Here is a 283,895-nt window from a genome sequence, read left to right as displayed (position 1 = left end):
TGGTGGGCGGGTCAAGGGCGGGGCTGGCCAGAAGGCGCGGAGCGGGAGGGGCGGGGCCAAGCGCCGCCGGTGGGTGTGGCCCGGTCATGGGCGGGGCACATGGCGAGGGTGGGGCGGGCGGTGCCCCGGGGCGGGGCTGTCGTGAGGGGCGGGAGGTGTTCACCCCAAAAAACTGCATTCTGTTTCTCGAGTCCCTGCTCTTTATTCCTTTGCGAGGCTGGGCATGAGCTGAAATTGCAGAAAAATTCTGAAATTTTGCTTCTGATGGGAACAGGGGACTGGAAGGACTGAGGTTTGGCGGCTGTAGAGCCCCTCAGAAGCGCTACACAGCGTTGTGTCTGTGTCCTGTCTTTGGGAGGAAATCTAATTAATTGTGACTGGAAATCTCACCCAAATACAGCCATTTTTGATGGCATGCTTTTCAATGGATTCAGCCATACAGAACTGTGAGAATCCGTAGCCAGAAAATGAACAATGCACCAAATGTGGGAAACCAGCCCGGTTTGGCCACAATAGCTCTGTGCCTTCAATACTGTCATTCTGGTATGGGAATGTTGAAGTAAATGAACCAAATAGCCCCCACATCTACAGGTACTTGGAAAATATCTAATAGTTTCCATTTTTTTCCTTCCAACAGTGAACACCCACCTGTTTTTTCCAGAGCAGCACAACTGGTCTATATGGAACATACCGGGAAGCCAAGTGGGCGATTGCCTGTGCTGTTTATTTTTATGTAAGTATTTTACGTAGATGACAGACTGTACAAACAAAATGGAGATATCAGTAATCTTAAAGTGTTCAACAGCAATCAGTAGGATTTGTTATTTGGAGGACAAGCCCTGTACTTAACTCCCATAGAAATCGCCTCTACTTGACAAATTTTCTTAAGGGTGGAGAAAATTGTAAGGCTTTTGATGAAAAATAGCTGAAATTATTCCCTCTAAACCAGAAAAAATTGGTGCATGGAAGAAATAGTGATTTGAAAAAATCCATTTGCTATAGGCATGCTGTATTTTCTTGAAGTCTTTAGTAGCTGGAAACTCCTCTGTTCTGTTATTTTCAGTCCTGTTCCCTACCTTCCCTGAATATATTGCTGCTAGTAATGAATACTTAAGTAACAGCACTGTTGCTCCTTCTCTTGGCAAAATGTGTGACCTTTTAAGAAATAAATTTCTAAGTAAAAACTACTTTCAGTGTATTTATTTGCAGAAAGCAAGTTTATGTAGTCTTTTGGCAGCAACTCAGGACACAATGCCAGTCTAAGGAAGTAACTAAGGATGAGAGGCTTAACTGTTTGGATGGATACTCAAGAATGGGGACAGCACCTTCTCAAATGTCTCCTTAAACCTTTTATTGAAGAATGATATCACACTTTCAGCTAGTAAAGTTTTCCTCTCACTTTTCAAAGGGCTGTTGACAGCACTGGAAGACTTCTCTCAGCACACCCAGCTTGCAGCTTTGATGGCAGAGACTGGGAGGGATGAACAAGGATTAGCCCTCACAATGGTACAGGGTGGGCCATATCTCCAGATAACAAGCCTTGTTGGAAAAAGCTCTGCAGTTAATGATGGAAAGCTGAAACCAGGTAAAAAGAACCAATAGTGATATTAAAATTTAATTACATTGAAGATATCCTTGTTCTGCATTTATGCTTTGAGCCTGTCTCTGATTTATTTACACTTACACAGATCAAAAGAAACTCAGTTCAAAATTACAGAGAAAAGAAACTAGCACAAACTGTATAAAGCTCAGTGCCAGCATTCCACTGTGATGAAATACCTGTGATCTTAAAATAGCTGCTATGGTGACTGTTCCATAATTAGATCAAGATTTAAGCCTATACATTGTTCTCCAGCAAAAACATATTTCCTATTCACCAGCGGATTTTTTCCAAAAAATATTTTGACTATTACCTTTGTATAGCAACTAGACTTGAATAATATAATTCTTTATTCAGTGCATTATTATTCAAGTAATTTCATTCTACAAGTAACACAAATCCTCACAAGGCTTGAAATTAATTTGCCTTATTGTTTGCTTTTTATTTCTCTTTATTACACAGAGTAGTTACAAAGTGGCAATAGACTAATCTCTGTGCTTTAACAATCCACACAGGTGTTGATTTCCTAAATGTTTTAAACCTGAAATGAACCATATCAGAGTAGCAGACTATTACCAGTTATTAAAGGTTTCTTGTGGAACATCTGACACCTGTATTAAACTTGAAATAGAAAGCTCTGTAAATGTGAGTGCTTCACATGGGTCCCCAGCCCAATTACATTAAACTCATGAACTGCAGTTCAGGGATGATAGTGTGCTATGGTAATTCCCAGCATGAAATTGTCTCTTAACATTGAAATCTATGAAGCAAAGACTGGAGTGTAATGAAGTAATTTAGAAATTTACTGGCTGTACAGTGAAAATGCATATCTTTAAATTAGAACAATTTTCCTAGCAGTGCCTTTATAGTTTGGGCAGTCCTTTCTTCAGAATTGCAGGTACCAGGAAGAAATATCTACTTGCTTGATGAAATAAAAAGCATCAAGTGGAGTTCTTAGCCTTAGGAAAAAGGCTTTGCACTTTTGATCTGAGTATAAAAATGAGTGGAAAAATCTGGAGCATAAATTTGAACTAAATACTTTTTTATTATTATTTTCTTAGGATGTAATACCATTCATCCATTCCCTGAAAATACCCTTTGATATACAGAAGTATAAATATACTGATTTGGTTGTTGGTTTGTTTGGGTTTGATGGGTTTGTTTGGGTTTTTTTCTCCACCTATAATTAGAATACTAATAATTGAATATTAAGAATATGCATCAGTGAAAATAAGTAGTTTTATTTGCAACAATTTGAAGAAGGCAAGCTTCAAAAGCATTTTCAATAAAGGCTACAAGGAATCAAATTATTTACAGCATGTGATGTGTTTGATTTGCTGCAGCAAGTACTGAAGGGTGTAAAGTGGGTTGAGGACTTGTAACAAACCTTGTTCCTTTGTAGCTGATCTTAGTTTTTGGAACCAAAAGAAACAAGTTGAGCATGCTTCCTGGAGCACCTGGATCTAACTCAGCACATGCCCCATGCAAAAAAAAACCCCCAACAAACAGCTGAATCTGTCCAATTCATGGTTAGGATGAACTTACTTTCATCCTAAACATGAACTGAACAAATTCATCCAACTTCCTTACTTTGTTTAGGACTAAAGCTGTAAAATTTTGCAAAAAATCTAGCATTTTGTAGAAGCTCCATCTCTTACTGACAACACAAGCAGCACACTGATTTTGGCATTAATACCAATGCACAGAGTATGGGGCTTGAGAAAAGTAAGGTGCACAAATGCACTACTTAGAAGCTTTTCTTGCAGTGAATTAGATTTTATCTTTATGGACTTTTTTCTCTTCATCTGATTAAGATGAGTATAATCTGAAAAGTTTCAAATTGGAACCCAAAAGAACAGTTTTATTACTGCTTGTAGTGTGAACAAGCTGGTGCCACTCTGCTGACTTTAGGAGGAGGCAGAATTTAAGAGAGGTAGTGGGAGGTACTAATGTCTTAAAATCCTACAGTTACTCACCAAACTGGCACAGAGGCATGCATGTCCTATTCTCCATGCCAGCAAGAAGAGACAGGGCTGCATGATGTGTGTGTTTGCTCAAAATACCTTCAATGGTGCAAGAGAGGTTTTTATCTCCATAAAAATCTTCAGTGTCTGCTTTCTGCTGGAATGCCTCAGCTCTTGCAGGCACCTCCTGCTTAACCTCTGGCTGCTCCTGACAATGTCTCTTAAGGTCCTTTCCTCCCTCCTCTGTGAGCATTAATTCTGGCTGGCAATAAAACCCCTGAAGTCAGAGGCCATGCCCATTTGTAATGGACATTAGTGTAAAAACACATCAAGACACAATCAGGTGATGATACCAAGATGGAGCTCTTGCTACAATCCTGTACAAAGCTTATTTGTTTCTTAATCAATTGAACTCCCAAAAGGTGATTAAAAGATTAGGACTTTTTAAATTAAACAGGAAAAAAAAAGCACTTTTCCTGAGAGTCATGGCAGACAACTTTTAAGAAGATCTTGCTCTCAGTGATAAGGGTGGTCCATACAGGCAGCAGAATTAATCTAGATGGGTTACAAGGCAGTTCCAAGTTTTTCTGAGGCACAGAGTTTTAAGAGAAATAAACCTCAGAGGCAGGCAAAGGAACACAAGTATTAAAATGAGATAATTAGGCTAGAACAGCAGAAAGGAAGCTCACACAGCAAGGGGCTTTCCAGGAGATTAAACCTTTATGTTTAAATCAATCATTTACTATGCTGAAAGAGCAGAAAAAGAAGAGCTTGCTTTTCTGTGGACTGTGGAAAAAGACCAAAGGAAAGAGTACACAAGGGACAATGGACAATAGAATGTCTGATACTAGAGGAGCTTCAGAATTGAAGAACTTGTCTTTAGAACAAGCATTTGAAAAAATGAAGATCCCATAAATAGCTAACTAAATGCCTATGGGAATTACTGCATGTTCAAGTAATAGCATGCAGTGTCTTTCCAGTATTAGTGAAAACACTGAGGATGAGGATGACTCTGGGTCCAGTAGTGATGATGATACAGACTTGGATGCTTTTCAGTATAAATCCTCACAGTTAGTGTGGTGAGCTCACTCATGTTACCAGCAATTTGCAAATAGCTGATACAGGCCAGACACTTGAGCAGCACAGGGAGATGCTGCACTCCACAGTGATGCTGGTGCACTGTGTAATCCTGCATTCCAAGCCAGAGGTGTTTGACCTCCTCCATGCTGAGACCTCTTCCTCCTGCCCTTGTGGATCACATGCATCCTGTCTGTAAGACTTGGCTTTGCTTCAGAACAGCTCAAAACGTGGCTTCTTCAAAGCCTCAATTTCTTATGATGTATTGTATCTGTTTTCTTTTAATATATGCCTAGAATTAAAAAAAAAATTATGTCCTATGAGATTTCAAATGATGTATTAGCTATACAAGGCTAATCCCCTCAAAGGCTTCTTCCAGTGCTACTTGTGGAGAAGTCATGGAGAAACAGAATCTCTGCTAGTCCCAAACAAGCAGGAACTGCAAGCTTTGTTTGAAGGCAAGTCTCTTTTCTGAATTCATGTAAGGATGGCAGAGACAATCTATCAAGAACTTTTCCTGAATATGCAAGAATATATGGCTAACCAGTGGTAATTACTGCATTTGCCTTCCTTGTGGTGATCATTTTTTACATATTTACCTTTTTTACATTGATCAAAACTCATCTTGTTTTTTGCACTGTGGTTTTTACCTGCACTGTACAGAGCCAGATTTATCAGCCTCTTATATACCATTTTCAGTGAAAAAAAACTTCTACACAAAATGTATGAACTCAGCACTTTATTTGATGAGTGCAAGCTCACAATTACTCCAGATTAACCTTCTGAAAGAACTGAATTCATAAATAACAAGTTAGTAGTAATTCATTTAGAACATAAGTGACTTAGAGCTCAGGTCCATCTTGAATCAAATCCATCCCAGATTTGTTTTTACAACTCATCAAGAAAAGGAGTATTTCCCAAATCCCCAGAAGCTGCCATTGATTTCTTCCCACTGAGGAACTTCTTTGCAGCCTGAAAATAAATCAGGAAAGTGGATATGAGGAAATATTCACTACAACAGAGTTGATGCTACTCAACTCATCAGCTTCAAGTTACTGAAACAAAGAACAAATCCTGGCACTACTATAATACACCATCAGGTAAACAAGCCTCCTTTGCTGTATAAATCTAATTGCTTCTAATGCAGCTGCTCATTACTTTATAATGTGAACAGAAATAGCAGATACAGTTGGATATAAAAGGCATGAACTCTAGAAATGGTTATTCCTAGAATAATTATTACACCATAAAATACAGTGTATCTCACTACTACTAAAGCTATTGCTAGTTGCTGCAATACAAATAAGCAATGACTGTGAAGAAACAAATTTTTTATCTCAGAATTTCTCTTCACGATAGATTTTTAGAAATTAGCTTCACATATAAGCAACAAAATAATGTGCAGTAGCAACAAAGTTACATCTATTTATCACTGAAAGCTTAATTGTTTTATTAAACACACCCATTATTCTAGACTCAGGAATCCTAAAAACCTTGACACAGCATCACCTGCACTGGAACTAATATGAAGTTTTCCATGACCATTAGTTGGCAGTTTTGGTAAATTTAAGTGAAGAAGATGAGAATTTTACGTAATTCCCAGCTACACTAGTTTTACAGTGTATTAAAGAGTCTTCTGTTAATAAAGTAAGTGAAGACATCAAAAGATACCCAGCTGGGATTTATAAATGAGCTGCCTTTTCTATTTTTAAAGACAGAATATGTGTGTGTTTATAAACACACAGAAATGAGCATCAGTTTTCCATAAAAAACCTGACACAGTGATCAAGGAGCACCTGTGGCTGCTGACACATACTTACATTCACAACATCAGCAGTGGCTACAGAGTCGATTTTTTGAGCAGCAGCAGATGGGGATGTGTGTGTGCCAGAAACCAGGGACTCGGAGCCAATTTCATTCAGCAACCCTTTTGAGGTCTCCACTGACATCAAATAGTTGGCTTTCAGCTGATTTCTGCCATCAAAGAAAGCATCAAGAATGAGCAAGCTTGGAAGCCCTGCTATTACCTTCCCTACCACCCCATAAATACAATGAGGTTTTGGTCCTTTTGAACTTCTCAAGATTCCATTTTGAAAGGTGTCCCTTGTCTAATAGGGAAGGATTCTGTGGTTAGGAAAGAGGCACCACAAACAGACCAAGCATGAAAATGACAGGTACTTGAACACCTACTGTCCTCCCACACAGTCAGAAGACCTCTAGCTCAGGAATTTTTCTGTCTGAGGTAACCAGTGCAGTTAGACAAACTATCAGGAACAGTTGCATGCAGAGCAATTTTGTCCTAAGTGACAAAGAAGCAGTGAATGTAAATGCTCAGGCTACTCCTGTAATAGCTCCATGTTTTGTTAAAAGAGTTTATGTTTTTGGTGTTTCATGCAGAATCACTGCTACATATGAAAACCTTATTTTTGTAAGCCAATCCTTCTATTCTGACAACAAAAAGATAGAAAATTATTTATTCCAATAGCTCATTATTAAGTAGCTTGGTATTTCTGATTGAATTGCCAGACTCTGCAAATAGAACTGACTGGGTTTGGGTTTGTTGGTTTTTTTTTTTTTTTTTCAATAAAGGAAAAGGAGGAATATAGGAAATGTATAAAGCCATTCCAGAAAGGAAACTCCAGAAAAAAAAAGAAAAAGAAAACTAGCCACAGCAGCACTACATGTAACTCCCTAATGCTAGGCAGCTTTGTTAAAAAAGAACAAAACAAAAAACCACAAAACCCACAACACACAAAACAAATAATGCCAGTATAAGAAGTCCAGACTCCACCTTTAGCCACAAGTGACTAAGGCAGAACCAATCATGTCTAGGCCATCATATTTTGGGTGACTATGCTTTACATGGAGTCTTGTATTTTATACCTGCAACACACAAGATTTTCATTTTGCTACTTGATTCTGTACTATGTTGTTGTTTTGCACAACTGCAGCTTTAAAAGCTCAATGCAGTTTAGCACCACTTGGAGACCCCCTCCCCCAATGTTCCTGGGGCAGGTATTTCCAGCACTGGTGTACCATCACAAATTCAGTGCTTTACACTTGCAAACCCTCATTACTCTTTTTCTTTGAAGATGGCACAGATTGCTTATTATAATTGTTTTGGGAATTGCTCAGTGTAACTGTAAAGGGAATTACCTAAATAATGCAATTTAGGATTCTAATTTAAACACATCTTAATACTACGGAGTATGATTAAAATGACAGCACCTGCTGACACTTGCTAATTTCTTACATTGAAACAGTCTTCAGAAAATATTAACACTTCTCTAACAAGTTTTTATTAGGAAATAACACTACTGGAGAATCAGTACAGATTTCAAAAAAATATTAACAGGGGCTCAGTTTTAATGCAGGACTGTGAGTAGTTTCCCATGGAAATAATTACAGGATAAGCTCTGCTGTACAGAATAGTCTGTATGTTTCACAAGTAGCTGCATGTTAAGAAAATTCTCTTTACACACATGAGAGTTCTTTACAGACTTACTTTGCTATTGTGACATCAGCATCAGTGACACCACCCTGAGCAACTGCCTTCACCTGGTTCAAAGCAGCTTTAATGACCTGAGGAAAAGGAAATCATTTAAGATTTCTTCCCACATCAAATTTCAACATATTACTTCTATTATCTGGTATCTTGGAAACTTCAAGGGAAGAGCAGCTGACAATGCAAGGATTGTCTGCCTGAACACAATTCTGAGCAGTTTTATAACAAGACTAAAAACACTGTAAAGTATTCCCAGAAATGCACAAAAACCAGTGTGGATTTTAACTGCACCACAGCATTCATTTATATGGTCTCAACATTTTTCATGTAAGTGCTCAGTTCTGCCAGCTTTAAGAGACAGTTCTTCATTATATACTCTGGCTTACAAATGTATATCAGCAATTACAGTCAGCAATTCAAGGCATTTTATTAACTTCAGTTCATATTATGTATCTGTCCTTCCCATAAAGCAAGTCTCATTCCCAGCTAACAGAGCTAAGTCATAACTGAATATGCAGCATTCTTATACAGGAAATCATATGAAAAACATATGAATTTCCTTTTTTTTTTTAGATGAATCAGTCACAATCTCAAATCAAAACACTACTTTGAAGGTTATATTGTTAATGCTTAAATTATAATCAGCAACTCACCTCCCTAGCATTTGGAGCCTGGGATATGGTATAAATCCCAAAGAGCCCAGAATCAGAGTAATTAACATTAAATGCAGAAACCTGAAAAACAAACATTATCATTAATTGAGTATCAGAGTAATTCAAGCATTAGAAAATAATTACTATTAGGGTCTACAATACTGTAATTCAAGAAGCTAAACTCCATCTGTGCTGAGAAAAGATCAGACTGGGAGCCCTTCCCTGATACACTGTAATGTGTGCAAGAATGAACCGATTAAGATTCTAGCTGAAGGTAGTTACCTCTCAAAGATAATACACATTTTACTTAAAAATCAGAATACAGTTCCAAAATCTAGACTACAGTTCCAAAATCCTTAGAACTTACATCAAATGGCTGGCTGGTTGCTTTAGCAACACCCTGGGCCAATTTGCTGGTAACACTGCTTCCCCTCTTGACAAGGGGCCCAGCACCCAAAACATACTGAAGGACACTGAAGGCATTTGCTTCTGGGCTCCCAACAACAGCTCCTTCTGCTACAATAGCAGAATGGACAAGGCTATCCCCAGTCTGTTTCCTGATTTCTCCTAGAAATACAAGAGAAAAAAGGTAATAGAGTGTTCAATTAGAAACTACTGTACATTCACAGGCATGGAAAGAAACATTTCCCTTCAACAAGAGAAGAGCAAGGCCTGAAGTTACTGCATGCCTCCTCAGGAAGGGAGCATGAGGCTGAAGGTAATTCTTAAAAAGTCTAACATTCAAAATTTTTCTTGCCAGCACACAACCCAGTGCCTTGCTATGCCTTATTTGAACCTGACCCTGAACCACACACAGTGTGAGATGATAAAACTCAACAAATACCCAGAGTCTCCACATAACAAATATCCAGAAAATAGTGTACTTTCTGTTCATAATAATATTTATGCTGGCTTATAGAAACTGAAGTTATTCCAGTCAAATATTAATATTAAATGCTGGAAACTTTCTTTTTCCCCTTCATATCTTTACAGAGACATCTAATACTCCAACTAAATAATAGCTGTTGGTAATGGTCCGAGATGCTGCTCTGAAAGGGCTACACACTGCTTTGACTTACAACATTTAACACATCTTCCCTAAATAGAAATCCTGCCTCCATTTCCTGACAGCCATTCACCTACTCTTACAGGAATTTTAGCAAAACTGCCAAGAGAAACCATTTGGCAGCTTATTTTTCACTTTATAGAAAAAAATGATGTCCCAGGTAAAACTTTGTTGAAGAGCTGGGTTCAGTTTTATCCCAGAACTTTCCATGGTGGAATCTTCTGCTTATTTAAATGGGATATGCACCTGAACTGTCACTTCCAATGCCCAGATTTAGTGCAACTGTATATTTTTCACTTGTAACTTTGAATACTACTATTTATAAACAGAAAATCAGTCACTCAGAATAGATAAAGAAACATCCTTACCCCCTTTATAAACAGCCTTTGCACCAGGAGTACCAGATCCACTTCGGATATTTAGGAATTGCTCTGCAACTTGCTTTAAGGTAGAGTGATATACACCTGCAAAACACCAAGTATTTGCAATGCCACTGAAAAGCTACAGCAGTTCAATAAAAGTGAAGCCTATGGTAACAGTTTACTTCTACAGAGAACTCCAATTTCTCCTGCAGTTTTCCCATAGGACCTGCAGTGTTCATTCAGGAACATACATACCTATTCCTACGAGAGCAATTCTTGAACTTGTGAAATTGTTCTGTACAAAATGGTGGAGCTGCAACAGTAAATTCAAATTTTAGGGTATTTTGTTTAAAGAACAAAAATCATGTGTGTTTCTGACATAGCCCCTTAGACTTCTTAGAGCAAATTCCAAAGCTTCCAAAAGGAACTGTCTATAGAATGTAATTTTATTGCATTTCCCAGTGACAACTGCAAAGCCATTTTACACAAGAACACCTGCATCTCATTGACAGCCTTACTGTCAACAGTAAGCCACTGACATTAACCATCTTTTTAAATAAAAATATCAGTTCTGTACCCAGTATTAAAAGTTGCATGGAAATAAATTATTTCAACACCAGATTAATAAGGTAGTAAATACTGGCTGTATATATACTAAAATAATTTTCTCTCACCACCTATTCCTGACAAAAAACTGAAGCAGACATTTAGCACAATACAAAGAACCCTACCTGCTCAGAAGTAATTTTTCCAATTCTGTAGTCTGGGCAATACAAGGGGTTTGCCAGAGCATTTTTATAAGCTGCAGCATGCAAGTTTTCCAGCACTCCTGAGAGGAACAGTTTCAGATAATTAACACAAGATCCACATGTAATGAAGGTTATGAATGAAACTAAATGAAGGAGCTGTGCTCCACTTTAAGGACCATACAATTTTCAAAAGCAGGTCTGGAATAATCCAATTCATAGGGAAGTTTCCAAATCCTTGGGCTAGAGCAATCTGGCCTGAGGCCTTCTGTTCTTTAACTTACTAAACAGTACCCAAAATAAACTTATATATATATAGTAACATAGATGCTCAACACTTTTTGGCTTCAACAGCGAGCTACAAATGCAATCAGTGTTTAGAAGAAGGGGAGCAGCATCCTATTAATTATCATCTTCACTGTAGGCAGCCCTTGTTCTTCAGAAAGAACAGCTCTCTAGAATACTGTTTGTAGCTTTGTGAGGTGTCTCATCTATCTCCCTGCTCAGATGAAGGATGTCAGTGTCTTCTCATCAGTTTTTTTGCATTCCAATAGCATTCTAGTAATTCCTGTTTTGATATTCTCCTTATATTTGCTCACACTTTTTCCTCAAGAGAAAGATTCCTTTCTTTATAGTTCTGTTTCTGAACATAACTAACTGAAAATATTACATTACTATGAAAACCAACCTGCAGTTGATATAAGTTAAAAAAAAAATTACGACTAATTTTAAAAAATAGCAGCACTTCAGTTATGAGCCACAGATTTTTTCCAACATTACACTGTCACCTTCAATGGGTTACAAAGGTAAATATGCTTCAGAGTGGTACAAATTATTGTTTATTGAGTAGAACTACCTGGGTGATCTTGGAGTATGAGTTAATAACACAACATATGCTGGAATAGGCTTGATCTGAGTGAGACTGTGTTGTGTTTCCTCTTTGTTTTCCCTTAAACACAGAAATCTAAATTTACAACCCTAAAGCTGGAACCCATTTTCAGTGTAATGAAAATACATACTGTTTTTATACCAAAATAACCATACAAATTCAAGAAGTCTGTAGGATACTATTTTCACAGCTATGAGTAATACCTAAATATGGTTTTCAGAACACAAGCTTCTGCAAATACATTGTCAACAACACTTATGACTTGCACATTCTTTGGTTGTACTTGAGAAGAAATAAAAATGTAAAATGGAAGCTGTCAAGGAGAATGGTGTAAGATGTCTTCAGCATGTTACTTGCTAAATGCTACCACAGGTTGGAAAAACCTGTGTATTAAGAAAAGTTCCATAACCCCAGAAAGAGCATACCTATCAATAAGCTGAAAAATTCAATGTTCATGTGACAGAGCAAAATGGAAACTTTTTTTATTTTGAAGGAACTCCTGCAGAGCCAATACACTGGTTCAAAAAATACACTTACCAACTTGAGTATTCTGACGTGCAATTGTTTTATCAACTTTTAATTGTGGCTGAAGAGCAGCTACTTCCCATGGTCTGAACTCTGGTGCTGTGGTGACATTCAGGAGATATTCCATCACTGTATCACTAGATAAAAAAAGGTACAAAGGCATTAAACACAACTAACATGTGCTTCTTCTGCAGTTGAAAGCAATTCAAATTAATCTGCAAGCAACATGTCAACAACAAAACACATCACTCAAGCCAGAGCAATTATCAGCACTGCTGTACAAAGTAGGAGAATTCCATTCTGTAGCATTTGTATGCTCAGTAACCTGACATAGAAGTTGAATATTAATATAGTAATTTACTGATTTATTACAAAAGCATGAGAACAGATATTCCTCCCACCCTGTAAAATGACAGGTCTTCACCACCAAGCAGTGTTGAAGAAGGCAGTAGTTCCCTTTCTAGCCCACCCAGATACCTACACATAGTCTCGCAGACACTCAACAGAGTAAGCCATCTTCTCCCTCGTTGCGTGCACACTGCATGAGAAAAAAACCAAAATCCATTGCAGCAAAGAACACAGAAGTGAATCTCCACACATACTCCCCATTGATCAAATTCATCAAGATACAGACTGCAGTAACTACTTAACCTTAAATCTGTCTGGGATGACTGTTTAAACACATACAGAGCAGAAATAGATTTAATTAAAACTCACATCTTCAGTATTCAAGTAATAATATTCAAAAAATAACAAGTGAGTTGTGACCATCAGAATTTAAGATACCACAATAATTCAAGGTAAAACAACAAATGAGGTTGAATAACAAAACATGGGAAAAGAAGTGCATATGTATTAAACAAAGCAATTTAGAAATTACTCTTTGGGCAGAAAATATGGTTGATGCTTCCCTTTTCCTTCAACATATTTGTTACTGATAGGACCAGAAAAAGGGTAGAGTCATAAAACTCTATTTTTAACCAAATTCTAGATAAGATGATCTTACTGGATGATTTCAAGATACACTGAAAGAAAGCAGGTACAGTGAAATCCCTCTTTTATTCCTCTTAGTCTTGTTTTCTAGGCTTAAAACCCCCAATTCACAACAGCTAACTACTGTCTGTACTGCTCCCAAGGTTGCAATCTATTCACAAAAGATGAAGGAAGAAAAAGCAATCTACTGACTTTGAGAATAACTTTTTCCTAAAGTCTGCAAAGGCAGAAAGAAAATTAAGCTCCAAGACAAATTATATTTCTTCCATGGGCACAATATTTATATTCTGTTTATTGAAAGGTGTTTCTAAGATACAAATCATGAGCTCATCCTTGAAGCTTAACAGAACAAAAAGTACAATATCTTCCTTGGCAACATTCACTATTCAAGTACCCCGCTGAGCTTATCCACCTACACATTTTGTGTTTATTGTCTTATGTTTCCTTCAGTCCTAGAGCTCCTGTGCATCTCAGCAACACAGATTATCTTTCTATGTGGGTACAAACCTCAGGCTGCCCCCAACAGCTTCAATGCCACGAGTGATCCGGAAGGAGGAAGCTCCTTTAGTAGTCTATTAAACAGACAAAAAAAGGGCAACTTACAATTCTAGCTGTTTAAAACACAGATACTGAGTTGATGGCAGCATTAAGAGAAACTACTCAGAATTATTCCACAATGCACAAAACTGAGTTTGTATCAACCACCTGAACTAATTATTACTGCAGCTTAAATAGAATTAGTTATGTGTATATTTGAATACAAATATACACTCACTCTCTCTCTCTCTCTCTCTCTCTCTCTCTATATATATATATATATGTAGTTTAAGATACCAGAGGAAAGCACAATTATAAATGAGTATTACTTCCCATCTTCCAGGACACACTATCATTTCTCCCGCACTGAACCACATAACCAAGTACCACTGTACATTGTTCTCCACTTCCTAAGATCTCTTACATTAAATTTTACCATACCATTTATTTTTGCAATAATAAACTTTGACCATTTCACCTACTGTCAACATAATAACAAGGGCAATTAACACCTACCAAATTAGATGCAAGACGAAGCAGGTGAGTAGTTCCCAGGTTACTGGTGGTTTCATATCTGCTGCCTGCTTTAATAAACACACCAATTCTTGAAACAGGAGAAAAGTTTTCCAGAGATGCAATAACTAAGCCATTTGGTAATTTTGTGATCTGTATTAAAAAGAAAAATACCTTTGTTTTCATTCAGTGGAAGTACTATCACAGCTCTGCTTTGACCGAGTTTTAAAAAATAAATTTAAAAGAGAGGGGGAAAAAACCAACTTGTATTTTTATACTGACCTCAAGATCCTGAGACGCTGGAGATAATTTCACCTTTGCTGCAGTTGGTGAAGATGAAACTTTAGGAGCTACTTTCAGTGAGTAAAATCTCTTCTAAAGGAGAAAGCATAAGAGAATGGATTCCCTTAATTAGTTCGTCAAATTTCCTTAAATACTGAAAAATAATCAGACTTTAAAGTAGAAATACAATGAAGGACTTCGAACACTGGAGTAAAAACAGTGACATGTAGGCAAGTCCCCAGACTGCAGTTAGGGCCTCTTAAAATCGGTCCAGAGGAGCCCATGAAGATGATCAAAGGACTGGAGCACCTCTGCTACACAGACAGGCTGAGAGAGCTGGGGGGCCCAGCCTAGACAAGGTTCCAGGGAGACCTCACTCCAGCCTTGCAGTACCTTCAAGGGCTCTTGAAAGAGATAAAGAGGGACTTTTTACACAGGCACATAGTGACAGGACAAGGGGAAATAATTTTAAACTGTCACAGAGTTATATTAGATTTTAGGAAGAAATTCTTCCCTGTGAGGTGGTGAGGCACTGGAACATGTTATCCAGAGAATTTCTGCATGCTTCATCCCTTGAAGTCTTTGAGGCCAGGTTGGACAGAGCCTGGAACAACCTGGTCTAGTGTAAGATGTCCCTACCCATGGCAGGGGGCTGGAGTCTCTGAGGTCCCTTCCAACTCAAATCATTCCATGATGCTAGGATTTTAATAACCAGAAGCAGTCCTTCACAGGAAGAGGTGAGTACCACAAGAGCCCTGCATTCAGCAGCTGGCAACAGAAATTACAGAAATGACAAGACTGCTGATTTCAAATCTGAAATGCTATTACTTTCCACTAGCTTTAGAAGTTCCTTATACTAGTAAATTTACATATTACTCTCATTAAAAGATAACTTAATTCTCATGCATCTCAAGGTGAAAACCGAGTGACAGAAACACCACTGCACTGGGCTGTACCGATGTCAGTGATGTAATTCCCATTGCTTCACCAGAGACTGTTCATTGTATGAATCTAGGAAAACCTCCTTTGCTCCCTCACCAAGGGTTTGGTAAGAGACCTAGTCTTAAACTCTACTTATTTATGAACCACTACCGCATACCTAAAACTAACTCACACGCTGTCACTCAGAGGTCATTCTCCATCCCGCTGGAGCGCATTTCCAGCGCGCATCCAGCACAGGTCCTACCCAGCTGTCCGCCAGCTCCGCGAGAGCCTTTGGGCAGGAGAAGCCCTCTGCCCCCCGGCCGCCCGCCCCTAGGACGGGGCAATGCCAAGGGCACCGCCTCATCTCAGGCAGCTGGAGCTTCTGCAGCGCGGCGGGATCCCCTCGCCTCCCTTCTCTCCGTGCACCGTGCGCCGCTGCCGGGGCGGCTCTGCCAAAGCCCGGGGCCTGTCTGACCTTCAGCCGCCGTCCCGCCGCGCCGCCCACCCACCGGCCCGGCCCCGACCCCGGAACCCACACGGACCCCGCGGGCAGCCCGGCAGCCACGACCGCCGCCCACCGCCCGGCTCACCGCCCCGGGCTGGCCGGGGTCAGGCTCGCCCGCAGCCCCCGGGCCCAGACAGCGGCTGTCACCGCCAGCTGCGGCTGTCACCGCCAGCTGCGCCTCTCCCGCACCGCGCACAACGCGCCCGGATCCCGCTCACCGAGAGGGAGCGCGCGGCCACCGGGAACCCCTTCATTGTCCCGCGCCCCTCGGCTCGGCCCCGGCCAGGACAAGATGGCTGCCCCGGAGGAAGACCCCGCCTTCCCGGCACGCCCCGCGCCGCGCTGACCTTCCAGCGAGCGCACCGCGAACTCGACTGCTCCGGCGGGCGGCGCGCCGGGCGGCAACAGCGCCACCGAGCGGGCACCAGGGGCTGCGCACCTGCGGGAGTGTCGCCCCCTCCCGGGCACTGCGGGCCGTGACACCCTGCGGCGGGCGGGGTCCCGGTGCGACGGTCCCTCGGGAATGTGCCCCGGGAATGTGCATATGCCTCGGGAATGTGCCCTGGGAATGGCCCTCCGGAATAGCCCTCGGGGCGCCGGGTGCCGCTGGCGGCTATCGTACGGACTGTCCCTCAGGACGCGAGATCCCAGGCTGGCTGTGCCCAACCTATGTCAGGGCCATTCCGTGGAGTTCGCAGCCGCCTTCCCCCCGAGCACTGCCTGGGTGAGGCGGGACAGCCCCGATGCCCGCGGGTACGGCAATGCCCGGGGCACCGGAGCCGATTTCAGCGCGGACATCGCGATGTCCGCCGCGCCCCTGAGGGGCGTGGGGCGCGGAGGCGGAGCCAGGAGCGGTTCCGCGGGGCGGTTCCGCGGCGGGGCCGGCGGCAGCGGGGCCGCCCCGGCGAGTTCTTAGCGGCGGTGCGGGCGGTGCTCTGTGTCGCACTCTCGGAGTCCCGTCAACCTGTCCCGTCCTATCCTACCCTATTCTATTCTACCCCATCCTGTCCTGTCCCGTCCCCCGGCTCTCGCCATGGGCTCGACTCCTCCCGTGTTCATCGGCGCCGAGGAGGTGGAGAAGCACCTGCACCGCGCCAGCCTCCTGCTGCCGGCGCTGGAGGCCGCCTTGGCCAACTTCTCCGGGGGCGCGGCGGGCGGGGTGGTGCAGCCCGTGCGCACCGTGCTGCCCGTGCCCCGCCACGGCGGGTGAGAGCGCGGCGGGGCTGCCCGAGGGACGGCGGGGACAGGAGCCGGGCGGGCGGGCGGGTTTGGGGCATCAGAAAAGGCCCTCGGTACCGAGTTGCCGATTGAGCGGCCGGTAGCGGTGTGACGGTCGCTGGCTGTGAGCTGCCGTGATAGCGGTGCGCGAGTAACGCAGGAAATTCTCCCCCGAGGTACCTCGGAGTCATGCCCGCGTACAGTGCTGCGGACGATGCGCTGACAACCAAGTTGGTGACTTTCTATGAGCACCTGAAGGACTCCTCTGTGCCTTCCCACCAGGCGACTGTGCTCCTGTTTGACCCCAGCAATGGCACTTTGAAAGCTGTAAGTCTCGTGTGTCCTGCGTTCTTCTCTGCTCATGCTGTCAGGTCTCACTTCTGCTACTTGGAAGCTGAAGCTGGTGTAAATTGGCCTGAGCTTACCAACAGGATTTGGCTTAAAGCTGCCTGTATTTCGTTTCTGTTAAACTGTACTCTCCGTGCTGTTTACTGCTGCCTGTGATTTGAATCTGATAGCTCAGAGTGGAACTGGAAGAGAGAAATGATTAGGAGAAGTTTATCTTGCGTTTGAAAGCAAAAATGCCCCCTACATTGCTATGTAAAAATGGATCTTGACCCATCTTAAGTCTCAAGTTGAAAGAGATTTACAATTTGCATTGCAGGGACTAGTATTCAGAGTCTGATTACTTTATTTAAAGAATTTAAGATTTTTTTCCTTAAGAATAGTGATGATTTCCATTGCAATTTAATAATAATGATTTATTAAAGGGACAAAACTGGTCAAGAAAACTATCTTGGGTTCTTCTACCAAACCCCTTGAGTTTTTTGCCCCATAATTAATATGTATGCAGTAGCCAATGGTCATTGAAGCAGGAGTGTCCCATGTGTGAAACATTTTTGGGAAATTCAGTGGTTCCCTGTCACCCATCTGTACAGACCAGGACAGTGCAGAGTGGGGAGCCACTGCCAGCTTGCACTGCTCCCTGCTCTTCCTGGAGCACAGAGTATTGGAGTCATATGTGTTCCCTGTGCCTGAGAGCCAGGGAAGTGCAGTGCATCAGGAGCTGGGTGAGGTAGAGGTGGCTCTTCTCTGATCATTTTCACTCCTTTTGTGCTGATGGAATGACGTGGTAGAACTGGAATAAACAGAGGAGCTGCCCATTTAAACGTGACTTTGTATGGTTTGTGGTTGCTATGATAATGATTGCTGACTTCTACATGTGTATATCTTTTATATCTGTAACATCACATCATTACAAATTGGATGAGAATGTTTGGTATTTATTAATTTTTCAGTGTTCACTTCAATCTGTTTGAATTTTTTTAAAGGTCCTGGATGGCAGTGTCATCACAGCAAAACGAACAGCTGCAGTTTCTGCCATTGCTACCAAGGTGTGTCTTCTGTTCTCTAAGTGGGGCTTGGAGTTATAAAATAACTACAGCAAATGATGCAAATGCCATTTCATCCAATACAGCTTTAAATTAGATTTATCATAACATATGCACTTTCAGGGAAAACTTAAACTCACTGTTTTGAGTCAGTCATGTCTGGCTTTTACGCTTTGTGTGTGATTGGAGAAGGAATCTGAGCTATATTTTTGTGGCTTCTATTGCACCCTCTTCTAGGAATTTACTGTCTTTCACTGTATTTTCTTTCTTGTGTGTTTGTGTTAACATGCCCCTTTATGGCTTTGGGTGATGTAGTTGTGGTGACACATTGAATTTTATTTAGATAGATGCCAACTGCTGTTGGTACAGGACAGGTGGGTGGCACTGGACCTGTAAAAAGAGGGGAAAGGCACATTTCCATTTCTTTTAAGATAGATGATGCCCAGTATAGATGGATAACTTGTTCAGAGGTGTCTGTCTGTCTGTCAGTGTCTCTGTTGTCACTGGAGGGTGTCCAGATGACTGTCCCTGACCATGGCCATAAATATCAGTGTCTAAAGACAGGTGAGGTATATCTGGCTGTGCATTGTTTTATATCACTGAAATTTTAGTTGGAAATTGTTGTGTTGGGTTTCTTTTTTAAATGCTATTTTTGGTTGGGCTGCTAATATCAGGAAGAGAGCAAGTGGCCATGCATTGCACAGCAGGGTTTGAGCCTTCACCTCAAAGGCTGAGGCAATAAGAAGAGGGCCAGAGCTGAAAAATAGTGTTGTTTGTCACTCCTCAGCTTTGCATCAGAATGAAGGCTGATCTTACCATTTTGTGAGGGGCAGTTCATGCCAGGATGACTCTATCCATGGCAATGGAGCTACACTGCCGTAAAACTGAGTGAAGGACCTGTCCCCAGGAGCTTCTCCTGAACCAAAGGACAGAGTGATTTACAATGAACTCCTTGGACAGGAGGTTACAGGACCTCATTCATTTTGGCCATTCTGTATTTGGTCAGGTCTATGGTTTTCATGCAGTCCATGCTGGCTTCAAAGGAGCTTGGCTGCTGAAGGTACTTCAAGATCAGATCCTTCATTGTCATCTGTTCTTTTGGAAATTTTCAGGAGTGTTTGAGTTTAGCTCATATTTGTCATCTTGTTTTTATGGCATTTGCTTTTCAAAGACCCCTCTTACACAAAGGACCTTTGAAATCAGGGCTTCACAGCTTTAAAAGGCACATTAAAACAAATTCTTACTACTGAGAAATGGGATCAATGAGATTTTTCTCCATTTGTTAGTAGCAGAATAAACCTTGAGAGCCCAGACAATTCTAAAGCTTTTTAGGCAGGAGCGAGTGGCCACAGCAAATGCGTAAACAAGACACAAGGAGAGTTGGGGCTGGGTTCCAGCAGCTCTGACTTCCCCTTTGCCAAGTGCTGGTGAATCACAGACGAGAACTAAACCAGAAAGCCAAAAACAATTGTGGAACTGAATTTTATTATTTGTTCCTCAGAACCATCCCTACTTTTACAATGTCTGTGCATTATGGCTCTTGCAGTGCCAGGATATGCTTGTGGTGTGATTTATGGCTTCAGTGAATGCCAAGAGGTGGGTTAGTGTGGGGCTGCCAGGACCAGTTTACCTGTGCAGCTGCCATTCTCAGTCCTGATGGTTTTTGGGGTTCTGAGCCCTGCTTTCAGCCAGTGCAGAACACCAGCACTGTGATTTTACACTTAATCAGCCACATGGGTGTGTAAATATTGGAGTGTGCTGAGGCCCCAGAACTTGCTGCTCATGCTGTTGCATCTTAAATCTGAATTTCAAGTTAGACAATTCAACACTGGAATTAAGCCAAGATGTGCTTTGGTGCTACTGATGCTTGCTTGTGCATTAAAAGAAAGGCCCAATATATATAGTGATTGTTGAATACTTGTTTATGTACTAGTTTGTTGTTTAAAAGGATTAACAATACTACTTTCTTTTGTAGTATTTTGATATATATTTGTAATGCCTGTTAATATATTGTCCTTACAAATTCTCTTTTGATTTTTTTATTCCTGGTACTGTTCAGTTGTTAATGCCACCTTTTGCAGAAGTGCTGTGCATTTTGGGAGCTGGTGTTCAAGCATACAGCCATTATGATATCTTCACAGAACTGTTCACATTTAAAGAGGTAACAGGCACATCTTAACAAGATACATTTATTTTTCTCTAGCATGTTGCAGGATTCATTGTAAAAAAGTACAGCCAGTGAAGTTGTATCAGGTCAGGCTGGGATGGAGCTCCTGTTCCCAGAGCAGCCCTCACAGTGCTGTGCACTGGCAGCTCCAGGGCTCTGATAACACCCCAGTGGTTTGGCTGCTTCTGAGCAGTGCTCACACAGCATCAAGGCTGTCTCTCCAACATTTGTTTCTGTTTTATTTAACTGCCTTTATCTTGACCCACTTATATTTCCATCTTGTTTTCTTTTCTCTTCCCTCTCCCTGTGCTGCTGGGGAGGGGAGTGATGAAAGAGATTTGTGGGCACCAGGTATCCAGCCATGGTCATTCCACCATAAAAGTTAAGATTAATCATATTTTGGTTCTGTTTCTACAGAACTCAAGAGTAGTCAGATCAGCAAGAATTTCTTGCTCAAGTGTTGGTATTTAAGAAAAGTTTGGAATCAAAGTTGTTTCAAATAGCTTTTTGTTTGAGAAGATCCTACTGTATATGCCATACTTGGATAAGTTTTTTGTGACTTTCCTTTAAATGTAATTTTCAGAAATATTTGCATTTTATAAGAATAATCTCCTCTACAAGGAGATGTTATTCTAGCATCACAAAACAGGCATTCAAATGTAGCTGAACACTCTTGAAATTAACTTACTTGTATGATAACATTAAAGGGGAAAAAACCCCCAGCCTTTAGGAGATGTTTAACTATTTACTAAAAACTTAAATGAAATGTTCTGTTTCGGCAAGGAGAAGCTCTCCAGGTTGATCTGTCTTTGCTTTGTTGTGTTTTTCCCCCGGAGGTGAGGATATGGAATCGCACCAAGGAGAGGGCGGTGCAGTTTGCCAGCGCTGCCGGCGGCCCCGTGCGGGTCTGCTCCTCCGCCCGGGAGGCGGTGACAGGGGCGGATGTGATCGTGACGGTCACCATGGCAACGGCTCCCATCCTCTTCGGGGACTGGGTGAAGCCAGGTGCCCACATCAATGGTAGGTTCTTGTGTACAGCAGGTGTTTATTAGCACTTTGTTTAGCATCACCATCTGTTGGGAAGCAGTTCTCTGTGCTCCATAGAATTAATGTTCTTTACCTTTTGACTTCTCCTCTTTACTGAGGACCCCTTTTCCCAGCCCTGTCCTCCTGGAGTCAGAATGCCTGCATAATCCAGCAGGAGATTTTTGCTAGAGCATGGGATTTGCTCTTTTCCCATGTGCTCTTTTCTCTTAGTGGTGTATCATTGTGGCATTTTCGGGCTTCCCCAGATGGAGGAGGAAATGATGAATCTAACTCCATGTTCTTAAAAGGCTAATTAATTATTTTGTGATCTATATTATATAAAAGAATACTATACTAAAGAGTACTAAACTATACTAAAGAATAGAGAAAGGATACTTACAGAAGGCTAAAAGATACTAATGAAAAAATTGTGACTCTCTCCTCAGAGTCCGACACAGCTGGCTGTGATTGGTCATTAAGTTAAAACAATTCACATGAAATCAATCAAACATGCACCTGTTGGTAAACAGTGTCCAAACCACATTCCAAAGCAGCAGAACACAGAGAAGCAAATGAGATAGTATAGTTTTCCTTTTTCTCTGAGGCTTCTCAGCTTCCTAGGAGAAGACTCCTGGGCAAAGGGCTTTTTCCAGAAAATATGATGGTGACACATCATCTTTGCCCTCATGTTGTCATTATTCTCACCTTGCTCTCCATTTAAATAACCCATACAAATGTTCTTATTTCTAAGTAGTTACTGCTCATTGTTACATTGCCCTGGTGGTGTCATCTTCTCTTCCACCAATTTTGTAATCTCCTCTATTTGTTTCTTTTGGGGCTGATCACACCAATTTACTTTTTTACTTGAGTTATGAAGATGCAATAACTGAGTTAAGAACATCAAAATTTAACCTCTAATTATAGTGAGGTTTGGAGGGGTGCTTTTTTTGTTGCCTGCCTTGTAATGATGTTGCCACACTATTGTTTGGAGTCTCTGGATGTGCCTTTGTTTGTTTATTTTCATGAATTGTGGGCCTTTTTCAGATGACCTTGTGCACTTTCCAGATAGCCTGGTAATAAGACAAAAGCAAGTTCTGAAAGGGAGCAATTTAAAGAAAGGTCCCACATTCCAGCAGCTTCCTACCAATTTTTCAAACTCAATTTAGTCCTTTGTCATTGAAAGTCGTTGTCTGTGTTGTGTCATGGCAAGGAAGTCAGAAATACAACAAAATCAATTAAGGTCCACAGTCACTGAGGCAACACAGACACAAAGACCTCTCTCCTTTCCTTGCCATTTTTTACCCTTCATTGAGGCATTTGTACCATTTGTTTGAAGAGGCATTTGAGCAACAAATGCAAATGTGGCAAATGCAAATTTATTGCTCCTTAACAGCTGGGCATGTAAAAAATATCTGAATACAGTATAACTGGGTAGTCCTTTTAGTTTCTGTTGGGTTTTTTGTTTGCTTTTTTTTTAAGCCCAAAACAAGTTGAAAATGATCTTGGTGCTGTGTATAAAAAATTAAGCTCCATGATTTGTTTTCAGTTTCTCTGGGTAAGTGATAATCTAATAAAGGTGTGTAAAATTAATTTGGTAATGATCTGATGAAAACAAGGGTATAAGAGGTAACAGACAAAGGGAGAGGATTTTCTTTTGCCTCAGCTACTTAGACTTGTCTGATAAGGATGTCTTACTGACATAACAAATCTTGAATGTTTTTCTGTTGTCCTATCAATCAGTATTTCTCCAAGGCTAACACTGGATCTTTTTGTACATTACATTTCCATAATAGTGTTGATTGTTACTTCACACGTGTCTTTTGAACAAAATGTGGTTGGAATTTGTTTTAAACATTGCTCCCAAGTTCATTGGTTTTGTTGCTTTAGCTGTTGGAGCAAGCAGACCAGACTGGAGAGAACTGGATGATGAGCTGATGAAGAATTCTGTTCTGTTTGTGGATTCCAGAGATGCTGCTCTTACAGAATCAGGAGATGTTATTTTATCAGGGGTAAGGCTTTCTAAAACTATGAGCTTTATTTTTGTGGCAATTGGCTTGCATTTGAAATGAGTTGGTATTGATGATGACCTGCACTGAAACCTTTAGGGCATCAAATGTAGTTTTTGACACTCTCCAGGCAGGGTTGAAGGATGAAGTGGTTTCAAACTGCAATTGCTCTGTCTGTGACCAAGCCATGCAACCTCTCTATCTACCATTATATGACACCATATTACAGTAGCATGTTTTCAGCACTGGCTTTTGATGATAACAATGTATTGCTGTTGAAAGACTTACATTTCCTGCAGTGTTTGTTCATCATAAATATTCTTCAAATCTATTTAGTAAGACCTGTAACTTTCTTCCCCTGAGACTTCAGTGTGATTGACACTGAATGGACCAGCCCAAAGAATGGACCACACAAGCCAAGCAGACAATGGTCTGCACAGATTTGCCAGCAGGGACTCTTTGAGGTTCAATGGAGTTTTCTTTTTCTCTTTTAATGTGTCTGCAGAATAAATATGATTTACACTTTTGAGGTTTAACATAAGAGCTCCAGATATGGTAATGTGTGTGGAATCCCATGTGTTTTGTTGGACAAGTAACAAGCTATCCTCTGTAAAAAAACTTACTGTCTGAGGAAAGTCTGCCAGCTGTTTTGCTTTGAAAACCATTCTGCTCCTCTGATTTCAGTCCAGTTTCTATATAATTTGTCTGAATGTTGATCTGCTTCACCATGGAAAGTAATCAGTTTTGGATGCAGCACTGGAGGAGTTCTTTCTTTTGAAGTCATTCAGAAGAAAAGGGGTTTTTTTTCCTCTTAATGTATGTGTGGGTATTATGTTTTTGTATAAATATGTATTTTTTTTTCACAGGCGGAGATTTTTGCTGAGCTGGGGGAGGTTTTGAAGGGTACAAAACCAGCCCTGCCTGAGAAAACAACAGTGTTTAAATCATTGGGTAAGAACAGCCCCTCCTGTGTCCAAGGCTGACAGAAAACAATGCCTTGTTCTTCATTAGGTCCCCCATGCGTGGGAAAGCTGCTGATCATCTTCAGAACCGCTGTGGCAATGCACTGTCCACAAGAAAGTAGACTGTGATTTGCATTTTCCCTTTTTATTTCCCTTCTTGTTTATCTAGCAGGATTGATGTAATGAAAAGTGATAGGAAAGCAGGCAAACAATAGAAGTCCATTTTCCATTTCACAGTTGTTCAAGACATGAGTGCAGCATTTATTAATAGAGCAGCAGCCCGACTGCCCCGCTGTTCCACCCGTGGGGTCTGTCTGACCTGGGACAATGTGACACTGTCCTGTGGGGCTGGCCTTGGGGAAAGGGTGCCACTGGGCATGAATTGCCATGCTCTGAGCTACATGACATCTCCAAAAGGACCCAGTTGTGATATGAACACTGAAAATTAGATTCCTGCTGTTACATTAACTTCATACAGCACACCCAACAATGCATGATGGCTTTGGACTTTGAATGTAACACTGCAGGTGTTTGGGATGGGAAATAATTCCTGTTCCTGTCCAGTTAGATAATCTCCTGAGTCTTCCTGTTCCCTTCTGAAGCAAAATTATTTGTACAGCTGAATAACTGTTTGAAGGAAACTTCCATTCTTTTTCAGGGATGGCAGTTGAAGACACAGTAGCAGCAAAATTTGTTTATGATGCGTGGTCAGCTGGTAACTAAAGAGAGAAGACTACAATGCCAGTGAGGCCAAGAAAATCGTTTGCACTTAGTTTCCCTGAATCCTGTGCTAACAAGAAAGGCACCAATCATATTTACATGTGGCCCTTCTAGAACATTCAAGAAGGAAAAGTAAAATTTCGGCAATAGACTAATTTCTAAAGTCTTCTAATTTCAAGTATTAGATACTTGCAGTATTGTTAATAAATGTCTCTCTTTTGTAACAGCAAGTATTAGATGTTTGCAGTGATGCTAACAAGGGTATCTTTCCATATTTTGGTATCATTCTGGAATCAATGCCTTTCCTCTCTAATTATTTCTGTAGCAAAAGCCTGTGTGTAGATTTTGTGGTTTTTAGAGGGATAATTCATTCTGGTGTTAAATAGATCAGTTTGTAGAATGGACTCTGGCATCATATTTACCTGTGATGGTACTTTAAATGCAGCTGTGGGTTTCAGTGCTCCAGTGACAGGGACCTTGTCTTCAGCCTCCAAGGCACACAGCCCAACTCTACCTCCAGGACACACCTTCCCTTCCAGCTCACTGGAAGTCACCACTTTTTTTACCCCTTGCAATCCACCTTCCTTTGCCCTCAGACTCGGTGGTTTTTCACTAAGGGCACAGTTCTGACTGGGGGTTTATGTAATAACCATATTTCCATCCAGCTGGGTTTCTGCTCAGTACCTCCCTTAGTACATGCCTGACTGGGATATTGCCATTTTCATATTGCAAGGAGTCACACAGAATGTGAGGACTAATATGTGTTTTGATTTAACTTTTATCTCAATTCTGTAGGGATATTTTGCTGGTAATCTATGGTGCCTCTGAGTTTTTCTAAGCTTCTAGAAGGCTGGAACCACACAAACTGATTTCAAGTATACAGGCAAATATTTTCAATTTGGCTGTACCATGCTTCAATTGCTAATTGTTCTATTATCACAGATATTAGCTGGGGCAGGAATTTTCATGATCCTTCCCTGGCAGAGGAGCCCAGTCACATAAGGAAAAGTTCCAGTTTTGTGCTGTTATGCAACTGCCTTGCAAAAGAGTGAGCATCTGCTGAAAAACAGCTATTGCCCTGGAAACAAATTCCTGTCTCAGGCTCCCAAGTTGTGCCTTGTGCAATTTTATTTCCATTTGCATATTATTTCATGCAGGCTATTAAGTGTTTCTACCTGCTGTGGAAGAGTAGGATGACATTTTATAACATGCCAGTAGAATAGAGCAGAGCAGCAGGAAGGAGGGTCAGGAGGAGCTGGCATTAAAGCCCTGGAGGATGCATAGGTAGGTGTAGAAGAGGTAAATGAGTACAGTGCAGGTGTGATATAAATAATACTCCCAGTTGTAAGCCTGGTGTAAGCTAGTTGGAAAATGTACTGAGTGGTAGAGGTAGCATAGAAAGGTACCAGACCACTGATAGGCCTGAAGGATGTTTGGTGTGGATCCAAACTGAACTCCACTGATCCTGTTTATTCCATCAGAAAAAGAACAACAGAAATTTCTCTGTGAGCCTTTGTGTTTTAATTGTAGCAAAATTACCCTTCTGTTTTTACATGTCTTGTTTCTTCTCTGTCATTTCTGAAGTGTCCAGAAGTTTGTGTTGACTTAGTTGTTCGGTTCATTCATTCAGAACTACACTAACCTGAGGTAAACATGAAAGCAAATGATGGTCCATTATTCAATGACTCCATGGAAACTTGCAATTAATAATTATGACAGTATTATCCCAGTTCTGGGCCAGTGTTATACCAGATTTGAAATTTGAAGTGAGATGTAGTGTTTGGGAAGAAGACAAGTCCAGTTTATTTTCACATGTACTCCCCTACAGACTATGCACTTTAAAAAATAAATGGAGCCACTCCAAAGACCTGGTTCTGAAAACCCACATTGTTCTCAGCTTCATTGGCAGTGGGAGATTTTGGGAGCCTGGCTTCAGTGTTGTACCTCTGATGTCATGAAGTTCAGCTACAATGGGAATTGCTTGGATGCCACCTTTTAGATTTTCTGAGGGGAAATAATAGCATCAATTTCTATGTTTCCTTCTCTTACAAACTGATGGATCATGAAATTGTGTAACTTGCATTTATATTAAAATTAAATAGATACTGCTGTTTGTCTTTGACACTCATTTTGTTGTCCATTCCTTTTCTGGTTTGTGGTTGATTTATTTGATGACAAGAAAGAAAGTATTCAAGTTGTTGCAGTGACAACACTCTCAATAAATGTGATCACTGAATGTAAATGGAAGACATAGGGAGTTCTCTGTCCCTCTGTGATACTCAGTTTTTCAGTTGTCCCACTACACATTTTCTTAATATCTTTTCAGTGCAGAGTATTAAATCCTTAAGGAAGGAGAACCTTGTACTTGGCAGGGCTGTGCCTGGGTGTATGATTTGGGTTTGGGTTCTGCTCTAGGATTGCACATGTGGTACATAAAGTCTCTCCAACTGAACTGAAAGGAGTCACAGCTGGGGTTCCAGTGCTTCCAGACTCTAAAGGAAACAAAGGGGTTGATAAAATCTGAAAACAGCAAAGCACATGAGTAGAAAAAGCAATCATGGAAGGTTGCACAGGACAGGACTTTGACATAATTGCTTAATATAAGAACATATCAACCTTCTGTGTGCAGGAATCCAAGCAGGGAAGAATGCAGTATAAAGTCTATCCAAGAAAAGATATTATAATATACAAATCACAGTCACAAGATTATATGGAAAGAAGAAACATGAAAAAACAGATCATTAACCAGGATAAGCATCCACAAATGCAGCATAGCCCTAAGGAAAAAGTCATAGCTGGCTAATGGAAAGATATAAAAAGAGCTTTAAAGCTAAATGTTCTGCTAATGAATGTGCATGCAAAATCTGTGATCTTAGCCAGAGCATGGCGGCTAAAAGCACTTTATTAGATTCACAAAGCTCAACAGGAGTGATTAATTTAAATCTGATAGTGCTGGCTTCCCAGGGGAACTGGGGAACCCTGCTGTGAGTGCCTCCAGATAGAGTGGGAAGAGCAGGAGCTTCCACAGCAGCACAGCTCATTTTCTTTTTTTATTTTTATGAGCTGTGTGTGTCATGCACAGCTCTCAGGCTAAGGCTGACAACAGCCCACAGAAAATGGTGTGGGATATGAATCCTCATTTCTGGAACTTTGCATGGAAAATGCAGCCTATAGGAATAAGCTGGGGCTATACCAAAATAGATCCAAAATTTTGAAAATGAAACCTCAGCTTCTTGCAGTTAAAAGTATTGCAGCCTTGATGACATTTAGGACATGATGGGTGCTGGCAATTGGATCCAGTCTAATGAGACAAGAAAGGAATATCCAACTCACACTGAACATCTCCTGGGAAGGTACTTCATGTATTTTTAAATTATTGTCAATACAGAAGTAAAAACTTTACTGACAAATATATGAAACTTGCTGTAAATTAGTCTTATTTACATTAATCCAAAGGTGATTAGAGTCAATAAACCAGAGCTAAAATCAAGATTCAGATTCCTTTTCTATATACCACCAGTACTAGGAAGATTGTTTTTACTGATCCTTCAGTAGCAAATGGAGAATACTCAAAGCTCTCAGGCTCTGAGAATGCTCTTTGCATTGTGGTTTCAGAGAACAAAGGAAGGGCTTTATTAAGGAATGCAGCAGGCCTGGTCTTCACTGATATTTGAAATTATCTGGACCAAAAGAAATCCAATCCACATAAACAGTTCATGGAGAAAAAGCTTTTTGGTTTTTAACTTCACATTCTTGCTTTTTGGCAGAGTATACTTAATTTGCTGTTCACCAGAACTACTCATCCAGAGAGGAAAATTGTTATCCCTGCTGTACTTCCTGAAGCAATTGGTAACCTCTCTGCCTTTTGCTTTAGCAGACTGCTGAAAAGAGTTGAACACTGGAAAAAGGGAAAGCTCATGAATCAGTAGGTAACAACAACAGATAGGATAATTTATAAGCAAGTATCTACAGTTTTTCCAGGGTTCTCGAGTGCCTGCTTTCTTTTATTCACAGCATTCAGGACTTTCTTTCTTGGCCCAAGCTCCATCTGAATGCTCTGTAGATCTTCATCAGAACATAGCATCAGGGCATCTAAATCAATTTTTTCCCTCATGAAGACTGGAAGAAACTCATCCAGCATCTGTGATGCCAGAAATACCTCAAGGGGTGTATTCTCTGTTTCCTCATCATCCCAAATGACTTCTTCCTCATTCCAAGGGACATCTGTACTGTTTTCAGCATCATCTTCCCTGCCATTCTCAGTGTTTTCATACTGAAAGAGCTCACTGGCTATTCTATCTCTTATACCTTCTTTCTCAGAAGACACAGTTTCAGGATTTACCTCTGCAGCCAAATTCCTTCCAAACACAATCTTGCCAAGACCTGGCCGCTGAAAAATGGAGAGCTGACTGTCACTACCACCAAGGTTTTTCTCTCCAAGGTCATTCAGTAATTCATCCTCCTCTTTCTCATCAAACAAATGCATCACACTTTTCCTACCCATATCATCCTCTTGGTCATTTCTTTGTGTTTCCTGCCTTCTTGTGCTGTCAGTTGTCTTTTTTGTCTTGAGTTTCAAGGTATCTTTCAGGTTTTTGGTTAAAGTACTTGTGGTATTTGAAGCAAATAACCCGGGCAACTTCACCCTGGAGTGCGTTCCTTTGGAAGAATTCACTGTGCCAACCTTTTCTTTAATATAATTCCGGTTCATTTCCTGCTGGTGTTTCTCCTGGCGCTTCTCACACTCCTTGATTTGTCTCTCCACATTCCTCTGGGCCTGTGCCTTTTGTTTGGAGACCTTCTTTGGGTTCAGCAGGTTCTGCTCGGTGGCAGCTTTGTCCAGGATCTGGACGCACTCCCTGCGGTCCCTGCTGGCAGCTGCCTCCAGGGGGGTGCGCAGGTCGTTGTCCAGAGCAAAGATGTTGGCCCCAAAGCTCACCAGAAAGGAGACACAGTGGATGTGGCCATTGCAGGCAGCGTGGTGCAGGGGCGTGTTCCCCCAGATGTCACACTTGTCTGGGTCACCCCTGCCAGGGAAAACAGCACACAGTGAGCTGGGTACCCACCCTGAGCTCTGACACCAAACGTGTCACTGTGCCCTGCTCTGAGGAGAACAGCCCAGGGACAATGGCTCAGCTTGGCTCCAGCTCCTAGAACAGGGCTGCACCCCCTGGCACAAGCCCTGAGTGTGGCTGTGTGTGGCATGAGCTCTAATTCCTGCTCTGAGTGTCTCTGTGTGTGCCATGAGCTCTAATCCTGCCCTGAGTGTGCCATGAGCTCTCATTCCTGCCCTGAGAGTGGCTGTGTGTGTGCCATGAGCTCTAATCCTGCCCTGAGTGTGGCTGTGTGTGCCATGAGCTCTCATTCCTGCCCTGAGTGTGGCTCTGTGTGTGCCATGAGCTCTAATCCTGCCCTGAGTGTGGCTGTGTGTGCCATGAGCTCTAATCCTGCCCTGAGTGTGGCTCTGTGTGTGCCATGAGCTCTAATCCTGCCCTGGGAGTTCCACAAGCTCACAGGGCTGACTGTGACTGCATCTCCCCATAAGGGAGCCAGGGCATTTCCTTTGTCATCCCAGGGTCTGGCAACCAAAAGTGGGCTCAGGCTTTGACTTATTCTCATCGGAATTACTGGCAAAATTGTTTCAAGAACATTTCCATGGAATATTTTAAAGTGCTCTTGGTGATTTGTTCTTTTTGCATGTCAAATAGAGGGCAATATTTGGTGGTTTCCTCACTGGCCACAGTGATAGACACTTAATGAGCTCCTGCAGTAACTTTTTAGGTAGATATTAGGTAAATGATCCAGAGTAAAGCCCTAATTACCCATTTGTCTCCATTGTTATTAGTTTAAGCCCAGAGAGATGCCATTGTTTGTCAACTCTTTTGTTCTCTGTAAGCTGCTTTTACTCAGGATGGTTTGAAAAGCAGAAGTTCATTTGAAAATAAAATGCCACATTTTTCAATTGAATTTAAAGCCAGTGAAAAGTATTGCTTGATTTTAAACTCTTGCACTGACTTCACACTGAACTACTCTCTGCAGACAACTTGAATATTTAGATGCACATTTGGCAAGGTCAGCCTTGGCAATGCTCAGAACAAAGCTTGTGTCCTCTTGTGACCAAACAACAGGGTGGCCACAGAAGCCCGAAATCTTTATTGACTTCAGAGCCAGGGACCAAATTCCCAAGGAGAATTTCTGCTCTTGGGAGTTCAAGCATTTCAATGACTCAGAGCTGTACTGTGGAAGACATGCTACACCCTGTCACAGAATGTCCCCCAGGCACCATCTCTGCCTTTGGGGCTCTGCAGAAAAGCACTGCCAGCTTTGCTGGGGGTCAGATCTGAGCACAGCCTTCAGCCTGAGCTGCCCCAGGCAGGGCTGAGCTCAGGGGTCCAGCAGAGCCAGCTTTGCTCAGGCTTTGCCACAAGGAGGGGGCAGCTGAGGATCAAAGTTTCTCCTCTCAGACATGTGGCAGCCATGTGCACATATTTCTGCTTTTTGGCCGTGCCCTGGGGAGCTGCCTGGCTGTGGCTGGGCGTGCTGGGCTCCTGAATTCCCACATTTGTGATCTGGCTGGGCACCATGAGCTGGGGAGGGCCGGGTCATCCTTTCCCCTTCAGAGTTGGTTGTGGTCTCTGCTGCCCCTGGAACCTGCCAGCCTTTGAGTCTCAAACAATTGACAAACTCCAGGGGCTGCTCCCAGCTCAGTGGGACTTTGCACAAGGTTTGACATCTACTCTGGCTTCTCATACTCCCTGCTTTCCCAAGGAAAAGGCTCACACAAAAGAGAGAAGATTCTGCTATTTGGTCTTGCCTTTATTCATGTACCTGCAAGGCAAGCAGAGAAAATGTCTCCTGATGCCTGGGAAGACAAATTATTTCAAGGTGAAAAGGGTTTATTGTAAATTTCCAAGGGCTAAAGCTTGAGAGTCCTGAGATCTGCAACCACTCTAAAGAAAATTGCCCTGTACCTCAGAGCCTCTTTCAGAAAACCTCTTCAAGGAAAGAACAAATTTGTTAAAAATAATTAAAATATTTTCTCACAAGAAAACATGAACTGACTGGAGAACAGCTCAAATATCTTCTGAAACTCAGTTTCTCCCCAAAAACACAATGAGAATGCAGCCATACCTCTGACAGACACATTTTCCTGATTATGTCAAGAAATCTTAGATTAAAATAGAGGTAAATACATATGTTTGAAGATTTTGAGGTGATACTGTCCCAAAGCTGTCCTCTACCAAGAAAAAGACTTAGAAATACACGAAATAACAAATATACAGAAATTTTGATCTTTGTGTTATCTGCTGTGATTTCTTTCAGTTTATGTGGGAGGAGATATATTTTTCAATCAAATTAAAAAAAAAAAATTATTCCTCTATTTGTTCCTTATCTAGTTGTTCTGGCTTGCAGGTGTTCAGGGACAAACATTATTGACAGGTATTTCCTGGGAGCTGCCTTAATTGTCAATCTATTTTTGCCTTTCCCGAGGACACAGCAACAACCACGCAGTCCAAAGGTCTTTTTCATTGTGATACCACAGCCACACCTGAGCCCAATGAGCTAAAAAGCAAATCTATGAAAATTTTTTTTTCAACTCAATTTTTAATAAAATAAAACTCAGATACATCCAAATAGTTATTCAGCTGTTCCCTACAATCTGTTCACTGTTCTGCAAAAGAACATTTTATTAACTCTATCTCTACACAAGAGCAGATTTTCTTTAATTAGATGTTATTACAGAGCCACAGCTTAAAAGGTAGGCTCTGAGCAATAGAGTACTGATGGTGGAGAGGTAATTACCACTTCAATAAGATATTCTAACCGTGTAAGACATTTAAATGATTCAGACATTTTATTCCTAGAAAATAAACCTGTAGAAAACCTTCCTTTCATTTTTTTCTTTTTTTTTTTATGGTTTACAAGGGTCCTATCACAGCTTCTGAATCAGTACTCTCCATTTTAGCCTGATGGTGGTTGTTAAAAAAGCACAGAAATAACCATTTTAGATGTTACTGGCTCAAGGCTGTCTGTTGTGACTCACCTCTGGACAGCATTAAATCTTCACAAGTGCCTACTAACTGCACTTTGGAAGCAAATGGGAGATATTTCTTGTAAAACTGTTTCAAATCTAGGGATTTCTCTATGAAACCTGTCTCAAGACACCCTCAGAGGCTGTTGGCAGCCTTCTGCAGTGAGGAAGGAAAGGTGCCAGGGCCCCGCTCCTCTGGGTGCTCTCGGCAGGACCCGCTGTGCTCCTGTGGATGCTGATGTGCTCTCACTGACAGACACCTGCAGAGCTCCTCACCCCCTGCCTGAGGAACAGCAGAGATCTCCCTGCAGGCTTTGGACCTAAACCACAGCCACTAAAGAAACAGTTCTTGGCAATGCCTTAAAGGAATTGCTGCGATTTTCAGCCTTTTGGGCCGGAGGTCATCGGGGCTTTACAAACATGAGGCAGGAGTTGTAGTTTGGAGGCTGTGAGCAGTGGAGGCTGGCTGAACTTACCCCCTCCTGCAAATGACTTCCAGAGCTTCCAGATACCCGTGGTAGGCTGCCAGAAGGGTGGGAGTCATCCCATCTTCATCTGAAGTGTTGAGGTCTTTCTTGGTGGCCTCTTTCAGCAGGTCCACGTTGCCGTCGGCCGCTGCTTTGTGGTACCTGCTCAGCATTTTCAGCAGCTCCTGGTTCCCCCAAGCAGCTCTGAGTGATATCCAGGCTGCACAGTCACTCTTCCATCACAGGAGAGCTCATTAATGATTACAAGCTGAGACATCCCTGTGAGGAGGGGAATGGGGAGGCAAAGTTCATCCTTGCAGGCTCTTTGTCTGGAGTTCTGCACGGGGAACGAGGCTGTGGGTGGGGAATGCTTTCATTTCCTGGAAGGTGGCTCTGCCATCTTGTTTGTTGCATAATTGACTACTTAGAGAGGGAATCCAGTCATCTTCTCTGAGTCTTTACCTGACGGTTCTGTGAGAATTGCAAAAGGACTTCCAAAAAAACCTTCTGAAGGCCATGAATATCAGTGTGACCAGGTTTCACCCCAAGGAATAAAGTATCTCTGAGTCTGATGGGAGGAAAGCAGGAGCAGTTACCTTTACTGGTGAAGCCATTTGTACCCATCTTTTACCGGGATGCTGTATTTGAAAAAAAGTCACTCCCCTGCCAAAGCAGGCACTTGCATGGAACCATTTTGTGTACACAGACTGGAAATTATGCACAGGGTGATGCTTGGATAAAACTCCCAACAGGTCTGCAAGTCATAGCTGGCAAAATCACAGCTGTGTAAGTTGCATTTCATCAGGAAATCTTCTGGAAATTGGCAAATATAAAACTCTTCTGACAGGTATTGTAATCTCTGTTTAGACCCAGAAAAATGTGCAGGATTTCCTCAGGATACCACAGGGAATTCCAGAAAAGGAAACATGATGGGCCTGCACCCACTGCCCCAGCTGGGCACTGTGGTCCTTGCCTGGGAACAGATGGGTCCATTCCCCTTCATAAATAATGATTTCTTGATTTAGAAGTTATTTCCCCTGGGTTCGGTGGCATTAAGGGCTACCTCTACAACCAGAAACTTATTGAATTAGACTAATTCTAACGTAAAGTTCAAAAGAATTACTAAGAGCAAGCCATATAAAAAGCCAGTTTTCAAACAGCAGCTGAGAAGCTGGTAAGAGGCTACTGCAGCTTCCTGCAGTGCTGTGAGCTCAGGGTTCTCCTGGCCACATTCACAAGAGCTGCCACATAAACATCACTTTTTGCCAAGCTGTTTTCTGTGACTCGCTGAATTAACCTGGATCTCAGAGACTCTACCCTCAGCAATTAGCAGTGGGGTTTTGTTGCTTGTTGTGCCCCCATTAGAGAATCACAAACCAACTCCTTGCTCAGAGTTGGTGCAATCCCCAAATGGAATTCTGCCACCTCATTTACATCCCATAATTCTGCCCCTGTGACACACCAGAGACCTCTCAAAATGGGCTTTCTCTCTTCATTATTTTCTCAGACAGGCATTGAAGAGCTCTTCAGGAATGAACTTGTACCAACCTTTTACTTCCCATGAGGACAGGGAGAGCCAGTGACAGGTTTGGAGCTTTGAATAAAGAGCTCCAGGTCAGGGTAAAGCAAAGCCCTGGTTGTCCCTCATGGTTTGAACCTTTGAATAAAGAGCTCCAGGTCAGGGTAAAGCAAAGCCCTGGTTGTCCCTCACGTCACCCAGACTGTCCCTGGTGTCCCTGGTGCTGTCCTGCCCTCCCAGGGCAGTCAGGATGGGCTGTGCCCACCCAGGCCAGCGTCCATCCCCACTTTAGAAGACAGTTTTACACTCAGGTCCCTGCACTGCATTAAAACTTTTCTAATAAAAATGCAGCCGTTTATTCTGTTTTCTATTTAACCAGGCTCAGCACAGAGCTAAATTTACAGCTACAAGAAAAACTAGCTGTTGCAGAACAAAGATAGATAATACATGTGTACGTGTGTGTGTATATATATATATATATATACACATATATATATATATATATAAATACATATATATATAAAAGATCAGCTGTTTATTGATGACATTAAATTTTATGTCTTTTACTAGGCCTTTTTTCAGGGGTAAAATGATCACCATTCACATACTGCATATACCACCAGTGCCTAGCAGGAGAGAGGAAACATGATACACTCATGAAAAGTGATTTGGTGGCAGAAGGGTCCTTTTAATTTTCAAGATCCTTAGTTTTTACTACAGAAGTACCTTAATGTGCTTTTCTCTTAATTAATGCAGCGCACAAAGTGTTGATCTCAGAGTGATTTTTTGCCATTAACATCTGAAAATATTGATTTTAAACCTACCCGGTACAATGCTAAGTGGGAAACTGTTGCTCCAAGTTTTAATTAGAGGTAAAGCAAAACCCATGTCAGTTGGGGAGAAGCCTCAGGACTTTTCCAGCTTTATTATTATTTCTGTCATAAAAGTGGGCATCACAAAAAAAAAGAAGAAAAAAGAAAAGACCAAACAAAATCTTCATCTGTTTCTAAACTCCTGGTACATTTTCATTGTTGTCCCATCCAAAAACCTCAACTTGAAATGGAATAAATGATTCAACATCAAATGAGGTAAATTTCCCAGCCTGAATGGAGATTATTCTTTTGAGACTAAAGCTCAAAATTGTGAACTTTTAAAACTCCCTGGATAGTTAGAATGAAGCTTTTCTTCTGTGTGTGAAAAGAACTTCAGAATCATTCCACTTCCAATTGAAATTTCTTACCAGGCCCATGAGAAACTCTGTTGTGATGCTACATGGTGTTGTAAACTAATGAATTATTTAACCAGCAGTTTTGATTTGTTATTGGATTTCACTGTATATATGGGTATACTCTATTTATTTGAGAACTGTCTCAAATAAAATATTGCCAGTTAAACTATTTAGATTGAAAGGCTGCAGCACCACCAGTTAGGATGCTGTAGATAACTTGGAGCATAAACCTGCACAGTGATGTTGTTGTGCCATCTGTTTTGCATGAGGTGTTTCCCAGCACAACATTTCCTCATTGCAGCTTTTAAAAGCACCAAATGTGGTATGGTAAAGGCCATGCAAGGGGAGGCAAGTAAGGCTCTGCTGGCCTAATGAGATCTCTGGAACTAATGGGCTCAGAGAAGAATGAAATTAGTCACACTGGGTAATCGTGGCTACACAATTCAGAGAGGATGACAACATTTAAAACAAAAATAAGAGTTTATTTCTTCACTTCTTAGGGAGGCAAAACTTCTGTGCCCCAGGACACACTGCTGCTGGATGTCCTCTTGAGCAGCCAGTTCCCAGAGCCAGGCTGAGCCTGACCCACACCAGGCTGAGGGTCACCCACGCCAGGCTCAGTGTGACACCCAGCTGATGTGATTGCTGCTCTGCTCTGGGCCCAGGGGCATCCCTTGCAGAGCTGCACACAGCAGGGCTGGGAGCAGTGACATTAGCTGTTGTATCATAGGGACTTTTTCAGTTTTTGCTGTGAGTGCTCAAAAATAGAAGTCCTGGCCTGGCATTCAGGCTCTTTGCTTTGTTAAAATATTTTCCTTAGTTTCAGGGATCTCTTCCCCATGATATCTTCACCAGTGCTTCAAACAGTCCCAAGGAAAGCCACATTGAGCTCATTGGTGTCTCAAATGTTGTCACACTGGCATAGAAAACTCTATTTAAAAAATAACTGCGAGAACAGACATGCATTTTCCATGAAATATCCAACATGGGAATAAAGGGAATACATTATCAGAGCAAGAAAAGGATGCCTTCAAAATAGAGCAACCCCTATTAAAGGCTTAGTATTACTTTAAGGTCTCCTGTGAGCTGCCCCACTCAAGGAGCAGCAGGTGCAAGTGCTCTGTTCCCTGGGCAGCAGAGAGGTGGCACCTGAGTGAGCCAGACCCAGGGCCTATAAAACCCTCCCTGGGCAGCCACAGGCCAAGCTTGTGGTGCCCTGAAGAGATGGGGTTTGAGCAGCAGTGCTGGAGCACCTCAAGAATGTGGTGAGTGTGGTTTGGGGTACAAGGGGAGCTGGCTCCTTTCCTTGCTGCTCTCTCATTTGAGTCTCTTTTCCTTGCAGGTTGCTGCTCCTGTTTGGATTTTTGCTGTGCTTAGCCCCTTGTGCTGATGGCCTGGGGGACCAGGATCTCTTGGGTAATGTCCCCTCTCTGGGCTGGCTATGGCAGGGATGTGGGTTTGGGCTTGTTTGGAGCTGCTTCCCCTCTGCCTTGGTGTGGAAGGGCTCTGAATGGTGCCTGGCTGGGGCTTGCAGGGTGCGTGCCTCCAGGAGGGTTTGCTGGAGCTCATGGTGGCCTTTGTTCTGCAGAGAATGTGACCTGCCATCGGCATGGGATGGAAGTTGAGTTTTCCAGAGAGCTTAGCAACTACTCCTGGCATGTGTGTGTTGTTGGTATGTATTGCTGCTGCCCTGGCCCTTCTGCTGACACCTGCCTGCTGCAGGGCTAATCTTCCACATCCCTCCTAGATGTGAGTGGAGAGGAGATCGTGTCCTGTGAGCACACTGTGGATTATGAGAGGCTGATACTCAGTGTCCTGTTTGTCAACTGCACCAGCCTGCAGGTAAAGGGGTCTTCATCCTGGGAAGCTGCTTTGATGGAGTTAGGAGATGTTTATTTTTTTTTCCCTGGACAGGACTGGGTTTAATAGGGTTTCTATTTCTAACTTTGCTTGAGACTGAGGATACTTATACTTCTGATAATCTAAAACTTTTATAGAAGAACACTTCATGCCAAAAATCATAAAAGAAAACCAACCCCAAAGCTACTGAAGTTATTATTCTTTCAATTATCTATTAAATCCCTCAGCCTATCATAAATGTTATGTTCTCCTGTAGAGGACTTGAATTACTTGACAGGTTTTCTTGTAGGGAGATGGACCAGGTTCAAGAGTTTCAGAGCACCAATCTATTTAAATATGCATTGACAGACAATTAACACCATATGCTGATCAGAGCTGTTGAGGTAGTATAGTCAGTGGGAGGCCAGAACCAGATGCTTTACTGGTATCTGTTACTTTTAAGTATTTGAAATACCACAGGACTCTGTTCTGCTGTTTATTAGCTTAGTTTTTTTGGACAGCTGACTCTCTGGCACCAAATTCTGCTGCTCCTTGGAGTTTTCTTCTTGACTTCTGCAGTTATCTTTGTATCTTCTGCTCTTCAACCTAACCCTGTGCCCCCCTGCTTTCCTAAAGAGCGCATCCTTTTCCTTTGGGCTTTTCAAACAAGTCACCTTGTCCTTGGGCTGGTACAGACACCTAAACCAGCTCTGGAGTTAGAGTTTGGGCCTGATGGCTTTCAGGTGCCCTCATGCTGCAGTGAGTACTGCAGCCTCTTTCTAATGAATGTCTCTTGTCTGTAGCATGGTCAGCACCAGCTCTGGCTGAAGCTGATGGTGAATGACACGATGGGAGAGGAGACTAATATCACCTACAGCACTCACTGTGACAGCATTCCTGTAGATGAAGTCACTGCTCCTGTGTTTGCTGGCGCTACAAACTGCACCAAAGACTTCATGGCAGTAAGTAGAGGGGTGGGAGTGCTATGGTTCCTGCTCTGAGGCTTGCAAAGCAGGGTGGCTGTCTCCTGGAGTTGTCTGTGATCTGGGGAAAGCTCCAATGAGCTGCAAGGAGCTCTCTTGGCTGCAGGTTCACTTTGCCTTGGCTGCTGGCTCTTTGGAGAGCTGGTTTGCAAATGGTCATTGATGATGCACCCAGTCTGGCTCCAGTCCTGTTGCAGGGGAAGCTGATGCTGGCAGTTTACTTTGGGAAGCTGTAGTGAAGATTTTGCTGTGTGGTTACTACCCTGCAAGTTCCTGCAGTCTAATTTTCATGATGTGTTTCAGGTTACCTTCTCAGGACTCATTTCAAGTCTCAGTGATGAGCATAAGGTATGTTCCTTCCACCTTCCACCTTGGGGAGAGAGCTGGGGGGGGAGTGCCTGGGGTTTTGGGATAAGCTGAGCCTGATAGCTTCAAGTTTGGGCAGGGACCTCTCTGATGGACTTGCATCTTGTTGGGAAGCCCAGTTCTGGCCTGTCAATATAGGCTTGAGTGTAAAGTCTGGGAGGTGGCAGCCCTGCAGAGTGAAAATCTAATGCCTTGATGCCTCTGTGCCTTTTGATTTCCTGCTTTGCAGCTTCCAGCAACTCCAATGTCCTGGAATCTGTCAGTTGATGATGGAACCAAAATACATCAGCTAAGCCTGGGGCAAGCAATGCAGCAAGGCTATAACTTTCTAGTTGATGGCCACAACCTGATCTTTCAGGTGGCCTTTGCTGCCACTGGAGTTGTGTCCTACAAGGTATGTGAATGGAAGATGAGCACTGAGGAGTTACCCAGCCCCTGTTTGGGCAGCAGTCTCCCTCCTGTAGACCCAGGGAAAGCATTTTCAGGCCAGGGCCAGACCTGATGTTACTGATGCACTGCTGGGCTGAGCTGGTGTGGGCAAAGCTGTCACTGAACTGCCTGGCACAAGGGTCTGGGAAGGCACTGTGTGCCCCTCAGACAGCAGCACAGTGAGTGGGAATCTCCAGAAACAGAATTCCAGTTGCAGCCAGTCCTGGGAATATCTGACTGGCAGTCTCATGACCAGCAGCTGTTTTTAGAAAGGGTGAGGTGGGAAGAAGCTGCTGCTGCAGACCTGAACCTGATGCAGTATGTGGCCCTCTGGGGATGGTCCTGTGATGGATCAGAGCTGAGCACTGTCTAACAGAGCTCCATCTTCTTTGTCAGCTCAATGATAAGGTGCTCTATACTGTGGCACTCAAGCTCATGTACAGCCCTCCTGAGCGTAGACTGACTGTGGAGTCAAGACTGCTTTGTGCTCCAGGTAATGCATGGAAAAAGCCAGAACTTAACCCCTTTTTTCTCCAGGGAAAGTGATCTTATATTTATCCAAGATGTTGTTGCAGGTCCAGCAATCTGTAATGCAACACACATGACTATTGCCATCCCAGCCTTTCCAGGGATCCTTATGGATGTGGATGTAGAGAATAAGACCATCCCCATGGATCAGCTTCAGGAAAATGGAATCACTCTGGACACACAGAGAGGGATCAGGCTGTATATTAGCAAGGGAATCCTGAAGTCCAGGGTGAGTGCTGATCCTTGAGTCACAGGTGTTGGTGTGATCACACCTCCTTGGTGTTTTGAGGCTCAGAGGCACAGTAGCTTTGACCTTGGCTAAGCATCTGTTGAGTCAGTCATGCCCTGTGGCTGGCTGAGGGCAGGTGTGACTAAGATGAACGCAAACTGACTCTGTAATAGATAAGCATCATGCAAGGTAACTTGGGTTTCCTGGAGTCTTTTGGCAAAAACAGATGGAGGTGAAAATATTCCTCTTGGAGGGGGTGGGTATTTGGCATGCCTGGAGCAATGCAAATGAGCTTCCCCTGTGGCCAGAGTGCTCTTCAGGCTTGGCTTATTTGTTAATCAGCTCCAACAGGTGCATGAGTTTAAAAAGAGCTCTTGTCACACTCCAAGAGAATATCTCTTGTCCTTCAGATGCGTGGGGAGAGCTGCTCAGGACTTCAGTACTACATGTCCTCTTTGAAACTGGCTTTTCACTTCCATGGGGAGACTGTGGCAATGGTGATGCAGCCTGAGTGCCCCTGTGAGAAGCACACACCAATAGGTAGGAGACTGACTCCTGCAGCTCCCTCAGCATGGCTCATTGTTACGCTTTGTGTTGGATTAGTTCACCCCACCAACACCTCCTGGCAGACAGAGCTGTCAAACTCACATGACAACTTATGTGAACCTCTGTTACAGCTGCTATGTGCACCCAGGATGGTTACATGGATTTTGAAATCCTGGCTGAGAGTACCACGCCACTGCTGGATTTGGATACACTCAGGCTCAGGGATCCTGTGTGCAGGCCAGCGTACAGGTCACCTTTGAATGACAGGGTTCGGTTTCATGTCCCCCTGAACGGGTGTGGGACCAGGCACTGGGTGAGTGTGTGGCCAGGGCTGGTAGGGATGGGATTCAGGCACTGGCAATGCCCTCGTTAATGCTGTCATTTACCTGCAGTTTGATGGGGAGCAGATTCATTATGAGAATGAGGTGAGGTCATCATGGACAGACCTTCCCCTGGGCAGGATCTCAAGGGACAGTGAACTCAGGTGTGTCTGGAAACATCTTTAGCCCGTCCAGCACTGTATTACCCACACAACAATATGACTTACCTGCTCCTTCCCTGTCACAGGTTAACAGTCATGTGCTCCTTCAGCAATGGTGATGCCTCCCTCACTGTAAAAGTAGACAACCTTTCTCCTCCACCTTCTTCAGTGAATCAAGGCTCCCTCTCCTTAGTTCTTCTAAGCTACCCAGGTAAAGCTGGCTCTGGGCTCAGTTGGCTGGGAGGTATCTGGAGCTTGTGGAGGGGAGGGTGGATGAGTGAACTCTTCTGGTATGTGGACTTCTGTCCTGGTATGCTTCCTTCCTGCTCATCCATGCTGCTTGAAGCAGATACCCCAAATATGTGGCCCTTGGACAGAGTTGTTCAACCAGCTGCAGTTTAACAGCTTGAGACCCTCTTTGCACCCTGAGTTAAAGATAAATGACTTTGGCTCTTGCAGAGGACTCATACAGGCAGCCCTACCGTGAGGATCAGTATCCCATAGTGAGGTACCTGCGCCAGCCCATCTTCCTGGAAGTTCAGGTCCTGAACCGCAATGACCCCAACCTGCACCTGGTGCTGGATGACTGCTGGGCAACAGCCTCCCAAGAGCCAAGATCACTGCCCCAGTGGGACATTGTTGTAGATGGGTGAGTGCCCCACCACACAAATGAAAGTACCTCTTGCAGTGGGTGTGAGGAGTCCCTAATTCTTCTCCCCTGCTCTGTCTTTAGTATGAGAGCCTTCTAAGTGCTGCCCTGGGATGCTGGAATTTGTAGGAAGAAGGTAGCACCTCAGCCTTGAACTTTAATCTGCTGCTTAAAGGAGTCAACACCAATAACCCAAATCTTCTCTACCCTGATGTTCTAACTTGGTTTTTATTTATTGGCAGCTGTGAGTATGACCTAGACAGCTACAGGACTGTGTTCCACCCTGTGGGACGTGGTGTTAGCTATGCTAACTATCGCCAAAGGCTGGAAGTGAAGACTTTTGCTTTTGTTTCTGGTGATAAAGCCCTTCCTGGCCTGGTAGGTGACATTGGACTTGGAGCAGTAGTAGGAGCAGTTGCTGTCTCAAAATGAAGAGGTGTCTCACTCTTCTCATTCTGTCCCAGGTGTACTTCCACTGCAGTGTCCTGATCTGCCACCGTTTTCACCCAGACTCCCCGTTGTGCATCCCAAGATGCCCAAGGCCATCCAGAAGCAAGAGAGGTAATGTCTGGGTGGATTTTAGGTTGCACTGATCCAAGATAACCCACTGCACTGTGGGGTTCAACTGTGCTGTGTTTCTGTTGTAGAAAGTGGGGTGGCAGCTGTGAACTCTGCTGTGGTGAGCCTGGGGGGCCCTATCCTCCTCGTGCCAGAAGAGTGGTCTGCAGCCCAAGGTACTGAGCCAGGGGGTGCTGGGGGGTGTTGCTCGGGCTTATTGAGGCTCTGTCTCCACAAGCAAACTGCCTTTCCTCTTGCTTTGCAGGGAGCACTCTCCTGAGCAAGGAGGCGTGGGCTGGCATTGCAGTGATTGCTGTTGGTGTTCTCTCTCTGGCCACAATGCTGCTATTTTTGGCTTTTCTTAAATGCCTAAAGAGAAGAGCATACATGGTAAATGTGGTACATTAGTGTGCATTTCCAAATAAACTTGGAGTAGTCACTTGGTGAATTGTGTCTGTCATGTATTCCTCTCCTGCATCTAGTTATGCAATCAACACTGCTCATCCTCTGAATACCTCCTTATTGTAGATTTGTCCTTAACAATTGCTATAATACTTAATTTCCTGAGCATCTTTGTTCTGAAACAGACTGCTATGTTAAATTCCTGTTGAACTTTGCAGCCAGTTTCCTTTCTTGAATTGCTTATTTTTCACAATTGTGATTTCATTTAATTGGCGTTTTAAAATTCCACGTTGTGCCAGTATCTGCAGAATGAGTAGCTTCTCCAGCTGCTCTTGTAAACATGAGCTCTGCACTGTAACTGGAAAGTAAAACCTGGCTTTATTGAAAGTATTTAGCAACTCCCAGAACTTGTGTTAAAACTTTACTGTTAAAAAAAAACCCCAAAACAAACCTCTTTGTCCTTATGGGAATCAGATCATCACAGAAGGTCTTCAAAGGAGATAGACAAGGGAGGCTTTACTGTATATAGCAGCCCAGAAGGACACTAGGAAGAACTAAAGTGGAACAGACTTCCTACTGCCAGAGCTGGTCTTCTGATGGCTGAAAGTTCCTTTGGCCACTTAATAGGGGCACCAGGAGCGTGTAATTTGGGGGTGACAAAATTTCTTCCCTAGGACTGGGGGAGGAAAAGTGTGAGTACAGCTAAAGCTGTCTTGTCTGCAATACTGCAGCACTGTCTGTAGCTGTAACACTGCCCACCTGAGGTTGAGGCAGTTTTTCATGTGGTTTTTATTTTGTATTTTGTACATGTTGCCTTGCATAGTCAAGGAAATGAGGCATAAAATATAATTGCATGTGACAGAGTGAAAGTGCTTTGCTGTAGTAGGAGTGTAACAGCCTTAGGTTAAACATTGTCTGGCAATTTTGTGTGAGCAGGGAGAGTGATCATCACAAGTCCAGCTCTGTGCTCTGAGTGTGCAGGGTTTCAGATCAAGTCAGTGGCCAGACCCTGACACTTGTCCAGCATGCTGTGCATAAACAGCACAGGCTGTGGGCTTGTCTGCCACAGCCCCTACTTCACTTAGGCATTATTAGTGAACTATTATTAATGCAATAGACTTCAGGCTGCATTTTCTAAGTATTAATGTGTATCTCATTCAAAGAGAGCATGGAGTAGAGACCATGATGAATGTGATCATTAGACATTGTTAGTATTTAATCAAAATTATAATGATATAAAAACAATGGAACTATGAATCTCACATTGGAGCCACTTAATTAAAAGTCAGTTTCTGTCATTGGCCTGATAGAAGTCAGGGTTGAAAGGATTACTTAAGCTACTGTCCAGCAAACAACCTGCTATACTTAAGTCTTGTTGACTTAGCACTTGGCTGGAATATGAAGTATTTCTGCAAAAGCCAGGTAAGTGGTCCTTGATAAAGAGGGTTTATGTACTTAACTGTATGCTGTACTTCACTGTATGGGCTTTTAGCTCTTTTGACCCTAATAGGGCTGATCTTAATATTCCCTCTCTCCATCCTTCTTGTTCTGAAGTGTGGGGAAAAGATCTTTGTGTGTGTTCAGGTAGAGAAGTTTCTTTGTTTCTTGTTGATGGAGTTTGAACCTTTGCTCTAGGGTGGTTGGAGTTTACTAAATAATGTTACAGTGACATGTAAATATGTTAGTTAACATCCCAATAAGTGAAAATATTTTTTCTATATCTTACATATGTAAATCTGCAGACTTGCACTAGTTGAAGGTATTTAAAATAACTCAGCTACCTTCTGAATGGGAAGCAGCAAGAGCTTAACTTTTGCTCTTTGACTTCTGTATTTTGTGCTATTTTTACTGCCTGAGGAGGTGAGACAAAGAGCTTGCACGTGGTGACAGCCATGTAGGTCAAAGAGAAGGTTGTCCTTGCCTGGTTTCTGCCCCTGGCTGATATTGTTTGCCTAGGGTAAGACTTCAGATGTGGCATGTGAGAGGAGACCTGTCCCTGGTTTCTGGGAGGGTTAACTATAGTTCTCTCTCTCAGGGTGGCTCATTTAATGCTCTTTAGGGACATTGCAGGGGTGCTTTGGATGAAGAGTCTTAATTTAAATCAAGGAAAACACAGGATTGTGTTCCTTATTTTGCACATAATTTACCCTAGAGCCCAGCCACATGCATTCTTTCCCTCTTCCTCTGTGTGTGCTGCTACCTCTCTGTTCCCTGTTGAAGTGTGTTATCTGGAAAGTTTAAGCTCATCTTACAAGTAAAGAAATTATTCCTTTCCTGCATTCAGGCAGAGGTCCCTCTCTTCCAACACAGGGCAGGGTGAGGTGGGTATGATGGTGCTGCATGAGAAGGCAGAGGAATTACTCAAGGAACCTGCTGCAGGTGGAGGCAGCATTGACTCTGCAGCCTGAGCTCAAGCAGCTGCTTCAGGAGACATACCACAGTTGGTTGCCCCAAATTTCCTTAGATGTGGGGTATTTGGGGTCCCCCAGGCTGTAGGGCCACGAGAGTGGCTGCCTCTTAAGGCATGTGTATGCCTAAAGTAAGGGGCAGGGAACCAGATCTGTGAGAGCTGAGTAGGCTGAGGAGCTGCTTGGGAATGGGGCCATGGGGTGGGAGTCTCCTGCCAGATTCTTGTGGGGTTGGTGGTGTTCTGCAGAAAGCTGAGAGCAACTGAGAAAAAGGGGACTTGGCAGGATCCTGTCTTGCTAAGGACTTCTTATCTCTACTGCAGTCTTTAATAATTCAAAGAAAACAACCCCTGCCCTCCTTTTAAGGGATGCCTTACTGTCTCCAGTAAAACACCTACTCTATGCTGACCTAGTTTCTTCTTCAGCATCTCTCGATTGAAATCCTTACTCTGGTGATGGCACTGCAGAAAAAGCAGCTCTTGGTGCAAGGACACAGCGAGAAGCCTTGAAATGACAGGCTGATAAGCATGCAAAGGTCAGGGCAGCAGGAGCAGAACTGTTCCAAGTGTACCTGCAGCTAACTGAGAATTCACAGTTTTAGTTCCTGCTAAGTGCTGAGGACAGAAGGAATTATATAAAGCAAAATACATTTAAAATGCAGAGGGAAATGGTTCATGTTGGGTCAGACTCTGAGTGGGACTGGATTAACTTATTTTAGTGTCTGCTGATTTTATTAAGTAATGTCTCTTCCCTTCAGAAGATGAGGACATAAAGGAAAGTGAGGGGAAAGGATGCAGCTGTGTATTCATGTATGAGCTGTGCTATAAAGATTTTGTGTTGTAACTTCAGGCAGGTGTAAGGGCTTTATTGCTCTGTCTTTGGAGGTGCCTCCTGGAAGCTCTTGCAGGCAGCCTTGCCTGAGGGCAGGCTGGCTCTGTGGTTTTGTGCTGTTTGCTGAATTAATGTGCCATTAAAAGAAAGGGCTCCTAGAAATCTTCTGGGAATTATTTCACTCCACAGCTGATGTGTGGGGCCAGCTTAGCCTAAAAGCTGAAACTATTAGCACCACTACTTTGTTAAGCACAGTATGGCTCAGGTAGGCTCTGTGTCCATGTTTTAGTCAAGCAGCAGGTTGGTTCATGCAAAACTAAATACAACTAATTTAGACCTTAGACATCTGCATTTCCTTTACAGGCATGAGAAGGGGAGTAATCTGCAGTTTGTGGCTTAGCAATGTTGGCCATACAAGATACTTTATTCAAGGAGAAAACCTTAGCTCCAACTGTAGCCTTCTTTAAACAAGTTGTGAAAAAACTGCTTTTACTGTAGAATAAACCAGACTAATAAGACAATCTGGTTAAACAAACAGCACTTTATTAAACTAAAATAGTTAATACTTTATGCTTAAAAATATAATAACATTTGCAAAAATGAAAAAGTTTAAATAACATACAAAAAGTTACAACTGAGAAGCAAACCAGGCAATTTAAATACCTAAACAAGACCTAAGCATACCCCTGATATGATGAGGCAATGAGAATAAGTAAAATATCCCTTTGGAATAACACAACATCTAAAGGGAGAAAAAAGCTTAGACCATGACATATGACAAACCCACTTTTCCCTTTATAATGAACATAAAGCATTGTTGTACTCATTCTATTTTAACAAAGGTTGTTAAGGCTTACAAATATTTTTCCACATTCAAAATGCATTTCTACTGTTCTGAACTGTGCTACTTCTGTATCAAAATGACCACTGCTATGTACTAAAGGGAGTACATTCAGAATTCCAGTATCTGAGAAACCAAATATCTCTCTCCCCTTTCTGTTCACCTTGCCATTGACTTAACAGTACCAACTATTATTACATCCCTTTACCAAACTCTGTGGAACACTCCATCACGCACATACTCTTACCACTGCACTGCTGCTTCTTAATTATTCTTAAGATCCCTTTTACAGTGCCAGTGTAAGATGTATATTGATTTTTCTCAGTTTCCAGGAGTAGACAATGATTGAATGCTTAATGAGTAAACAATTACATAGCAAATGCTGGGATTGTACAGCTAAGTGCCTATGAAGTGGGGAGAAATCTACCTATTCACTCTTTGCAGTATTGGCAGAAAGATCCAAGCCAGGCTGCTTCTGGGGTAAACTTCCATTAGCATCTTGCTTCCTCATCTGAGCCCTGTGGACATGAGAAAAGAATGGTTTTATTGTCTGTTCCTCCCTAAGATTATCTTTTAATTTTTTGCTCAAAAAAGCAGAGCTTTTTGAAATGTCCCAGACAGGTTTATATCTGCTGCCGGTCTAAGCTTCTCTCAAAAGACAGAGGAACAAAAAAATAGATGGTGTGATCTGTTTTAACATCAAAGCTGTAGTTAAATGGGGCTGGTGTGTAGGATGGATTGAGCATTTGGATATGCTATGGAAAACAGAAGTCTTCTGGAGCTGGTGGGCAGTGTTGTGGATGTGGCAGCATGCCCTGAACTGGGCTTTGCACCATGCTTTTGTCACTCTGCTGCCACCTCAGGCAGCTTTGTGTGTCCTCAAGAGCGGTGCAAACACAGCTGTGCTGAAGGAGCTAACTGAGGAAGCCTAGCAGAGAGCAGCTGTGCTTTTTCTTCTTGCTCTTCCCTATGGCACAGTGATTACCGTGGCTCTCGGCCTGGCAGGTATTTCAGGGGGCCACAGGTGGCACTCTAGCACAGCCTGCTGCCTCCTGCTCTCAGCTGCCTGGCTGAGGCAGTGCTGACTGAAACAGGCCTCCAAAGTCCTGACAGGCACAACTGGCAACTTACACAGTGCAGTATCCTACAAAGCCTGTTCTTTTTATTTTGACCACGCTGTCCTTTTTAAGTACTCCTCTGCCTATCCCAAATCTACAATGCATTTTGTTCCTTTACTTTACAAATGCAGGTAGCAGAGATAGCTGGGTCTTCCTGCAGGAAAAACTGTAAGAGTTCATCTCCTACACAAAATTCAACTTGATAGTAGGTTTTAGTGATGTTTAAAGCAACACATTAGAGTGAGATAAAGATGTATTTTACTGCCTGCTGTCATGTTGTGTTAGCATGTTCACATTTAAAGAGCAATTGTGTTTCCTCTGTCCCAAAAAGGGAAAAGGGCATGAATTAAAGCTCATTTGAATACCTATCAATGACCAGACAGCTGCATTTTAAGCCATGAGGGTAGCCCAAGATTCAAAGCATTCAAGAAACATTAGTAGACTAAGCAAGAGTGGCTCATTTAGGGAAAAAAAAAAAAAGCAATGAATGCAATAGCACAGTTACAGTTTGAAATTCAAGCATGGATCAAGCCATCCATACTCACCTTGATGCACACCAGTAGTTGACCAGAGTTGAAAGTGCAACGTAAGAAACACTCAGCACTCCAGAAACTCCCAGGGACAGGGCTCCCAGGCCACACAGCACACACAGGAGGGCTATGCCCCCTATGGCTATCACAACACCTAACAAAACAGCACTCTGTTACTTAAGTCTATGTACAAATAGAAGAGCTGACATTCTACCATAACCCCAATTTTGAACAATTTGGGAAAACCATCTTCCTCACTCATCTGGGTAGCCTCCTTAAAAGCTGTGCATGCTCAAGGTAACTGGCTTAGGCATATCCTGGTGGCTGGGATTAGAAAGGAAAATAGGATTTCCCCTGTATAGACTACACTTAATTAGATTACTATTCTTGTATTAAAGAATTTTACTACTGATGAGATTTGAGGACTACACACAGAAATTCTCAATTGCCAGGACTCAGGCTTCCAGAAGGAAAAATTAAAAAGGAAAAAGATAACATGCATTAAGAGGGAATAGGTAAGTACATCCATGAATACATACAGTACCTTCCATGACTATTACACCAATACAGGCCATTACAGCTGTTGTAACAACAAAAACCAGGAAAAATCCAACAGGAATAGCTGACACTGCAATAAACATCAGGAGTGATAAGGCAACAAAAGGATGGTCATCTAAATATTGGCCAACACGAGAATTCATAAAGGCAACAACCTGCAGATGAAAGAAAAATGTTTTAGACTTTTTTTAATCTCTTGTCACAGAAACCTTTCACAGATTACTGCTGCTGTACTGAACCACAGGTAGGACAGATCTTTTGTCAGTCTGCAGCTGGAATAAGGAGCACTTCTTGCCTCTGTTTCAAAAGCATGCTCTACTATCTCAAAGGGTTATGCCAATAAAACACAAAAATGCAAAACAGGCTTCCCTCTTTCTTGACTGAAGGTGTGGGAGGACAGGCCCTCCCATAGGCCTTACAGTGTTCACTTAAAAAATAGGGAGTGCATTTAAATAAACCAGGGTGTGATATGCTGATAGTTACAAAAGGAAGAGCTTTATAAACACATAAAATTACAGTTCAGACCCACATTTGTGTTGCTGTGGATGGTCTGCATCACGGAGTGCCACTGCTTCTGTAGTTCCTGCATTTCTTTAGACATATTATTAATCCTCAGCCACGACCTCTTCTGAACAGCCAGTTCTCACTCTGCCATCCAACTTCCCTTAAAGTTAAGGCACAATTAGTAACAGGCTCATAGAGATGCTTTTTGAAAATGTTTCCTTTGTAGAAAGAGAGAATGCAAGTTTCAGCTGAAGTGATACACAGTCTAAATCATTACTTTTACAAAAGCACATCTAATGTAGAGGGCTTGTCCCTGCAAGCTCTTCTGAAACTCCCACAGCCAAGTAGCAAGATACAGGTGACTCTTCTCCCTTTATAACATTAACCCCGTGCTTACCCATCAGGGTATTCACTTACCAGTAAAAACATCACTTCTAACCACCTGCACGGACAATTTGTTGCTATGGGTTCTGGAAACCAGTAACACACTAATTGACACTTATTTCTGTGAGTGTCCTTGTGCTCAGCATCGAGAGCATACCCCACACAGCTTCAAAACTCGGCGTATGCTTCCAGATGCTCTGCACATACTGAATTGTGTCAATTTCAGGGAAACCTCAGCTCAGTAATCTCCCTGAAAATTTCCAGCTGTTGTTGCAGGGGGACCCTTACAAGGGGCAGCTTCGAGGGTGCATTTTGCTGTTTGCTACCCCGAGCAGCCAGGGTGCCGGTGTCCCTGCCGTGCCCCCCGCACCCACACGGGCCCTCCCGGGCACACTCACACACAGCGGGTGAGCCCCGGCAGCGCGGGGCAGGAGCTGCCCGCGGGGCGCACCCGAGCCCGGGCGTTACCTCGGCCACCGCCCGCGGCCTGCACCGGCACCCAGCACCGCGGCCGGGGCACAGCGATCACCCCCCGGTCACCGCCACAGCCACCCCCACGAACCAGCGTCCCGGGCCGACAGCGGCTCCCCGGCGTGTGTCCCCCGCAGGTAATGGGGGACACGGCCCCGCTCCCGCGGCGCTGCCGGGCCGCGGCCCTCCCGCCCAGCCGGGCAGTGCCGGAGCCCGGGCTGGCGGGGCGGGGCGGCGCCGGCCCCGGCAATGTCCCCCTCACCTGCGGCTGCCGCCCGCCGGGCCCGGCCCCGCTCGGCCGCTCGTCCCCGGCTGCCGGGCCTGCCGGGCTGGGGGAGCGCCGCTCTCCCGCCGCTGTCTCCTCCCCGCGGGGGCCGGGCAGGGCCCGCCTGTGGCGGCGCAGCGCGGCCGTGGGCGTGCGGCTCTCGGGCCGGGCTGCAAAGGCCGCTGGTGCTTGCGGCGGTGCCTGATGCCCCTCGGGTGTCCTATCGCATACCCCTTGCTGTCCTGCCCTTCACCCCGGCCCTACCTCAGCCGCTCAGTCCGGGCACCCTAGGAGTGTCCGTCCTAGAGGTTTGTGTTGGTTTAGGACATGCAGCCTGGAGCTTTTTGGAATGGAGGATGGAAAATGAGGGTATCTGCGGTCTCCGTGCCGCTGTAGAGGCGTGCAGAGGCTGCTCGGCCTCGGTGCCAGCAGTCGCTCCGTGGGTGTCCCCAGTGCCACCGTCCCAGGCTGGCGGGCAGCTCGCCGGGAGCTGGGAGAGTTCGGTCCCGCCGTGAGGGGCGCTGGAGCAGCCGCTGTGGGACGCCTCACCTGGCTCCAGCACCTTCCCCCGTCCCGGTGGCTGTTCCCACACGTTCCCACCTTGTCCTGCTGCCTCCGGGTGTTTTGGTGCCCACGTGGCAAACCTGTTCGGGGAGATGTGCCATGTGAGGAGTAATTGCGTTAGGAATTCAGCCGGGTTTTCAGCAAAAGCGATGCGGCTGCAGTGCCTCAGCCTTTGGCTGGGGCTGTTCTCGGCAGCGATGCTCGCTGAGGTGTGCCGCACGATGATGGTTGGGCCTGGCTGTTCTCCGGAGCCATCATGAGGGTGTGAACAGGCAAGCCTGAGGTTCAGTCAATTCCCAGCTTCTGCTACGCTGATTTTTTCATGCTGTAAATTGCAATCAGAAATGAGTTAAATATTCATGTTTCTCATGCCTGTTTTAATAATTTAATTGGTGCCACCTATGAGAGTATTTGAGAGTATTACAAAAATGGATGTTAACGGTTTCATGATTATTTTTTTAAAGGCAGCAAAATAAGTAGCATGTTTCATTTGGAAATTAATGCAAAAAGAAGTTTTATGAACTATGTGGGTTAGACTTATCATTCTGTTGGAGCTGTGTGTCTTTGAGGTGCTCATTTCAATGATCTCTGCAGATACCAGGATTTGTGTAGACAAAGGGAATAGGATTTGCATTATATTAACACATATTCGGACTGTGGAGTCTAAAAGCCTAGAACAAGATACCTGCAAGAAGACAATGGTCAAGGCAAGTGTATTTTGCTTAAGCTCTTACTGTGTTAATCACTCATATTATTAAAGTGCATAGTGGATTGATATTCCTGGTATACTAAGGTATATAATAATAAATTTGTTCGTTTGTATACTTTTTTAAAAAGTGAACATAGGGAAAACTTACTGGCAGAATTGCAGTGTGACATAACTCAGTGATAATGGCACTATAAAGTTTAATGGAGCTGAGTTTAAAGTATACTGGAGATTTAAATTTTCTGGCTGTTTTCAAGCATGCCATAGCTGCAGTTTTGAAGATAGTCTCGTACTTCTTAGTAAATTATTTTCTTGCTATGCATAATTATCTCTTCTGCTAAAAATTCATATATAATCTTCCTCTATACAAAACAACTGGTTTTAATGTTTTTCAAGCAGCAGAGATAAGTTATTCAACTTAGAAGGGCATGCATATATGAGCATCCGAGTTGATGTGCACAGAGAACAGTAGTTACTCTTAACTGCTGCTTAATTGAGCTTGTCTTCATGCCAGTGTCAGCTCCAATTAGCAGGAAAATATTCATGTTGCAAACCAGCACGGCAGTATTTGGAGACTTACAGCACACATTAGCCAAGCAATTACCAGCAGCAGCATTGCTGATTTTGTACCCTGCACTGCTGGCCCGTGTTTAAAGAACAGTGGCCAACAACAATGTTCCACTTGTAGGTGGTGTAAGGGCAAGACATAAGGAAAACTGTGCTGTTAACTCAGGGATATCAGCCATTCTCACAGCTCACAGAAAACTGGATGAAAAATAGCAAAGATGATGGGAAAAGGTTTAAACTTGAACTCTTGTTGTGTTGGCAGAAGATGTATAAGGCCCTCTTGAGGGTAGCTATTAAGAGACTATGCTAGATCTCATGTTGGATGGTTGTAATTCCCATTTGTGGAAGAATGTGATGGAAGACTCTTTCAGGACATGGTGATGAATGTGAGTGGGAGGCAAACGTAGACAAGCTTAGAGAAATTGAGACTATCCCACCTGCTGTGTTCAGATCTTCAGGGAATTTGATTCTGAATGGTGGAAAAGTGGTAAAGGTGTTTGGATTCAAGATTTTGACTCTTGAATATTTTTTTCCAATGTTCTTAAGAAAATTTGGATTTATAGAGGCTTTACTGCTCTGGGAGCTCTCTAGAATATCTCAGGGATCTCAGGACTACATTTTTTCATAACTTTCAGAGGTAAAAGGAGCCTGTACAGGTCCTCATTGATTCCACAACTGAATCTCCCTGACCACAGCTTGGCACAACACTGAAAGGGGCTGTTTCCTCTCTGCTGGGGGAGGAGGGAATTCTGTCTCCAAGCACCAGCTATGCTGTAACTGGGGCAACCAAGCTGAGGACGGAAAGGCAGAGTGTCAGAGCAGTTCACCAGGCTGTGACAGGCAGAGGGACTGGTAACAAGCACACCTGCAGGTAGTTCCTGCCCTTACCCTGTTCACCTCTGCATCCTGTGGATGGGTGAGGCATGCAGGGTGTCTCTCTCTTTCTATTTCCCATTCCTTTTGACTTGGGCTTGTTCTTCTTGGTAATTAATGTGTGGTTCTGCTGTAAAACACAGCTGGGGGGCCCAGAGTCCCTGGGAAATTAGAAGAGAACAGGCAGCAAGGAGGAAACTGGTGTTGGAGAAAGTGGGAAGGGCAGGGTTTAAAAAAGTCTTGCTTGAAGGATATCTGGGGGGAGTTAGGAAGATTGAGGTGAAAAGTGAGCTTGAGAAGAATGGTGAAAAAAAGAGCATGGAGGAAGAGAGAAGTTATTGTTGTAAACAAGGAATGTGAGAGCTGATTTTTCTTCTTCCTGGCAGCTGGGATAGAAGCTGATTGACACCTTGTGTAGTACTTGAAATGAGTCTCTCATTCTTTTCCAGTGCATGTAACAAGAAGGATGTTCACACTGAGGGAGAGGACCAAAAAATCCTAGGCAAACGGAAAAGCCAAAGCAAAATAAAGCCAAAAACAGAGAGCCCAAGTCTCCTGAGGGTAAGATCCTTCTATGACTGTGAAAGATCAATAACTTTGTCAAAACTTCAGATGCAATTGGCCATTACTGGTGATTAGTGGTTTGATATTGGAAGAAGGCTTATTGAAAGACACATGTTCTTGTTAAATATTATTTGGACTTAATCCTTTATAACATACTTTTTATTAAGGATTTCTTTGTTCAAATATTAGATGTTTGAAAGGTTACTTGGCATATAAGTCATGAGTTGTTTTAGGATGAAGGATGGCTTTTTTAATGACTCTTATACCTTTAAGAATGAATGAATGGGTATCCTAATGAACTGCATAATTTATTCATTTTTAAAGTACTCTAAGGCCCAATCCTTTAGTCATTAATCAAGAGGAATTCATGCTCTCTTTAATGAGTTATGTCTGGCAGTGATAATGTCTTTATTTCTGTGTGTGTGCAGGCATGCTGAGGAATACCAAGGAGGTAAATCAAATCAGTCCTTTCTCAAATTTTATTTCTAAATGGGCTCTTCTTTGATATTGAGGAGGACACAATTTTGTCTGCTAGAAACTAGGTTCCAACAGCCTCGTTTTTCAGTGATACGTCAGAAAGCAATAACCATGTGCTGAAAGTGTGTTAAAATTACGTAAAAAAATTATATCCTATTCAAACATAATTGTATTGGTAATAACTTCCTCTTCCATGGTGATTTAACTCACTGGTGTTCAGATACAGCACACTTCCACCTCCTTTTTCTCAGTGTCACTGTGTGTTCAGGAAATTGTTCTTTGTGAATCTCCTAAACAAGTTTGATTTAGGAAACTCAGAACAGACTGTGGGTGAGGCTTTGGCCTATGCTAAGGAAGGTTGCCATCCAAAAGCATCTTAAACACTGTGAGGTTTAGTAATTTTGTGAATATATCCTGACAGAACTTTTATGGCATCCTGGAGGCCATATCAAAGTATTGTCACCTTGAAGAGGTGAAACATAATCCTAAAACATGTCAGATATCCTGACATTTGTAGTACAACACTTTGCAGAGTACTTGTGAGCAATTTTTTCTCCCAGCAGCATCCTGGTAATAGCTTCTTCTATAACTGGCTCCTTGCAGACATGGAAAAAATCTGGAGGGTTTTTTTCCCCTCCCCAGTAATACAGTTCACACAGCTTGGACTGTTTCACTGTCAATTTGTCAGTCAGGTAGGATTTAATATTCTAATGTCCAGAGTTTATACCATTACAAACTCCATGTGGAGTTTTTAGTATAATTTAAAGTATTTAACTAATTTTAAGTAGTTTTCAGGGATATAAAAATAAGATTTTTTTTTTAAACTGGCATTTACTGGTGTTTAGAAGTTTTATAAAATGACTGCAAAAACCATGTTTTGATGAGGAACCCACCACAAAGAATGGCTGTTTCCTTAAAATTCGAAAAGTTGCCATATGTAATTTTCGATGAAAACTGAAGGACTCTGTTCCTTCTTCATGAATCTTTTTTGAAACAGAGTATTTCATAAACATCTTTGAAGTTGCTTTTCATTTCTGTCTAGTCAGGAAACAACTCCATGTGCAGTATGAGTCGTCGAAAGCAGTCAGTGAAATTATCGTTCCAGCGCACGCCTACACCTGCTTCTGCTTCAGATGCACCTTCAGACTTGTATGAGGTATGTGCTCTCTCCCCTGCTGCCAGGGTATGCACACATTCCATCTGCTGGCAAATTCCCATTCTTTGCAGTGGGGTTTGGGGGGTATGGTGGTACTGGGTCAAAGGTTGAACTTGGTGGCCTTGGAGGTCTTTTCCAGCCTTAATGAACCAATGATTCCAAGTATATTCGTGGTTGTATCTCTTGTACTTTTATCTCTGAGGGTATTTTGAGACATACATCTCATGTGCCTGTGAGGTATCTTGGTAAAGTTCAGACATCAGGACTGATGAAAAGTCCATCAATAAGTCACCTCAGAAAACATGGAATGAACAGACAAAAGAAGTCTACAAATCCTTACTGTGATGTGAAAGACAAGAGCTGAATTTGTTAACTTGTATTTTATTCTTCAGCTATTACAAGGACTGAGTGTTCAAAGTAGATAGGTAATTAACAAAGGCCTAAGGAATAGGAATTTTCTAAATCTAAGCAAATATAAGAAGAAAAGAAGCAAGATAGAGATGTGGGGGGAGTAGAAAGAACCAGATAATGTCTTCTCTTATTTATTAAAAAATACCTTGATTATGCAAAAAAAAACCCCTGAGTATGACTGAAGTGTTCTGTAAAATTATCCTTATTCGTGTGGAGAGCACAGTGATGTAAAAATGGATGGATGTCAAATGCCTGTCTGACCTATGTATTTGCTTTTTGTACTAATTGATGTTTAATCCTGTTCTAGCCCTAAGAAGGCTTTTTAAATTACCGTGCTTTGTAAAACTTTTCCTTTTGTTTTCCAATTTCAGCTCGTTCTTCAGAAAACCCGTTATCCTCCTTTGATGCAGGAGACATCATGGACTTTGGCAGCTCCCTTTAAAGAACAGCAGCACTACCGAAGCCCCAGTGACTCCATAGCCAACAACTACACTCCTACTGCACGGGATTTAAAATTAAAAAATATTAAAAAAATGAAGTCCTTTTCAATGATAGAGATATCACAGCCTTCACTGTGTATCCATATTTGAATGCGTTTATATGTTCAGAGTCAGTATAGACAAATTTGCCAATACATGCATAACTTATATAAATGTTTCACATTTACTAGTTAGGTTCATCCCTCCAAATAATCACATACAGTGCTTCTCTGTGACATTGTATTTTTTTCTTATTTCATTATGTGATTAATTATCTTAGCTCTGTTTTTCACCAATATGAAATATCTTATTTGAAAAAGATATCTCTATGTGATTTTTCTTAACTGAGATTTAAAGCTGCGGGGAAAAAGAGACGATGGAGTTCTGACAGGTAATGTACTGTAATGGTTTAAAGATACAGATTATTACAGTAAATCTGGTTTCATTTGTGATTTAATATTTCTTTTTACTGAATGCTGTGTTAAGCGTCCAAGCATGAGAAGGTAAGGCCCTACAAAAAATGTACCTGCATCAAGACTGGCTTTTGAGTCACAAGATTTTAATAAGATAATCACATGAAAATACATTATGATATTGGGCAACGTAAATAACTTCTAGTAGGTTTGACTCTGATAGAACTGCTCATAAAATGCTGCCTGTCTGAGTGATACTGGGCAGTTGTAAGGTTTGCATGCTTACATCCTTTATGTTAAAGTAGTATATTGTATTATGCAATTTTAGTGAGAGTTTTTTATTGAATAATTGAAATACTTCCATAGATCATACTTGTCCTCAGTGTAGCACAAGTGGTTTATATAATCTGTGTCATACATTACTGCTTCTTTATTCACTAAACTTGTATTCTTTCTTTCAAAAGTACTTTGTTAAAGAGTGTGAGTCGCATTTCACTGAGTGTACCTGCTCATACACCAGAGCTGCATGTCATAAATTATACAAACAACCAGCCACTGACCCCAGAAGAACAATTTGCTCTCATGGATTTACATGAGAAGGAGATAAGTAAGCGAGAAAAGATACCTTCAAGTGATGATTTAGAGGTATTTATATAATTTCTTTTTGAGATGAAAGTAGCAGCAGTAATCATCTGAAAGATTAAGTAACTGCTGCTAAATATTGTCAACTCTTTCATTTGTTTGTAGCTACTCTGATTTTTGTTGTAAAGGCTTTGCAAGTTAAGTATCTTCCCACATTCTTAACCTCTCATGTTGTTCTCTAGTACTTTTTTGATCTGTAATTTAATATGCTGAACTGAGTTCTAGTGGTCTATGTGCTTGCATCAACACCAGTGGAAGAATTGTAAAAGATGTCAGTGCTTTAAAAAGAGCATAGATAGATAGCCAAAATCCATTCTATTCAAACACCTTTCAGTTACAGAAAAGCGATAGAAAAAGCTAAAAATACTTTGTAGTAATTAATTATCTGTCACAAAATTCATACAATAAGTGTAATCTTTTAAACATTTTTTAGCGGTACTGTCACTACATACATAATGGAGTGAGAGAAGACATGCTGGCACCTCAGGATAAGGAAGTGGTGAATAAAATTTTAAAACATTTTCCAACTCACATTCTTCCTGGCCCAGAGCCGGAGAAATTCCTGGCACTTTTAAAAGGAGAGATTAGGAAAGATTATCGTATCAGCATCATGAAAGCCATTGGTAAGACTCACAATCTCTGAGCAGTTCTAACTGTGTAGACATTTACTGTGCTTTGAAAACAAATCTCCTTCTGTTCTTAGCATTCCATGGAGAATTCCTTTGGGGTCAGTAGATCTCTGAGAGAAAATAACCTGTGATCATGCTATATAGCATTCAACAATTTCAACAAATATCTATTTATGAAACCTTACATCCCATCAGGTGGAGAGATGGAATGAAAAATTGTTTCTCCTGTCTCCTATTTTTAGAATCAGGACTAATTATCTTTTTTTCCCCCCCCTTTAATAATTTTAGAGTTAAATTTGTGATTTGTTTATTGTGCTGTAATTTATACTAAAAACATACAAATGCCTATATGACTATGTTAGTTTTAAATGTGCAGAATTCTACTTCTTCCTGACCTATGAAGATACAATGGTTTTGAATGTAGGTTTTGGCTATATATACAGTCTAACCATGATATATATGATTTGTTCTAGTTGATTATATCTTGTTGGATCCAGCTGAGAGGAAGAGACTTTCTATTCAAAGCACCCCACGGCCTTTTCCCCGGAGAATTGTCTGTGCACCAGTCCCATGGCACAGCTCTTACAAAGAATCAAAAAGTTGGAATGAAAGCAATCTGTTCATAGTGAATTCAATCATGCCCACTTTGCAAGAGCTCTGGCTTTCTCAGTAAGATGGCTTGTTCATAGGACCTTAATGAAATGTAGCATGTTTTTATTTAATGATTTGCTTAGAGTGCATCTGCTGACTTCTCTACAGACAATCCTGGAGGAGCCACTAGATAGAAAGTGGTAAAATATGTCTGTTTTCTAAATAATTCTGGGTTTTTGAGCCTCTTAAGAATTTCAGCATAAAATGATTGTTTCCTGCAATCACTGAATGAACATGTGTTACATGATGTCAGAAGGTCATCCCCTTTGTTAAAAGGTGCTATGCCTAAATTAAGATCCAGTGCTCAAGTAAATGGTGATTTGGAATTCTCATCCTGGTTGCTGTTATGAACAAAATGAATTCTTAAAACTGAGTATCTTTCAAATGTTTGTAGTTGAATTTGCCTGGGTACACTTGAAAATTGAGATGTGTTATCTTAGGAAGATAATATGGTTATTAGTAATTCTTAGAGCTTGTTTTTGCATTTAAGAAACATTTGCAGGAATTTAAGCTTGTGTGTTATAGGCTGTGATATATTCCATGCTGCTGAAATTTCATTTCTTTCCCCATAGAGTAGTTAGGATAGCTACTTAATAATATAGAATAGAAGCAGTAGGTTTAATTCTGTATGTTCTTTAATGACTGGATAAACTAATGAATCTAGGAAAAGGAGAAGGCAATTTTAGCAAAGAATTAAGAGTTTTAAATACAGCAAGTACAACTAAAATTTATGAAACCCTTTCTGGGATAGAAAAACCCAATCAGAAATGCACTTGTTGGACAGCTTGGCGATGGAGTGATACGTATAAATGAAATTACATTTGTAGTGTTTGTAATACACTTGAGGCCTTCCTGCCTATATTTCATGGATGTTTTTTGTTTAAACAGCATTCCCTGAGGATCTCCCCTGTGTTCCCCTCCCCTAGGTACAGCCACCTGCGGTTTGTTCGCACTGCAGAGGTGCTCTGTGGCCGCCTGCCGCTGCTGCCGGCAGAGTTTGAGGCCATCGTTCGGAGGCACTGCCTGGAAGCTCGGGATATCCTTCAGCACAAGTCAGTGCCAGCTCTGGTAGCTGTAGATGAATAGAATATCTCAGGGTCTGACCTACATCAAGGCCTGTTTTTAAAACAGATCTTAGACAGAGATGACAGCAGTCCCAGCCACAAGGCTGCCAAAGCAAAGGGGGGAATAGCCCTCAGAGGAATAAACACTGGGACACTGTCAGAGCCTTTGGAACTGCAAGAGTGCTTGTGCAAGAATAAATAGTAATAAACTATGAATAAATGGAGACTGGAATTCAGAAGGTTTCTGATCATGAGATGAGTGGAGTCTGTATCTGTAAAAATGGTGATGGAAAATCTTTTTTTTTTTTAATTATGGAAATCAGTCAATTTAAGAAAGAGAATATATGAGACACATGATGGAAAGTGTTTGTATTCTGCTGCCTGAGATATGTTACAAACTTTTTTCTCATTTAATGCTAATAATTGAATATTTTTTCATAATGAATAAAACAATATAATTTACTATTGTTTTGTCTATTACTATTGATTTAAACTACTAATCATAGTGGTCCATTATAACAAGCATCCTTAGCTTTAAAACTCATGTTTTCTCTAAGTCCTGGAAGGTATAGTTTTGTTTGATATCTAATTATCAATTCTCTTCTAGCCCTTTGGATTTTACTCATTCTTTGGGTAATTTCTGAGTTTAGATTTTGTTGCAAGGAGCAAAGTAAGACTAACAAGCCTTTAAAAACTTTGTATTATTTCATTGTAGGTGGATTCCAACTTGTGCATCTATTTTTATTGATAAGAGACATATGTGGCTTCATTTTGCTCCTCAAAGGGACTCTGATTCCTCTAAGAAAGTTGAAAGCTATTTTAGCTCTGTGGCAGCTCTGATGTCATTACAATTGCGTGAGATGGTTATTAACTCTTTAGAAGATCTTCTTGCATTTTTTATGATCCACAAGGTATGTGCTTTTAGGTATATGTATAGTTTTCTGTCTTACATGGAGATAATTCATATAGCCATAAAATCTAGTGCTTTTTGAAGGCTAAAATGTCCCAAATGGCTCTTTCCTCCATAAAAAATGGCTGTATCCTTCAAAGGCTTGTCTATACTCAGTGGATTTTTTGCATGGTCAAGAACCACTGACTTGAATGATCACTTGGCAGGTTTAGGGTTACAAGTAAGAGTTGGTAGCAGATTTCAGTTCAGTCTGGAGTGAGTGTGCATTTAGCTTAGTTTAGTTTAGGTTTTTTTTGTTTAATTTTCTTGGTCTTAACCAGTTACAGTATTTCTCTGAAAGCACAGAAACAATTCCCTTTGAAGACAGAAGTGTGCACAGTCACGTGTGTAATCCTTTGCAGAGGTGATTTGTGGGTGTGGTGTCCCTGTCTATACCCAGTGAGTGCCCTATATTATTTCAAGTAATGCACAGAATTATAACAATAATCATTACACCATGGGAGTTCATACCAACTTTATGGCTACCATAAAGTTGCTTCTTTGATGAAATGAATTTTTAAAATATAGGATCACCCAGGACCTACCTTGATAAGACAAAATGAATAAATATGATGGGTTTAATGCTGCACTGCAGGGGATCCATTGAATCACTCGCTTGATGCAATTTACTGTCAGACCTTGCACTAAGCTTTGCATCTGGATGATGATTGTGTGGCTGATGTGGGGTTTAAAATTTTTTTTTTAGTTCCATCTGGTGGGTTGGTTTGAGTGGGCTCTTCTATTTGTTTTGTTTTGTTATTTTTTAACTTATTATAACACCTACATTAAGAATCTAGCCATGGATTAGGACTCCATTATTGTAAAGGCAATTTGGGGGTAGTGCACTTCTTACTGACCATGCAATAAAAGGCAATTAAAACTAGATTCTGCAATTTATTTCTGATAGATATTATAGATTACTTTTTTTTAAAATAAATTTTGTCTGTATGATAATAGTGATGGACTTCTGTTACTTAAGAGAAAAGGCAATAGGCTTAAATCCAGTTTCTTAATTCTAGCTTTTATAGATTCATTTAGGAGTCAGCACCATAGGATCTTGTTTGAAACACCAGGTCTTGTATAAATATCAGGGAAGATAATCCCATTGTTATTGTGTAGTAAGGCTATTTGGGGAGTTTGAACAGTTTAAAAATTTTTATTCCTATAGCTCACTTCCTTGTTCTGTAAATTTTTCCTTCTTTTCCCTAAGGATGGCAATGACTTTAAAGAACCATATCAAGGAATGCAGTTCTTCCTATCTCAGATACTCATAGTCAAGCTCCGTGTGAAAGAGCCTGATATTGTCTTTGAGCCACCTTTGGGAGCATGTTGGGATTTAATCAGCCATTGCTTCCAGAAGATCCTGCAGAGTGCTGAGGAACTCCCAAAGGTGCTGGATAAGTTATAGCTGCATACAAAATACAATATTAATAACAACTATCTATAATATAAAAAGTTATGAATGAGGCTGCAGACTGACAAATAGAAGATAAAGATGAGGATTGTGAATCATGAACTGTGCAAGCTCTTTGGTTATAGAAGATATTTTTCAGATTCAAGTTACATTGAATGCACTGGTTTGATTTTCATATAGTTTTCACTCTATGAGTAACCAAGTGTTAATTATGGATCAGAGCATTTTCACGTTGCACTATTTTTACCAAACAGTGATTCTTTTAATGTGGTAGGGGAATGGGTAGTAGAATACTTTTTAAAATTTATTTTGCTATTCTGTGTCTTGTTACAGTATTTGTATTGATTTCCTTTAGGTAGAGAAAATTCTATTTCCAGAATTACGAAGAGGTGATCTCACTCTTAATACAGTCAAACCACAAGAGTCATTATTTTTACAATATATAAACAAACTTGAAAAGATCTTTGAAAGCAACATAGTTGGTCCACAGAAGTAAGTTTTGGCTGGTAACTCCATTGCCCTTCCAAACCCTCAATTTCATAGCACTGTCTATTTGACTAAATAGAAAGTTTGAGTGTATTTTATGTTTCTTTCTATAGAGAAACTTTGCATGAGAAACTTATGTTTGTTTTTGTGGTCTTCTGTGTTTAAGGTATTTAAATGTGTACAAGAAGTACAGCAATCTTTTGAACAACAAATCACGGCAAGATGTCTCAAAATTTTTGGAAAAAGTTCCTTCTTTAGATGCTTTAACTGAGGTAATGTGTTCCTGACAAGTGCAGCATGTCCATACAGCTGCTAAAACATCACACACGACTTCCTAACTTATTGCCTCAAGAACAAATCACTTATTTTACCCTTGAGAATACTAGGGAGTGTTCAATTTACATAGCCCCTTACTTTAGGGCTGCTGTGCAAGTGTAGGAGGAGGTTTCTTTATAACCTTCTTCTGTCAGTTTTGTTGTTCCTTCTTAGCAGAAAGGCTGCCCAGAGTATTTGGCCCATCTGCAGCTTGCTTGTCTTTTAAATGTCTTGTCCTCAGTCTGTTCTTCCCTTTGCATCTCTGAGTTAGTATATGGCTAAATACTTCCCTAGGCAGCTTGGGGTCTTCCCTACTATGGCAAATTACTGTGCAAAGCTTTCAGCCCTGCAATCTGTGGATAAGAGCAGGTCTCTGGAAAGATAAAAATGACTTTTCCTTCTTCTGTTTAGAGTAAATGATCCAGATTTTTCAGCTATAGACTTTCCGGAAAAATAACAGATTTATTATATTCTGTTCTTAGAAGATTGACAGCTTCACAAAACTGAAAGGAGAGATTGCTTCTATGGATATCACTGTTCCTCTGGCCATGTTCTGTCTGGATGCTCTACAGCTGAATGAGGAACTCTGCAATCGGACCCAGAATCTCAAAGACACATTGATTGAATTTGAAGTGATGGAAAACAGGCAGTTAAATCAAAGGTACCTGTTTGCATGGATGGTTCTTGGTGTCTGCCTGCATTGCTGCTGTATAGCTGTGGATGAGATACCTTTACTCATCTGCTGGGTTTTTTAGTGCTGACCAGACAAGTGCAAGATGGGCAGCCTGGCTAAACAGGGAACTTTGGATAGAACTCACAGGGAAAAAAAAAAGTTCAATGTATGAAGAAATCTAATTTTTTTTTTTCAAAGACAAAATCATTTTACTAGATCTTGCCTCTCTCTTCATTTACAATCCCAGTGATATGTCTGTTCTCTTTTTTGTTGAAGGATTTGTGATGACTTTAACTTTATTGCAAAGAGAATGAGTGAGGTGCCTCAGAGCACTGAACAGCTAGTGGAATGTGAAGCATTCTTAAAGAAATCCAGTGATGTTACTGTTGTTAAACTGAGAAAGGATCTCGAAAAAGCAGCACAAAGGCTGCAAATCCTCATGGACTATGCTGATCTCTCTGGTATGTCTAACTACAGAATATAAAATTTCCATATGAGAATATTTATATATAAATAATGGACTTTGCATGCATGCCTAAATATCGCATCTTCTAGGGTGCTAATGGAAAGTTCCAAAAGAGATAGAAAGGAAATAAAAAGAATTCAGTAGAGGCCAAAATGTACCAGTGCAGGTAGAGGAATAGCACACAGCACAGACAGAGCTTTTTAACCTGTTTTAGGTATTATCAGGTCAATGTTATGTAATCTGGCCAAATGATGTTACACCTCTGTGTTCTTAAATAAAAATTCTCCACATAAAAGCCATCCATAAAGCCATGTGCCAAAGGCTCTATGACAGGATGTAGAAAGTGTGAGAACTTGCATCCCTGCAGCTGAGGATTAGATCAGAATAGGCCTTTAGTTGCTTTGGTGTCATGGTTTGCTGTTTTTAGTTAACATGAAGGCTGTTCTCTAAGTCTGAAGATACATCTGGAGATGTTACTTTTAGTTTGTGCTTTTATCCAAAGCAAAAATGTAATTCACAGATGCAGTTTGTTATTTGCTGCACCTAAAAAGGGAGAGTAGTTAAATGAATGCAAACCTATTTTACTGTCAGGACAATACTGTTTCCTTAAGCAGAATACACTCTTGGATCAGACAATGATAGAAATAACAAGGATATGTCATGTTTATTAGACTTCATTTGTGATGAAGATTAGGATGCCTATGGAAGCCAGGATAATTTTCCATTACATTTTGGACTGGAGTGTTTGCAATTCAGTATTTCATAATTACATTTTCTCTGTAGCTGGGTTTATAAACATGTGTCCTACATTAGTTATAATGACCTAAATGCACTGAGCAAACAGACAAATATGAAGATGGAGATGTGTGCTCATCTTGTAGTTGTGATGCTCTAGCTTTTGTGAATAATTCAGCATTTACAGATTGAGGACTAGAAATGGTTTAAACATTTATTCAACTTACATAGGTATAATATACATTTAGTTAGGAGTGGTCTCTCTGTGGGTAGTTGAATGGAATTGATGTTCTGGAATAGCTGGTCCTACTAACTGTCTCTGCCTAGCTAACATCTTATTTAGGTAATTTCACATTCTTAACTTCATTTTACAGTTTTTCTGTCAATCAGCCTTGTTTTAGGGAAGAGTTTCTTTGCAGTAAAGATCCAGCCACTAGTTTCTTTGCTTATTCCTAAACACAGTTTAACTATTTTGCTTGTTAGTAGCCATTCTATTATATAATAACCATTCTATTAAATCATTGGTTAAAAGGTATTTTCTTAAAGGTGACTATATTTTTTATTTTAGATGAGGACATAAACCTGAACAGCACAGTTTTCCTTTGGCTTGATGACATAAAGAAAATATTTGAAAACAGTAAAAATATGTTGACTGACAGGAGGATTGAGGTGGAGAGGGCATTGTTTGAAAGGTATGGTGTTAAGTAATTTTTTTTCACTGGATATTTTTAAAGAAAAGAAAAATCTCAGTATGAGTAGAAGGGAGATAATTTCAAAGAAGGAAAACTTAGAAGGAACCGGATTGGTCCAGAATATTCATAATTTTATGTTGTTATATTGATTAGTACAGCAGTACACATAGTTTTGTTACATTGTTTTCACTCTTCCTTTATTTTCTCCAGGTAGTAGAGGTGGCAAATGTAAGTAAAGCAAATCAATTGTGAGGGTTGAAAATGAGCCTTGAATTCTAATCCTGTGAACTGCATAGTATTGATATAAGTGATTACTGAGCTTTCACTGGCATCTGTGTTTTCACTGTCTTGAATCAGATTTCATGTGACAGTGCCTGTTGTAATTAATAAAATAAATGGAGCCTGAAAAGGAATGAAACACAACATCATATTACCTTAGCTATCTTTATCTTAGGTGTTCTCGGTTTAAGGAAACTCTTGAAGTTTATAATAAAGAATTAGAAAGCTTCAAAAAGCGGGGAGATATCGTGACTGCAGAAGAATTGAGGAAGAATACTGAGAAGTTGGAAAAGTTAAATAAGAATATAGCTGATGCTCTAGCAGAATTTGAGGTTAGTGTTTATTAATCGAGTATGGAGTGGGTTACAATGTGCTGGATGAGCAAAAGTTTTGTTCCTGCCCTGATTTTTTTTTCAGTGTTCTGGCCATTTTTGTTAAGATGGCTTTAAAATTTCCAAATTCACCAAGATGTGGCAAATATCTTTATGTGCCTATACGCTGGTTTGTCCCAACCACTGAGTTGAAGAGCAAATTTTGGGAAAAAAATATTTCAGGGATTTTTAAAAATTGAAATAATGAATTTCAGTGTTTCCAAGCAGTCAGTAGTACCAAGATGCTATCCAGAGAAAACAGTTCTTCTGGCAGTGTTGGCAAGAGGCAGAATGTAAGGGAGCTGGCATTTTTCCTGAATCATGGTTTGTGCACTGGAGCTGTGTTTTCAGTCCCTCTGCTTGTTCTCTAATTAAACCCAAATGTATTTCAACTGTTTGTATAATTTCCATTTAATGCTGATAGGCAATAAATATACATTTTAACACATAAGATGAATTTCAAATGCCAAAAAACAAACTGAAGACCAAGATTTCTAGATTTTATTCAGGGCTCTCTATCCAATTTACTGTATCATCCTGAGTTGAACAGTTTGTCTCAGCTGTGACTCTACTGGGAAATTAGAAGGGTTGTCTTTGAGAGATCTCACCGGCATTGTGAGGCTTAATTAATCTTCTAAATCACTGTGAGAGAATGAAATTTCTCCATATATGGAGCCATAAGGGTCAAGATTTTAATTAATTCACACTCAAAAGAAAAAAATGGAACCAATTAATTGAGTTTAGAATTTAAATAAACTGGTAGTCCTACACATCAACACTATTAATCTGATTTAAATGCATCTAGTATATTTAATTAGTGTGAGCTTACAGCATGGATATGCTGTTATAGGTAGATCAGAACAACTGATTAAACCCAAGTTTCTTAATACATGATTGCAATGAGAGGTATATCCACACAATTTAAATGACATGACAATTAGCTCAGTCAATATATGAATTTAAATACTATCTTGGAATATGAATCTTTATGTTTTTTCTGCCTGCAGCTCATATTGAATGATTACAAGTTTTATGAAAGGCCTGTTGGCATTATAAAAGCACAGACTCTGCACTCAATCTGAATTCAGTGTCTACATTTCAGACAGCATTTCTCTGTTCTTCACCTTCCTTTTTAAAATACCTAATACTTTTACCTAAAATACCTAATACCTTCACCTAATACTTTTTAAAAATCTAAATATTTGCACATTGATTTTTACTGTAAAATCTTTTGGATGAAGACAATGTCTTACCATTAATAAATACAGCAATTAACACCTGTTTTGGTGGGAGCTCTGAGATAATTCTGTAAAAGAAAAAAACCTAATCACAAGTTTTAAACAAATCCTAAAAGCCTCTCTAGCTGAGGGGCTTACATTTAGATTTCACTGTTGATTGGAAACTTGTGAGCTTTGTTTTGTTTTTACTGAATTCCATGGTACATTATCTTATTCTAAAATGGATTTGGATTTTAAAATTTATTTGAGTTGTAAGATACCCTCAAATACTGAGTGAACTATTTGACTTGATCCTAGAAGGGTTTAGATTGGAAAATACCTCTATGATTATGTGAAAGGACCAGGGGAATTTTCAAGAGCACTGTTACTTTATGCACCTAAAATCCACAGGCCTATACCAACAGATCTGTGATATGTCAAATAATTGTGTATTGTCTGTGCAGAAGTTTAAACAACAATAGGAATTTTTGATGGGAATAATACACTTTTCTTTTTCCCCCTAAAGGGTATTAATTATGAAGAAGATTTGCTTGGGCAGGAGAAGAGTCAATTTCCTCTCTTGCAATCTATAATTACAACCAAAGAACCTTTTGAGCAGCTTTGGGTAACAGCATATGCTTTCCATATCAAATCTGAGGAATGGATGAATGGTAAGGCTTTGATGTTCATTTGAAGAAACATGTTATTTGCAGTTGGTTAAGTAGAAGCTGAGAGGGTTAATTAGAAAATAATTTTAAGGAATAAATGCTGTTAAGCAGTGTGAAATAGAGTTACTGACTTGGATTTTGCATTAAGATAAATTTTTGTAACACAGTTGATTTCCAGTTAGAGGACAATGATGAAAAGTAGCTGTAATTAAACCACCCTGGGAATCTCCTTGTGCTGAAGTGCCTGCTGTGCTTTTTTTATGCTGCTGTATTCAGGACCTCTTCTGCAATTGAACGCTGATGAAGTTACTGAAGAGATTGGAAATATGTGGAGGACCATGTACAAGCTCTGTAAGAGCTTCCCAGATGTGCCTGTGCCCAGGCGCATGGCAGAATCCATGAAATTCAAGCTTGATAAATTTAAACAGCATCTTCCTGTCCTGTCCATTGTCTGCAATCGTGGAATGAAGGAGAGACACTGGGAGCAGGTACTTTAAACTCTGCTTTAGCAGTGGAAATATTCTTCCATAGAAACTGTCAGTCCAATATCTTTGATCCTGTGACATGATAGATCCAGTTTTGAAATTTGTAACGTCATAGGCAGAAGCTTCTTTAAATTAATAATTTATGCTAGAAAAGCAAATTAGGGTGTTGGACTAATACTTGGTTGGAATTTTTTTCTTGCTGTTTAAAAGTATTTCACAAAAAGGCATCTTGATAATAGACTTATTTCTTACTTTATTTTCAGATTGGTAAAATTGTAGGATGTGAGATCAAACCGGATGAAAACACTAACCTTAAATACATGTTGGACTGTGGACTCTCAAAATTTATTGAAGAGTAAGAAGTTTAATCTAGTCTCATTTTTTAGACATTGTATTTCATAGCTCAGATACCAAATATTAGTTCTTTTGGAGTTTTGTGTGCTGTTAGAACATGCTGTAAAATCAGCTATATTTACCAAGGTGTGAACTGTCAGTTGTTCCTGTAGCACAGAGCATTAAAAATCCAGTCAGGTTCCTAAATCACTTAATTTTCTCATTCAGAATTTTCTGTCTGTATTTGTCTTACAATTAATGTCAATAACTCTAGCTTGGTTAAGCTGAAAGTGGAAAAATATTTCTTGAAGAAAGAGTCTATGATATTATTAAGAAATTATTAGGAAAGGTAGTCTGATATGCAGCTCTACCTACAACTGCTTTTTTTTTTTTGCTCTTCGGCTATGTTACAAAACCATTTCAAATGTATGTTTCATTTCAATTTAGAATAGAACCTGTTGGAGCAGCTGCCAGTAAGGAGTATTCCTTAGAGAAATCAATAGAGAAAATGAAATCGGAGTGGGTCAACGTGCACTTTGGTTTGGCCAAGTACAGGGATACTGTAAGTAAACACTAAATCAATATATATATCTGAAAATAATCACTTTGATTTTGAATACCAATTGAGAAATATTAGAGGGATGTTGCTGCTGATTCATTGTGGCCCAATGGAAAGTTGTATCTTAGCCCACAGCTGAGCAAATGTCTCCATTGTTATAACTCCTTTTATGTGGACTTAAGTATCTGAAGAGTTTGTGATCTCACATGTTCATTCTAATAAATCTGTGAGCCTGAGGACTTCCCCAGTATTGTATGGAAAGCTGGACAGTAGCAAAATTTTAACTTGCCCAGAAGAAAGAAGAGTCACAGTGCTTAAAAGATTAAGTCAGAAGGCACCAGCTTCCTATCACAAAACAATCTCTGTCTGGACCTTTGGAACAGAGGTGTACAGAAGAGATTCCATTTGATATCTTCACATGACAGAGTAGGGGGAAGCAGAATGAGTGGTAAAATACAGTGACTGCCATCTGACTTGCCAAAATGTGATGTGTTCACAGGACACCAACATCCTGTCAGCAGTGGATGACATCCAGCTTTTGTTGGATGATCACATTGTCAAGACTCAGACAGTGTGTGGCTCCCCCTTCATCAAACCAATAGAAGCTGAATGTCTGGTAAGGAAAAGCCAGTTTGACTGAGCTTGCATGTTTCATAATAAGTTTCCTCAAGTGCTTCAGGGTATTTTGACATGATAAAAGACATTTGACAGTTATTAACTAAGAACACATATTCATATTTTTTGATTTTTTTCTTGTCGTAATTTTGCTTAACTACTAAATGTTTTCGTTGCAGGCTTGGAAAGATAAGCTGTGTTTAATGCAAGATATTATAGATAGCTGGTTAAAATGTCAGGCAACATGGTTGTATTTGGAACCAATTTTTAGTTCAGAAGACATTATAGCTCAAATGCCTGAAGAGGGCAGAAAGTTTAAGATTGTGGATTCATACTGGAAAAACATTATGACAGAAGTGGTAAGTGCTAGCATTTCATGAATTGTGCATTTTTTATGCACACCTGGTAACATCATTATTAATATCATGTGCATACACTGTTCTTTTCTGCAGTTGGGTATTTGTATTGATGGAGTGAAAAATCCTTTACTAAAGTCCAACCAATTCTAGTCTTGCAGTAAAATTGTGGATTGCATCTCATTATTGCATTGAGATTTCTGTAAAGGCTGGGTGTTGAAGAGTGAATCATAGTTCAAGGAAAATGAATTCTAAATGTTTTAGCTTTCTTATGGCTAAATGGTCAGAATTAGGTAGAAAGATGAATGGTTTGTGCTTTCAGGATCTGGTTATGGCTTCACTGAGAAGGTACAAAGCTTTGTCTGGATACAGTGAGAGTTTGCATTAGACTTATAGGGTGTACACACTTTTGGAGCAACTAAATGGATTTTTTTGCATGTGATTGTTCTCTAATATATGACAGCATGGTTATTAAAAAATTTAGTGAATATGGACTGTCACAGTAATGTGTCAGGTTAAGATAATGGGAATAGGAAGTGCAATTTGGTAACCTGTTCAATTCCTGTAAATAAGAAGTTGAGTAAGAGGCCAGACAGTGGTGGTGTAAGCTGAGATGTTTGTCAAAAACTCTGGGAGTGTGTGGTTGTATGGTAAAGGTGTTGAAATAATCAGTGTAGCTAAGTAGGAGTTGAGACCTGTCCAACAGCTCAGACTCTCAGAATGATGAGGCTGTACTGAACTAGAGCCCCCTGAAGAGGAGTGTTACCAGAAAGAGAGGACAGGAAATAATTGTCATGTACTGTGTCTCTGATAAAACTTAGTTGTGAGTGGAAAACAATGTAGCAAGCACAAGACACAGGAGCAAGAGCCAAAGATCTTATTTGTTGATATTTCCTTCATTAATGTCTATGAATTTCAAGTTGGTAAAATTGACAGTCTGAAAAGCAAAACTATCCAATAATGCAAATGTATTTAATACCATGGAAGCACACTATAGAGAAGAATTACAGCATTTTAGCCTCCTGCAGTATATATGATTGATGCTGACAATTTTAATGTAAAACTTATTGCAATCTTTAGCAGTTTCTGCTATGTGTTTGTTTTTATAAAGGTGAAAGACACAAAGGTACTTGTAGCAACTGAACAACCCAAGATGTTAGACAGACTTCAGGAAGCAAATACTCTCTTAGAGGACATTCAAAAGGGGCTGAATACTTACCTGGAGTCGAAAAGATTATTTTTCCCAAGGTAAATTAATGAAACAGGCCCAAGTTAGAAACGAGAAGCTGTAAGCTCTTTCAAACCATTTCTACTGAACTTAAAAGTCTCATTTTATAAACATATGTGGGACACAGTCACATGCAGCAAAAAATGAAAAGCTGTTCTCATCTCTAGACATAACTCATTTTCCTCAGTTGTGAAATGCCAGAACAGGTGGGGATGGGGAGGCACAATCTTTCTATCACAATGTACACTTGGATTAGAAAGGCATTATTACCTACAGGGTATTTTTGAAGATGCCTTCCCATGGCTGATATGCAATTATGTCCCTGCCCCACCCTCTTTAGAGGTGTGTGATGTGTGGGAGTTGTTCATGATCACGAGGAGCAGGATTCAGGGTTTTAACAGGGTACTTAATGGCTGGCTGGAGCCATCTGGTCTTCTCTCCCTGAGTTTGAGAACCCTTATTCTACCTTTGCATTGAAATTCTGAAAAAACAGATGTGTGATGAGTTTTATAATGTTAAAAATTGCTTAAGGAAAGGGATTTGAGATAATAATTTCCTCTCTGATACACTAGTATCTTAAGCATCAATAAAACCCATTGTATGAATAGATTATTAATGGAAATTTTCATGATTGGAAAGTAATTGTATTTTTCTGGCAGATTCTTTTTCCTGTCTAATGATGAGCTACTTGAAATACTGTCTGAGACAAAGGATCCACTTCGAGTACAGCCACATCTAAAGAAGTGTTTTGAAGGAATTGCTAAACTGGAGTTCACAGAAGATCTGGAGATCATAGGCATGATCAGTTCAGAGAAAGAAATAGTTCCTTTCATAGATAAAATCTATCCAGTGAGAGCAAATGTAAATGTTTTTTTTTTAATTTTACTATATGAAATTAGATTAATACATAATACATTGCATAAAGTGCATGTTTTTGAGGGAATTAGGTTTAAACCATTTGGGATCACATGATGAAAGGAGTTTAGGAAGTGAGAGTGCAGACTGGTATTCTAGAATAAAAAGGATTTCCTACAAAAAGGAGTAAGACATACCAGTTTTGCAGTAAATTCCTCTGAAAGGTGGGGCATGTTGTGAGTTACAGACACTCGTTTCCCTTAATCCTGTAGGAACAAAGCATGCCCTGGCTTAAAATGAGCAGGCTTAGCTGGTGGTGCAATCTGTGTTTTTTGTTTAAGCTTATATAAAACATATCCAGCTGTTTCTTTACTGGGTTGTCTTTATTTACCTGCCTTGAGGCTGTAAACTACAGTATTACCAGTCATATTTTGCGTAATTTCAGCCTTTATTTCTTTTATATACAACACCCAGATCTGAAAAAAGCATATTTAAGCCTAACACATTTCAAGTAATTTGTCATTGAAGAAGAATACAGTCAGGAAATGTGTATTAAATCTTAACTGTTTTTCTTTCTTGAAGGGCATGGTAGAAAAATGGCTTCTGCAAGTAGAAGAAATGATGTTGGCCAGTGTCAGACAAGTTCTTCAAGATGGCATAAAAGGATATAGCCAGGTAATTGTTCCTAAACTATGGTATGATTTAGATTTTACAAACAAATATAGATTAATGGATTGCTCAAATTCTTAACCAAGGAAGCATGTTTGAAGCTAAGTGGAATCCAGCTCTTCCTGTTCAATAGTACCAATTTGAAGTTTTAGTCCTGTAGTTTCAGGAAAAAAAAGTATTAAAGCCTAAGATGCTGCTCTCATTTATTTACAACATGAGACAAAAGACATTTGAGGAAAGTAATTTTTCTCAGTGCCATAATCTAATGTGTTTATATGACTTCTTGTGTCTGAAATGGATCTTTTGGTTTAAGGTTCCTCGGAAAGAGTGGGTACTTCAGTGGCCTGGACAGGCAGTTATTTGTGTTTCATCCATTTACTGGACAGAAGAAGTGTCTGAGGCTATAAGGAAAAAAGCTTTACAAGTAAGATTTTCTTCTAATTTTCTATTTCTAGGCACTAAACTCTGATTAATTAATTAAGAGCTCCTTCTAGCAAGGAAGATCCTCAACAAATATTGCAATTTACTCATGCAGTGCTTTATTTTGTTTTTCCTTTTGCATTGGGTCTTAGCAGAGGTTTTTTCCCATTTACTTTGGTGTGTATCAGGAGAAATCCTACTGAAGGAAATTGTATTACTTCATTTATGAGTGATACTGGTGTTAATTAAAGTACCAAACAAAAAGTGACAGGCCATTGTTAAACACTATGTATTTTTATTTCTAATTCCTGTCTCTACATGGGAAGCCTCAGAGAAACAGGCAGGCAGAAATCTCTCTTTACAGGTGGGTGCAGTTATTTCAGACAATCACAGAATCAGTGAGGTTGGAAAAGACCTCTGAGCCCATTGAGTCCAATCCATGACCCAACACCACCTTGTCAACCAGACCCTGGCACTGATTCCATGTCCAGTCTCCTTAAACACCTCCAGGGACAGTGACTCCATCACCTCCCTGGGCAGCCCCTTCCAAGGTCTAATCACTCTTTCTGTGCAGAAATTCTTCCTAATATTCAATCTAAACTTCCCCTGGCACAGCTTAAGCCTATGTGTCCTTGTCCTGTCGCTTGTTACCTGGGAGCCCAGCCCTCACCTGGCTCCAGCCTCCTTTCAGGGAGTTGTAGGAAGGGATAAGCTCACCACTGATTTCTCTGGTTATTGCTTGACTCTCCTGATGAGGAAGGTGCAGCAGCCAAATTTTTTTATTTCATGCAAGAAACTTTTCTTATGTGTTCATAGTGCCTCTGTCACTACAGCAGTTTTAACTATCACTTCACTGGGGCTTTACTCAAACACATGCTCAAGCAGTGGAAATAATTTCTGTTTAATTCAATGGGCTTTTCTGTGATCCTGTTTAAGCTGGGTGGATAAGGATTTATTTGGAGATTAAGTCTGTCAGCAGAATGTTTGGGCTGCTTTTTAAATGTTGAAATAGAAAAGGATTAATAAACTTTATATCAAATACTACATTTTAATAATGCCTTTTTATTTTTGTATCCTTACTGAATAGCTTAGCTTTAACTTGCCTGCATTGTTTAGAAGATCTTATTCAATATATCCAGACAGAACTAAAATGTTTATTACTTTCAGAGAAAATATCCTGAATAATCCATAGCTGAAGAAAAATGAGAAGGAAATACAGAACAGTGAATCACAGAATATAAGGGACCTCTGGACATTGTGTAGTCCAACACCAGTTTAAAGTAGAGCCAACTAAACCCTGTTGCTAATGGACTTGGTCCCATATGCCCATCCTTTCTTGTGTGGGGGAAGCTAAACAGAGAATATCTGCTCCTACCCTTCTGTAGAGTTTTGTCACTTCCATTGGGAAGAAAGATAAGCCTTCTGCTTATAAGCCTTCTTTCAGGCCATAAATATTTTTGAAGTGTTCATATTAAAATAAAATGCCAGTATACCAAAGAGAATTCAAAGTGTTTGTGTGGCGCCCAGACTACCATTAATATGTTTTGTCAGAGGGGCTGTCTCCAATGATTGTACCCACAGGAGCTTAGGAACTGCTGGCTCCAGCATCCCATAAATGGCTGTGTTTGTTTCTGTGGCAGGATTTCTTGGAGAAGAGCAATGTCCAGATCAAGGACATCGTTGAGTTGGTGAGAGGAAAGCTGTCCAGCGGAGCCCGGCTGACCCTGGGGGCTCTCATTGTCATTGATGTGCATGGTAATGTGCAGCTGCTGCTCCCCTGGGGCAGCTGGGCCAGTGCTGCTGGCAGTACCTGGGTGGACTGCTGGAGAGAGGCACATAAAATGCTTTCTCCAACTTGAATCAGCCTTTACAGAGTTATTGCTAAGCTCTTTGTGCAAATGAGGATTGTTCAGTACTGCACAAGGGTCTCCCATCTACTTAGAACAGACACTGGAATTTAGTTACAATTAAACTGATTCCCTATTGAAAACAATTGCAAATTCCTCTCTAACATGAAAACCAGCCTCTAAATGTTGAATTACTCTTACATAGCTCTAAGTAAATGTTACTTTACTTATAAGTTAAGTAAACTACTCAGCAGCAGAGTCTAGATTTTTTAAACAATCTGTGTCCTACTCTGCAGCTCGTGATGTGGTCTCAAAATTGGTTGAAGACAAAGTCACAGATCTGAATGACTTCCAGTGGATTTCTCAGCTGAGATACTACTGGACAGAGAATGATGTGACAGTGAGAATGATCACAACAGAGATGAAATATGGTTATGAGTACCTGGGCAATTCACAACGCCTGGTTATAACCCCACTGACAGATCGATGTTACAGGTGAGGACATACTGTCTGTGAATAATGCTTTCTCTTTCTGGATTGATCTGTGTTTACTTTCATTTGTTCTAGTTAATAATAGGAGGAACCTCAGCAGCTAACATTTTCTTGTAGATATTGCCCTAATATGGTGAAAATATTTACAATGTATAGCCTTCTACACCAGTAGAGTAATAGATTCTAGGGTATCCAAGAAGGTGCTTCTGAAAAGAAGTGGGAGCACATGGTATTGGAACTGCAAAGAATTCTACAGTAGCACTGGTCAATTAATTTATCTGAAGTAAGGCACACAGTTTGGGTATGCCTGCCAGTAAGATAAATGAGATAATTAAAAAGCCCTTCACAGATACTCGAGTGCAGTTAGCTTCCTGTTCCTCCACTGGCTTGCAAGAGATTGTAATGGAAATACTTCAGTCCTCAAGGTTAAAATATTCAAAGGGATTTCATATTTCACTTCTGGTGAGCCCTCAAGACATGAGTCAAAGCCCTTGAATGAGGGTTTTGTAAAATAATCAGATCTCTCCAGTATTAACAGAGATCTTATTTTAGTAGGATGTTCACTTGAAAAGCAATGTGATTCCCAGGTTTTTATAACAACCTTTATGCTTTCTCATCCATTTCTAAAGATTGGCTGAATTTATAAAGCCAGCTTCAAGCTCTTGCCAGTTCAAGTGTGTGCTTTTGCAGACTCTACCATTTTGCTCATGGCACTGTTCATTTGCTTGTGTAATTGAGGGTATACAAGGAGGATGCATGTAATAAAAGCTTTGACATTCCTTTTAGGCCAAGTGGCCAAATGTGGCTTTCCACAATTAAGAATCACTTATAAGACAATACTGGGTTTTTAGGGCAAGCTGTGGAGTCCGTAGAGAAACAAGTGAATTGTTTTCAGGAGAGTCTGTATAGGAAAGTACATGTCAATCCATTCAGAAATAATCTGATATTAAAGATTGCTATTTCTAATGCCTGTGTTCTTAATCATGTAGGACATTAATGGGTGCCTTGAAATTAAGTCTTGGTGGTGCTCCAGAAGGGCCTGCTGGGACTGGCAAAACAGAAACAACAAAAGATCTAGCAAAAGCTATAGCTAAGCAGGTACCAAAACTCCCTTTTTTTACTTTCCACTGTTTCCCTTTAGATATGTAGATATTAAAATGCCATTCTTAAGCAAGTGCTGCATATTTTGTAGTTATTCATTTACAGTTGGACTCAAACATCTTAAAGGTTCTTCCCAGCCTAACGATTCTGTGATTCTGTTCTTTATTCATGGGAATAGTTGGTAACAAACTCACATTTAGGACTGTGTCTATTTGGCATCCTGGTTTTCTAATCCAAAATTAGCAACAATAATCCCTTCCCATTTTATATGCTAAGAATTTTATGGAGGTAATACTTTTGTGGTAATACTGAGAAATGTTCTCTGTGTTTTTGTTGTAGTGTGTTGTCTTTAACTGCTCCGATGGCCTCGATTACAAGGCAATGGGCAAGTTCTTTAAGGGGCTGGCACAAGCTGGAGCATGGGCCTGCTTTGATGAGTTCAATAGAATTGAGGTAATGTTTTAACTCAAATAAAATGAGAAAGCTTCAATTTAAGACACAAGAAGTTTTAGATTTAGACATGACAGCATTATTGCCAATTTTCTGCTTTTACTTGTGGTGAGGCCTCTCTGTTTTGGTAATTAGTGACACAGAAATAGGCACTCTGCTGCCTGCTCTAGAAGCACATGCCTATCTGTTGTGTTCTGGGTCAATTTAGCTGAAAAAAAAAAGTTCCTTTACAGTTTTTTCTTTTGTATGTGCCACTTCTTTGTTGGGAAAGAAATGTTCTTGTCCTCTCCTTGAGAAATCAAGCTACAGGTGTGGAGTTGCATTTGTCTATGTTCAGCATAGGACAGACAAATTCCAGTGGAGGGATTCCTGTAATGACCAGAGCTGAGTGTCACTAACTGAGTGACCTGATTATCAAGCTGTGTAAACTGACACATCTAATTCTCCCCTTGATCTTACTCTGGTCTTTTTGGTTTTGTTTAATTAGATCACTGATGACTGTGAGGATGTTTTATCATTACTTTGATGAAATTCCATTTAAGGACATACTAGTAAATGTGGACATTTTATCAAATTCTATTTTGTATGTATTAGTATCTTTAACTCTTTAATTTTTCTGGTTTTCAGCTGCAGCTTGTTTTCTAGTGAATTCAAGCGTTAGCATTTCTTTTCCAATATTCTGTTACCTTGATACTTTAAAACAATCAGCAAGCTTTACCTATTATTTACCCTCAATTTTGGGCATTGAGTGAATCAGTTTTTCTGGCCTAAGCTGAAGGGAAAGTGCTTTTAGAGGCCTCCAGAGGGAGTTCCTGTCCAACTAACTTAGATGTCTACATTCAGGCTCGTGGTATTTCCCTGAGGAGGCTTTTAGAAGCCTCTGTTGATCAGTCTCTGTTAGTCGAGTAGAGAATAGTGGCACTAACTTGCAGAGGATCCCTTCCATAGACAGCTAATACACAGACTCAGGGTGATTTTTCCCTGGAGAAATGCGAATAAAGACATCAAAATATGTAAAAAAATATTTTATATTGGTTCTCCAAGTGTCTTATGTTTTCTAATCTGTTCTTTCTGTATTAGGTTGAAGTATTATCTGTAGTTGCCCAGCAGATACTTAGCATCCAGCAAGCTATAATTCGCAAACTCAAAAAATTCATCTTTGAAGGGACAGAGATCTCTCTTAACCCCACATGTGCTGTCTTTATTACCATGAATCCTGGCTATGCTGGACGGGCAGAGTTGCCTGATAATCTGAAGGTAATCTGAAATCCTGATTTCTGGTAGAAATTAAACTGAATTTGTGACTTCTTGTCAATAATAATAATAATAATAATAATAATAATAATAATAATAATAATAATAAATCAATTGAATAATAAACTGATGTCTAATGGTTGCTTAGCTTAAGGAAGGAAAACGCCATCACTGTGAACATCCCCTTCCTTGCTACTTCTGCTGACCATGACCCCATGAGCTCTGGAATATCCCTTGGCTCAGCTGTCCTGGCTGTGTCCCCTCCCAGCTCCTCGTGCACCCCCATTCTCCTGGCTGGTGTGGGGTGAGGAGCAGAAAAGGCATTTTCTCTGTGTGAGCTCTGGTCTGCAATAACAAAAACATCCCTGAATTATCAACGCTGTTTCCAGCACAAATCCAAAACACAGCCTCAGGCCAGCTACTGTGAAACAATTTAACTCTAGCCCAGCCAAAACTAGCCCAACTGATAACCCCTTCAAGTGTATCCTGCTGTGCTTTTCACGAAGCTTTAGTAAACAGTTAGGGTTGTACAAAATACACAGAAGAAAGCTCTCAGACTAATCATATTGATGGCAGTTTACAGCTTTCACTGTGCTCTCTCTAATTGAAAATTCTCTGGGTTTACAATAGTTTGGTGATCCAAATCCCAATTTAAATTTATTATAACTTTGTGAGTTGCTGAGACATTATGGAGAGACTGGTATGGTCCTGGTTCTTTTTCTGACATTGCCACAATTCTTTGAATGATCTTTTACAAAGCATTAGCCACACCATGTGCTGGATGGTCTGTTAGGAAAGTGAGATGAATGTCACCTCTCTTTTCCTCTCTTTAGTTCTTTAGAATTGACTCTTTCTAAGCATTTGTTACTGCAGTGCTTAGCACAGACCTCTTGAACCTCTTGATAAGATCAGAATAGAATAGAACTCTAAAGCAGTCTCAGATTTCAGATGATTCATGAATTCTTTGCATTCATGAATTTTTGGAGAGATGCTATTCTTACTAAACAGGCACAATTTATTACAGTATTCCCCAGTCAAAAGTTAGTATCTTACCTTTTTCTTTGCAGGCACTGTTCCGAACAGTTGCCATGATGGTCCCAGATTATGCCTTGATTGGGGAAATTTCACTTTATTCAATGGGATTTCTGGACTCTAAGAGGTAAGACATGCTGAATTTTCTACCTTAGTTGAGTCTGATATACTTCATTCCTCTATAAGGCATATACGTGTGTTTGTGGCATATATGGAAGGCTGTCCATGTTTTGTTTCTCTAGAAAGGACTTTTTAATCTCCTGCTTTCTTGTCAATTCTCATTTTCCACCTCATTCTGCCAGATGTGCACTTCTGCACAGAATCATTTCGAAAATGTATCAAAATATCATACAGAATTCCTAGATGATGCACACATCCTGTGGCATGGCATTTTTCCACAGTCTTGCTTCCCAGGTGCTTGGGCCATCTTGTCAGCTGCTGTGTCTTAGAATCACTGCAGATACTTTGTGTATAAAGGAAGGTGAATTCTTTTCCTTGCATGGTGAGATATTTTTACCCTACATGTTATATTTTATTATCCACAGTCTTGCCCAGAAAATTGTTGCCACTTACCGTTTGTGCTCGGAGCAGTTGTCATCTCAGCACCACTATGATTATGGGATGCGTGCAGTGAAATCTGTCCTGACAGCTGCTGGGAACCTAAAACTGAAGTACCCAACTGAAAATGAAAGTGTGCTGTTGCTTCGGGCTCTGATGGATGTTAACTTGGCCAAGTTCTTGTCCCAGGATGTGCCATTGTTTCAGGTAAGGTATCAGGCCAGTGTGTTTTGGGTTTTATGATGACGAGATCTGTTATAAGAACTCAGAGAAACAGGTCATTATCTTAATTTGGAACAGTTTGATCTAGATGATGCCGTATCAGTACAGAGTTATTTTAGTCCACTGATCTAGAGGAACTCTTTGGTTTTGTTAGGATTATTTTGAAAAGCAAGCTTTCAATGGTGCCTTTAAAGTTAGCCTATAAAATGTTTATATGATATCTTGTTAAAAATAATCTTGTGCTGTTTCATTCACAAAAAAACCATTTTTTGAAGTTTGTTTTCTGACTTTGTGCTCCAAAAGAGATGTGGGTAATTAAGTTAAGGTCATTTAGAAATTTGAGTTCAGAATGAAAATGATGTTTCTCTTTGCATGCTGCTTTAATAGCAAATAAATTAAGATACAAAGCACCCAATATTGAGGACTAAAAGCTAGGGTAGAAGCATGGCCAGAGTCACTGCTCTGAAGTTTTGGAACACATACCATTCTATTTAATTACTGAAATTCTTTCAACTACTTCCACATCATTTTGTGTGATCCTGATGGGGGCAAATTTGCAAAGCAATAGCAAGGTATTTATGAAAACCTGCAGGCACAGGTTTCTCTTTCATGTGTACAGAATACTTCCATGGCTACAGTTTGCCTAGAATTTAGTTTTGTCTAGCTGAGGACATTTGGTTTTAAGCTCCTGTTATCTGTATGAATATTGTTTTACTTGGGAATTTTCTCTTTCTGTAACCTGTGTTTAAATAGTGTTCTATGCTGTCTCTCCTTAACAGGGTATCATATCTGACCTGTTTCCTGGAGTGGTTCTTCCTACACCAGACTATGACGTATTTATCAAGGCACTAACTGAAAATATTGAAAAATTGAATCTTCAACCAGTGCCATGGTTCATTGGAAAAATTATTCAGGTTTATTTTCACATACTTCTGGGGAAGAAAAGCATGAGAGCAGAAACATTCTTCATTCACTGTCTGTGTCATGGAATACACATACACTGTCTGTGTCATGAATAGCTAATAGTTTCCTTACCAATTAATGGAATTTTCAAATGGGGTATTTTTACAGAGTACAAATCATGGAATAAAAGCCCACTTTGATCATAGTGATTTTGTAATTCAGTCTGTGAAGGAGCTAACATGTGCAGCCACATTGTAGGGCTTGTGCTTCAGGATAGAAAATTAAACTGAATCTGTTACTAACAGAGGCAGTGTAGCCTAGTGAACAGAATGCTGGACTGGGAGTCAGGCTCTGTTCCTAGTTCTGTACAGTCTCCTTGAGAAGTCTTGAAAGAGGTGACCTTGCTGATGCTTCACTTCCAGCCCTGTGTTCCCACTGCCTCCCATTTACTAGTACTGGGGACCTTTTAAACAATACTTAACCTTTTTTCTTGTGCAGCCTGGTGACAGGGTAATGCCAAGGGTAAAAATGTGCGGCCTGTGCCAGGGTCATCAGTGGCCTCTCCAACAGCAGTTCAGACTTCACACCTCACACCCTGTACAGTGCTGCTGGTGCAGTTGGGGGATGACATTTAGCAAGGAGAAGGGGAGGATGCCTGGGGAAAACAGCTTCTTAAATTGTTTCAGTGAGAATTGCCATAAAAGCATGACTGCCCTCTGGTTTGGATTAAGACTTCGGTCAGCCAGCAGAGTGCAGAGATCTGGTTATGCCACATCTAAATGCAGGAGGGAGACTTCTATTTTCATTCACATAACACATAACACTTCTTTATTGCCATCTAAGGAGAGGCTCTCCTGTCCCTGGCAGGTGTATGAAATGATGCTGGTGCGCCATGGTTTCATGATTGTTGGAGATCCTATGAGTGGGAAAACCAGTTCATACAAAGTGCTGGCTGGAGCCCTGGCTGATCTGTGTGCAGGTAACATTGCCCAGCCACAAGCTTCTCATTCAGTGAAGTCAATTCTGTGACTGTTATTTTTGCTTTGCTGAGATATGCTGAGGTTGTTAATTGTCCTATACTCTCCTTTCTTGACTGCAGAATTTCTATTAATTGAACTATTTTTGTCTGGTATATTTGTCTGATAGTATTTTTCTCTACATCTACTGGAACAGTAAGCCATACTAATGTGTTTATCTTTTTCTGCATTTTTTAGGCATTTTATTTGAGCATAATACTCTTGAAAAAATTAGCTCTGATAGGATATTGTAAGTAGCTCCCATAAATATATGAAATCTGCGCTGCTCTGCTTTTTCTTTTTTTCATGTGTTTTTTTACAGCAGACTTCTTGCTTAGCTTGTACAAGTAAGGGAATTTCTTATTTACTGCTACCTAGGTGCTAGATATCTGAGTTCTTTGCTTTGAGATGGAGTAGGATCCTCATGAATCATCTTGTTCAGCTATTGAATAAAACTAACCTATCACATTCTCAAGCTCATGTATTTGCCTTTTTACACAGCGAACGCCATGGATGAGTTTGCTGTTGAGTACAAAGTTATTAATCCCAAAGCCATTACTATGGGGCAGTTGTATGGCAGTTTTGATCCTGTAAGTCACGAGTGGTCAGATGGAGTTCTTGCCAAGGCCTTCAGGGAACAAGCATCTTCTACCACAGAAGATCGCAAGTGGATTATTTTTGATGGCCCTGTGGATGCAGTTTGGATAGAGAACATGAACACTGTGCTGGATGATAATAAAAAGGTAGCCTAGTTTTTGCCCTTACCCTCATCCTTGAATAAACATATTTAATTTTAGTAGTAGCAATACTGCTACTGCATTAGTCAAAGGAGGTGTGAAATTCAGGAAAGGCTGATGTGCCTAAAAGCACTGCTTTATTTCCCCAGTTGTGTGAGTGGCTTTAGATGGTGTTAGATAATATTAATCCATTACTTCTTCCTAGAAGCCTTATCTTCCTCTTTCTTTATTGAAATGAGGCTGATCATTGAGGCTTTTTTATTGACCCTTTTAGGAAACGGAAATACATGGACTCAGTTCTGTGACTGAAAACTGAACTTGCTTAAATTACCTCGAAAATAAGTGAATTTTTAAAAAGCTGCAGGTCGTAACTGCCTTTTCTTGCAGAGTTATTTAAAGTTAGAGCATTGTTCTCTGTGCCTCTGCAAGCCTTACAGTAAGACATGGAAAAGTTGAGGCAAGGTCATAAAAATATCATGTATTGTAAGGATACAAATGAATGAATGAGGAGTGACACTAAGTGGAATGTTCAGTGATTTTATGACAGACATTGCTTTGACTGTATGATCAGCATTAACATGACTAGACCATGTTTATGTGATGTTCTTCTTCCAGTTATGCTTAATGAGTGGTGAAATAATTCAGATGAGCTCAAAAATGAGTTTAATCTTTGAGCCAGCGGACTTGGAGCAGGCATCTCCAGCAACTGTCAGCAGGTAATGTGAGAGCACTCAAGGTTCAACTGTCCCACCTTGCACATGCATTCCTCTACCACAGGTGTTTGTTCTTCCCAGGTGTGGTATGATCTATATGGACCCACAACAGTTGGGTTGGAAGCCACTGAAGGATTCCTACATGAAAACTCTGCCTCCAAACCTGCAGGAAGAACACCGACAGCTGGTGCGAGACTTCATTTTTTGCACAGGTCTAATTAGAAGATGAACTATAAGGTGACATTCACAGTTTGCCCACTTGAAGGCAGGCATGCAGAATCAAACCTTTTTTGTTATTACCATTAACAGTTTAGTCTTCAAAACCTTTTTCACCTCATTTCTTTTATGAAGGAGAGCTCTTTGTGCTGTGTATAGTGCAATGTTTTCTGTAGATGCAAATAAAAATAGGTGTTGGTGAGAATCAGCTTTTAATGAAAATTTAAAATCCCTATTACTGGGCATTAAAATCTAGTAAAATAATTGGAATAATATTAGGATTGGAGCTGTAGAAAACTTATTTATATGATTTGAGAAGACTCCCTTTGAGTTTTTGCAGGAAATTAGAATCAAAATCCAAAGAAGTACCAAGACTAGAAGAGTTCTTTATTTATAGTTTTCTTAGCTCATCAGAGTAAAGTAATTATTCCTTAAGCAACAGGTAGCCTGACCCTTTAGTGCATCTCCCTGAGTACTAGTCCCTGGGAAAAGGTTAGGTCCTGATTTCTGTCCTGTTTTCCAGTTTGAGTTCACAGAGCAGATACCACCATGGTCAGTATTTACCCTCATGCTGTGGCACTCCTGCAGGCCCCCGTCAGCCCCAGCATGCTGGAATTTCTGCTGTGGCACAGTATCTGTGTTTGGTCCTCTCTAGGGGGCCTCTCTTTAAGGGAGGATGAAACCCTTGCCTTTGTTTCTGTTGGAATAATTTTGTTGTTGCCTAAACAAAACAGGAGTCTCTCTAGGCTGAGCTTCTGCTCTGCTGTCTGGATTAGTAACTGGGTAACAGAATTCCGGCTGGAAACTTCTCTGTGTTACAAGCATCTTGTTTTCACCATCAGACAGTGATGGTGTGATGTTGTGAACATTTCAGTACTGCCTCACACGGGCCCTTTCCTGATCTCTCTGCCAATTTCTGATGCCTTATGTTTGACTGAGGGTGAATTGAGGGGCAGTGGGGAATGTGGCAAGTTCTGCATTGTCACACAGCTGTTTCCTTTTCTCCTGGTAGGTCGATGACTTGTTTATGTGGCTAGTTGAGCCTTGTTTAGATTTTATTGACCATCATTGCAAATTCATGGTAAAAACGTCCTCTCTTCACCTGAGTAACAGCTTGATGAAACTCTATTCTTCTCTCCTTGGTAAGTACCCTAAGCCGCCTGGGTTTTATTTCAATTCTTCTTTTTTTTTCCTGCCATGTCCCAGGACAAAATGCATCTTATAAGATGCAAGGAAATATCAAAGGAACTCCTTACTGTTGAGTTCATATAACACAGTCAGTGATCTCACTGATCAGTATTATTAATAGGTCTTTACAATACAGAGCTTTCACATTTGGAAACTGGTGTCATTACGAAACTAAACATGATCTTGCAAGTGTGTTCTATGTTTTGGTTGCTGTTTGCTACCATCTGAAGAAAAGAGTTAGGACTATTTTTCTTCTAATTTCATTTTTATTTGTAAACAGTATCTTACACAGACAAGATCCTCCATTTGTAGATTGGCTTCATTCCACTGCAGACAGTGCTCTACTTTTACCTCAGGATACTTTTGCAAAAATGCATTTTGAATTGGGATTTATGGTTATTACTGGCTTTTAACTAAAATTCAAAATATATGTTTTAGATGAAATTAAGGAATGTGATGAAGAGGACAGTGAAACCATGTCTGCTCAGCAGATCACCTCATGGCTGCAGGGCCTTTTCCTTTTTGCTTTGGTGTGGACAATTGGAGGGATCATCGATGCAGACAGCAGAAGAAAATTTGATTCGTTTTACCGCAACTTGCTCAATGGAATGAACGAGCAAAACCCACGCCCTAAAAATGTGAAGATTAACAAAAGCAATATCTTCCCAGAAAAAGGTGCTTCTTCATAACTGTGCTCACCTGGCCTTTTATAAAGCAGTAAGAAAGCTTGGCACTTGGTGTGCCTGGCAGATGTTAAGTCTGCAGCAGAGCCACCATCTGCCAGGCCTTGGGCTGCACAGTTGGGTGCCCTTCCCTGGCTCTTTTAACCTGGAGTAGCATATGCCTCCAGTTATACTCAAACACTGTGGCTGAATCTGACCTAAAATCATTTGGTGATGATAATGGCACTGGGGGGGTAAAACTGGGGGGGTGGGAGTGTATCTTGTGTACTAGAAAGCTTCCATTACCTCACAGTCTTGGAAATCTCACACTAAAATTAATGAAGTTAATTTTTATAATTTAATCAGTGGGGTTTCCTATGTTGTGTTTTTCAATTAACAGGGAGTGTTTATGACTTCTATTTTAACAAGCGTGGCCATGGGCAGTGGACCTTGTGGACAGACTACATCACAAAGGAAGAGCAAGTTATCGCCCCGGGGGCTAAGGTGCACATTGCTATCTTTATTATGCAAAGTAATTATTTGACTAGATAATTTAGAGGTATGAATAATTATATTAAGTTGTTTGATGATTGCTTTGCAACATTTCATTAGTCTCTGTGAGCTCCCTTTCATGCTTTTGTCTCAATTCTGGTACCACTAACACTGGAAGTTCAGCATGCAGGTGAACATGGAGCCCTGAGGTTGCCTGGTGGTTAAAATTTGGGTTCTGCTTTGTTCTCTGACAGCATTTGATATTGGGGAAACCATGGTGGGAAAAAGCCAAATCCTGAATTTCCATTCCTTAATTTCTGTTTTCAGTGGTTGATCTCATGATATTGTACTATGAATTATTCAGAGAAAGCAAGCAAAGAGACTGGGATGTGGGGAACAGTACTGAGAGTCCTGGATCCCCTCCATTTCCAAATAGGGGCACTCAGATTTTGATGACAGCTGTGAACTGACTGGAAGGGAAGCACAGCAGAGATCTGCAGATCAAATTTCAAGATAACTTAAGCTTGTTCAACTTTTCATTCCACTGTAGTTACCATTGTCTTGTCTATTAAGTACATGAGAGATGTACTTAATATGATGGCATTTCATTCTGCTGCCAAAAATCTTTTCTTGATATCAAAGCCACAGCTGCTAATTTTAAGTAAAAAATGATGAAGAGAAAAAAATTTCCATACCAGTGTTCCTTTCCCTTTGCACAGTAGGGGAACTGAACTAGGCCATACTTAACTCAGTAGTTCTCCAGGCTTTATATATTGTTTGTGAACCATAATATAGGTAATACTGGTTATGCTATTGACTGTAGAAGCCCTGAACAAGAAGTGGGGCCATGGTATTTACTAGAACCTTGTTATAGCTTAGGTTTTCAGACAATAGAACTTTTTAAAATGCAGAACTTTTAAAATGCAAAACTTTTTTAATAGAACTTTTTATGTGCTACAGGGTTCCTGTAGTTGCTTGCAAAGAGTCATGTTGATTAAGGTATTAGATGTTTGATTTTCATGTTTTATTTTACTTTCCTGTGTAACAGGTATCTGAGCTGATTATTCCAACAATGGAAACTGCCAGACAAATGTTTTTTCTTCAAACATATGTGGATCATAATGTCCCTTTGCTTTTTGTGGGTCCCACTGGCACTGGAAAAACAGCTATAACAAACAACTTTCTACTGAAACTTCCAAAGGAAAAATACATCCCGAGTTTCATCAACTTCTCTGCAAGAACATCTGCTAACCAAACCCAGGATATTATTATGTCTAAGCTGGACAGAAGAAGAAAAGGATTATTTGGACCTCCAACAGGGAAAGAAGCTATAATTTTTGTGGGTAAGACATATTTATTTCATTTTAAAAAAATAATTCTTGTTCTGGTTTTAGGCAAAGGAAGTGGTTCACCAAGACTAGTAAATCTGGATTACCTTAGTGCTTTTTTCAGGCATCCAGAGAATCCTAGAACCTCCTGAGCTGGAAGGGACCCAGAGGGATCACCATAGGATTAGCACTGCCCTTGCTGAGAGGTTTAAGTGATGGTTGTCTTCAGAATAGTTCTTAGAGTTGCAGTGGGACATGACATGAAATAAAACCAAGTCACCAGCCACACTTAGTTAAGCCATCACCTTAATTATGCCTGTGAGGTGTAATGGTATTTGATTTTGGTTAGTTCAGTGGGCAGCAGGAATAACAACACACAACCTTTTTCTACCTCTAGCACAGTTATTTTTCCTTAGAAGAAAACTGAATTCCCAAACACTGAGATTTTTTATTCAATGTCTGTGTTTTCCATAGATGATCTAAACATGCCTGAAAAGGAAGTGTATGGAGCCCAGCCAGCTATTGAGCTTCTCAGGCAATGGATTGATCACGGGCACTGGTACGACAGGAAGGATTCATCCCACCTCAGTATCATAGATGTCCTGCTTGTCACAGCTATGGGTCCCCCTGGGGGAGGCAGGAATGACATTACAGGTAGGAAATACATTACTATGGCAGGTGGTTGTCTAGCAGACTGAAATTAAGGAGTGGGTTCAGGTTTGCTGATGGCAAAATCAACATTTATCTACAACTGGTGGATCTACAGGTGCATTCGCTGAATGGGTCATTCCAACTACAGGTCTGTTATGTTCAAGTTCTAATCTGTACCTCTACCAGAGGGAGATTAATCACCATTAGAAACAGTTTTGAGAGTTGATTAAACTGTGAATGACAGAAGTTATTCTAAAATTAGTGATGGAGATTATTTCTGGTTTCTGTTATTTGGAAAAGGGAGGGAATACATCTGCTTGCCATGTCTCTGGCAAGTCTCTTCTGAAATTTTATCTCCTGCTATTAAGGTAGGCTGCTAGGCTGCCTGCATTTATTTACAGGAATGTTACCTGCAAGTCCATGATTCCTGTCACAGCACCATAAGGGAGGTTATATTTTCTAATGAAAAAATTACGTAAATAAAAGCCCTAATGTACCTGCAGCTTCATTATTATAGGTTATATATAGCTGCATTGTTATAAGGCACTTCATGCTACTTTGCTTCTTATAAACACTGTGATACAGGTATAACTATGTGTGTTCTGAGGAGGCTTTGTGAAAATAAGTCTTCTGATACAGCTAAATTTCTAAAATTTACTCATGTGTAGACTGATTCTTTTTAGGTGAAAGCCAATAACAAAATGCTTGACTTTGTAAAGGTTTTACTGTGTCATATCACAATCAAAAGGCTGATGTGAGCTGAAATTTTAAATTGGGTAATAGCCTTGTAATGATGATTCATGTTTTACATATTCAAAACAGTTGTTTTAAGTTAAATACTTATAGAAAATATAGTCCAGTTTATATTTCTTTTGCTTCACTGCTAGGGCAAAAATTTGCCAGAAACAGAATCATGAAGCTGGTGCCAGATTCAAATGTTTTTTAATGACAGGCAAACCTAGAGGAAGAAAGCTGAAAGGTAGAAAAATATTTGACCATTTAAATAAATCTCTCTGCATCCTTCTGTGTGTGTTCCAGGACGCTTCACACGGCACTTGAATATTGTCTCTATCTGTGCTTTCAATGATGACATTTTAACCAAGATTTTTACTGCAGTTACTGACTGGCACTTCAGCAATGGCTTTGACGCTTCATTTCTAAGGTAATGGGATCAATGTACTTTGTCTTTTCCCTGTGATTTATCTGCAAAAGTTAAAATTGTATTTCTTTTCCTTCTTAAGGCTGGGTAAGATGATGGTCCAAGCGACGTCGGTGCTGTATAAATTGGCAGTTGATAATTTTCTCCCAACTCCTTCAAAATCCCACTATGTCTTTAATCTACGGGATTTTTCCAGGGTTATTAAAGGAGTTCTGCTCTGTCCACACACTCATTTGCAAGTAAGTCGTAGTTTCATTATATTGATGTAGGAGAGAGCAGTGAAAAAAGTTTATTTTTATAATACATGAACAACGATTTCAATAGATTTACAGAATTTAAGATTAGAATAGTCCCTGAATTCCTTGTTATGTGTTTTCTGTCTGTCTCTGAGGGAGAGAGCTGTCATTTTGTTAATACTATTTGATTTGATTCAGTAGAGAAAAAATGCTTTGACATGAGAGTCCCAGTTTGTGTTGGCAGGAAGGACAGGATGGTAACTAGGTGAGGAATCCAGTTAAGTTAGCAGATGCTGGGCCATGTGCTGAATGGCTTGGGATTGAAAGATTCCCACTGAGTTTAGTACAAGGTGTAGCAAGGTCCAGATGGACATTTCTAACCTTTTCTCTTTGAACAAATCCTGCCTGAGCTATATTTACCCATTCTTTTATATTTTCATTTTCAGGATGGAGATAAACTGATCAGACTTTGGGTTCATGAGGTTTACAGAGTTTTTTATGATCGCTTGGTTGATGACGATGACAAGAATGTTTTCTTTCAGATGGTACAAGAGACAACATTAAATAGCTTCAAGCAGAACTTTAATAAGGTATTTTTGGGTAATGTGCTGGGAGCAAGATGATACTGATGCATTTTCAGAAATACTTAAACATTGAGATTAAATCAGTATTGGAGGCATTTTGCAATATTTTGATCAGTGAATTTAAAAAGTATGGACCATCTTCTATTCAGCATTGAGTATTCATATCAGAATGATTCATAACTTCTGAGGGATTCTGAGTTAGTAGAAAGGACCACCTGGAATGGAATGAATATCTTGCACAGCATTTATCTGTGCTTTTACCCAAGATAATTACTTGGATGATCCAATGGGTGTAGTGGGTACCTTTCTGAGAAACCTTTTTAGAACTATCCTATATTTGACAGCAGTATTCTCTGTGAGGTATGCATATATGGAAACCTGCATGTCAACCTACAGTATTATTTTCCAGACGAAGGTTGTAACTAAAACATGAAAAGCATTGCTTTCTGCAATATTAATGCTATGTAGATAAGGATTATTACAACTTTAAGGAAAATAATTCTCTAATAGCTAGAATTATCTGTTGATTCTTGTCTTTTTGCTAGGTACTGAGTCATCTCTCACCTACTGGAAAAGTCACTGATGATAATATTCGTGCTCTGTTCTTTGGAGACTATTTAAAGCCGAGCAGTTCTGTCAGAATTTATGATGAAATCACAGACCTAAAGCAGCTGACAAGCGTGATGGAATACTACCTTGAGGAATACAACAATATCAGCAAGGCCCCCATGTCCCTGGTCATGTTCCAGTTTGCCATTGAGCACATCTCCAGGATATGCAGGGTACTGAAACAGGACAATGGACACCTGCTGTTGGTGGGCGTTGGCGGGAGCGGCCGGCAGAGCGCGACCAAGCTCGCCACCTTCATGAACTCCTTTGAGCTCTTCCAGATAGAGATCACCAAGTCCTATGGCATCAGTGAATGGAAAGATGATATTAAACAAGTCATGCTGAAAGCAGGTGTTGGTAACAACAATGTGTCCTTTTTGTTCTGCGATAATCAAATAAAGGATGAATCGTTCGTAGAAGATATCAACATGCTTTTAAATACTGGGGATGTGCCTAATATCTTTCCAGCGGATGAGAAAGCTGAAATTGTTGAGAAAATGCAAGGTGCAGCAAGGATGGAGAACAGGAAAATTGAAGCCACTCCCCTTGCTATGTACAATTTCTTTATTGAGAGGGTGAAGAAAAATTTGCATATTGTCTTAGGTCTGTATATAATGTTTCTTAGAATGTTTTTATTTAGGTTTATTTGTTTTTCTGCTTCCTAGCTGCTAAGAAACTTAGGTAACGATCATGTTTTTATTTTTGCAGCCATGAGTCCTATTGGTGATGCATTTCGGAATCGATTACGGATGTTCCCTTCACTGATAAACTGCTGCACCATTGATTGGTTCCAAACCTGGCCTACAGATGCTTTGGAAATGGTTGCTAACAAGTTTTTAGAGGATATTGAGCTCAAAGATGACATTAGAAAAGAGTATGAGTTTATTTCTCAAGAAACATGTGAAGCAAAAGTTTGTTCCCCTGCCCCTTGTGCCCCCAATGTATTTGATCTGTCCTTATAAATGGACAAAGCTAAGCCAACTCTGGGATTTCAGTGCAAGTCAAAGATACGGAGACATGTGTATCTGATGTTTTTGAAAACCACATCACTCTTTGAGAAGAGCCCATAATATTTCTAGTAATGGGGAAAATACATTTCTGCCTTCCCTAACACTAATATGACTTCATAAGCTTAGAGTAATTTTTTGAGAATTGACCTAAAGACAGACTGTATTTTCAAAGTAATGTGGTAAAATTTCCCCCTAGGGTTGTGTCAGTGTGCAAATATTTCCAAGAAAGTGTGAGAGACCTTTCTGTTGGCTACTACGCGACACTGCGCAGACACAACTACGTGACACCAACTTCCTACGTGGAGCTGATTCTCACCTTCAAGTCCTTGCTGAACAGAAAAAGGGAGGAAGTTGACATGATGAGGACTCGTTATCTTATGGGACTTGAAAAGCTTGAATTTGCATCTTCACAAGTAAGTTTCAGATGAAGATGCTGAATATGTGCCATAGGCATACTTCAGTGTGGGGTCTGTGTGGTTGAAACTTACAAAAATAAAATTTATTAATTTGTTCTTCACTATATTCATGATTCTATTGATAGCTTTCTGTAGAAAGCCTGCAGGGAAAGTTAGATTTCTGCTTAGTAAGTTGAAGAAACTGTGATTTCTACATTTGGATTATAGTTCTTAATAGAAAACAAAATTAAAATGAAGGTACTCATTAAATGTTGAAGGAATAAATATTATAAATTTAATTATTTTCTTAAAATCTTAAAAAAGAAAGTGTATTGCATAGATGATGATAAATATACCTTTCAAAATCTAATCAATTAAATGAAACAGCTCATAGCAAAAATAAACTAGAGAACTAATTCTTTAGATCAAATGTCCTTTTTAGATTGTATTACTATAGGGGTTTCCTATCTTTATTCCTAAGACATCAAGATGCGAAATGCATGCAATGTTTGCACAGATTTCTTCTTGATTTCTTGTTGTATTCATCAGGTTGCAGACATGCAGAAAGAGCTGACTGACCTTCAGCCTGAACTGATTAAAACATCTGCAGAAACAGATAAAATGATGGTGAAGATTGAAAAGGAAACAGCTGAAGTAGATGCAAAAAAGGCAATAGTGTCAGCAGATGAAAAAGAGGCCAATGATGCAGCCGCTGTTGCCCAGGGTATTAAGGTAGAGCACAAGGGCTTGGGCCTGGAGCAGGATGGGTTCCAAGTAAATGGGAGCTGTGATAATGTGATGATGTGTTAATGGGGTGAGCCGAGCTCTTAAAGTAACAAAATTGCAGATGATGAATGACACTCCTAATAGAAACAGTAAATTCAGGCTGTTTGGAGTCTGACTGCATCTCACAGTCCTGCATAGCTTCCCTTTCCAGTTCACGTTCCAAAAGCTCTATAGCTCTTATTTCTCTACTAATATATTCTCATTTTCAGCAGATTGAATAATGAGTTTAACTGTTTCCAGACCCAAAGACAGTTAATTTAGAGTTAGCTGAGTTAATTTGGCATATGCTGCATGTAGTCCTATTAGGAATAACTTTAGAGGTAATGCCACAGCCAGATGTCTGTAACACAGAATTTCCTGTGGGAAGCCTCAAGATTCCTCAATATTTTTTCTGTAACTAGTTGTAAATGTCAGTGATATTTAATATGGATTATTGCTGAGATCAGAGTATATGATAAAGAATTTAAGCTACACAGTATCCATTTTTCACCTGATCAGCACTGTAAAATTTAAATAAGAACAACTGTATCTACTGTATCTAGTATTTATTTTAATTCTCATTGCTAAACCAGAGAGACTTTGATCTTGAAAGCTTGTCTGACTTTTTCAACTATCAGTTCAGTTTATGGAAGTTACTAATTTATCTACAAACCTTCCCTCTTTAAACTGTGCAGTCAAATTGTGCAAGCAGTTTTCTCTCCTAGAAACACAATGTTGTGAAGAGTCTGGTTAATGGGTATTGAAGAAGAGAGAAGGTTCTGTGAGGCTGTGCTCTAGTGGGGTGATCAGGCTGCAGGCCTGGTCCTGGCTGAAGGTTTTTACAGCTTTCTGCCCTATGTCTTTGCAGGACGAATGTGAAGCAGACCTTGCAGAGGCTATGCCAGCTCTGGAGGCAGCAGAGGCAGCTCTAAACACCCTGAATCCTTCTGACATCACTCTTGTGAAGTCCATGCAGAATCCACCTGGTCCTGTCAAGCTTGTCATGGAGAGTATCTGTGTCATGAGGGCAGTTAAAGCAGAGAGGAAACCCGACCCCAGTGGCAGCGGTAATGACACAGCTTTTGTTATTCCTGCCCCAGGAATGGGTGGGTGCTGCTGTGGTGTGCTGGTGAGGTTCTTCTGGCATGAATGCAGCTGTGTGCACTGGAGGTGCATTTTGCTGGCAGTGACAAGTACACTGAGTAGTGGAGAGCTGCTTTTGGCATGCTAACATACTGCCCTTGCCTGACACTGTTGTACAAGCTTTGTAAATGTGATCTCAGACACCAGCACAAAGTCATCTCTTCAACCTGCTTTGACCCAGCCTTGAGATTTGCATTGCCTTGAGGAACTGTGGGTGCTGGAGGTGTGCTGTGCACCATCTGCCCATGTTTCCCCTTGTAATCCCTGCTTCCAAACTATCTGTTGTGCTGGGAAAGGGAATTCTAGTTATACCTCTGCCATAGGTGATTATTCTAACAAGATTTTTCTGTGTGGTTTAATGTTGCTATTGTGGGATTGCACAGGATTTGCAAGGTAGAAAAGAGTCCCTTTTCTTTCCTCTGCCTTATACCTATACAGTTCAACCCTTCTTCTACCTATACAGTTCAACCCTTCCTAATTAAAAATAAGAATTATACAAATGCCTTTCATCCAAAATGATTTTATCTAGATGAAGAAGGAATAGTTGTACAGTTACTGATTTATCTAATAGATGATGCTAAGAAAGACTGTATAGTAATTTGTTTCCCTTAATGTGCTTGGTTGATTTAGAATTAATAATGCAGTTAATAACCATGACATTGGTTAGTGATGCTGAAGGTCTTGTATTAATTCCTTTAGGTATTGATTTTCCCAAACTATTTAATAGTCTTTGCATAGTAAAACTCCATTGCCATATCATTGATGTTAATTCTTCATACGATGTTTCAAAGTATTTTTTTCAGTTTGAACATGCCTGTATTGAGCCTGATTTTAGTCTTATTTGCAATATAGGTAAAATGATTGAAGACTTCTGGGGGCCAGCCAAGAAACTTCTTTCAGATATTAAGTTCCTTGACAGACTAAAGACATACGACAAGGATAACATTCCTCCTCCTATAATGAAGAAAATCAGAGAAAAGTTTATGAATCACCCAGATTTTCAGCCAGAGGTTGTAAAAAATGTCTCATCTGCCTGTGAAGGCCTCTGCAAGTGGGTGCGAGCCATGGAGGTCTATGACCGTGTGCAGAAAGTGGTGGCCCCAAAGCGCGAGCGCCTGCAAGAGGCTGAAGCCATCCTGGACGTTCAAATGCAGAAGCTGCAGGTGAAACAAGCAGAACTCAAGGAGGTTGTTGATCGCCTCCAAGCTTTGCAAGATGAGTTTGATGAAATGAATAACAAAAAGATAGAGTTAGAGAATAATATTGAACGTTGTTCACTAAAGCTTGTGAGAGCTGAGCAGCTGATCAGTGGTCTGGGTGGAGAGAAGGACAGGTGGACAGAAGCTGCACGGTTGTTAGGAATTCAGTACATAGACCTAGTAGGGGATGTGCTATTGTCATCGGGAACTGTGGCTTATTTGGGAGCCTTTACTGTTGATTATCGCCTACAATGTCAAAAGCAGTGGCAGGACCTGTGCATTGAAAAGAACATTCCGTGCTCCAGTGATTTCAGCTTAAGTAATACATTAGGGGATCCAGTCAAAATCCGTGCGTGGCAGATTGCTGGACTGCCAGTTGATTCTTTTTCCATTGACAATGGTGTAATTGTTTCTAACTCAAGAAGATGGGCTTTAATGATAGATCCTCAAAGGCAAGCTAACAAGTGGATAAAAAATATGGAGAAAACTAACAAGCTGTCAGTTATCAAATTCTCTGACACACATTATGTGAGGACATTAGAAACTGCTCTTCAGCTTGGGACACCAGTCTTGCTAGAAAATATTGGTGAAGAATTAGATGCTTTCTTAGAACCTATATTATTAAAGCAAACATTCAAACAACAAGGAGTAGAATACATGAAATTAGGGGAAAATATAATTGAATATTCAAGAGACTTCAGGTTTTACATGACAACCCACTTAAGAAATCCTCATTATTATCCTGAAGTGGCTGTGAAAGTTTGTCTACTTAATTTCATGATTACACCTTTGGGTCTTCAGGACCAGCTTCTTGGAATTGTAGCTGCAAAGGAAAAGCCTGAACTAGAAGAAAAGAAAAACCAACTCATTCTAGAAAGTGCAGCCAATAAGAAACAGCTAAAGGAATTAGAAGATAAAATTCTGGAGGTCCTTTCCCATTCAGAAGGAAACATCTTAGAGGATGAAACAGCAATTAATATTTTGTCTTCATCCAAGGAGTTATCTGCAGAAATCTCTGAAAAGCAACAAATTGCCTCTGTAACTGAGAAGGAAATAGATTCTACTCGAATGGGATATAAGCCAGTTGCTGTTCATTCAGCTGTTGTCTTCTTTTGCATCTCTGATCTGGCTAACATTGAACCTATGTACCAGTATTCATTGATTTGGTTCATTAACTTGTATGTTCAATCTATTGCTAAGAGCGTTAAGAGTGGACGTTTACAGGAGAGAATTAAAAACATAACTGACCATTTCACAGTGAGCATCTACAACAATGTCTGTCGTTCACTGTTTGAAAAGGACAAGCTGTTGTTCTCCTTCCTTCTAACAGTAGGCATTATGAAGGGAAAAGGCCAGATAGATGATGCAGTTTGGCGTTTCCTCCTGACAGGAGGTGTTGCTCTTGATAATCCTTACCCCAATCCAGCTCCAGACTGGCTGTCCAACAAATCATGGGCCGAGCTCGTTCGTGCATCTTGCCTGACCAATCTGCAGGGACTAATGGAACATGTCAGAGACAATTCTTCCAAGTGGAAGCCAATCTATGACTCTGTCAGGCCCCATGAGGAAGCCTTCCCAGATGACTGGAACTCACTGACAGGGTTAGATCGCATGGCTATTCTCAGGTGTTTGCGACCTGACAAAATTGTCCCGGCAGTGCAGATCTTCATCGTGGAAAACATGGGAAGAACATTCATTGAACCACCTACATTTGATCTTGGAAGAAGTTACAGTGACTCAAATTGTTGTGCCCCTTTGATTTTTATATTATCACCTGGTGCTGATCCTATGGCAGGTGAGATTGGTATTAAAAAAATCCTTTTTTTGTCTGGTTAAATGTCACTGAGACTGACTAAACAGTTAATAGTGTAAGCTCCCTCATTTGATCTTTAAATGTCCTTAAAGTACAATACAGCAGTGATGGAATATCAAACACTGGCATCTGCCCATATATAAACAACAGTAGTAAAATTGTTAGGGGGTGGAGTGAAAGTAGTGGTGATGAAATGTCTCGGTCTCTGAGCAGCAATTTGGGAATCTAACAGATTGAAGCATTCAGACCAGTTTATAATTTGTACCTGCATTACAGTTCTTTCAGTGGGTGTTGGAGGTTTGCCCCAGTCTTTATTGCAACCCCTCCTGCAGTAAGTTTCCTCCCTCTCAGTTACTAATTAAATGCTGTATAGGCCACACTTAAAAACACATTTGTTGAATGTCCTTTAAAGTATTACCACCCAGATTATTTTTAAATCTGGTTTTCTGCCAAAAGAATTGTAATATGGAGCCATACCATAAGGATGTATTTCCAGAAAGTACTGATTTTGATAGCAAAGCTGAAGGTTTATTTTTAGCCAGAGGTAAAGATCCAGTTTGCAGCTCAACCCCCAAAACAATTGTACCCATCCAATAGAAAGAGTTGAGGGCTGTTGTGCAGCCTGGAACTGAACACCTGGGGCCAAAGAAGAGGTCAGCCATTTAACCTGGCTAGTTTTTGGGTTGTTTTGTTTTGTTTATTTTTAATTAATACCTTATACCCCTAAATTTTAGTATATGTCTCAGAGACACGGCGACTGATACGGCACATGATGCTACTTCTGGGTTGTTGAGGTGGGGTTTTTTTGGTGTTTTCTTTTTTTTTTAATTGAGTAAAATATTTGTTGATTTTTCTCCCTTTAATTACATTATAAAAACGATTAATATAACATATTCTACTTTCTAATAGACTGTGTATTTTTTTTGCATGTATAAAACTTGCCATCACAGGTTTGCTAAAATTTGCTGATGATGTTAGTATGGGAAGCTCAAGTGTTCAAACAGTTTCACTGGGCCAGGGCCAGGGCCCAATAGCAGAAAAAATGATTTACCAGGCTATTACTGATGGAACCTGGGTAGTGTTACAAAACTGCCATCTTGCAACCAGCTGGATGCCTGCCTTGGAAAAAATCTGCGAGGAAGTTATAGTGCCTGAGAATACCAATGATAAGTTCAGGTAGGAGTTCTAGTATTTTGCACTTTTTAATGTGAGCATTTTCTGTTTGCTGAAGACACTACTAAAAAGAAATTAAAATACTTCTGTAAGAATGCCTGAGGATGATATTCATATAATTTACGTGCAGTGGTAAAATAAAGATCCATAATTAAGAGGTCATCTTTTCTACCTGTCCAATATAATCTACTTTATGCCTGCATTTTAGACCAAATTTAGATGTTATCTTTATAGTTAAGCAAGTAGTAAAACTTAGTCTTCTAAAGAACAAGATGCAGGATTATATTATTGATTTTATTTATTATTATTATTACTACTACTACTCTTACTGTTATAAGATTTTTTAATAATGTGCTGGTCAAACTTCTTTTTAGGTTGTGGTTAACTAGTTATCCATCAGAAAAGTTTCCTGTTAGTATCCTCCAGAATGGCATCAAAATGACAAATGAGCCTCCAAAAGGTGTCAGAGTGAACCTCCTTCGCTCATACCTGAACGATCCCATCTCCGACCCTGTGTTTTTTAAAAGCTGCCAAAAGCCAAAAATGTGGCAAAAACTGCTTTTTGGTCTTTGTTTTTTTCATGCTGTTGTGCAGGAAAGGAGAAACTTTGGCCCACTGGGTAAGTTTTAGATTATTTTGCACTTAATTTCGAAAAAAAGATTTGTGCTTTTGAAATGTATTGCTGGAGTCTCTCTGTAAAAAGGCAGTACTGTTAATTGTAATACTGTTAACACTATTACAAGAGTGCAATCTGCATTGCACAGAACATCATAAAGTCTATAAGCTGTTATTTGCAGGGATTCTTATTCAGCCAAAGCTACTTTTGAAACTATTAAAAGTATTACCCTGGGGAAGACTAGAAACTACTATTTTTCCAAATTAATATATTATACAGTAGTTACATGAAATTATAGCTTACTAAATTATTAAATTATTACTATGGTTCTTAGTAACGATCAAATTCAGATCTGTTTTAAATTTTTATAATTAAAACTATGCCTTCTATTCTGCTTTTGTTACTTATGTGCATACTTTATTTTATCAAACCTAGTGCATGTATTTACTTGGTGTGAAACAAATCTATGTAGCTGCAGTGTGTTGTTTATAACACAGCAATGAAAAGATGTATTCATAGGATTTGTGCTTCAGCTTTTTCTGTAATCTTCAAATATGTAGGAAACTAGAATTTCTGTATAGCATAGAAATGTATGGACTTAGAGAATCCATTTTTATAACTATATAAAATTTATGCTCTGCCCTTGTGTAAATGAAGTTCTCAGTCTTCTGTTCAACTGAGTCTCTCTTCCTCGTAACAGGTTGCTGTTAGGAAATATTAAATTTTGATTGAAAGCCACTGTCATTATTTCAATAGTCAGCTGTTTAAAACAGCACTAAACTTCCAGTATGAAGACACTGATTCATTTCTTTAGAGTAAAACTGAATTTTCTAGAGGCCATTTTCTAATGTAACATCTACTGCTAATGTGACCAACTCTCTGGGTGAAGAGGGATAGTTGCATCAATAGCCCTATTTTTGGTTTGCACTAAAGATTTAGGTTTTCTGAAGGATTCTTTCTTCTGGAGTATGTTCCTGTTTGTTTGTCTGCTTGCTTGCTTGTTTTGTTGTACTGTTACTGTGAATCTGCAAACAGTACTACTGTCACTGTCATCTGCAAACAGTATTAATAGATGGCCAGATTAAAAATTGAAATCAATAAATGAATTAAAAACTCCTGTTCTCATTGTGTCCAGATAGCAACAGATTAGCTTAAAGTACCAAGCAGGTAAAATACAATTTTCAGGATATTGTGATGCCAAATTAGCTTATGCTTAATAAACAGCCTGGTATGTTCCAGGCTGCTTCTAGACTATCTGGCAGTTGTTTCTCCAGCTCTGTAGGAGCCACGCAGTACCAACACCAGCGTTTCCTGAGCCCAGCTGTCAGTACATTGCACCACTGCCCTGTGTATCTCTTCTGAATTGAACAGGCTGGAATATTCCATATGAATTCAACGAGTCTGACCTCAGGATCAGCATGCAACAGATCCAGATGTTCCTGAATGAATATGAAGAAATCCCATTTGAAGCTCTGACGTATCTAACAGGTACAGACATTACATCCTCTCACATGCGTTTGTTGACTTTGCTGAGCACTTTGAGCTGATACACTGATCAACTGGTGAGTTCTCAACAAATTGAGTGGTTTTACTGGCCTTCCACAAACAATGTGGTTGTCATTGGATGGATGTTGGAGTTGGACTGCAACTGGAGTTGGATCCCAAACCCTCAGATGTCACTGTTGTTTTGACTTGTACATGGCTACAATTACTGATGGCCCTGCAAACCTCCTGGTCTTTGCTTCATGCTCATCAAGTAAAACCATAAAACCATGAGCCTCTGGTTCACCTTTGCTGATCAGTGTGAGACTGACACAGGAAGCCTTGGGGCTTCACCAGAGGATGTGGTAACACTCAGGGGTTTAAAGCAGGAGGTGTTGATGTGTGTAAATAACTCAGCTGCTGTGGCTATTCTGTTCTCTCTCTCCAGGGAGACAAGCTGCTTTTTGGCACCTGCTTTGTCACCCTTGTCATTCTTGATTTTTGTTAATATTATGATTAGCTTTATGAAAAAAGAATTTTGGGACATGAGTAGCAGTTTCTCAGACCAACTGATAGTGTTCCTTAAACCTTTCATCATCAATACACATAAATTTTGCTCATAGATGTTCAAGTGTCTAATTTTCATTGAATCAATTGAAGTATAAAACCTAAAGACTTTGGAAGATCTGAAGCTTTGAAGCTTCAATTTACTAGAGTTTCACATTGTTGCAAAACATTTTTTATTTGTTCATTAATTTCAGTTTTTTTGTCCTGGTTTTCTTTGTCTTTTTCCAGGGGAGTGTAACTATGGAGGCAGAGTGACAGATGATAAAGACAGGCGTCTTCTCCTGTCCCTTCTTTCCACAGTCTACAACAAGGACATAGAGCAGGAGAAGTACATGCTGTCAGCTGGGGGTGACTACTACATACCACCACATGGCCCCTATGAGGTGAGGGACAACAACTGTGAGTTCTCTGAATTATTGGGGAGGAACTTACCTACCCTGTGCTTGGATAATGCTGAATATGACAAATAGAAAATACACCCCATAATATGATAAAGCCATGCCAGAATGTATCTTGTGTATGAAATATGAATCTGGTACTTAATGTCCGCCGTACCCCAATGGGGATGTAGAGATCATCCAATACTCTGGCATTTGTTGATGAAGAGAGAAGCCACCCCTGTGCAGGTTTCCAATACAGTTCTAGAAGGCCAACAGGAGTCAGGCTGCAGGAATTCACATGGTACTTCTGCACTTTCTTGCAACCAGTCTGACCCTGAAAGCAGCAATCAGGAGGAAGAGGTGGAATGGCACGTGTGTACTCAATTTCCATTCTCTTTTTGCCTTCTAACAGCTGCACAGAGATAATGAATGTGCTCAGATCCCACAGTTGTAGAGATGACACATCCAGCATCCTTCTGTGACTCCTACCAGCACTCCTTGGATATTTCTAATGTGCTTTCCTTTCTCTTGCCACTTACATGAGGGTGGTAATAACAACTCCTCCGTGAGTTTTTGAATCTCTCAGAACTTTTATATTTATCTCTGTGGAGAGTCAGTCAATTCCTGGATGTGTTTAACAGGGAACTACCATCTTTAGTTGTAAATGGGAAGGTTCTGTCCCAGTTGGATCATTTATGTCTATCACAGTATATGATGTCTGGTATCTGAACGTTTGTTTTACAGTCCTACATTGAGTACATACGAAGTTTGCCAATTACAACACACCCTGAAGTGTTTGGGCTTCATGAAAATGCAGACATCACCAAGGATAACCAGGAGACCAACCAGCTTTTCCATGCAGTGCTCCTGACTTTGCCTAGAGAAGCAGGAGGAGCTGGCAAGTCCCCTCAGGTAAGTGGGGAAGGAAGATCAATTTGCACTCTGGAAAGGCCCTTTCCTGGCATGTCCTAGGCCTCAGAGTAATCCAACACCTCTCATCTCATGTCTGTAGCTCTGGGAGTAGATGTGAATGTCCCTGTAGAGAAGCAGATGGATTTGGCATAGCACCTTTAAAGATGGAAGATACCTTCATGACTTTGCATTCAAATAGATTAATACCACAAGTCCTGGCAGCTCAGTTTACTCAGGCCCAATCCATGCCCCTTTGGGATATGGATAAATAACCTTTCAAGCCTCTCAGATTTGACATCCTATATTTTATACACAAGTGAATTCTTGAAAAGTGGAATTGATGGAGCCTCATTTCCTGCAGAGTTGTCTAGTGATCATATTCTCTGATGTCTAATATTCTGTAAGTAAAGCTTCTCTTGTGGCTGGGTTATTCATGGGGTCTTCCCCTTATTTTGCTCATGCTGCACGCTTTGTCTTGTCCTTCACTGTGGCAGAAATAGGATTGTGCTTGTCTGCTCTCCTGCCTGTCTCCTTAGAAAACCTTGTTGCAAATTAAAAATTACTAACAAATTTAAAACTATTGAGAAGAAAGGAGCAAGCAGGCACATGCAGAGACAGATAGGATGATGCTCAAAGTGAGTAAGAGCATAAAAGCACTGTATCTTTAGGAAAATGGACTAAAATACCTATGTGGTTATACAGAAAAAAAAAAAATCTATAGTGGTTTATGGAATTTATTGAATAAAAATAGGAGGGAAAAAAGGAATATTTGTTATTCACTGCAAACTTGTGACTTCAGGAAGTTGTTGAAGATTTGGCACAGGACATCCTATCCAAACTACCAACTAGCTTTGATATGGAAGAAGTGATGAAGGCATACCCAGTACTTTATGAAGAGTCCATGAACACAGTTCTTAGGCAAGAACTAATTCGATTTAACAGGTATGGCTCAGTGTTTTGTGAAGTACTTCTTAAACTGAAATATGCTTGTGTTCATTGGTGCCTTTTACAATACATTTTTCTTAACATGTTCTGCTTTGGATGAATCTTTTAAAAAGACTTGAAAGCTGCAGCTGACTACTGAATATAGCAATAGTACTTGTATTCTTGGAGTATGAACTTAAATCACATTTGGGTTTGTTGTGCTGAGGTAGAGCAGCCTACTTTAGTCTTTGTGATACCCAGGCCCCAATATTCACAGCACACTATGACAGTGAGTGCTTCAAGCTTTAAAGCTTTTGTCACTTGATTTCCCTTGTCTAGAATGAAAGTTTTCACCGTCTTTTATTTGGAGTTGGAGTTTATTTGTGTGTGTGTCTCTCAGTTGTTTGATTTTCTAAAGTTAAGTAAGAATTTTGATAACTACAGGTGAGATAAGGAATTTGTGACAGGATATTTACCACCTCTATCAACCCTTCATTCAAGGTGGACTGAGGGGTTTTTGGCCAAGTAATAAGAAGTAAATAATGACAATTCCTTTGTTTTCTCTCAAGGCTTACTGAAGTTGTTCGGAGCAGCCTCATTAATATAGGCAAAGCCATTAAAGGCCAAGTGTTGATGTCTTCTGAGCTTGAAGATGTTTTCAACAGCATGCTAATGGGAAAAGTACCATCCATGTGGGCTGCCAAATCCTATCCATCCCTGAAGCCTCTGGGGAGTTACGTGTCCGATCTCCTCTGTCGCTTGGAGTTCTTCCAGGTCTGCTCAACTGACCCTGAGGGGTCTGGGGAGTTGTAGTTGATGATGTAGATGTAGATGAGTGTGTCAGTGCCGTCCTTGCCCAGCAGCCCCTGGGTAGCTCCAGGCTGTGAGCTGCTCACACACACTCCTGGCCAAATACACTCTGCATTAGCAGCACTGCAGTCAGCTGGGCTATTGCTCAGGGTGAGCTGGGAGTGTGATCCCTTGGTGCTAATCCAGTGCTGCTTTTGGTGGTTTCTATCCTTGTATTTCTAGGAGGTTCATTTTAGTTTGAATTGGTGTCTTAATGACTTCCTTGCTGAAAGGACACTGAGCTGGGTGTGAGAATGCTTTAGAACCACTGCATAACAGGCACTATTAAATTTCATATACGTGTCTGTAAATATCTTTCAAGTTTCATAAAATGTGACACCACTTTCACACACATTTTGAACAGGTAATTTTATTTTTAACTTGCCATTTCATTATTTCCCTTGCACTCTTAAAACTACTTAAAATTTTGGGTGTACCTTAAATAGTGAGCTACCGAGATGTAGTGAAACCTCATAGAAGTCAGGAGAGGAGAAAGCTAGGAAGAAGTGTCTGAGATTTATAGAAATGGCAGAGTTTCCTGTTTGCTGGATCAGAGCATCTTGACTCCAAATAACCTACAGTAGTGTGAAGACATTTTGCCCTTGTTTTGCTTTTTCCTACTGCATTATGTGGACAATGTGTGACATCTTTGTACAGGAATGATTTCCTCTGCTAAGATCTGATGTGTAGGCTGTAGTGAGTGCCCTCACAGTGATCAGTGAAGAATGGAAAAGAATTTGGCCTTTTTTTCATGTTAGGAGATTGGTGTTTACAAGTCTGTAAAAGAAAGTATTTTGATGAAAGTGTCCAAATTCAATCACTTTTATTGTTTTTAGAGGTCACTGTCTAGATTAAACAAAACATGCTTATGGTACTTTCTGAAATTTTTCTCAGTAGCACTGAGTTCTGGTTGTTTCAGAATGAGTGATTATTTTTGTTGCCATCCTAAAGAATTGACTTCAATGATTTGTTGTCTCTGAAAAACAAAATTGATGGAAAGATGCAGAGGGTCCCATCAAGGCTTAGATCTCATTGTGCTGTTTGAGGGAATCTGAAAAGACATCATTTTCTGGTGAATTGGCACAGTGAAGCCACAAATATATTGGATTTTTTCTTACATTTGTTTTTTCTCTCCTTATTCAGGATTGGGTTGACAAGGGGCCACCCACAGTCTTTTGGCTCTCAGGATTCTTCTTCACTCAGTCTTTTTTGACTGGTGTTTTACAAAACTTTGCCAGAAAATACACCATCCCAATTGACCACATTGGATTTGAGTTTGAGGTAAGAAAAATGCAGAAGAATTTTGTTTTTCTTGAACAGCTTGAAACATGTCCTAGGGCAGCAAGAAATACAGTTTTCAGATGAAAAGGTATTTTATTTAAAGGAGCAATTTCAGACTGTCACAGGGTTTAGTATACTCCAGATAAAATCAAGCAATGGTTTAATCATTCCAGGTGATGAAACAGGAGCACACAATGGAGAAAATGCCAGAAGATGGGGCTTTTGTGAGAGGCCTTTTTTTGGAAGGTGCACGATGGGATAGAGAATCCTTGGTAATTGGAGAATCACTACCAAAAATCCTCTATGATCCTTTGCCCATAATATGGCTGAAACCTGGAGAAAGTTCCAAGTTTCTTCATGAGAACATCTATTCATGCCCTGTGTACAAGACAAGTGAAAGAAGAGGTGTCTTATCCACCACTGGGCACTCAACCAACTATGTTCTGTCCATTGAACTCCCTTCTGACAAGCCCCAGAAACACTGGATAAATAGAGGTGTGGCAGCCCTGTGCCAGCTGGATGACTGAGAGGGTGCAATATTGGGATTGTAAAGATCTGCTTTACTCCTCAATGGCTGCATGGCTGGTTTGTTTTTGTTTTTTTTTTTTTAATGAAATTGGGCCTAAAGAGTTTTGATGCTGATTTTACTGGGAATCTACTTTACAACTCTTGCAAAAAGATTTTGGATTTGCCTACCACTTCTGTGTCTCAGGAGTATGTAGGACAAGGAGGGGGAGATGAGAATATTCTGTTGTCAACATATGAAGCCAATCCTCCTATCCTCAGATAGAATGAACTCCCCAAGCTGTATTATCAAACTGTAGTCATTCCTTGATGATGTGTCAGAATTTCCACGGAAAACTTCTCCACAGCATGTGTATTGGGAGCTGCCATTTCTCAGAATAGTATGCTTGTACCATATAACTTTTTTTTTTTTTCCAAAATTATTTACCTACACATTCCAGGTACCTGATACATGGAGCTGTTTTCTTTCTCCCATAGTCTCACTTCCTGCCAGCAGCCCAGCCCCACACAGCCCCCACTATCTCATGGGATTAGATAAAGACAGTTTAATAGGGAAAGCAAAAGCCATGCACACAAACAAGGCAAAACAATTAATTCCCTGCTTCCCACAGGCAGGCAGGTGTTCAGCCATTCCCAGGAGAGCAGGGGCCCATCAAATGTAATGGTGACTTGGGAGGCCATCACTCCAAAGTCCCCCACTTTACACACTGATCATGATGTCACACGGTCTGCAATGTCCCTTTGCTCATTTGGGGTCACCTGTCCTGGCTGTGTCTCCTCCCACCCTCCCAGGCACCCCCAAATTCCTCCCCAGCCTGGCAGTATGAAAAGCAGAAAAGGCCTTGGCTCTGTGCAATCCCTGCTCAGCAATAACAAAAACATCTCTGTGTTATCAACCCCGTGTTCAGCACAATCCAAAACACAGCCCATACCAGCCTGAGTGAGGAAAACTGACTCTACCCCAACTTCCTCATCTTGCTCTCTTGCATGTTGGACTGATAACTGCCTGAAATTTTGTACTTGTTTAAGCCTTTTCATCAGAGTAGCTCAAAGTAGCTTGCAAACATTAATTAAAAATAAAATAGCCCGAACATCTTCAAAGAGCTGTGCAGTCATTAACTAATCCTCACAGCATGCCAAGAAGGTACTAAAGATGCATCATTAGACTTGTTGTGTACACAGGACAAGAGAAGCACAAAGATCAAGGCAAACATTTAAAAAAACATGCACTAAACAGACATCCACTAATTTGGGGTCTTGTATTTTTTTTCATTGCCCAAATTGCAGCATTTTAATGACTTGCTGGAGGCCTCACACAGTCAGAGATTCAGCCATCTTTTGGCAATTCCTGCTCCAAGCATTGAGTGATGCTGCTACAACTCCTTAAAAGACACAATTCTTGTCGTAGGAATTTCCCCGTTGTGTTGTCCTCAGGTGAAAACAGTTCATTATTGTTTTATTACCACTGGTTTGTTTTATGCAGATATTCACAAAATAGTAGCTGTTAAGAATGGTACTGCAAGGTCAGGCAGAAGTGTTGGGGGTGTGCTGGGCAGTGCTGCTCTGCAGGAAGGTGCACAGGTAAACAGCAGCTCCATTCACCACACCTGACACCTCATTAACAGTCCAGCAGCAGGCATTGGTATGTGGGAGTAGAGCAAAGATGTCAGGCCAGGACACCTAAAGGATATTTGTTTTAATAAAAGGGACAGAGATGTGCAGGTGTTTCAAATTACTGAGAGGAAGAAACTACTCCTAACAAATTAGACTAAATGATATTTGGCACCTATACCAAAATAAAACTTGTTTATGAATGTTACAGCACACTCATCCAAACAGACTACAGTTTTTAAGAAGAGAATCATGTTTCAGTAGATCTATAAATAAACTAATTAAAATTGGTCCTTGAAAAAAATTATTTTCTTAGACTTCATGAGAGATACTTTGTAGTTTTCATATAACTTAAATTAACAGAAATGTATTATACATTTTAAAAAGCATGATTACTGTATTCTTGAGTGTGCATCTAATTGTTGTAATTGCATCAACAGTTCAGATCACTAATTAGGTGACTGTGGTGTCAGAGATCACAAACCATCATGAGCCTCCTCGTGTGGAAGCTCTGTGTGCAGGCCACAGGGGCAGGACCTGGCTGTTAAATCCTTCCCTATGGATTGATCAGCTCAGTCCCTGCTCTCAGAAGGATCTTTCTGCTCAGACTGGTGACACCTCACCTGCTGAAAGGGAGGCTGAGCCAACAACAATTAACTCTGAAATGAAGGTTTGTCAATCCTCTTATAGATAATACCAGTCTTGCAAACAGTCCTCTAAATTAAACCATTTTTAAAAAGTCAGATTCACTAACTAAATTATATTTTATGGAGATCAATTACTTTTAAACTTAAAAATCTGTGTACCAGATTACCATATGGGTTGCTTGTTAACCCCTTTTTGTGAACAAACAGTAATTGATAGTTTATTAAATGACATAGTTGTGGTTCTTGTGAATATACAGTGACTTTGCTATGACATGTGTGCAATGTCCTTATTACTGTGTTGATTTTCTAAATGCTGCCTGTGTGCTGATGTTTAGATTTGACATGAAGGCATCTCTTGGAATGTCATTAAAGATGTATTTTAATCTTTTGTAGACAGGATAAAAATTACATAGATAAGAGAGGAGTCTGTGAGAGAGGGCTTGTGCATCCCCTTCCCAGGGATCAGGCATGGCTGACCTGCTTTAGCTGATGATTACAGCACTACATGATTTCCTAGGCTGCCCTCCCTAGTACAGAAAAAGTAATGGAATTTACTGTCAAGGGATATCTGTCTTAAGAGATAATTTTCTATGCTTCTTTGAAATGAGCTTCCCAACCTTATTTCCTTAGCATTGTCTAGACCTTCCTGGAGAATGATAAACTGGCTAAACATTAGAATTCACAGCCTTTCTTGGCTGAGATGCATTTAGAAAAAAGAAAAAGGCAACTCAGCTGCTAGTTGGACATGATAGAAATGTGAAAAATTTTTGGACAAAGTAAGTACCTTGTAACAGTAGCATTAGAATCCTTGGATTGGCAGGTTTAGAATTTTCATTTCTTAATTAGAAGCACTCATTAAATAAGCCACAAACCCCACTTGTAATTAATTCAAACTGCAGATTTACAGCCTTGTTAATAACTCAAGGCAGATGGAAAAAATGCATTACAGAGCAAGAGGTATTTTTCCTTAGCAGAGACAGATTTCCAGCTAGGCATGCTGTAAAACAGACAGAGTTTGTACATTTTTTAGGAGACTGAAACCTTCCTCTTATCTATACAAAAATTCTTTTCAGAAAGTACTACCCCTTTGGATTTTAACACTGCTGGGCTGTTAAATGAAAAAGCAGAAGACAATAAAAAGACTCCAAATTCTTCCACTTAAAGCTAGAATATTGTGACTTATAGGATTAGAGTTACTAGTGAAAGTTGCAGGTCTCTGCTCTAATTATCATTCTTGGAAATGAATGTATAGGTGTGATCAAATAAGTGACCTTTCTGTCTGTGGATAAAAGAGGGATGTTACTGCTACCATTTCTGATGGATGCACAGAAGGGCCCAGGAGAGTGAGGTCCAGCTTGCCTTATTTTCTTCTTCTACCATCTGAAAGGTATTACCAGAAGCAGCTGGTATTGGTGGGAAGATGGATCAGGTAACCTTCCCTGTTTTGGTGCTGTGATGCTGCCCTGGGGAGCTGCTGCAGCAAAATGAGCATTTCCTCACCCCAGACCACATGGAGTGGGACATTCAGTGAGGAGGTGCCACGTCCATCTTCTTAAAGGTTGTGTGCTTGCTAATGTTAGTTGTAAGTGCACAGCTTCATAAATGACAGCCTTAGTAATGATGGATTTAGGGACAGAACTTGCAGAAAGGGGGTGTTATTTAGGTGTTCAAGGCCAGATACTGTGTCAACAAATTATCACTGCCTTGCCTACCAGTGGGCTTGCAGGAGAGTTCATGCAACGGACTCAGGACTTTTATTTCTGAAGAATATAAAGTTAATGTCATCATTTTCTTGTAAATTATTCTAAAGCATCTCCTAGGGTGATGACTAGGGTGATAAATTGGAAAATGACAGTATTTACTGGAAGGAGAGTAAGAGAAGGTTCAGCAAGTACAGGACAGAGTGTACACTATGACTGGGTGAATCCAGTGCATCACAAATTCTGCAGAAAGCAGAGGCATTTTAGGACAACCTGTTTTTGCAAGTAAAATTAATGTGCAGGAATGACATCTTGTGCAATCATTGGGATACTTCTTGACAGAAGTTTAAGGGCCTTGGCTCCTAATACAAGAGTACCAGCTGAGATGTCTCCCTACCTGCTGGACTGAGTTGCAGATGAATTTTTTTATGAAACTCCCTCAAAATCGTAATTGGTCAGTTTGACCTCCAAAATCAAAGGACTCTATTTAGATTCTCCTTTCCATACTGACTAACTGAGGCTATGAAAGAAAGGATTTGCTCTCTCGACTTGAAAAAAGAGCTGATCTCATCCTTCCTTCAGCTGAACAGCCTGAAGTGTTAACAAATTTCAGTTTTTGCCTTCTGGTGATGGAGAGTAATGAGGATGAAGCACCAGTTAATAATTTTTCAAACCCTTTGAATAATTATTAGGCTGTGTAGCATTTTAAGGCACCTCAAATAATGTGATGCTGCTACTTGCTGGTTTCTCAGTTAAGAAAGTGGATACTCATTTGAGTTACTTGAGGGTATTTTAACCTTTTAAAAATTGCTTCTTTGCATTTTCCTTCAGAAGTAAACTCAAACTCCTGTTGTTATTTCAATTTGGTGTAAATCTTCTGTAATTTTAGGGCTGTTCTTTGGAAATAATCTACATCTTACAGTATGTGCTTAGGAAAGAGTTGTGACTGTAACACAGACAGTAAATTGAGACTGCTCATTTCCATGGCTGTTTATTCACCTGATGTGTCAGAGCATCAGTACCTTCATTAGTCACATCAACTTCAGCAAGTCAAAAGATTCAAATGATAGTTTAATGACAAAGAGTGAGCTTAAGCTTCCATTCAAACCCCTTGCCTCTGCACATTTTGGCTGGGCTCAGTTGATGCATCCCTCCACTGGTGTATCACAATTAGGATATCAGATTAGTCTGTATTTAGACTTCTTTCAATGAAGAATTAAGCAGTGTGTGCAATCATGTTAATATTTTTTTCTTTTTTTAATGCAATTCCCTTTTCCCTGGGCTAAAGGAGTTTTGTTTTGTGTCTTCCTGGCAGCAGTAAATTTGCAAATATTCCACTGACAGAACAATGGCATTTTACCTGTTACTCCCCGCATGAGGCATTCCCAGGAAATAATTATATGGGAATAGAGACCTTTATGGACTGGAGCCATAGAGGGTAGTGAGAAATTGGGCTAGCCAGTGCCTGTCATGCTGATTCACTCTTCTCATTGTTTTCTTATACTTTCTCATCTGCTTGTACTTTTTTCCCTCTTAGAAGTGCATTCTTTGGGGAGGGGCTGTCAGTCTCTTCTGCACAGGACCAGTTCTAACTTACTTTTCAGGTAGACAGCAATATTTCTTTGTCATTGTTTATTAGAGCTTGGAGAGTTTTGAATGACTTGGTGAGCTCAGAAATGAGATTTCATTGATTTCTCCCACTTTAAAAGGAAATCATAAACACATGCACATGTCAAATTTGCTTTTTTATTTTTTTTAAGCCACTATTAAAGTCAGGCTGGAATAGGTTGTCCTTTCAGTGTTCTGGACTGTGCTTAGGTAGTGTCCAGTACAGTGTGGCTCTTGTCCAAGCTTGGTCTCACTGGTATTTCAAGCCTGAAGGATGGAAGACTCCCCCAACTTCCCTGAAGAGAACATGTCAACAGCCCGGTAAAGTCAGAGGACTGCAAAGGAGCCAAAACAACTGGTAGGCCACGAAAAGAAAATTAATTTCATTTTACTTCTATTCATGAGGCACCTGGCAAACAGAAATACCCCTCAAATTTAGGAGACTTGTAGATACATTCTTTTACTAAAGTTGGGGTTCAATCCATAACGTAAGAGTTCAAAACTAACACTAAAATTAAAATAATTGTTGAGAAAGCCAGTGTGCTGTATATGCTGAAAAGCTGACCATGTGAAAACACACAGTGAGGACACCAAAGCATCCTAAGCTTGTTCCCATAGTGATACCCTGAAGGCAGAGTTTTCAGCCAGTCCATACATGGGAACCTGAGGAACCCAACACTGGAATGTTTTACTCAGAGTTGTGTAATAGCATTCCAAACTTTGCATTTCATATCCACACCCTCTCCAAAGGAAGAGAGAAAAAAGCTGACATAGAGAGTCTAGGCCACTCCTCTGCAGTTTGCAAAGGAGTAGTGGCACTTCTGCTGTGTCTTTTCTACTGCCCAGAAACAAAACTTCCCCATAAGGGAAGTGTGAAACTGGAGCTCTCCTCCAGGGACAGCAGGCAGGAAGGAGAGCAGGTGCATGGTGCAGTGACTGTACTCCCACTGGCAGTCAGAAGCTCTGGAGGAACTGTGCCTTCTTGACTGTCCCAGACTTCCTTGATTGTGGCTGACCTTACACAAGGCACAGTCCTGAGTCACAGCTGAGCACAGAGACCCCTGTTACAGATAAACAGAGTTTGAAATCCTACTGCAGTTTGTCCTGATGTCAAAAGAATCTTTGTATCACAGCTCACTCCTTAAAAAGTGTTACTTTTATTGACAAGTCAGTGGTTGAAATGTAATAAATACTAAACCAACCTTATCCATCATACACAATGGATCAATTGGATTTTTGGCTTCAGGAAGTGTGTGAGCAAGTGACCACACTATTCACAGTTGTGCACACAAATCACCTGGATTGCAGTTCACAGTTTAAAGGATGTGATTACACACCACAGCTTAAATGGTGGCTTATGAAACTTCATCATGGGATTTCAGATATATTGGCTTAGAAATCTTCCTTAACTTTTCCTGGTGTCGCAATGTACGGCCTTGTTTGTGGGCAAGGCCCATGGGAGGTAGATGGATCTGGAAAAGAAAATCCCACCAGTTAGGTGCATATTGGGAAGAAAAATACAGACTAAGTTTCACTGAGTTTTAAATCATTTCTTCACACTTTGGAGAGGGTAACTCTATTTTCTCAAGCCAGGTTATTAGATTTCTAGGAGGAGCACTCTCTGAGGAGTGATTAGTGGTGTAATTTTCAGAACTAATTGGTGGTGTAACTATAACAGAACTAATTGTTCTGTTTATTAAAATCCCATATATTTTAGGCCTTAATGAAATTCTATCTATGTAAGGCCTTAGTAACTTTGTTTTGCAGTTTGGTATCACACAGCAATGATACCTGATGAAATAGGATTGCTGACAATGTTCCAGAACAGTAAGAACTAGAAACCCTAAAAATTCTTGAGTAATGTCTTGAATCACTGTGTGATTTATTCATACCTACTTAACAAGTTACAAAATAACCCCAAACTGTATGTACTGAGAGGCTGCCTTTTTACTGTCATGATTATATATATGTGGCACATTAAAATGTACAATCAATGTCATTGACTCCATAAGCAGAAGGAGCAATAGGTGACAGACTCTTCCTTTGATTGACAAAGTCTTTATGTTTCATAAGACTGTTAGTGGGAATCATGCAGCTGTAACCCTGAAATGACTGAAAAATGTAGGTGGTAGCAGTCAGGTGTTACTGTGGCTGAGGCTGTCATCCTGTAAGATGGGTGTTTAGGTGCAAATAGTAGTAAAAGCACTGACTAAAGCAGCAGTAGAGATTTCTAGAATCTGAAAAATAATAATCATCCAGTTGTCTGAGAGAGCAGATCCTTTGGGATTTTGAAATTACTGCAGAGGACACATTTTAGGCCCCTTACTAGGAACACAGTTTGCCAGCTGTGCATTGCTATTCTGTATACTGAAACAGATGGTAACAGTGACCATAGTCTAAGCAAGCATCTGCTAAAGATACAATTTAATTTTGACCATGATTGCCTTAATAAGGGAACTGTAGATGTGAACAGTTCCCTTACTCATCAACAGGAGCAGAGAGGATGCCTCTATGGGAGGCAGCATAAAGTATTACTGACAGAGGTGACCTGGCAGGGAGGAAACTGTATTGAATGGTGCAGTAGAAAACTTTGCTGCAAATTCCAGCATTTCAGTAATTTTGGACATGTTCTTCTGTAGGAAGAAGAGAAAAGAAGCAGCAACACAGAGAGGTATTTCATAAGGCCTGATTTGTGACCAGGAGAACAGTTAACAGCAATGTAGGCTGTAAAAATTATTGTACCTATGGCAGATGTAATGAGGTATCTTTATTCTCTCATTCTCTTCTATTATTTGATTCCATTACCATGTTTCTCTATATTCATTGGTTGGCTAAATACTCAGAGGCCTTGGGAATTTAGTTCATGCAACTCCATTTAGGCTTTGACTCCTTATTTTGAGAAGAAATTCCCCAATTTACAGTGAAAGATAGAGAACATCTATCTCAATGTACATTTGGCTCTGCTTTAGCATACATTTAAATGCCAGCTCATCTAAAAATGCAGTGCAGTGAGAGTGATGGAAACTGATGGTTTTGTGGTGCAGGGAAAGCTCAGCAGGTATCAGTGAAGACTTTGTGATTTATACTCACAGGTCTTGGGTAGGGGATGTTATAGTGAAGTCCAATTTCTATTCTTGCCTCACATTCTTCTATGCACTGCTTAATCAGCTTTGGATCTGTTACCTGGGATGATCAGACAAACAAGAGTTTTATGGGAGTACAGTAATTAGCAATTGGAAGCCCAAGTGTAAATGATGCCCAGCACGTGGCTTTCCTTAGCTTCTTTTGGCAAACTCAAGGATACAATGAGTTGTATTTTCACACCCATAAAAGGTATCATTGGTATTTTCCTGGACTCAGCAGTTCTGGGCTTGATGGTGCTGAATGTTAACGCCCAGAGGCTGTCAGGACTGAGGCTACAGAAGGAGTTTTTTACCCAAACATGGTATTTTCTCTGTAAAAAGACAAAACACATGTAAACTACCACTACATCTATGAAAAAACCACGCTCATCTGTTTGTCACTCTGCAAGGTCACCATTGGAGAAAGGAAAGACACTGCTTGGTGTACATTCTGTTATCATCCTATCCAGAAACTCTCTTTGAAGTGAGAAATGTGGTGTGAATTATGACTTAAATTCATTTTTTTGATTTTGCATTACTTCAATTTAATCCCAGACCAATATGGGATATAAATAAGTGTTGTGATCTTGAATTACAAGAAGGGCCTTTGATTACCAGGGTTTGAAATTTCTTCCTTAAGAAAAAAATTAAAGTGCTTCTTTTAAAAGAAGTGCCAATAATTGCTGCTTTGAAAAGAAAAAAAGAAGCTGCTGAGTTCTGTTTGCCATTGCATGGGTAATGATACACTTAGCTAACCTTGTAAAGATCAAAAGCTGCTTCAATTACACAAGCAGTATCTTTGGAATTTAATTTTTTCTTGGCACTTTTTTACTGAAAAAAGACCTTTTAGACTTCTACAGTAGTTAATGAAGAGCTGAAATGGTTTGAGTTTCTCAGGGATGATATTTAAACTGTAACCCAAATACACCAGCATTTAAGGTGAACAAAATTTTGGGAACTCAACCCTTACATTCCTATCTTAGCATCCAACCACAGAGTGCAAACAGCAGGACAAGAGTAATTAGGAAATTCAGCACCATGGGGACACTCACGTTTCTGTTTTTTCGGAATAATGTTCTGGCTTCATTTCTGATGTACTCCTTCTCCCTCATGGTTTCCTCTGTCTGTCCTGATGCCGACTGCCAGGTTCTGGCTATTCGCAAAACCTTGCGGTAAAGGCCGAGGACTTCTTGTCGAGTTGCTGGTGTCATCTAAAAGGACAAGACAAGACAAATCCCCCAACATATGCATGAACATTTGAGTTGCCAAAAGGCCAGTGTCCTGGTTTGAAAAGGAAGTGAGTTTTTTTGGAGTTTGTGGTCAAACCAATCAGTGCTGAAATTTGAGTATTTGGACATTTGTTCACACCATTAAATTAGTTTAAAAATATTTCCGCTGTCCAAAGATAATGCTGAGCTACATGAAAAAACCCTGAAATAGCTGTAGACAATAATTAGCTGTTGAAAGTTGAAAACTCAGTCCAGCAAAGTATTTATGTAGATACTTAAATCTATCTGCATTCAAACAGCTTGAGCTCTTGCTCAAAGTTAAGCACTTGGTTTAGTGCTTTGCTGAATCAAGCCTGGTACAAGAATGCCTGGGTTCTGTTTCATTGATGTTTTGCAACAGACATTGGGCAAGTCACCGAAACTCTACATATCCCCCTTCCCGAGACATTGTTGTACCAATGCTGACCCTATCTTTGCAAATCTGTGAATGAAATGCATGACAAAACCACCACAATATTGCTGAAAACTTGTATAGGCTCCAGGGGCTGAGAGGTTTATTTGTGATACCATGGCAGTAATGATTCAGCTGGAGTTTGAGGTGATGAAAAGGTGATGAAAGCTATTTTATCTAAGCACTCAGGAGAGGCAGACTAACTGGGATTTAGGAAACTCCTGAATGGCTTGATTTTCAGAGAGCTGTGAACCTGCTGAGCCCACTGAATCAGCCTCCAGGTGTGAGAAGACTATTTGTCAGAAGAAAGAATGAAATTTTATTCTTGTTTTATGTAAATGACTATTTTATCATGTAACTGGTTACACTATTTCATGACAGACCACAAATATCCCTTAGACAAATCCACTTCTGGATGACAAAATTTCAGTCATGAATTAAATTAACAGAAGCAATGACTTCTGCTCAAGGGGCAGTGCAGCTGTGAGAGGTACCTCACTGTGCCAAAGGAAGGTGCAGCAGCACTGCCAAGTGAGTACATGGATGCAATGAGGAACGAGTGTCAGGAACAGGACATTATCTGACTACCAGGATTCATTTGCCAACCTGGAGCTCTAATTACTGGGGGTGAATCTACCCTGCAATCAGACCTGTGTGCTGGGAATGGACAGCTTGGAGCAGAGGAACTCAGCCAGCCTGACCTTCCCCTGGAGGGAGCACCTTGGCCATGAGGAAAAGCTGCTGCCTAATGCAGCACCCAACATTTGGCAGTGTGCTGTGGCTCAAATCCCTGCAGTCTGTGGCAATTCTGGGTTGTAAAAGAGGGGCTAAAGCCAAAGGCCTCTCAGGCTGTCCTGTTCTTTAGCTGCTGCCTCCAGCACAGTGGCTGACCAGAACCAGCCTCCTGTGGCTCCTGACCCTCTTTCCCTCACCAAAGGTGGAATTACAGATGCTAACCTGACACAGGATTTGACTCATGGTTCTTTTTCATGAAAAATCCTGAACTGTAAATTCCTAGCCCTATCTTAACTGTTGCTGTCATCTAAAGACCTTTCATGGTTTCAAGAACTATTTTTGTCTGATTCTTAAGAGCAAACATTTTTGTTTTGTATTTTAACATGTTTAACCAATCGTATATTTTCCCCCAGACAGAAAATTATTCTTCCTACACAGCAGAAAGTACTTCTAGTAAATGGTTATAGTATTTCTAGGAAATGAATTCCACAATAATATAACTAGGTAGTCCCAGCTCATCAAACAGTTTGGAGAAAGTGCTTCAATTTATCCACTCTAGAGTTCCATTTCAGGCAGTGAAATCAGTCAGACACGAAGGCACAGATGTACCAGTATCTGAAAAATCACTGTTTCCCCCTGCTAGGTGCATATTTTGTACAGAAAAGAAACAGCTCAGTTACAAGGGTTATCCTAGCACAAGCAGAGTCCCAAATCCTGGCCTCACCTAGAGCCTCTCCTGACTTCCCTCCTCTGCTTTTATCTGAAGGTGTCACCTCTGAGAAGGTGATAACAGGTTAGGTTTTCATGTAATCCATAGAGAAAATAAAAGGAACAATGTTGGGGGTAAAAATGTTTAAGATACAGGTTTCAATGGTGATCTATGCATCAGACAATTTCCAAAGTGACAGCCTGGGACAGCGCATGCCCTTTGTTCAGAGCTGACTACACCTGCTGCCCTTGGGTTTTCGACATACCAAGAATCTGTTTAGAAAGATTTTATTGAAAAGTCTAGAACCAACAATTATTTCCCCACTAGTTGCTCCCCCTCCCCCATCTACAACTTACTCTTTTTTCCTTTCCTCCTCTGTGCTGGCATTGCTACAGAACTGTGTAGCCCCTCATCTAGGTAGGCATGGGCTGCCCTTCTGCATTCCTGCTCTCCTTCCCACATAGGCTGGATGATGTAAAAGACATTAAGCAGCTATTCATCTCTACTCAGCAACCAGCTGCTCCCAGGGCTCATTTAGTGAACAGTTCTTATCATTACAGACCTGCTCCTAAGCCATTTCTGCAAAGATACATAAATGAAGGTATGAGGAGCCCTTTGCAGGTTGAGGATTTCTGTCTGTGATAGGAGAGGATGAGAGCAAATAAGACAAAATTCAAAGCCTGGGTCAGATTCTGATCTGAGTGGGAGTATAAATAGGGAGTAATTCCACTGAGAGCAAAATTACTTCAAACTTAAAATGTTGTAAATGAGATTGGAATTTTTCCTTTGGTATAAACAGTGCCCACACTGACAGAAATGTAAGTGATGGTACAAGTCATGTATCAGGTGCAATTTCATCAAGTGACACCACTTGTATTAGTTTTGTGGGTGTGCAAAATGATTCTGAGTGGGCTAGAAAGGAAGATAAGGGAGGCTTTCATGTCCTTGCACTTACTCATCTTTCAACTTACATCTTTGGCATTTAAATCATAATTATATTTCACATCTCTGGAATGCTAAGTGGATGTTACACCACTTTCCCACTAACACCCATCTTGTGGTAGTCACACCCATTGTTTAACTTCTACCACCCTTCATTTTACTGCAGCGTGCAGCCCACAGAGGTTAACCACAGGCATTTCTGTCAGAAAGTACAGGGCTATTGTATCAGCTGAGCAAATTTCGGGTGTTCACTGCCACAGAGCAAACCAGGAGAGGTCAGAGGGGAAGAGAGGAGGTCGCAGTTGGGAGCCAGTGCTGGAATCCGGGCTTTGGAGGGAGCCAAGCGCTGCCTCCCAGAGGAGCCCTGCTGGGTGCTGGGCAGAGCCGGTCCCACACACCCCCCTCTGATCAATCAAGCACCTGAAACACCCCATTGTACCCAAACTCCTAAGGAGATTTGAGCACTGGATGACTTACTGCATGGTGAACGTGCAAACTTTTTTCACTGTTAATTAAAATAGTCCCTTAGACTATAAAATGCAGTAGGTTTTTCTTTCAGGAAACAAACAGACATTCCTTTGGATTGTTAGATGGTTGTTCAATAATCTGAATAATCAATGAAACACCAGTCTTATTTTGATATTTGCAGGCTTGTCTAGAATTTAAACTAAAAGTTCATATAAAAATAATAAAAGGAACCTGCCAACTGCACTGTGCAATGACCCCAAGAGTGCAGTGTCAAAGCACAGCTAGGACAGCAGACAGGCTGCACCAAGACTGACTGCAGATCCAGGAGCAGCTAAACCTCAGCTGCTTCCCAGCAGGGGATGCTTGCCTGGGAACACATGTCCAGCATCCTCCTCCTCTGCACAGCTCCTTTGGTGAAGTTGTAAGTCTATTTTATTTCATCCTTTCTTCTCAAATCAAGCATTAGCTACTCACTTTAAGCATAAAATCTGCCAACAGTGAGTACATAGAGGATTTTAGAAAATAAAGGTTGAAAGGAAGAGCCCATGGGGGAAAAAGGGTATTTTAAAACAATTGATCTCTTCTTTCACACCCCAGCTAACTGGGGCACATGTTAGTAAAACACACCTAGGGGTGGTGCTGAAACTGGGTTTGCTCTGGGGAGGTGGGGAACAAAACCCTGCATGAAATAATTTGAAAAGGCAGCTTTGAGCTTCTCAGATGTAAAATGTTTTATTTAGCAGCAACACAACTTCTATTTGACAGCTGGTTTGCTACTGGCAAGGAGTCTAAAGACCCAGTGACAAAGTGCTGGGCTGACTGCCTTCCAAATGAAGCTGTGCTCACATCCCTGTTACTGAAGTAAATGATGTCATTCCAGACCACGGTGTATCAACACTGGAGTAGGGAACAGCACCATGTTCATACTATGTGCCCATAAGACAATCCAGCCTGTATGCCAATCTACAGCTCCTATTTTAAAATGCCCTCTCTGGATAATGTTTATTTAAAGATATCCAGAAAAATTCACATATCTGGGTTTTTTTTAGGGAGTTAAATGATGCCACTTAGCTAAAAAGTGACCTGCAGTCTCTCTCCTGATGCTAATGCAGCAGATAATCAATCATTCCTTTCAGAGCTCTCCACAGCACAGAGGTCAGTAATCCATATTCATCTTTCATGCAAGTCTGCCACAATGAGTCTGTGGTTCCTAAGGCAGCAGTGGATTTGGGGCTGTCATTTCCTTGAGGGACAACAACTGAGACAATGAGTTCCTGTGGCACAGGGGGCAGAGAAGGGGTCAGAGATTCCTGTGATAGCTGGATAGGTCACATGCCTTCCAGCAATATTAAGTTTCAAAATCTAGTTTCCACAAAAGTAATTTTGTCTTCTTTTACTCAAATCAATGACTCAGTAGCCTGTGACAGTACCCTGCAAACGCTGAGCACGCGTGGCTGCAGTATGTACAGGCAAAATGAAAATTTCATTTGATTTTCATTCTTGATTGAACATTCATAACTTTTTTTAAAAGATTCAGACAAAACCAAATCCTAGCAAAACCTCAATCACAGCTAAAGTATTCCATCTCCACGTGGTGAAAAATTATTAGAATGAAAGATCATGTTCTTCCATGATGGTGTTACATCCTCATTTCTACCAGTGACACAAGCCTGTAAATTTCCAGACATTCCCATCAATTTGACTCAAAGATTTATTTCTCACTCTTTCCATCTACAAGCTGCAATCATAAATATATGCAGATTTGATGAAAATGAATGAAGTTACTGAACCAAGATATTCAGTAATGGTATCTAAAAGCACGGAGACTTTCACAGGGTTTAGGATTTTCTCATGCCAGTGTCCTTCTGCTGGCAAACTGAAGTGATCTGAAACCCTGATCAACACCTCTGAACCAGACTCCCTAAGTCATTGTACTCACATTGTTCATCAACTGGGATGGGAACTCTGCTGTTCTATCTGTGCCTCAGATTTCTGACTGAACTTGGATCTCTTTTAAGCTTGCTTTTGCATATGGAGCAGTCTTTTGATCAGAAAAAGCAAACTGCATGCAAAGAGAATATAATTAAATAGTAAAAGCAAGGACATGGATTTTATCACTGTTTCCTATGTCAGTTCAAATAAGCCAATTTGCACAAAATTAAGGTTCTACAAAATTTTTTTCACTTGAATAAATGAAGGTGGAAACCCTTAACTAATTGCTTTTGATCACTGGGTTTTCTTTCTCTTAGTCTGAGGTGGTCAAGGCATTGTCTGGTTTTAGTAGGACATACAGACTTGCCCTGGGAGTGCCTCCATGCTGCAGGAGCTTCAGGAAGAACAGAAATCCTGACTTAGACTGTGGGAAGGGGGAAGGGAAATGAAAAAAGTTGCTTTACTTATTTCTTAGCTTTCTCATGGAAAGCACACAGTGTCCAGGTAAACTCTAAAGCAGTATGAACGTGTCTCCAGTCCTGTCCAACTCTGTTGTTCATGCTTTCATACCATTTTCTTCTCCTGTGTGTTTAGTTCTCTATTACTTACAAGCAGAGAAAGATTTTAATGCAGAATGAGAAATTTAGCAGAGAAAATGAATTCTCAGCTATCCTTGGATGGCCTTGCTTATATAATATAGAAGCATACAGAAATATAACAACATAGACACAAGCTCCAGTATAGATTTATGCACCTTATTCATACCTTGGCTTCCAGCCAAATGCAACTGAATGCCTGAATAGAAATATTTCCCAGCATTGGAAAAGCTCCCAAGCTTGAGAACAGGTATAAATATTAATGCTAGCAGAGACAAAATCCTCCCTGACCTTTTTCGTGCTTAATTCTGAGGGTCACTCAATGAAACTCATTGATAGACATGATTTTTAGTTGCTATTTGAGAACCACAGCATGGCTGTGGGCATGGAAGGCTGTGAATCAGGAGAGTTAGAAAAGACCTCTGAGCCCACCAAGTCCAGTGTGTGACCAAACACCACCCTGTCAACCAGAGCATGTCCAGGCTTTCCTTAACACCTCCAGGGACGGTGACTCCAGCACCAAACTGGGCAGTCCATTCCCACCTCTAATCACCCTTTCTGTGATGTTCTTCCTCGTGTCCAACCTAAACCATTGGCACAGCTTAAGACGCTCCTTCTCCTCCTGTGGGTTAGTGAGCACTGTGGGCACTGAGCACTGTAGGTCAGTGAGTGCTGTGGGCACTGAGCGCTGTGGGCACCAAGGCCTGTGGACATTGAGCACCGTGGTCACTGGGGACTTAGAGTGCTGTGGGCCACAGACCGCTGTGGGTCACTGAGCGCTGCCCACCGGGCGCCCCCACAGCCGCTGCCACTGTCAAGATGGCGCTGCCGCCCCCCACGGCCTGGAACCGCGCGGGCACAGGGGGGCGCTGCGGGTGTGCAGGGCGTCCTTGCGCCCCCTGGCGGCCGGGGCGGCCTTGCCCCCGCAGCCGGGCGGAACCAACGCGCAAAGCAGAGGGGGGGGGGGGGAGGATCGGCCCACCGCACGCGCCTCCGGCCTCTCCCCTCCCTCCGCCCCCCTCGCGTGTACGCCCGCCTTCCCCCCCCCCTCCCCGCTTTACCTTGGTGCAGTCGTGCCGCGGCCCCGCCCCGCCGGGTGCCCCCGCTCCGGTGGGCGCGGGAGGCGCGAGCCGCCGCCTTCCCTGCCCTGCCCTCACCGCGCGTGCGGCGCCGCGCGCCCCGCCCCTCGCGCGCCACGTCACGGTACGTCACGGCACGTCACGGCGCGTCCGCCAGCTGAGCGCTCGCCCGGAAGTGATGCGGTGGAGGCAGAGCCGCTGGGCGCCGCGGAGGTGAGTGAATTGGACCGGAGCTCTTCCCGTCCGCCCGGGCTGCGGGGGAGCGCCGGGGGCGGCGCGGGGCTCGGCCGGGCTCGGCACGGCCCGGGAGACGCCGCGGGCGGCGGGACTAGTCCGTGCCCGCCAGTGCCGGTTGTGCTCGGGGGGCCCCGCGCCGCCGCCCCCTCACGGCAGGGCCCCCCGAGGCGCAGCCCCGCAGCGCCGGGACAGCCCGCTGGGAGCGGCCGGACGGGCGCTGCCCCGGTGCCGCGGGCGGGGCGGTCCCGGCGGGCGCTGCTCCGGGCGGTGCCGGTGGGTCCGGTGCCCCGGGCCGATCCCACCCGCGCTCATCGCCGTGCCCCGAGCGGCGCTGCCGCCTCGCCCCGGGCTTGGGGTCTGCGGGATTTTTCCGTTCCGGTGGGCGCCGTCTGCGGGCTCCCAGAACGTCCCTGCAATGGTCGGTGCGGGCGGCCCCGCAGCCCCCGGGCCGGGCAGAGCCGCTGCTTTGTTCGGGTGCGCTCCTGCCCAGCCTTCTCACGTGCCACGCTAGAACGTGAATGTTCGACGTGTTTTCAGGAGAAAGACAGAGAAATAAACTGTAAAGTGATTTATTTCCTAGGTAGTTCTCGCCATCTGAACGTGCCCCCTTTGCAGCCACTTCTTTTTCCTGCTTCAGCTCTTCCTCCCTCCCCTGAGCGTGTTTACCCTTCCTGTGCAAGCTGCAATCTGCATTAATCACTCTCTGGGGCTGTGGTGGTACTAATAAGCTACTCATAACAACTTAAATTATAACTTGCATAATCAGTGTTTTGAGCAAATATTGGTTGGAAGAATATGCCTGTCCTATCAGTGCTGTGGTTGCTGGAAAGAATCATTGATTATCTTTTAAATAGTTAACACTGCTGATATGCTGCCCTTCAAAATGTTACATTGATAACTGAGCAGGCTGATGCCAAGTGTCAGAACACAGCATTGATCCAGAGCTGGTAACTTTTTTGAATGACAGTGTCTGTCACATAATTTAAAGTGGTAATGAATTAAGTGCTCTGAAAAGAAAAGGGGCATAGCTGTACAAAGGAAAAGCACAGAGCTGCCCTACCTTTTTGAAAATTACAGGCCTCACTGGCATGGTCTGTATGTTTTTGAGAGAACAGTTGAGCAAAAGACGTTATCTAAACAAATTCTTATGTGTTTAAAAACCTCTTTGTTAAACAGTTTGTGTTTAGGTACAGTACTAGTGCTTTATTTGGGCTACACCAATAGGAAGAGAGAGTGTCTGAGTACTTGTTTCCCTTGCCTGCATCTGAACACTGCTGCATGTTTCCCTGGTGAAAGATAATCCTCAGAACAGGAAACACAGTCCCTTAGTTAAGATTGCATGTGAAAGCAAAGAGATCTCACCCCATGTTCTTGTCAGTTCTGTAGTCTGTCCTCAAAGTCTCCCCCGCGCAGGTGTGTCGTGGTGGTTGTGGAAAACATTCACTTTTACATGACAGGCAGCTCACAGTCTAAAGCAAAGCTTTTCTGCACATCAGCAGAAAAAGGAGAGCTTGTGATCTGTGTTGAATTAGTTCAGATTAGCAAAGTGCAACTGGCTTTACAAACTTACTGCAAATACCGGCTCTTGTAATGTTTTTTAAAACTGATTATTTCCTAATAGCAAGTTGTATGTAGGCATGAATACTGTAATTCTGTAAAAAAAAAAAAGTAACACAAGTAATAACAGGGGAATTGCAGCTTTGGTACTACGTGGCTGCTTTCTTTGTGAGACTGACAGCCTCCAGTATGAGCTGCAATCAGCTCATATAATCAGGATCTTCAAGGTGCCTTTTCTGTCCAGATTCTTGCTTTATTTTGAGGTTGAATGTTGTTGTGTTCATAGCAAATTCTCAATGATTTGTGTCAGCAGTTCTGATAATTTGTTCATCTTGGAAATTTGTTAATAATTACATTTTGCTTCCATTTAGCATGAATTGTGTTGAAAAAAGACAATCAGATAAAGGAGTGGCTTTGAGAGAAAACTGAGAACAGCTCTTTTGGAAGACCCTTATTGAAATTAATTGAAGAAATATATATTGAGCAAGAAGGGCTGCCAGACAGCTTAACAGATTTCTAAAATGTGTTCTGAGAAATTTGTGTGTGGATAAGGAAGAGGCTTGGTTCTGCTGCTTGCTTGGTTCAGCTTAAGGAACAGGAAGAAATCCTCAGTGTTGGGTATGTGTATGGGGGAGGGGGGTACAAAGTAGATGGAAAGGGGTGGAAGAAGAGGGAACAGACATGGCTTCTACTCTTGCATTTCCTCATGGCACAAGGGAATGCACAGAGAGTTTGGATACAGAGATGTACAGCTGCAGGTCAGGAGGAGTAAGAGTGCCCCAGCACTGCTCAGATCTGTCCCACACTGAAGCATTTGATTTTCTTTACTGGTGCCAGGGAAATGTTGGTAAATTTAATTTAGAGCCTTGGAGCACTATAAAATCCATCATGATGGGGTTTTGGCAGTTTGTAAGAACTTGCAAATTGCAGAAACAATGTTATTGTTCCATTAGGCACTTGGGTCTGTACGTGAATGTAACAGGAAAACTCTGCTCTGAGTAAGAAGAGACTATAAAAATAGAAGCATGTGATATTAGAAAAACAGTCCATTCTTTCATCTTCAAAACTGCAGAAGGAGCTGAATATTGGTAGCCAGAATTCTTGGAAGGCTGAGAGAACAATCTGTAAACACTCCAGGGACTTGGTAGTCAGAGGAAGATAAGGGGGAACCCCCTTAACAGTTTCATCAGAATTCCCTGCCTGGGCTCCTTCTCTTTGGCTGCTTCTCCCTAGGGGTCTGCATCTTATCTCACTGGCTTCCTTTCCTCTATTTGCCTCTGACTAATGGGCTTTGTCTGCTGGTTACTGGAAGTCTAATAAGTTCTTTTGTCTCTTAACCCTTCCTCCTTTTCAAAAATACTAGATTAATGGCTGTAATGTTTTGCAGACTATCTGCATGGGTGACATGGATTAATTGTGTGCTTGGCTCTTAAGTTACCCAGCAGTAATGACATAGTAACTTGACTTGAAACAATGGTAATTTCATGGCAAATGTTCAAGGCAAATGTTGCCTTCTGGTAAAGTGCCAGCTGCAATTTACCCCCTGTAAACATGTGACACAAGTAAACTGGCTGTGCAGATTTTCTCAGTGTCTTCTGTACAGTAAGTTGTCTTTTGAAACAGTCAGAGATCTCTCTTGTCTCCTCCCTCCCTTTCTTTTGACTCTCGCTTGAGTCAGGTAATTACAGATCTGGGCTGAAACCTTCCCAGGGAGGGATCAGGAAAGCCAGGACTTGCAGACCTGCTCCATTGCTCACTGGCACCTTGGCTTCCCCCTTCCCTGAGAGGGTTTGTGGGTGCACTGGGCTCTGGGTGAGTGAACTGGAGAGCCCCAGGCAGTGGGGTTGGCAGAGCCAGGGGAGCTCTGATTGCCCTGCACAAGTGCCAGTGTTCTTTGTGGTGACAGGAGGAGGTTCTGCTTGGCACGTGTGGCTTTGGTGTGATAGTGTGGTGATGTTTGTATATTCTGATCTCAGTGCTGACCATAACAGAGCAAATAAGGAATCAAAGCCTCTTGCCTAAAAGATACTCTCAGAACTGACCCATTTAGGTCTCCATTTTATCCATGTGTCTTGGAGGGCAGCTCTCTGGTCCAATGATCTGCATCTAAAGGAAGCAGAAAATCTGGATTTTAGTTAAAGGTTATTTCATTGCAATATTTTCCTGCTAGAAGAATGACAGTTAGGGGACTACTTAGATGTAAGTATTAAAGAACTCTTTCACAGAAGTAGGAATACTGTAGAGGAACCAGCAAAAGCATAGGTGGTGAGACAGGATTCCAGTAAAGAGAGTAAGCTAGTGTAATCTTGTAGTGTCTCAGAAAGAATAGTTATAAATGCTGTTCTGTCTACAGCATCTGTTTTGTGAAAGACAGAACTTACTTTGCAAAATGTGAGAGTGCTGTTCCTGACCTCCTGTCACAGTTTGTTATTCCCACAAAGTCAGACTGCCAGAGACAGTATGACAGTCATAGTTGTTTGTTGTCTCACTTTTCCTGTTTAGTGAACAGAAGTGGGTTTTTTTTGAACCAAAAGGATTATGTGCTCCTGAAATACACCAGTCTTATTTTTGCATCCGTGTAGTAGCAGAAAGTGACAGTTTTTAGTTTTTTGAGGGTATTTTTGTGTGATGCTTTTTCTCCTGCAACTTTGCAACTTGTAATGCAGTCAGTCCTTTTGTCTTAAAATTGAAAGGGAGGGAGAAAATCATCTTAGCACCTGTGATTATAGGAGGCACATGTAGCTTAGTAATAGACTCACAAACACAAACGTCCTAGCTCTTGGTTTTGGTCATGTGCTGACTGTTCAATATTTTCATTGCCAATGAATCTGTACAGAAAGCCTTGAGTACTCTGGATCAGCTATAAATGGGTGGCTGGAGTGCCAGAGGTCTGATGTATTTATTCCAGCTTCCAGCAGTTACCTGTGCTTGGAGTCAGTGATTATGTCTCATGAAACACAGCATAGATACCTACACACCTGGTCTCTTGTGGGCACAGGATGTCAAGAGAAATCAAGTAGATGTGAAAACCTATGAAAAAAAGGTGTGTGTTGGTTGAAGCTGCCCCCAGATTTCTCAAGGACAGGTGAGAGTCTTTGTTGCAACTGATGACCAAGTTTGAGTGCTCAAAGGAGCTTCTTTGAAGCTACTGCTACAGTTAGCATCAAAATGCTGCAGCATCCTTTGTACAGTGGGAAAGGTTGGTGTTGTTCACTGAAATAGGGAAGTTGCAAATCAAATCAGGAGAGAGAATTAGGCCTTCTGCAGGTGGCTGTGTGTATTTTCTGCTTTAGAAACTGCAGTTTAAAAATCCAAGCATCTGCTCTTAAGGCACTTTCATATGTCAGTGCTTTCACTTAGAACAATTTGTTGTACATAACTTAGATATGATTCCAGTATTTATGTGGTCAGCTGGTGCTGAAGTTCCTACACAACTGTGTGCAATGAGTGATTCTTTTGGCTGGCAGCCTGTAAACTGTGTTACACTCCCTGAGACGCCAGTGGGCCTTCTGTAAATTCCTTATGAGCATCTGCTGCCAGCAGGGATCTTATGAGGTGGTCTGGCTCTTGTCTTTAGACTTGTCCCTTCAGTGTTAGGTGCTGTGTGGGTTACTGTTCTCACAGCTGCTTTCTGCTGGAGAAGGGAGACTGATAGCCAGAGCTGCTGGAAGGGCTTCCTTTTTTGTGTGACTGCTGTCTTTTTCTTCATTGTTGAGAACAGCAAGAAATATGAAGTTATTCACTTACTACAATTAGTTTAAAGCATATCCTATTATTACAGGAGTCATATATATCTGAATTATATTTAGCTGAATGTAATTGGTGAAGGCACCTCAGACCCTTCAAGGTGAAATCTGATAGCTGAACTCAGTGTAGAAGAAAATCTGTGCACACTTAGCTCAGTTTAAAAGTAAATGTTTTTCTTTCCATAGCCAAGTAGATTGCAGACTGAGGTGGTTTTTCAAAGTTATTCTGGTTTGGCTGCAGAGTTGCAGTTTTCTGTAGGTTAATTTGCAAAATGGATTGAGCCAGGGTAAGGTAAATATTTGTAGCACAACTACTTTCAGATGCTTTCAGTGGGATGCATCTCTGTCAAATACCCAGGGGCTGTGGTTTCTTTTGGTGCCATAATCTGCAGTTTTGCTGTAGAGAAGTGAGCTGGTTGTGTCAGCACAGAGTAGCTCTTCCCCTGGTATGAGCTGCTTTAATTATTCATAATACATACTGAGGTGTTAAAGGTCTGTCATGCTGTGCAAAAGTTACAGTGTACCCTGGAAAAATACTGAAGGATTATTCTTTTACAACCCTTTCCATATGAAAAGGGAAGAAACACACAAACTCTCGTTGGAAGATTATTTGCTTTTTTTGTACGTGCTGGACCTTTTATGGCCTTTGACAAGGATCTTGAGGGAGAAGGGGAATATTGGTAGTTTTTAAATGGATGGAGATAAATTGCTCAGTGACTGAACCTTTGTTTTTTGAAGGTGGTTGAATTATGTGCAGTGAAATAAATGAGTTTGTTCATGTCTGAGTATGTATGAGGTAGGGAATTGAATGGAATCTGATTTGGGTTCTGGTTTCTGCTTTACTTAAAACTGATGGCATGATCTTGAACAGCTCTGTTATTTGGCTGTCTTGATTTCCCCTCTGCCCATTGTCTTGTTCATAGCTTAAATAGACTTCTCAAACCAAGTACTGCTGCTGCTTGAATTAGTTCATTAATTTATTTACATTACAAAAGCACCTGAAGGCACCTTCTAAAATTATATTCTGTTTAGCTAACTGGACTTGAGTTTGTTCTTTGAAAATACAGTAATCCTAACAAATCATTCCACCCACCTAATAAAGTAAGATGAAGCACATAATAGGAAACAACTGAAAACTTTTTAATGGGGCCAAGTGGAAAAACAATGAGAAGTAATCAGTAAGTAAGGTATTGTGAGGTTAGAGAATGTAAAGGGAAGGGAGGGATTCAAGGATGATGCATTTATGTCTGCTGAAAAAGGTACTTAAGGAATGTATCTTCATAAGAAAAAGTAGTAAGGTGCTTAAGTCTTTCTCTGCCTATCATTTTTCACATTTTTATTTATTTTTCCTTAAGCTAGCCTCACACAATTGGCTGCACACAGTGAACTACAGATCTGAAGCATCTGTTCCACTTTTTCTTGAGACTACTTGTTGAACTTTGAACATGAAATGTGGTGTCATGCTCTGTGAGTGCCTGCAGAGTCAGGTGCTCTTCAAGAGTGCAGGAAGCAGGTTTCTTCTGCCCAGTCTTGAATGGAAAAATCTCCTTTGATGAGTAAGCTCTGGACTTGGAGTGACATCATACCAGGTCAAGGCTCAGGTGTTGTGAAGAGACTTTTGCCTGCATCCTGGTGGCTGGGGGGGCTTCCTCTAGGAGGAGATTTGGTGAAAGCTCTGTGACCTGGCCCAGCATGAGGGACTGTAAATATGGTGAAGTTGTTTCTGATTCTTCTTTTGTATTTTTGTACTGGCCTTCCCTTCCAAGGTAGTTAAGCCTTTCCAGTATGCCCTTTCTCAGAGAAGTCCACTTCTCATTTGAGAAAGTATCCAGGCCCCCACCATCTCTGTTGCCTGCCTTGGTTTACCCTAGGCTGGCACGCAGCCTTCTGCCAGGTGGCAGCTGGAACTCTGCATGCTTCCTTTTCAGGTGTCTGTACCACTGGCTTCTACTCTTTGCAGGCATGTTCTGTAGAGACCAATTTTACCCAGTTTGATCACGTTTCTAAAGCTGTTTTGTTTCCAAAGCTCAGACTGAGGTTAATCAGAAATAGTTTTGTTATCTTGTTTTGGAACAGATTGGTAAAGTTCTCATGTATCTGCCCACAAAACCATTACTATCTGCAATTCATTGAAAGGTTCTTCAACTGCAGGAAGCCTCACAAACTAATAATTCAATTTAACTAATTGCAGCAGGACTTTCCTGCTTTTAGACTTCCTCTTGAGTAACTTTGCATAAAAGTATCTGTGGAGCAGTGGTGTGGAGCAGATCAGTGTGACACAGGGGCTAGTGCAGCGCTTGGCTGGGGATGTGGTGAGGTGTGTTCTGGGCTCCTGAGGGCCCATAATGTGCCATTGTCCTGCAGTCAGAGGGCTTCTGCTGAGAAGGTGTCATTGCAGGTTCAGACTTGAAAGAAGCAGTTTCTGTAATGTGCTGGCTTTGACTGAAGTTTGGTTTATGCTGTAACACTGGTGCTCCAAGTGCTTGGTGCTGTGGTGTAGAGCTCTGAACTGCACAGTGAAACCTTCCACACAGAGCTGATCCTTTCAATTTCTGCCTGCTGAAGAGGGAAACAGTACCAATGATCCTTCACTGATTCCCCACAGGGGAGCAAAGAAATTTGCCTTTGGTGAGAAGGCTGCCTGCTCTTACCTCTGGGAAAGCTGCTGGGGGTGTGGAGGGCCTGCACTGATCCTCCTGCCCAGTGCTCAGGAGAGCCAAATCCCAGGGGTTAGACACAGGTGTGAAAAGAGCCAGGTGAGCAAAACAGAGGCCTCCATCATCCCACGGGCCCACACTATTTACTCACTGGGCTGCTGAGGGGTGCTAATGAGCAGTGCAGGCTGTTGTGTGAGTTACTGCGCTGTCATGGGGCTGCTCCTCAGCAGCACGGGGAGAGAGAGGGGTGTTGGTGACCACAGCCACACCTTGCAGCTCTGGCCCAGGGACTGAGCCAAAACCTGTGCCACCAAAAGGCTGATGCCTCTCTCCCTGCTGCACTCACTGTACACAATTTAGGATGAAGTCAGTGCATTGCTGGGCTATGACAGCCTTTAAATACAGCCTTGAAGAGCTTGATTTTTTAACTGCTAACTCATATTAACTTTTTGTTCCATAGCCCATGATTGTGTCGTCAAAGTTTACACATTCTACTACATCAAAAATTTTGAAAAGGTTAAATAGACAACTCAGAAGAATAGAAATACAAAGAAAGGGGAAGAATTGTGGCTGGAAGTTTTAACATATTAAAATTTCTGGCTCCAGTCAGTGTGCGTGTGTGTATGGGTCAGCCAACATGGAAATTACTTCAAACAACCTGAAAAAGTTTGGCTTTTGCTGGGTGAGGCTGATCTCCATTAGATTCAGCTTCTTTTGAACTTGAAATAAGTGTTTGCTTCCAGTACGTGCAGTAAGTCAACTGGAAATGGAGATTTGGTGGATCATGGGATCATAGATCTCTTCCAAAGAAATACAGATATGTTTGAAAAGTAGTCCATTGCAAAAAGTTGCCATGACAATGATTTTTCAAAATGTGAACTGTAAAATGTTTAAACAGGTTCCTGGGGAATGAGGTTGCACAGAGCCCTGTGTTCCTCCCTGGTGATTTATAAAAGGAATTATTTAGATGCAGGAGGCCAAAAGAAATTAACTTAGATGTGCCAGATGCTACATTTTCTTAAATTCTTGAAATTCATGGGATGCTGTGGTCAAATAAGAAGAAATTCAAGCTGGTACTTCTACCCTGAGAGAGAGGCAGACACTCCTCTGCTCCCCTGCATGTTAAGCTGCCTGGTGGCTGTGCACCCACTGGAGTGTCTGCTAAAAGAGCTGTGAAGCCATGGAGGAGGGAAAAAGGGTGGTTGGTTGTGTGGAAGATGAGGTTTGGGAGCAGACTGTATAAACCCAGTGTGAAGTAGACTTTTTGGTCTCCATCTCAACAGTAAATGCCTAAAAATGATTCCATGGAGATGTTTTTGCTCTGTGTGTGTATATGAGTGAAAGTACCACTCCAGAGCTTCCAGGCATTTTGAAATGTTTGAGGCTTTTAAGTTCTATCAACAGCTTTGGTCTGAACTAGGTTTTATGTGTCAGTCAAATTTTCCTAATCCACATATAGGATTCAGGTTTGGGGAAAACTCACATGGAGATTGGCATGTGTGACAGGATATAGTTTCATGGTTGTCTTTCTATATTCACCTCCCTCTTTCTGCTGAAGGAAGCTCTGAACAAGCTAATGTTTCTACTTGTTTCCTAAGAAGTAAATCTCCTGTAAAAGGTAAGTATGCAGCAAGGCAGCTTTTGATCACCTGTCTGCTCCCTAGATGTACTAAGAGCTGTGAAAACGAGATGTTTTAGTGTTTATGTTAGCACGGTAGAGCAGGGGAGCTTTGCCAGAGATTTCTTGTTTGTTGTGTTTTTCTACTAGATCAGATACAGAGGTGTTGACTGGGGGCTGCAGCTCTTGCTACTCAAACCAGACATACCTTTGTCTGTCCTCTTCAGAGGTTCCTCCTTATACAGCAGAGCTGTGAATTTAAGAGAAGTGGAGCCAGCTCGACTGAACATGGGAAAACAAACTTGGAAAAGAATGTGCTAGAGAATGAAAAAAGAGAATTACTCTCCAGACCCAAATTATGCTTTGCTAGGTAGCAGCTGTCTGGCATTCACAGATTAAACAGTGCTCAGCTAACATGCAGTGACAGTGATAGCATGTCCTCTGCTTTGCTTTGAGTGCATGAAATGAGGAATTAACTCTCCTATGCTGAAAGCCATGAAAGTATCTGGAAGTGTGTATTTACTGCAAACAAACATTTGAATTTGTCTGTTGTTTTCAGTACCTGTTCTATGGTTTATATGACAATGCAGAGTTAATGCTACTTTGTAAGTCAAAAAAGTGAATTAGTTTTTCCTAAAATGACTCTGAACAAATGGGGTTTGGCTCTGAAGGGTTTTATTAAATACACAGTTGGTTCTCAGTGATTTGGTGTATTTCATGGTTTTCATAGCCTCTTCTAAAGGTAAAGATTTGTGTGGTCTTTTGTCTTCCAGCATTCTATGTGGAAGCCAGGGAGCCTGAAGGAAGCTGTGAAGCAAGTGGAATGATTCCCTGTGTAGCTGAAACTATGTAAGTACGAGATGTTTGCTTACAAGATCACTTGTCCAGCACAATTGTTAGAGCAGCAATTGCTTCTGCTTCAGCAGTGGCAGTGATCCTCTCCTGCCTCCCCAGTGGGAAGCTCTGTATCTGTTCAGGGCTGCAAACAGGCAGGGCATCCATGATACTGTTCCCTACTCTCAGCTGTTTTTAAAGTCATGTGTCCCTAGCCATTAAAAGGTAGATAATGCATAGTGGAGTTCTGTAAAATTCTTAAACTATCCTCAAGTGTTTGTGAAAAGCTGAGGCTGGGTTGAAGCTTAGTTAAGCTCTAGTTATGTTGCCTTTGCCTTAGCTGGTGAAATGCCACTTGGAAAGGGATTTAATGGTTGGCTGAGCTGTTTCCCCTTTTGTTATGAGATTTCCTAAATTTGTCTTTGAGGTCTTCTTAAATGTATGGAAAGCTTTTTCCTCTACTCTCTCGATACTTTTGATACTTATAATGAGTTTTGAAACTCATTATAAATACCTTCTGATGCAACACTTTATTAAACAGCATAATGCTTGTTTTGCTTGTTATTCTCTGGACATATCCAATAATTTCCATTACTACAATGACATCAGTCATTATAGAAAAATACTGGGTTACTTAAATATCTCCTTTGCATCTTCTCTCCTCCTGCCAGCACCCCCCCCACACTTCATTAGTGCTGTTTTCAATTGTGCCACGGTGTGCTTGTATGATTGAGAGTTATTACTGAGTCACTTTGTTTTGCTCCCTTCAAATTTTGGGTTATGTGTGATCTGGTCACTTGAAAATGGAGGAGAAATGCTGCAAATTCCTTACAGGACTTGAAAAAAAGTCCCACACAAAACCCCCACCAAATCAAAAAGCCCCCCAGGCATTAGCCAAGGCCTTTGTAATCTTCTCTAGGTTTTCATTTAATGTGTGGGGCCATATGGCTCTGCACATCCTTTGTTCTTAGAGGGTGACTTGGCTTTAGCTGGCTGTATTCACCAGCACTCATCTTCCTGTGTTCCCAGCTGCTGACTCCTTTCTGGAAAGGTGCAGAGGAGGTCATTGTGGATCTCTGCTTTGCAAGAGGAGGATGGCCTCATGGGCATCTTGGTGATTCATATGTACTGGAGATTATTGCTCAATACTTTTCTGAGTAATAGACTTCTTTGGGAGCACTGCATCCTGTAGCACTGAGCACATTCCAACCTTAGCCCTGAATCTTGATCCTTTTTAGTAGAATAGCGAAAGCAGTGGTCACTGCTGCCTTTTATGTCTTGCTTTTATGCTGTACAAGCCTCTTAGTAATTTTGCTCTTGGGAACTGATCCTTTTGGGAATTGATGCTTTGCCACCAATCCAGCCTAACCTTTGGGTACACAATAATACTTGTAGTTCCTGATCCAGCTGGAAAGTCTCTGTGCAGGTCCTTGTGCTGTGTGACAGTCACTTTGCTCTGCAGCTGAACACACAGCTCTGTTCACCTTCCTGAGGGTGCTCTCTCCCACTCCTTGAGCTCTGCCTTCCCGGCAGCTCCTCATGCTGCAATTAGATCCTCTCTCCAGCCTTCCATAACAAAAGGGCCGGCTTCTCCCACTTGTTTCTGTCTCCTTCCAAGGCTCTTGTTTCTTTCATGCCTTGAAACCTGAGTCACGTAGGAAGCGGAGGTGACTCGTTAGTGAAGAGGATCCAGCTCACGAAGGCAATTTACAAAGGGTAACTGATGGAGTGCCAAAAGACTTTTCTCTCACAAAACCAGATACATGCATGAGCTGCCAGCGGATGCAGTCTGGATTTTTTTTTTCCAAGCTGGTTTTGCTATTTTTGGGGTAGAATGCTTCTATGTATTTGGCACATGGCATCAAGTTTCTTGTAGAAGAAAAGTGAGGAATTGCAGCAACTGTACATCAGTATCTTCTAGTGTTTGTTCATAAGGAGTAGGATGGTGCTCTGAAAACTTCCTTGGTGGGGAGGAGGAAGGAAGAACTCTGTCACTGCAGGGAAGAGCAGTGCTGGAGTGCTCATGCAGTGGCTGTTCAGGAGCAGCATTCAGCTCTTTGTAAGGCAAGTAGGAGTACAGAAGATGTGTTTGTTAGAGGGGTACAATGTGAGGGAGGTGGATAACTTGCATCTAGGGGTTAATGCTACTGGGACTGCCCGTTTTTGGAAACTGCCAGTGAGGCACCGCCTTACATACAGGTGTCTAATAATGCTGGCAGATCTTCCCCCTGTCAATTGTAGTGCTCTTTTTGTGACAGCAAATGACTTTAAAACCCATCAGTTTCATCACACTGGTGATGTCACTTTGGAAACCTGAACATTAGATTGTTATCATCAATAATAGAAGCTGTTGCTTAGGAAGCATGACAGCATGAGTCACTTTTATTAGGAAAATTGTGGACACAGGATGTCAGTCTTACAAACTGCCTTTAAAAAAATTCAAATTGGGATTCCTCAAGTGAATTGGATTCATCTGTCAATTACAATGTGTGTGATTTGACTACTTTAGAGGAAAGTACTGTTCACTAATAGGCAGCTGTTCCTTAACTTTCCCCTTCCTCCATAGGGAAAAGCTGTTCCAAATCACCAATAGCTAATAACTGCTGTTAAATCTTTGAGCAGAAAGTTTTCTATACTACCTAAGCTCTGCTTTAAACTCTAATGCTAGTTTGTAATTGGGATTTTTTATTCTGTTCTTTTAGCTGCATACTTCTCTCTAAAGAAAAATTTGTCCAGTGTGGTGCTAGCTGCCTCTGAGAAACTGATGGAAGAACAAGAATTAGTGTAGATTGTGCATTTGAATTTGGATGAATTTAAAGATTGAGGAGGGGAAAGCTGGTATGTGGGAGTTAATCACCAAGCAGTTTTTACACTGCCTACTAATATCCTGTTTGTTTTGGTGTAATGAAATAATGACTGGTGTAGACTGGAGAGGACGATGTTGCTCAGGCACCTGGCAGCACAGAAATCAGTGCCAGGCTGTGCTTCACAACTCACAGAGCTGTCAAGTACCAAGGACCAGTGAAATTGTCCTATGGATTATTTATATTGACATGCATATTTTTATATATCCTTTCAAATAAAAATTATTGCAAATTTCTTGAATACATTAAATCAAACTTTGCTTGCCTATAAAAATGATGCTGCAAAGTTAATCTTTAAAGCATTGTGATGAAAGAATATATAATACCTTTGTTCCTTTGGCTGCTTAAAAAAATAGGTATTTGCTAGTTTTGTATGTGGGTTATGTGCTTAAGAAAAGGGACTGGGGAGGGAAAGGGAAGCCAGGTAGTCAAAACCAGCATCTTGACTGCTGTAGTTCCACTGGCAAAATTTTTTTGCTCATGAAGCTGCACATGTGCTGTTTTGTCAAAACAGGTATAATGGCTGAGAGATTTATTTTTGTAATCCTGATATCTGAGAATTCATCTGTACTTGTTGCATCTGTTGGTTTACAGTTTTAAAGAGGACTTCAGTCTCGGTAAAGGTTTACCCAAGAAATAATACAGTAAAACTGACATGTATTTCTATTGTATTTCTTAATTTTTAAATTTTTATCTCTCTTCTTTCTTGTTCTAATTCTAAACTGGAAGCTATACACAAAGTCACAGCAAACCCAATTTTTATGTTTGAAGCTTTTGCCTAACTGACAGCAGAGGTGAAATGCAAATTAGTGGGTAAAGGAGGACTATGATAAGCAATTGCTTTCTTGGAGCTGACATTTCTGAGAAACAGACTGTCCTTGGTGTGGCTGCTCACTGATAGGCCAGTGTCAGAGTGTTAGTTTGGTTTTAACAGGGAAAATTGGAGAACCCTTTTCTCTGGGCAAAATATCTTTTCCAAATATGCAAGGCTTTGTGATTTATAAAGAGCATGATGAAATCATTCTGGCATTTTAATTTTTGTTTTAAAAAAAAACCCCTCTGAACTGGAATTACTACTTCTTATCTGCATGTGTGTCTGTCTGAAGAAGTTTCATTAAGAAGGCCCCCTCCCCGTCTGTCTCCTTACCTGAAGGGAGGAGCCCACTTGAAACAATGAACAATTTCTGAATACCCTCTTGCATAAGAAGTGTCGCCTCCTTTCTGCAGGCACGCTCTGTGTATGTTTTAAGTACAAACACTAGATTCCAAACTCTGTTAAAAACAAACACACAATTTTCACTCTCCCTCCTCCTCCCCAAAACCAGCCAACAGCCAGCCCCTTCCTCCCCCCTCCCTGAGAAGTCCCTTTTGCTGATTTGCTGGAGGTACAGTCTAGATCCAATGCTTAGGTCTCTGCCAGGTTGTCCCATCAGTGTCCATGTCCTCCTTTCCCTGCTTTGTTTCAGTGTTTTATATTCTAGATATAAAATGTGGGTATACTTTAAAAAACCATTTCCTTTAAAGTATTTCTGGGTTAGAGTGGTCTGTTGTGATGAAGCCTGTACATGAATCAACCTCTTTGTAACCTATGCTGCAGTAAGAATTTTAGGAATTTCCTTTATTAGGACCCGTTAGTATAGTGTAGCCACTGAGTGAGCTGCATTGATTTCTAGGTAAAACAGCCTGAAATTGCCCAAAATTTATGACATATTCCAGCCTTGTGTACACTGCTTCTTTTCAGTATGCAAAGCTTAAATATCCTGAAGTTGACTGCTTAATGGCAAGTGTTATCCTCCATTTAATACTTGAACAGTTCTTCACAGAGAGGCAGCAGTTTGACTGTGACACTGTTTTTCAGGTTAGCTGAGCGCTGCTGATGGCATGGTGAGATGTGTTGAAGAGCAGCTGCGAGGGTGTCCAAGGGCAGGGGGACCGTGCTAGGAGCTGGGCTTGCACCATCATGGGCCAGTGTGTCACCAAGTGCAAGAACCCTTCTTCTACCCTTGGCAGCAAAAATGGGGAGAGAGAATCTGGCAGCAAGTCCCACAGCAAGAGAAGTGCAGTCCACAAAGACGACCACGGCTCAGCTTGCGGGAAGGCTTCAGGAGACATTCTTGTGAATGGGACAAAGAAAACAGATGCTGCTGTAGAGTCCAGTCAGCCTCCAACGTTTTCTGGAGACACAAAGAAAGACTCTGTTTGCAGTGCAGAGGAATCTTCTCTTCAGAGGATTGGGGAGTTATTCAGGAGGTACAAGGACGAGCGGGAAGATGCCATACTGGAAGAAGGAATGGAACGATTTTGCAATGACCTCTGTGTTGATCCCACTGAATTTAAAGTACTAGTTTTGGCTTGGAAATTCCAGGCTGCTACCATGTGCAAATTTACAAGGTTAGTTCTTGTAGAACTTGTAATTATTTTCATATGTTAAAGTATATCCTGTCAGCAGTATGTTGGAGAGACAGCCTCATTAGCTTCACTTACTTATTTCTTCTAACACTTGCATTTTGATCAAATTAATTCCTACCACTGCAGAAGATAAGCTTTGTATTGTCTTCTTTTCCCCTTCCCCTCACACTGGATTTTAGAAAATGTGGTTTTGGCCATTATGCTGCTAGTGACAAACAGTGTAGTGAGATTCTGTAGACATTAATTTATTCTTGATTTACCAGAAGCAATTTACTGTATCCAGCATTATCTTGGTGGTGAGATTGGACACTGAAATTAATTTCTCCTTTACAGTAATGTGAGATTCTTTAGTAATTGCTACTAACTCTGTTAACAGTCTGTGAAAGAATGACAGAATTGTTCCTGTCCAAGCAGTGTAACACTTAATGTCTTTTTCCAAGAGTAATCTTGTTAAAGCATAGAGAGGGAAGGAAATGTGAGGGTTTTGACACTTGTAGCTGTTTCATACTAGCTGACAAATGATTGCTGTTCAAAGTGCTGTGTGCCCTTCTGGACAAGGGGCTCAGTCAGCAGGCTGACAGCATGTGTGATGCTACAGGAAACAATGGAATGGCTAAAACTTCCCCCCTAAGCAAGAGGCAAACCCAAACTGCAGCAGAGTCCCCAGCTTGATTAGCAATATCCAGGTAAGAGCGAGGGAAGAGTGCCTACAAGGACTGGCAGGGAGAGAAGGATTTTTTTTATTTTGCCCTATGTAGATTGGTTTGAGTAATGCTGCTTATTTTTACTGAGCTTATTACTTTGGTGTTCAGAGCCTTGACCCAAGCCTGTGCTGTGCACTGGACAGCATCTTCAGAGTCTTTGTGGCTGAGGGTGTGTGTCAAAGGGATGAGTTACTCTGGAATGCAAATGTGGATTTACTGGAGGCTGATGACACAGGTATTTGCTAAGATGGTAAAGGAATTGTAAATAGTGTCTGTGATTCTGCACAGCTACCATGAGTGTTATTAACATGGTTTTAATTTCCTTGGAGAGGACAAATCTAGTTGTGAGAGGTTATATTTGTTGAAGGGCACACCCTATGGTACAGGTGCTGATGGATTCTGCATCAAGGAAAGTGCTGTGGTCTGTTCTCCTGAGTGCTGCTCCATCTCTTGTCTTCCCTCCAGCCTGTCCTGTGTCAGCCTGCTGGCTCTCCTGGTTGGCTGTTACACCTGGTTGGCTGTTACACCTGGTTGGCTGTTACACCCACCTGGTTGGCTGTTACACCTGGTTGTTACACCTGCTCACAAGCATCAGAGAGACTGGAACTAAACATGTCCCACTTGGCTTCAAGCAGGGTCCGTGCACTGCGCTGTAGCCCCTGTGATGCTGTGTTCCCTTCCATGCTCTCAGCAGATGCCTTGCTGACTGACACCAGTGGCTCCCCTTTGGTTTTTCAGGCTGAAAGAGAACCAAAAACCACAGCAAAAGTAGAAGTCAACTGCTCTGTCCCTTGCAAACAGCTCACCCAGAGCATGGGCATTTAGACATCAGCAGTATTGAATCAAGTTGGGGTAAATGTGTTAGTTTCAAACATTTAGAATTTCTTCTGTGGCAAATTGGATTAACTTTTTTAATGTGAAAGGCACTCCAGGATGTGGCAGTGTCCAGTAAAGTCAGAGAGCAGAATCTTTCAAATGTTAACAGTGCCCCAGCAGACCTGGGGGTTGTGTGTGGTTCCCCATGCCTTAAGTTATGCCTTGGACCTGTCTGTCTTTCCAGTGGCTCCTGTGCCAAAATCTGTGTGCCACTGGGGCTGAGGGTACAGCTTGTCTGGGGCTGAGGGTACAGCTTGTCTGGGGCTGAGGGTACACCTTGTCTGGGGCTGAGGGTACACCTTGTCTTGTCCAGGTGATCCTCTTTTAGATTTGGTGTAGCTGAACGGAGACAGGACGTGTTTGTGAGGTCGGTGGGAAGGGCTCTCTCTAACTTCTCTTCTCTTGCTTAACAGGAAGGAGTTTTTTGAAGGCTGCAAAGCAATAAATGCAGACAGCATTGATGGCATTTGTGCAAGGTTCCCCAGCCTCCTAAACGAAGCCAAGCAGGAGGATAAATTCAAGGATCTCTATCGTTTCACTTTCCAGTTTGGCCTGGACTCTGAAGAAGGACAGAGGTCGCTACATCGGGAAATAGCCATTGCCCTTTGGAAATTAGTCTTCACCCAAAACAAGCCCCCTATTTTGGACCAGTGGTTACACTTCCTAATCAAGAACCCCTCAGGAATCAAGGGAATCTCCCGGGACACGTGGAACATGTTTCTAAATTTTACTCAGGTGATTGGACCGGACCTTAGCAACTACAGCGAGGACGAGGCCTGGCCGAGTCTCTTTGACACCTTTGTGGAGTGGGAAATGGAGCGGAGGAAAAAGGAGGAGGAAACCAAAAGTGTTCTGTCCTCGGACACAGAGGGGCCCTGTGCGGACGGACAGACCTAGCGGCGGCCGAGCAGCAGCGACAAGAGCGACTCCTTGCCCTTCACGAAATGTAAACTCTGGATGTTTCTGGAAATTACCGAGGCTCCAGATTTTTCTACTTTACACCTTTTTCTGCCTTGTCTTTGAAAGGGCTCTAAAATGCTGTATCATGTTTTAGGCACTTTCTTAATTTTGGTTATTCCTTTTACTCTTGCCCTGAAATATTTGACCCTGGCTACAAGTTAAGCATTTTTTTATTTTATTTTATTTTTAAGACTTCAGATTAGTATAAGTAAGTCTGATACTTCTTGCACAATGTAGATCTTTTTAGTTAGGTTAAATTAACATTGCTAAATTATACAGTGCCAGATTAAGTTTTTTCATACTACATCTGTCAGGGCAGGTCTGTACTGTGTGTAGTGCTGTTTACATTGTTGAAATTTTAGGCTGTAATAATTTTAAGGTTTTATACCGAGACGAACAGCAGTGTTAACTATAAATGCATTAATCCTGGGTAATAAGGCTCTAAAAACCAACATAAGCAACAGCTTTTTGTAATATGGCTAATTCCCATTTTGAGCTAACTCCTAGTGAATGAGTCCAGATCATTCCTTTTTTTGGACTTTCAAACTAAATGTTGGGATTGTTTTATAAAATTACTGTACCTGTCAGTCAACTGAGTGGTAGATGACGATTTATATCTAAATCTCTTTACACATTCACATAATAAAAGAGCAGTACTACCTCAGTTTTATTGAAAGTGGACTTGTTGATGGACTTCCATTTTCTCTGGAAGTTGTATTTTTGTGGTTACATGAGAATATTTTTACTTGACTAAAAGAACCAAAGGTTCTGCTTCTTAAGTTTGCTAAACATTGAGAGAAGCAACACACAAATCCTAAGTCTTCAAGGAAAACTGCGGTATAATTCTGCTTTAATTTGTTTGATTTATACCTAAAGTATTACCTTACTTGTCTGGCAAGCACAGTACTTCTATCTAAGGAACTATCTTTTGCATTAATATTGACAAACCAATTTTTTAAAGCATATGTTTAATTGCTAAATTGCAGTTAATACTCCACACTTTCTGGAGCAACAATATCGGCATCTGATGACAAAGTGAATTCTTAATGTGTTCTTAATGACAGCAGTGTAGATGAGTCATTTTTAGACTGATTTGATAATATTTGGATAGGAGTCAATTTATTATTTTACAATGCCTGTATTGGGACTATTTGCCTGTTGAAATTGTTGTGACTTAAAGGGAGTTTTATTAACACTGGTTGAAACTTTTTTGGTTATCGATGCTACCTTTTTTAATTTTAGTATGTCAACTTTTTTACACCTTTTGGTAAAAGGATTGATTGCCAAGGCTTTCTGTATAGCCAAGTGCTGGCTTAATGAATTTGATACACTTCTGTTACACACCTTTTATTTTCAGAGCTGCATTTCAGGATCATAAACCAACTTCAGCTGAAACAAAACAAAACAAAACAAAGCCTAGACAGTCATCCATAGCATCTAATGGCTTTTGTGATATAAGGGTTTTAAAACTAAAGGGAAACAGGTTTTAAGTGGTGAGCTTGTCACAGGTCCAGGGTGTTGTGCTTTGCACATCTATTGTGCCCCACAGGGGTTAGCAGAGAGAGGAGTGGAATCTACCCAAATTCTGGGTCTGGCTTTGCTGGTATGCAGCCCTGCAATGGCTTGGCTTGGAGGTCATAAATCACTAACAAAGTGTGGGTAATGCAAACTGTTTAAAAACAAGCCCACAAGCCACAGATAGCATCTCTTTCATCTAATAAAAGGAGAGTTTGGTCCGTGATGCTCTTGCTGGGAGACAAGCTGTGGAAAGCAAATGTGGCTGTTTTAGATACAGCTGAATCTGTCCCTTTGCAGGAGAGCCCTGAAGTTGCTGTTTTATGGGTAAATACACCCAAAGCTTTGTCCTTGCTTCTCTAACTTTCTGTGGCACAAAAGTGTTTGGCAGCAAAACCTTATTCTGATTTGGTGAGCAAAGCAGGCCAAAGCACTCGTGCTGGAATCGTTGAATTTATGGTGAGACTTTTGCTGGTGCTGTTATTTTTAAAAGACTAAAATAAATTTCCCAACAGAGGCTGCTTTGTTAGGAAAAGTTCCAAATGGAGACTGATTTGATAGTAAATGAAGACTGTATTTGTAAGTTTGAGACTCTTCATTCATTCAGCTATTAAATGCTTTGTTCATCACCTATTTTTTTTCCCCCTAAAGGAAATTTAAAATGTCCAGAGTGTGAAGAGTAACTATTCAAATGGGTAGCTCACCAGATGGCAGCTTCTGATTTACACCCTAGCATGCAGCAGCCCTAAAGGATGAGGGATAGAGCTCTTTAAGGAAGGTGTTTATCTTGTGGTTGGAATGTGGACAGCAGTGAGGAAATCAATCTGTAGCGCATCAGGCTCAGCCATTTTAAGGTATCAAAGGTAACACAGCTGCTTTTTAAAGGCAGAGGTGAACACACAGGAAGGGAAAATCTGGTTTCCTGTTGGGGAAAGGACATACCATTACCCACGAGTTCAGTGTGGGGGACAGCCCTGCTCCTGTTCTGCTGCTTCCAGCCAGGCAGGAGCAGCTCCACCCACTGGGCAGGGTACCTGCAAAAATAGCCAAATGATCTATCTGGGGAAGTATCACTTATCTTTAGCCTAATTTTAGTCCTTTAATTACCATTGACAGAATGCAAACCAGACCTGTGTCAGTTTTAAACTCCCGAGGCAGGAGCTGAAGGTGCAGCTCTCGGGCAGTGCTGGCAGTGAGTGGGGCTGTCACACCTCTTGGGTTGCCTGGTGATTTTGTGATCCCAAACCAGACTGCCCAGACTCTGTAATGCTGGGGTGAGGGAATGGGGTTTGTGTGTGTGTCTCTGAGAAGTCTTTAATAATATTGGAGCCTCTGAAAATATGCTTGTTTAATGGTTAAACTGTGAATATCTGTGGAACAGGCCAAATGCATTCACTCTTCATTTTTATATAATTTAATTCTTCATCGTGTAGGGCACAGGACTGTAAGTGAGCAGTGATGCTGATGAAATCCTTGAAACCATTGCAACAGTTTAATTTTTTTAAAAGTTAGATTATGCATTAGGAAACTTTATGCATGTAGTGAATCTGCTGCAACTTGGGATAAATAACTATAGATAACTATATAGATAGTTGGAGTAATATACTGGAAAACTGGTCTGATATCCACAATCTGTGGCATTTTACTGCCTTCTCTTATATGCAAAGAAATACAACTCCTGTAAACTTTAGCCCCTAGTAATAAAACACTGACCACCTACACCATATTATAGCTTGCAACACCTGTAAAATTTGGCTTCCAGATCAACTGGAGGCTTAATCGTGCTAATTTTCCCTTGTGTGGTTGCATTTCTGAGGTCAAAGACTCTCTATTGATTCAAGTAAGGGTTTGAAAGATCCTGCCCATAGCTGGCCATAAAACATGACTGAGGCAATGAGTTGGAATTGAACACCAAATTGTGAGTTTATTTGCTGCTGGTGCTATTCTACATGGAGAATTACAGCTTTTTAGTACTGTGCAATCCTGGTGAAAGGACCACAGGAGAATGACCACGGGTCTGGCAGGTGGCACAGACACAGCTGGGGCTGTGAGAGCTGCTTCCCCAGGCTGGCCCAGCTGGATCAGCTCTGAACCAGGACAGGTCTCAGCCAGGCACAGTTCAGAGCATGGAATGAGCTCTGGCTGCTCTGCTGGGTCTGAGTTGCTCAGGTTGGTGCAGAGGGTGCAGCCCCTGCTCCTGTGGCAGTGCTGGGGCAGCAGCAGCTCTGCTGGGTGACTTTATTTCAGTCTGTGTGTCCATCAGAGCCTGAAGAAGCCATGGATCCAGGGCTAGCCTGTCACCCGTGGTTCCCAGGCCTGTGCACTGACCAGTGACCTTAGACTTTGTGTGACACTGTCAACATGAGCCTTGTTTCCAAAAAAGCCCAACAAAGTTCAAGAAACACCATGTAGTTAATAGGCACCTCGGTTGTGGTGCAGTTTGTTGGCTGAGGTTGCATCATTCCCATTCTTTGGTAAATAATAGTCATTGTGAGTTTCTGGGTCTCGCAGCCTTGCGTTCTGCAGTGTGATGCTTTTCTAGGAGGTCCTCAGTAAATTGGGCACCCAGTTCTTCCCCTGAGCCCACTCTGCTCAAAGTATGTGCATGTGAATTTAGCCTTTCATATTACAAAGGAAGATGCTTAACCTGAAACTCAAAATTCTTCAGGGTAGTCCTTCAATATGGAGAAAAACATATTTTTTCAAATAAGTATTAAAGCAAAGTGTCTGCTTAAATTTTGTTGTGTGCAAACAAACCCACCAGTGTTAACATTTTCTCTCTGTCTATTGAAGATTGAACCTTTGGTTTTATGGTGTGAACTGAAGTGAAATTCATGAGATTGTAAGATAGAAAGAAGGCTGTAACTCCTTCACCATGAAGTACGTAGGTATCTCTACCTCTTGTTCTTAGACTTGAATAGTTTAAGGCTACCATCCTTTCGTCCCAGGATTTTATGCCTGGATGAATAATCTATTTTTTTTTAATTGACCCAAGTTAAGTATTATCTATTTGCCATAGTTTTTGGTATCCTGTGTTTAACCTGTATGCAAAGGACCCTTTGGAAGGGGGCCGGGTCAAGCTGCAAACCAGAGTTGGTCCTCCCGGGTGCTACTTTTGGAGTGCAATAGAGCAGCTGAGCAGAGCTGTGGCTGTGGCTGTGGCTCAGGGGTTCTGTCACCACACGTCCTCTTCCCTGGTCAGGCTGCCTGTGCTGACAGTGAATTGAAGATGGAGCAGCTGCTCCCCAAGAGGGAGCCATCAGCCTTTTCATTTGCCCTTGAAAAGCTTTAGGAACCCACCTGATGCAGTGCCATGAGTGTATTTTTCTTTTAATCAAAAATACTGTGTTTTGTTCCATGTTGGACTGGACTTGTAACCACCCAGCAAAGATGGGAGCTGCAAAAGTGCAAAGGCTACACGCATCCTTTTTCTCCCTGAGGTCAGAATCCTGCTCAGGATAAAACCCTTGTGCTTGAGTAAAGCTGGAGTGTTCTCAAGAGAACTGGAGATGCCAGAGTGGCTTTGGTGCTCAGCTGTGTTCATTAATGCATTGGGGGTGTTCTTCTCCATGCAACACATCTGTGCCCTTCCTTTCCTCCCCCAAAGCAAACTGCAGCACAGGTCCTGTCACAGCAAATCCCCCATTGTGTGATGCTGAGGCAGCTGCTGCTGCAGGATCCCTCCAGTGTGAGAGCTGCTTTTGGGGGGGACCTCTTGCACTATCAGGAGGGGCATCTATTTCAGGAGAACAGAGGGACATGTGAGCCAGCAGGTAAAAAGAGCATGTGTGTTCTTGTCCTAACAGCTTGCCTTAAATCACTGACATTGCAGCGGTTCCTTGCTACTATTGCAATCCTCAGTCTTTGAAAATCCAACAGGTTCTGTAGGTAATACTGTTTTTTGTTTAATTTTTAATAAGTTTCTATCTTTGCATAATTGCACTCTTCAGATTAGCCCTTTTTGGATAATGTGTCATTTCACACACAGGAAAAAAGTCCATCTCCAGTGTTTGTGCTGTAAAGTGTTTCTTTTTATGCCCTGTAAGTTATATCTGGACTAAAGGTTGCCTACTGTTGAAGCAGTGTGTTTACTTGAATGTTGCCATTTTATGCAGTTACAGCTGCTGACTCTTGCTCTTCTCTGGGCCTGTGAGAGTGGAGATTGTGTGACCAGAGCTGGCAAACCTGCACAGAGGATCAGTGGAGCTGAAGGCTGGCAGCTGCTCCCATGAGTGTTACACGTTAGAGGACTTCACAGATCAGTGCTCCATATTTGGAACTTGTGACTTCTTAAGTCATGCTAAACAGAGTTATTTGAAAATACACTTATGTAAGTTTGAAATAGTCTTTGAAAAGGAGATGGGCTGGCAGGAGGGTTGGAGGGCCTGGTGCTGTAAGTTGTTGAGTAACTCAAGTTCCAGGAGCCATAGATGGCACTGGCAGGGCTCTGTCCTGAGCCAGCACTGCTGGGGTTTGCACTGCCTGGTCTTGAGGGCATGAAGCAACCACAAGGCCTTGATGGGCTCTGTGGAGAAGGGTCAGCCTGGGAGCACTGGCTGGTGCAGCCTTGTTCTTTCTTGTGGATCCTGAGGCCCCAGTTCAGCCTCAAGTCCCTCTCTGTGGAAGGAATGTGTGTTGGTAGTGTTTGCTCCCAGAGAGGTAACTCAGTGTGACTGGGGAAGTACTGGGAGCAGGCTTGGTGTGGCTCTGTGTCCCTGCTGGGCCTCTGGGCTCCTCAGCAATCCAGCCAGGGTGGGCAGGGTCACATCTGCTGCTCTTTGTGCCCGGGGGTGTTTTGCCTTTTCAGACTTACCCAGGAGATAACCCTGTATGAGCCAGATTTCTCACTCTGGGAAATGATGAATGTGTTGCATGTCACAGAGCAGCCCCGTGGTTCCTCTTTGGGACAGCAGTATCAGAAGTGCTGTGTAAATGTAATGCTTGAAAACAGCTGGAGTAAATTCTGTTTCATGTAGGATCTTTATTTCAAGGGGATGCAGCCAAATTTGAAACCTGATCTAGAGGAAAATTGGGAGAATTCCAGGGCAATGCATCTGCTGAATCCCAATCTACTGAATTGGTTTGTAGTTTTACAGTTACCTTTCTTACATCGAATTTTCTCACCATTGGTGTCTGGAACAGAATGGAAACAGCATCTTATGGAATGTGCAATCTAAGGCACAATGCAAATAGGGTGTGATAAGAAGGTTGTCTTTTACTTGATAGCAATCCTGAGTGCAATGTTTTTGTTGTGTCCCTTTTGGAAGAAGAGCATTAAGTGCAGTCTGAGGTTTTTCTTTTCTTACAAGCAAAGCATTGGTTTGTCCATTACTGACTTCTTGTGAAATTTGTGCCAGATGTATATTAAATATTTTGGTGCTTTTTCTAATCCAAGCTGCCATTCATTTACCTGTGAGATTATTGTACTTCTGTATATTTAAATGACCAACCCCTTAAAGAAAAAAAAAAAAAAACAAAAAAAAAATCCTTTAGTCACAATGTATCCTGACTACTGTAGCCTGTAAATGTTCCAAAGCTTCTGGGTTTCCTGTATTGCAGTAAGGTCTGAGGGGAGGGGAACAGCTACAGCAATCTCACCCACTGGGAAGGGAACTTGCACTGTTGTGTGCGTTACTGAACAAACGAGTAACATTTGTGGTGTTTACATAACGACACATTGGTGTTCACTTTTTTGTGCTCAAGCTTTGTACAAAATGTCTTATTTAAAGCTGAAGTCCTTTTTACATTTTTCAATTAAAAAGGGACAAATTACTTATTTTTTCATGCCTATGAGTAGGACTCTGCTAGTTTTATTTGTCCTGTCAGTTTCTCCAGCAGGATCCTGGATGCTCGCTAAGTCCTGGTACAGAGGCGACCACAACATTTTTAAGCGTGTGGAAGGAAAACTGGCTGGTTTTTTTTCGACTTTGCAGTGCAAGTGTCTGCAACAAGGAGATGCTGGATGTGAACAGCTTGAACAGGAGTGAGTCCTTAGAGAGGGATGAGTGCTGGGGTCAGTCTGCCTGAGCTCCTGCTGCACTGGCTCAGCACCAGGGGCTGCCTGTGCTGCTGAAGGCACTGGCTCCCTCTCACATTCTGTAGTAGCACTGATGTTATTGTTTATGCCAGTTTGCAATAGCTGCAGCCAAAGGAATGCCAGGCTCACCTGAACTGGCCAAAGTACCTTTGTGTGAGAAAAAATTGGCTGCATTCATCTTGCTGAATAATAGATTTAATTTTCAGGTGGCTTTAAATTTAGTTATCAATGACACTGACATGAGCATCTTCTGCCTGCTCACTGCTGCTTCTGGGCTTTCTCCTGCTTTCCTGTATTTGTGCCTCCTCCTCCACGCAGCAACTCCCAACTTCCAAATCCCAAGATAAGGAGAGAGCCCAGTGAACTTAGGGTTGGAAACTAGGATGGTATAAATATTCCATCAGCTGTATTTAATAACTTCTGGAATGGTAACTATTTCAGCTTTATCTTGGCCTCTTCCAATTCACATGAAAAAATCCCTTATCTCATGGTCAAACCTTTTAGCAAACATTTCCTTTTAATTTTTCAATTTTTTTTTTTTCTGAGTGCCTAAAACTCTCCTAAGCATCTTTGTGCTTGGAAATTCTGTATGTTAACAAGAGATGCTCAAGCAGCCTCTATTTCAAGTGGCAATGGTTGCAAAGGAGAGGTTGCAAATCACCTCATCCTGCTTCCAGCTCCCTGTGGAAAGCGATGCTGAGCCAAGTCCACACATCCATGTGCTTTCCTTAAACATCCCTTGCCCCTCCCACAGCCACAAGGAAACTTCTTTCTTTTTTCTTTTTTTTTTTGGTGTGTGACGGGAGGGTGGGGGTGGTCAGGGAGGGAGGAGAAAGTGGAGATTGTCCAAGTATGAATCACTGATTCCTCCTTTCCATGGACTGAGTACAGCACTTTCCCAGAAAGGAGGCAGCGGCTCCAGGAGCTGGCACTGAGTCCAGAAATCCAGGCAGTTCTGGGCTGGCTGTTAACTGCTGAGCAGCTGCTGCAGCCTCTGCACTGCCTTGCCTGGCCCATGGCCTGGCTTCCAGGGGAGATCCCCAGCTGCTGCCTTGGTGTCCAGCAGGGAATGGCATCCACGGGCCAGTCCTGCCCAGCTCCTGCTCCAGCTGGCCCCAGCACCTGCCTGGCCTGAGCTTCCCACAGCAGGAAGGGTTAATGGAAAAGGGTTTGTGCTTTAAGACACTTTGAATGGCTTTTATTTTTAGATATTTTAGAAGATATAGAGTGAAAGCCTATTGTTCTTATGGTAAGAGATCTTTACAAAGCCATCAATATTTAAAGTAATTAAAAATATCTTAACAAAAGACTTTGCTTAAAAACTTGGCAGTTTAACAAGCACTCCTCCCTTCATCATCTTTTATTCCCATCAGACCAAGGCCGGGTTGTGATCCATGTGTGCTGCAACACAAACAAGAGTTGTGTTAGTTCTGCTCAGTTCAGCCTTCATGCACATAACTCTGCTGGGCTGGCAGTGAGAGGCCTGGAACCCCCCAGGTCAGCACATTGAAAAATTAATTCTTTTTCCACCCCACAATTATTTGGCATCCTTTTTAATCAAGAAGCCTCCCCTGAACTGCTGGTCCTCAGGGAAACAGTAATATAGGAACCTCACACTTGGCAAGAAATCTCTTCCCAGCCTGAGCTGGAGCTCCCATCCAACCCACTCAGCAGCCTGAGAGTGTGAGCCAAGCCCTGTGGGCTTCCACAGCCTCCCTGTGGATGCAGATTCCTGAATCCACCTGTTCTGCTGGTGGGATTCCTACCCCTTGTGATGGAAGATCGTGCTAAGCAAGAATAGTTGGAAATGGCCCTTGAAAAGTAAATTGGGACGTGCTGAGCCCAGTGACTCTGCAAAGGACACGTGGTGTGGACTGAACTCACAGCCATCCCTGCCTCAAACCTTCCTGTGGGGTGACAGGTGAGTGGGCAGGGTACCTGAGGTGATACAGGGTGTAGAGAGGCAAATGATGGCTCAGAAATGCACAAACAGATGCAGTTTTAGCCCAAAGAAGGCAGCAGAAGGGTAGATGTGACCTTTATTAGGCTCACCAGTGACAGTGAGAGCACAGAAGGCTGTTAAAGTGAGCGTGTCCTCAGTAACCAGGGCTTTACTTAGGAAAGATTGAACCTTTCTGGTTAATAATTAAACAGTGAGACTGTGGCAGTTCAGGCCCAGGGGCTGAAATGCAAGAAGCCCACTCCAGAGAAGGATCCCTGATACCTGCAGTGCTGCAGCCCAACTCCAATTCACAACTTGCTCCTTCCTATAAAAGCTGAAGGACTCTGAACAAATCTGGGTTTTCTCATTTTTGTCCATCACATGAGGACAAGGGCATGAAGCACCTCCTTGATCAGCTGTGGCTGAAGCACAGTGTGGAGAACCACAACACAACAACTGGCAGGTGAGGCCTTGGCTGCAGTAATTTGGTGGATTTAGAAACCAAACACCTCAAAAACTCCTGCCTGCTGTGGAAACTCTGCTTGATTCTCTCACAGCCACATAGAACTTACCTCACTGTCAATGGGGATGAAACATTCTCTGGGGCAGGTGAGGGAGCTGATAAGATCTGTACAATTAATCAACACTCTGGACCCTCAGATGCATCAGCTGTGACTCAGGCCTGCTTTGTGGGCAGAACTTAGGGCTGAGGATTTACTGGCCCAACATGAAAGTCAGATTAAGTACAACAGCTTCCTCAGCCTTTCTCTTGGGCTTTCTCTTCCTTGTGCCTGGCTTTAATTTTTAATAGATTAAGATAAAAATATTCAGCTCTGTATTTTCCTTGGTTCTTTGCAAAATAGGTAGCAAGTTACCTGTTCACTCCAGGAAAGAGAACAACACACAGGGTGTTATTCTGCAGGCTCCTATAAAGCTTTTTGATATGCTGGTCTAACTTCTTCACCTTTTTCCTTAGATCCTGCTCCTGCATAAGAGAATAGAACCATTAAAGTGGGATGGCACAGGTGAGGGCAGCAGTGATGCTGCTCCTGCCTGGCACTTGGCAGTGCAGTGGCCCAGCTGCAGGGAGAGCCACAGGCCCTGCTCAAATGGGAGCTGCAGCTCCAGAGCTCTCTAGAGCTCTTCTTTCCTGTGCAGCCACACAGGCACTCAGCTCTCCCTGTGCCCCTTGTGCCCTGTCAGCTCTCCAGTGCCAGCTTTCAGTTCCTGGGCAGCACCACCCCCTGCCCTGTTCAGCTGTGCTGGTTTCACTGTTATGCAGTGCCCTGCACACATCACGTTATCTCCTGTGGTGTTATCTCTCAAGCTGCTCTGTGGGAACTGATCCTTGGCAGCTCCTTTGCTCCAGCACAAGGAAACCCTTCTGTCCCAAGCAGCTCTGCACCTCAGTCAGCTCAAAGTTACCTCTGCAGGTTCCCAGGGCAGTCCTTCCTCACTAACTGCAACAAACAGCAGCAGGGCCTCACACTCACAGAGTCAGACAGCTGCTCCATTTTCTCATAGAAGATGTGTTTTCCTTGCTTCTCATTGCTGTGATTCATTTGCCAAATCCATCTCCAGAGGTGACCTGGAGCAAGGGCATTCCTACTTCTTAGCTGGCTACCCTTCATGGTCCATCCATTTATGGCTTCAAGGGCATCCAGAGCACTCTGGGTTTTCTGGAATTCTGAAATGCAAAGAGAAGGGAACATGCTTTGGCAATGCTGTTGCTGCCCTCCTTGGCACCTGCAAGGCAGGGCTAAAGGTGTGGAGCAGGAGGGACATGAGAAACAAATCACTGCAGCAAGCAGATCCTCATCTTGCTCCAGATAAACATCAGACTAGAAATGCCAGCTGGCTGCAGCAGCACCCACTGAGCTGTTCTCACCTTCCAGAGGTGATTCCTGGCCTGTGTGATGCTGCACAGCAGCCACCCCTCACATGGAAGTACTGGAGCCCCATTAGTTACCCTGGAATTTTTCTAAGTAAATGTCTGGGGTTTTTTTAAGCAGGTGGTTTTTCCTCTTAAATATTTAGCTGTAAAGTGCTCCTCCAAACAATATGTGCTTTCACTGAAGCATTTTAAATACCATCCCTTTGAGCCTACCTGGCTTTCAGTAGCTCTTGCTGTGTCTGTGCAAAGTCCCAAGGGCTGCTGATTATTATTTGAAGGAAATATGCAGGCTGTGTGTGAAGCTACTTACTGAGGAAACAGCAGTTCCTGTGCTTTCCACTCTGAACATCCTTTGGCAGGAACAGTGCTTCCAGGTCTTTCAACTGGCTGAATTCTTCTTGCAAGTCTGTCTCTGTTAATGACTTCTTTAGACCAGCCACATAAATCACACCTTCATTTTCTACATCCAGTTCTAATTCCTTAATCAGAACATTGCAGTCCAGCATTGCTGCAGTGACTGGTCTCTGGACCTGGGGTGGATGCAGCAGGAATAAAAAGCATGTCAGCCCACACTGCTCTGTGTTCTGAGCTTCTATTTTGAAGTATTTTTCTCCCATTATCAAAAGTAGACAGGTTCTTTTTCATCACTTGAAATAAATATGACTAATGAAGGCCAACTTAATTAGTCATAATAAAGGGAGATCACAGTTGTAATGCGGAAAAACTATAAAACTAAAATGCCAAAAAACTATAAAACTAAAAGGCCATGCTCTGTATAGCCCTGTTACTTGGATGTGCCTTTTCAAGCTGCAGCTGGAGGTCAGAACTCTTTCTCACTCCCTTCTGCTGACAGGCAGAAAGGAAAAACAAGAGGGATCCAGCCACTTGCTTTCTGCCAGCAGCCCTGAATTGTGCAGGGACAGGGGGACTGTAACAGCACAAGCATTTGCTCAGCCACACTGCTGTGGTGTTTCAGATGTATTGGAGGCTGTGCCTGGCCTAAACAGAACTTTTGCTCTTTGCCTTTACCTTAATGCAGGATCCTGCTACCTCAGCTCCATTCAGGCACTCCACAGCAAGCTGGGCAGCTTCCAGCACTTCGTATTGGATACAGACATAGGGCTGGAAAGAGCAGAGTAAAATACTTCAGGTTTAGCAGTGAGACACATTAGCCCTCCCTTGTAAAAAGTCAGGTCTCAACAAAGTTCTGTTTTCTTTTAAAACTAGAATAATGTAAAAAAGTTTGAGAGTAAAATATGTAATACTCCATATACTCCAGCTGTTTAAAACCCCCTTCAATTAACCCTTCAATTAACACTACCCTTTTTTTCTCCTTTGGCTATTAAAGGCCTTAACATATCAGTTCTCTTTAGAAGGACAAAAATCACCTCAGCTTCCCCAGCACTCAAAGTCCTCTGAGCAGCACATGAGCTGCACTGTTCTTGTCCTTGTGTGGAGCAGATTTTTAGGTGCCCTGAATGTTTGTAGTTGATGACTAAACTACCACAAAAAACCCCCTCCAAACAGAATAACTGGTATTCCTCTGGTTCTAATCTGTATCTTTCCAAGAGTTTACTCAGACCTTCCAGGCCTGACTGCAACCTTTGAGTGCTCCTCACCTGGAATGTTTCAGTTACCACTGTAAGGGACTGGATTGGTCCACCCCTCCCAAATTCTTTCTTCACAGACTTCATGCAGAAGTTTTCTTCAAAAGGACCTGCGTAAATTGTCAGCATGTCAGTCAGCTTGCTTCTCACCTGTTGGAACACAGATTAGAGAAGGCACTTCACAAAGCAAAGGAACTAACTACTCAGTGCCTCCTGACAAATCACATCTCTCTACAAACTCAGCACGAAGACTGTTCTCAAACAAAAAATGATACCTTTTCAGGAAGTCCAGCATGAAGGTGAGATGCAAGGTACTCTGGACCCAAACTGAACTGAATGATGCTGAATTTGGACAGGGGAACATCTTCCAAGGCTCTCTGAAGGATCTGGAGGGACAAGAGCAAATGGCTCAAAGAGGTACAGGACAATTGTACTGCAGAGGATCAAAAACAAGGCTATTGAATTTAACTCCCAACTTTAATTTTCATTATTGTCCAAGAAAGTCCTCAGGCAGAAATTCTTCCTTGGTGAGTCATGAGAGGATGCAGAGGATCAAAGCTCATTTCCGAAGTGCTCAAATGGATTCAGCTAACCTGGCATTAACACTATTGCTAACAGCACTGACAGTCAGCTTTCAAAATAGGCCTCATCTGCCCACTCCAGAACAAGAACAACTTTGAAGTATTTTGATGCTTAGACCAACCCACTCTAAGTCCATTCACCTGTTTGTTTGAAGTGCTCAGGTTACTCTGACACAGGCCAGAAGAGTCTGATCCCTGTCTGCCCAAAAGGAGGGGTTTTTGGCCAGTCACCTGCAGACAATCTAAAAAACTAGCAGAGACAAGTACACTGTGAATCACAATACTTTTCAATATGGGGAACAAAAACTTTCAAGAAATGCTTGTTAGAGAATCACAATGCAGTTAAGAAATTTGAAAGAATATTCTTGTCCACAACATCAAAAGAAGCCTAGAAAATATTCTGTGAAATTTGAGATGAAACTGCCTAAAGTTTTTCAGCACTGTGCTGCAATTATTTGTGTCTGTCTGAAGATCCTGATTGCTTCTGAAAAATGTAAGGCACTTGTTTGATTTTACTGAGGATTCAACTGAAGGAAAAACATACATATTTGAGAATCTTATTACCATGGTTTGGATAATGGTGGAGGCTCATTCAGCTGTTCCTGGAACCCACATCCTTGTGGCTGTAGCACAGCTTTGTTCTGTGAGACCTCAGCCAGTTTTTCAGCTGTCAGAAGCATCTCCAAGTTTAGTTCTGCTACCTAGAGGAAGGAAGAAGATTATTAGCTGGCTTTCATCTCATCAGCTAATTGTAGCTGACAAAAAGCCTGTGCTTTCCCTGTGAGTCATGTAAGCACACTCCAGCAGTGAAGAAACATGGACATTAATTTCTTGCCTTATTATTTTCTGTTGTCATTTTGGAGCATGCAGCACTCACAGCATCAATAGGCAGTCATCTCCAAAAAAGTTCTCAGAAATCAACAGCACAAGGGACTCATAAATCCAGCTGAATCACTACCACAACACACAAGGTCTCTCTCTTTGATCTAGAAAAATTACAGGCATTCCTGCAGCCTGGAAATGTCTCAGTCCTTCTTCACCCAGGGCCCCTCTTCAGGATCAGCAGCAATGCTGGCTGATGTCAGTGAGCACTGAGCACTGGCAGTGCCCAGGTTATTCAGGTACCTGGATAGAGGCTGGAAGTAACAAGCTGCCAAAACTGGGCCCTCTATCACAGCTCCATTTTCTCTTTTAAATCAACAGGAGGATGGGCAGGAGTGGAGGTTTTTTTTCTTCAAAAGCACAACAACATTATGTGCTGTAGTTTAGGACATTTATATCTTAATTAGACATAATTACCTTTGTTGGTCCTTGCTCAATGAAGAATTGAGCTAACTCCAGTGCAGCTCTAGCATCTTCTGTAGGATCATGCCCAAGCTTCTGTTCACACTGAATCTCCTTCCTAGGGCATCAAAATTAGGTGTACAGGCAGGTTATCTGTTTTTCCACACTGACCAACATCCTGTCTTTTCTAAACCGGGTCCTTTTCAGGCAAAAGAGCTTTCCCCTCTCCAAAAAGGATGTGCAGCAGCATTCTTGTGAAATATTCCCAAAAGTTACTGCAAGAAATGTTTTTGCAATCTTGAGCAAAATGGTTTCTGGAATTTACAGAATCACTAGGTTGGAAGAGATCTTCAAGATCATCAAGTCCAACCCAGCCCTAAACACCTCAACTAAACCCTGGCACCCAGTGCCACATCCAGGCTTTGTTAAACACATCCAGAGATGGTGACTCCACCACCTCCCCAGGCAGGCCATTCCAGTACTTTATCACTCTTTCTGTAAAAAACTTTTTCCTAATATCCAACCTATATTTTCCTTGGCACAGCTAAAGACTGTCTCCTCTGGTTCTGTGAGTGCTGCCTGGAGAAAGAGCCCAGCCCCAGCTGAGCACAGGCACCTTTCAGGAGCTGTAGAGAGTGATGAGGTCACCCCTGAGTCTCCTTTTCTCCAGGCTGAGCACCCCCAGCTCCCTCAGGGGTTCCTCTCAGGGTTTGTGTTCCCAGCCCCTCTCCAGCCTTGTTACCCCCTCTGGACACTCTTGAGTGTCCCAAGGTCCTTCCCAAGCTGAGGGCCCAGAGCTGGACACAGCACTCCAGGTGTGCCCTCACCAGTGCCAAGCACAGGGGAAATCTGACAGAAGCAGTGCTAATATTTGCTACTCTGATGCATGACTATTTTTACATTTTACTTCTTCCTTGACCAATGACCCAACTGACAATTTGCACACAGCAGCCTCCATTTCAGTGAAGCTTGGCACTGCAGAGCATCACCATTCACTGTGAGCAGGGGCAGAACTGTCTCACTAAGATACCAGCCAGTGACAGCTGACACTGAGAAACAGGATTGAAGTCAGTAAATCAGACTTTCATGTGTTAACCTTTCTTTGTTGCCAACTGAAGCAGCTCTCATCTGTCTGAGCAGGAGTGCTTCTGTTGTTCTACAATCCAATACAGCTCTCCAGCCCTGCAGGAAGGTGAGTTTTGCTGGGACCTAGATCTGGTTGGGTCACAGCATTCCTGCTTGCTCAAAGACAAGCCCATTTATTATGCTGCCAGTAAATTCCTTTTTACCATGTCTTACTTGCACAACCTGCTCCTTTCTTTTGAATCTTAGTAACAAAATGATAATTCTGATACTATTAGCAGCAGAGTAAGACCCTATGACCCACCATGACAGTTTCTAATCTTTCCCATGACAGTACAGTAATAATCTTACCCTAAAACAGCTTTGGCTAGAAATTTTAGCTTAAATCTTCGACCTTCACTTCTGGCAAAAAGCAGTGAAGTATCAATAACGCTGGGGTGGATCATCTGGAGGAGAAAAATCATCACCACTTTAGTTTAAGAACAGCACACAAACAGAACAGGACAGTAGCTCCACAATTTTCTGTGCCTCTGCCTTTTAGTTTCAGTTGCCAGTTCCTCCCTGACAGATACCTCATTCACAAGAGAGCAAAAGGAGCAATGAAACAAGTCCAACTCTGCTTTCTACTTCCCACTCTAGTGAGAAGATCTAGACTGGCTTAGAAAGACTAACTATGATTCAAGCATTTTAGATTGGTTAAATTACCCACAGAAAGGACTTTAGTTTTCCCAGTGACAGAGCTATCAGAAGCATCTAGTTGAAGCAGAGGGGTAAAGTTGCACTTGCAACAATATCTGTGTCTGGACAGACTTCTCTCTTTTGGGTTCTGAACAGCCCCTTGCAAATTTTATAGCTGTAAGGAAAGTTCTTGACTTTTAAACCTTACAAACATAGGGCTATTCATAATAAAAAAACAATTAACAAGTGTTCACTAATAAAAAGAGCAATTGTTAAAAGTTTTCAGGTGTTAAATGAGTAACACAGGGTTGGGAAAAAGAGTCTTAAAAACATACTCACTTCCAAAGCCTGAAGATCAGAATTTAAAGAATGGCCCACCAATACTGCATCATGGGGAAGCATTTTTTTTAGCCTGGTTTGGATGTCTGACAGTCTTGTCTTCACTGGAAGAAGCATTTTCCTTGTGATTCCTGAGAATCTTCAAAACAAAAGTTGGGTGAGTTAAAAGCAATATATTAGCAACAGTGTATGCTGGAAAAGATTACAAGCAGGTCCTGTGATATGAATATGAAATATGAACTCAGTGTAGCTAATCACAGAATGCTATTTACTGTTTTCTGTTCCAACACCAGAGGATATACTGCAGCTAAACTGCTAAGAGTTCTACCACAGCTGTTTCAAAAGTTTATTTCTCCCAGGTATTCTTAAGTAATGCAGTTGGCATCAGACAGCACAGGTAAGGAAATATTGCAAGTCTGATGGTGGAAGGAGATGCTTCCAAGTAACTGAGGGGACTGGGACATCACCTCCTGGATAAAGCCAGGTGAAGTTTTGAAGAAGACAAGCCTTGAGTTTTGCCTGCTTTTGTGGTAATACTGAGCCCCACCCTAAAGGTGTGTACAAGCTCTATGCATTTTTTACATATGAGCAAATTTAGCTGTGGACTCCATCTTATTTTGTAACCATGAGTGAAGAGTAACTTGTACTGTGTATCATTAATTTGTAACAGAACTTTCCATGGACACTGCAGAATGGCAGTGGTTCTGCCTGGTAGCCCCACATTGTACACAGAATGTTGGGCACTTTAGTCACACAGCAAGAACTGTATTCCTAACACTGAGGAAACTGCAACGGGATCTGTGCAAACCCAGGGGTTTCTGAAAAGTCCTGTGGAACAGCTGGATGTGAAAGGGCTGAATGTGAAAGACAGAGAGATGAGGAAGGTTTGTGCCAGTGACCTGGTGCGGTAGTTGACCACTGTGCGCTCAGGTTTGACCAGCTCATTGAGGAGGCACTGACCCCGTGCATCCACCAAGGACACACGGGTCACTTCGTTCCCTTTTGCAGTCAGGCACTGTCAGGAAGAAGCAGAGGCAGTTGTTGAATCAGCACGACACTGCCACTCCAAAACCTTCACTAACACCTGCTTTGGCTGCAGCAGCATCACTGTGAAGGAGTTCCTTGACTTAGAGATCCACCACCCACAGCTGGTGGGTTTGTACTGTACTGTGCTTCATTCTAATTGTTAAATGTGCACTGTGAGCACAGCAAACACACAGGCAAGCACAGCACAGGAAAACATTGTAAAGAAGTGCTGACTTCACAGAATCAGTCTGTGCTCTCTGCAGTGCACAAATGCCACTGGCAGCACCAGCCCCAGAGACACTGAGCAATTTAAAGGCAGAGCCCAGGTTGTATCAATGCTGATGCCAACATCAGCAAGGCACCTCTGCAAGGCTAAAACTGCACTAAAGGAGGACTCTTCACCAAGCAGCTGCCAAAGGAACTGTGATGGCTAAAGGAAAGTGTGACAGGGAAGTATCTGTCCTTTCCCAAACCTTGGAGAGAGCTGAGGAGGAATTCCATAGCAATCTCATGGGTTATTGCAGCATTGCTGACAGGCCTGGCAGATCCAGCTGCTGCTCTGGGAGCCAACAGAACTGAGCTCTACTCAGGATATTATTTTTGTCTCACAGCCAGAACCACTGCTGGGGCCTCTCCATGGCTGCATTAGCACCGGTACCATCAAGGAAGGGACTGGCAGCAGATATTAGATATCAGAAGTGGTTTAACAAATACACAGAGTGCTTGGCTTACTTGGGAAGAGCTGATAAGAGCTGGGTGTCTGACTCTATTTTGTAAGGCCACACACACTGATTTTTACCATTTCACAATCCAGACCAAAGAGGGGGCTGCTGTCTGTCCTCTGCTGATCACACTCTGTGGAGATGTAGCCCTTGCATCCAGGGGAACCTGGAGGGAAAACACACCTGGGAATAAGAAGATCTTTCTTCTACAACTCATATGACAAAACGTATCACTAAACTGTCAAAACTAAAAACAACCCTCAACACAACAAAACAATAAACAGCCCTCACCCAAAAACTGACCTTCTATGGGATAATAATTTTTTTTCTGCTCTTCTAAAGTTAGAGTATAGCTGGTAAGGCCTTGTTTTTTTTCTCCATATCTCTGAATGATGGGATCACATTGCAAGTCTGAGCTTTTAGTAGTGCACTCACTGCTGGTGGAAGTCAAGCCTGTAAAATACAGAAGCATCTGTCAAGCTCAGTTTCTGCATCAGATCAACACTTAGAGGCTGCACCATTCCAAATCACTACCTGGAACAACAGACTGGAGAGAGAGAGAGGGTCAGAGAAAAGGACAGAGTCTTCTTACCTCAAACCTAGTTTATATCTCTGTCTCTTTGATTAGATACATCTTAGAATGGGTGGTAAAGCAGCAGGGATTGGGATTAAATGTTAAGAACTTTCTCTCATTTTTCATTCACTTTGACAACCAGCCCAACATGAGTTACTGAACTAGTCAAGGTAAGGAGTCTCATGGTTTAAGCCACTGTATGTGTTCCTTTCTAAACCAGTTTACCATGGCAGCACACTGGGATTGCAGAGGATGCAAAGTGATGAATCTCTGTTCAAAGTGAGTCACTGTCTTGAAAGAGACAATGCAAACCCAAACAAAATACCTTGTGGAGTGTTTTGAGGTTTCAGGTTTGCTCCTTCTCCATACAGGCTGACTGGGAAGTTAGCAGAAGATGCTAATGTGAATCTCTGAAAAATGAAAATGTGAAAACATATTAGTGACTTTGAAAGACAGGCAGAGATAAGAAGAAAATTAGGGGTTCATTGATCCCCAAGCCAGCCAAATTCAGAAGAGGATGAAAAAACAAATAGTGGAAATACATTTGGTGTTTTAGCAAGTAGACAAACCCAACACAAATCAAACCTGTTCCAATGAGGGATGATAGAGGATTCTTTGTACTACAGGACAGATCTGCCTTGCCTGATATGATCAAGAAGGCAAATCTCAAGACCTTCTTTGATAGAAGCTAAAGCTAGTTCCAGTCTTTCCAGTTAAGTTGTGATTTACATTTGCTGCAGTTCAGGAAGAACTCTCTAGAAGCTTAAATTCAAGTCCTTCTTTCTATCTTCTTTCAAAAATGTTGCTTGTAATTCAGAAAATTAATTATTTTCATAATCTTTCTGGGAAATGGGAGAAACTTGACATAAAGTGCAAATAATAAAAGTGATATTTTTCAACCAGTGAGACTAGCATAACTCTATAGAGAGTCTCCTCACTCACAGTAAATTCCAAATTACTGAAATTATTCCAAGATATTTATAATCTAATTGGAATCCTGTAGATGCAGGATATGTAACAGTCAGAGGACTGAAACATCAATAAATATTTCACCTGGTAAGGCTTCAAAGATGTGAGTGTTGAAATCCTGTTCCTAATATCAAAGCCCTGTCCTTTGTTCTGAGCTGACAACTGCAGCAAACAGATCCTCTCACTTGCTGTCAGGGATGGCCACACCCTGGGCAAAGGCAGTGATTCCACTGCAGCCATTATCCCTGGGATGTGGCTTCAGAAGTTGAGAGGACAAGGCTGCAGGCTGGGGACTTACATGGCGGAACGCTCTCCTGAGGTGTTTGAACTGTAAATAGAATCTGTAGAAATGGAGTTGGCTCATTCCATGTAGAACAACAACCACAACCCCAGCCAGGTGGCTTTGGTGATAAATACGGCACCAGCTGCAGTTAAAAAAGAGGAATAATTAAAAATATATATATATAAAAATCAAAGCAAAACAATTATCAAGCACTCTTAAAAAAAAAAAAAAAGTTGGAACCGGCCCAGCTTTTAAGTCAGTAAATGGCAAAGTGCCAAATGACTTCAATAAGAAGAGGCTTTATAGCTTATCTCCAACAGCCACATACTCCTGGAAGCAAGAGAGTAGTACAGGAGACAGAGAAAGAAGAGTTATTGCAAATTTCTGCTGCATACCATCTCAAGACATGTATACCTCATTCATATGCATCAGAATGTGAATATACCAGCAACTTCAACTGTAGGCATGCAGTCTGGTGAATTAATGAATCAAAGTAAGTTTCACAAAATAATTCTCTATTGACTATTAAAATCTAAAGTGTGGCATTTTCTGCTCTGAGTTTCATTTGAAGATTAGTTTAATTTCATTTTTGCCATTCAAGGTTATAAGCCCTCCTCAGCCTTTCCCTTCCAGTCCTGAGAAGTCCCTTTTCCTTCACTTCTGAGAAGTGGCCCAGAGAAAAGGAGAAGTGACTAAAATGTGTTTGTTTTTTTCTAAAATGCTTTAGAACACTCTGTTTCAATTACATCTAACGTGAAATGCATTAATATTTGTGTTAATATTTTAACAGGGTATTTTGTTTCTCAGTGTGTGGAGCTTCTTCAGTTCCACAGCAGTCATTCAGTTTTTCAAAACTGCATGAAACAAAACTGTGGAATGGTAGGATTTTTGCCAGAAGAGGAATTCTGCTTCCTGGCCAAATCTAACAACAATATCTGCACAATCCAGGCTGCCATTATGGCAACTCCACAGTGAGTGCTCCAAACCCAGCAGGGCCAATATTCCTGCAGGAATGCTTTCACACCAGGCCAGAACAGGAGACCAGGCTGACTGCAGCTGTGGCTGTACCTGGGCTGTGCTGCGTTGTGGCATTTCCCCAGAGCTGCGTATTTCAGCAGCTCATACAGCTGCTCCTGGCTGATTTCAGAGTCCTCACCCAGCAGAGCTGCTGACAAATGACAGGACTTTACCTGTGGAAAGGGAAATGCTGGTAAGAGAGGTTTCATGTAATTACAGCAGTCCACGAAAAAAGAAGGAAAAAGAAACTACCTGGATACAACCAGCTACATTTAAGCAAACTCCTCTACCCCTTATGGGCAGCAGTTTCCTTTCAGATCCCACTTTAATATTACATTTACTCGAGATTTCAGTAACCTTCGAAGGTACTCTAACTTTGAAGATTCATTTAACAAAGATTAACATAAGCAGAAGTATGCAGTAAGGAGACAACTGATATGCAAACACAATATTCTGGTCTCTCAACCCTTTCCCTCACTTGCTGCTGTAGAGCTTTAAACATTTGTACAAGTGTTACATTAGCAACTCACTCTATGTGAGGTTTTCTCTATCTACAGTGTGGGATCTGCTCTGCCACAAGGGTTTGCTGACCCCTGCAGGGAAAAACGCTTCAGTAAAATCCAAGGAATATGCAGAAAGAAAGCACGGAGCAGATGAGGTCGGGACTGTGCCACACATTCCTACACAGCAGTTCTTTAAGCCTAAATACACAAATTCTTCTAAAGGCTAATGTGGCATTTTGGTGACCTCCACTGACCAGATTGCCTCTTCCAAAGAATTCCTCTAAAAATTTTAAAGATATTCTTATTATGGGTGATGAAAAGACATCAAGGCATACAGGGGGAAAAACACCACACAACACTAGGCCATGTAAAACCTCACAGCATGAACACCCACTGGAAGTTCTTTTCCCCCCACACTAACAAGCCACGTGCCCGGGAATTTGGACAGAGCCTGCCCACATGGGACTGAGCTGGTGTGCTCTTCAGGACATTTGTCACTGGGTAAGGAAGTTAAAGAGAGGTGACAACGTTCGTGGTTCCAGTGGTTAAGAATCATTCAGCAATAACAGCACAGGCTGGTGTAATTGCTAGTGCCTCATCTCTCAAGCTGAGACAAGTAATGACACCGTTGTTTTCAATACAGCCTAATTAAAGCTTTGCAAAAAAAACCCACACAAAGAGCAGAGTTTTTGATTCACCAAGGAGAGGGTACTGCCAAGCACAGGAATTTGTCTCTAAGCGGGTACAAAGAGGGCTGATCTCACAGGCTGGAGACACCAACTCCTGTTCCACGGGCCCTGGGTGAGGTGTCCCCGTGGGGCTGTTCTGCATCCCTCAGCGGTGCATGTGCTGAGCACGCACAACGCTCCTTTCAAGATCTGCTTTGTTTACGAGAAGATTATATTGGAGGATGTATCTATTTTTTAAACAAAATTCCTTAAATGCAATGCTGAGCACTCCAAATGAGTTATTTCCCACACCTCTTGGAGCAGAATCCAAGCCACTACCAGGCTCCCCAGGGCAGCGGTCACGGCCCCAAACGTGCCAAGGGTCGAGAAGCGTTCGGACAATGCTCTGAGGCACATGGCGGGATTGGACTGGCCACAACTCCAGGGCCAGGAGCTGGACTCGATGAGCCCTACGAACAACTCAGGACATTCTGTGTTGTTATCAGCAGGCACCGGCTGTACCCGACCCTCCCGGTACGCTGCCGCTGTACACGGCTTTGGGGACTCCCAGTGCCCCCGAGAAGCGGCCGTAAGGGACACAGGGCCCGCACCGCGCTCCGCGCAGCGCCGGGCGCTGGGCTCTCACCTCGGGGCCCAGGCCCGGGCCGCCGCCATTCGCCTTCCGCCTCTTCCGCGCCGCCCGCGGCCCCTCCGCGCCTTCGCCGAGCCGCTTGCGCCCGTTGAGGCACAGCCCCTTCGCCATGGCCCGCACGGGAGCGGCGGGAGCAGGCGACCCCTCAGAGCCGGGCATGGCCCCGCGCTCCCGGGGGCTCTCGGATGGCGCTGGGGGGCGCCAGGGCCGCGGCTGGAGCAGCCGAGCGCCGAGAGCGCGATGGGGGCGGGCCCGCGGGAGCTTTGAAACGGCGGCAGCGCGCTCAGGCGGCGGAGCCGGCCATGGCCACCAAGCGCCTGGCCAGGTACGGGGCCGGGGCGCGGTGTCCGGGCGCAGAGGGGCGGTGGCGGTGGCGGTGGCGGTGGCGGTGGCGGTGGCGGTGGCGGTGTCCGGGCGCGGAGGGGCCGCGGCGGTGGCGGGCGGCCCCTGAGCTCGGTCGGTGTCCGCAGGCGGCTGGGGCTGGCGCGGAGCAGCGCACGGACGCGGAGCGGGGCGCGGGCGGGCGCGGGGCAGCGCTTCGCCTTCCTGATCGTCCTGGACTTCGAGGCCACGTGCTGGGGGGACCGCGATCGGCGCGGGCCCGAGATCAGTGAGTGCCCCGAGCTGGCTCTGAACCGGTGTCGTCTTTATGGGCCCTCCTTGTATTGGGTTCCTTTAACCCCTGGCGTTTCAGCCCCAGTGTAATGGGATAATAGATATACAAATAATATAAGTGTGTATATATATATTGTATATACACAGAATATTCTGAACTGAAAGAGACCAACAGGGATTATCAACTCCAGCTCTTAAGCGAGTGATCTATACAGGGATCAAACCCACAACCCTGGCTTTATCAGCATCATGCTTGACCTCTATGTTTATACATACATATAAAAATAAATATATATATATATAAATTCTACATAAATTTTATAATATAAAATTTTATATATAAAAATTTTATATAATAAATTTTTAGATATATAAAAACTTTTTATATAATATATATATAAAATTATAAATATAAAGTTTTAGAAATTTATTTTAATTCAATTATAATTTGATATCTAAAATTTTGTTTATATAAAATTATATAAATATAAATTATAGATATAGATATAAAATTTACTCCATTATATAATATATATACATAAATATATATAATGGAATAGAATAATGGAATATGTTGAGTTGGCAGAGACCCATATGAAAATGGTCTAATTCCTGTGAACAGTTTTAACCTTTCTGGCCTTGTGTTTTGGTTCTGTTTTGTTTGTTTTGTTTCTTCTTCTCCGTGATTGTTGCAGTTGAATTTCCAGCAGTCTTGTTAAACACCTCAACAGGAGCCATTGAATCTGAATTCCATATGTATGTTCAGCCCCAGGAGCATCCTATTCTCTCTGAATTCTGTACAGAACTAACTGGCATAACACAGGTATAATTATGACTTAACATTGTTTTATAATTGTATAATTGCTGTTTACTGTTTTATTTAAAGAGGCTATAAAGAAATAAACCTCAAATGAATTTCAGTGAATTCTAACACATACATGCTTCTTGTTCTGTTCCTTGAAGAATCAAGTTGACCAAGGGGTGCCTCTTAACATCTGCTTATCACAGTTTATGAAATGGATTCAAAAGATACAAAAGGAGAAGAAAATTATGTTCAGTACAGATAGTCAGAGTAATTCTACTTCAGAAGCAAAAGTGTGTGCCTTTGTTACATGGACAGGTAAATAACATTTTCATTTGCTTTTTCTGCACAGTAATAACATTAGGTGGCACTAGTGAGATTGTGTCTTCACTTCTATACAGCCCAAATCCTATTATTAGGTATAAAATATGGAATATTGGGATAAGACTGAAAAGATGAAATCCACGGAATCCTGACGTGTTCGCTGCATCTTTGACTCCAGGGTCTGATACTGTTACATTTTTCTGCTTTAGTGAATCGTATGATCATTTTTAGTGTATCTAAATGAATTAGAGATCTTTAGATCTTTGAGATCTCTATCTGAAGTTAATTACTAACAGGGGTTTGCTTCTTCTGGTGTCCCATTGCAGCAACCCCAGTGTCTCCCTTGGACAACCACTTCACAGCCTGTGCCTCCTGCCTCCAGCAGCACAGGATGCTGACAGTGTGTTGTTGCTGTTGTGTCCTTTTATGCAGATTTTTAGGCCACATGAAGGGACACACAGGCCACATTATGTGGATTTTAGGCCAGTTCTGCAGTGGTGGATTGACTGTGGTTCTCCCTGCACAGACTGGGACCTGGGTGTGTGTTTGCACTACGAGTGTAGGAGGAAGCAGCTGCGCAAACCCGACATTCTGAATGCCTGGATTGATCTCAAAGCGACCTACAGGGTGAGAGGATGGACAGACTGAAACATTTCTACCCACACTCACCTCAAAGGCTGACTGTACCTGGGCTTACAAGGCAATGCTCTATGTCCCAGGGACCAGTGTAACCTGGTTTTATTTCGTGTTGTTACTGCTCAATAACCAACTGCCCTAGAACTCTGAACTTGAATGGAAATCTTAATGCTAGGAAAGGATTGTTGTTTGATAAAAGAATGATAACTATGAGAATTTATAAGCTGCTCTTCCTTTCCTGACACGTTTTGCTGTCCTTGCTTCCTATCTTTTTTTGTTTTGTGTGCTCTCATTGCTGCCTTGTATTGCTGTGGAGGAAGTTGTCATTATAGTCTGTTTAGAGGTACCTTACAGGTAGGCAGCAGAATTAGGTCTCTAAAGACAAACAGTGTGAATATTCCCCCTTTGTATTGATCAAATCAGATACTCATATTAGGAGCAAATAGTAATACTCACTTTTTTCACTTACAAAAAATCCATACCTATGCCAAATATATTCATGGCCATGCCTTTGATTGCATCTTAAGGTATTATTTATAGTTGTATTCTTCAATGCTGGTCTGTTAAGACTTTCATCAGTGTAAGTAAGCCATAGAGTGCAGACAAATGATTCCAGAGCTCAGACAGAATGGATTTGCTTAAGACTGAGAGAAGGAATTAATGTTTCTTTCCATTCTGATTCCTAACAGGGTAAGTAACTTATGGTTTTATCCTAAAATGCAGATACCCAACTTGCTTAATTGCTTTGTGAGATTTATTATTCGTAAGGGGATATTTCTGGAATGGCTTTGCTTCACTAGGGAAAGGTTTTTAAATGCTCTGTGTTAAGCACCTGCATTTCTTTCCTTAGGCCTTCTATAACAGAAAGCCTAAGGGGCTAAATGGAGCTTTGCAGGATTTGGGGATAGCTTTTGAAGGACGGGAACATTCTGGTAAGCATGATGATCCTCATTTTAATATATATATAAATATATGTAGCTTATAAAGCTAAATAGAAATATTTAGCTCTAGTTAACCTAAAGCAGCTAGTCATTACTCTGAGTAGTTACTACTGCTTCAGGTTATGCCATGTTCTGTCCAACAGACCATCAAACCAAGAAAGGCAAAGTGCTCTGAGATCAGTTTGTTATTTCTAACCTCATACTTCATTTCTGAAATCTCTTCTACTGCTATTGAATGTATGTTCATAAGATCAATTTATGAATTGCTAGGATGCAAAAGAGGTTGAGAGAAGATAAAGAAACTTGATTTTACCTGATAGCTCTGGATATCCTGATAATGTGAGAGAATTCCAGCACAATATGGTTTTTTTTACTTGACTAATAAAAAGAGCAAGGATATTTAAAATTGTGAATAGATATTCAGCTCTATGGATAATCCTTCAGATGTTTCAGCACAGAGAATTATCTGGAATTTTCTACTTCCATTCCCTTTTTTGAACTAGATGACTTAGTGTCACAGTTCTCTGACTCCTTGTCATTCCTGTAAGGCTTACATAGATTACATTTTTCCAGTAATAAGAACTATTCCCAGTAGCAGTTAAAAAGAAGCCATTAATATACCCATACTTTTGAAGGGTTGGATGATTCCCGGAATACTGCTCGTCTTGCTTGGAGGCTGATTTGTGATGGATGTGTGCTGAAAGTTACTAAATCTTTGGATAAGGTTAGTTACTACTTTGTATCTTCCTGTCTACTTGCTTTGTAGCCTGGAATACAGATGAAAGGTGAGCTATTCAAATAATAAACCCAGCATCCTGACTGTGATTTGGAAAGAACAACCTTAGGCTGATATGCTTATTAATTTTGTGCATTTATTCCCAAAATGTCTGGGTATTCACTTTCCAAAATCTGCTTTTGTTTATGGACTCCCTAGGCACATCAGAAGAGTAATTTAATTTCCAGAACACTGACTGTAAATGTCACTGACAAGACTCCGCTGGGAAGTAAGAGCAGACCTGAAACATCTAGAGATGGAACTTGTGAAACAAAACCTCTGGCTGAGAACAAACACAAGGGTATTGCTGGAAACAAGATAAATTCTAATGTACAGGCTGGGGAGCAGCAGATCACTTGCACTGATCCCTCTGCAGATGTGTGTGTTGTACCCAGCAGCAGCTCAAGGACTGAATTCCATGCTCAAAGCCAAAGCTCTTCAGCAGCATCTCCTGACAGATTTCCTCTTCCCCTGGGTCTGGCACAGCCATGTCCCAGTCCTGCATCAGCAGGCATCCAGCGGGGATTGAGCACTGGGCAGCCTCTGAGAACAGCCAGGCCCAGCCTCCCAGTGCAGGGATCAGGGCTGGTGCTGGTCTCCACCACCATCCCCTCAGTTACTGTCTCCAGTGGGGACATCAGCACCAGCTCTGAGTGCCTGTCTCTGCTGACAGACTGGGAAGATGTTGCTTTGATACCAGAATCTCAATACGAACAAAATTCAGACTCTGTTCAGCTCGAGGATGACTCAAGTACAGATAGTCTAACAGTGTCTGAAGAAGAAACTATTTCAAAACAATTGGCTGTGACAAGTTCAGATAATCAGGGTTTGGAGGAAAGTGTAGCACCCATGAAACATCTGAGGTCTGTTGTTTACAAAAGTCCTGATACTACAATCTATAATATAGGGACAGTACAAAGGCAGACTTCAAAATTTTCAGCTTTCAAGTTACCATCTGCAAAGGGAAATGCTGTTTCAGCACAACCAGCATTAACTGGAAATTACTCTACTCCTTTAGAGGCTCCTAAAAGAAAGCCAACTAGTCCAAAAACAGGCCCACCAGCAAAAAAGCAGTCTTTTCATATATATCAAGAGAAGACTTCCTCTTTTGATCACTCCTTAGCTTTGAGAAGTTCAAATTTGCCCAGAGTATTTCCTGCAGTGCTGAACTCCACAGTCAATTTGAATGAGCCTGTAAGAGCTGTGAGAAATGGAAAATCAACTCCCCCTCTGTGTAACTGCGGCCGAAGAGCCAAAAAACTCTCTGTGTCAAATGCTGGCCCAAATCATGGCAGAGCATTTTATTGTTGTCCTGTTGGCAAGCAAGGAGGAAACAAGAAAAGTTGTGGATACTTCAAGTGGGAATATGCACTTCTGAAAGAGAAATCTTGTGGTCTCACCTTTAATGCAGATGCTTTGACCTCTCTTGGAACTGTTCCTAGCAATTCAGAGAATTCTTCCAACAAAAAATATTGGTGTCTTAGACCCTCTATGAGAACTTGAAAATGGATACAATTTTTTGTCTGAATCCTAAACTCTCTAAGTTTCATGCTTAATGGAATCAGGACAGTCAAATGGACAGTCAGATATATACACTCATAATGGGACGAAAAGGACAGTTCTTGGTTAATATCAATAGAAAGGAAAGTTGCTCAAACACACAAAAATATCAGCAGATCATAAAGTAACTCCTTAATAAAGTGTGAGAGAACAGATAAAACTATAAGTGCTAAAATTAGAGTATGAGCAGCTATTGCTACAATTCCTGAATTTCTGTTTTATCATATATTTTAAATACTTTACTAGTCCAGTCCTTAGGATTTATTTGCCCTTTTTTTCCTAAATATACTTGTAATGCCTACAACTTTTAATTTTTGAAACTTTTGAAAGATTTTAAAATCTTTTTATAAGATGTTGCACATCAAAAGTGATTCTTGAAGGCATAGTATTCTCTTAAACTCTTACAGAGTTTTTTATTATGTAAGTAACAATAAAGGTAAGATACTGATATTTCATTAAATATTTTATTTAACACACATTACTGTTGTGCTTTTTCCTCTCTGGGTTTCCCATTTCATTTCTGTCAGTGTCTGCTTTAGCTTGTAGTGTAGCCCCTGGGACAGACAGAATCAGGTAAGAATGTATTCAAACCTAAACTAAGGATATAGTGTAATGTCTTACTTTACATTACTGTGTAAATCTGCAATGTCTTTCTTTGTAAAAAATCCTGCAAAAAAGCAGAAAGTACTTTAATTTTTTCTCCACTTCTAGTGCAGTTTGCTTCCAGTGGTGGTTTTCTTATAATGAATTTGGATCAACTGCCTGGGTCAGTTTTTTCAACAGATCAGAACCTCTAACAATTCTTACCCCTTAATTGTCCAAGAAGCTTGAAAGTTACAGCAGGGAAAGGCGGCTCTTACAGACCGGGATGCACACAGACGCCTTCCTTTAGGAGCTACGCTACGGGCCACGACTGTTCTGTTGGCACATGTTCACTGTTTTTCCAAGCCTCCATTTACCTGTTCAAAGTTTCTGGTTTAGCTGGTCCCTCTACGCCGTGACACCTTCGGGACTCGGACCGGCAGGGAAGCGGCCGAAGCATCTCCGTCCGTGGAGCGCTCGGGTCGCTGTCGGACGCGGCGTTGCAGAGCCGGACCGAGGGCTGCTCGCTCCCCTCGGCTCCGGAATTACTAACACAGGTTTAAACTCTGGAACCGGAGCTCGGGGGAAGCGAAGGCATCAAGGGCTTACGAATTTGGCCGCGGCTGAACGCGCCACTAGAGTGCTCGCCACCCTGGGTCCGCCACCCGCGCTCCGGCGGGTCGGTCCCGGCAGGTCGGTCCTGGCAAGTCTCTCCGGCGGTTCGGTGCCGAGGTTCGCTCGCCGGTGCCCGCGGCCGCCGCTCCAGGCGCGGCGCTGTGCCGGGCGGGCGGGCGCGGGGCGGGCGCGGCGCTGACGCCATCGCGGCGGTGCTGGCGGAGCTGCCCGATGGCCGCGGCCGAGCCGGCGGCGCGGAAGCGGCGGCCCAAGGGGCACTTCGCGGCGGGGGCCGGCCGGGCCAAGCGGCCCCGCGGCGCCGGGCGGCAGCTGGAGGCCGGCATGCGCGGCATCCTCATCACCTGCAACATGAACGAGCGCAAGTGCGTGGGGGAGGCCTACAGCCTGCTGGGCGAGTACGGGGACCTGCTCTACGGGCCCGAGCAGGTGCGTGCGGCCCGGCCGGCGGCGCTCGGGGCGGGCTGGCGGGGCGGGGAGCGGCACCCCGAGGCATCGGCTCCCGCTGTGTGTGGGGAGGGAGCCGCGTGTGTGTGGGGAGGGAGCCGCGTGTGTGTGGAAGGAGCTGTGTGTGTGTGGAAGGAGCTGTGTGTGTGGGGAGGGAGCTGTGTGTGTGTGGAAGGAGCCGCGTGTGTGTGTGGGTAAGGAGCCCCGCGTGTGTGTGGAGGGAGCCGCGTGTGTGGGGAGGGAGCCCCGCGTGTGTGTGGAAGGAGCCGCGTGTGTGCACCACGCCCCCGAATGCCCCAGGTTCTGGGCGAGCCCCCTCGCAGCCCCGCTGCCGGCCCGGGCCGTGCCCTGTGTGGCGGGCCCATTGCGGGCTGTGAGCTGGGCACTGCTGCTCGGTGCTCACCAACAAATGGTGCCTCTGTGAAGTTTTCAGATCACGAGGAGAGGCTGTCTGGAAGCGACAGGGAGGAGGATGAGGATGATGTCGAGGCTGCTGTGAAGAAGGAGGTTGGCCAGATCCGTGCTTCGACGGAGCAGAAGCTGCGGCGGTTCCAGTCGGTGGAGAGCGGTGCCAACAACGTGGTCTTCATCAGAACCCAGGGCATAGGTGGGACTTCTGCTGATGCTGAGTAATCCTCTCAAACTGTTAGTAAAAGGCCACAGAGTGTGGCTTCCAAGTAACACGTGTATATCAAACAAATACCGTTCCCTTTGGCCGTGCCACTGAATTTTGTTATGAGTGAAGAAGCTAAACGTAGAGGAAACTGCTTTGACAAACAATCTTGACAAACAATGATTTCGTTTTGATATAGTAAAACAGCTGTTTACATAAAAGGATTTGAGGCTGACAGCAGTGCAGCCAAGTTCTTAGCTTATTATATAGAAGGGGAAGAGGAGAGATGATGCCTTCTATTTGTTGCTCATACCCAACTGTTTTTCTTGTAGAACCTGAGAACCTGGTGCACCATATACTAAAGGATATGCACACCACTAAAAAGAAGAAAACAAGAGTCATTCTGCGCATGCTGCCCATTTCTGGAACTTGCAAAGCTTTTATGGAAGATATGAAAAAATACACAGAAACGTTCTTTGAGCCTTGGTTTAAAGCCCCTAACAAGGGTACTTTTCAGATTGTTTACAAAGCTCGTAATAACAGCCATATGAGTAGGGAAGAAGTAATTAAGGAACTGGCAGGTATGTATGTTTTCAGACAGAACAAGATTGCATGCATAACATGGGTCAGACTATTAAAAGAGGTCATAATGGACATACGCATTTTTTGTTGAATTCTAAAAGCTCCTCTAACACTTAAAAAAAGCTTGACATCAGTATTCCTTGTTGGTGTTTATGTCTTAAGAGACTATAAGCAGAAGAGAGAACAATGTTGATTCTAATTTGCAGCATCAGTTATATGTGCTTTGAAATGCTATTTGGTTTTCTCTCTGGATGCTGTATTGAAATAATAATATTACTATTTTGGTTCAGTATTTGACTCATATAATAGCTCCACCTTGCTCAAGTGTTTTATTGAATGGATAAAAATGAAGAGAGAGGAGGCAAGATCCCTCTCCATTATAGCAAATTAGTTTTGTAATTGCTTAATGGTTGGAACAGAGCAGGACTCTCAGAATGTACCACCAGCAGGACTGAAGAAACCGAAAAATTTTCTCACTGCAATTGCTGAGAAACAAGACATGCTTATGCTCTTAAACAGTTTTCCCAGCATCTTTTAAATTGCATCTTCTTTTACAGGAATTGTGGGCAGCCTCAATCCAGAAAACAAGGTTGATCTTAATAATCCACAATACACAATTGTGGTGGAAATAATAAAAACCGTCTGTTGCTTAAGTGTGGTGAGAGACTATGTTCTGTTCAGGAAATACAATCTGCAGGAGGTGGTGAAGAGCAACAAAGAAGATGCACAACAAAACCCATCAAGTGTGACAGAAGAACAGAATTCAGAGGTAGCTAAAGCAGAAACTGAGGAGCAGAAGAAGAGCTCTAAAGAAGTAAAAGAAGAAAACAAGAATCAAAGTGAAATAGAATCTGAGCCCAAGGGGAATGTTGCTCTGATAGTAGAAAATGTGATATAAGGGAAAGCTGAATGTAATCCAAACATATAAAAAAAAGTTGCCCTAGAGTTCTGAAAGGGTTTTGGAATGAAGAGAGGGGTTTTGTTTTGAAGTCCTGGTTTTAAAATCCACAAGTGTAAGAATTTTAATGCTCGTTGCAGGTGGAACTGACATTTCAGCAGATGTAAGGGTGCTCAAGAGTGCATCACCTTTCTGGTGAAGCTTGCTGTCCTCCTGCAGCTTTGTTCTGCATTTCCTGTACCTGGCACACAAAGCAGGGGTCTGTGCATGTATATGTAGATGTGGCCACCCTGACATGTATGGACTCTCCTTTGTTATATCTGGAGGCTACAGAAGCCAAAAAGCAGCACAGAGGCAGCTCTGAGCAATTATTGTCAGAGAGAGATCTGGAAAAGAGTTGGTTGCAGAGGATTTTGGGAAGGGAGTGAGCTGACAGCTGCAGAACTTGGTAACATTTTTCTGTGTGAACAGCAGAATGAGGTAAATCTAATAATTTGATGGAGGGATTTATACATATATTTATATATATACACAGATATGCTGTCTTGACTTGAATGGAAAGAACTGTTACATATATAAATACTTGAATATTATGAGATGATTTAGATTGGACTGTTTTAGAACAATAGAAGTACAGTGCAGGCATTGCAGATGGTTTTATCAAAAACTACATGTGTGTTTACATTAGCTGTGTATGCAGCACTTACTGGTTTATAGTAAATGCTGTAATCACTGAATGGAATCCTTTTGAGTAATTTCCTGCAGATAGCCTTTTGCTGCTCTTTCCAAAGACTCAATCCTTGAGGGATTTTATAAAGTGTTTCTTGTTTTATTTTTTTTTCTTAAGTCTCAAAAGTTTGAATTGAAATACTGATTGGAAGCTTCTTATGAAAGAAGCCCTCCATTATACCATACTAGATAAGGGGAATTAAATTTTAATTTTTGGTACAGTTTTAACTTTTTGTATCAATTTTGTTTCAGATTGAGGGTAATGCTAGTGAGTCTTTCTGTTGTCTTATTGTTGCAGTGGACTGTCCCTGTGACCCCTAAAAACCACCCAAAACCAGTGCAGCTATAACTTGCTTTCCAACAGGGTTTTGAGTATGCCTCCTGTAGAACTTTCTAGCTTTAGTATTTCATTTCTAGCATAAAAGCCTGTGTGTTGCTAATGGGAAAATACTTATCTTGAAGAACAGAATTTGTTACTTCTCTTGGTTTAATGAAAAGGACATGTTCAAGACTTTCATAATTTATATTTTCTTCTTCTGTCAAAATTGTTTCAGAAGTTGGAAAATGAAGAGGACTTTTATTTCCCTAGTCCTGTCTCCATTGCAGCCCATTTATTAAAACTCTGCTTTCTTATGTCCTGTGGTGTTTTCTTTAAATTTTTGAAGATTTTTTGTGTGTGGATTAAAACCATCAATGTCTGAGTCATACAAAGGAAAGAACCATCTGAGACCAGACACAAAGGCAACTGTGAATGTTTATTGGTGGCTGATGTTGGTCATCGTGATTCATGACAGCCTGCTTAACTTCTAAGGACAAAACTCAGGGTAATTACTGGGATTTTTTGTTTTCTTTCCTCCTCTCTCTCACTGACCTGTCTGCCTACAGGGCTTATAGTTTACTTCTGATTTTTCACAGTTGGCTCTTACTGAACATTCATTGTTTAGACATTAATTCCCTGCCTTTTCTGCTGTGCCTTCACTTTTGGGCTCAGTGGTTCCCCCATGCTCAAATGGTGCTTCAGTGTTTTGAATTCAAACCTTCATGGACAAGCCATAAAACATTATTATGATCTCCCTCACACGAAAAACCAAATAATTGCTGTCACTGCCAGTGCTGAGGAAAGATGCTACCTGCCCAAACATCAGCTGAAGAGGTGATACATTGATGGTGGAATGTGGTGTACTGAATTTGTCCTGATGCTGACTTGAAACTCAAGGATGGTATGAAACCCTGGCCCTGAGATTCACTCTTCCTCTTGTGCTAGATTAGAACTCAGATTGGCTTGAGAAACTTGTAGATAATTTAAGAACAAGCCAATCTCACAGCCTCAGTGTTTTCCAGTACTGACTTGCCTTTCTTGAGGGTCAAAACTGTGAAATTAAAGTAAGAATTTAATTGTAATTCAGTTCATTTATCATTTCAGTAGTGAAATACAGTAGGGGAGAGCTTTAAGTAACATCAGTAACTCCTACTGATTGGAAGCAGCTGGTAATATCCTGTGCCCAAAAGAATCATGCTGCAAAATCCTTCCTGTATTATATTCCTATTCAAAGAGCAATCACCCTGTGGTTATGCCATCTTAAAACAGCTAATCCTGTAAACCTAAGAGGCTTAGTTTTGTGGCCTGCCTGGAAAACAACATGAAATATGAGTAACTGTTCATTGTGGGCATGGTGTTCTTACATTTAAGACTGCTCTTGGATCAAACTGTGGTGTGGCAGGTACAAAAATGGATGAAAAAGGCTCTGCCAGGACTGCTGTTTGTTGGCTTGGCATGCAAGCACTGCTCACTCCTGCAAGGTTGTGTGTGGGCAGTGCCTCCCCAGCCCAGCTGTGTCCTGGGGCTGGCTGGTGGCTCCTGCTGCCCAGGAGCTCCACTGCAGAGCCCCAGAGCACTCAGCTGAGGCAGCCAAGGACATGGGCAGCAGGGAGGTCAGGGCAGTTATCCTGCCAGGCAGACTGCCAGTGATCTGTCTAGAGGATTCCTAAGGGCATTAAGTTCATTTTACAGTTCCCTTTTTAGCCTTTCATGGTGAAAAGCCATTCACAGTAGCCTTATTATCATCAGGTTTTAGGAATATGGAATAATTTGTATAGAATATTTGTCTTTTAGAGAGTAAATATACCACAGCTGTCAATAGAAGTAATTCCTGCCTGCTTTTCTGTGTTTTATGGTCTTATATACCAAATGTAGACATCATAAGGCTACTTACTTTATAATTAGCAGTTTGCCTATTCCTTAATATTGCTTCTGTATATAAAAAAGGGACTGAGTTGCCTCTTCTCCTACCCCCTTAGAGGTATCTCATTTCAATCTTATTAATCATTCATTAATAAGATACAAGTGTTCAAACATGAGGACATTTCCACTGGAGATAACTCTAACAGGGTTTAGGTAGAAGGCACTTACTTGAGCAAATGGCTGAAGTTCAGCCACTCAGCCCTGCTGAGACACCATCAGCTTTGTTTTCAGAGACTGGCACTGGATGCACCTGAGTCCACCCCAGGAGCAAGAGCATGGATTACAATAACACACCTGGCCTTCGAAGCCAGCCATCGATGGCAGATGGCAGGTGCTGTCAGTTGTGTTGTCCCTGGGATGATGATGACACCTGAAAGTGCAATAAAATTGGAAATGTATTAGGTATTTTTCCCTTTCAGTCCTGATCACAGCTTTTCCTGATTTGTTGGCTACCAGCACCATTCAATCCAGAAATGAGAAGGTGGTAAAACAAGTCTCACACATCTGAGCTTGAATAGAGAAGTGCAGACTTGAAGTACAGGATAGCTCCTTTGCTGCAGGCACAGAATGCATAACTCTGAGGCAGAAAACACTGGCAGCTTTGAGTCTGTCACAGTTAAACTGATTTAACCCAAGCCGCAGAAAGTGAAAGAAAAATGATGAAGGTAATTACATCAATTGTTAGTGACTACCCCAGTCCCCCCTTTGATTGTCAGATGTTCAAGCAAGGAAGTCAAATAAGAAATATAATTGTTAAATGAATTAACTTCTGGCATAGAAGGTAAGAAACAATCTACAGACCACTAGGAATTACACAATTCACCTGTTTGAATACAAGCCATGCTCAGCTGCCACTACTCTGAGATTTGAGCTCCATTTAATTTCATCTCCCTTTCCATTTCTGCTCCTAAAGAATTAAAGTCTCAGCTGCCCTCTGGTTTCAGTAGTGCAAGCTCAGATCCATTAAGATTAATGTAATGGACACAGCATTTTGTGCATTTGTTTTCTATTTTTGACCTCAGACAATATTGAGTTTGGTAGCTGGAAAGCAAAGAAATATCCATGTCAGAGCTTGAGGGTGTGAAGGAGGCAAGATCCACCTGCAGAACCCTCCGGGCACAAGCCTGGGACTTCTGTTTATCAGCCAGTTGATGACAATTAGTTGTCCTGAAAGGTCACATGAACACTTTTACAGAACCAGGAACATCTGAGATAAGTAACACTGTGCTTCTTTTTTTTTTTTTTTTTTTTTGGTTCACAGGTGTTTTTATGCTCAATACAGCCTTTGCCATAGAGTTCAGCTACTGCTTATATCTTCTGAATCAAGTGCTGTAGCAGCATGGTGTGAAGTGCAAGGGCTACAGAGAGGTAACAAGAAATGTGAGATGTGACCTAGCAGGGATGATCTAAACCTCTGCTGTTCCCATAACCTTGGAACAGCTTGACTGTTATGGAAATATCTCACAGTCTGAACTGACACCTCAGCCCAGGAAATCCTTGATTGTATTTAATCCTGAAACTCTATGCAACCCAGTACTGGCTAGACCTGGAAGTCTGATCACCAACAATATTAAAAAACATTCTCACAAAATAATATTTGGCACAGAGTTACATATATTGTGGCTCTCAGTAAAAGCACTGCAGATAGAAAAAATAAGGACTAGTCCATTTTTCCTTCTATCACTATTTTCAAAAACCTTTTCTCCCATGTACATTTAAAGTTATAGAGAATATATTGCTTTAGAAATGTTTCAAAGCAGCAGAACAGCAATGTGTATCTTCCACCCTTATTCAGAAGGCTGTTGTCTTAACACTGACAGGAATCAGGATGGAATACACAAAATGGAATACACAAAAGTCCAGGATGAGCATGTTCTGGTGAGGAGCTCAGCAGCAAAGAGTACCACTCTGTTTCTCAGTTTCTTCCTCTGAATGTTCCCAGAACAATAACTATCTTTGATAGTTATTGAACAAACCCCAACTTGTCTGCACAGAGAAAAAACAACATGAGTTAGCAGTTTCATTACAAACTGTTCTCCTTTTCTGTGGCAAGCCTGCAAATTTAAAAGTTTCAGGCTCTTTTTAGGATTTAGCTGGCAGACAGCACATCAATCCCAGTGCCCAACAAAAAGAGTAAGTTCTGGTTTAGAGAAACAAGGAATATCAATTGGTTGACTCAGTAATTCCTCAAGTCAGTAGTGCAGGACAAACACACCCCCCTGAAACAGCACAGCCTTGGTACCACTGAGGGGTTCTGTGTGTTTGCTTGAACACCTGGGCAGTGTGACTGAGCAAAGGCTCCTGCCCACACATCAAACAGAAATGCTTTGATTCACCAGTGGGTTTCTTCCTTTTTTCCTGGTCAGGTTCAGGTTATCATTGCAGAACTGCAAGAACATGTTGGAAAGTCTGTCTGACCCAATGTGCCTGCTCTGTCTGAGCAGGCTATGCTGCAACAGAGAAGAAACCTCCTGAACAAGCCCTTCCCTGCTGGAATGAACAATTTGTGCCACTACCAGGGCTCAGGGAAAAGTCTAGCCAGCTCTGTTTAAAGCCCAGCACAGACCAATACCAAAAACCTAGAAACATGTTGCAGGATTATACTTTTAAAATTGCTTTACAATCAATTTACTTTCAAAGTTCATAGTTAGATTATATTTAAAAATTTATTACTTACATGGAACAAATGTATTACTTTTAATATCTGATCACTTCAAAGTGGATTACTTTTCCAAAAAGTACTCACATTTGAAATCTGAATGCCCTTAAAAAGAATCAGATGCTGAAATTGTGAGCAGATCATATTTTTCAATGTTTTTTCGATTGCAGTTAAAGATCTAATCCAATTTCCTGTTATTCTCTCCAAAAATGGATTACATTTAAAATACAACATTACATTTAAAATATCCAACGTGTTTTTCTTCTGTTCTGACTGACTGAAGGAGAGAAAAATTAATCTCTCAGAACAAAGCTGTAATTCAGGTAAAGGGAAGGGAAGTTTAAAACCCTGCTACAGCCATGTTAGAGCACAAGCTTATTTTGTTCACTTTTCTTCTGGTAGAATCACATTAAACAAACGACTTGCTCCCCTGGGGGATTTAATTTTCTACACTCACTAGAAGCCTGTGAGGTTGTGTTTGAGGATAACTTTATTTTGGATTTTAAGGACTGTCAAGGAACCCATTAACAAATTAGCAGCTGCTGAGCTCTGTTGCTCTGCCACAGCTGATGGAAGCTCAGACAGTGATGGTGAGTTCTGAATCTTAAATCTAACACTTGAGTGTGATGGTCAAACTTGGCAAATTACATCTTCTCTTACTGATCTTTTCAATAACAAACCCTTTTCAAAGAGATAAGCTGATGTACATTTCATTTATGATTTGCAGATGTACATTTCATTTATAATTTGTGTTCATTTTTTATTCTTACAGGATGACTGTTTAGACATAGATCAAGTATTAGCAGAAAAGTTGGTTTTATAGCAACAATCTGAAATCCTTTTAAATAATTAAACTTATCTAAAGGCTGTTCTGTTTCCCATTAAAGCTTAATTCCAAGTTTTGGTATTGTGGGAAAGGAGGTGAAATTGTAGATCACTTATAAAATGCTCCTGCTCAATAGACTGGCTAAATTAACTCATGCTAAGTCACAAAAATCACAATGCAGAAAATCCGAAGGACCAAGTTCCAAACCCATTCTGGAAATGCATTAAGCATTTCAAGACATAAAACTAAATATTAACTTTCTTACTAATGTCAGCATAGCAGTTTTATGCACCAAATGCATACAAAACCCATATATTTATATATACTGTATATAGGTATATGTGCAACATTAAGCACATACTGTTTCTACAACTAACTAATTTCTCATTATGCATAACAGCATCATCTATTAATTCTCACATACTGAACATAATCTCAATTCCAATTTCATTTACCTCAGAGGGGTTTTTAAAGCAAAAGATGGGATCTTATGTTCATATCTGTTTCAGAATACTTCCAGCCTTGCAGTGAGAAGTTCACTCCTGGCTAGTGCTTGGAAGAGACAAGACACTTCCAAAAGAAAAGATACCTACACATGGTTCTCATCCTACCACCAAAAATGTGGATTTTGAACCTATCCAATAAAGCTGCTAATCCCCCATCTGTAACAATGCATTTTTAGGACTTTTACGTCCACTATCCAGTGGCACCAGAAAAGATGTTCTTTTCCAACCTCTTCATAATGTTGCATTTTTGGAACTCATATAGTGACCATACCAGTCATCATGTCCTTTCCATAAGCTTTGGATGTCAGGGTAAACTCTCAGGAAATAATGAATTAAAATATATTTGATGTAAAATACCTTTTCAAATGTGGGCATTATATTTTTATTGTCTCTCAAGAATAACATCAAATAGAAGCTGGGCTGCAAGAGGGATGGTGAGGAAGTCTCAAAGGGAAAGGCTATTGAAAATTTTATTTTTCACCCAGAATAATACAATTCAGTCAGATACTGACATTGGAAACTCTGCAAGCAGGCACAAATATCACATCTTGATTTTACCTGTAGTTTTTTGCGCTCAGGCACTTAACAAAAAGAGATCAGAATGATGGCAGCTATAGTAGTGAAATGTATATAGTGCTAATGGAATGGAAGAAGTTCTGTTGAATTCCAAACAATGCTATATCCGTCCCCACTCTTTATCTCTTAATTCATTCCTCTTGATCTTCCCAGTGACTGTCTTTGGCAGCTCTTTGACAAATTCCACCTAGATAAAATAAAGAGAGAAGGCAATGCAGCATGTTCTACAGAGCTGGTTTTCCAAGACTCTCCAAGCATATGTGGAAAACTGAGAGGGCTCCCATCAGTAAGAGCTGCCTGCCTCAAATCCAAGCCAAACCAAAAAGCACATTGTGCCACTTGTGAAACCATCTCTGTGGCTGCCTCTCAGCTGGCCAAACTGAGTACAGTAACTCATAGCAGAAGGGCAAATGCCTGAATGATATCAGAGGTCAGAGATGAATGACAAAAAGAAGAAAGAAAGGATGCTCAAGCCCCAGGGTCTTTAATGGTTCTTAGTTCTGTGAGTTCTGCTCAATTTATCTAAGGCATTGAAGTAGATCTTTTCCTGTGGTGCTGGGATTACTAAGAAACACCAAGTGTATCCTCTTGGGCTTGTGTCAGTTTATTACTTGTAATGATCAGTGGATAAAAACTTCTTTAGATTCGGTCATATGCTACCTTAAAGGCATGGGAAGTGCTTGTTTGAAGGTTAAACACAAAATGGAGAATTATGATTGTGAGTCTGACTTAGAACATGGAGATCTGACTGGGATATACAAAACCTAGAAAATTTTGAGAAGTTTGAATAAGTACTTTTCACAAATTCATGAAAAACATTCTAAATTAATGTTATTTAGGAAAGGTCTTCTGGAGCCAGTGAAATGAATCTTTATTGCTGTCTCTTTCAAGTGAATAATGAAAATCTAAATGGTAATTCTCCTGAGATTTAGGGAAGGGTGCCCTGCTTTAAAGTTTCCCCTCAGAAATATTTACCTTTCTAGGGTATTTATATGGAGCAGTAGTTTTCTTAACATGGTCCTGCAAGTCACGAGTTAAGCTTGTCAGGTCAGTGGATGAAAAGGTTGGGGACAGAACCACAAATGCTTTCACAACCTGTAAGGTAAAATTAACAAGAGATATCTGACACTACCTTTATTTAAGGGCTGATGTGCAGTTACCAGAGAGCAGCACTGCTCAGAGTCACAACAGTCACAAGGAACAGAGAAACCAGCACAGGATAAGAAATGATTGTGCCCAGCTTCTGCATGTGTATGTGCAGAAGGGAAAGTCTAAAGGACAGCTTTTGTGCCCTCATTACAAATAAGACCCTTTTCCCTTCTCAGCAGCAGCCAAGAGGAAGGGGCAATAAAATGTGTCTCTGTGGAGTTCTCTCTGAAGCTAAGGGACATTTTGTTTCTCTCTGAAGTTCACACTGAGGACAGTAAGCACTGTTATCCTGGCACAGGATTGTGCATTTACCACACCTGCAGCCCATGTCTAATTCTCAGGCAAGTGCAGTAGAACTTTGGCCACACCAAGAGTCATAAATCACAATTTAAGTGTACAGACAAATGCTTAAGAACAAAGGCAAAGTAAACATCACAGTAGTGTTCTCCACAGAGAAGACTTTTCTGTTTCTCCACAGAAAAGAAACTCAGAAGAACAAAGGCATGTAAATGGGAAGGGATTTTGCTTGTCAGCCCCACTAGGATTATCCATGATGGAAGTAGGTGTGGTGCTCAGGGACATGGTGTATTTGTGGATCTGACAGTGCTGGGTTCATGGTTGGACTCAATGATCTCAGAGGTATTTTCCAAGCTAAACAATTCCATTATTCTAAGATGGCATTATTGACTTAGAGCGTAAGTTCTTCAGTGAAGTAGAACTTCCTTGATATCATTATATATTTGGACAAATGCATTGCTTTCCCCCTCCATTCAGCATCCTTACCTCTCCTCTGAGGGGGTCTGGGCTGCTGACAACAGCTGTTTCTACCACAGCTGGGTGTTCTATCAGGGCACTCTCTACTTCAAATGGCCCAATGCGATACCTAGGTCAGGAAAAAGAAAAATGAGGTTTGGCTCTTGCTTTTTGTCTGGAAAAAACAGTACCAAAAGTTTTTAAATTTTCATGTTGAGAAAAAAATCCAAAACCAAATCAATAACCAGCTATAGAAGTTTTAGGCAAAATGGGACAGCTGTCTGGGTTAGAAGTAGGAGCATTTCATAGTGGTCTTTGTGGCAGAGGACTGCTGGGGCTGTGGATACCTCTCCATCTGTCCCCTCTCCTTGGGGCTCTTAGGCTGGAGCTCCATCCCACCCTGTAGCTGGGGTCTGCAGCAGCAGCCTGTGCCACATCATGGAATCACATCATACAATATCAAGTTCTTTCCTTTCAACATGTTAAAAATAAATTGTTTCAAAAGCTCTTGGAATCCAATAGTGGTTCCTTCAATTTTAGTAAAAAAATTCATTAGATAAACATCCCTCCTTTGCCAACTGAAGTCTTCATTCTTTGTTGAAACACACGAGATGTTGCAGGGGAAATGGATCCATCACAGAGATGATACTGCAGGTCTTTGAAAAGCTAATAATAACAGCAAGTATTCCAAAATCAAGAGGTCAATACATTCCAGTCACAGGATTATGATGCCAGAAGCTCACATGTAAGAATATCCAACACAACATGTGAGGACTTACAATGGCAGGTTTAGAATGGGTGTGTGCAGACTAACCCTGAAGAAATGATGATGTCATCGTCTCTGCCAATAAACTGGAAATATCCCTCTTCATCCATAGTCCCTCTGTCTCCAGTGACATAAAAATCCCCACGTTCACTTTCTGCAGTTTTCTTAGGGTTATCCTTAAAGTGGTTTACAAGCAGTAGTTTAGATTTTTAGCAAGCATTTGCTATACATTATGTTATAACACAAATAACATCAAATGCACTGCAACCTAATTTTTCAGTCAAGGATGTACTGATATTGCTATAAGATACAATAAAATAGGTTTAAAATAATTTCTATTCTTTAAGAAAAAAAATAACTTGATCCTAAATTATTTTCTTTCCTTTTCTAACACTCACCAATTCAAATAAACAAATTACTCTGGTAATAAATAATAAAATAGTGAAAAATGTTCAGCCTTTAGGACCACTATGCAACTGGGGAGCTTTTGGGGAGATTGGTAGTGGTGGCAAGGAATAAAATAAAGTTCTTACTAAATATTCAGAGAAAAAACCAAGTGGCCTTATAGGTTTGCTTCTGATGGCAATTTCCCCCTGTTGTCCTGGAGGCAGGATATTGGCATTTTTGTCTACGATCTAGAATGAAAAACAGTTCTTATTTTAGTCCAATGGAAAAACAAACTCCAAACACAAATCCAACCAAACAAAAAATCCCCCATGACAGAATCTAAAGAGCAGTCAACAAACCTGAACATCATAAAGGGGAGCTGCTTTCCCCATTGATCCAGGTTTAATCTTCATTCCTTTAGAAACAGAGCAGATTATTCCCTGTAAAAAATCAAAATCAAACCAAAGCTTTTCAAAAGAAAATTGCTACATTCACACTTAATTCATTAAATGTAGTTTCTAGACTAATTCTAAAGTAAGGAATTAAGATTCATAGGATCCTATATGTCAGTGCTGTATGGTATAGATAAGCAAAATCGTAAAACTCCCTGAAATAATCCTGTTCCATTCTCTGTGAAAAATTCATGTCCTCTGCTACCCAGTCTTCTTCCCTTAGACTCAAACTCTGCCCTCTTGACTGACACTGTTACTTGGAATTAGCTTAAGGACATTTGTGGAAATATTACAGCACATTCCCTCCCAAACCCTCATGTTCCTGGCAGGTTCTGTGAGGAGAGCCATGAGAGGGAGTTCTTTCAGAGGTTACCAGGGAAGGGAATTACTGAAATATTCACAGAAATGTGAAGGAGGAAACACACTGTGTTCTTACAAAACAAACCTTACAGCAAAAAGAAATTCCAGAGATTTAATAGGCCATTGTCCCTACAGATGTACCATTTCAGTCTGGCCATACACTTCATGGATGTCCAGCCCAGTGTAGCTCTTCCACTGCTCCATGACTTCTGGGTTGAGTGGTTCCCCTCCACTCATGCAGTACTTCAGGCTCTTGAATTTGTATCTTCACAGGGAGTTAAAAACAAGAAAGGCAACACTTAAATCTAGAGGGGGAGACCAGGAGCAGGCAAGGGTGAATGCCATGGGAGAGCTGTTCACTGGGAGAGTTAGTGCCACAAAGTGGGGAAATCAGAGGGGCCCTGATCCTTCTGCTCCCAATACAACAAGGATATAGCTCTGTGCTCAACACTCTCCATAAGCAGCAGTCAGAGTTAAACATGTGAAAAATAAAATTGTTGCTGAAGTCAGCTGGGATTATAAATAAACCAGTACTGATCTGCTGAGCCAGGGCCCTGATTGCTGACCCTCTGCAACGGGCCAAGGGAGAAAGTTCAAGATGGAAGGAAGGAACAATGACAGGCAGTGAGAACTGGAACAGGGGGTGAGGTACAACTGCCACAACAAATAATTCCCTCACAGTTATGCTGACATGCACTTTCTAGGATGAAGCCCTTCCCAAACTCTGGACAATCAATGTGGTAGACAAAAATTATGACAAAGTATTTAACAGACTCTCAGTTTCATACTCACAAGTGCAGTAGCATAAGTCTCAAATTTCTGAGGGAAAACATCAAGTTTCTCTGATCAAAAACCTCAGCAAAACTTAAATTTTGCATGATGGTCAAGGATTTCTTGTCAAGGATATTTTAAACTAAATTATTACCCTATTTTGGGTCAAGCAGTTAGATATAGGAGATGACTAAGTTTAGTTAGGGTAAATTAAACATTACTAAATAATTTTTTACATACTTGGACAGATCATTTTGCACCAGCATGCGGAACAATGTTGGAGCACCGACCAGGGCATCAATTGGGAATCTGCAGAGAGTCTAGAGGGTTAAACAATAAGAAGGACATGTGAAGCTCAGCCAAAAAACTGCCTTTGGAATGTACAGTAAACAGGTGACACAGAAAGGAGAAGTACATTTGCCCCCTATGTAAAAGCACCACACCCTCTGTTGGGTGAGGAACCCTCCTGCAGTTGGTGCAATATGCAGAGACTGTAGATTTGATTACAAAAAGCCCATGCTAACACATCTACCTGACAAGAGGACTGCACAGCTTGGGGCATGGCCAGAATAGCTCCTCTGTCTACATCACAGGGAGGTGTTCACTTTCATCTTGGCTGGTGTGGGCACAGAAACATTTCATTTCTGCATTAATACCCTCTGATACTATTTCCACAGTCACTAAAGTGAATGGCAGTCATTTATTGCTGCTTTTGGATGATTTTTGTTCACGTGCTCACTGGCTATGAGCAAAATGTATGAATGGATTGCATGTTTGTTCCCTTCTGTATACAATAAAAATGTAAACAGAACAGGGCTTTACACAACAAATACAGTATCTCAAACACAACCCCCATGAAATCTATGGATGCTATCAAAAATTGGTTTTGGCATGCTTTCTGCAGATGAATACATTTCCATGAGTTTTTCCCTTACATTTAGGATAACTTCTGAGTCAGTCTGCGGTAGGTTATGTATAAAGATACATGACCCAAAAACCCAAGGATCAAAAAAAGATGCTATTGAAGTTAGTATCCATCCTGTGTCTGCAGTGTTCCATATCATTTGAGAGCAAGTCAAATCCAACCAGTACCTGATAGAGAAAAAAAAAAGGATAATAAAATATACCCAGAAAGAGGGTAAAAGATATTAATTGGAAGATTGAGACAGTGGGGTGACCCTAGTCCCTAGCAATTTGATGGAGTTTTTACTCTGATTTCAAAGGGAGAAAGGCTGGGGATATACATTGGTATTTCTTATTCAGTAATTTTTTACAATAGCTCTACTATGCAGCTTCAATTGTCTTATGTTCAACCAGGCTTAACTCTTTCATACCTTTCACTTAAAAGGGGTCTGAAACCAAGACTGCCCTGGGAATGTAGAGTCATCTTTGGAGAACCTGTAGTTCCACTGGTAAAGAAGATCATCATTGGGTCTTGAATCCTTGTTTTGACACAGGAATGGTCAGCAGATTGATTTCTGCAAAAAGGAGAATGTAATTATAACTTCAATGGTTGCAGTTAATGTAAATGAGTGCTTGTGGGAACAGGTCTGCTCTGTCCTCATGACTGCAGTGACACTCACTCATACTTACTGGTACAGCTCAGTGAAGTTCAGCCATCCCTCCCTGCTGCCTTTGGACACCATTAGCTTGGTTTTCAGGAGCTGGCACTGGGATGCCACCGAGTCCACTGCAGGAGCCAGTCTGTCAGTGGTAATGATGCACGCAGCCTTTGATGCCTGGAGTCGGTACAGTATGTCTTTAGCTGATAATTGGGATGTTCCTGGGATTATGACAATTCCTGGAAGACAGATAAAGTTAGTTTGTGTTGGCATTTTTTCTGTATCTTACTCTTTTCTAAGAATCCAAGTTATTAAATATTCCCAAACTGATCTCTAATATCATTTGCCCTGGTGTTCCCCAGCCAAACAGTTAGATTAGATTAATGCAGATGCCTGTGCTCTCCTGTCAGCAATTAAATGTGGATCTGTCTGCTGACTTCCATGGCTCTTCCCTGCCTTCTGGCATTTTCTTGCCCACTGCATGAGCTGGTGCAAACCCTTCAGGACTGCCTGGCAGCCAGTCCGCCCACTGGACTATTACACTATTTTTCCTTGATAAACCATATCCATTCTTGATCCTCTCAACTGATTTGCAATGATCATTTGACCTCACTGACCTGCTCTCATACAAGCCACCTTGACCAGCCACCATTCTGGAATTCGTGGTAGGATCAGGATAAGCCTGTCTCCCTTCTGCAGTCCACATTCTTTAGTCAGTACATTGGCCACTTTCCGAGACAGGAACCCCAGCTCCTCAAAGCTCCACTTCACTTCTTCTCCTTTGCCATTTACCCACCAGAAAGCAGGGTTTGATGGTCTCTTTCCAGCCTATGAAACATAGGAATTTAAACATAAAATATTTTCTTCTGAAAGACCATGAAATAATGCACAGATACCTGTAAATTATGGAAGATCTGAGTATTTGACATAGCTGGCATATAAGCTATTTTTTTTCTTGTCCTTAAAGGATCAAGATTTGCTATTTATCAAGCTCAGTTATTCCCAATAGATTCTCTTTTTCTGAACTTGAAATGTTTACCAGCCTAATTGTCTCCAGATCCAAGTCCTAGTCTGGATCCTATTTCAGTTTAAGCCTTTTACTGTGCATTAATGGTCCTACAAAATAACAATAAATAAAGCAAGAAACAATGAACTTTTGTATAATTTTCAATGCGAATTTCATTTGGCAACTGATTGCTTTTATAAAGAAGAAATCCCAGCTTATTTCAAATGAAATTTCAAATTAAAGTATCTCATTGGCACAACAGAAGATCACCTACCTTTTCAATCTCAGACCATCTGTCCAGTACATCACTTGCAAAGTTAAAGTACTTTGGTATTTCCTGTTTGCCCTGTCTGATGGACTCATATTGGGAATGCACATCAGAGGAAAGCAGCCTGGGGTGTCCATGGAAAGTCCTATTAGGAGGTTTCAGAATCCACAAGAGTTTTAGATTCTGTAACTTCAACAGCAGCTTCATGGCAGAAGACTATGTGTCTTAGATGCTGTACACTGTATAAGAAAATTGGAGAATTCTTGCTATGAATCCTGCAATAACAAACAAACAAAAACCGAACCAACAAAAAAAGAGAAATAATATTGAGATTATCCAAAGGTAATCCAGTTCTTCATTAAAGTCACTTAGGCTAGTCAGAGCCAGACTGATTTGAACATGCTAATTACATGTTAAGTTCCTGCTTTCACATATTTTTAGTTTTTAAATTAATTGCCCACAACTCTCCATAGTAAAACACCACATCAGATATTACTTTTTACATTACAAGAATGTTCCTGCTTCATACATTCAGTATCTGATTCTCAATTCCTTTTTCTTTTCTGCTTGTTTCCAAACTAGTTCCATCAAGAATCTCACTGCTTTAGCCTCGGCAGTTGCTGACTGGTTGACCCATTCACATCACCAATCCTAAGAGCCTTCACTTTGTTATGTAGCCACTGAGTTTGATAGAGACTTTTCTACTCATTTTCCTGGCCTGTCTGCTGTGGACAGGAGAGATCAGGAGCTGCTGGGGGAGATCCTCTTCATTCATTCCACTCACCTGTTAGGACATGTTTCCCATATGAGGCACTGTAAGGATCAGCTGTTCCCTGGAGATGTGAAACCTGGAAACTCCTTCATAAAGGTTTTGGAGTGAAACTCTTCTGACTTTATTGCTCACTTCTTCTGGAGTAACGAGAACAGAATGTGGCACAAAACAGACCAAGCAGCAAATTCTTCCTGTGGAGTAACTTTTTTCTTGTAATCATTTACACCATTGTTAATCGTGCGTCATTTGCACCTTAACCTAAAGCATTTTGGGTCTTCTTTTGCCTCAACTTTAACCATTTAAGTACATCACAAATTGATCATGATGAAGAGAAGCATTCAAAATAAATTTTTTTTCTTTCCACTCTGAAAGAATTTGAGAATGCTGCAGTGGTAGTTATTGACAAGAATATATCAATGTGCTGCTGATACCCACCACAGGACAAAGATTATTTTTATTAACTTCTCTTTTATTTGTATGTCTCTAAGAGTTGTAGTTACACTTTGAGTGTTTTCTACTTTTTCTTCCACAGTTCGTTTTTCGCAATATTTCCATGTGTTCTGGGTCATAAACATGTGCCATGTTTGATGTGTTATCGTGGGTACAGGTAATAGAATATTTCTCTCCTTGTTTTCCAGATCACTCTTGCTCTTTTTATACTTTTGCCCACTCTTTGCCCCTTAGAACATTTCTCTGGATTTTCCCAGTAACTGTCTTTGGCAGCTCCTTAACAAACTCCACCTGAAAGGCAAAAATACATCGTGTTTAAATTCCCAGCTGCAGGAAAGACACATTTTCATTATGGCTGGGGATAAAAGGATGGGAAGCTGCAGAGCCAGGGCTGGGATGATGAAATGCTGACTGAATGCCTTGCCCATTTGAGCTGCTGTGAAAACTCCAGTACTCCAGGAAAGAAAGACTGGGCCCTCATGAAGTAAAATTTCACGACCATTGCCTCCCCCTGGGTCCATTCTAGCACACACAGCCAACCCAAGGCTGCAGCTGCATCAAACCCTGTCATCTCCTTTTATTTTATCTAACTCTGGTTGGAGTGTTTGTCAGAAAGGTGTTGAAAAAGAGCTGAGGTGGGACAAAAAATGCACAACTTCAGGTACAATGAGAGAACCTGTCTTTTTGGGCTGTACTTACCTTCCTTGGATACTTGTATGGTGCAGTCACCTTCTTGACATGTTGCTGAAGTTCAAGAGCTAATTTTTTTTGATCATGTGATTCATAGAGTGGAGCTAAAACAACGAAAGCTTTGACCACCTGTGCCACAAAAATGAAGGGGTTCCATTAACTTCCAGAGGTGGCAATAAGGGAATACATTTGTTTGGAAAAGCGAATGTCAAAATTCAGAATGCCAAAATTTGATCTTTTTCTTTAATTTCCCTTTTCATTAGCTGTTTATTAGAGAATGCTGTGCTATGAAGGACCCATTCTGGAGCAGGGGATTTTTTTTCCATATTACCATCTTTTTTTTTCCTTAATGTTATATCTTAATACAGCTGAAAATCTTGACTCTGTTGGTCAAAGAAATGTTGCAAAGTTGAAAATATAAGACAAAAATTAAACACTCTGGATGTCACTGCTACACTGCACTAAGTGACAAAACAAGAAATAATCAAAATTTCATTGCTTAGACAAAAACATGTCTTAATTAGTCTGAAAAGCTAAAATATTTTTCCCCACATAAAAACGGCAAAGAAAGAAATAATTCTGATATTGTAAGATCGATTAAGATATGGATTTAAAAAAAATTAGCCTATTTTAAAAATATTCAACATATTGAATTCCAAGGAAGCCTGGTACATATAAGGAAGTTGGTACTTAGTAGAAAGGGTATTTATTTTACGTTTTTCCCTATTTTGCTTTACCTCCCCTCGCACTGGGTCGGGACTGCTGACAACGGCCGCCTCCACCACTGCTGGGTGCTCTATCAATGCACTCTCCACTTCAAAGGGGCCAATGCGGTACCTGGGGAGCACAGAGACAGCTCAGCCCAGCAGCAGGGACCAGTCCTTGGGCTTTCCAGGCTGCATTTCATCAGGCAAATCTGAAAGGAAATGCCTTACCCAGCAGAGTTAATGATATCATCAGCTCTTCCAACAAACCAGATATATCCCTCTTCATCCATAAAGCCTCTGTCTCCAGTGAGATAAAAATCTCCACACAGAGTGGCAGCAGTTTTCTCTGGATTATCCTGGCAACAATCAAATATTTCAGAAAAGGTATCTGATTATTAGTGAAACATAATGCATTTCCTTAGCAGTGATGCTAAAAAATGAACAAAAATAATTTTTTCAGTTGTTCTCAAAATAAGTGTGTTCAGTACGGTTTCATATTTTCAACTAAAAAGCCATATTAATTAGCAGTTTGATGCCTGAAGTATGTGGCAGGTGGAAAAGAGCACTACCCACTAAAGAATGTATGTAGAGATTTCTGTACTAGAGAGAAAAGGTTGTGCTCTATCAAAATGCCCATCCATCACAGCAAATGTGTGACCCACAAAAATGTGTAACCCACTCTGTTCATGGAAATGATCTATCATTGCAGGTGGTTGCCACAATAATATCCTGTCAAAAGAAACTTTTTACCCTTAACTGACAGGATCAAAACTCAAATGAGGTCATCTGCAGGAAAAACTTCATTATTTGCATTGACCTATAGGACCTCTACATCCAGTGTAACCTCTTGGTTACACAAGAAAACACTTTGACAACAGAAGACAGAGTGAAAACCAGAAGCTATAGTATTGAACTTGTAGAAGTTTCTTATCCCTTAGTAAGCAATTACATTTTACAAGTTGTTGCTTGAATATGCTACAAATATCCAAATATTATGGGGGTTCAGAAAAGGATTAAAAACATAGCTAGGTCCCCCAAAGCTTATTCATTAGGATAGTTCAGTTGCAGGGGAGAATATCTTCAAGTTTGCCTGGGTCTACTGTTTTCTTAAGAATGTTCTGCCCCTCAGCATCACCACACACTGATCAGGCTCAAAGGCCTCAAGTAACCCAGTGAGACTTTCTGAGGATCCTGCATGGAATTCTGCTCCTGGCAGCCCTTTGCCCTGGCTCTCTCCCGAGCCCCTCAGCAGACACAGACACAGCGAGTCAGGCTCACCAAGTACTCGGAGAACAGACAGAAGGGCCGTGTGGGTTTCACTCGGACAGCAATGGTGCCCTCTTCTCCTTGAGGCACAACAGCCCCATGCTCATCTACGATCTGCAGAAAGGACAGACACAGCAGGGCTGCTTTGATCAGCTCAGAGGAACATCTGCTGCAGCTCAGTGCAGGGCACAGAAGGGGCACAGCACTGCCTTACTCTTCTACCCACAACTGCCACATACCTGCACATCATAAGGGGGAACAGGTTTTCCCAAAGAGCCTGGTTTAATTTTCATTCCTTTCAGATTGGCACAGATTGCCACCTGCAGAATAGATTTTTAAAATATTTTTTAAAATTGTTGCAAATCTTGTAAATTTTATTATTATTTGCATTAGGCATCTTTCCATGACTTTGTTGTGACAAGGGCTGAAAGGGACAAAGCACTGTGTTTTTTTTGAGAACATCAGAGGGGTTGAGAGGCATTTCAGGTCAGACCTGTGAGAGCTTTGATTTGTTGAGTCTGAGCCAGTGGATTGTCCTGCAAACACTTGACTTTTATTTTGCAGGACAGCAGATTATTATTACAGATCTTATTTCAATACTGGGACAATTAATTTGGGACCATTTCAAGGGCAAAATGAGAGAAACCCTGAGATCTGGTTCTTAATAATTTTGTTAATGTTCACTTACAGAGAAGTCTGGGATGTGAGCTGGTTTAATATTTGCCATTAAAAACTCAGACAGGCCAAATTGATAGCTGGAGCAAATTATGCTTTCAGGGTTTTTTGGAAGAAAAGATGAGAAAAGGATCTCCTACAACTTATTTGATCTGAAGTGTCCCTGGCATGGTTTTTTCAGGTGTCTAAACCATTAGAATATGCAGCTTGCTGACTCTGTAACTGTATAATAGTAATTATACAAAATATTTTTTTTTTTAATCATAGAAATGATTCTAACATTTTCCATTGATTTATCAAGGATGTTGTGCCTCTGGCAGTCTTATCTTTGAATGGGTATACTACAAGAATTAATGCAAACGTACTGTTTCGGTCTGGCCATATCCTTCATGGATATCCACCCCTGTCTGGGTTTTCCACTGGGAAAACACTTCAGGATTGAGTGCTTCCCCTCCAGTTACACAGTGCTTCAGACTAGGGAACTTGTACCTTGAGAGGAAGAGCAAATGAAATAATTCTCTTAACTCCTAAAATAAGCAGTGAGCAATCTTAGCTAAACAGACTTCCTCAGCTTTCTAAGTATACCTAAGACTGAAGGAAAGGCTGAATAGGATGACAGAGCCTGAGCTCTCTGCTAAAACCTGGATTGGCTTTTGGTAGGATGAAAGACCTATGTGACAAGAATGAGTACATTACCAAAGATGTGAAAACTTGCAAACCACTTCTCACAAGCGGGCTATTTTACAGAGTAACATGACAGGAAGAACAGCTGCCAAATAACTCTCAGCATGTGGAACTCCTCTAACTGCTCCCTTCATTCTCAAGCATGTGAGAACAACTCTATGGTGCACCAGTAACTCCCTGACCCAATGCTGCCTAAAACATTGACTTAAATTGAACTGTGAAGCCTAAGTTCAGAGGAAGTGACAGCTTAAAAAAAAAAATCTCCTTTGTTTCCTCAGTGCTGTCTGTTCAAAGACCCAGCCCTGAAGCCCATTAGCCTATGGTGTGGCTAATTCTTCTCACATTTGAAAATGGAGAGTGGTCTTTACTGAGAGCAAGCTTTGCTAATTAGGCTTCCTTGAACTGAAAAAGAGAATTGAGGAACCTCAGGAACTAAGCATGCAGAGGTGTCCCAGCATTATAGCCCAGCCTCCCTCCCCTCCCTGCTGTACCTGCTCATGTCATGTTGGACCAGCATGCGGAACCCGGTGGGAGCTGTGCAGAAGGTGGTGATGGGATATTTTGAGAGAGTCTAGAAAAATAGGAAATTACTGTGCTGAAAAGAAAGTGTGATACTGGGTATGACCTTGTGAATGTGCAGGTGATTAACACAATTTACATGCTCAAATGTCTGCAAGATGAAAACCCTAAAAATGCTGTACCAGGCAGTCCAACTCCTGCATAATATGGAACTTTCTGTCCAACAGAAGTCTCTCATGTAAATGAAGGACCAGTGAGAGCAGTAGCTCCAGTTAAGGGTTTTCGGGGGGTTTTCCAAGGTGTCTGTGTCCCAGGCTGAAGCCTAATTGATCACAGGGAACTATACCACAACTTTTCCAGTATTATTCTTGGGAAAGGCAAGGTTTCCGCCCCACACAAGCGGCCAATGTTGAGGAGAATCATCCAGCTGAGTGGTTTTGAAAAACAGCTGGGAAGAGGAATAGGCATTCTGGTACCTCTGGATTGCTTGGGATGCAGGGATTACTCACCTCTCCAATAACTTCTGGTTGAAACAGTGGCAAATTGTGTATAAAGACACAGGCTCCACAGATCCATGGTGAAAAAACACTGCCATAGGCTGATTTTGCCCAGCCAGTATCAGATGTATTCCACATTACATCTGAAGGAGTCAAGTCCAGCCAACGCCTGATGAAACAGCAGAGATGAAAAAAACCTTCAGGGAAAGCAAATCAGTACCAAGCCACAGATTTAACTTTTAAGGTATAATGAAATGGCCCAAGGTTGCTTTAGCTTTCAGGGAAGGTTGACCCAACATTAAAGCACTTGACTTCCTCTGGTGTGGTTGTAGGGACACTTTCTTTATTACTCCTCTGCTTTCAGCCCTGCAAATGACACAACTCTGCACATAATGAGCTCAACTGGGCCTTCAAGAAGGTTTTAATAACAAGGGTTTTACCATGAGAGAGGAAAGATGAAGAAGCTGCAAATCCTACAGTCATGAAATGCCTACATTTACTGGAACGTTATGGTCTCGTGTTCAGTTTAGTGCTGATCACAGCAATTAATCAGGACCCTGGGGGGAACTGCAAGGTAATACCTGCCAGTGGTTGCAAATCCAATGCCGTAACTGCTGTAGGAATGCAGCACCATTTTTGGGAAGCCCGTAGTTCCACTGGTAAAATACACAAGCATTGGGTCGTGACTCCTCGTCTTGATACATATATGGTCAGCAGATGCAACCCTACAGAAGAAATTATGTATTCTGGTCACTGCATGCGGTTTTCCACCAAGGAAGCAGTATTTTTAATGTTCAGAAGATCAACAGGAAAGCTGCACCAAATTATATGATCTTACCAAATCCATGATATATCACAGGGAAAAGTTAGAGAACACATTTTGCCTGTCACGTACACTCTGAATCACAAGGCTGAGGAGCAAGAACAAGCTGAAGGACCTGAATTTCGGTCCCAAAACCGAAATGGGTTGCATGAATATGTACTTAATGCAGTGTAATCACAGTGCTGCAAGTTGACAGAAATATAACTCATTCACATTTTGAAAATTACTCCCACAACTCAGCAATGTCTCCTGAATGATACAGCTCCCTCCACCTCAAAGAACTGGAAAGAAAAGAGCTGGATACTCACGCAAGGAGTTCTTTGAAGTTCAGCCACCCATCCCTGCTCCCTTGGCCTACAATGAGTTTACTTTTCAGGAACTGGCTGCCAGACAGGACAGATTCCACTGCAGGTGCCAGCGTGTCATTGGTAACAATGCACTTGGCCTTTGAAGCCTGGAGTCGGTATAAGATGTCTTTGGCTGTTAGTTGGGATGTTCCTGGAAAAAAGACAATTCCTGGAAAAAAGCAAGAGGCAATTGAGAAAACTCAGCATTTCCCAAAACTACTTGATTATGTCTCTCTGTTGATGCTGATTGTATTCATCATGGATGTTTCTCAGTTTAAAAGCTGAGTAAAATAGATCTATTGAATTATTAATGACACTAATTCTATAAGTTCTTCCATTATAAATTCAGCTCCCTTCCAATGTATGTGGTCAAGTGTGGCCTTTGGTTGCAGCCATTCAGCCCTCGCTGGCTGAATTGACTGATTTTGACTGACCATGTCTGGCCCTGTGCTTCCTGTGTGGGTGCTGCCAATTCTCCTTCTAGGCAAAAGAGCAGCTGTAGAGGCCCCAAGAGAATATTCCTGTTTGCATTTTCTTCACCCTAATCTAACAGATGGCTTGTGGGCTCTGTTTGCTTTCTGTCTGCACCCACCGAGTCCGTGAGTCACCCACCTGCTCGCATGCAGGCCACATTCAGGAGCCACCACTCAGGAACACGAGGCAGAATTGCTACAATTCTGTCTCCTCTCTGCAAACCACAGGCCTCAGAAAGGACATTGGCTGTCTTCTTGGACAGAGAGCCCAACTCCTCAAAGCTCCACTTCACCTCCTCTCCCTTATCATTGACCCACCAAAAAGCTGGATTTGCTGGTTTTCTTCCATCCTACAACATGCGAGCAAATATTAAACTAAGACAAACTTTAAAAGGTTCCACTTCAATACAAAATAACTCTAAACTAAGCAAATCATCCCTCTCAATCACTCTCTTAGGGTGACACCTGTATTTCTGATAAACAAAGTAACACAGTGCTTTCCACTCTGCAGCCAATACTGCCCAGTACCCATAAGTAAAATGGATTTGTATCGTCTGAGATTCTTTCCACTTTGTCCTCATTTAGTCTGGAATAGAGACAATTTTCTTACTATGTCCTGGTAAAGTGGTGTGATTTATGAATTTAGGATCATTGTAGTGTTGATAACACACTCATGTTTTAGTTGTTGCTAAGCAGTGCTTACTGTAAGTCAAGGACTTTCCAGTTTCCCACACTCTGCCAACAAAGAGGCGCACAAGAAGCTGGGAGAGGTCATAGACAGGACAGCTGACCTGAACTGCCTGAAGGGATATTCCACTTCACAGGAGGTCATGCTTAGTTTATAACCTGGGAGGAAGTTTATTGGGAGGTGTTTGGGGATGGGCTGGGCATCAACCAGTGGGCAGTGAGCTCCTACTGCTACTAATATGATGATTATTATTATTATATTTCAATTCTTAAACGGTTCTTTCCTCAACTCATGGGTTTTACCTTTTTTTCCTCCTGATTCTCCTCCCCATCCCATTGGATGTGTGTGTATGTGTGTGTGTGAGATCCAGGGGCTCTGTGGTTCTCAGTTGACAGCTGGGGTTAAACTACAATTCAATGTCTATAAAATAAAAGACAAATACTACCTTTTCCAGTTGTGTCCACTTATCTAAGACATCACTTGCAAAGTTGAAATATTCTGGCACATCCTTTTCACCCTGGTTTATAGATTCATAATGGGAAACTATCTGAGATGTAAGAAGCCGGTTGTTTCCATGGAATGTTCTGGAAGGTGACCTGAGAATCCACAAACACTGAGGAATCCAGGATTTAAGAAATGTTCTCATGATAAATGATGTTTTATCAGATGGTGAGGGGAAGGAATCAGGTGTACATCTAAGGAATCAGTCACCTGGAATGAAAGAAAATTCATTTAAGCGAATACAGTTATTGGATGCTGTCCCATGTATGATGTTGGATAAATGAATGCAAACCAGCTTGAATAAATAGGTTGCTTACACACATCCTCATTTCATGTCATGTTAACCTGTATTTTTGTGATGTGAACATTTAACATTATGGTATATAGAAGGAACAAGCACAGTCACCTTGAGGTTAATAAAATTAGCAGAGTTGTTGCTATGAATCCTGCAACAAAAACAACAACTGTGGAATCTCGTCCAGCTGGAATAAATGGTGGTTTAACCTTAGTAGCATATGCAGGAGGCATCAGCCTGAGGCCATGGTAAACAGGATAGTAAAAAAAGGACACCTAGCCAGGTCGTGATGAGAAGAGTGGGGTCATGGGAGCCAATATGTTAATAGAACTATCCTATATTTGATCAGGTTTCTGGTTCTTGTTCTCACTTGGTTCAGTACCTTTTACAAATAAGGTCATGTTCCGAGTTTGCATTCCTGATTGGACCCTTGCCCTCAGAAGATTCCTATACCTTGTAATATTTGCCATGCCCCCTCCCCCCCATCTTTGGATCATGCCCCCAGACTCTGTGACTTCTACGTTTGTTATTTTGCTATTAAAGTTTTGGTGGGTTTTTTTGGGGTTTTTTTGGTTTTGGTTTTTTTTTTGGGCAAGACCATCATTCCCATCCCTTTTTTTGTCAGTCCCCCCAGCCAAGTCAAACTAGGGGTCGCAGCGAGTGAAACTACAATGACTGGCGCCCGAACAGTCAATCAATCTTCTTCTGTTTGATTTCACTGGGTTTTACCAGTCATAAGGGCCTTTTTATTTCTCTTCTGTGGATTAAATCAGCAGGCCTGACATGGTTACAAGCAACCCTCGGAGTCAGATCTTTTGGGTGCCAGCCAGAAAAAGCAGGTAAGCGGAGAGAAGAGACACTTATTCCTGCTGCTCCTACCCCAGCCAGGTGGGCATACCCCACCTAATCCCGATTATTATGGGAATAAGACTGTCAAGACGAGACAGGGACATATACGATAACTTTAAATTTTTCTTAGCAGTCCACAGAAGAAAGGCCCAAAATCAGGAGTTAAACCCCTCTAAAATGATTGTTTCGGAACTTTCTGGTGACTGTAGCCAGTAGCGCCGTGCCAGGCTCAGCCACAGCCAGGCCCCTGCCCTCACCCACCCACCGGGCACGGCCCAGCCCGGCCACTTGTGCCTCAGCAGCTGCAGCCCCGGCTCGGCGCTGCGCAGTGCTGCAGAACACGGCACGGACTGTGGAGCCTTCTCTGTGGGATTTTGGAATTTTGTGGGTGTCACGCTTTATGACCTAGCTACCAGAGGACCCTCTTGTCATGTGTCTGCTGCCTGCTTTCTGTGTGATTCTGAAAACGCTCAAAGCCAAAGAGCACCGACTGCCGGTGCTCAGCCCCTCCCTGGCCTTGCGGGTGTGGCAGGAATCCGGGGGGTCCAGGGCCACTTCACTGTGCAAGATCCCTTCCCAAACCGAGACTGCTTTTAACCCCTCACCCTGGGGATGGAACGCGAGGGTGGAACCTGTCCCAGACACAGGAAGCAGTGCAAACCCCTGCCCCTTCGTGTTCCTTCCCCCATCCTCCCGCAGACTACCCCACAATGGAACTTGACACAAGTTACTCACATACCCTGTCATCCCCTTCTGCCTCCTCTGCTCAGGATCCCTCTCAGATCCCCCCCACCTTCTCTGCTCCTTCACCACCCCAGCCTCTCTCCCGTCCATCTGAATATCCTGTTGTACTACCTGCTAACCACCCTGCTAACGTCTATGCCACCAGAGGCACCATGATGCCTCAACGTTCCCCCTTCAACTCCACTCCACCACTCCTGACTACAACTCCCAGCATGCCTCAGGCCACGCCCCCAGGGAGCCAGAGCCACGCCCACCATGGTCCCGGAAGCGCTGCTCTCCAACATGGCCGTGCTCCTTCCCCATGGCTGTGCCCAGACCAGAGCACGAGCTCTGCCTTTACCCTTCCAGCAATAACAACACTGTGCTTGCATCCTCCCCCCTCCTCAGAAGAAAACCTAATCCCTTCTAGAGCCAGTGATTCCATTGATCCGTGGCAGAAGAGCCAGATGAGTATGGTAAAGAACAGAAGGGGAAAGGCTGGTCCTACATGGGAACCTCGAGCCTACAGGGAAATACAAAGACTATGTAAGGCTGCCAAAAACTATGGACAGGCTTCTCCTTTCTTCAACAGTCTAATGCAAGCTGCTTTCACTGCATATCTTTTAACCCCTCATGACTTAAAGCATGTGATGACTGTGCTGCTGTCTCCAGCTGAATTCACCCTGTGGGAAAGGGGGTGGAAGAGGCTGTTAAATCAATTGTTGCTTATTAAATCAGTTGTTGCTTCACTATGCTGAAGACCAGGCACAGGCAGTGCTAACACTAGAACACTCAGCTGGGGAGGGAGCACATACCCAGCCCCATGATTAGGCTGCAAACCTCCCAAAGCCAGTGCTTGATGATATTAAAAATGCAACAAGGAAAGCACTCATGCAAATGCCTGATGGTAACACACCTGCTCCAGACTTTGTAGATATAAAGTGAAAGCCTAGTAAACCATGAATAAAGCTAAAGTTTTGGCTCCCCTTCACCAGAATCATCCACAAGAAATCGTTTATCATTATATGGATAATACACTTATTGCAGCTGAAAATTACCCATCTTTACATTCAACTTTGAAAGCCACCATCACAGCCACCCAACAAGCTGGACTGACCATTGCAGAGGAAAAGATACAGCAAACATCACCCTAGAAATATTTGGGACTTAAAATTCTCTCTCAGACTGTTACAAACCATTAATTGGGTTAAGCATTTGCTAAAGATCATTAATAAAGATTTAGTTCTGTTGTTTGTTTTGTTACATGCCTTTTTAATTTGGTAACTGATTCTGCTTATTTTACAGGTGTCATTGAGATAGCTGAAAATTCATTCCTAGAGACAGTTACTAATGATCAGTTATACTCCTTGCCGAAAACTTTTATTCCTTCTCAGAAACAGCATCCCTGTTTTGTCATGTATGTACGTTCTCATTCTTCTTTGCCAAGATTCTGACAGAAGGTGATAAACAAGCTAACATCCCTGCACTAACACACGTTGTCACTACATGCCCTGACTGCCAGAAATATTCTCTGCTGTCTATTGGGGCAGGAGTAAATCCTTGAGGGCTTCACAGTTTACAGATTTGGCAAAGCAGTGTGACCCATTATGTGTCTTTTGGTTGCTTTAAATGTATACATGTTTCCATAGAAGATTCTCAGGGGCAATCTTTGCCTCTGCTCACAAAGGTGAAACAGCAAAAGATGTTATTAAACATTTCCTACAAGCATTTTCAATTCTAGGCATCCCACAAGAAATAAAAACAGATCATGGTCCTGCCTATGTCTTTTACCCCTTGTCTCATGTCTTCAGTTGTAGCTGTTTATTCTCACATCTTTGATGCACAGATTTCAGCATTGGTCACATTTTATTCTTCAAGAAAAGTTACTTATTTAAAATTTGAACTATTGTCTTATTCCTTAGTAGAACCTTATACAGTAATATTTAATCTGCCCAACAGGCAAATGAGTTCAAATACCCAGAGCTTAACGCAACTTAATCTTTTCAGTGGTGTCTGCCAACATAAATAATCTGGATGCAGATTTTGCCCCCCAAAGAGTTATTTTGTCAAAAGCAGCAGAAATTTATGGTGTTCTGCACAATCTTTGGACATTGTGCAGAGAAACACTGACCACTTGTAAACAATCCTTAATCACTTAGGAAGATGTTTCTCCTTTCTCAGTTTGCTCTAATTCTCTGATTTAGCTGTAACTTGCATATTTCGGAGCATTACAATGACAAAATCTACACAATAGCCTATGAGAGAAAGAGGAGGGACATAATATTTAGGAATATTTAGGGAAATGATATTCAAGACTGACAAGATGAAACAGATTTGGAAGTTGGGATTCCCAAGTTCTCTACAAAAACGTCCTCCAAGAATACTGTGAGAACCTTCCAAGTTTTTAGCACTTTCTCACCTGCAAATGTAGAGGTGAAAATGAAGACAGAAAACTGAGGAAAAGACCCAATAATGGCAAAGTTCTCAGAATGAGAAGTGAGACTCAGAATGATTATTCCTGATTTAATAACATTTGCTTTGCTCAGTGATCATCAACACCAAGAGTGCAGATAAATAACATTTTCCTCACCTTTCTGCTGTGGACAGGAGAGATCAGGAGCTGCTGGGGGAGATCCTCTTCATTCATTCCACTCACCTGTTAGGACATGTTTCCCATATGAGGCACTGTAAGGATCAGCTGTTCCCTGGAGATGTGAAACCTGGAAACTCCTTCATAAAGGTTTTGGAGTGAAACTCTTCTGACTTTATTGCTCACCTCTTCTGGAGTAACGAGAACAGAATGTGGCACAAAACAGACCAAGCAGCAAATTCTTCCTGTGGAGTAACTTTTTTCTTGTAATCATTTACACCATTGTTAATTGTGCATAATTTGCACCTTAACCTAAAGCACTTTTCCCTCCAGTTTAACCATTTAAGTACATCACAAATTGATCATGATGAAGAGAAGCATTAAAAAGAGATGCATTTTCCCTTCCACTCTGAAAGAATTTGAGAATATTACAGTGGTAGGTTTTGGATGTTAATTAATACCCACCACAGGACAAACATATCTTCTTAAAAATTTCTCATTTATTTGTAATTTTCAAAGCCTTGTAGTTTCACCCATTTTTTAAAGGAAGATGTTTATACAAATTGTAATAAAAAAAATTAGACCTCTGTATGCACCTGAGTCTTTCTCCCATTCCACACTTTGAGTCACTTGCACTTCCTTCCTTCTGAAAATTTGTAGGTTGATGGCAAAAGTGGTTCCAATACCACATATCCTCAAGAATGTTTTCTCCTTTTTTGTTTTTCCTGATGTTCTCCTTCTGCTCTGGGTCATGACAACCTGCTCTGTGTCTTGTGTCATGGAGAATTTCTCTCCACATTTTCCAGATCACTCTTGCTCTTTTTATACCTTTGCCCACTCTTTGTTCTTTAGAACCTTTCTCTGGATTTTCCCAGTAGCTGTCTTTGGCAGCTCCTGAACAAACTCCACCTGAAAGGCAAAAATGCTCCCTGTAGCCAAATAACTTGTGGGTAATTTTCCAGGTGCAACAAAAGATTGTGAAAACACTTTTAGCACAGGATAGCTGGGGATAAACATGGGAAGCTGCACAATCAGGGCTGAAATGGTGGAATTCCTTACTACACCTTGTAGCTACTGCACAGACAGTACTTGCAGGGAGATGTACCACGATCTCTAGGAGCTGAGTGCTTCAGCTTTCAGAACAGGGAGTTCCTGGTGTCTTTCCTAGTGAGAAGAGATGGATTCCAATCCACTGATGCTAGCAGGAACTTTTGTTTTGATTTAGCTATCTGTCAGAGGAGAGCTCAAGGTAGAGCTGGTTAGAATGGAATGCCTTGCCCATTTGAGCTGCTGTGAAAACTCCAGCACTCCATGAAAGAAAGACTGGGCCCTCATGAAGTAAAATTTCACGACCATTGCCTCCCCCTGGGTCCATTCTAGCACACACAGCCAACCCAAGGCTGCAGCTGCATCAAACCCTGTCATCTCCTTTTATTTTATCTAACTCTGGTTGGAGTGTTTGTCAGAAAGGTGTTGAAAAAGAGCTGAGGTGGGACAAAAAATGCACAACTTCAGGTACAATGAGAGAACCTGTCTTTTTGGGCTGTACTTACCTTCCTTGGATACTTGTATGGTGCAGTCACCTTCTTGACATGTTGTTGAAGCTCATGTATTAATTGTTCTGGATCATGTGATACAAAAGCAGGAGCTAAAACAACAAAAGCTTTGACCACCTGTGCCACAAAAATGAAGGGGTTCCATTAACTTCCAGAGGTGGCAATAAGGGAATAATTTTTTTGTGAAAAGTGAATGTCAAAATTCAGAATGCCAAATCTTTTTCTTTAATTTCCCTTTTCATTAGCTGTTTTTTTATCAACTGCTGTGCTATGAAGGACTCATTCTGGAGCAGAGAATGTTTTGCTATTTTCCACTTTTTTTATAACTTTATACATTATTAAACTTTCAAGAAGTTCTAGTACAGAAAATAAAGAGAGATTAAAATCTTGTCCCAGTTGCTCAAAGAAATGTTGCAAAGTTGGAAAAATATAAAGCAAAAATTCAACACTGGATATCATTGCCACCATATGCTTAGTAGTGAATGAGAAATAATCAAAATTTCATTGCTTAGACAAAAAGATCATATGATTAGTCTGAAAAACTAATTTTTTTCCCCACATAAAAATCTGAAAGAAAATAATTCTGTAATTGTAAGATCTGTCAGGGTATGGATTTTAAAAATGTTTATTCCCACCTAATTTCAAAAGTCTGCAACACTGAATTCCAAGGAAGCCTGGTACATATAAGGAAGTTGGTACTTAGTAGAAAGGGTATTTATTTTACGTTTTTCCCTATTTTGCTTTACCTCCCCTCGCACTGGGTCGGGACTGCTGACAACGGCCGCCTCCACCACTGCTGGGTGCTCTATCAATGCACTCTCCACTTCAAAGGGGCCAATGCGGTACCTGGGGAGCACAGAGACAGCTCAGCCCAGCAGCAGGGACCAGTCCTTGGGCTTTCCAGGCTGCATTTCATCAGGCAAATCTGAAAGGAAATGCCTTACCCAGCAGAGTTAATGATATCATCAGCTCTTCCAACAAACCAGATATATCCCTCTTCATCCATAAAGCCTCTGTCTCCAGTGAGATAAAAATCTCCTCGCACAGAGGCAGCAGTTTTCTCTGGATTATCCTGGCAACAATCAAATATTTCCAAAAAGTTATCTTATTGTTAGTGAGTTGTAATGCATTTCCTTAGCAGTGATGCTAAAAATGAACAAAAAATTGTACTCAAAATGAGTGTGTTCAGTACTGCTTTATATTTTCACTGAGGTGTCACTACCTCAGAGCCTTATGATCCTCTACATGTGAGGGGTTTGTGCTGTAGCTTGTGTTTGTGCTGTTGGTCTGGTTTACATGTTGTGTATGACAGGCATCTGTACAAAGGTTTCTCTGACTGCAGTGCCTGAGGGAATGGGGGTACCTCTGACAGTGGTATGAGGGAATAAAATACCTGTGCCTTGGAAAGCCTCCCTGAGCTTCTGATGTGTAAGAGTAGAATTTATGGGCTATCCTTCAATAATGTTTAAACAAAGATTAGAATGGAATAGAGGGAAAAGAGTGATGCTCTGAACATGAAGGGCATGGCACATATCTGGAACAAGGTATCTCCTGGTTCATGTTGCATTTTGAAGCTACACTCTGTCAGTCAGTCTGTTCCTGAAACTATGCACTGATGAGGCTCAAAGTCCTCAAGTAACCCAGTGAGACTTTCTGAGGATCCTGCATGGAATTCTGCTCCTGGCAGCCCTTTGCCCTGGCTCTCTCCCGAGTCCCTCAGCAGACACAGACACAGCGAGTCAGGCTCACCAAGTACTCGGAGAACAGACAGAAGGGCCGTGTGGGTTTCACTCGGACAGCAATGGTGCCCTCTTCTCCTTGAGGCACAACAGCCCCATGCTCATCTACGATCTGCAGAAAGGACAGACACAGCAGGGCTGCTTTGATCAGCTCAGAGGAACATCTGCTGCAGCTCAGTGCAGGGCACAGAAGGGGCACAGCACTGCCTTACTCTTCTACCCACAACTGCCACATACCTGCACATCATAAGGGGGAACAGCTTTTCCCAAAGAGCCCGGTTTAATTTTCATTCCTTTCATATTGGCACAGATTGTCACCTGCAGAAAAGATTTTTTAAAGATTTTTTTAAAATTGTTGCAATGTCTTGTAAATTTTATTATTATTTGCATTAGACAGGACTCCTCTTTGTAACTTTGTTGTGACAAGGGCTGAATCAGGACCAAAGCACTGTGGTTCTCAAGAACATCAGAGTCTGGGATGTGAGCTGCTTTAATATTTTTCATTAAAACCTCACACAGGACAAATTGATACCCAGAGCAAATAATCTATTTTAGTTTTGCTTTTGAAGTAAAGACGGTGAAGGGTTTTAATACCAGTAATTAAATTTATTGCAAACGTACTGTTTCGGTCTGGCCATATCCTTCATGGATATCCACCCCTGTTTGGATTTTCCACTTTGCCAACACTTCAGGATTGAGTGCTTCCCCTCCAGTTACACAGTGCTTCAGACTCAGGAATTTGTAGCTTGAGAGGAACAGCAAATGAAATAATTCTCTTAACTCTTGCAAAGCACAGTAAATAGACTTAACTGAACAGCCTCCCTCAGCTTTCCAAGGAAGTACACCTAAAACTTCACAAGCTCCTTTGGAAATGACAATCATCACCCTGTTATGCACACCTTGACTAGAATCCTAGACTGCTTGAGTTGCCACTGAAGATGATGTGGTTTATCTCTGTGGCAATAGAAGTAGGTTTTTCTGCTGGAAAATGCATGAGAAAAAGTGTTTCCTTGGGAGAGCTGACATAAAAGGAGGAATCTGAACAAGTACATCAAATGTGTGTGGAAAGCTCAGTTATGTGCCAACATCTAAGCTCAGATATAACACAGAGAATTTTCTAGAGCAAAAGGAAGGATGAATAGATACACAGAGGCTGAACTCTGCTAAAACCTGGATTGGCTTTTGGCAGAATGAAAGACCTATGTGACAAGAATGAGTACATTACCAAAGATGTGAAACTCCTTGCAAACCACTTCTCACAAGCTGGCTATTTTACAGAGTAACAAGACAGGAAGAACAGCTGCCAAATAACTCTCAGCATGTGGAACTCCTCTAACTGCTCCCTTCATTCTCAAGCATGTGAGAACAACTCCATGGTGCACCAGTAACTCCCTGACCCAATGCTGCCTAAAACATTGACTTAAATTGAACTGTGAAGCCTAAGTTCAGAGGAAGTGACAGCTTAAAAAAAAAAATCTCCTTTGTTTCCTCAGTGCTGTCTGTTCAAAGACCCAGCCCTGAAGCCCATTAGCCTATGGTGTGGCTAATTCTTCTCACATTTGAAAATGGAGAGTGGTCTTTACTGAGAGCAAGCTTTGCTAATTAGGCTTCCTTGAACTGAAAAAGAGAATTGAGGAACCTCAGGAACTAAGCATGCAGAGGTGTCCCAGCATTATAGCCCAGCTTCCCTCCCCTCCCTGCTGTACCTGCTCACATCATGTTTGACCAGCATGAGGAAGGCAGTGGGAGCTGTGCAGAAGGTGGTAATGGGATACCTTGAGAGAGTCTAGAAAAATAGGAAATTACTGTGCTGAAAATAAAGTGTGATGCTGGGTATGACCTTGTGAATGTGCATGTGGTTAACAAAAGAGGCCAATTTTGAGAGGCATCAATCAGCTGATTGGTTTAAAGTGCCTTAAGGGAAGAACAGGCACTCTGGCAACTCACTGAAAATTCAGGAAAACAGAGCCTTAATTCAGGTTTATGCCATATTCTGAATACTGGCCCACCCTCAGCCTGCCCCCAAGGCAGCTGGAAGTCCATACCTGAAGTAAGGTTTAGATTCAATATTGGGCAATACAGCAGTGATCCCAAGATCTTTATATCCTGCATCTTTATCCTATTGTCTTCTACACTCGAGCAATGACACATGGCTTAACCAGGAGGGAAAACATTTGTTCCTTGAGTTTAATGGGCACCCGATGGAGGGATGATTCCTTGGGATGTGGGAAGTACTATCCCTGCTGCTACTAAGCAATGTCGCCCATGGACTGGAGCCCAGTTTGTTTCCTTCACTTTTGTAAAATGGAAATAAATATTACAGTATAAAATGTTAAGCTTACCTCTGCAATAACTTCCGGTTTAAACTGTGGCATATTGTGGACAAAGACACAGGATCCACAGATCCATGGTGCAAAAAGACTGCTCCAAGCTGCTTTTACCCAGCCAGTATCAGAGGTGTTCCACATTATATCTGAAGGAGTCAATTTCATCCAATACCTGATTAAAAAGCAGAGATGAAAGAAATGCTGCAGAGAATGTGAGAGACTCAGACCCAGGTCACAGCAGGAGGCTTCATTAGAAGATGTGGTGTCAGCAAGTGGGGCTCTGTAGAAAGTTTCAGAGAGTTGAAGAGTCTTAAATATTCTCTGATTTCCCTTCCTTCCCTCCTGCTTAATGTTTTGAGCATTTATTTTTCTTGTGAACAGTGCAAGACATCTTCATCTTGAGTTGCAGAATCTGGATCTAGAGCAGAACCCAAACAGATCATCTGGAATAGGCTTTCCCTACCCAGTGCAGTTGAGACATCAGCTAAGTCACAACTCATTTCTCCAGGAAACTAAACAAGTTACTTTTCTGGCCCCTTGATGACCAGCTTCCAACTCAGAATGCTTTGGGAAAAGTATCCTTTAATTTTCAAGATGAGGAAGAAGCAAGATCCTACAGTCATGCAATGCCTGCATTTACTGGAATGTTATGGACTCATGTTCAGTTCAATGCTGATCACAGCACTTAATCAGGACCCTGGGAGGAACAGCAAGGTAATACCTGCCACTGACTGCAAATCCAATGCCATAACTGCTGTGGGACTGCAGCACCATTTTTGGGAAGCCCGTAGTTCCACTGGTAAAATAGATCAGCATTGGGTCTTGACACCTTGTCTTGACACACTGATGGTCAGCAGATGCAACCCTTCAGAAGAAATTATGTATTCCAGTCACTATGTGCAGCTTTCCACCAGGGCAACAGCATTTTTATAGTTTAGGAGTTCGACAGGAAAATTGGCCAAAGTGAATGATCTCACAAAATAAGTGGTAACACAGGTAAGAACAGTTAGAGAACACATTTTGCTTGTAATGAGTATGCCGTGTATGCCAGAACTTTTAAGATATGAGCACCTATAGAATATTTCAGTGACTTTGTCTGCAACTGTTTTAGCAAGGGCACTCCAGGTGCTGATTATGGAGCAGCAACCAGAAACCAATGAGCAAAAACCAGCCCCCACTTGAAATCAACTAAGGTTATTACACCAAGTACATTGATCTTATTACAAATAGTAGGTCATTAATGTTCAAGAGACTGATGGACAATTCAGATTCTTTGAGCTACCAGGATAGTATAGAAAAGAAAGAACTGAGCACCAAGAGCTGGCAATGGTATTTTCCCATTTAATCAAGAGCCATTAGAATGGGCTCTGGCAGACAAGCTCTTAACAATTGTTTAGAACTCTGTGTGCTTGTCTGGTGATTACAGTAGAAGCAGAGAGCTTCTAAAAACTGGCAGGCTGCGAAGTGAAGCTGAAGGACATGAACTAAGCTCCCAAAACCTGGATTGGATGAACCTCTACCAGTATAGTAACAAATCAGGGAGTTGACAGAGGAGTGCAAAAATGTAACTTACTTGTATTTTGAAAATTACTCCCACAACTCAGCAATGTCTCCTGAATGATACAGCTCCCTCCACCTCAAAGAACTGGAAAGAAAAGAGCTGGATACTCACGCAAGGAGTTCTTTGAAGTTCAGCCACCCATCCCTGCTCCCTTGGCCTACAATGAGTTTACTTTTCAGGAACTGGCTGCCAGACAGGACAGATTCCACTGCAGGTGCCAGCGTGTCATTGGTAACAATGCACTTGGCCTTTGAAGCCTGGAGTCGGTATAAGATGTCTTTGGCTGTTAGTTGGGATGTTCCTGGAATAAGGACAATTCCTGGAAAAAAGCAAGAGGCAATTGAGAAAACTCAGCATTTCCCAAAACTACTTGATTATGTCTCTCTGTTGATGCTGATTGTATTCATCATGGATGCTTCTCAGTTTAAAAGCTGAGTAAAATAGATCTATTGAATTATTAATGACACTAATTCTATAAGTTCTTCCATTATAAATTCAGCTCCCTTCCAATGTATGTGGTCAAGTGTGGCCTTTGGTTGCAGCCATTCAGCCCTCGCTGGCTGAATTGACTGATTTTGACTGACCATGTCTGGCCCTGTGCTTCCTGTGTGGGTGCTGCCAATTCTCCTTCTAGGCAAAAGAGCAGCTGTAGAGGCCCCAAGAGAATATTCCTGTTTGCATTTTCTTCACCCTAATCTAACAGATGGCTTGTGGGCTCTGTTTGCTTTCTGTCTGCACCCACCGAGTCCGTGAGTCACTCACCTGCTCGCATGCAGGCCACATTCAGGAGCCACCACTCAGGAACACGAGGCAGAATTGCTACAATTCTGTCTCCTCTCTGCAAACCACAGGCCTCAGAAAGGACATTGGCTGTCTTCTTGGACAGAGAGCCCAACTCCTCAAAGCTCCACTTCACCTCCTCTCCCTTATCATTGACCCACCAAAAAGCTGGATTTGCTGGTTTTCTTCCATCCTACAACATGCGAGCAGATATTAAACTAAGACAAACTTTAAAAGGTTTCACTTCAATATAAATCACACTTGGCAACTCCTTTCTTGGAGTGATACCCATCTTTCTGACAAACAAAATAAAATGGTGCTAGTACTATCCAGTACCATTAAAAAAATTGTATCATTTGAGATTTGCTCCACCATGTCCTGGTTTTGACTGGGATAGAGTAAGCACTGCTTAGCAACAACTAAGTCAAGGAATTTCCAGTTTTTCACACTCTGACAACAAGTTGGTGCATGAAAACTGGGAGAGATCACAGACAGGACAGCTGACCTGAACTGTCCAAAGGGATATTCCAGCCACAGGAGGTCCTGCTCAGTTTATACCCTGGTGGGAAGTTGGTTGAGAGGTGCCAATCGCTGTTTGGGGACAGGCTGGGTGTCCATCAGGGGGCAGGGAGAAATTGTGTTGGGCATCATGCATCTTTTCTGGGTTTTCTTTGTTTTTCTCTCTTTTTTTGTTATCTCCCTTTTCATCACTACTATTTCTACTAATACTTCTACAATAGTGATAATTATTATTAATATTCTTTTTATTACTATATTTTATTTCAATTCTTAATCTGTTTGTTCCTTCACCCATGGGTTTTACCTTTTTTTCCTCCTGATTCTCCTCCCCATCCCATTGGATGTGTGTGTATGTGTGTATGTGAGATCCAGGGGCTCTGTGGTTCTCAGTTGAAAGCTGGGGTTAAACTACAATTCAATGTCTATAAAATAAAAGACAAATACTACCTTTTCCAGTCGTGCCCACTCATCTAAGACATCACTTGCAAAGTTGAAATATTCTGGCACTTCCTTTTTACCCTGATTTACAGATTCATAATGGGAAGTAATCTGAGATGTAAGAAGCCGGTTGTTTCCGTGGAATGTTCTGGAAGGTGACCTGAGAATCCACAAACACTGAGGAATCCAGGATTTAAGAAATGTTCTCATGATAAATGATGTTTTATCAGATGGTGAGGGGAAGGAATCAGGTGTACATCTAAGGAATCAGTCACCTGGAATGAAAGAAAAGACATTTAAACCAGACAGTTATTGGATGCTGTCTAGTTTCTGATGCTGGGTGAACTAATGCAAACCAGCTTGAATAAATAGGTTGTTTGAACACATCCATGCTATCCCTATTATTTTATGTTCCTCCTTTGCTTGTAAAGGGATTGTGCACTCCTTTTCATTAGAATATTTTTCCTTTACTTTGTCAGCTGATGAATGACTCTCATATCTCATCTCTAAAATTTCACTTGCCAGTCCTTTTATCAATATCTATGTCTGGATTCCTGTAAATTTTATATTACTTTGCCTGCTTACAGAAATGAAATACCACTACTTTTGAAGTGTTTTAGGAGACTATCACCTTGACTTAAAACTGTCTCTGTAATTATGCTATGCCCTAAACCTGCACTAGATGGCGAGTCACACTGAATTTATGGACCAATAAAACTGATGAATTTCTGATTTGTTTTCTAATGAGTTCTATTTTCTTTGAGGGCATGGAATAAACTCAAAATAGACAGTAGGTGAGCAAAGGTAAAGTGCCAAAGATTTCCATTTGCTTTGCACTTCAGCTGAATTGTGCAGCTTGGGAAAAGACACATGTTGTAAAATAAACTTGCAAAGAAAGTGCCAACATTTCCAGCTTCTCCTAGTCTTTCCTATACAACACACAGGTACATGTGGAAGAGACAGAACTGCTAATGCCACAGGTATTTAAAGGCCAACCCTGAAAGTCTAGAAAACTGCATTTTCACTCACAGGAGCTGAATCATCAGATAAATTTGAGTGTAATTAAATCCTTAAGGGTGTACCCATATACCTAAGGGAATTTTCCCCCAAATTTTATTAAATCAGCTTTGTTTTTAAACCTTTTTGTGACATGATGTTGTCATTATTTAACAGCCAGCAGCACATACCTGTCTCCCAGTGATTCTATGCACTTACTTTCACCTTTGCATTATTTATTGCAAGAGTAGGTGTAGTGAGAGCTTCCAGTGCTCAATGCCAATAAATAACAGTAATTGGCATCACTCTGAAATCACTGCAATTTGTGAGGCAAACTAGAGAAACTGAGGCAGAAGGTGCACATGTCAGGCATGTCTCAATGGCTCTTGGTCACATATTTGACTCAATGACTCTTGGCCACATGGTGTGAGTGGTAACTAAGCAGAAGGCTCTAGAATATTATTGATCCTGAATCCAGTGTCTCCTGCTGACTGTGACTTCTGCAGAGGGCAGATTTCCCATAGGTCTCAAACTACAAAGCACAAAAAGAAAGCCAAAGCTAGCTAGCACTGATGAAGAAATGCACAGAATGTGATCTTATCTGCTCTGTGTCTAAAAGAAAACATTGTTCTCCACCAGTTCAATTCCACTAAATTTCACTCCTTTCCTCATTGCAAATCTGTCCTGGCAGGATGGACTGTTGTATGATCCTCCTTTTTCTGCAGTTTCCTTTCAGGACATAGAGGTTAGAAACCCTCTCCACGATGGAGCCTGTTTCCTGGTAGGAGGTTTCCAGGAGGGATTTAAGTTGATGGTTATTTGTTTTAGTGGCAGACAGTGGAACACCAGCTCTCTCAGCAAATTGTTTTGCCATCCTACCTTTGTTCTGGGAGCCTTAGGCTGTGTTCTGAGCTTAAACACTGCCTGCCCAGCTCAAACAGGCCTTGTTAGTTTTAACCTGCAATTCTGAGAGATGCTTTTTAACCTTACTAGTATGTTGCTTGAAAGACATCTTTGAAAAGGAGCTGTTATGAAGAGAAAGAGACCACAAAGTCAAATGGGAAACTCTTATCTTTCTGCTTCTTTTTCTCCTTTAGTACCTGATTGCTGAATCTGTATTTATGTGATCTTATCTTGCAAGCAGCCTGAATACACAGCTCCTGATTTCATTAGGCACGCTCTGCAAGTACTAATGGAACACATCTCAAGGTGCATTACAACACAAAGCTTTTGAGCCTCATAGAAAAGAGTTTGCTGGAAACCCAGCCCCACTCACAGCAGGCATGAAAACAGAATAAATTGCAGCAATATGCCCCCCAAGATCCTTCACCCACAGAAAATGGAGGCTACCACATCAACCCCCATAATGAACATTCCTTCTTTTTAGTGATGCCCTCCTGAATAAAAAGTCTCCTAAAGGCACAAGGTGCTAAGAATACTTCTTACTCCCCAAGAAGAAGAAAGAGTCATTTTTGAAGGAATTTCTTCTTGATTCTACTAATCCAGACCCACCTGTTTTCAAGTCAGCTCTGTCCTTCATGCCACTGAAATGCTATGTCCTTTGTGCCTGGTCTCCTCTACCAGCTACAGCTCTGGGGGTAAAGTTCACAAATTTTATCAGGGTTTAAGGGTCAAAGATATTTCTACTACAACTATGGACCTGCAGGTGTTTACAGAAATAATTCCATGGTAAATTGAAGGAATTCCAGTATCTCAATATTTCTGTAAGATATTTTTTAAATGTTCTGAAATGGCTGTCTGAGGAGGCCTCATAGTTCACATGCACAGCTGATTGCAATCCTGAGGATGAATTGGTACATGTAGCCCCTTTCATTTATTGCACAGAAAACTGTGTTACCACTGAAAACCAATGGCAAAATCTGGCTTAAACCACAAATTAGTAGCTTACTTGAGCTACAACTTGGCCCTTAAGTACAGAAGGGAGCCTCACAGACAAGACATCAAAGAGTTACAGACATTAAAGTTACCTGTGCAAAGAAATGAGAGTTTTCCCCTGACTTCAGCACACTCTCAGTCCCACAATTAGTAGATCCATAAGTGCAAGAGACAAGCAAACACTAGGCAGAGGAGCAGCCCTCAAATACTGTCCCAGGTACCTGACCTGCTGCTTTGTCTGCAGCCCTGACAAGAGAAGGGTGTCTAATTACACTTGGAACCCGCGGGTGCTTCTGCAGGCGAGTGTTTCCTCCTGTGCTCTCTCACCTTCTCCCTGGGTTGTTTATTTTCAGACACAGAAAACCCAACTTCCCCATACTTCTTCCCAACTTCTCCGCCTCCCACAACCACTACTAAAGATGAGGAAGTACTTAATTAATTTAATTTTCCCATGGAAAGGTGCAGTTGGCTCCACTGGCGGTAAACTTATCAACCTTATCAGCCTCTTGGTTTGGCTGATACAGCTGCAGACATTTCAGCAGCAAACCCTACTCCTTAATGCTCCTTCACTTTTTTCTTTCTCAGTATCTGGATAAAGGCAGGACAAGATGAAGAGACATCCATTTTCCCTTCTTCTATTGCTGTTTCTCACAGGCTTCCTGGCAGCAGACAGCATAAGCCCAAGTGAAGCAAAGCTAAAGAAAACCAAGCTCCCCAAAATAAAGAAGGAGAACCACGTCCTCTTGCTGAAAAAGAGCAACTTTGACAGAGCATTGAAGGAAACCAAATACCTCCTGGTGAAGTTCTGTGAGTATCCATTTCCCCTCTCACCCTGGTGGCTCTGCAGAGAATGGCTGGTGTTGGGGCACTCAAGAATGCTTGTTTTACCATTGCTTTGTCCCCTGGTAGTCCTTGTTTGTTTTGGTTTCCTCTATGTATCTATTTCTGATTGTAACTGCAGTAATTTATTCTTTTTTGGGGTGGTTAAATACCAGTCTGCTGCATAAGACTGTGCTGAGTTAGCATTCTTTGCTTCCACAGCCTAATTTTGCAAGTGTGTGTTTCACAGCAGTGACGGCTAAAACATATTAAAAAAAAACCCCAACCAAACAAAAGTTAATCAGAGAGTGCTTTTCTCCCTCTTGCATTTTCATCAGCACTTTGTATGAGATTTTTTGGATCCATCTCTCCTCTGTGAGCATTTGGGCTTTAGGGGTTGTCTTTTTACAATGTTTTGATATCTGTAGTTACATTATATTGTTCTTTTTCCCCAAAAGGAGTACTTGATTAGGTAGAGGCAGGTTTGTGGTCCTTCTTTTAAGGTTCATGTTCATTCCTCCTGGGGGACAAAACTGGTGGGGTTTTTGAATAACTAACCTTGTTATAAGGGCTGGCCATCAAGTACATCACAAAGGCAAAAGCCAAGAGGCAGATCCTTGTGATGTTACCCATCTAAAAGTTCAGGTGCTGCATAATTTCCCATGCCCCAAACAGGGATCTGCACTGGCCAGCAGCTTGCTGTTAGCAGGAACCCTTTGATCAGCATAAGGCAGCAAAATCTTTATTTCTGTTGCTTGGGCTTGACCTTGTTCTGCTGAGCCAAACTCCCTGAACTCAGTGCACACATCCCCTTAACCTTAAATTACACAAACACTTGCCAAACCCGACCCCCTTTGGCAGCAGGTGCCAGACACACCCCAAATTGTTCCATATTTGAAAGGGACATTCAAAATTAAGGCAATATCCTAATTTTGCAGAAGTGCATCTAATTTGGTCTTTTGCATCACTACCAAATGTGAATTTTACTGCTGATATATAATTATAATAAAATATAATATATAATAATAATATAATATAATATAAATATATAAATATTTTATATAAATAAAAAGAAAATAAAAACATAAAATAAAAAATTTAAAATAAAAAATAAAAAATAAATAAAAATTAACAACAAATTTTAAAATTAAAAAAATTTAAAATAAATATAAAATTTAAAAACTAAAATTAAAAAAACAAAATATAATAAAATATAATGTATAACATAAAATATAATATAATAGCAACAATAACATATTATATAGAATAAAATATTTAACTTTAATATGAATATATAACATACTATATGATAGTATAGCAATAAACAATTAAACTGATCATAACATAAATAAAGAATATAATGAAGACAATAAAGATAATAATAATAATGATGTAGTGTAGGTCAACCTGAAATGAAAACACTTATACTTTCAACAACAAAATCTAAAATACACTAACAGATTCAGGAAACAAAATATGTTTGGATCATACCAAACATTTCATTAATCCTGAAACAAGGTTATAAAACTTCAAGTGTTTTTAATCTTTCAGAATAATCACATTAGAAAATTATTTAAAATGTAGTGTTTTAAATTTTTAGATACTTCTGAAAGTGTTGAAATTTAGGAAGATTTTGTTTACTAATTGTGGAGTATTTAAAGCTATTTGCCAAATTCAATCTGCAGTTGTGTACTGTTTTATTTCTCTGAAGATGCACAATTTTGGTGAAAAAGTAACTTACCAGAAAAAAAAAACCCTTAGTCATTCTGTATTGTAAGAGCTGTTTCAAAGCACAGCATCCAAGTGACCAGGTCAGAGGAGAGTTTGTAAACAAACTTTCTTGGTGCTGGCAGAGATTATCAACAGGGAGATATTGCAACACCCTTCAGGATTGCAACCAAGTATGAGTAGAAAACAGACATGAAAAAATTCAGAAAGAGACAGGAGATGGAGAAAGAATTGTTCAGAGTAGCTCAGTGACTTGGGCACTCCAAGGATGTGGGGGTCTAACCAGGTTTCCTTGCCCCTTCTTCAGAGCAGTCTTGGACCTCTCTGATCTCTCACCACCCTCACACCTGCCTTCTTCAGAAGGGAAGGACAAACAGACTCTTCCCTTCCCCACCACATCTTCCAAAACACAGAGATGAGGCTCTGCTCCCCAGACACACCTTACTCCCGGGATCCTCATCACTCTCTGCTTTGGATCAAAGGCCTTACTGAAAACTCATGGATTGCCTTTCCCCACAACCATAAAGGCATCCACAGTCCCTGGCAAGAATGATGGACTCACTCCTGGGAGTGATGAGCTCCACAGCACTGGTCCATGATCTGGAAATCACTGGCCTCAATCTCTGTAGAGAGCTCCCTTTGGAGACATGGCACTGAACAGCCTCTGGGGCAGTGAAAAACTGTCCTGCAGTGAGGCACTGCCCTGGGCTGTAGGAAACCTGGCTCCATGATGCTGAATGAGCTGATTCATTTGCTGTAATAATTTCATTGCCACAGCACAAGGAGACTAAAGATGGGACCTGCACAGAAAAGCCATAAACCTATATCCTTTATATCCTACTTCTAAAAAGTCTATCTAAATAAACAACCTCTACCAACAAGGAACTATTAAAGAAACTAAGGTAATGTGAGAGAAAACAATATTGCCCAGATCACCCAGAAAATCTGTGAGGCTGCCAGGAATTAGCTTCAGAAATCCAGAATGAATGTGAGACCTGAGATCTTTTTCTTCCTGACTCATTAGAGATCACAGAGACAGAGAGTGGGAAGGAATCCCAGGCTTCCTAGAAGGTGGGATTTCTTCTGGGGCTGTACCAACACCAGAAACATTTGAGCTACAAACTTTCATTCAAGACTGTGCCTTAGATCACCTGTCAATTATAAGAAAACCCTTCCCTGTTGCTTTATGTTATTTACTTACCAGTCCCACAGTATTTGTCAGGTGAGGTTGGCTTTGACGTTTTCTACCCAGTGACGCCCAAGCCCTTTTAATACCAGTCAGTTCCACCCTGACAGTGTCCCAGGTCTGCCTTCCTTCAGGAAGGGTTGCTATAAATACATGCTGACTTTCAGCCAGGCAATGCATGGATCCCTCTGGAGCTGGGCAAAGTTCACAGGGCAAGCACTGAGTGTGAAAACAAAGCATTGACCCAGAAACCCAGCGCTCTTCCTCTCTCATCCCAGCTCTTCTGTGCAACAAAACATGCCTGAAAACCATGCAAGCGTCACCCAGCAATGTGTGAGTCCTGCCCAGCATCTCATCTCAGCACTCAATTGAAAGTGCTCTGCTGGTGCAGGCTGTGGCATCTCCCAGTCCACACTAAACTGATCTTAATTCCACACAAATGCTTCTGAGCACAGGGAATTCAGAGCACTCGTCACCAGCAGAGATCTGGTAGATCAGAGGTAGGCCTTAGATCAGTGCTGCCTGCATGGGAGAGTTTCAGTGTTTACACTGCCTGAATAGAAGTCCCTCTGTTGACTTTCACTGCAGAGAAAAGCAAATAAGCACCATAAAAAGTCTCAATCACTCTAACAAATATGCCTATCACAGACAGAATAAAGTTTGTACACTTGCCAAAAGCACAGCCTTCAGAGCACATGCTAACACCATTTCCTCCAACTTATCAGAAGAATTCATGGAAAACCACAGACCCCAGTGAATGCTTGATTCCCCAGCCTTCTGAGAATGTCTGCTGCTGTTCTTTCCAGTGAAAAGTTTTCAGATCCTAGATAAACATGGGGATAACCTAAAGACAAGCACACAAGTGGTGCAGATATTGTGCTGCTGCTTTGTGTGCTAAGCACGCTCCCATTTCTGAGAAGGTGATGTTTGCCTTTTCTAGCAGAACATTTGTACATCTAGTGAGGCACTGGGTTAGCCACAGTATTCCTGCAACCTGGGACTGAGATAATGACATTTAATAGGCAAGATGAGGGTTACTCTTGAAGACAAACATCTCCTTTTTAAGGCACAAAAGCTGAAGGTGATGTTATTAAGAATAAATTGAAGTTACCTGCAGCAGAATTACTTACTAGCATGGGTCCCTCATGTAGGTGTCTCTCACATGCTTATTTTAATGAATGCTTGCACTAACCCAAATTTAGAATAGACCCTGGTGTTTACATAGAAGGAAATCTCAAATTTCCTCAGTTAAGAAGTAGAGAGGTCAGCACCAGAGGTTATGGCTGTATCTCACTCTAGAAGAGAAGGGGAGAATTCAAGGTCACACAAGCAAGCTTGCAACTGCAGCAGGATTAACATCCTTCTACTCTGATAGGTTAAACGTGAATCTATCCTTCATCTCAAGACTCTTCTACAGAGAAATTTTTATATCTGTAGTGCAACTGTAAAAGCAGCCTGCACAGATGAGAAATGGGACTGCTGAAATGGTTTTGTGACCATGTCAGAAACTAACAGCTAGGAAATCAGTATCTGCCAGGACAACAGGCACATTCACAATGACTGCTGCAATCCCTAAACCACCAGTTCAGACAGAATAATGAGATTGGAGGACACCAGCAATTAGCTAAAGGAAAATTAACTCATTGTGCTTCTATGTACAACCACTTCAGGAATTCTTTAGGGTCATTAAACACATTCATGTGTCAGCAAAAGATTTATCTGTCCACATTTCAATATATTTTAGCTCAGTAAACTGCACCATGAAAAAGAAGAAGCAGCTTACTCAGGTTGTCAATGCACTGAAGAGGGAAGAGTCAAAATACAGGATTTCTGGTTCTCTTCCCACTTTTAATTTTCAAACCCTTACTTTATCCTTGTTTTTATTTACAAAACTACTGATATGGAAACATTCTCCCATTGTTAATACAATGCTGTTCTTGAGCTGACAGCCTTTGGAGGGCCTCTTCCTTCTGGCAGCTGTGGCACAGCACACTGGTTTACACAGGTGTCCTGCCACCCACACTGCCTTCCCTGGTGACCTTGTCACAGCTCTGCTGCCTCTTATCCATGTCTGCTTTGTTGTTCCCTGCTGATGCTCCTCGAGTTTGGAGCCTGTGATGCCACCTTAGCCCCAGCAGCTGCTTCCTCATCCCATGGCCTGAAGTGATCGGTGTCAATAAAAATCTAAACCAGAGGAAGCCAAACAAAATTCAAGAAAAGGCTCCAAAGAAAAGGAGTGATGATTTCCTGCAACACTCAAACGACTTGAAAGATAAAGCACCTGGGAGGCAAACAGAGAATGAGTGGAATGAAAAGGAATTGATGGAGAGCTGAAGAGGAGTCTAATCACTCAGGAAAGCAGGGGAAAGGTGCATGATGGATGTTTCCACATGATTTCTGGGTAGCCAAGGAAACAGTTTTTATCTGGCTGTTCACTCACTGAACTTGTGTCTCACAGTTAGCAGGTTAATGGTACTTAAAGTTCTCCTGTCTCTGACTGCAGGAGTCATGCACTTCTCCCAGCTGCAGCACAGAGCTACTAACTCCACCAACTCTCATTATCTAAGCCTGCTGCTTACATTCCTAGTTAGCTGCAACTCTGACTACTCAGGCCATTCAGTGAAAAGAAATCATTGCTAAAATATCTGTTTGGAATTAAAATATTTCAGAGAAAAATGGATCCTACACCCTCTTTCTCCCAGACAATTTACCTAAATGTCTAGTGTCTAAGCTTAATATTTCTGTTACATTTGTGAAACTTCAGCTTCTGTTTCACCAACAGTTTATTCTTCCCTTTCTTATTTCATTGTGCAAAAAGCATTTCAGCTTCCACTTTCCCAGCTGTGGTAAAACTGCTGTGCAACCTTAGGTTATTAGGAAAAAAAATCATTGTACTGAAATTGCCTCTGGTAAAGTCAGCTAATTCAGTAAAACACTGACTTAGAATTAGCTGAAAGCTGCTGGATCCTGGTTTGCTGTGGGGTTTACTGCTCTGTCCAGAGCCACACACCCTCTCTCTTGGACAGCCCAGTGACTGTTCTGGGCTAGCCCTGCCACCTGCAGTCTCTGTGTATCAGCACTCTCAAATTGCACTGCAAGTACTCCATGTCTTATTGAATAGTCCACCTTTGCAGTCATTTTCAGCAAAAATATTTCATAAAGGCTCAACACTCAGTGTCCCTAGAAGCAGCAGTATTTTTATAGGGTAGACAGGCAATTTCTTACATTGACAGGTCAGAATTGCAGGTTTTCTGCTGTTGTCTCTAGAGCATATTCGGGTACAACTGGAGATAATTTTCTCCCCCTTTTTTTAGTGCTAGGAGATAACAAATTACAATCCTGATGAGGGAAGGGTTCACAAGACCATTTTTATCAATTGGAAATAAAATATTAAAGTTTGGGTAAAATTTCTTTGAAAAATCATAATAAGCTTATTTGATGAAACACTAATTTTAGAGGCAATTAGAGCACAATTTGGGTTTGGACTGTTGTCTTCAGGCTTATTTACTTTATTTAGAGAAGCACCTTCTCTTCATCACATGGTATCCGAGTATCCCCTGAGCAGACTCTAAGTTTGTTCTACTAACAGGAACCCTTTGGCATATTAGCAGCTGGAGCAGCTCTTCCAGTGCAGGGTTCTGTGAGCCTCTGCCAAGATGGGTCTGTCTGTGACTGGATGTGGAAGTTCCTAGCACTATCACTTCAATATTTGGAGAAAATAGCATTATTTGATGCTAATCTTCACATTTGCTGCAACAGTAAGGTGGAAGAAAATGACTGATGGCTGGGATTCAGAGCAAGGATAATGATGAATAATGCAAGGAATGTAACTCAGCACTGAGTTAGAATATGGATTTATCTTTCATGTATTAGAACTCTTACAGAAATGTCCATTTACTTTTTGGGTATAACCACATTGGGCAATGTCTTCACATCTGCTATTTTGTAAAAGAACAAAAGACAGTTGTTTTGTTACATTTATGCTTTGGTGTGCTTGTACAGTTATATATCTGAACACGTGTATACACAAAAACACCCATATACACACAAAAGAACAAACAATTTTATGAAACCAAATTTAACTGCATGTTCTTCATCTCTTCCTATTTGCAAAGTTTATTGAAGAAACAAAAAAACTTTATGTGCCTAATCTAAAGAAAAAAGTTTTGTTCTTTATAATTAAAGAAATTTAACAAGACAGAGTATCTCAATTTCAATCAAAATTCAGGTTTTTTTCAACCCAAATTGCAAAAATATAAAGCTCCAGGCCTTTATCTCTGACTTGTCTTGGAATGCAGAGCAGTCTGTGTGCCTGCTTTCCTTCTCTTGTCCTTTTTTTATGTTAATATAAGTTTACAGCTCCAGGGCCCAGCCTAGGATGGCCCCTCTCCTTCCACCAAACACACAGCTGCCGTTTGAGCTGGGGAAGGGCTGGCACACAGGACAGCATGAGGAATACATGTCCTTTCAAACATGTATTTTTGAAAAATATTTCAAACACCTTTCAAACACCACACTCTGCTCCTCTCTTTCCCTCCTCCATGTACTTTTGTACTTTCTGCATTACAAAAGTTTGCCTCATTGAAGTGCTGATCATTGAGTCCTAATGTGAGCAATATTTAACTCTATCCTTCACCTCTCTTAAACTCATATCCAGCATAGTCAGTCAAATTACTTTTTAATTGCTCCACATATTTTCCCAACAGAAGAATATTGAAATGTTGCTGGTTGTTCATCGTGATTGGTTCAAGGACATTTGGAGTGTGAAAAACCAGCATCAATACAAAGTAAATATAATCCCTCATTTACTTCTGAGTTATAGAAGACTTATTCAAACCCTCCAGCTAGCGCTTGACACAACAACCTCCACTAGAAAGCTTCACACTGTGGCTTATGTAACCCATTTGCTTTTGATTGGCCTTTTCCAGATGTTACTTTATCTCAGTCTTCTCAGAATTTATCTGAAGAATTTGCTGAGGCTGCACGACAGCTTAAAAAAGAAGCTCCAAGAATCCAGTTTGGCAAAATTGATGTGACACACCAACATGACTTGAGAAAAGAATTTAATATTCAAGCCTTTCCTACTGTGAAATTTTTTGTGAATGGCAGCAGGGAAGATCCCATAGACTGCAAAGGTAAACTGTCTCATGCACTGATAAGATAATGATCTGTAATGACAGGATGTACCCATCTATTACCCTGCTGAGAAGAAAAATACAGATGCTCAGATAAAAATACACAAGGTGGGAAGCTGGTTTGGCCCATGGTGTTAAATATGTAATTGCCTCTGTACCAATGCAGGCACTTGAATCTGAATTCATCTTCCAAGGGCATAACTGAGTATTCTCTCTATTAAGTTCACAGAGTCAAATTAATTACTGGTGTTATTCCACCAAGTACAGAATTGCCCCAACAAGACAACTGACTCCCAGTTATTACAATAAACATTAATGAGTTATGCCAAACAAGAACTGGGTCCCTAAACTGCTCCATTACTCTGCTGATCCACTGCAATTCCCATGGGCAGTGTGCCTACAGAAACAGGCTGGAGCAACACTACATCTAACAAAGAACTGGGAATTCACAGGGTCCTTAACATACAGATCCACTTCCTAAGCTAAGGAAAATAATTTTGCCATTTAGCCATCAGAGGGAGCTCATATGTGGCTTAGAATAAAACATGGAATAATTTGAAGTATTTTACAGAAAGCTATTAAGCAAAGGCAACCACAGACTTGAGCAGTCCCAGAAACCCAGGTCTTATTAAACATTTTTGTTCACTTTTAGTACATTCAAGGAAGGTTATGTTTTTCATAAAATGATGAACTTTTACAGAGGTGATAAAAATTGCTTGATTTGGTCAAGCACCTCTTGGTGTACTCAGCAAATACAGGTGAGGTGAGTCACAACTTTAATACAACGAACAAAAAAGGAACCCAAAGTTTCCCTCCTGAACTTGTACACAACCCAGTGCTAAGATATCTTTAACTGCTGAGCCCCCAGTGGCTCCTGCTGAAACCTGATCTTCAGTATTTTTAGCAACTTGCTCCTCCTTGCTATTGAATTTCTTACCAAGTTCCCAGCACCCAGACTTGTGCAAACAGCAGCTTCTGCACAAATGCCACCGAAAGCGTGATGTGCCATACTGAACTTCTATTAGAGGGGCTGATGCCTGAAAGCAAAAGCCCCCACCTTCAGCCTCTGATTAAATCTACAGCATTGACAAGAAAACCTCTCTTAAACTGGTAAACCTGACAGATTTTCTGGTGTGAAACAGTGAGCACAGAGAGTTGTAACAGCACACACACAGTTGCCCTGCAGCGGAGAGTTGTTATTTCAGGCACACTTTCTAGCAAGATGCAAGAATTGGGAAACTGGCTGCTGCTCTGTGCTTTTTACAAGGCATTCAGCACCAATCATTTGGAGCACATGTACCACCAACAATGGCTTAAATTACATTTTGTTCACGGGTAAATGATTATGTGCAACACTGAGTAAAACCTCCCATACACGTTTGGCTTTTCAGCCACTGAGCATTGGCAATTGGAAATGTGCACTGGCCACCCAGTGACTTCTCATACAGGACTTGGTACCTACTTCATGGCACAAAAAAAACCTGCAGACCTTACTTAAATAAATAAATAAATTAAACTCTTTATGGAAGATGGAATTTTTGAATGATGTCCCTGGCAATGGACATAACATGAAAGCCAAATTCTAGGCTTTGTGAAATCATCAGTCACAACTGCAAGGTCAGAAATTTGCCAGTACACAGGCTGAGTAAAGGAACTCAATAGAAAGATTAACCACACAGAAAATATGCTTAGGGGCTAGAGCACTGACATAAGTGACAAGACCTCAATTCTCCCTTTAGACAGCAGAAGTCAAGCACTATGTGGCCACTAGATACTGCTCTGCACTTTGTTCTGCAGCCTGTACACTCCAGGGCAGATGACTGCCTGCTTCACTCAAAAAAAGAAAAGAAAGTATTTTAAACTAGTTGCTTTGCTGTCTGCTGCAAAATTGTGGCAGTAAAACAGTCTGACTCAATTTTGATCTTGTCAGACTGCTAAAATGCACAGTATCAGGACTTGCATCTCTGATAATCCACTTGTACCATACATCTTGACTCTAACACTTTTTCTTTTTAATGTATGATTTTAATTAACCCTTACTCTGGTCCAGCAAGCCTGTCTGTCATACAGAGATGAAAGGGCTAAGATTTTAATGGCCTGAGCCTCAGTTTCTTGCCTCAAATTCCTCTGAAAACATGATAGTTTAAAAATGTAATTTTAAAAGAGATTCAATACTCTAAAACTTCTGAAAGCTTAGGACAATTTACCAAATAAACAGACTGACTATAATCTCAGTAAAACTGGTAGTAGTAATTTGGAAGCCAAAAGATGGAACAATCCAGAACTAAATGACAACTTTGACACTTCAGCTTTGTTTCTTATGTCTAAACTGAAGTGATGCTATGGCCCCACAGAGGAATTTTAACACGTCTCTGTGCCTATCAGATCCCTCCTGCAGCATCAAAGGAACAATTTTGGCACCTAATGTAATTGAACAAACAGTTCAATAAAATCTGCAATTGGTTTGAAGTCATTCTGGATTAAACCTTAGGTCGATAGCACTTTATAGCTTACTGTGATTTTGGGACACATGAAATCTTGCAGGACAGGTTTCCTACCTGTCTGAATTTCCTCATCTCTATTCTCCATGTCCATTTAACTGGACGTAAAACCATTTGCAGAGGTCTCAGAAAAAGCTGTACTGATCCACTGTTAGTCTTCTAGAGTCACAGTAGTTTAAATGGTGATAGAACCTGAGGTTGAACTTGGATACCTCAAACCCCCTCTCAGTCAGCTTAGACCTCAATCCTAAGGAGCCCAAGTCCATTTGTATTCAGCATCCCTCTGCACCTCCACTGCCTCTTTCAGATTGCACAGAAATTTCTGCCATTCCTTTTGATTTTCATTTTAACTCTCTTTTCCTTCCACAGGAGTCAGAAAAGCCTCAGCCTTTATTACATGGGTAAAAAGAAGAACAGGACCTAGCACTGTTTTAATCAACTCTACTGATCAGGCTGAAGCCATGATAAAAGCTGGTGATTTAGCAGTGATTGGCTTCTTTAGGGTAATTATCTGGAAAACTCAAAAGGCTGGTTCTGTTCCAGCTTTGGGATGTACTGCTTGCTATCACCAACACAGCCCACACATCCAAAAGACCAAGAACTCACCAGAAAAATGCAGACCCTCAGTTTTCTCCACATTTGAAAAATAAAATTTAACAGTCTCTATCTATTTTTTCACACTTTTAGACAAGCAGAGGCAGAAATAAGGGAATCTTACACCACAGCACATTTCCTTAACCAGTACCTGGGCACAGAGACCCTGAGATCTGCTTCTGAGAGCAGGGTGCTCCAGCAGTGTCTGCACAGCTCTGGCTGGTCACAGCAGTGTTTCCTGCATCCTCAGAGAAAGGCCTTCTGCCAATCTCCCCCAAATTTTCCTGATGTGAAGAAGGACAAATCTGCATGGATAGGAAGTCACAAAGTATTCCCACTGTATAGGATCCAAAACACATAGTCCTCTCTTAAGCAAATTCTACCATTTTCCAGAGCAGAATAAGGTTCCTAGGATTTGGGCTGAATGCTAGTGATCAACAGTCAGTAGAAATGCTGTCAGAGTGAATAAAACAGGAACAGCTTTTTCCTGCTTTTTCAATGTGTCCTTGAGATCTTTAATATCTGGAAATTCAATCAAGGATTTTCTCTAACTAAAGTGACTTTTATTCTGATATCTCTCTGCCCAGTTAAAAACACAATGTCTGGACTCATACCTGAACTGATAATATCCCAAATGTGCTGGCTACAGCAGACAGTCCAAGTTCTGTGGATATGAAAAACAGGATTCATTACCAAAATGCCCCATAGTTACAAAGCTGGTGAGCACATAGAACATAACAGGACAAACTGTGAAAATGCTCAGTGCCCAGAATTTTGCTTTGCAGCAATCTGCTTGCAGCCATTTAGGAAGGAAGGAAGGCAGTTTTCCAGTGCTGGGGGAAATTGAGAAGCTCTTTCTATCACAGTGATGCCAGAGAGTTCCCTGAACCACACTGATAGCAGATATTGCCTGCAGATGTGTTTGACTGGACACTGGTTTAGCTCAGGGCTGAAATGACAATAGATGAGCTTGAGCTAGGGCATGTCAGAAATTTAATGGGTAAAAGCCAACAAAACAGTGTCCAAGGAAATTAAGAGCTGTATTTGGGCTTCTATTACTCACAGATTGCTCACAAATACGAGTGCCAGGATGTGTTGGAAGGTCTCAGCATTGAAATTACTATTCATCTAGCATGAAATAATTGATTAAATCAAATCTGGAAGTGCTGTTGCCTTTCATCCTGCTTATTTACTATTAGTTTGAGGGTGGACAGCAGAGTGACTATTTGACAGATGCAGGAGTCAAGGTCCCTGCCTTGAAGAGCACTCAGTCAAAAGCCCCAGATGTGCCAGTCAGCTCCTCTTGTGAGCAGAGAGCCCTCCTGTCATCCCTCACCTCCTGCCAGCTGTGCAGGGAGCAGCTGGCACCATCCCTCCCAGCCTGCAGAAGGCTTTGCAGAGGGTGGCAGTGCCAGGGGAGGGCAGGGAGGATGAGATCAGTGCAGGGAGGACAGAGGGGACCCCCCACCATCCCTGCTGACCCAGGCCAGCCAGCACAAGCTGTGTCACAGCACTCCTAGGATCTCCCCTTAGAGGTAATCCTGGAAAGCATTATCCACTTTACAATTATACTTGGCTCTTTACTTCACAAGATTTTAGGGGCCTGCTTCACCTGGAGCTCTAACTCCTACACATCTTAGCAGGATGTAGGGCAAAGTCTTAATGAATACTCTTTCTGGGACTAGGAACTTCACAATGACAGTGTGGAAGTTTTCTGTGAGACAGCCAGAGATGTGCCAGAGATGCCTTTTGGGATGACAGCCAGTGAGGATGTCTGTGCTCACTACGGTGTCCAAAGGAACTCTCTCGTTGTGTTTAAGGAGGTAGGAGTACAAAAGTCTAGCAGGTAAGGTGTGGTGACATCTGTGGGCTCTGGAAAGGCAGTTTGGGAATTTTTCAGGTTATATATACATTTTATGCTTAAGGATCAGGATATAGATTATATTGGATATTTCCAATCTGCATTCTAATCAACATTTGCTGCCAAAGTTCAGTGAGATTTGCAGACATTCACCTCTTTTTTTGTGTGTTGCTTTTGACCAGGAAATTTCTTCCAGTCCACAACAGAAGTGGCCAACAATGAAACCAAAACTGCAGAGAGTAGCAGCAATATTTAGACTAGGAAGTAGTCAGACCAATGATTTCCTGAGTGAGCATATCTCACAGATAGTGTGTATCGATGTAGGAAAGATCTTTCAGTATGTCAACATTACTGAACAAATTAAAACTGTCAGCTGTACCTTGAATTTTAGCAGTAATCTTGTTCTGCAATCTAGCTGTGACAATCATTTTACAAGCTATGGAATTTCAGTTGCTGAGGATCATAAACCTCTTGCTTTTAAAGCCTGTCATTTTGTTCCTATAGTTGATAAGGCCAACAACCTCACAAACTTCACTATTTGTCCAGGGAAAACCTGTGCATAATGAAGTGCTTGAAGATGGTAGGCAGAGCAAACTGGGCCTGACAAGGCTAATCAAAACCTTCACCTTGGATTTGGTCACTGAATATAACATTGAGGTATGTGCATTTCACTGTGTTAGCAAAAACTATGTGAGAAAGACAGAAATCCATGCAGAAAGAGACCCAGGGAGCTACTCTGCACCTTAGGGAGTGGGAATTGTCTTTGCTTGTTTGACAAGGCGACTCTTAAACACATCTAGAAATGCCAGCAGAACCCAGCTCTTGGTCTAACCCAGGCCAAATGATGCTTCCCTCTGGCAAGGTGGTGTTTCCTAGATGTGTTGGAAGGTCATGAGGAGGAGTGGCTGGTGGAACAGTGAGTTCTGAGCTAAGTTGGGTGGGAGGTTGGAAGGTCAGTCCCTAATCCTGGCTCCAAACATTCCTCCCCAACACAGCCACAGGGAGCTCTGGGCCAAGGCAAGAAGGAAAGAAACCAGCAGTAATTGTTGCTAGTGCAGGTAGGAATGGAAAGACATGGAAATCCCTGCTGGCCTGGGGGACACCCCATTGCCTCTGTTTATAGGGTGGCATGAGAAGAAAGGTAGTCCTGGGCAGGGAAGGAGATACCAGCTGCTGATGCCACGAGAAGGGAAGGAAGTGCCCAGACAGGTCTTGCCCCCACAGCTGCTGCAGCTGGGCCTCCCTGGGTAACACCAGCTTTTACTTTCAGCATTAATTCTTCTGTGTGTTTTGTACAGGAGGTCAGACTAAAGATCACAATCCCTTCAGACTGTAAAAATCTATGAATAACGATGTGGTTTTTCCTGGAACAGAAAAAAAAAAAAAAACCCTCATCAGCTGCTGATTCTTCTTACTTTATCTGCTTTAAAACAATGAAACAAAATCCAATGGTTATGGAAATGACTGGGAACTGAGTCTTAAAAAGTAAAATTTGCAATAGCAGAGCCTAGGGATACTGATATGCTGAGCCTCTGATTCACTGTTCTGCCTACAAAGAGCGGAGCAGATGTTGAGTCTTTTGTTTCCCAGACATCTGTGAAGATTTTTGATGTCCCTGTTGAAAATCACATCCTGCTGTTCACCCCAATGAACTCGGAGACATTCAATGAGATTTACGAAAACTACCAGTCTGCTGCTGCACAATTCAGAGGAAAGGTTTGTAACTCTGAATCCAGATTTGCAAATAGGAATGCCAAAAGATCTGTGGAAAACCACTCACCAATATTACTGGTAAAAATACACTGCTGTCAGTCCATCTTCTAACGCTACCAAACCATTTAAAAACAGTTTCAGTAACAATTATCTGAATTTGTTAAGGACAAGCTGAAAGATAAACTTCACTTGGAAATGATTCTTTAAAACACAAACACCACAAAGAGGAGTACTAATTCCAGCTGCTCCAAATTAACTTGTTTCAGATTTTACAAATATAATTTTCTGGGAGCAACTTCCAGCCAAAGGTAGTTTTAGAAAAATTCTGGCAATTTCTGGCTCTACCAGGAAATACCATGAGGATCTCATAATATTGCCTGAAGAAAAGGCTGGAGCAGCTACAAAACCTGTGGAATATTGCAAGGTATGTGCATAGCCTTGCCTGCAGCCACGTGTTTGCATGTATAGACACAGTTATAGGCAGTATACACACAAGTATTTTGGTTTTCCATGGTGCTACTCCTGCTCCAGGTACATGAGACACTGAAGAATAGTAATCATCTTGTAGAAAAATATCACATATTGGTAAATTCATATGGATTACAGGTCTTTCAGCTCTTCTGTCCTGTTAAGATTTATGAAGAAGAGTAATAAGCACATTGGGAGGTAATTTAGAAGTGTTACTGAAAGATGTGATAGCAAAGCACTGTGAAGGGACAGAGGGAAAAGCTTCAGTACTTTTGGCTGCTTTAGCATTTGTTATTAACTAGGATCAAGGTGTAATAAAGTCCACAGAGCTTCTGGGTTTTGGTCTCAGACCAAAAATGATCCTGCACAGTTCCTTGAATTTAAGGTTAGATGCTTCCCCACTGCCAAGCTCCACAATCCATTTCTCCAAAATGGCTAAACCAAAGCTGGAAGGCCCAACTAGGTGCATGATTCTCTCTTTATCACCAGATACTGTTTGTTTGGGTGGATACTAATGAAGCAAGGAATGGACGGATTTTTGAGTATTTCCGCATCAGGGACATTGATGTTCCTGCTGTGAGAATCCTCAATCTCACCAGCGAGGCCAGGTACAAAATGCCTGCAGATGAGGTGACTGTGGAGAACCTGAAAGAATTCTGCCAGAGCTACCTACATGGAAAAGCAAAGGTATGTCCTTTACTTAATGAGACAGTTCTCTACTACACCAACTAAAACACAGCAAAAACTTGGCAGAGCACCCCCTTTTTAAATTAGAACAGTGTCCTGTTGTGATCACTGGTTTATTAATCTACTTTCACCCTAATTCATTCCTCTACCATCTTCAGCTGTTGACTGAGCATCCCTCTGTATTTAACAACTGAGGTGGACTACAAGTCCTCCAATGTAAATCCTGGATTGATCATTTATGCCCAATATTTTAACTGACGCCAGCTGTTTTATTTGAGTGGTTTAAAACCTCCCTATGCCTCTATCTTTCCAATATTATAATGAAGATATTTCCTTTCCCTCGCTGGGGAGAGATGCAAACAATCATTGCAAAAGATTTTAAGGTTACAGGAAAATCCAGTAAATCAAAAAGTGACGGTTTCAGAGGGGATTAACATTTGGTATTTGTTTAAAGCAAGTTTAGCAAAGTGAATTTTCCCAGGGGGATCATTCCCAATGGTAAATACAGCATTTGTTGCCATAATGAGGCATCATCATACTCATGTGAAAAATGCATTAAAATGCTGTGCTTATTCAGTGCTCCTCAGGGTGATTTACAGGGAGACAAGATAAAGCAGTCAGTCTGAGAGCAGGCAGAATTTAAGAAATGTGAGTAGGTAGATCCTGTGTTTAGTGCTGGAAGGGAGCAGAAGGATGGAAGCAGAGGGGATGTGGCCTCTTTCTTACCAAGATCTGCTTCCATGGGGCACATGAGCCTTTCTGTTACTGTGCCGTGGTGTTAAAGAAGAGAAATTCCCAGCTCCTGCACTGGAAATTGTAGAAGTCATGTGGGGACCATGATTGGTGGTGAAGGCAGAGATTTAAGCAGCAATGAACACGTCCTGGTGTGTTTTACATAATTTTTGAAAGCCCACAACACATAAACTGTTCAGTAGTCCAGCTTCTGAACATTGGAACAGAATTCAGAACAAGGAATACAACTGTGTTCCAAAGGATCATTTTCAGACAGTCTGCTACAGAGTCTGTATTCAAGAGAGGGACAAATAGTTCTGAGCACCAACTACTCTGGGGTGTGAGATCCCAGCTCCTGCTGAAGGGAGAGAAGGTGGAACCATGGCTGAGCAGGATGTAATGATAGAAAAGAGTTATCAGACAGTAACAGAGCACATTAGGTAATGTCCCATCAGACTCACATTAGCTTGAGCTAGAGCACAGTTTCTCAATGTTCCCTGCACTTTCACAGCAATGTTTCTTTTTCTGCTTAGCAACATCTCCCTAGTGAAGAAATTCCACAAGACTGGGACAAGATGCCTGTCAAAGTTCTTGTTGGGAAGAATTTCAACAGTATCATCTTCAATAAGACCATGACTGTATTTGTTATGTTTTGTAAGTGTTGTCATTGAATTCAGATTTTAAACTTCTATAACATGATCAATTGGAAGGAAAAAACGAAAGCTCATACTTAATATACCAAACTAATCTTGGCACTTTACAGAATCTGAGCTCGGTGAATTTTTAGTGTTTCTGGAAAGAATTGAAGAAAAATTTGTGTCATATCTGTGGAAATGCTCTGATACCTTTGCTGACTTAGTGTTGCACTGAGTAGCACTGCATCTCTTCAGTAAATATTGGTCAAGACCATTTGACATCTCTGTATTGAAAGACAACAGGGCACTGGAACATCATGGTGTACAATTGAAGCGTGTTGCACAGCATGAGCCAGGCTGTCTTCCAAGGGCAGAGGGAGAGTTAACTGAGATTGTCTGATTATAATGCTCTAGGATTAAATCCCAGATAGGAATTGTGGTTTAGGAAATTGTAACTCTTTTTTTCCTCCTCTGTCTGCAAGGGATGTGGCTTCCTTACATGACTCTTTCCAGCAAGAAACCTCTGCCCTATCCTTGTACCAGCCAGCAGGGATTAGTTTGTGCCTCAGCTCCTTCAGTAAAGCAAACATGCAGCATTAACAGCAGTATAGACAACTAGCTGTACTGCCCTGAATTCCAGAAATTCCTAAAGGTAGTACATTCCTGCCACCCTCCTTGCTGGCTGCAGCTGTGTCACTCACACAAGTAATTTTTACATTTCAGTATCATGAACAAACTGAATGAGCTAAGCAAGAATTGAACCAAGTCCTCTGGAAATGAAAGCCAGGGAATGTACTGTATTCAGTCAAGTGCTCCTGAAATTTTAATTCTGTGTGAACCAAGTGTGAGCATTGTTCTCCTGACTGAGGGATTGGCAACTATGTTGTGAGCTTTTTAAAGGGACACACACAGCTCTCAGCAGTTTGCTTTTCTGGTGACCTGCATCAGTGCAGTGCTGAGTCAAAACAGCACCGTGACTCAAACTCTTTCTAGAGTCAACATAGTGTAGTTTATTTGTTAGCATAGCACAGTTAATTTTACTATGCAGGAAGTATTTTGTAGTTCTGACAAGTATTTCAACACAGGAATGATGCAAGACTTAAGATTGGTGGCACTGGTTATCTGGCACACCCCTCCAGCAAAGTAGTCCAAGTTCTGTGTTTGTTACAGTCATAAGAGGCTAAAGAGAGCTAAAGCAGCACTGCTATCAGAAATGTGTTAGTGGATGACTATCACTACATGGAAATGTGAAATTCATGAAGGGCAAATGGTTTCAAGCAGATATTTACCACAAACCCTGTTAACCTGAAGGGCTAGATAGGTCCCGGTGACTGCACCACCACATGCACTTCTGTGTCCTTATAATTTTATCCTTAAATTTGCAGATGCCCCTTGGTCCCATGAGTGCAGAAAACTCCTGCCAGTCTGGGATAAGCTGGGAGAGCAATATGAAAGCCACAAAGACATAATGATTGCAAAGATTGATGTCACAGCAAATGACATCCTGGCCGTGGCTCTGGACCGCTATCCCTTCTTCACGCTCTTCCCTGCCGGGTCCCATCACCAGGTGAGAACCTCTGGGGGAGACCGGGGAGGCCCAGCAAGCAGGGGGCTGTGCCTGCACAGGTGTCACAGGGAGAAAGGAGTCCTGTCACTAGGAAAGATTTGGTCTTTTCTGCTCAGCACTGGCTTCTGAGTAGGCATTGCTGCCAAGAACCTGAATTAGACATGAAACTCTTCTATTGTCTCATCCTGTATATGGGGAAACCCTTCTACTGGTTCATCCTCTATATGAGGGAAACCTTTCTATTGTCTCATCCTGTATATGAGGGAAACCCTTCTATTTTCTCAACCTATATATGAGGGAAACCCTTCTATTGTCTCATTTCAGGTATCATTTACTCACTTGCACTACAAGTCCTCAGGGCACCACATGCTGCTGTTTAACCATCTCCAATCAGCTTGTTGGGTTCTAGCAACAGTCTCAGCTCGGAGTGAATTTACAGATACCTCCCAATGACTGCAGTGCCTTTTTACTTCAAACCATGACAAGAGAAGCTCTCTCAAAGAGCTACTTGTGCCAGTTATTTCCAGAGCATGTATGATAAATGTCTCTAAAATGTTGGTACTGCTCTTGTTATTTTCCTCTACATTTTCACAAAACCCAAATCAAAATCTTTCTACTGTACATTTAAGCCAGTAATTTTACTTCGCTCTGGTATCCCAGCCTCCACTGGTAATAAGTATTTGTTGTCAAGACCAATGATTTTTGCAATATGCTACCTAATCAATCAGCTATGTTGCACAGTAATTAGAAAATGCTGCTGAAAGTGGAGGCAAAAAAAATATTAAATAGCTACATTCTCCGTCTATGTAGATTATCTAATTAAAAAGAAAATATCGCTGAAGTGAAAAAAAAAGAAAAAGATACCACTATAATTAAGGCATTACTAAGCTTTTCATTTTTCTTCTTAGCAGTAAACTTAAATTAAATTCTGAGACATTTACCCATGTCCTCGTTTAATCTCTGAGAGATACTCCTCTCAGATGTGCATACACAACTTCTGATGAATTGAACTGCAGTCCTGCACGCTCACAGGAGTGAGTGTCTTCTAGCAGAAAAGCAGAAACCCTTTAAATGCTAAAAAGAAATGTAATTTTGCAAAAAAACCCAAATACAGAAAAAAAAGCCCCCAAACAGTAAAAACTTTCATTAACTATTAAGGGATTGTGTCATAATTAAAAAGACTCTGGAATTAAAGGGTATTTGAAATCTCAAGTTCTTCCTTGTGCATCATGTTTTTGCACTACTTCCCTCAAGTGCAGAGATTTCATCTTGTACTTAGCTGGCATTGCAGGTTCCTGCAGGTATCTGTTTCTATGGGTTAAGTGAGAAAAAGAACTTTTACATACTCCCATGCACAGATTAGTGTAATGAAAAGTGTTGACACACATCCCCAGTAACCACTGCAGGAATCAGCTGCTCCTCTGGCTTTACAGATCTTCAGGCTCTGAGAAATTGGGGTTCCAGCCATCATCAGAGTTGATAAAAATCAAGACTCAGCTGATAATGTTAATTGCCTCTGGAGAAATAAAATAATCTTTCTCGAGAAACTTAGATTTACAAACATAAAAAGCATTAAAAAAAGTAGTTTCAAAGCTGCCACACTTTATATTAAAATGAATTTTTTCAGTATACAAAAAGTGTACAATTTTAGTGAACTCACCAGTGTGGAGGTGTTTTGGTTACAGCCCTTTGAACTCAAATCAGGTGTAAGAGTAGCCCCTATAAAGTAACACAACATTATTGGTCTCAGTGGGAGTGAGCTTAACCCAGCTGAGAATAGTCCTCCAGCTATTTCTAAATACTCAGATAACAGCAGACAATTCCCAGTGTCACATACATGAACTTCTACAACTTTTTTAGAAAAAAGTTGTGCAAAACCCTTTTATACTTCCAGAGAGAAAAGGTTTTTTGGGGAGGAAACTTGAAAATATAATATGGTGCCTAGACACACTGAAACTACTTCTTTCATTAACTTCCTCAGAAGAAAATCCTCAGGAAATCCCCAATTTAAGGTGAAGTATGAGAAAATTAATGTCACTGCTCATTTTCATCCTCTTCTTTCAAGCTGTGCAACAGTGCATTTCAAAACTATTCCAGAATTTGAATTTCCATCAAAATCTTTGAACAGTTTTGAATAGCATGGCTGGACACTTAAAAGACTCTGCTCTTCAGAGTATCTTACCAATGTTTATTGTTAAGTACAAAAAACCCCACTGATGTCAGTAGCTGGCAGGATCCCAAACTAATACCAGAAAATAATGGTTGATTTTTATCCAAATCCTTTTCTTCTAAGGAATATACATATTTTTCTTTACACTCAGTTTTCATATAATGTTGGAACCTGCTGTGCCTCTGTCCTTGCTTTCTAAACTGAGCACAAAAGTCTAGAGTTTGGTCAGTCTAAAGAACCCAAATCCCCCACCCCATTTTGCCATTATGTCCAAAATTTTGTGTACAGAGTTACGTACTTAACTTTAATTCTTTTTCAGGAGGTGGCCTATACTGGGGAATACACATTGGAGGCATTTTCTGAATTCTTAGAAGAACAAAGAAAGACGAAAGCAGAGCCAGGAGAGGAGGTAGGCATTTGATCCAGACCTGACCTGCAGTGTAAGCCAGGCAGGTTCCCAGCTTGTGAGACATCCCTGAGCTGGCTGCAGCCCAGCCACCCTCCTGGTCCCCTGCTTGGGCCAGGGCTGGGGTGGTTCTGAGCAGTTCAGATCAGCTCATGGCTGGTGCCATCCCCACAGCAGCCGCAGCCTTGTAGCACAGCCTGGCAGGCACACACCCACTCCCATCCCTGCTCTTGTCACACAAAGCCTCATCCCCCACTGCTGGTGTTATCCCCGAGTCACACACCAGCCCTGGCAGCAAGCACAAAGGAGCCTGCACCCTGGCAGGTGTGCAGCAACACTTGCTCACAATTTTTTAGATGGAAAAAACAAAGCCCCAGCTAAGTGTCAGAGTTAGAGCTGTTCAAATCCCCATTGCTCACCTCATTCTGTTACATTCAGTGCAGCTTCTCTTCCTCCTAAAACAAGGACACAGCTGAAAGCACAGGATGTCCCTTCTCTGAGCAGTCTGGTTGTGGTTGTTGTCAGTTCCTTGACCCTTTTTTCTGCACTGTAAATCAGACCAGAGAAGTGTTTGCTGTCCCACAGCTGCCTGTTATTTAATCACAGACACTTCACTGCAAAAAGACACATGGTAAGTGAGCAATGTGACTGAGCTCCACACAGAGAACTACAGGGAACAGAAAAATTCCTGACATGTAAATGGAGACACTGTCCACCCAGTGTAAGAATCCTGGGCCCTTTCTGCCCAGCATGAAGTGGGATCACAGGGTAGCAATTGTTATCAACACTCTTTTCAGCTGGTAGGAAAACTGGCTGTGGGTGGAGAAACAGTTTTAATTTTGCAGACTTATTTCCACCAGAGGCTTTGATTTTCTCCTGCATTCAGTGCTTCAATGTGCAGTTACTGCTGGAGAGAGATGACTGAGCTAGTACTGGGACACAGAAGGCTGCAGAGCAGGACCAGACACCCAATCACTGCAAAATTCTTCTTTCCAATACCCAAAGCCCACACCTGATATCTGCCTTTTGCATGTTCCTTAGTACTGTGTTTCAAGCAGATATGTTGAGTTCTACACAGTCTTTTACATGCAATATTTGAGCTCTGTATATTCTGCTGTCTCTCCTTCATGCTTTATTTCACATAAGAGAATAAGTAAAAAAGTCAGCTTAGAAAATACCACTCAAAACCATGCTCTGTGTAGCAAAAGGGGTAAGTAATTGGCATTTTCTCATCTGTTCACTTTTTCCACCCTTACCTGACACCCACCACATTTTCCCAGAAGATTGCAGTATTAGACCATTTGCAGTACAGTGCTTGATACGAACTCTCCTCTTGAAGAAATTCCTCATCCTCACCTCAGGGCATTCACAAACACACAAACAAGATAAATAGGGTATTTCTTTTGAGATTGCCAAAGAAACACAGTCTTGTGTCCATCAGCACACGTGGTATTCTAAGTTCACATTAAATCTTCACATAAAGCTCCATCTAAGCTTTGCCATAAACCAGTGAAAAGGTTTGAAAACAAAGTGCATTTTAGCAACAGCTGTACTATTTCTGACCTCATTAACGAGACCTCACGTTCCTTAGTTGGAAAATATGAAAATCTGCATTTCAAGTAATCTTAAAATATTTTTTTTTAAAAGAATTACTAGAGTCTTTGTGAAGATTTGTAATAAGCAATTTTCCTCTTGCATTTTCTTTTTTAAAAGGATCCTGTGGGAGGAATCAAAGAGGATTTCAGCCAAAAGGAAACTGTAATAACAGAGAAAGAACTTTAATAGTTCAGAGAAAGAGAAACATTCTCAGGATTGTGGGGAATCCTTCCTGGAAGGAGCTCAATGGAAGAATGACTCATCTCAAGTGAACACAGAGCTGAATAAAAAAATAAAAGTAAAGAATTTAGTATCCATGGCTTGTTATGTGTGACTTCTCTTCTGAATCCAATTTAACTCCTAGTTTTACTGGGATCAGTTCTCAGGGGTTCTTAAAATACTGTCAATTTTGCTTAAACAGTGGCTTTATTATTAATAAAACTGCTCTTCTTTAGAAAGGTGTGTATGTCACGGCAAACAGACCAAGACATAAAATCACACTATCTTGCAGAACAAGATCTGCAGCAAGATTGCAACTGATTGCTCTCCAAAACAGCCCTCATGTTTTCAAAGGAGAAACTGCTCCTTTGAACTGCTCCCAAACTGCTCCCAAAAAAAGAAGGGTCTAACACTGCAAAAAGCATACTTAGAGTGATCTCCAGAAAAAGTCATTGAAGCTAGGGGCTGAGCCCCAAGGGGCAGCAAGGAACAGTTCATGGTTTTTTTATTATCAAGTAGTAAAAAATGCAGAAATAGAGATAAAATTTAATTCCAGTTAGAAAAATACTGTGGCTAACATACAAAGTCATAAATATGACTCTCATTCTAGTTATGTGGGGTCCCTTAACCACATGTTAAAGAAGTGAGACAACTGAAACTGCTGGACAATAGTATTTTCTTCCTTGCAAGGACCAGATAAAGCAGAAATAATTCCAAAATTTTGAAACCTTTTCTTGCACAATTAGGGAAGGAAGAACACATCAGAATTCCATTTCAGAAACAGGTGTTCAAAATCTCTGTTTCCAAATTGTTAATGCTAATAATCACTTTCTTATGTAAGCAGGGGAAAAATAGGGAAAACTTAGCAAAGGAAGGAACACCCATCTGAATGGAAGAAGGCCCCATCACTGCAGTGAAGAATACAGCACTGAGAGGAAGCATGGAGACCTGCTGACCCTCACCTGTCACACCAGTCAACAAGAGAGGGTCAGTTTTAAAGTACCTGAGCTGGGTAATTTCCACTGGCCCTCTTACATTTATGGTGGTTTGCTAAAAAGTGCAGTTCATGACAGGTGGCTTGTTTGCTATCCAAATGTAATTAAATAAGCACACTTTGAAATTTAAGGTGAATTATTAACTTCTTTACTTCACAGTTCTTGCAAATAAATAGGGCTCCACATGCAGCACACCTCAGGAGGCTGTCAGCTGCTCTTCACCGATGAGGAGGTAACAAGGAGACACAGAAAGGAAAACAGTTCATGTTGATTCCCCTTGGGCACAGTTTAATCTCTGCTGGGATTAATGTTCATTGGGACTGCAATTAAATCCACTTAATGGAAGAGGATCCTTGTGGAAGCACATTCAGGTCTAGACCACCATTCCTATATATGGTCCACCTGGGTTTTGCAGGTCTTTGACCAGGTTCTGTGAGCAGTTTACTGAGCCTGTCTGAAATGGGCAAAGACCAGATGGGCTCCACACACTCAGGCTTTCTGCCAGAATCATCACCTCCATGGAGAGAAGGAGCTGAAAGCTTCACAGGAAAACTACAGCTTAGAAGTCAGCACTGTAGAGGTGAGAGATGGGAGCCACAGCCAAGTTATTGCCATCTGAAGAAAAATTCTTCTTTGAAGATGACAAGTAAAGTTTAGTTCTCTTTTTTTTTAATACAGAGTAAATTTTTGATAGAACTGCAGTATAGCAGAGACCAAATCATGCTGTCACTTAGTGGCAAAGATGGGATGGTTTTAAAGAGTTCAAGCTAAGTTTGCTGTGGGTGGAGGCTCCAGCTGGACAGTTGGGTTGCAGTTGGCTGTAAGAGTTTCTCAGCACCCTTCTTAAGAGGACTTCATTTACAAATAACACAGAAACAATGACTTGTCAATTTGACCATGGAGGTGTACCAAAACTGCCTCTCTCTTACCCACTGAAGTCAGTTCTCCTCTGGATATCAAACACAGGTTCTCCAGGACACTCCCAGTGGGATCTTGGGCAAAGTAAACCTGATCACTGCTAGATATTGGGTTTAATTTGACTTTCATTTAACATTGGGCATTCATTAACACAAAGAAGCCTTCATTTGATATCCTGGGAGATCAGATTAGGAAGAGAATGAGATGAACTGAATCCCAAAGAGAGGGAAGTGTCAGTGTGCTTTCCCTTTGCTGCCTGCAACATGATGAAATCTGAATGGCAAGCAGTGCCACCAGTATATTTTGACCAACTATTAAACACAGAAGCTACAATCTTTTAATTAGTTTCCTTCCAGAAAAATGGAGCAAGCAACGTTCAGCACCAGTCTGTATCTGGCAGATGGGTTTACCATTCAAGATAAAGAAAAAAAATTAATTTTCTCTGCATCTACCCACTGTATACAAGGCTCAATCCTGAAACTGCTATCTATCCTATTATGAGGTGCAAGATTACATTTTAATGAAAACATGTGACATCTCAGCAAATGATGTTCTCATTTTTGTTCCAGATATGGTGTCGAGACAAGGGGCTGAGTGCAGACTCACATGCCATGAACTGATACATGACAAGAGTTGCAATTCTACTTCATAAAAGTGTGCCAAAAGCCTGCCTGAATCACATCTCTTCCTTGGCCAAAATTATGCCTTAGTCAGTGAGTTCCTCCAAGTCTTGACCAGGGCAGGAGGAGCCCATGGTGCCAAACAAGTGCCCTGGCACATTACCTTTTTCTCCCTCTGACTCAAGTCAGCTACAGAATATATTCCTGGAACAAAAAGTTAGAAGTGTCACTAGGAGAACTGAGCCCTAAGTGTGTGAAATGCAATTGCTTCCTCAGGCTTTGCTAAGTCAAACATTACTTCTTTTATTTTAGTCTAAACATGAAGAAAATCAGTTTAATTTTAAAGAGTACATAATTATAACCGTGCTTAGACATTCTAAATATTACTTAAAACCATTAAAAATTTTAAAAATCAATATTTATTAGCCAAACTTGTTTTTGTAAGTGAATACCAATATTTTTAACACCCCACTCACATGAATAATCTCCTCATGCACATAAATAAGCCCTATCAATTAAGACAAGACTAAGTAAAGAGATATGAATGCATACCAGCAATGGAGCTGCTTTAATCTGCACTCGTTATAAATATGGAGCAGCAGAAGCAACATTCTTAGCTACAAATCTTAATTATAAAAAGCATCACAAAGTTTAATACAAAAAAGGGATAAACTTGAACCATGCTGAAGAAATGCTGACTTCTGTTTTTTATTCAGTGATAGCCTATTCTGCCTTAAAATACAAGCTTTGAGTACCTTGCAGATAGAAATTCATCTCATTAAGTTCTATTTGTAAATCCTGGTGAAGAAAAATGTTGTTCAGAATTGACAATCATTCATAGATGTTCAGATGAACAGAAAAAAAAAAACGTCTTAATGAGAACTATAATAATTCTTTTCCTCTTTACAACAGATTAATCCTAGCTTAATTTCCCTGGAATTACTTTCAGCTGGCATTAGCATAACAACAATACATTAAAAGGGATTAATACAAATACAAAACAAATTCAACGACTGTCAAAAAAAAAAAAATCCCCTTGATGGGTGGCAGTGGCATAATTGGTATAAATTAAAAAGTCTGGCCTGGAGGTCAGAAACTCCTGTTGGTAAAAATAGATGTGTGCTATATCAGCTGAAGGCTGATGGGAAGATCAGGGAGAGGGGTCTAAAGTCAGCATTTCAGGCATTTCATTCAGAGAATTGCATTGTCAAACTCATGAGGAAGTTTGACACTCCTGTGTTTCCTTTCTCTCAAACTCCTGACAGCAAAGAGAGGAGAGTTTGCTCCAAGGCCACAAAGATTTAATGCAGATATATTAACAAAAATGAACAATCACATGTTTATAAAAATATGCTCTTGTGTTAACTCAAGTGGAGTTGGGCCAGTGGGAATTACCCAGCTCAGATATTTGAAATCCATGCTTGGTATAATCGGCTGTGACAGCAGCAAGGAGCTGTGCTCGTTTGCACCTTCGCTCTGGGAAAAGCTTTAAACCCATTTGTCCCCTGGGCTTGTGGCCATGCTGTTGTGGCTGTGCATCAGGAGTCCCACACAAGCTGTCAGTCATTCACCCAAGCTTGTGTCCAGCTCTGAGGGCTTCCAGGGCCACCTCTCTGCTCATGTTTCGTGCTTGAGTCACCACATCTGAGAGATGACACAGCTGAGGGGCCAAGCCAAACGCAGCTGTGCCATTGGCTTTGGAGCAGGCAGCTCCAAAAACTCCAAAACCTGTTCCTCCTGCACCAGCAGGGTCACACATTGCCCAATGTGCCCTCAGCTTGCAGTTTCTGAGAATCACCTTGGAAATATTTGCTTTCTGTGAAACATTGACAGAGCTAAAGCTGTGCCAGCACTGCTGCCCGCTCCTCTTGCTGCTGAACAAACATGCAGCGGCTGCTGCCTTTTCCCCAGAGCCTGCCAGCTGCTCCACACCAGCTCCTGGGTGGGGAATTTACTGCACAGGCACCTCACATTCATACACTGGGCCTGCATCACCACTTTGACACCACACAGTAAACACAAACAGCTAAAGAATCATTTTCTCCCCCTCCCCAGGAAGAAACAACATGCTGTATTTCATTTGAGCTGTCCTGGGCAACTGCATGTTACCAATAACTGCAAGCAGTGAACAATAAATATTAATAAAGCATTTAATTGGAATCCTGTTGAAAAGCACTTTCTCCAGCACAGCTGGCAAGACCCCCCTTGAACAAATGCTGCCTTCTTGCCAAGTACAACTCAGGTAGACAGCAGAGGCTAAGGACATATGTGAACATCATGGCTGAAGCCTGAGCTTTTCAAAGCATGTATTTTATAGACTGAAGTAATCTGGGAATTCTGCCTAAATTTTCCTCCTCTGGCCTTGTCATTTTTGAGAAGATGGTGGTTATTTCTTAGCACCCCCACCACATGCTAACAGAGTCCTGAGCTAAACCAGCACCCTGGGACAGCATTCCCTCCAGCCTCTGTGTGCCAGGGCACAGCACCAATGGTTGCCAGAATAACAGCTCTTTTAGGCCAGTAACAGATGAAAGGGTCCATTAAAAACTATTAACTATCATTTCCTTTCACTTAGTTTGACACTGGTGGGTCTCTGCCTGCCTTGCCTCACCCTCCCTGCCTCCAACCACTGCTATTTGCTGAGTCAGGAAGAAAACCCACCCTCTTCCACGTACCCTGATCCTTTTCCTAAACACCTCTTGGCCAGTCTTGTAACTTCAACAGATCAAGGTATTTGCCCAGAAATCACATTTGCTTGGAAGAGTCTGAGCTCATGGCAAAAATCTGTACCACTGTTTTAGCCTGGCTGCACACATGAGATGCCCCAGGGAATACTTGGATTTTAGGGTGGCAATTACACCTTGGTAAGAGGGAAAGGGAAATGTGGGATGTGACAGCTTTCTAACTGGCATTAAATACGTAGCAAACTCTAAACTATTTCTGTTCTAGTCCTTCATAATTTCCATATAATCCTTTATTAAAACTCTGAAAGAAGAGACTGGACACTTTTTAATGTTCACTTAATTGACAATCTTTGCTGTAGTTTTGTCTGTGTATTTTTCTACTTTTAACCCTTTGACTAAGATGCTGCTTGGCATAAGAATTCTTTGGACAATTTCCTCAGAGAACCCACTGGTGTGGAAATTTGAAGAATGTGCTCCCCCAGCAACCAGAGGACTTCATACAAGACAAGGAAGATGGTCTTCTATAGAACACTCATTGGTGAAAGCGAACCATAATTTGCAATACATGAAAAGAACATCCCTTGTGATAAACTAATCCCTTAATTTTGAAATTTTTCAGCCTGAAATCTTCTCTTCCAATCAAGAGCCACTGGGTTTCTTTGAACTGAATTCCCATTTATACTGAGAACACGCAAAATACTTCCCCCAATATGTTTATTCTTCTGTAGCCTTCTTCCTACTAATTTATCCAAGCCTAGTACGACAACATATTTCAGTTTTATGGTCAGAGATGTGAAATGAGGCCGCGTGGTTTAGGAAGAGCCCTCTGAGGGGTGACCAAGGAGCTCCGGGCGGTCACCGGGCGCCGGGCCCGGAGGAGCCGCCAGCCGCAGCCTTTGGGGCCGGGCCCGCATTCCCGCACAATTCCACGGCTCCACCGCCACCTACCGGGATGTGCGGGCATCCCAGCCCCGCTCGGGACCCTGGGGCACGGCCTGGCCCGGGAACGGCACCTGCAGCGCCGAAGGACCGAGAGTCTGGGAGAGAGAACAGCGCCCGGGGCATGGCACGGCAGCCCGAGGGGCACGGGCACGGCCCGGTGCCTCAGGGAGGACAATGAATGGAGATCTGTCCCTTGTACTGGACCCATCGGATCCTTGTGTAGGATCTACTGGATCCCTTGTGCTGGATCTACTGGATCCTTTGTACGGGATCTACTGGATCCCTTATATAGGACTGCTGGATCCCTTGTACTGGATCTGCTGGATCCCTTGTGCTGGATCTACTGGATCCTTTGTACGGGATCTACTGGATATTTTCTACAGCATCTGCTGGATCCTTTATACGGGATCTACCAGATCCCTTGCACTGGGTCTGCCGGATCCTTCGTACAGGATCTACCAGGTCCTCTGTACTGGATCCACAGAGACTTCGTACTGGATCCCTCGTACAGGGTCTACTGGGTCCCTTGTACAGGATCTACTTGATCCTTTGTAAAATATCTACCAGATCCCTTGAGATGGATCTAATGGATGCCTCATACTGAATCTACCGGATCCCTTGTCCTGGACCTACTGAATCCTTTGTGCCTACATGTAACACACGCCCAAGCTCTGGTGGCCAGAGACACCAGCAGAATGCCAGAGCATCTGGAGGGCCAGGGCAGCTCCAGACACCACAATTAACCAGGGACTTCAGTCAATTAACGCTGGCATCAAGCTACTTAGAATGCGTTTAACTTTGGCCAGTTGGAACTGGTCTGACAGATCTGAAACCAAGCAAAAGGTTCAGTTTGGAAAGTAAAACTGAAAATATCTTTTTACCTCAATCCAAACCATACTATGCCCAAGTTATAACTGTACATCAGTGCATGAAATCACAACAATGTGTTTTTCAAGAGTATAAAAAATATTTTGCCCCTTTCTGCAGATTTGAAACAACTGACTGGAACTACATCAAAATGTGTTGTAAGGGACATGCCAGACGATTGGAACATTGGTCAAATTGAATTCCTCACGTGAAAACATACCACTACAACAGAGCTACCATGCTAGTAATACATGGAGAAGCTGCAAACTCAGCATTGCGCTATCTACTGTGAGAGCAGGCTGCAGTTTAAAGAATGACTTTCTGGTGTTTGCAGAAAAGACAGAGCTCAGCCATCTTTACTGAGCTACGGTCCTGACAAAACAAATTCACAGCAAGGGTGATATCCCTGGATAGCTTCCTCATCCTACTAAACCAGCCATTATGCATGGTCTAGGTTTTTGCTCTTTTTAATATCCCACTGGCTTGTTCCTCTGAGATGTTCCTATTTTGGATGACTTCCAAGATCTGCCCAGTTCTTTTTTACTATATTTTCATCACCATTATTTCCTTTAATACTTCTTTAGCATCCTGGCTCTAGTATCCTCTCCCCTCTTCCTGGGGCTAAACCTGGCTGGGGCTAAATCTTACAGGAAGGGCAATGCCCTTGTGCTTACAGAAAGCTGGATCTTCAAAGACAGTCATGTACTGAGGCCAGTGGAGAGTATGTTACAGGTGAGCAAGTTTCACTTCTGTACAAATGAATTCTTTGTAGGTGGAAGAAAATCCAAATATAGGCAGCAATGTTATAGCTCTCTCTGAATTTTTCAAAGCTAGGTCAAAAATGTAAGAATTTGTTCCCAAATGATTAACTGACTGACAGAGTTGAAACCCCATCTGCATTCATTGCCAGGCTGGGAGCTTCCCATCACCACTGTCGTTGTAACATCACACTCAAATGAATTTGCACATTTCTCAAGGACACTGACACACGGCCATTCTGCCACACTCAGAACTCAGCAAGTGTCGGAATTAACACTTGGTTAAACTGATTACAAATAAAACCTTTACAAGTTTACATAAACACTATTAAGCCTCAGAATGTACTGTGCTGGAAGGAACCCCCAAGGATTTTCAGTTCAACTCCTGTCCCTGCACAGGACAGCCCCAAGGATCTCACCCTGTGCCTGAGAGTGTCCAAACACTCCCTGATCCCTGCCAGCCTTGGGGCCCTGACCACCTCCCTGGGAGCCTGGTCCAGTGCCCAACCACCCTGACTTGCACCATGGCTGTTTCTAATGCACTTCACCTTCTGGTCACCACAGCTCCTGCACAAAGGCTGTGGGACTGCAGAGAATTCTCCTCCTGAACCAATTGCAAAAAGAAATTTAAAATATGGAAAAGTTTCTTCACAGTCTTGAATTTTGTGAGATCCGCATTTTGAACTTCAAGTTTTTAAGCATTAACTTCAAAACTCCCTAAAATACAGTCAAATGAAAATTGACATGACCTCCTTACTTTAATAGAGTCAGATTTCTCATCTGGCTCCATTGAGCTTTAGGAGGTCCTGGGGCAGGTTTAGCTTAAAAGATAGATGGGAAAGTGCAAAAAGCTGAGGTCCAGTTTGTGCCCAGAGTTTCATTTTTCTCTATGTATGGGAAACTTCTCCAGACTTTTGAAGTTTGCAGGAGCAGCAGGAGTTCTTGCTGTTCTCCTTTTTCTTTTTATTGATTTGTTGATTTTCATTTCCTGTTGTAGAATTTGATGACAACAGCAACAGGATCAGACACATGCTCTTCAACTCATGGTGCTAAGCCGATGGATACACATTGGGGATCAAAGAATTGTTTAAACTTAATTTGATTGATATTGTCCTAATTCTAATTTTTATTTGTTCATGAGCATGACTGACCACTAAACACACTTAATTAAAAGTTGCTCAACTTGCTATGTTGGATCAACCCTTCCAGTTTCTCTGACTACAGTTTTGATTAAAGAAGCCAGTTTTTTCTGCTTTCCCCTCTCTCTGAGGAGGCAAGAGGGGAAAAGGGTATGTTACAGCTTTACACTTGCTCCCTGTCATGGAAATGAGGGAGGCAGAGTTTGTATTTCCCTGCACAAACCAGCTTTTTTTTTGTACACAAACACCATTAATTACCTTCTCTTCATGTCTGAATATCAGAAAAATAATCTATATTTAGCAGACTCAATATAACATTAGGAGTAGGATGAGGCTTTGGAGCAAAACACAATGATCATCTCATTCAAGAGAACTCAGCATTTCTCAAAGCTTAATGCTATCAATCCATTTGCTTAAAGAGAAGAGAATGAATTTGATTAAAATTTTTGCTATCCTTTCAATCTTATGTGTTCTCAGTGGGAATCTTTTAGAGGACAATACAAAAGACTTATGCTCTGTGTATGTTGTTCCTTCTGTGGACCACGCTTCTCTACACACGCTGCACCAGGCTCAAGCAGATAACAAATGACTGACACAATCTCTTATCTTCATCATGTTGTATCCCATGTTCTTCTAGCATCACAATAAATGCAGAGGGAAGGGCAGAGTGAGAAAGGTGAGGAGTATTTGTGGAATGAAGAGATGCCATGGGTCTGGTGAGAGATCAAGCCACTGACTAAATATGGGACTCCCATAGGAAGGAAATTTACAGGTGGCAGGCAGGACAGGACAAGTAAAGGCCATGAGAGGAAATATATATAAGTATGAAGAACTGAAGGAGAAAAGAAAGAAATGGTTTTATGAAAAGAGAGAAGCTCAGCTGCTGGCTACTTCTGTATCCAGTCCCAAAGAGAGCCCTGTTGTACCTCAGACTCCTCACACATACAAGACCAACTATCCATGCAACCCTCCCTCAACCATTGCTGAGAAGAGCCTCTGGATTCCACTATGGAATTATTTTGGCTTGATTTTGGTTTAGCCAAAACCCTCTACTTTGGGGAAACTGTTTTAGTGCAGTTTTATTGAATCCCAGAAAAGCAACAGACAGCAGAGAACATTTCCACTAAAGCTGAAGTGAAATCTGTCATAGGATATAAAACCAGTTCCCTGAAATTTTTTTGATTGTGAAGTTTGTATTAAAATTGCAGTGCAGTATGCACTGTGAGGATGTTACACCAGGCTGTGCTGGGTTATTTCCCAAGCACAATCAAGTACAGCATTATCATGTTGTCAGGACAAACACTGAGCGCAGCTGAGAGATTGTGACATCCCATGATGGCACCACCCTTGACTCAAGCCATGAGAGGTAAAATGTTCATCCCAGGAATGGGAGAACAGCCCTCATTCTCATTCCAGAAGACACTGCCAAGTGGGTTTTAGTTAGAAGTACTGTAATTATCCACTTTGCAACAGCTAATATTCAGTGTTTCTAATTAAAGGTAGGTAACTGTACAGAACTTTGCAATTATGTGGGATAATCTTTGCATCAAAATAAGACATAGCCCACACTTCATTTGCATGGGCCATGCCAAAAACATTTCACTTCTAGCCAGCTACACCAAAAGCAGATGTACAGACCTGTGTGAAGAAGATCATACTCCTGTAAAATTCATTTCACTCAGAGAACTAGCATGCACACACTAATTTGGGTGGCATAAATAGTACCTACAAGGAAAGTTTGCCAGGCAGATCACCAGATACAAACTGAAGCTTCAACCATACAGTTCCAGCCCATTTCAATGAAATTACTGGGCATCACTTTGAGGAACAGAGCTCTGGGAAGTGGCATTTCATCTCAACCCCCTCCACAATTGTTTCTACAGTCTTGAGCCAAGCTGCTTTCTATCACAAACCCTTAAGCTTGGCCAGGTGGTCAGCCATAACCCAGACAGAGAAATCCCAGGCAATCACTTTCCTAAACAGCCCCACATTTCAAGGACATGAGCAGAAGCAGCTATGCCCCAGAATGATCTGTAGACCATCAACATATAAGTTATGCAATGTATTACTTGATGAGAATCAGAGCTGCACTTCCAAATCAACAATTTGTTCTTCATTTTCTGACAATCCTGTCCTCAGGGCAAATCACTTTGATGGTTTTGTATCCAGAATGAACCTGCCTCTGTGTGCTTATGGCTGCTCCTTCACTTTCTACATATTTTTTCTCCTTGCTTCAGCACAGGGATAGGAAAAGACAATGATTGCTTGGAGACAGTGGTAGAGCAAGGTAATAGGGAGCAGTGATGAAGGAATGTGGATGGAGGTGTTACCATGGCAACTGGGGGACAGAGAGTTTTCCAGCTTTGGGAAAGCAAGCACATTTTTCATCACTGTTTCTACTCTGAGTTCTGAGCAGCACTTGTGACTTTTAGGGTGAGGGACAAAAGTGCAAACGGGATTTGGCCCCAGGGAGCTGTTCCATCACTGCAAAAGTTAAAGAGCAGCTGAGAAAGCCACACAGAAATTCAAACTGGTGTTGAGGTCAGCACCTTCAGCATAAACTTATGTTGACTGAATTGTGTAGTAGACCCATAAATCCATTATTTTTCAGAATAACTTCTAAAAATAAAATTCCTCTACTCTGAAATAAAATGTTTATTATCACATTCCCAAGCACTGGCTATATCTGCCATATGTGTCATGCAGGCACTGTACAGTCAGCATTTCCCTGCCAAAATTGAGTCCAAGAAGAAAGAGCAATCCATAACAACAACAGTAGTGAAATAACCCCATTACAAGCAAGGAGTGTAACAGGAATATAACAGAAATAAGAGCATCTATTGATAGTCCTTTATCAGTAGTAACTTTGTCCCTTTTGGATGGTACAGGTTTTGCAGATGAACAGCACAGCATGAGGGATGCACAGAAATCTGCACATGCTATGGCATAGTTTGAGAAGAACACTCCCTCTTTTTCAGACATAACACTGAGGGTACACATCACACACAACAGATATCACTCACACCAACTGTTGCTCCTAACGAGCCCAGCATAAAGAAGGCTAGAACCAAAACTCCTTTTCCCCCAGTAAAGTTATTTGCTTCCTATTTCTGTTTAAAATCCTGTCAATCACACCTCAGCACTTCCAGCAGTTCCACCTTACCATAGGCATCATCTTGTCTTCAGTCAGCGGACGTGAACAGGTTTTCTTTTGCTTTGGAAAATCCTGTAGATCTACGTGGAATGGAAAATTCCCAGCTCAGGAGTCCCTCAAGCCATAATCCAGCAGAAAAGCCTCAGCAGAAGGGGGTTACCCTGAGCTCTTGCACCAGGTGCTGCAGCAACACCTTCAGGGCTGCAGGACACAGCTGTGGGCTGAGGAACTGAAATGCCCTGAACTCCAGGCTCCAACTTGTTCCCTTAACACAGCACCCGGCCTTTGTGAAGCAGTTTTTCAAAAAGCATCATACTTGGGAGGAAAAATCCCTCCAGAAGCAATGAAACTCTTTTCCAGTTGCTCCTGCCTTTCCTGCTTCATTCCCAAGGCACACAGCAGCCTGGCTGGCCATCCTTCACTCTTCCACCACTAAATAAACCTCCAGGTAAGAAGGCACTCAGCTCAGCAGAGCAGCACTTTGGCAGGATTGGTTCCTCCCAGCCTCCAGCTGACTCCTTGACTTTGTTTTATTCAGTTGGTGCCTCTGACCATGACAGCACAGCTACTATGTCTATCCTCTTTTGACCTAAACTTCTTGACATAAAGGTGAATTTAGGAACACAGGGGAAGGAAAAAAGAACAACAGCAAATAATTTTATTCTTGCAGAACAATCTACTTGCAGGAGAAAAGAGATGGTAAACTGCTGACATTTTACTGTTTTGTTGGAATAATTTTCTGAAGGAGAATTTTTAATGCCTTGTGTATCAGGAAGGGGCAGCTTCTCCTTTTTCCGTATGGGTATTATGGTACAAGGCACTGATGCAATTTGGAAGATGGACTATTGACTGTTGTGAAATGATGCTGAAAATGATGCAATCAATTTAATTCTCTAATGGCCTAAGTAAAGGAGGGGAAACTTTCTGGGCATTGTTTGACCTGCCTTATGAGAGACTGGAATTTCTGTTCTGAGTAATCAGAAGATGGATCTCATTTTATACAACTTTTTTTTGGTTCAGTAGCTGAAGGAGGAAGAACTGAATCTCAATTTATAATTCTAGTTCCTTCCACTATTACTCAAAATGAATAAAGATGACAGTTTTCATTCCAAAACCTGGAGTGCTTCAAGCCTTTAGATGACCTTCAAGAAAACAGCAAGACAGTCTGACTATAGCCATCAAAAGATTTCTGGTTTAATTAGTTCTTGTAGAAGTGTACTCTTCTATTAAATATTTTGTGGCACTGAATTGGTTTGAGCTTTTCTTTTTTAAAAAATAAATACAGAGTGAGATGGCTTTATCATAGGATGAAGGGTGCACTGTTTCAGTTCCCTGTTCTCACCAAGCCAGGGATACCTGGGATGAAAAAGGACCTAAGTTTGGGAACCTCTGTGTGTGAGTTAGGGGGTAAGTGAGAGAGCACATGCATCTTGGTATCCAACAGAAAAATGGACTTTTGTTCTGAAAGTACAAATTATGGCAATTCTACAATCACATTAAAAATTAAGGGTTCATATTGCTCCACATCAGAATTAGCATGTATTTCAAAACATGAAAACTGGATGAAATTAGAATTGCTGCCTTTTCATCAATAAAATACTGACATCAAAAAAGAAGGAAACTGTCACATCCTCTAGATCAATACAGGTTGCTTCAGGGAGTGTGTGTACCACAGAAACCATCATTTCTGTTACATCACTGGGTACAGTGGAAGACAAAGATCATGTTACCACATTTCTAGCTTTTTTTTTAAATGAAGAATTTATTTCAACAAACAGGAAAACTACAAAAGCTAGTTTTACCTCACACCTAGTGAATTGAGATTCCATGGACACGTTCAAAATAGGTAACATTTAAAGAAAGCAGCCCTAAGTTCAGAGCAGTGTCTGCTGCTCTGCATCTGAAGAGCTCCTGTGCATCTGCAAGGGCTCTCCTGAACCATTCCCTGGGCCTTACTATAGGGACAGCTCTGGTATTTCTCTCTGCTTATTGTATCATGAATTACCACTTTGTAATGCTCTTCTGACCCTTAACACCTTAACCTGAGCTGCTTTCAATCAAGGTCCAGGGAGAAATACTAATCCAAAATTTGTGTATCTGCATTAGCTTGGTGCTGTCACCAAAGATTTGGATGATTTAGATTTGGATTCATGAGTTCTGTTTTTAATTCTCAGTTCCAGGTTTCCTGAGCAGGGCATTTAATTTCATTACAGCTGTCACCTACTTCAAGCATACACTCACTGCTTAAACTGTAAATTACCCAAGACAGGGTACTGAGTACCTGTAACAGCTGGCAGAGAGCAGAGAAAGGCTCACAGCTGGACTCCAGTGCAATATTGCACCAAAAATGTTCCAACACAAAGCAAAGTCCTCCCAGACAGTGCACCCCAGCTGGGCATTTCCCCCACTCTTTCACAGGCACTCACAGGCTGAACATGCGGTGAGATGCTCTGAACAAAAAGTCAGAACCTTTCTGTGCCCACCACATATTACATTTATTATGAGTTTTCAGGATAAACAATGCCTGAACATTTTTGATTAAATGCTTTTCAAGCTCTTAAAGTCCCTAGCAAGTGAGTTAGTTTGCTCCGTGATATTGCATTATACAAGAATGATTGATTGAAACAAACCTTTCCCCCTCTCACTCCATAGCTATTTCCACAAGTATTTTGAATCTGGCAAGAAGTATGACATTATTGATTTTCTCTGCACTGCTTGTTCTGGAGCCTCATCTGCAAACACATTATTCTTTATTGCTTCAATAATTTCCCTGAGTGCACAGAACTCCATTGTATTTTTTTTAACTTAGCATGTAGTGATTCTTTAAATTTTTTATGTGCTCTGAAGCAGAATATCAGCCATTTGCAGAAATGCACTGGAAGGCAACCAGAAATTCAGATGTTTCCATAGACATGTGACTACTACTTTTGCTGATCCAAAGTTGCCCACAGAGGTTTTGCTTGCTCTGGGACACTGACAGCACACTGCACTCAGGCAGGGCTTCAAGTGTGAGGAGCACTGTGCAGAGAGGAGAAACTCATTCTGAACTCAGGACAGAGCTCAAATGGCTCCTGGTCAGTAGAAGTAAGAGCAGCGTTTGGTGCCTCAGCCAGGCCCTCAGCAGTCCCTAGCAATGGGTCTCAAAGCAAATTCAATTTAACCCTTTCCAAAGCCCTCTGCTCACGGTGCTGAATGCACAGCACAGTCTTAACTTGCATTAAATGCACAGCACAGTCTTAACTTGCATTAAATGCACAGCCTTAAAAACCCTGCATGATTTGCACACCAGCTCCTTGAGAGGTGAACTACAAACCCAATGGGATTGGAAAATCAGTGCTGGGAGAAGGAGCATCTCCAAAGTCAGGCTATGAGGCTCCTATTCATCCTAGGAGCCACTTCTGTATGGAGGAGATAACAGATTGGCACTGGGGTCAGAAATGTGCTGGGGACTCCAAGGAAGTGCAGTTCTGTAGCCCACTCAAACTAAGGGAAGCCCAAGAACACACAAATGCAGGCTGGTGTGACTTGAAGGAGCTTTGGTCCATGGGCCAAACCTATCAGAACCCCTGAGTGCTGCTTATTTTCTCAGGCTGCTTCTTTGTGTTCCAGCCACCTGCTGTAACCTAGCCTGCAGGTTGAGGACCAAAACAATCACAGTAAGACATAAAACCTCCCACTCTCATTAGAGATGTGAATGAGCTGTGATCTTCACATTTAGAAGCATTTTAAAGTTTCCAGGATACTGCAACATACAGAGTTACTTATTAGCCTGGAAAGGTCACATCTACTCTGCCTCCCATCACTGTTTACAGAGAACAGTGGGCATCAAAAACAATAGATCATGTATTTTCATGCTACAGATTCAGGGGGAACAGAAATTGGAAAAAAGCATGTGTTTGCAAAATGACAAAACTGTGAATGGGGCAAGCAGACAGTAAATACATCTTATGTCACATGAAAGTCACCTTTCACTGGTCTGAAGAGGAACACCAAACATTTTCCACATCTGAGGAATCAGATTCAAGTCTTGGATAATGAGCCAAGAATAAATCCACAGACTAAGATTTCATTACACACAACATCTGCCCAGAAGCCATTTTACACCTTAGTCTTTGCTTTATGACCAAAGAAATTAACAGCTTCATGGGAGGTGTTGGGCAGTGAGTTCATAAAACCAAAACCCCAAAGCTTCTCTTTGTCAAGCTGCTAACTTGTCTATTTTGAGTAGCAAAGGGTGTTCCAAAATAAAGGACAGTTTTACACTTCAAGATATTGCAGTATGACACTTTAAAGATGCATGGTCTTATAACAGATCGTGTGGTAATCTTCCCATGTAGAAGATATATATCTTTAGAGGGTCTGTTTAGAGGAAGGAGAATGCTATAAATTGTGCAATGCTGCAAGCATATACTGAAACTCAGGATATAAAACCCTCTCACATGTTTTCCCTCTCTCAGAGCAGCTGGGTGATGTGATGCAACAAGGCTGACTCATTCCCATTGCCATTAACCCCAGACAGCTTTTCCTTGCAGGGTGGAGGCAGAACATCATCCCAAAAACCAACTTTACTTCTAGAAGTGCCTCACTTCACTGCAACCATCTCCTTCCCTACTTAAAAAATACAAGATCTCTTTTTGGCATAGAAATCATACCCAAATCCTCACATTAACAGCTCTCCCATGAAAGCACAGAACCTGAAGCTGAACACAGAGGCTGGATTGTCACTGTGAGTGGCCCTGCAGCATGGCTCTGTGGCATCACTTGCTGCAGGCACACACACAGAGGTGCTACTCAGAGGGTCAGAGCAAGGCTGCATCAAAGCACTGAGTTCTGGTTTTTGTCTGACTGAAAACTGGGTCAGGTCCATTGCAATTGGCACAGTGCTGCCTCCACACCAGTGAGGAACCAGGCTCAAAACTAATTTGATCATGTTTTTAAAGATTGGTTCAGTGGTTTTGAATGTATTTCTTTGGTTGTGCATTTTTTTTTTTGACCTTATTTAAGAGACTTTTCAGCAGCTCTAATCTGTGCATCTGTTCAATGAAACAACAGGGCAATTACAAAGGCCATTTCAAAAGATACTTCTAGTATTTAGGACTGACAGATTCTTGCAGGTGACAGCTGTTTTGCCACACTGCCAAGTTCACAGCAAGCTTTGTATCACACTCAGAACAGCTCCAGGAAAACTACACCCAGGCCACAAGTCTCTGTGGTGACATGAAGACTTTGTCAATGGATAAAACATCACAGGGTCCTGGCAGGGTAGGGGGAGGCTGGGCTCACCTCAGCTCACCTCCAGCACTGCCAGCTCTGACTCCTTCCTCCTGTGCCAGCCCCTCTGTGCTCGCTGGGACTGAAACATCCTCCTTCTTCCAGAAACATCTGCTGCATCAGCATCTCTCAGACACCACACTTGGGAGAAACTGAAATGGGGGCTAAGGGAAGAGGACATTATCTCTGTCTTGTTTGTACCTTTACAGATTCAAGCTAAGCCTTTTAAAATAAGGGGTACATGTTTAAAACCAGTTTAAAACAGTTTAAAAACTCTTGAGCATTTTTTTCCCTTTAAATGAACACCTACATTTGTTTTTCCATGTTTAATGCAAACCTTGCTAATAACAGCTGGATTTTAATTACCATCCTGCAGGTCATCAGCAGCATCAAGCTCAGTGAAGGAGAAAGGCACTGACTGCACAGCTGAAGTATCTGCTGCTGCTCAGATCACACCAAGAAATGGGGTTGTGCTCTTGATCACAGCTGCTCTTCAATGGTCCATTAATATCTGTGCTGCTTCAAACCCTCTCTTCTGATTTGAATTCTTAGGGCAGCCAATGTCATTGTAGTCAGTGGCTTCCTTGTCCCTACCCCTGCTTATATTGTATTGAATTATTAATTCAATATTAAGTACTTAATATTAAGTACTTTAATAACATCTTTCCTACGGACTGATCAAACCTATCTTTGCTGGGTGAGCTCTGGCTTTAATATTGTATCAGAAACGTGTTGAGTCCTTAGCCTGTTGGGAATAAACTAAGTTTACTGAAATATTGTAAGAGGCTCTTCTCTAAGAAGTCATTAAAGCAAATCACTTTCTCTGTAAGTAAACAGATATACTTCCTATGAAATACTAAACATTTCCTGCTTTCATTACTTCAGTATGAAAATTGTGTTTTTCTTTTTCTAAGCCATTTAGACCTTCAGTTTGAAGGTCTAAATGAAGCTCAGATGTTGTAATGTCCCTGCATCTAATTTAATATTTACCTCTACTGCAAATGTTGTTCATGGTTATTTTGATTTTGGATTTGTGAGTCAAAGGAACTTATCTGCTCATTGTTTACAAATTCCTCCACAGAAATGGTACCTAAAATATTTAATGAAGACTGGAATAAAGAGAGAGTGAAGTTAGGTGGGAATTTTGCTCCCTCTTTTTTCCCACTTTCCTGATGGCATTTTCTGTTTCCCATCCTAAACAGCACCAGCTGCAGATAGCTACATGTCAGGCACATTTCTAGAGCCTTCACAACTGCCAGTTACAGAAATCTGACTTCATCTGTTGACTGTGAATTGCTGTAACAAAGAACAACTCCATGGCTAACAGCAGCATCTCTTCAAAATATGACTCTTAATACAGTAGATTTAAAAGCTGTTGCCTGGCTTATTTTAAAAATCACATATGGTTCAGAATAGACACTGTTTTTGCTATTTCAAAGTGCTTTTAAAATGGAGAAAGAAGATAAATGAATTACTAGTAGGGAATTATTTAGGGACCTATATAATAGAGACACAGAAATCACTGCAGAGCACTGGAGAATAATCCAGCCACTCTCCTCCCTTACACCAGGCAGTCAGTTGACTGAAATCACCATTTATCATTCCATTTGCATCATCTGAAATGAAGCAGTGTGTCAATGTGCTTTGTCAAATGAGGAATGGTGGAGATGTGCTCAGCACTTGCACAAAAAGATGGTGCAGGAGTTGATTCCTGAATTCAGGGTATGGATAGCACTCAGTGCCTGCCCTGCTCTGCACCAGGAGGGCAGACTGGGGACTTCCCTCTCTATCCACTGCCAAAAATCTTCTCTGGTAGTTGTTCATTTCTCATAGAAGCTCATTACCTTTAATAAGACAGGAAAACAATATCAGACTACAGTAACAGGACTCAGCACCCTCTTTGCCTCTGTTTTCCCCACAGCCTGTTCTCCTTTGGCTGTTTATTTCCTCAGTAAAGGACAGCAAGTCAAGTATATAAGAAAAACTGCAGCCCTTGGATTTTTTTTTTTTTTGGACACTTGGATGAGTTTAGGAAAGGATCTGCTTTCACAAGTTGAGTTCATGCCCACTACACTTGTGTTTTTATTCACAGGTCTAACAAAAGCTCCTACTCTGCATTTTATCTGGCTCCATGTGTCATTCAGTTAGGATGAGGCGCCAAGTGTTACATTTTCCTGGGCTAAACATTTTATAAAGTAAATATTTCACCTACCCAGGACACACTGATCAATCCAAAATAAAACCTTCTGCTTTTGGATGGTCTCTGTTAAGTAACCAGGAGCAGGAGACCCCAAAGCTGTGCTAATTTAGCACTGAGAATCTGAGTGCAGAGAGCTCTGGGGGCTGGGAGAGCTGCTGCTTCTGCTTGGACTTCAATGAAATAAAGACAACAGGAGTCTTGATCCAAGCTCTTCACAGACATTTGCACTGAGCTGATCCCAGAGCATAACAGAGGATTCAGCCTTGCTGGATGGCAGAACTTGGCCCCACAAATACAGGGAGACAATCCAGGATGTTTCCTGTATTAACTTTCTCCAATAAATTTGCCCAATGATTTGAAGGAATTGAGGCTTTTTTTTTTTTTAAATCTGAGGTCAAACCAGAAGATTACCAAGTCTTCTGTCAGCAGTTTATGTGTGTTTACTGCCTATCTAATATTTACTGGATTTAGTTAGTGTTATACCCAGTCTGCCAATATCTGATTTTCTGTCTAGATTTGTGAAGGAACATAAATCTGGAGAATGACTGCAGATCCTTTTTTCTTGAAAAATCTAATTTTATTTTCAGCTTAGTGCTGATTCATATAACAGCTGATTTTTAAAAAGCACATTTTCAGATATTTTGATCTTACAAGTGTTTTTAAATTCAAGAGCTTCATCCACATTGGAAAACCACTCAGAGAATACATACAGAGAATTAATTAGAGTTCAGTTCCTGACAGAAGCTGAGCATCTGCTGAGTACACAGATCCCATTTCCAATGGGAAATAAATAAATAAAAATCAAACCCTAAATTAAATCAATTTGTATCACAGGCACTCAGGAGCATTCAGAACTGGGCATTTGTGATCTAACTTTAACATAAAGATGTTCAGAGCTAGCTGGTGTAAGCAGCTTTTTCACACCAGTCCTACCATCAGTACAGCATTGGCACTGAGGAGTTTGGGGCTGCCCCAGAGCAAGCAGGAGCTGCTTGCTGCAGTGACCTGGGTCATGCCCAGTTCTGATTCAAGACTCAGGTATTTTATCACATACTGTGACAGATAAAACTATGATAATTATTGTTAAATGCAGCTGGTTTTGTAGCAGAATTTAGTTCCTTGTGAAGAAAGAATAAAACCCTTGGGATAACTTTTTAGTATAATTCTCAGTGATTTAGCTCTGTGATTCACTAGAAGTCACTTTCCTTAAAGCCTCTACTTGACTGTGAAATTTTGGCTGTTGCTTCAGATTTTCCTGTTATCTCTCCTCTCTGCAGTTCATATCAATAGAACCTTTCAGGATTATCTTTGTGCTTTATTCTGTGTATTAAAAACACCCTCCCACCTGGGCCACTCATATTAACTCCCAATTGCACATATTCTTACCTTCCCCTCTCTAACCTCCACAGGAAAAGCATCTCATGTCTCACAGATGGTAGCACAAATCCATGTATGAATGTGAATTAGAAAATCATTTAAAGAAACAGGTTTTAATACTCATGATTCATTCAAAGACAACACAGTTACCCAAAAGGTATAAAGATGGAAGTTTTAATTTCAGAGGGCCATTAGTTCATGAGAGCAGGAAGGAGCAGATAGAATCTTTTAGGGTAATCAGATCAAAGCACCATGATCACTGTGCTGTTACATGCTGCCAGTACCATAGTTATTGATAACTTAAAGTGTCATTATTCTAACCAGGTTGTTGCTGACCTAAAAATGCCAATAGACATTTAAGACTCATTCAATATGAGTTGAGTTTACTTGTGATTCACTGGCGGGCAGATACAGGTTTGTGTGCAGAGCCTGGAAAATAGTTCTATCCCCAAAGCCCTGGCCTTCACAATTCTGTCCTGGGCAGACAAGCTTTGTTTGTAACATGGAACCAATGTCTCAGGAGTGAGAAATAGGAACAAATTATGCAGCTCTTACTGTTTAGGCTGTTGCCTATTCATCCCTTCATTCTCTCTGTTGTCTTTAAAAGACACAATATCTCACTAAGCATTCTGTTGATAATCTTTGAACATATTTCAATACAGGATCAGAAAACAAAACCAATAGGGAAATATACACCATCCCTACTTGGTAATTAAAAAGGATGACCAGTTACAGTCTAAACCAAAATCTATCACATCACTGAAACAGTGCAGGATGGTAATTAATAGCAAATTGCAGCATTATTACAGCACTAATGCAGAGCAGTCATGTGGGAATACTGAAATCCCTGGAATGTGAGAAGAATTTAAAATCCAGCTGATAAGGCTGTAAATCATCAGTCAGTCAGTAGGGCTGCAGGTATAAATTGAAAAAAACAGAGTGGCAAAACTCCATAATTCATTTTGTTATATTCTTTCCCCTTCTATGTCTCCCTCCCTCTCCCCAGTTTCAATTTCTAACAAAATTGTGGCAAAATTCATGTCCTTTTCCATCACTTTGCCTACTCACTTCTAGCTAGAACTATCATTAGAATGAGAAATGCTTTCTTGCTTTTTCACTGCCTTTAATAATACACAAGACTAATTATTTATTTTGCTACAGATTAATTTGCAGCCAGAATGCAATGAAGATACAGTGCATGCCATCTTGCCAAAAAGAGAGGGTAACAGTAAACAGGATGATCACTTGACATGGCCAGGGACAGGCCAAAAATTTAAGGAAATTTTTATTACACTTTCATTTTTAATCTACCATGACTACCAATTGTAGATATGTAAAATGGATCCAAGATGTTTTTTACATTATTTTAGTTTGGATGTAGTCAGGAGAAAGAAGCTGAACCAAGTCACTGTTTTGTGAAGTTTAGAAAAATCTCACCTGAGCCACAAGATGAAGATAAAGTACTGAGATGTCAGCTGAACTAGGAGATTCTGTTCTTTGCAAAATTACATAACTGTAGGCTTCAATGAATTTTTAAGTGACTGAGTTGGGCCTACTTCAATACAGTTCTGCCTTTCTAGCCAGCTCTCCTGTACTTGCTGTTCCTCTGACTTTGGAAGTGGTTTATGACATTCTGTAAATAATTACCTGGAAAGCTAGAACTGGTGCCTAGAATTCTGAGAAGTCTTCCCTTTAAAAGCTGATGTGTGAAAAACCACATTAAAAATCTATGCAAAAAACCTATTCCTACTGCACACCAAATTATTTCCACACCCTGTTCTAGACAGAAGTCTACAGGAAAGCTTTCCCTTCAGAGGGTCCTTAGCAGGGTGGGTGCCCTGAACTCACCCAGGGCTTGCAGCCTGCCCAGATTCTTAGAGATAAAATTCTCCCTTCCACAAAGGGACAAGCTCTGTGCCTGTCTTTCCCTCTCTGTTCAGGCTGCTCCTTGCCCAGCACAGCTAAAAGTGTTTTATCCTTTTTTTTTGTTTCAGAAGCACAGGTGACACAGGACAGGGACCAAATCATCACATACACAGTGAAAATGAGAGGAAGCATTCTCTCAACAGGAGATAGCAGCTGCATTATTTACCAAGACTTAACCAACACCCTGAGAGGGGAATAACCATAAGTCAAGGAGAAACATCACTTTTCAGAAGCCAGGTCATGCCTGGAAACATGCCACCTATAAAAAGGTTTTGCTCAGGTTGTTGCAAGCCATGAATAATGTTCTGCACACATCCAACCCTTTGTGAAATCAAGACCTGAATAACTTCAGAAATACAGATTGAAACATCCTCTGTACTATTGATGTGTCACACAATGCTGAGTACATTTTAAGATGGTCTTATTTTCCACCAGCATCCTATTAAAATACATTTCCCACTCATTTATGAGAGCACAGCAGAATCATGGGTTTATTCAGAAGATTAGTGGCATTGCAGTATATTACCAAATCCATGTTCCCACCAGATCAAACATACCACACTTTAGATTGGCATTTAATACAGATATTTGTAGCCTGCAGGAATAATAAATGAAACTAATTAAGTTTAATAATTCAAGAGAACTTGGCATGCCTGATTGTTACATAAAGGCTAATTATCTTTCTCCTTTTCTTCCAGATCTCCCCCTCCTCTCACCAAATTAATCTGGAAACTTCATAAAATATGAAAATATTAAGAAAAAAAAAATCATAATGGTAAATACTTTCAATACACAGAAAATGCCCTGCAACAGATTTACAGCTGATGCAAACGTGACTAAAACCCTGCAGATGTTTTAAAGAGTAGTGTCTGTTTTTACAAGTAGTCAACTTAGTCATAAAGGAGATTTATTTTCTTATACATCCTCTCATCACAATAAAAGGACCTAAAAATTGTCTTAGGCAGACCTTACTAAATCCAAGTCATCAGCAACACTCCAGCAGAGATCTCTGTACCAATTATTTCACATGTGTTGGCACACAGTAACTTTTATTGAGGATCTACTTCATTCAGCAGTGGAATATTTAAAAGCACTAGAAATTTCCAGAAAATTACTTCTCTCTTTTTTCACAGACAGGGTCAATCAAAACAGAAGTCTGAATTAAATGTTTGAAACCTTAATAGTGTCTTAGGCTGAGAGAAAAACAATTTGTCAGTTAAGAGGAGATAAAATTGAGGGAAGGTTTATCAGAAGCACTGGACTCAAGAGGGGAAGTTTATGTGAAAAGAGTTTGCCCTGGATACAAAATACTCAGTGTGAAGCACTCCAAATCAGCAGGTACCCACACAGAATGCAATATACAGGGTGTTTCATTCCCACACAGAATGTACCCCCAAATTACAACAAAACCCAAACTCCAATCCCAGCTGCCTCTATTGATTTTCTTCCAAAATCCACTTCTAGTCAAAAGTCTTTTTCCAAGATGAAGAACTAAAGAAAATACTTTTTAAAATATGATTAATTTCATTTACAGTACAGTGAAAATCTTTAGAGCCAGAGGTTGACTTAGATTACCTTGCTAACTCAGAGAGAGACCAGGTTTTTAATTAGGTTGCCTGAAGCTCATTCTCCCTTCATTATTTATGCTTCTTCCTTTGCACAGTGTAATTATTACCAGCAATATTATATATATATATATATATATGTTACAAAAACCCCTACACACACATATATCTGTATACAGAGAGAACCCATGCCAATAAGAAGTTTCCTCCTCCTGCACAGGCATTTCTACTGAACAGTAACCACGCAAAGAGAGTCCTGACACATGCAAACATCACTTTTCTCTTCTTCAGGACCCTCTTCTCCTGGGACATCTACCAGCCACATGTAATAGGAGGGCTGCTGGGCAGGGTAACTATAACCATGGGGTTTCCTCTCATTGTGCACATCCATTTGACATTCATTTTTGACTGGAAACTCTTTTTGTTTTCTCTTTTAGTGCCTAGCAACACGGGGCCTTGACCAGCAGTGATGGATTCTCAGCAGCATCATGAAAGGCACCATTTTTTTGTGTGTAAAACATGTACAAGATTTACCTGATAGAACAGCACTGAACAAGGCTGGCTCCCACACTGTTGAAGTGTTTGAAATTACTGGAAGGCTGTGTTTCACGTGTCCATAGTGTGGGATGTGCAGAGAGCTGCATAAACGCTGTGAATTATTTACAATTTTAGGATTATTCATTGCATTGTTACTTTGCTCAGCAAGTCCCATGTCTCCTCATTTACCATGACCATCAGGGAGGTTTTGCTAAGGCAGCAAACATGCACCCAGAGCCTGGGCTAGGCTCACACCTCACCCAGGGCTGGAAGCAGCTCCAGGGAAACTCTGCTGTGGCAGAGGTGCCAGAGCCAAGCAGCTCCTCTTGAACCTTGAGCTGTCATTGTTTTCATTGTTTTCATTGTTTTCATTGTTTTCAGGCAGACATGGCCACTGAGTACAGGCAAGAAGAGTGTAAGACTCCAGGCCACTAAAATTTACTTCCCAGGCTAAAAGGAGTTTGCCAAATGTTCAATTGCTGCAGCCACTGCTGAGACCAAAACCTGCAAAGGCTCCACACTTTCCACAATATTTGGTTTTGTGAGAATCTTCGGGACAGACTTTGTTGACTTCTGTGTTTCACCTGTGTAGGTTTCTTCATTTTCCTCTGCTGTGCCCAGAGAGATCACTTGAGGCCAGTAATCACATACCCACAGCACATCCTCCTGCTCTTGTACACCATGCTTTTTCAAAGTTTAATAAGCCTCTGAAAAGAATGAGCATTCCTGCTTAGTTGCATTGGGGTGTAATAAAGTTGTTTATTTTTTTTCCCCAAGGGTTGAATTTATTCACTCTAGCACCCTGCCTATGCAGATATACTGCCACCATTATTTGGGCACAGGGAAAAGAATGATTGTGGTACTCTTAATTTGCATTGTAGCAGTCCTAAAAAACCCTCTCATTGACCAAGCAATGCCTTTGGATCCTAAGAGACCAGGAAGAGCAACTCCAGTCAATGGGCTCATAATCCAATTTAACAGGGACATTTTTGTGGCTTTTCTATCGCTGGCTTGTAAAAAACCAAACTTATTAGGCTCAGTACTGCCATGTATTTTGCACAAATCAAAAAATCTGGTGCCAGTCCATTGAAAAAGAAAGACCAGGAAATATATATTAAACCATCAGCACCACAAAACAAACAAACAAACAAACAAACAAAAAAACCCCCCAAGAAAATAAAACAAACAAACAAACAAAAAAAAACAGAAAAAACAAACCAAACACAAAAAACCACTAAAAAACCCTTAAAAAAACCCCCAAAAAACCAACAAAAATAATCAACATACCAACTAAAAACCAAAAAATGAAAGCATAATTTCTTTTTGCTTTAAAGCACATGAAAGAGGTGGTAGAAGGCACCCAGGCTGTTAAAGTAGCTTAACATATGGCCCAGCAGCTTTCCAGCAGAAATGCAGGGGCTCAGTTTCTGCTCAGTCAGGCAAGGTCCTGCTGCAGGAGCAAGAACACTGCCAGGGGCCTTTTCTTTACACCACAAATGCAGAGAGAGCTCAGGACAGACAACCCCACACCACAGGCATGGCCACAGTGAAAAATGCACTTGGTGGCTTTGCTTTTTCCCTTCAATCCATGCCCAAGGAGCCCACACAGCATCCTCCTGCCTCTGGATATCTACAGCAAAGACCTCTGGGCCACAGGTACAGGAATAAATTATTTCAGGTATAAATTAGTACAGATCCTGCCTTGATGCAGGGCCCTCTCTTCTGCTCAGATCAGCATATTTCAGTTAACTGTGAGCACAACTGGACAACAGAGAGGTCAGGCTGAGATGGCAGGACTGACACTGTCTGCAGGAAATGCAGGGAATTGCTGCAGGTCTCCCTGGTTCACTCAAGAGAGCTTTTCCCCCATTGTCTTTATAAGATTCAAATAACTCCCTGAATGATTCCTGTTACTTGTCTCTGATATGAAGTTTCCCTGCTTGAAGTGGGTCAGCTCTTCATGCAGAAGATTTTCTGTTCCTATAGGGAATTACTCAGCAGAATTTTGGATTATCAACAAAATTATGGTACACTCAGACTTTCCCTTGCTGATTTTATAATAAGAAGAGCCCCTGCCCTTCTTTTGGCAGCTTTGTCCATTTGGCTAGTGGATCCTCAAACATTTGAATTTTGCATTCCAGGAAGTCTGGTATTCAAGCTCTCAAAATATATCATCATCTCCAGAAAAAATAGAATGTATTTGTGACACAGCCTTCTCTACTTAAGCCTGATATGCTAAAGCACTAATTCTTGTTACACCTACTTACAACCAGCAGACTTCAGAAGAAGAGACGTGGAAACAGTGAACATGTAAGTTATGATAATTCCAGGTTTATTTCACTCACGAGCTGGTGATGACCAGTGAGCCTTTCCTTCCTCCCTGAGCAGAGAATACAGAAATTTGCACATGTACACACATGGTTTTAAAGCAGGGAAGAGGAGCTGGCACTCCTGAACTCTGTGGATGTTCAGTGCACAGAATGTTGTTGCCTACCCTGCACTCAGTCATGTGCTTGCAGTGCTCCTGGCAATGATTATAATTGCCCAGAGTTGATTTACATGTTGCATTTTAAGCACTAGAGATGAGAGTAAAGTTGCCTGAAGGTCTGAATCCTTTTGAAAACACTGTATATCATGTTAGGGGAGCTAGATGAACAGTTCTCTGACAATGCAACAGCAGGAGGAAAGCTCCCTCCAGTACTTCTGCAGCATCTGTTCCATACATCAATGACTAATTTGAACTACTATAACTTCACTTAGCCCATACAGCTGAATTGAGAAGAAGAATTATGCCATTGTGACTGTACAAGGGCCTATTCCATGCTTATTGCAGAAATAAGTGCCTTTTAAATATATACAGTTTGGTGAATCCAGCTCAGGCATGAGGAATGCTGATGCACTCAGCCAGCCAACAGCAGGACAGATTCCTGCAGTGCTACTGAGCTGGGTTTGACAGTCTGCTCCTCCAGTGGGGCTGCTGTGGGAAGTGTGCACTGCTTGGTACAAGTGAGACTACCCAGAACCTAACCCTGCGTTAGTGATTCACCCAGGAAATGTCACAAAGCAGCACCTTTAAAACATCAAAGGCACATTCAAAAGTAAATACTTATGCAGAGTTATAGGTATGATACTGCCAGATACTGCCAGAAAGGTTTCACCCCCTTTCTGGATAGGTCCTTTGTAATATCTGGTTAACTTCAAACTCATGCAAAAGAAACCAGTGAGAAATAAATGCCAGCCCTTAAACAGATGCTTCTGTCCAGCAAGTCCATTGGATCAGAGGTCTATATTTACCAAAATGCATGTTATTACTTATCAGTTCACCAGGAAAAAAAGAATTAATTCAATATCTCCCCATGCAAGTTTTAATCACTTTTTCAATGTCAACCTCTAATTAGGCTGTTCCTAGGAAGCTCTGTAACCAGGCCATTAGCAAGGCAGCCATAGAACAAAACTCTGTTAGGAAAGTGACACTTCCACTTCAGCAGACTCATGCACCAGTGTAGTTAATCTGAATCAGATCCTAAGCAAAACCAAGAAAATGCTGCAACAGTGTTCTGAATGCCCTCAGAACTGTAATTTGTACATATATGATCCAGTAAAACTGTACAGAAATGCTGAAGAGAAAGTCTAAGCTTACTCAAAAGAAAATGTGACACTGCCATTTTTGCTACTGTTATGAAATTTGTGTCAGAAGCAGCACTTCCTTCATTTGCATCCACCACAGGGAAACAGACATTTCTTCATTTTATGTAGGAGAGCACTGGGACAACTTGTGGAGCAATGAAATTGCAGTACTGAAACACTGAATGAGCACATGAGCCATGATAACAATTGCTTACACTAATTACAGGGTTCACAGAAAAGGAACTGGACTCCTCCAAAACACACGAGTTTGTAGTACCTAACAATAAATCTAACCCTTATTTGAAATAATACTGTCCTCTTGGGTGTTGGGAACTTCTGCCCTGGTAATTCTTTCTTCAGACACACTTGTGCATTCTCCAGGGTTCAAGATGTATTGCAGAGAATTGAAGCAGAATACACCCTCACAAGGGCATGGCAAAGCAAGAAAGACAAGCAAGAAGAACGGGGAGGAAAAGAAAAAAATACCATTATATTCAAGTTATAAAAGGGTGAGCAGAAAATAGATTTTTAACAGTAAGTGGAAAAGCAAGAAAGCTACAGCTAGAGATTAAAAGAGGACAGTGGCTAGACCTTGATGACTTGAAGAGAGTTTCTTTGAAGAGCCTGAATTGAAACAAAAGCTCTTCCATTTGTATTAGTAATGGAACAATAATCAACCCTCTGGGCAAAATATGGGAGCAAGTCACATCAGAGCTCAAGTGCAAGATGTCAAAATTTTATGCTCAGTCTTAGAAGTGAAATGTTTTTATCTGAGGAGGTTATTGTAAACAGTTTTATTTTAGGAGCTGCCCTTTGAGAAGCTACTACACAAAAATGCACACAGAAGAAAGCAAGATGCTTTTCTCTATTTGAACTTTGCCTTAACAGAAAAAATGCTGTTTGCTATTTATAAAAATATCTGAGAGCTGGCAGCTATCAAAGCATGTCCCCATACTTAAATGCTTTTATAGTTTCAAAAATCTCAAATAATCAAGGGATACTCATATGAAACTCATGAAGAGCTGCTGAGTCTCTTAGTGTAAAGCTGTAAGTGCAGCCTAGGAGAGCTCATCTTTGCTTTGTGCATTTAGAAATATGGATGAGTTCAATTCCAATTTTAACATCCATGGTCAAAGCAGTCTATGAACCTCTCATGCACCAGAAGAAATAGTCTCCATGAATCTTCCATCTCTTCAATAAGCAATAAAATACATCTTAGTTGTTAATACTTACCATTTAAAATGGCAATTGCCAAGTGGCAGAAGAGCAGAGACATTAGACAACAGGGTGCAGTGAACGTTATGGGACATGGCAATTGTCATTTTTAGGAGTATTAACTTTCACAAGCATCAGAGCTCTGCTGTGACTTGGAGTTTGGTACAATGAACTAATTCTTACTAAGGATAGCAACACAGAGCATTTACCCAAGTTCATCTTAGCTCTTTATGTGACTCCAGTGTAGAAGCTGCTTGTACACAGCTCTGATACTCAAAAATCAACCCAAACCTAAACTCTCCTCATGTAATGATTGTTTTAAACTTAGAAAACAGACTTCTGGTGCCCCATTCCCTTCTACTTCCCCTGTCTGATAGCAAGTGCCCCCAAGGTGGTGCTGGGCTCTGTACCATGGGCTAAGGCAGAGACCTGGGGACACTTTCTCTAAAGCATCACCTGGAATGGTTTCCTCCTTCAGCAGGTTATTTGACCAAGCTGAGCTCTGTGTGACAGCAGAAATACTGTTCATGGATTTTTTCCCCCCACAGTATTTAATAACTGATTCATTTTTCTACCATATAGACCTAAAAAATGCTTCACCAGCAATTCCCTGCTTCCCCACAAGCTACTCTATTCCAGCATCTTGATTTAGTCCAGCTAACTCCAGGAAATAAAGCAGGAGCTAAACAACAGTACCTTCAGCCAGTAACATCCTAAAAATGCACAGTGGAACATGGAAAAGTTTCAGACTCCACAATGAAGTGCAGAAGTGCCACCAGATCCATCCAGGCTCTGCCCTGTCAGCCCAGGCAAGGCTGTCCCCAGCACACATCCCATGGATGACACTGATGGAAATTCTCCTGGGAGCATGTGCCAGTGGAGACTTGTTAATTTGCTGTGCAACTTGCACTTGGCTTTTCTTCTCATGTGAGAAAAACAGCCAAAGGGGGAAAAATCTGGCTGAGGAGATCCAGCAGCTACAGCTCAGCTCAGCCAGTTCTCCTCCACCTGCACATCTGCTCCACAGGGACTGGCACTCTGCTGAGGGTTTGATGACCCTGAATATTAAAAATGATTTCTCTACCCACCCAGGTAACCTTGCTGATGTACCTGAGCAATGATGGTGTTCTACCCTTGAAAGTTCTCCTCTCAGAAAATTCTCACTTGCTCCATAGGAGACAATCATAAATTCAGTGATGTACTCAGCATGTACAGATCCTGGCTGAGGTGTAATTTTACTGCCATGCATGAAGTTACATCAGAATTGATTCACCCCAGTAAGTTAGATTTTAGCTCACTGTCTGCATCCTTGTTGCCTTTCAGAAGAGTGTGCAGTCAGCCCACAAGGACAGACTCACCTCTAGCTTGAACTCAAGGCCTGGGAGGTGCTCCCATGGTCAGGCAGAGCAGGCTCAAAGGCACAAGTTCACCTGGTGCCTCGGGAGGTTGGAAGTATTTTTTCAAGGGGGTCATGGCCCCCCTTGAAAACACCACCATGGCAGGCAGGCAAAGCCTCCAGCCTGCCACAGAAAGGCAGAGATTTCAGCTATTCCTGAATATAAGCTGTAAAAAAATAGCCTCTGGGTTAGAGGCCTCTGTAGCTCTTGCATTGTTTATGTTAGGACTTGGTGATCCAAGGGATCTAAATGAATTTGGTGGGAATGCTCCTGAGAATCACTGATTTTTAGGGGTTTTTTCTTTAAAGAGTACAAAGATTGTCTTTCCAGAAACTTTTTTCTTGTTGATGGTTGATTGTCTTTCCAGAAACTTTTTTCTTGAGGTTTGGTGTGCCCTTGGCTTCTTGTGATCAGTGGGACATTCAGCAGTGAGCACTCTGAGATTCATGGATATTTTCAAGGGTAGGAGAGAACTTCACTCCTTTCGAGTACCACTCAGACAGAGATGAAAAGCTTGTGAGGGTGCCAATTATATAACCTGGCTGAGCCATCTTACCAGTGAAGAGCTTTGCAGGAGGCATTCTGGCTTCACAAGATGGAAATTCAGCTTTTATTCAAGTAGTTTGATTTGGTGACTTCACTGTTTAATCCATGTAGCCACAGTGATCAGTCAGAAGCAGTAACTGAAAAGAGGGTAGCTCAAATTAATTCTACCAGGATTTCACAGTGTTTACTATTTTCTATCTCTCTGGCAGCATGCCAGTGGGACAAGAGTTCAAGACAGCAGTTGGTGTTCTCTGCACTGGAGACAGCATATTCTTACCCTGCATGACAGAGCCTTAAGCTGAGCTGCTGGATGAGCCCCAAGTAGGTTCCCAGAGTGCAGTGGGCAGATCTGGCCTAAAGTTGCACGGCCACATTTGTGCTGAATTAAATCCAGATCAGTAAAACCTGTCTCCAGGCTTATTACTGTGGGCAAGGCACCAAGCCATGTACAGCCAATACTGTTTTCCATCCTGAGCTGGCCTGTGTGCAGCTGACTGTGTCACTCAGAGACAGCATTTCTCCTCTCCCCAGTCTGTGCATATGTGGACTTTAATTATTAAAGTGCCTTGGATTGCCTGGCCTTTGGGACAGGGCCAGTCTTTTTCTTACAGGTCTGGGTGGTACCTTCCATCTTCTGTCTCACACAACTGCACAAGTGCTCCTGCAGTCAAAAACCAGCAGCTCTGCCTTGTGTGGCAGGACTGAGCAATAAAACTGCTGCTCTGGTGGAAACAGAGAGAAAAATATTGTCAAAATGCATGATGGAAATGAAGGAAAACCAGTGCAGAGCTTATTAGCCAAGCTGCATACAAGCTTAAAAAATGTATCAGCCTAGACCTGGAAATTTATGTTCAAAGCCACGAATTCAGAGTTAATTTATTATGCAGTAGATTTCCAGCTCCACTGAGCTAATGGGATTTGTTACTCTGGTAAATGGGCTTTTCCCTCAGAGCACCTCGTTTCATTAGACCAGTTAACAAAGGTTTGGGAGAATGAGGTGTGTAAACACAGCACAGCCACACCAGCTGCCTCTCTGCTTTGCCCACTAAATGCTAATTCCTCTTACAGACTATGGGTGCACAGGTACTGCACTCTATGCAGGAGGCGTGGGGATTTTACTTTATTGAAAGCTAAAGAGAAAGTGCAGAAAATTTCTCAGATTTCTCAAGAGACGGCTTTTTCCAGTGTGTTTAGAGTTAAAAATTGGAACAATCTTCCTGGCACTAACAGTGTTGATGATGGGTTCTCCAGGAGCCAACTAGCACTTTGTGAAATGGCAGATGTAAACAGAACTGTCTATAATTAATAACACTTTAATTAATAGCAGGACTAAGTGGACCAGACAAAATCAAGCCCATGAGAGTCTCTGTTTCCTGTAAAGTATCAACACAGGGAAAAAAAATAAAATAAAAGGAAGGTGAAAGATCAAGCTCTGTTTCATGGAAGAGAAACAAAGTCATGGAGGAGGCACACGAGCCTGGCAAGAGCCCCAGGAGTGAGCTTGGGCCCTGCTTGTTCATTCAACACCCAAATGAAACTCCTTTCCTGACATTCCTCACAGCATCCTACCCCAGTGTGCCCAAACTCCATGCTGTTCTTCCCAATATCCATATTTCTGGTGAGAAAAGAAATTCTTTCACTCCAGGGATAACCGGAATATTGATTTTCTATCAACTTTAAGTTTTTAAAATGAAAGCTCTTTGCCATTCTGATCAGCAAGTTGAGAGCAAATGCTATAACCCTTTGTAAAGCAATGCATCCATTGAGGAGACATTCTGCACCTTTTCAGGATGCATTCTTACACTGCACAACTGACTGACCTCCAGATTCCCACTGTTTACAATAATGCAATTTTCAGTTATAATATTTTGATTTTTCCCAAGAAAAAATTAATCGTAATTCCAGCAGCTATTAGGCATTGTCAGTGAAACTCCATTCATGATGAAAAGAATAAACCTGAAAAAACTGTCAAGGAAACCAGGAAAGTCAATGTCTGCATTCCTGACAACATCAGGAATAACAAATCTATTTTTAAATGGCATGAGTTTTCTCCAGATATCCATTTTCTAACTGGTATAGAATAGAAATCTTGTTGAAAATAAAATTAATGTACAGAACAAAGACTGAAAAAATTAATAAAAGCTGTGGGACTTGAGAAGAAATGGTTTCTTTCTCTGTCGCTTTTATTTGTGTGTGCATTCATGACTGTGTGTAAATCTAAATACATTCCCAGGCCTGGGGGCAATGTTGATTCAGAAACACAGAATAAAAACAAAAGAACCAGTGGCCCATTGAAATAAATGGCAAAACTCCCTTGACTTCAGCAGAGACAGAATTTTGCCCCAGATATTTGGGCCAAAGTTACCAGCAGCCAGGAGGCAGTAAATTTGACCTTTGAAAACCAGTGAGCAGGGGAAAGGAAATGGCCTTTGGATTGCCCACCTGTTCTGTAAAATCGTCCTGAAAATGTAACAGAGAGTGTTCAAAACTTGTTTCCCTACCCCCACCTTGCTTTAATCTGGTGCTGTTTCTTTCTCCATTACCTCAGGGGTGGTGCAGCTCATTAATTAGATGAGTTGGTCTGGAGCTGGGGGGGTAATTACACCTTCAACTTCATGTAAGACAGGGCAGATAAGAATTTACTTTCAAGACCTCTCAGATCACTTCACACTTACCTTGTGTTAGGAGTGTGCAGCGGAGGGGAAGAGAGCAGAGCAGCCCATGGTGTTGACATCCATGGATGGCATAGTGTATTCCCACAGGGACACAGCCCCAGGCTGCTCACCCTGAACCTTCTCACCTCCTCACACACCCTGCAGCTGCTGTGCTCAAATACAGAGCACAACCACGGCCCCTCATTTCCAGATGGAGGCGCTGAAAAAAGAGAGGCTGTAGCTCAGCATCCTGTGTGTATTTACACTGATGTCAGAGAAATCTGGGCTAGAGAAAGCACAGGCTGGACCATGGCCTCAGAGGTGCCAGGGGTGTGGGAGGCTGGGAGGGGCAGCCATTCTCTGATCCTGGGAGAGGGTTTCTGCAGGGGACAGTGAGGATGGTGATGGGATGTCACCAGCTCCCCCAGACCCTGTGTAGTGCCCTGGCACACCTGAGGTTTGGCACCTGCTGCTGGGGTCCCCAGCTTGTCCCTGGCCCCAGCCCATGCTGAGGATGGCACAGCAGAAGCAGCTCCTTCTCTGTGTGCCAGGGACTGTCACAGACGTGTTTTATTAAAAATCCTTTGGCTCGGATCTTTTCTCCTGAGAAGCTGAGAGGCCTCAGGAACAAAATGTAAACAATAATTATCTGCTGCTGTGGAGTGCAATAGGTGCATCTGTGATTGGTCTCATGTGGTTGTTTTTAATTAATGGCCAATCACAGTCCAGCTGTCTCTGACTCTCTGGTCAGTCACAAAATTTTATTCTCATTCCATTTTCCTTTCTATTCCTTGCAAGCCTTCTGATGAAATCCTTTCTTCTATTCTTTTAGTATAGTTTTAATATATAATTTTCTTTTAACAAAATATACATCATATAATAATAAATCAGCCTTCTGAAACATGGGGTCAAGATTCTCATCTCTTCTCTTGTCCTGGGACCCCTGTAAACACCACCACAAGGGACAAGGAGGTGAAGTGGGGCAGGCACTGCCTTGTTACAGGAGGCTGCCTGAGCTCACAAATGAACCTTTCCACTGGCATGAGCCCAGCTCTTCTCTCTCCTTGTTACTGTAAAGCAGCAGCCTCCAGACAGGTAGGATTTAACAATGCCATTATAATAACAACAACAGTCTCCAGGCAGAGAGGAAGCCCTGGCAGAACAAAGCCCAGCTGGAATAATGCATGCCTGGGACAGCCCCTACTGCTCTAATTTTTCTTATGTATTTATGTTTAATTAACTAGTGATTCAGAATGGCTCTGGGAGTAAATCCCTCCTGGATGGATCCCAAGGTCACTCCTTTAGCTGCAGGATGGAGAAATGCACTGAAGCCTGGCCAGCTGATAATCTTTTGCTTGCTTATACCAATTGAATCCTTTTTTCTCTTGGATGAACTTATCTGGGAGCTAGCTAGGCTGTAGGCCCCTGTTAAATAATGATGATTATGTTCTTTTTGCTCACTGTCGACAAAGAATTATAGCCCCTCATTTAGAGCTCATTTCAAAACCATAAGATTCTGTAATTGAAAGTGGCTGAAGCTAATTTGATAACCCAGTTCTGAACACAGCTGAATAACTACTTTCCCTTTGTCCTTTCAACAGTAATGGCCTTGTCAGGAAAGTCTTCTGTTCTACTTTAAAGAGAGCAATTATGACAAAGGTTAAAAACTATTGTCCTGTGACAGTGTGCAATTTCAACATTGCCTTCAGGTTCCCAGCAAGTCCAGGGCATGGCAGGAGGGTCAAACTCCCTCCAGCCACAGCTGCCCTCTCAAACCCCCTCCCAGTGCTCTCTCTCTTGACTGGCTCCGTCGCACTCCCAGGACACAGAGCTGCACCCAGGAGAGCACCTGACTCTTTCTCTGATGCTGTGGGGGTTTGCTGGGCTCTCCCAGGATGGGAGGGGGATGAGGATGAGGATGAGTGCCTGGCAGCTCCTCAGACACACCAGACCATCCACCCTTGTGATGAAAATCCCACACCAGGGCACCCTGGAGGCTCTTTCTCCCTTACAGCAGCCAAGCTGACTGCACTGGTGGTGCAGGGGAAGGTGAATCCTCCTCTTGTGCCCAAGGGATGGGTAAATTCTTACAGAATTCTTACAGCACGGGCAGGAGGAGAGGAGCTCCCCCAGTGAACAGCCCCATGTGGATGAGCAGGACACCCTGGCCCTCAGCAAGGGCAAAGCAGCCTAAAACCACCCAAGACAGAATGTAAAGCCTCACTGGGACGGGCACCTGGTGCTCTGTGTGCTGTCCCTGAGGCTGCCTGTCTCTTGTGACCAACCCTGGCCCCTGAACACATTTACTGGAACAAGCAGCAGTGCAGGAAACCTTTTCTGACTCCAGTTCCTGTCTCCTGCTCACCCCTGCACCTGGGCCCTCAGTGATGGAGGCAGGTGAGAGCAGCTTTCCTCAAGCCTCCTTTCCACTGATCGTGGAGGGGAACTCACTCTTTGAACTCACTGAATATTTCTGATATCTCAGTAAATTCTCCTTATGTATTTTGGATTCTGGGTCTTTCCCAAGGTTAGTGGGGGAAATGTAAATAACATGGCAAATGTTTCTCTAGCCATAGCCTGGAGCTGTGCTCAGAACTGCTCTGGCTGTTGTAGTAATTAGCACAAGCAAATTGCTAAATTGTGTGCTGTGATAAAATGATGGATTACAGCATGGAAGAAATCATTAACTCATTGATTAGCAGCACATGCCTTCAAAACCACTATCTTAGAAAATTCTGAGCATAGTGGCAGCGTTGTAAATGTTGTCTCCCATGAGCAATAATAATATATAAATCACTAAAATTAAATTTTAACTATTACAATTGGTTCTCAAGGGGTTCCCAATATTTATTGTAGCTGCTCATGTGGGGCTCCTGTTCTGTGTCTCCCTTACTCCCAGGGAGAAGGCTGCACTTACATGTTGAGAGGATCTCCTGCTCAAAGTCAGTGTGGTTCACTGGCAGCATCTGTTCCTAGGTATTCCCTCCTGGTGGCTTTAATAATCAAAGCAGGCTGTTATTGCCACATCTAATAGCAGTAGGCTTCACTTCTCATTCAGCATGAGTGCTCAGTAGTTTATAGCATTTCTCATTTAAATGGGCTTCCTTTTATTAGGATTAGCAGGCCAATCCCATCCCTCCTCCCACATCTCTCCCCCTCTTGTTTTAAGATGAGACACTCCTATTGAATATTAGTACATCATTGTAACAGCAATGTGTGAGTGGGATGGGGGAGCCCTCCCCACAGCCCTGAGTCAGATGGATCCCATCCCTAATCCCAGGGGATCCCCAAATTCATTGTCAGTGCAACAGAAAATCCACACCAGGCTGTGATTTCAGCTGTTGACTGCCACAGCAGAGAGCAGTGTACCCACACCTGCCCACCCTGCTGTGCTGCTCAATGCCAGTTTGAGCACCACTGATGCTGGAGGATAAATCCAGGGACAGGGGCACCAAAGGGTCAGTCCAGGCTGGGGAAATGCTCAGCTGGGGCCCTCCCCACCTCTGACCACACTCAGCACCCCTGACCAGTGTGATTCAGGGGACAGCCCCACCTGAAAAGGGCCAGGTTAGCACAGCTTGGAGCTGAGAAGGTTCCCCTTTGCCCCCACACTTCTCCCTGCCTTTGTCTGCTGGCATTTCCAGCACTTCCCTGCAGCCAGCTCATGCACCTGCCTCTGCTTTTTCTTTATTTCTGACACCATTACACCTTTGAAAGGTACTGGTTTCTCCCATAGCAGGGCCAAAGGTTTATTCTGATTATTTCACAGATCCCCAGCCAGGTCCTTACATCTGTTTCTGGGTCCCCCAGTGGAATGGAAGGGAAGAAGAGAAAGAGATCTGAAAAACATTTGCATCTGTTTTGCCAGAGGTGAATATCAGGGTTTCCCTTTGTTTCACTGTCAGATTAAATCATAGACATGGGAACTAGTGACCAGTGATTTCAGTCTGCATCTGTAAATGAAAGTTTCAATATGAGGGCAATTTATTTCACTTAATTAAACCTACTGATTTGCAGTATGAATCCATTCAGTAAAATGCCCTTTTAATAAGTAAAAGAATACCTTTCAGAACTGATAGATTTGCAGTTGTGATCTTCAGTTCCCACTTCAGTTCTGCTGCAAGGCTGTTCTTGGAAATGAGAGGCAAAGCACTCCTCTCCAAGGAGAGTCCATTTTATGAGTGTCTGGTGGCATACTCATCTGCTCACTGTATCTCTCCCAAAATCTAGCATCTCATTGGAATTCTTTTTTTTTTTAAACTAATTAGGCAATTTTATACATAGTTCCAGGAGTACCTCTTAGGACAGCATTAATTTTAATAGCATCTTAAAATGACAAATTCAAGATATGCCACTAACAGTGAATGCATGTAGTTAACAGATTTTCTTCATGCTGCTCTTGCTTGACATTGAATTTGTCATAGCAGTGGTCCTGCTTCAGCACCATTCTCATCCATTCCTTATCCACTGATTTTTCTATCATAACTTATTTTTTACTAGCTGCATAATTTCTGCATTGCCATACAGGCAATGTCACACACTTAACAAACTCTTCATAAACGTTTACATCAGCAGCTGTCTGTTAGACAGCAAATGTTCTTTTCTGGAGGAGTCTGCAGTTACAACTACTGTTATTATTATGGTAAATCATGTCCCAGAAACAGTCTTAGGAATATCCCTCATAAATTTAAGCATTGTTACCTTCCACAAACAGCCTTCCCCCTGCCAGCTGTGGGAAATTGTCCCTGTTTGTCAGCAATAAGGAATGTGCAGGCTGCAGGCAGTGCTGAGGAATGGCACAGCAGCCACCACCTCCACTAGACAGCCCCCATCAGACCAGCCTGCCTGGCCATCTCATGGCACAAGTCCCTGTTTTCCTATTTTTACTGGAATCTTCCCTTTTTTGCATTTCTTCGGAGAGTCTGGACCACTTGATGGTATTTGTGGCTGTTTGAAGAAACAGTGCTGTTTTTCAGGGACACAAAGCAGCATGGTAATACCAAAATTTGTCTTCTGTAAGGAAGACTGGTTTGTAAGACAAGGCTTGTGAGTACTTACTCAAATGAGGTTTGCACCTAAAAGCTACGTGAGAGCAGAAACAAAGTTTGGTGCCATTAGTCAGAATAATGCAGATATGAAAAATCTGAAACCCGGGAAGAACAGGTCCATATTCCAGGTATGTTTGAGTGATTTCATTTGTGTACTTACAATAACTTTTTGGTACTTCATGCTGGAGATAGCCAGGAACAACACAAGGCTGCAGAGCTGGAACTGCTTGCCATGCACAGTGCAGCTGTTTGGTTATCCACTAAAACACATCTCTTCTTCTCCTTCTAGAGCCATCTCAAATTGGGTCAAGTGAAGAAAAGAAAACAAAACCACTGCTAAATCTTTACAGTACAAAGTTATTGCTTGAGTGTTTGACTTTGGGCTGTACCTCACTGGAGCCTGGCAATAAAGTCTGCAGCTGGAGACCTAATGCTATCCAGGTGGGCAAGGAGCAGGAATGCACGAGGATGGAGGCTGCAAAAGGGCTTGTGTGTTCTTCCTGCTGCTAAAAGTGCATGGGGACAGTGAAGAGAGGAAGAAAAGCTGATTTGTCAGGTCTGGAATCTACTCCTCAGGAGTGTCAGCTGAGGGAAGCTGTCCTAGAGATCTTAGAGAAAACAGAGGGGAGGATTTTTATGTATGGAAAGAAAACACCTCTGTAGGTTTGGAGAGATGAGATGAGGAAGGAAAGAGCTGAGCTGGTGCAGAAATGGGAGGAATGCCAAGCAGCAAGGCTTGCCCTGCTGTGCAGGGACTGATTCCACCCCTCTGAGCCATCACCTGACAGCTCCCACCTGGAGCCTGCTGATGCCCACAGCAAAGAGGAGTTCAGGACACAGCACCCTCCCTAGGAAAAGCACTGCAGAGCTGTGGTGTGTTAAACATTATAGCTGATGAAATCCTCATTCCATTGAAGGCAATGCCAAAACTACCTCTGATTTCCATGGAGCAAGTATTTTTCCCATCCCACTGTCTCTCTGATCAGATCTCTGCTCCCTTTGTCACCCATTCTATTTTTCTGAAGCTCTTTTGAACATTTTTCAGAGGAAATTAACTGATTTCATCTCTTCTAGTTTTAACATTTCTGTAATATAATTGTATTCTTTGTCCTGAAAGGGAACTCTGGCAGTACACTTTTTTGAGTTTTCCATCTTGCACAGTTCATTTCTGTAGGAATCAATAAAGGTCACACTATTTAAAAATGCACAGCCTGAGCAGAGTGCAGAAAGGACCACAGAGCTGCTCAGTGTTGCCACAGCAATGCATGTATTTCTTTTTCAGCAGCAGATGGTAGGGCTGACATCTGCAAAAGCAAAGGGCACAGCTGGGTTACATCTCAGGTTGTGGAAAGCAACAACATCTACTATGTGTCACCTGTTTTGACTGCATAATTCATTTTTCTCTGAGAACAAAGAGCTTCCCCTATGCATAGAAAATGACTCTGTGTTTCCTATTTAAAGTGATGCCTCTTACTCCAGTGGGGATAAAAAAATCAAGGGCCTATAGTACTGACATGACATTCATAACAAAAAGCAAAGCTAACAGCCTCCAAGGTGTTTTCAACACTCTGGAATTAAAACCATTTTCATGACAGATATTAACCTAAGAGCAAAAATCAGTATTTTAACAGAAAAGGAAGGCTATTTTCTGTGGGATTGTGTGTGTTTCATTACTGCTCTGGTTTTTAAAGCAATGGTGATGCTTTTAAGGATGTCAGCTGATGTGGTCCTGCTGTAGGGGCGCTGTAGGGGCAGTGAGAGCTGGGGAAAAGGGTGCCCACATGTCCAGGGGACACCAGGAAAGCCCCAGCCCTGCTCCCCCTCCCCGCTGGCTGCAGCCTCTCTACCCAAATGGAGAGGAAAACAGCTTTTGGTCCTGGAGAAGGAGTTAGCAAGCAAACCCAAAGAAAACACAGCAAGTTTCCAAGCAGTGAGCAGGAACTGGTGGATTTTAGATCGCACTGATTGTATCTTTCTGGCTTTCCTGCCCAGCATTGCTGAAAAGAGCTTTTTGTAACTCTGTTGTGTTTCAGCCTGTGCCAAGAGCTTCCCAGTCTGGATCCCACCCCAGGTATTCCACTCACTCCTGTGCATTGCTTGCATGTGCTGACCCAACACACACCAGCACAGACAAGGAACTTCTGCAGGGGAGGATATTCCTGAACGTGAGCGAACACCTGAGGCTGCCACGTGCCCTGATCTCAGCTGAGCGCATTCAGAGCAGCTGACAAGGCCATTTGGTGTTTCCCTGAGGCAGGCAGAGGGCATGCACTCTCAGAGGAAGAGATGGCATGGCTGCAAGAGCACCCCAAAGTTCAGTCCCACCCCCTTATTTGTGCTGTACTAAAGACGCTCTGTGTGCTTTCTGTCAGGGACTTTTCTGCATGCTGGTGATAATGTTGCCTTGTTCAGAGGGGTCAGCAAGAACAGTACAGAGTATTTTCCAATTAAATGGTTGGAATTACCAAGCTGAGTCCTTTTATTAAAAAAAAAAAAAAAAAGTAGCTTAACATTTCAGCAAAACAAGATCTCTTTGGCTTGATTCAGGCTTGCATCTGAAAACAAAAAGGGCAATAGTGTGTGTGGCATCCTGTCCTTGGACTGGGAAATAAACCCAACAGTGAGGCTATGCCTTCTGCAACTGCCTCCAGATCTGAGCTCCTGATGTCAGAGCTCAGCACTGAGGTGCTCATACCTCAGGCATTTTGGGTTTTTTGTCTGATGTATACATAGTCTCAGTGGTACAGCATTTCACAGCTTAACAGGAAACTGCAGGGCTGTGCACAGCCTTTGAGAGGGTCCAGAAAATCCTACAAAATAGCAATGAGATTAGGTACAAACAATAAGATATAAATACCTCACACTAAGGCAGTCCAATCACTATCTTGTTATTATTTATATATAGCTAATATCAATAATTATCAAGAGGGTGACACTATACCATCAGACAATAGGTCTCTATCCCCTAAATCTGAGAGGCAGTTGTACCCAGCTCCCAGAGGCTGATTAGGAGAAATGACAGTGAACAACAAAAGAGGATTTTCATGCATCACTCAGGCCTGGAGATGTCCTTGGCCTCTAGAAATTGGGAAAGATCTCCCCAGTCTTACTTGTCAAAGCAAAACCTCTGCAATATGGCTGTGGAACCTGGGCTAGGGCACCCTGGGCATCCTTCTCACGCAGAAATCAAGTGATTGGCCTGTAATCTCAAAAGAAATTTGGATCTTTAATAAAGGAGACACTTTAACTCCCACTGGGAGCATCTAAAAGCTGCAAAAGCAATACATGTCTCTTAGTGGCCCAGTGGCATTTGAGCCATCACTGTCTCCAGCAGCAGCAGCAGGGAGCAGGCTCCAGGACTGCATCCTCTGCAGCTACACACTGAAATCCTAAATTCCTGGGGACAGATCCACAGAGCCACTGGCACTGAAGGCATTTGAGGAATTGCCTCTAGCTGTTCTTTCTGTTTTCTCTGTCAGATGGAGAAACTTTTCCAAAGAAACCAAAATCTGCACGATGTCTTACAGAGTGGAGTAAGAGCAGGAAGCAAGAAACTGCCTGGCTGGATTAACGCTATAATGAAATAATAGCAGTATGTATTTAAAAGCCTCATTTTGCAGGGCTTCACACCTCTCATTTTGTGCTCCTTATAACAGGAACAATCAAAAGTACCTGTGGAGACCAAGGAGAAGCTTTCCTCAGCCTTGCCCTCACCCTGGTGGAATGCAGGAATGGGCTCCCATCAAATGCTGAAAGCTAAAGGCCATTTTCCAGCTGAAATCAGTGAGAGCTGCAACAGCTCCTGTTCTCTGCTTCTCCCTAAAATGTCCAGTTAATTCTACCCAAGAACAAAAGTCTGCAACACTTTCATATGTTTGCCTTCTAAACAGATTAAATTGGATTTGAGGTGCCCATCATCCTTCCTCCTAATCTCCCTGTAAAAGGCAGCGAGGTGCTCCTGTCTCCGAAAGTGACATATTCATAATAAATGCATTTGCTGCAAGAAATTAAACAACAACAGGTGTCCCTCAGAGTCCACAATGACTGTTAAAGGAATTTACATTTGTGAATAAACAGCAGCAGAAATTCTCTTTCTGACAGCTTCTCATTATTAAAATTAGGACCCTGCTTAATCCTGCCCACGTCAGTGGGACCCCAGATGACCTGCTAAGTGCTGGTCACAAAAGTTAATGTTGCATAAGGGAAGCATTACTGGAAGCAGCCCTTAAAAAATAAAAAAAAAGTATAAAAACATTTTGGAGCTGTCTTTGTGGGTGTTGAAGTGAATAGCAGAATCCCCCAGCTTTCAGTGAAGCAATGAAGCAGAGATTTTAGGGACTGTGCAATAGCACAGTTTTAGGGACTTACACTGGGAGGAAAGTTGTTCCCATTCAGCCAGACGTGCTCCACCAAACAGTGCCCAAAGCTGAAGCTGCACATCCTTGGAGAAAATTCCTTATCCCTTCCACAGCCTTCCTGTCACCTTGACAGACCTTTTCCCTCTCTGCCTGCAAAATGAGGATGTTGTGGTCATTCTAATACGCTTTTAAAGTTTAATACACTTGGAAAGTTTCTCCCTAGTGCTGTTAAATTACCCATTTTGAGAAATAAGATATCCCACAATGCCATAATTTTGAGTGAGACCTTAAATGCAAGCCCTGATCACTTAGCAGAGAGCACATACCACATATGCTTAATGAGGCTTACTGTGAGCAATGGTGAGGAAGGTA

General features: G+C 41.7%; 15 protein-coding genes across 22 annotated transcripts; 7 read left to right on the top strand and 8 right to left on the bottom strand.

Moving 5' to 3' along the window:
• Positions 1-5,363: 5,363 nt before the first annotated feature.
• On the bottom strand, positions 5,364-16,748 carry UQCRC2 (ubiquinol-cytochrome c reductase core protein 2). Of its 2 annotated transcripts, none has more exons than XM_066560508.1 (14): positions 16,581-16,748; positions 14,713-14,805; positions 14,434-14,583; positions 13,888-13,952; positions 12,869-12,925; positions 12,400-12,524; positions 10,959-11,056; positions 10,483-10,540; positions 10,234-10,329; positions 9,167-9,366; positions 8,800-8,880; positions 8,147-8,223; positions 6,462-6,615; positions 5,364-5,613 (listed from the first exon to the last, which is right to left on the bottom strand). In XM_066560508.1, exons 1-14 carry the CDS (start codon positions 16,683-16,685, stop codon positions 5,530-5,532), a joined length of 1,443 nt encoding a protein of 480 aa, XP_066416605.1. In that variant the 5' UTR covers positions 16,686-16,748; the 3' UTR covers positions 5,364-5,529. The 2 variants fall into 2 exon arrangements, with proteins under 2 accessions (XP_066416605.1, XP_066416606.1); XM_066560509.1 differs by lacking the exon at positions 16,581-16,748 and adding an exon at positions 16,360-16,478.
• Positions 16,749-17,025: 277 nt separating this feature from the next.
• CRYM (crystallin mu) lies at positions 17,026-27,759 on the top strand. The gene is made up of 8 exons (XM_066560510.1): positions 17,026-17,347; positions 17,536-17,686; positions 18,691-18,753; positions 20,810-20,911; positions 21,754-21,937; positions 23,831-23,952; positions 24,816-24,900; positions 25,570-27,759. Exons 1-8 carry the CDS (start codon positions 17,175-17,177, stop codon positions 25,632-25,634), a joined length of 945 nt encoding a protein of 314 aa, XP_066416607.1. The 5' UTR covers positions 17,026-17,174; the 3' UTR covers positions 25,635-27,759.
• A 1,824-nt stretch (positions 27,760-29,583) lies between these two features.
• Positions 29,584-34,303, bottom strand: ANKS4B (ankyrin repeat and sterile alpha motif domain containing 4B). The gene is made up of 2 exons (XM_066560918.1): positions 34,140-34,303; positions 29,584-30,658 (listed from the first exon to the last, which is right to left on the bottom strand). Exons 1-2 carry the CDS (start codon positions 34,301-34,303, stop codon positions 29,584-29,586), a joined length of 1,239 nt encoding a protein of 412 aa, XP_066417015.1.
• A 3,798-nt stretch (positions 34,304-38,101) lies between these two features.
• ZP2 (zona pellucida glycoprotein 2) lies at positions 38,102-43,893 on the top strand. Its single transcript, XM_066560917.1, has 18 exons — positions 38,102-38,142; positions 38,220-38,293; positions 38,466-38,549; positions 38,625-38,719; positions 39,520-39,678; positions 40,003-40,047; positions 40,295-40,459; positions 40,891-40,987; positions 41,070-41,251; positions 41,662-41,791; positions 41,929-42,110; positions 42,190-42,281; positions 42,365-42,489; positions 42,738-42,927; positions 43,170-43,305; positions 43,392-43,488; positions 43,575-43,661; positions 43,751-43,893. The coding sequence occupies exons 1-18, from the start codon at positions 38,102-38,104 to the stop codon at positions 43,891-43,893; spliced, it is 2,124 nt and encodes a 707-aa protein (XP_066417014.1).
• A 3,756-nt stretch (positions 43,894-47,649) lies between these two features.
• Positions 47,650-52,551, bottom strand: LDAF1 (lipid droplet assembly factor 1). Of its 5 annotated transcripts, none has more exons than XM_066561092.1 (5): positions 52,062-52,551; positions 50,703-50,832; positions 50,160-50,328; positions 49,631-49,769; positions 47,650-48,485 (listed from the first exon to the last, which is right to left on the bottom strand). In XM_066561092.1, the coding sequence occupies exons 2-5, from the start codon at positions 50,772-50,774 to the stop codon at positions 48,395-48,397; spliced, it is 471 nt and encodes a 156-aa protein (XP_066417189.1). In that variant the 5' UTR covers positions 50,775-50,832; positions 52,062-52,551; the 3' UTR covers positions 47,650-48,394. The 5 variants fall into 5 exon arrangements, with proteins under 5 accessions (XP_066417189.1, XP_066417186.1, XP_066417185.1 ...); XM_066561089.1 differs by having other exon boundaries at positions 50,703-50,837; positions 52,062-52,549; XM_066561088.1 differs by lacking the exon at positions 52,062-52,551 and adding an exon at positions 51,795-51,922 and having other exon boundaries at positions 50,703-50,837.
• Positions 52,552-56,605: 4,054 nt separating this feature from the next.
• Positions 56,606-107,353, top strand: DNAH3 (dynein axonemal heavy chain 3). The gene is made up of 60 exons (XM_066560984.1): positions 56,606-56,704; positions 57,487-57,691; positions 57,952-57,985; positions 58,472-58,652; positions 59,083-59,272; positions 59,752-59,947; positions 60,856-60,981; positions 61,709-61,904; positions 63,153-63,332; positions 63,712-63,848; positions 64,009-64,114; positions 64,640-64,818; positions 65,107-65,291; positions 66,600-66,723; positions 67,178-67,334; positions 69,117-69,261; positions 69,535-69,746; positions 70,007-70,098; positions 70,524-70,638; positions 71,135-71,251; positions 71,430-71,609; positions 72,718-72,854; positions 73,494-73,695; positions 74,272-74,364; positions 74,672-74,782; positions 76,419-76,533; positions 76,922-77,120; positions 78,107-78,215; positions 78,558-78,671; positions 79,749-79,925; positions 80,990-81,081; positions 81,500-81,719; positions 82,514-82,648; positions 83,505-83,616; positions 84,155-84,396; positions 85,006-85,106; positions 85,185-85,290; positions 86,332-86,461; positions 86,946-87,182; positions 87,570-87,673; positions 88,710-89,004; positions 89,464-89,643; positions 90,679-90,802; positions 90,882-91,038; positions 91,482-91,625; positions 92,165-92,831; positions 92,937-93,102; positions 93,435-93,651; positions 94,183-94,365; positions 95,267-95,465; positions 96,394-98,535; positions 99,504-99,729; positions 100,101-100,345; positions 101,714-101,830; positions 102,620-102,774; positions 103,516-103,683; positions 104,483-104,625; positions 105,177-105,381; positions 106,600-106,737; positions 106,911-107,353. Exons 1-60 carry the CDS (start codon positions 56,606-56,608, stop codon positions 107,262-107,264), a joined length of 12,117 nt encoding a protein of 4,038 aa, XP_066417081.1. The 3' UTR covers positions 107,265-107,353.
• Positions 107,354-112,270: 4,917 nt separating this feature from the next.
• LYRM1 (LYR motif containing 1) lies at positions 112,271-124,181 on the bottom strand. Its single transcript, XM_066560684.1, has 4 exons — positions 124,074-124,181; positions 117,003-117,161; positions 115,919-116,011; positions 112,271-114,300 (listed from the first exon to the last, which is right to left on the bottom strand). Exons 2-4 carry the CDS (start codon positions 117,159-117,161, stop codon positions 114,184-114,186), a joined length of 369 nt encoding a protein of 122 aa, XP_066416781.1. The 5' UTR covers positions 124,074-124,181; the 3' UTR covers positions 112,271-114,183.
• Positions 124,182-124,248: 67 nt separating this feature from the next.
• Positions 124,249-149,457, top strand: DCUN1D3 (defective in cullin neddylation 1 domain containing 3). The gene is made up of 4 exons (XM_066561019.1): positions 124,249-124,304; positions 134,680-134,755; positions 139,463-139,995; positions 142,007-149,457. The coding sequence occupies exons 3-4, from the start codon at positions 139,565-139,567 to the stop codon at positions 142,488-142,490; spliced, it is 915 nt and encodes a 304-aa protein (XP_066417116.1). The 5' UTR covers positions 124,249-124,304; positions 134,680-134,755; positions 139,463-139,564; the 3' UTR covers positions 142,491-149,457.
• Positions 149,458-151,281: 1,824 nt separating this feature from the next.
• Positions 151,282-166,093, bottom strand: REXO5 (RNA exonuclease 5). The gene is made up of 19 exons (XM_066561130.1): positions 165,922-166,093; positions 164,156-164,277; positions 163,103-163,229; positions 162,161-162,245; positions 161,565-161,714; positions 161,339-161,427; positions 160,413-160,528; positions 159,514-159,652; positions 158,848-158,942; positions 157,429-157,531; positions 156,694-156,830; positions 156,271-156,379; positions 155,824-155,934; positions 155,561-155,698; positions 154,971-155,063; positions 154,252-154,471; positions 153,541-153,734; positions 152,923-153,032; positions 151,282-151,506 (listed from the first exon to the last, which is right to left on the bottom strand). Exons 1-19 carry the CDS (start codon positions 166,084-166,086, stop codon positions 151,437-151,439), a joined length of 2,373 nt encoding a protein of 790 aa, XP_066417227.1. The 5' UTR covers positions 166,087-166,093; the 3' UTR covers positions 151,282-151,436.
• Positions 166,094-166,214: 121 nt separating this feature from the next.
• On the top strand, positions 166,215-172,052 carry ERI2 (ERI1 exoribonuclease family member 2). Its single transcript, XM_066561075.1, has 8 exons — positions 166,215-166,252; positions 166,398-166,537; positions 167,238-167,365; positions 167,506-167,662; positions 168,195-168,295; positions 169,155-169,236; positions 169,881-169,969; positions 170,180-172,052. The coding sequence occupies exons 1-8, from the start codon at positions 166,230-166,232 to the stop codon at positions 171,521-171,523; spliced, it is 2,064 nt and encodes a 687-aa protein (XP_066417172.1). The 5' UTR covers positions 166,215-166,229; the 3' UTR covers positions 171,524-172,052.
• A 956-nt stretch (positions 172,053-173,008) lies between these two features.
• On the top strand, positions 173,009-176,697 carry THUMPD1 (THUMP domain containing 1). Its single transcript, XM_066560741.1, has 4 exons — positions 173,009-173,224; positions 173,669-173,849; positions 174,188-174,436; positions 174,995-176,697. Exons 1-4 carry the CDS (start codon positions 173,009-173,011, stop codon positions 175,333-175,335), a joined length of 987 nt encoding a protein of 328 aa, XP_066416838.1. The 3' UTR covers positions 175,336-176,697.
• Positions 176,698-182,688: 5,991 nt separating this feature from the next.
• LOC136563438 (acyl-coenzyme A synthetase ACSM4, mitochondrial-like) lies at positions 182,689-190,554 on the bottom strand. Its single transcript, XM_066560821.1, has 13 exons — positions 190,354-190,554; positions 189,691-189,901; positions 189,105-189,312; positions 188,846-188,989; positions 188,447-188,603; positions 187,752-187,831; positions 186,882-187,005; positions 186,288-186,368; positions 186,075-186,176; positions 185,590-185,717; positions 184,806-184,905; positions 183,849-183,968; positions 182,689-183,060 (listed from the first exon to the last, which is right to left on the bottom strand). Exons 1-13 carry the CDS (start codon positions 190,552-190,554, stop codon positions 182,974-182,976), a joined length of 1,743 nt encoding a protein of 580 aa, XP_066416918.1. The 3' UTR covers positions 182,689-182,973.
• A 1,219-nt stretch (positions 190,555-191,773) lies between these two features.
• LOC136563459 (acyl-coenzyme A synthetase ACSM3, mitochondrial-like) lies at positions 191,774-199,584 on the bottom strand. 2 transcript variants are annotated; one of them, XM_066560854.1, is made up of 13 exons: positions 199,384-199,584; positions 198,390-198,600; positions 197,739-197,946; positions 197,189-197,332; positions 196,620-196,776; positions 196,083-196,162; positions 195,273-195,396; positions 194,472-194,552; positions 194,245-194,346; positions 193,195-193,322; positions 192,997-193,096; positions 192,269-192,388; positions 191,774-191,860 (listed from the first exon to the last, which is right to left on the bottom strand). In XM_066560854.1, exons 1-13 carry the CDS (start codon positions 199,582-199,584, stop codon positions 191,774-191,776), a joined length of 1,743 nt encoding a protein of 580 aa, XP_066416951.1. The 2 variants fall into 2 exon arrangements, with proteins under 2 accessions (XP_066416951.1, XP_066416952.1); XM_066560855.1 differs by lacking the exons at positions 191,774-191,860; positions 192,269-192,388; positions 192,997-193,096; positions 193,195-193,322 and adding an exon at positions 193,385-193,396.
• A 5,120-nt stretch (positions 199,585-204,704) lies between these two features.
• On the bottom strand, positions 204,705-213,026 carry LOC136563456 (acyl-coenzyme A synthetase ACSM3, mitochondrial-like). Of its 2 annotated transcripts, XM_066560847.1 has the most exons (13): positions 212,826-213,026; positions 211,842-212,052; positions 211,191-211,398; positions 210,240-210,383; positions 209,534-209,690; positions 208,898-208,977; positions 207,813-207,936; positions 207,429-207,509; positions 207,202-207,303; positions 206,397-206,524; positions 206,199-206,298; positions 205,450-205,569; positions 204,705-204,805 (listed from the first exon to the last, which is right to left on the bottom strand). In XM_066560847.1, exons 1-13 carry the CDS (start codon positions 213,024-213,026, stop codon positions 204,719-204,721), a joined length of 1,743 nt encoding a protein of 580 aa, XP_066416944.1. In that variant the 3' UTR covers positions 204,705-204,718. The 2 variants fall into 2 exon arrangements, with proteins under 2 accessions (XP_066416944.1, XP_066416945.1); XM_066560848.1 differs by lacking the exons at positions 204,705-204,805; positions 205,450-205,569; positions 206,199-206,298; positions 206,397-206,524 and adding an exon at positions 206,587-206,598.
• Positions 213,027-214,576: 1,550 nt separating this feature from the next.
• Positions 214,577-239,728, top strand: PDILT (protein disulfide isomerase like, testis expressed). Its single transcript, XM_066561143.1, is given in 14 exon segments — positions 214,577-214,593; positions 216,008-216,110; positions 216,113-216,167; positions 216,294-216,515; positions 224,370-224,576; positions 227,447-227,580; positions 229,357-229,494; positions 230,079-230,189; positions 231,123-231,248; positions 232,203-232,400; positions 233,666-233,786; positions 235,153-235,334; positions 237,824-237,913; positions 239,624-239,728. Coding segments are annotated over 14 exon segments (1,773 nt in total). The 3' UTR covers positions 239,693-239,728.
• Positions 239,729-283,895: the final 44,167 nt, after the last annotated feature.

The sequence above is a fragment of the Molothrus aeneus genome, chromosome 16 (assembly GCF_037042795.1).
Source record: "Molothrus aeneus isolate 106 chromosome 16, BPBGC_Maene_1.0, whole genome shotgun sequence".
NCBI classification, from domain to species: Eukaryota; Metazoa; Chordata; class Aves; order Passeriformes; family Icteridae; genus Molothrus; species Molothrus aeneus.
Note: the sequence above shows the minus strand (reverse complement) of the source record. Positions and strands in the feature narration are given on the sequence as shown.

Bases quoted from the DNA above. Each gene is read 5' to 3' on its own strand.
- LOC136563456 (XM_066560847.1), bottom strand. From the start codon at position 213,026: ATGAGAACATTTCTTAAATCCTGGATTCCTCAGTGTTTGTGGATTCTC. The intron at 210,384-211,190 runs GTGAGTATCCAG...TTTCTTCTGAAG, and splicing joins AACTTCAAAGAACTCCTTGC to GGTTGCATCTGCTGACCATC. The intron at 209,691-210,239 runs GTATTACCTTGC...CTTTTTAATCAG, and splicing joins GGATTTGCAGTCAGTGGCAG to GTATTGGATGAAATTGACTC.
- CRYM (XM_066560510.1), top strand. From the start codon at position 17,175: ATGGGCTCGACTCCTCCCGTGTTCATCGGCGCCGAGGAGGTGGAGAAG. The intron at 17,348-17,535 runs GTGAGAGCGCGG...TTCTCCCCCGAG, and splicing joins CCCGTGCCCCGCCACGGCGG to GTACCTCGGAGTCATGCCCG. The intron at 21,938-23,830 runs GTAGGTTCTTGT...TTGTTGCTTTAG, and splicing joins GCCAGGTGCCCACATCAATG to CTGTTGGAGCAAGCAGACCA.
- UQCRC2 (XM_066560508.1), bottom strand. From the start codon at position 16,685: ATGCACATTCCCGGGGCACATTCCCGAGGGACCGTCGCACCGGGACCC. The intron at 10,541-10,958 runs GTAGGGTTCTTT...TTACTGTTGCAG, and splicing joins GAAAAATTACTTCTGAGCAG to CTCCACCATTTTGTACAGAA. The intron at 8,881-9,166 runs GTAAGTTCTAAG...TTTGTTTTTCAG, and splicing joins CAACCAGCCAGCCATTTGAT to GTTTCTGCATTTAATGTTAA.
- THUMPD1 (XM_066560741.1), top strand. From the start codon at position 173,009: ATGGCCGCGGCCGAGCCGGCGGCGCGGAAGCGGCGGCCCAAGGGGCAC. The intron at 173,225-173,668 runs GTGCGTGCGGCC...GCCTCTGTGAAG, and splicing joins TGCTCTACGGGCCCGAGCAG to TTTTCAGATCACGAGGAGAG. The intron at 174,437-174,994 runs GTATGTATGTTT...CTTCTTTTACAG, and splicing joins AGTAATTAAGGAACTGGCAG to GAATTGTGGGCAGCCTCAAT.
- ANKS4B (XM_066560918.1), bottom strand. From the start codon at position 34,303: ATGCTGAGCAGGTACCACAAAGCAGCGGCCGACGGCAACGTGGACCTG. The intron at 30,659-34,139 runs GTAAGTTCAGCC...TTTCCCTGGCAG, and splicing joins GAAGTCATTTGCAGGAGGGG to GGGTGACCCAGACAAGTGTG.
- LYRM1 (XM_066560684.1), bottom strand. From the start codon at position 117,161: ATGACACCAGCAACTCGACAAGAAGTCCTCGGCCTTTACCGCAAGGTT. The intron at 116,012-117,002 runs GTGAGTGTCCCC...TGATCATCCCAG, and splicing joins TATTCCGAAAAAACAGAAAC to GTAACAGATCCAAAGCTGAT. The intron at 114,301-115,918 runs GTGAGTATAAAT...TTTCTTTTCCAG, and splicing joins ACATCCCCTACCCAAGACCT to ATCCATCTACCTCCCATGGG.
- ZP2 (XM_066560917.1), top strand. From the start codon at position 38,102: ATGGGGTTTGAGCAGCAGTGCTGGAGCACCTCAAGAATGTG. The intron at 40,988-41,069 runs GTAATGCATGGA...ATGTTGTTGCAG, and splicing joins AAGACTGCTTTGTGCTCCAG to GTCCAGCAATCTGTAATGCA. The intron at 42,928-43,169 runs GTGAGTGCCCCA...ATTTATTGGCAG, and splicing joins TGGGACATTGTTGTAGATGG to CTGTGAGTATGACCTAGACA.
- ERI2 (XM_066561075.1), top strand. From the start codon at position 166,230: ATGGCCACCAAGCGCCTGGCCAG. The intron at 167,366-167,505 runs GTATAATTATGA...TGTTCCTTGAAG, and splicing joins AACTAACTGGCATAACACAG to AATCAAGTTGACCAAGGGGT. The intron at 168,296-169,154 runs GTGAGAGGATGG...TTCTTTCCTTAG, and splicing joins ATCTCAAAGCGACCTACAGG to GCCTTCTATAACAGAAAGCC.
- LOC136563438 (XM_066560821.1), bottom strand. From the start codon at position 190,554: ATGAAGCTGCTGTTGAAGTTACAGAATCTAAAACTCTTGTGGATTCTG. The intron at 187,006-187,751 runs GTATGTAAAAAA...CTCCCTGTGAAG, and splicing joins GTGCAAAATGATCTGTCCAA to ATACAAATTCAAGAGCCTGA. The intron at 183,969-184,805 runs GTAAGGATGCTG...TTTACCTTACAG, and splicing joins CAGACCCCCTCAGAGGAGAG to GTTGTGAAAGCATTTGTGGT.
- DNAH3 (XM_066560984.1), top strand. From the start codon at position 56,606: ATGTGCAGTATGAGTCGTCGAAAGCAGTCAGTGAAATTATCGTTCCAG. The intron at 71,610-72,717 runs GTAAGTGCTAGC...GTTTTTATAAAG, and splicing joins AAAACATTATGACAGAAGTG to GTGAAAGACACAAAGGTACT. The intron at 81,082-81,499 runs GTAAGACATGCT...TATTATCCACAG, and splicing joins GGATTTCTGGACTCTAAGAG to TCTTGCCCAGAAAATTGTTG.
- LOC136563459 (XM_066560854.1), bottom strand. From the start codon at position 199,584: ATGAGAACATTTCTTAAATCCTGGATTCCTCAGTGTTTGTGGATTCTC. The intron at 194,347-194,471 runs GTATGTGGCAGT...TCCTTTCTGCAG, and splicing joins TTCCCCCTTATGATGTGCAG to ATCGTAGATGAGCATGGGGC. The intron at 192,389-192,996 runs GTAAAGCAAAAT...TTTGTGGCACAG, and splicing joins CCGACCCAGTGCGAGGGGAG to GTGGTCAAAGCTTTCGTTGT.
- LDAF1 (XM_066561092.1), bottom strand. From the start codon at position 50,774: ATGTCTAAAGAAATGCAGGAACTACAGAAGCAGTGGCACTCCGTGATG. The intron at 50,329-50,702 runs GTGGGTCTGAAC...TTTCATCTGCAG, and splicing joins CCATCCACAGCAACACAAAT to GTTGTTGCCTTTATGAATTC. The intron at 48,486-49,630 runs GTGAGTATGGAT...TCATGTCCACAG, and splicing joins AACTACTGGTGTGCATCAAG to GGCTCAGATGAGGAAGCAAG.
- REXO5 (XM_066561130.1), bottom strand. From the start codon at position 166,086: ATGCCCGGCTCTGAGGGGTCGCCTGCTCCCGCCGCTCCCGTGCGGGCC. The intron at 164,278-165,921 runs GTGAGAGCCCAG...CCCTTTCCACAG, and splicing joins GCCCGGGCCTGGGCCCCGAG to GTAAAGTCCTGTCATTTGTC. The intron at 156,831-157,428 runs GTAATTATGTCT...TCCTTCCTCTAG, and splicing joins TTGAGCAAGGACCAACAAAG to GTAGCAGAACTAAACTTGGA.
- DCUN1D3 (XM_066561019.1), top strand. From the start codon at position 139,565: ATGGGCCAGTGTGTCACCAAGTGCAAGAACCCTTCTTCTACCCTTGGC. The intron at 139,996-142,006 runs GTTAGTTCTTGT...CTTGCTTAACAG, and splicing joins ACCATGTGCAAATTTACAAG to GAAGGAGTTTTTTGAAGGCT.